General features: G+C 38.1%; 40 protein-coding genes, 7 non-coding genes and 3 pseudogenes across 76 annotated transcripts; 22 read left to right on the top strand and 28 right to left on the bottom strand.

The window, feature by feature from the left end:
- Positions 1–1,105: 1,105 nt before the first annotated feature.
- Positions 1,106–7,292, bottom strand: LOC120009786 (ATP-dependent DNA helicase DDM1). The gene is made up of 16 exons (XM_038860525.1): positions 7,172–7,292; positions 6,903–6,985; positions 6,184–6,453; positions 5,931–6,014; positions 5,470–5,816; positions 5,199–5,388; positions 4,897–5,072; positions 4,016–4,073; positions 3,687–3,876; positions 3,034–3,129; positions 2,848–2,942; positions 2,649–2,768; positions 2,026–2,145; positions 1,833–1,931; positions 1,658–1,765; positions 1,106–1,525 (listed from the first exon to the last, which is right to left on the bottom strand). Exons 2-16 carry the CDS (start codon positions 6,963–6,965, stop codon positions 1,304–1,306), a joined length of 2,238 nt encoding a protein of 745 aa, XP_038716453.1. The 5' UTR covers positions 6,966–6,985; positions 7,172–7,292; the 3' UTR covers positions 1,106–1,303.
- Positions 7,293–8,456: 1,164 nt separating this feature from the next.
- LOC119996604 (U1 small nuclear ribonucleoprotein 70 kDa-like) lies at positions 8,457–14,515 on the bottom strand. The gene is made up of 11 exons (XM_038843295.1): positions 14,271–14,515; positions 13,913–14,009; positions 13,159–13,273; positions 12,989–13,068; positions 11,920–11,983; positions 11,773–11,837; positions 11,627–11,689; positions 10,265–10,346; positions 10,024–10,186; positions 9,648–9,707; positions 8,457–9,360 (listed from the first exon to the last, which is right to left on the bottom strand). The coding sequence occupies exons 1-11, from the start codon at positions 14,513–14,515 to the stop codon at positions 8,700–8,702; spliced, it is 1,695 nt and encodes a 564-aa protein (XP_038699223.1). The 3' UTR covers positions 8,457–8,699.
- A 1,996-nt stretch (positions 14,516–16,511) lies between these two features.
- Positions 16,512–20,653, top strand: LOC119998884 (acidic leucine-rich nuclear phosphoprotein 32-related protein-like). Of its 2 annotated transcripts, XR_005468311.1 has the most exons (3): positions 16,512–17,912; positions 19,423–19,910; positions 20,284–20,653. XR_005468311.1 is itself a non-coding variant. In XM_038846359.1 (2 exons), exons 1-2 carry the CDS (start codon positions 16,821–16,823, stop codon positions 19,684–19,686), a joined length of 1,356 nt encoding a protein of 451 aa, XP_038702287.1. In that variant the 5' UTR covers positions 16,512–16,820; the 3' UTR covers positions 19,687–20,187. The 2 variants fall into 2 exon arrangements, 1 of the variants encoding a protein (XP_038702287.1); XM_038846359.1 differs by lacking the exon at positions 20,284–20,653 and having other exon boundaries at positions 19,423–20,187.
- A 3,335-nt stretch (positions 20,654–23,988) lies between these two features.
- Positions 23,989–25,711, top strand: LOC120001603 (BES1/BZR1 homolog protein 2-like). Its single transcript, XM_038849985.1, has 2 exons — positions 23,989–24,403; positions 24,493–25,711. The coding sequence occupies exons 1-2, from the start codon at positions 24,179–24,181 to the stop codon at positions 25,177–25,179; spliced, it is 912 nt and encodes a 303-aa protein (XP_038705913.1). The 5' UTR covers positions 23,989–24,178; the 3' UTR covers positions 25,180–25,711.
- Positions 25,712–30,117: 4,406 nt separating this feature from the next.
- LOC120003507 (UDP-glycosyltransferase 72E1-like) lies at positions 30,118–31,799 on the top strand. The gene has a single exon (XM_038852520.1). The coding sequence runs from the start codon at positions 30,144–30,146 to the stop codon at positions 31,584–31,586; it is 1,443 nt and encodes a 480-aa protein (XP_038708448.1). The 5' UTR covers positions 30,118–30,143; the 3' UTR covers positions 31,587–31,799.
- A 3,656-nt stretch (positions 31,800–35,455) lies between these two features.
- Positions 35,456–37,394, top strand: LOC120003124 (UDP-glycosyltransferase 72E1-like). Its single transcript, XM_038852042.1, has one exon. The coding sequence runs from the start codon at positions 35,480–35,482 to the stop codon at positions 36,926–36,928; it is 1,449 nt and encodes a 482-aa protein (XP_038707970.1). The 5' UTR covers positions 35,456–35,479; the 3' UTR covers positions 36,929–37,394.
- Positions 37,395–37,858: 464 nt separating this feature from the next.
- On the bottom strand, positions 37,859–45,889 carry LOC119999047 (aminopeptidase P1-like). Its single transcript, XM_038846552.1, has 16 exons — positions 45,590–45,889; positions 45,271–45,334; positions 44,645–44,784; positions 43,608–43,892; positions 43,374–43,496; positions 42,750–43,064; positions 42,065–42,151; positions 41,828–41,895; positions 41,437–41,503; positions 40,340–40,474; positions 40,145–40,225; positions 39,725–39,779; positions 39,456–39,560; positions 39,294–39,365; positions 38,605–38,729; positions 37,859–38,199 (listed from the first exon to the last, which is right to left on the bottom strand). Exons 1-16 carry the CDS (start codon positions 45,680–45,682, stop codon positions 38,038–38,040), a joined length of 1,977 nt encoding a protein of 658 aa, XP_038702480.1. The 5' UTR covers positions 45,683–45,889; the 3' UTR covers positions 37,859–38,037.
- Positions 45,890–46,940: 1,051 nt separating this feature from the next.
- On the bottom strand, positions 46,941–49,635 carry LOC119987716 (probable NAD(P)H dehydrogenase (quinone) FQR1-like 2). The gene is made up of 2 exons (XM_038836203.1): positions 48,921–49,635; positions 46,941–47,413 (listed from the first exon to the last, which is right to left on the bottom strand). Exons 1-2 carry the CDS (start codon positions 49,460–49,462, stop codon positions 47,182–47,184), a joined length of 774 nt encoding a protein of 257 aa, XP_038692131.1. The 5' UTR covers positions 49,463–49,635; the 3' UTR covers positions 46,941–47,181.
- An 11,317-nt stretch (positions 49,636–60,952) lies between these two features.
- Positions 60,953–62,796, top strand: LOC120001693 (homeobox-leucine zipper protein ATHB-40-like). The gene is made up of 2 exons (XM_038850118.1): positions 60,953–61,429; positions 62,369–62,796. The coding sequence occupies exons 1-2, from the start codon at positions 61,004–61,006 to the stop codon at positions 62,600–62,602; spliced, it is 660 nt and encodes a 219-aa protein (XP_038706046.1). The 5' UTR covers positions 60,953–61,003; the 3' UTR covers positions 62,603–62,796.
- Positions 62,797–63,939: 1,143 nt separating this feature from the next.
- Positions 63,940–68,865, top strand: LOC120000444 (G-box-binding factor 1). Of its 3 annotated transcripts, none has more exons than XM_038848549.1 (13): positions 63,940–64,116; positions 64,567–64,608; positions 65,473–65,555; positions 65,661–65,708; positions 65,790–65,879; positions 66,000–66,089; positions 66,218–66,375; positions 66,514–66,571; positions 66,829–66,877; positions 66,961–67,169; positions 67,611–67,688; positions 68,254–68,379; positions 68,506–68,865. In XM_038848549.1, the coding sequence occupies exons 3-13, from the start codon at positions 65,496–65,498 to the stop codon at positions 68,608–68,610; spliced, it is 1,071 nt and encodes a 356-aa protein (XP_038704477.1). In that variant the 5' UTR covers positions 63,940–64,116; positions 64,567–64,608; positions 65,473–65,495; the 3' UTR covers positions 68,611–68,865. The 3 variants fall into 3 exon arrangements, with proteins under 3 accessions (XP_038704477.1, XP_038704463.1, XP_038704469.1); XM_038848535.1 differs by having other exon boundaries at positions 65,421–65,555; XM_038848541.1 differs by lacking the exon at positions 64,567–64,608 and having other exon boundaries at positions 65,421–65,555.
- Positions 68,866–69,048: 183 nt separating this feature from the next.
- LOC120000435 (scarecrow-like protein 15) lies at positions 69,049–71,018 on the bottom strand. Its single transcript, XM_038848523.1, has one exon. It carries the CDS (start codon positions 70,922–70,924, stop codon positions 69,404–69,406), a length of 1,521 nt encoding a protein of 506 aa, XP_038704451.1. The 5' UTR covers positions 70,925–71,018; the 3' UTR covers positions 69,049–69,403.
- Positions 71,019–77,866: 6,848 nt separating this feature from the next.
- LOC120000422 (zinc finger protein GAI-ASSOCIATED FACTOR 1-like) lies at positions 77,867–81,218 on the bottom strand. 2 transcript variants are annotated; one of them, XM_038848513.1, is made up of 4 exons: positions 80,503–81,218; positions 80,013–80,409; positions 79,666–79,922; positions 77,867–79,223 (listed from the first exon to the last, which is right to left on the bottom strand). In XM_038848513.1, the coding sequence occupies exons 1-4, from the start codon at positions 80,729–80,731 to the stop codon at positions 78,445–78,447; spliced, it is 1,662 nt and encodes a 553-aa protein (XP_038704441.1). In that variant the 5' UTR covers positions 80,732–81,218; the 3' UTR covers positions 77,867–78,444. The 2 variants fall into 2 exon arrangements, with proteins under 2 accessions (XP_038704441.1, XP_038704432.1); XM_038848504.1 differs by having other exon boundaries at positions 77,867–79,226; positions 80,503–81,215.
- A 1,351-nt stretch (positions 81,219–82,569) lies between these two features.
- LOC120001414 (splicing factor U2af large subunit B-like) lies at positions 82,570–88,321 on the top strand. 5 transcript variants are annotated; one of them, XR_005468861.1, is made up of 13 exons: positions 82,570–82,778; positions 83,490–83,725; positions 83,873–83,980; positions 84,682–84,752; positions 85,446–85,516; positions 85,596–85,643; positions 85,784–85,843; positions 85,951–86,011; positions 86,100–86,212; positions 86,334–86,780; positions 86,887–87,028; positions 87,154–87,371; positions 87,874–87,972. XR_005468861.1 is itself a non-coding variant. In XM_038849745.1 (13 exons), the coding sequence occupies exons 1-13, from the start codon at positions 82,647–82,649 to the stop codon at positions 88,009–88,011; spliced, it is 1,692 nt and encodes a 563-aa protein (XP_038705673.1). In that variant the 5' UTR covers positions 82,570–82,646; the 3' UTR covers positions 88,012–88,321. The 5 variants fall into 5 exon arrangements, 4 of the variants coding, with proteins under 4 accessions (XP_038705673.1, XP_038705665.1, XP_038705695.1 ...); XM_038849745.1 differs by having other exon boundaries at positions 85,599–85,643; positions 87,304–87,371; positions 87,874–88,321; XM_038849737.1 differs by having other exon boundaries at positions 82,571–82,778; positions 87,304–87,371; positions 87,874–88,321.
- Positions 88,322–90,876: 2,555 nt separating this feature from the next.
- Positions 90,877–92,134, bottom strand: LOC120003270 (transcription repressor OFP7-like). Its single transcript, XM_038852185.1, has one exon. It carries the CDS (start codon positions 92,029–92,031, stop codon positions 91,039–91,041), a length of 993 nt encoding a protein of 330 aa, XP_038708113.1. The 5' UTR covers positions 92,032–92,134; the 3' UTR covers positions 90,877–91,038.
- Positions 92,135–97,328: 5,194 nt separating this feature from the next.
- On the top strand, positions 97,329–99,512 carry LOC120003263 (probable polyol transporter 6). The gene is made up of 2 exons (XM_038852173.1): positions 97,329–97,568; positions 97,870–99,512. The coding sequence occupies exons 1-2, from the start codon at positions 97,469–97,471 to the stop codon at positions 99,270–99,272; spliced, it is 1,503 nt and encodes a 500-aa protein (XP_038708101.1). The 5' UTR covers positions 97,329–97,468; the 3' UTR covers positions 99,273–99,512.
- A 1,456-nt stretch (positions 99,513–100,968) lies between these two features.
- On the top strand, positions 100,969–104,734 carry LOC120003280. Its single transcript, XM_038852196.1, has 3 exons — positions 100,969–101,342; positions 101,452–101,667; positions 104,393–104,734. The coding sequence occupies exons 1-3, from the start codon at positions 101,106–101,108 to the stop codon at positions 104,471–104,473; spliced, it is 534 nt and encodes a 177-aa protein (XP_038708124.1). The 5' UTR covers positions 100,969–101,105; the 3' UTR covers positions 104,474–104,734.
- A 413-nt stretch (positions 104,735–105,147) lies between these two features.
- Positions 105,148–113,744, top strand: LOC120003248 (plant-specific TFIIB-related protein 1). Of its 3 annotated transcripts, none has more exons than XM_038852162.1 (5): positions 105,148–105,906; positions 106,436–106,594; positions 107,160–107,802; positions 108,457–108,596; positions 113,490–113,744. In XM_038852162.1, the coding sequence occupies exons 1-4, from the start codon at positions 105,319–105,321 to the stop codon at positions 108,489–108,491; spliced, it is 1,425 nt and encodes a 474-aa protein (XP_038708090.1). In that variant the 5' UTR covers positions 105,148–105,318; the 3' UTR covers positions 108,492–108,596; positions 113,490–113,744. The 3 variants fall into 3 exon arrangements, with proteins under 3 accessions (XP_038708090.1, XP_038708083.1, XP_038708073.1); XM_038852155.1 differs by having other exon boundaries at positions 108,457–108,601; positions 113,495–113,744; XM_038852145.1 differs by lacking the exons at positions 108,457–108,596; positions 113,490–113,744 and having other exon boundaries at positions 105,150–105,906; positions 107,160–108,393.
- Positions 109,412–109,514, top strand: LOC120004400. Its single transcript, XR_005469526.1, has one exon. It is a non-coding gene; the product is annotated as a small nucleolar RNA Z247 (small nucleolar RNA).
- Positions 113,745–114,459: 715 nt separating the features above from the next.
- Positions 114,460–116,174, top strand: LOC120002653 (geranylgeranyl pyrophosphate synthase, chloroplastic-like). Its single transcript, XM_038851416.1, has one exon. The coding sequence runs from the start codon at positions 114,921–114,923 to the stop codon at positions 116,004–116,006; it is 1,086 nt and encodes a 361-aa protein (XP_038707344.1). The 5' UTR covers positions 114,460–114,920; the 3' UTR covers positions 116,007–116,174.
- Positions 116,175–117,709: 1,535 nt separating this feature from the next.
- On the top strand, positions 117,710–119,973 carry LOC119999513 (UPF0496 protein At2g18630-like). The gene is made up of 2 exons (XM_038847129.1): positions 117,710–118,112; positions 118,318–119,973. The coding sequence occupies exon 2, from the start codon at positions 118,463–118,465 to the stop codon at positions 119,648–119,650; it is 1,188 nt and encodes a 395-aa protein (XP_038703057.1). The 5' UTR covers positions 117,710–118,112; positions 118,318–118,462; the 3' UTR covers positions 119,651–119,973.
- Positions 119,974–120,168: 195 nt separating this feature from the next.
- Positions 120,169–123,623, top strand: LOC119999505 (annotated as a pseudogene).
- A 2,847-nt stretch (positions 123,624–126,470) lies between these two features.
- On the top strand, positions 126,471–127,898 carry LOC119999947 (calcium uniporter protein 2, mitochondrial-like). The gene is made up of 2 exons (XM_038847783.1): positions 126,471–127,155; positions 127,312–127,898. The coding sequence occupies exons 1-2, from the start codon at positions 126,568–126,570 to the stop codon at positions 127,759–127,761; spliced, it is 1,038 nt and encodes a 345-aa protein (XP_038703711.1). The 5' UTR covers positions 126,471–126,567; the 3' UTR covers positions 127,762–127,898.
- Positions 127,899–133,295: 5,397 nt separating this feature from the next.
- Positions 133,296–134,446, top strand: LOC120001593 (annotated as a pseudogene).
- Positions 134,447–135,516: 1,070 nt separating this feature from the next.
- On the bottom strand, positions 135,517–139,056 carry LOC120005374 (probable vacuolar amino acid transporter YPQ2). Of its 4 annotated transcripts, none has more exons than XM_038855013.1 (12): positions 138,724–139,056; positions 138,573–138,615; positions 138,327–138,353; positions 137,734–137,835; positions 137,548–137,651; positions 137,121–137,289; positions 136,766–136,870; positions 136,576–136,680; positions 136,455–136,475; positions 136,129–136,187; positions 135,899–136,035; positions 135,517–135,786 (listed from the first exon to the last, which is right to left on the bottom strand). In XM_038855013.1, exons 1-12 carry the CDS (start codon positions 138,948–138,950, stop codon positions 135,716–135,718), a joined length of 1,170 nt encoding a protein of 389 aa, XP_038710941.1. In that variant the 5' UTR covers positions 138,951–139,056; the 3' UTR covers positions 135,517–135,715. The 4 variants fall into 4 exon arrangements, with proteins under 4 accessions (XP_038710941.1, XP_038711011.1, XP_038711085.1 ...); XM_038855083.1 differs by having other exon boundaries at positions 136,576–136,677; positions 138,724–139,055; XM_038855157.1 differs by having other exon boundaries at positions 135,945–136,035; positions 138,724–139,054.
- A 4,182-nt stretch (positions 139,057–143,238) lies between these two features.
- LOC119991174 (pentatricopeptide repeat-containing protein At5g66631) lies at positions 143,239–145,855 on the bottom strand. The gene has a single exon (XM_038837456.1). The coding sequence runs from the start codon at positions 145,443–145,445 to the stop codon at positions 143,466–143,468; it is 1,980 nt and encodes a 659-aa protein (XP_038693384.1). The 5' UTR covers positions 145,446–145,855; the 3' UTR covers positions 143,239–143,465.
- Positions 145,856–146,220: 365 nt separating this feature from the next.
- Positions 146,221–151,998, bottom strand: LOC120001482 (protein DA1-related 1). Of its 3 annotated transcripts, none has more exons than XM_038849854.1 (12): positions 151,423–151,998; positions 150,641–150,821; positions 150,333–150,423; positions 149,289–149,541; positions 148,577–148,697; positions 148,367–148,450; positions 147,759–147,878; positions 147,464–147,676; positions 147,305–147,367; positions 147,117–147,235; positions 146,954–147,012; positions 146,221–146,865 (listed from the first exon to the last, which is right to left on the bottom strand). In XM_038849854.1, exons 2-12 carry the CDS (start codon positions 150,755–150,757, stop codon positions 146,531–146,533), a joined length of 1,575 nt encoding a protein of 524 aa, XP_038705782.1. In that variant the 5' UTR covers positions 150,758–150,821; positions 151,423–151,998; the 3' UTR covers positions 146,221–146,530. The 3 variants fall into 3 exon arrangements, with proteins under 3 accessions (XP_038705782.1, XP_038705778.1, XP_038705772.1); XM_038849850.1 differs by having other exon boundaries at positions 150,641–150,810; XM_038849844.1 differs by having other exon boundaries at positions 150,641–150,797; positions 151,423–151,997.
- Positions 151,999–162,662: 10,664 nt separating this feature from the next.
- Positions 162,663–168,491, top strand: LOC120003500 (BEL1-like homeodomain protein 4). Its single transcript, XM_038852509.1, has 5 exons — positions 162,663–162,890; positions 163,062–164,291; positions 165,548–165,936; positions 166,691–166,751; positions 167,746–168,491. The coding sequence occupies exons 2-5, from the start codon at positions 163,125–163,127 to the stop codon at positions 168,286–168,288; spliced, it is 2,160 nt and encodes a 719-aa protein (XP_038708437.1). The 5' UTR covers positions 162,663–162,890; positions 163,062–163,124; the 3' UTR covers positions 168,289–168,491.
- Positions 168,492–170,930: 2,439 nt separating this feature from the next.
- Positions 170,931–174,771, bottom strand: LOC120002074 (BTB/POZ domain-containing protein At3g50780-like). Its single transcript, XM_038850654.1, has 2 exons — positions 173,404–174,771; positions 170,931–172,222 (listed from the first exon to the last, which is right to left on the bottom strand). Exons 1-2 carry the CDS (start codon positions 174,037–174,039, stop codon positions 171,257–171,259), a joined length of 1,602 nt encoding a protein of 533 aa, XP_038706582.1. The 5' UTR covers positions 174,040–174,771; the 3' UTR covers positions 170,931–171,256.
- Positions 174,772–176,087: 1,316 nt separating this feature from the next.
- Positions 176,088–176,953, top strand: LOC119997424. The gene is made up of 3 exons (XM_038844444.1): positions 176,088–176,206; positions 176,287–176,589; positions 176,683–176,953. The coding sequence occupies exons 1-3, from the start codon at positions 176,116–176,118 to the stop codon at positions 176,757–176,759; spliced, it is 471 nt and encodes a 156-aa protein (XP_038700372.1). The 5' UTR covers positions 176,088–176,115; the 3' UTR covers positions 176,760–176,953.
- LOC119997413 (histone-lysine N-methyltransferase SUVR5) lies at positions 176,895–190,082 on the bottom strand. Of its 2 annotated transcripts, XM_038844422.1 has the most exons (13): positions 189,927–190,082; positions 189,637–189,809; positions 185,482–185,967; positions 184,686–184,988; positions 184,477–184,587; positions 184,070–184,180; positions 180,206–183,007; positions 179,727–179,888; positions 178,934–179,050; positions 178,764–178,867; positions 178,521–178,658; positions 177,783–177,870; positions 176,895–177,481 (listed from the first exon to the last, which is right to left on the bottom strand). In XM_038844422.1, exons 3-13 carry the CDS (start codon positions 185,923–185,925, stop codon positions 177,374–177,376), a joined length of 4,488 nt encoding a protein of 1,495 aa, XP_038700350.1. In that variant the 5' UTR covers positions 185,926–185,967; positions 189,637–189,809; positions 189,927–190,082; the 3' UTR covers positions 176,895–177,373. The 2 variants fall into 2 exon arrangements, with proteins under 2 accessions (XP_038700350.1, XP_038700360.1); XM_038844432.1 differs by lacking the exons at positions 185,482–185,967; positions 189,637–189,809; positions 189,927–190,082 and adding an exon at positions 185,195–185,433.
- A 4,179-nt stretch (positions 190,083–194,261) lies between these two features.
- Positions 194,262–199,575, top strand: LOC120003287. The gene is made up of 12 exons (XM_038852205.1): positions 194,262–194,724; positions 194,835–194,908; positions 195,578–195,641; positions 196,044–196,127; positions 196,255–196,371; positions 196,615–197,043; positions 197,273–197,673; positions 197,801–197,900; positions 198,009–198,068; positions 198,148–198,234; positions 198,473–198,601; positions 198,895–199,575. The coding sequence occupies exons 2-12, from the start codon at positions 194,835–194,837 to the stop codon at positions 199,195–199,197; spliced, it is 1,848 nt and encodes a 615-aa protein (XP_038708133.1). The 5' UTR covers positions 194,262–194,724; the 3' UTR covers positions 199,198–199,575.
- On the bottom strand, positions 199,182–200,072 carry LOC119996584 (annotated as a pseudogene).
- Positions 200,073–200,372: 300 nt separating this feature from the next.
- On the bottom strand, positions 200,373–202,263 carry LOC120003291 (oxygen-evolving enhancer protein 1, chloroplastic-like). The gene is made up of 2 exons (XM_038852219.1): positions 201,922–202,263; positions 200,373–201,301 (listed from the first exon to the last, which is right to left on the bottom strand). The coding sequence occupies exons 1-2, from the start codon at positions 202,162–202,164 to the stop codon at positions 200,540–200,542; spliced, it is 1,005 nt and encodes a 334-aa protein (XP_038708147.1). The 5' UTR covers positions 202,165–202,263; the 3' UTR covers positions 200,373–200,539.
- A 1,313-nt stretch (positions 202,264–203,576) lies between these two features.
- On the bottom strand, positions 203,577–203,648 carry LOC120004374. The gene has a single exon (XR_005469517.1). It is a non-coding gene; the product is annotated as a small nucleolar RNA Z105 (small nucleolar RNA).
- A 124-nt stretch (positions 203,649–203,772) lies between these two features.
- Positions 203,773–203,857, bottom strand: LOC120004463. The gene has a single exon (XR_005469549.1). It is a non-coding gene; the product is annotated as a small nucleolar RNA SNOR75 (small nucleolar RNA).
- A 177-nt stretch (positions 203,858–204,034) lies between these two features.
- LOC120004385 lies at positions 204,035–204,115 on the bottom strand. The gene has a single exon (XR_005469520.1). It is a non-coding gene; the product is annotated as a small nucleolar RNA Z159/U59 (small nucleolar RNA).
- Positions 204,116–204,638: 523 nt separating this feature from the next.
- On the bottom strand, positions 204,639–204,710 carry LOC120004380. The gene has a single exon (XR_005469518.1). It is a non-coding gene; the product is annotated as a small nucleolar RNA Z105 (small nucleolar RNA).
- Positions 204,711–204,835: 125 nt separating this feature from the next.
- Positions 204,836–204,920, bottom strand: LOC120004457. Its single transcript, XR_005469543.1, has one exon. It is a non-coding gene; the product is annotated as a small nucleolar RNA SNOR75 (small nucleolar RNA).
- Positions 204,921–205,037: 117 nt separating this feature from the next.
- Positions 205,038–205,121, bottom strand: LOC120004456. The gene has a single exon (XR_005469542.1). It is a non-coding gene; the product is annotated as a small nucleolar RNA SNOR75 (small nucleolar RNA).
- A 4,248-nt stretch (positions 205,122–209,369) lies between these two features.
- LOC119998146 (protein HGV2) lies at positions 209,370–212,567 on the bottom strand. The gene is made up of 6 exons (XM_038845383.1): positions 212,156–212,567; positions 211,665–211,921; positions 211,293–211,499; positions 210,794–210,884; positions 210,125–210,398; positions 209,370–210,047 (listed from the first exon to the last, which is right to left on the bottom strand). The coding sequence occupies exons 1-6, from the start codon at positions 212,455–212,457 to the stop codon at positions 209,709–209,711; spliced, it is 1,470 nt and encodes a 489-aa protein (XP_038701311.1). The 5' UTR covers positions 212,458–212,567; the 3' UTR covers positions 209,370–209,708.
- A 1,640-nt stretch (positions 212,568–214,207) lies between these two features.
- LOC119998136 (wall-associated receptor kinase-like 14) lies at positions 214,208–217,417 on the bottom strand. The gene is made up of 4 exons (XM_038845369.1): positions 217,159–217,417; positions 216,299–217,056; positions 215,829–215,897; positions 214,208–215,726 (listed from the first exon to the last, which is right to left on the bottom strand). The coding sequence occupies exons 2-4, from the start codon at positions 217,035–217,037 to the stop codon at positions 214,465–214,467; spliced, it is 2,070 nt and encodes a 689-aa protein (XP_038701297.1). The 5' UTR covers positions 217,038–217,056; positions 217,159–217,417; the 3' UTR covers positions 214,208–214,464.
- Positions 217,418–230,252: 12,835 nt separating this feature from the next.
- LOC119998154 (wall-associated receptor kinase-like 14) lies at positions 230,253–231,792 on the bottom strand. The gene is made up of 4 exons (XM_038845391.1): positions 231,700–231,792; positions 230,861–231,609; positions 230,580–230,654; positions 230,253–230,475 (listed from the first exon to the last, which is right to left on the bottom strand). The coding sequence occupies exons 2-4, from the start codon at positions 231,588–231,590 to the stop codon at positions 230,360–230,362; spliced, it is 921 nt and encodes a 306-aa protein (XP_038701319.1). The 5' UTR covers positions 231,591–231,609; positions 231,700–231,792; the 3' UTR covers positions 230,253–230,359.
- A 4,679-nt stretch (positions 231,793–236,471) lies between these two features.
- On the bottom strand, positions 236,472–240,473 carry LOC119998772 (B3 domain-containing transcription factor VRN1-like). Of its 4 annotated transcripts, none has more exons than XM_038846215.1 (8): positions 239,781–240,473; positions 239,568–239,685; positions 238,317–238,788; positions 238,033–238,217; positions 237,642–237,915; positions 237,444–237,565; positions 237,126–237,351; positions 236,472–236,974 (listed from the first exon to the last, which is right to left on the bottom strand). In XM_038846215.1, the coding sequence occupies exons 2-8, from the start codon at positions 239,673–239,675 to the stop codon at positions 236,955–236,957; spliced, it is 1,407 nt and encodes a 468-aa protein (XP_038702143.1). In that variant the 5' UTR covers positions 239,676–239,685; positions 239,781–240,473; the 3' UTR covers positions 236,472–236,954. The 4 variants fall into 4 exon arrangements, with proteins under 4 accessions (XP_038702143.1, XP_038702135.1, XP_038702116.1 ...); XM_038846188.1 differs by having other exon boundaries at positions 236,473–236,974; positions 238,033–238,226; XM_038846197.1 differs by having other exon boundaries at positions 236,473–236,974; positions 238,033–238,226; positions 239,568–239,733; positions 239,875–240,473.
- A 129-nt stretch (positions 240,474–240,602) lies between these two features.
- Positions 240,603–246,165, bottom strand: LOC119998720 (B3 domain-containing protein LOC_Os12g40080-like). 8 transcript variants are annotated; one of them, XM_038846124.1, is made up of 11 exons: positions 245,930–246,165; positions 245,187–245,307; positions 244,274–244,570; positions 243,097–243,607; positions 242,815–243,008; positions 242,423–242,696; positions 242,226–242,341; positions 241,656–242,079; positions 241,380–241,561; positions 241,032–241,311; positions 240,603–240,935 (listed from the first exon to the last, which is right to left on the bottom strand). In XM_038846124.1, the coding sequence occupies exons 2-11, from the start codon at positions 245,295–245,297 to the stop codon at positions 240,841–240,843; spliced, it is 2,484 nt and encodes an 827-aa protein (XP_038702052.1). In that variant the 5' UTR covers positions 245,298–245,307; positions 245,930–246,165; the 3' UTR covers positions 240,603–240,840. The 8 variants fall into 8 exon arrangements, with proteins under 8 accessions (XP_038702052.1, XP_038702061.1, XP_038702028.1 ...); XM_038846133.1 differs by having other exon boundaries at positions 245,187–245,301; XM_038846100.1 differs by lacking the exon at positions 245,930–246,165 and adding an exon at positions 245,404–245,594.
- Positions 246,166–246,232: 67 nt separating this feature from the next.
- On the top strand, positions 246,233–251,169 carry LOC119998759 (dipeptidyl aminopeptidase BI). Of its 2 annotated transcripts, none has more exons than XM_038846166.1 (11): positions 246,233–246,764; positions 247,077–247,255; positions 247,442–247,664; positions 247,746–247,887; positions 247,967–248,167; positions 248,423–248,554; positions 248,656–248,784; positions 249,105–249,514; positions 249,744–249,960; positions 250,341–250,531; positions 250,650–251,169. In XM_038846166.1, the coding sequence occupies exons 1-11, from the start codon at positions 246,400–246,402 to the stop codon at positions 250,825–250,827; spliced, it is 2,367 nt and encodes a 788-aa protein (XP_038702094.1). In that variant the 5' UTR covers positions 246,233–246,399; the 3' UTR covers positions 250,828–251,169. The 2 variants fall into 2 exon arrangements, with proteins under 2 accessions (XP_038702094.1, XP_038702104.1); XM_038846176.1 differs by having other exon boundaries at positions 246,481–246,764; positions 247,061–247,255.
- Positions 251,170–251,806: 637 nt separating this feature from the next.
- On the bottom strand, positions 251,807–255,894 carry LOC119997017. The gene has a single exon (XM_038843789.1). The coding sequence runs from the start codon at positions 255,085–255,087 to the stop codon at positions 252,250–252,252; it is 2,838 nt and encodes a 945-aa protein (XP_038699717.1). The 5' UTR covers positions 255,088–255,894; the 3' UTR covers positions 251,807–252,249.
- A 2,808-nt stretch (positions 255,895–258,702) lies between these two features.
- On the bottom strand, positions 258,703–262,173 carry LOC119987497. Its single transcript, XM_038832456.1, has 5 exons — positions 261,833–262,173; positions 261,358–261,579; positions 261,080–261,163; positions 260,025–260,154; positions 258,703–259,909 (listed from the first exon to the last, which is right to left on the bottom strand). Exons 1-5 carry the CDS (start codon positions 262,105–262,107, stop codon positions 258,905–258,907), a joined length of 1,716 nt encoding a protein of 571 aa, XP_038688384.1. The 5' UTR covers positions 262,108–262,173; the 3' UTR covers positions 258,703–258,904.
- An 835-nt stretch (positions 262,174–263,008) lies between these two features.
- LOC120002593 (GDSL esterase/lipase At2g23540) lies at positions 263,009–264,729 on the top strand. The gene is made up of 5 exons (XM_038851357.1): positions 263,009–263,310; positions 263,426–263,556; positions 263,694–263,942; positions 264,034–264,289; positions 264,376–264,729. Exons 1-5 carry the CDS (start codon positions 263,064–263,066, stop codon positions 264,597–264,599), a joined length of 1,107 nt encoding a protein of 368 aa, XP_038707285.1. The 5' UTR covers positions 263,009–263,063; the 3' UTR covers positions 264,600–264,729.
- A 1,188-nt stretch (positions 264,730–265,917) lies between these two features.
- Positions 265,918–270,690, top strand: LOC119999109 (nuclear pore complex protein NUP58). 3 transcript variants are annotated; one of them, XR_005468342.1, is made up of 7 exons: positions 265,918–266,328; positions 266,912–267,026; positions 267,972–268,439; positions 268,850–269,390; positions 269,859–269,899; positions 270,201–270,434; positions 270,538–270,690. XR_005468342.1 is itself a non-coding variant. In XM_038846639.1 (6 exons), the coding sequence occupies exons 1-6, from the start codon at positions 266,090–266,092 to the stop codon at positions 270,237–270,239; spliced, it is 1,440 nt and encodes a 479-aa protein (XP_038702567.1). In that variant the 5' UTR covers positions 265,918–266,089; the 3' UTR covers positions 270,240–270,676. The 3 variants fall into 3 exon arrangements, 2 of the variants coding, with proteins under 2 accessions (XP_038702567.1, XP_038702561.1); XM_038846639.1 differs by having other exon boundaries at positions 270,204–270,676; XM_038846633.1 differs by having other exon boundaries at positions 270,201–270,676.
- Positions 270,691–271,403: 713 nt separating this feature from the next.
- LOC119999122 (salicylic acid-binding protein 2-like) lies at positions 271,404–273,227 on the bottom strand. Its single transcript, XM_038846643.1, has 3 exons — positions 272,809–273,227; positions 271,835–271,972; positions 271,404–271,762 (listed from the first exon to the last, which is right to left on the bottom strand). Exons 1-3 carry the CDS (start codon positions 273,178–273,180, stop codon positions 271,481–271,483), a joined length of 792 nt encoding a protein of 263 aa, XP_038702571.1. The 5' UTR covers positions 273,181–273,227; the 3' UTR covers positions 271,404–271,480.
- Positions 273,228–276,172: the final 2,945 nt, after the last annotated feature.

Genomic DNA, 276,172 nt, shown 5'->3' with positions numbered 1-276,172 from the left:
GACAAAAGAAAAAGAAGATCAAAGCCAAAGAAAGGGGTTTTTCCGCTATATGCCACACGAGGCCAGCAAGCCATAGTCCCCACACTGACACACATAATTAGATGATCCAGAGTCATTAATCAGTTAAAAGTGCATGATCCGTGGGGCTGGGGCCGACACTAATCACTTTGATATCTAAAGCGACATCTTAACAAAAAGTAAGACGTTACTCCTGTGTTGATTTTTTGGACTAGGCCACTGGATTAATGGGTTAAGTATTAAAAAAAAAAACTGTAGTGCCCCGAGTCGACTTGGTGCTCAAAACCCTACCTTAAGCTGTTTTAGGCAAAGATCTAGTGAAACTTTGGGATGAAGGCAACATTTGCAACCCTTTAATCTGAGGGGTGATATAATAATTAAAGTTTTGAATGATTGCGTTAATATACCATTATTCTTAAACTTATTGGAAGTGCATGGATCATTTAGCCGAGAATATTGGCTTTCTATGCATCAGAGTATACTAATTTTATCTTATGACAACCAAAACCTAATGGCTTTTAACTTTCTCGCATTAAGCGGGAAAAGGCTAATCTGGTGTTTTGGATAGATCCTCCATCACCATCAGGAAACCTAAACTGAGATTAAAAGAAAAGATTCTACGATACTTGTCTAGTTTGTGAGATGAAATCAAAGGAATAAGACCTAAAAAGTGATGCTTGGAATAGAAGCTTTGATGGAATACATTCTTGACAATGCTAAACTCACAAGTCCCTGGAAAAGAGAGAGCAAAACAAGAATAGGCTAACAACTCCAAATTTATTAACAAGGTTAGGATAAAGAGAGCATCCTACAGAGGCAACATGGTGCTTTACATGTCTGCTAAAGGTACTTCTGGTACCCACTAATTTCACCTTTACAGTTTACACTTTGCAAACATGTCATGACCATTAGAAGTTCTGCCAAAGTATCCTTGCGTCCCGCTCATTATGATCAAAATCTAAAGCACCCGGTGGTCATTGTCCGTAAACCCTAAATCCATGTTACAAGTTGATAAGTGGATATCAACCAAGTTTTTTTACATAATTCAAGTTTCAGTCATCAAAATTTTCCCTTTTGTACTTCTATGTCAAACATGAAACAAAATAGCTAGATATAAAAACCAGACTGTTTTTACACTTAAAACCATCCGTAATCATGTTGAGCACAAATACAGAATGTAGCTCGGTGCGATAAAATGATACAATAGCTCTCTCTTTTTATCGCCAAAAATACGTCCAAAAATGCCAATGCTACTAGCCATCATACAAAAGGACTACACACAGCTTCAACTATTGAGGGTAGATAACATGCCTCCAGTTGCTGTTGGTAAGATCACCTCCCAACCAGGTCCTTTAAGGGGGATCGCAGTAGCACTGGGCTCTTCACAACCTACAACAAGGTCACTGCGATCCAGCACCCTCTCCAAATTTTCATCACTTATATCTGTCTGTATCAATTTGTCTTCGGCAGTTTCTTCATCCCGAAGCAATGCCAGTAAATCCTCTTCCTACAATTTAAATAAAAGCTTGTCAAATTAAACCTGTATCTATGGCATCCACCAGTCAAGTTTAAGAATGAAATAAATGTCATGCCAACAGGGAATGGTCAATAGAATAATCACACAAAAAAGACAACAAACCTCTAAGGCTTCTGTACCAGACTTTGTACGCTCTTGATGAAACTGCCCTTTTCCAATCACCACATGCTCAAGTTTCAGTTTGCTAAAAGCTCTTTTCAGAATTCGACCCTGTTAAATGTAAAGTTAGCACAGTTCATTTCAACATCAGTAAAAAAAATGCCTATCAGAGCAATACCTCTATAGATTGAGCTGTTGCAAGCCTGTAAACATGGACAGGCTTAGTTTGACCTATTCTATGACATCTATCCATGGCCTGCAAATCCATTTGAGGGTTCTGGGAAGCAAATGCAGTTAAATATTAGAACTACTACAACATTACATTGACCCAAAATCCTTTGTCAAAAGAAATCATGAGATGAAGAAAATACCCAGTCACTGTCATACAGTATACAGGTATCAGCTGCAGTGAGGTTTATACCCAATCCACCAGCCCTTGTGCTGAGAAGGAATACTCTACAATTGCTCTCCACATCATTGAACTCCTCTATCTGTTCAAAAATATGAAAAGTAAAAAGCTGAACAAAACGAATAATCAATACTCATGCAAAACTCAAACCAAAACAATAGCAAACCATTGTTTATTCTTCATTTAATGCTTACATTCCGTTGTCCAATGAAACAAAGTAATAGATTTGCGATCACTTTAACGCAAGCATCACCAAAAATATAATGTGAGGAAAGAACGAAAGTGAACACAAGGATACTAACAACTGTGAGCCTACAACCTTGAAGTCACTGTTGAAATTGCATTCAACAAACGTATCAAAACCTTAAGGACACGATTTGATAAGACAAAAAAATCGCGATGATATAGATGACTAAATCCAAACTGCATCCCAAGCATAAAAACTATTAGTTATGAAGTCTACAGATAGAAAATAGATTCCTCTACTTATACAGACCCATACTAATGCAGAAAATTATTATTCTAGAGAACTTCAAAAGAATAGGATGAGCTCCAAATTCTCATCAAGGGAGATATTTCACAAACCTGTCTTTTCCTTTCATTCAATTTTACACTTCCATCAATTCTACAAACTTCGAATCCCTTTTCACTGAAATAATATTCCATTATATCCAAAATCTTTGTCCACTGAGAAAAGATCAGAACCTGTTGTGGAATGAAAAACTCATGAATAGCAGCTGATAAATATAATTCATATACACCATAACAATTCAATAGATCCTACTTTGTGCCGGCGTGCAAATAGCTTAGTCAACAATCTTTCCAGCAAGCGGAATTTCCCACACTGTTCAACTATCTGTTCCACAGGTGGGTAGAAATCTGTCAAGAAAAGCAGAGTAGAAACATAGTAAGGGAACCTGCAGAGCAAATATTGACTTTCAAATGGAAATATAGATAGCAAGGAAGCTACATGAGCCATCAAAAGCAGACTCCAACAGGTCAGGGTGGTTGCAGTTCTTTCGAAGTTGAATCATCAAATTGTTAAGCTTTCCTTTCATACCACGCCCTGCAATTTCAAAATTTGTCAAATAGCTGATAACTGCAGAATGTAATCAAAATACAAGTCAAAACAGCAATGAACTAGTCTTTCCAAATCCTACAGTCTACAGCTACATTTAAAGAAACAGGACCATTTGACATTGGTTAATTACTGACCATAAGGCTTTTCCCCCCTCAGTTATCTTGAATGCAAACAAAAAGAACTAATAAAAGCACGATAATGTCCTCATCAGATCAAAAGAAAAACACGATAATCTGACTAAAATGATCTAACGGAGCCTAGGAAATGATGTCTGTGTCAATACACAGGCAGGAGTATCCTTCTACCAATCCAATGAACTCTTTACTCATTAAATGTGTTTTCCCCCTAACACCTGCATTCATCACTGCTTAAATTGGTCTTCCACATTCACATGCCCTCGGCTTCATGCCCAAAATCATTAAAAAAAGCCACAAAAGAGAAACAAATAAATTTCAAAGAAATATCCTGCACAGTACGAGTCTCCTGTTCTTTCACAATGAAGTTTTAAATAGAAACAACAAAGAATAGAGGTGTTTTAATACCTGTGTCTACCGTCTCTAGTAGATGGTTCTCCAATGTCCTGTTAACTAAATGTTCTTGGAATGTCTTCTGATGCTCAGTCATGGTAGCATATAAAAGAATCTCCTTCTTGCGAGGGAGCAGCTGCTCAACATCAGCCTTCATTCTTCGAAGAAGGAAGGGACGCAATATAGCATGAAGTTTAGCTACCACCTAAATGGAATACAATAACCCTGATCCCGTGAACATTGCAATTATCTTTTCATTTAAATATATTTAGTTGGGCATTTTATACGAACAAAATATAAAAAGTCACTAAATTGAGAAAAGTACAATTAGCAGTGACACATACTTGAGCTTTTCTCTTCTCTTCCAACTCCTCACTATTGCACTTTCCTGACAGATCAAACCTACACAAAAAGAAAACCCAAAACATGTATTAGTGAGTGATAGTTCAAACAAGGTGCTAGGCAACATATGATAACCTATGATAATGTCATTATCATTCTATCTGTGAATAATTCACAATGATTGTAACATACTATCCTGAATTTAACTTCATTCTTGCAGACTTACATAAACTATAAACAGCCCAATGGAAGGAAACAAATAAAGAGATGCTAATGCACTCGCAAATTGTAGAGAGGGAAATGCAAATAAAGCAGATAAAAAATTATACCTGCCACAGTAGCGTATTCGTAATTCTAAATAAAAATATAAATATCAAACATCTTTCAAGCCAAAACCATTTGGTGCAAGTGCATAGAAACTCATTTTCCAATACTATATCATCAAATCATTCACTATTCCTATTACCCATTGTTTGTATCAGAATTGGAACAAACATGTAACTGCAAGAAACAAATGCCTTTTCCAAAGCGCATCGGCCATTCTCACAATAAGATACAAATATCATATTCAAATAAGATATTAAAAAAATCAATTAGTCAAAAGGAAATGAAAAAAGTACACTCCAAATTCAAAATTTTCGATGATGTGAATCGACGCACTAATAGAAAATTTCAATTAGCAAAATGTAGCTTTCCTGATGACCATTAATAAAACATGCCAAAGTTACACTAATCGTTATGTGTTTGTTTAGGGTAAAATGATAAAACACGTAGGCATAACATGAAAATTATAGGCTCCGGACGTACGGAATGAGCATGATAAATACATAGTAGAACAGAAATTCAAATTTGAAAAGTAGTGACCAGGGCAGAGCATACGAACCATGATTCAAATTCTTCATGGGATGAGAAAATATCAGGCAAAATAAAATTCAGTAATGACCAAAGCTCAGCCAAATTGTTCTGCAGCGGTGTCCCGGTCAATAAAAGCTTATTTTCAACGTGCAAATATTTCAATTCCTTCACCAATTTGCATTTAGAATTCTTCAACCTATGTCCCTTCAAAAATTAAAAAAAAAAAGGGTCAGAATTGCCAAAATGAACGATAAATTCTAAGGAAAAAAGGATTGTGTTTATTGCAAAGGCAAAGCTAAACATTTACAAATTACAAGTTAGAACACTCACCTCATCAACAACAAGATATTTCCAATTATAATGCCTAAAACTTTTTCTTGCGTCACTCAAAGCAATCTCATAAGAAGTAATAACCACCGGAAACTTTGGACCAATAGTTCCAGGCATGTATTTCCTTCTTATCTCATCCCTCTCACTCTTGCTTCCGTGGTAGATAATTGTATTCATGGAGGGAACAAACCTGCCCATATACACAATGCTTATCAGAAAGGAATCATTGGCTTATGATTGATTCCACACATCGATCAAATATCAGATTTACCTTGATATCTCATTAACCCAATTTGAGAGAGTAGAGAGAGGAGCAATTACTAAATAAGGTCCATCCAAGCCATTGCCTTTTAAATGCGCAAGAAAACCAATTGTTTGAATTGTTTTTCCAAGCCCCATTTGATCTGCAAGAATACCATTCAACCCATTCTGCCATAATGAGATCAACCACTTTACACCTTTCATCTGATAGGTCTTCAGCTTTCCACCAGTCAATAGCGGTACAAGGTCCCTCTGCTCATTCTCAAGTCTTTCCTCCACAGTTAAGTTCACATCTTCAGCCTTTTCACCGTCCTTTGACCTTGTAAGCATGGCTGCAACTGCTCTCTTAGCCTTTCTCTGAAGAACGGGCACAATATCTCAATTAATCTACGAAAATATATTTATGCAGAGATCACAAAAGGCCCAGAAAGCAGGATTTATTTCAATATAAAATATGACGAAAATAATTACAGTGTTGTACTGTGTAGCCGCTTTTCTCTTTGAACCAAGACCTCTCTTTTTCCCAACAGCTTCACTCTCTTGCTCGACTTGAGTCTATACAAATAAATAAATTAATCAAATCAGCAGTAACAATATTCAGTTTTGTTCACTTGATCCACTCCAAAATTTTCCCAACAGTCATGCCAAAACAAGATCAGCTGTTATAAGAAACAAGTTCAATTTGCAAACAAAAAATATTTATATGGGTGGGAAAGAGAAATACAAGAGTGATATCATCCATTTTCTCTAACAGAAACTCTGAATAGAGTTGGGTTTGCGTTAGAAGTTCATCCAATTTGGTAAACTGTATGTCATTCAACTGGGGTGCTTGCTCTGGCTCCTTCTCTTGCTCAGCACCCTCTTTCACTCGGGCTTGCAGTAGCTTTTCTTCCTCCTCAACCATGGCTTCAGATAAGAGGGAAGAATCTCCATTTTTAGCATCTATAAGAACTTCCTTTTTCAAATCAAAGCCTTCTTTCTCTTTGCACGTATCCTTCACGTAAAACAAAGGGAAAATATGATTAAGACCACTAGTATAATATTGCATAATAGAAGGAAAATTTTCTAAGCACTATCAAGTTGTGCCCATTTCGAATCCCACATCACTATGGTACAAACACACTTTCCTGCGCTTTATTCTCCTATTAGAAAAGGTAAAAACTCAGGGGATGCAAAAGTACAAAAAGAACAAACATCTAATGACAATAAAAATGAATCGGGATAATATAATGAAGCACTGACGTCATGAACAAACACGACAAATTTTTACAAATAACAACCCAAGACCAAATCCATTGAAAATGCTTAAAATGCCTAGGAAAAACAGAGTCCTTGGCTAGTATTTTTCTTTCCTTTAGCACGACCAAACACTACCTCCCTAGAAACAAACAAGAACAACAAAACGACGCCCGAGGATTTATTGATTATAAACTGAAACCAAACCTCATCTTCGAGGACAGAAGTCGGCGACTCCACAACGGCATCCTTCTCGTCCTCCGCCACCATCTCGTAGCTCTAAAAATATGCTATAAACATCCCACCACAACAATAAGATGAGATTTTTTAATGTAATCACAAGATCAAACAGTAAACAGTTAAAAAAAATAAACTAGGGTTTCGATTTCCGCACATCATCCATACACGGCAAACAGAAATGCGAACAATCAGAACGATCAAATAAAAAATGCACGAACGACCAGCCCTAAACGCACCGTTTAAAAGAGAGTAAGAGAGGAAGGCAGAGGTTGATGTTGAACAGTGCAGACCACCAGCGAGAGGTGAAGAAGATGGAACGTTTGCCAAATATTAGGATTTAGGAGCACTTCTTTGAATTAAATTGAATCCTTAAAATAACAATATTTTTTATTTTTCTAATTAGCCGCCTGTGATGTCCTGAGCGGGAAAACAATTTTTACGTTCACCCTCCATTGTTCAATTAATTACCGTCAGACCTAATTTTGAATCTTTCCAAGTCATTTGGTATTTGGTAGGAGATCCAATTTTTCTTTTAAGACTATGTTAAATTATATTATAAAATATGTTATTGAGTGTTTTGACATTCATAATGTTATAATATAATACATATTTAAAAAAATATAAATTAATTTTAAACTTCTAAACTCTAATATATCATTCTTTTAAAAAAAACATAATTACATATGTTTTTAGGGAAATTGTAGTTAAAAATTATAGTAAGAACTGGAGTTTCTCCTAGTTAATTTGGTAAACGATAATGTGCTTGCAGCCTGGTATGTTTTTAGTTAAAAATAATAACTAAAAATATATTTAAGATTTTGACTGTTTTATCATGTATTTAGTTTGTGGATCTTTAAAAAATGACATGTACTTAATTCTTTGATCAGAAAATAAATGACATGTTATACATATTGCATCCAATCACTTGAAACCATTCAAAATTTTCGTTTTTTTATGATTTTGTTATTTTTATTCAATGTAAAATAGAACATTGTTAATACTTGTCATTTATTTTTTTAGAAAACTTTCAATATTAAAAAGTTTAAAAAAAAAATAAGGCCGCTATTCTTCGTACCCCAATCCGCGTGACCAATCCCACACTAATGGCCTCGAAATACGCACAATTTTTGCAGATCGAAGCGACCATGTCCTTTCTGTCCCACCTTTTGAAGTTGCCCCTATTGTTTTACTGTTTTAGTGCAACTTCAATTAAACAACTAAACTTTTCTTTGATAAGAGGACAAAAAACAAAGTCATTTATGGTTCTTTCTTTTTTTTAATTGGGATGTGCTTAAGATGTCCTAAACTCCACTTGTTTAACTTTTGCAGTGTCAAATGCAACTTATCACTACCCCTTCAGAAATAATACGCGATAGAGAAAGAGAGAGACAAAAACCAACACACGGTAGCTTCTCAAAAACCAACCAGATACATCCAGTCAAGAATTTAAACTTTGATTATTTAGAGTCCTAAACATCTTATATAAAATACTGCAATCCATTCAGATATCAAGAACAAAAATAACCGATTGCAAGTGAATGCTCTTAAATAGATGTCTTGAAAAACTTTAAACAAACAGGATAAGTTTGAACAACAAACAGAACCACGAATAAAGGTAAATTCAAAGCTAATACATCTCGGGCAGAGACCACATACCACTGCAGGGGATTTTACATACCTAAGCGTAAAAAGAGTTCAAATCCACTGACCATAAGAAGTGTCTTCATTAACCTAGCCAAAGTAATTGCAAGCTCAAAAGCAACCTCAGTGATCATATTCTCTGGAAAGTGATCTCTCTGAGCGCTGATATTCACGATCCAGTTCCCGGGTCCTATCCCTTTCACGTGACTCAGGTGCTGCTTGATCATACTGGTAATCATCCTCCTCCATTTGATCATAACGATCATCATCACCATGGATTTCCATGCGGTCATAATGTCCCCGATCTCGATGGTCATAGCGATCATAGTGCTGGTCCTGTTCCAGGTCTGACCTCCTGTGCCCATAGTCAGTTTGTTCATACCACCGGTGATCATCCTCTGGCTCAGCAAGATCATACACTTTTTCACCATGTCGATCACGCTCATGTTTTGACTCAACAAGATCATGCTCGGGCTCTCTATCACGAGAACGATTGCGGTCAGTTTCACCAGCTTCATAATCCCTCTCCCTATCTCGAGTACGAACACGGTCACGCTCTCGTCCACGGTCTCTATCCCAATCACGAGCACGATCCCGCTCTCGACCACGGTCACGTACCCGATCATGTTCACGATCACGACCCCGTTCTCTCTCCCTATCTCTGTCTTTGTGATGCCTATCCTCTCTATAATCACGATCTCTTGGCCTGTCATTGGAGTGCTCACGGGACTTCTCACGTTCCTTGTCTCGCTCCCTTCCCCTCTCACGTGATTTTTCCCTATCTCTGAGATATATTAATGCCAATCACAAGCACAAATAAAATGCCATTAGAGTGGTCAATTATAGATAGTTACATTACTTCCATGATATAATTTCATCACTGGACTTTAACCCTTCAAGGTGGTCCTGTCAGTGTTTCTTAAATGAAATTAAAAACAATCACGCCACCATTCCAATTAAACAAAAGAACAATTGCACAAACTTTCCTTTTTCAGATAAAGCATATCTAAATCTAAATACGAGCATTACCAACTAACTTAAACCATAGACAAAAATTCTAGTGAATCTCACCGATCATCTCGTATCCTTGGCTCCTCAGATCGAGATGGACCCCCAGATTGAAGTTGCTCCCTGACAAAAGATGAATAAAAACTATTTCCAGCTCAACCCAAATAAGATCAATAATTTTGAGACCATTTACAGTTTAACCAGCAAAGCAGAAGAAAGAGTATTTCTATACGACATTAAATTAAATGAAAGAGTAGTACCCTCGAATTTAGAACTAGTTAGGAGTGAATTCAAACTTCCCTTTCTATCAGGAATTTTCAAACAGAAAAAATTAAAAAAAAAAAAAAAAGGTTTGCTTAAATTTAAAATTTTAAACTATCTTAGTAGTAAATTATAAAGACAAAATATGAAGCATGCCCACATGTAAGTGTGTAACTACCTCCCAGAATTCTTCTGAGTAGCTTCTTCACCTCCAACTCTGGTGGTTCCAAGTCCCCCACCTAGTCTTCGAGGGCGCCAATTAGGGACAGTTCTGCCACGTTCGACATCAACAAGCACCCTCCTGCCATCAATTTTCCTCCCATCAGCTTGCTTGTATGCAGCTGCAAAAATTTTAAAAAATTGTTAGTATCACTTCTAAAAAGAAGTGGATGCCAATAATCCATTGTCATTCAACCTACCTTTCATATCTCGAGTATGCACGTACTCGATGAAAGCATAGCCTCTGGGCTTATTGGTCTCTCTATCTGTGACCAAACGAACCTGCAAACCACAAAGCAGAAAATATGAATGAATAAATTATAAATACAGATAAGACAGCTCATCTACAAAGAAACTTCATGCAATATGCTGATCATTCTTCACAACAGACAAGTCTACATAAATAAAATTAAATAAATCCTAAATGGCATGGCAGAAAGGCAGTATGCCTCATTAGCCGTGCTCACCTTTTAATCACAGGGCTCCCACCGCGAGATGCATCACCACCATTGCTAGAGTTGGCGAAAAACGGATGTATCATGGAAAGTTTACCACTTGTAAACAAACTAATATCCCCTTACCAGGGATTAAAATTAAAAAAAAAAAAAAAAATACCAGAACATCTTCGACACTGCTGATATGTTTTGATTGCCTTTGAAGTAAAAAATACAAATTTTCAGTAGCAGGAAAGGCATGTATGGAAAATTCAAATAAAAGAGGAAGAGATACTAATACTCCCGACAATTTTTACCCAGTGCAGGGAAAATAACAGACGTCAATCTCCTTTTGTTGCTCGTAAATAGAGAGGCCAAAAAAGTAACATCACTGCTCTGCTCAACTTAAATTTCAGCTTTTGCTGTGCAGGATGAGGCATCTTCTTTGGAATTGATTGAATGAGAATTAAAACCCAAAATTACCTTTGGTGGTGGATAGAGTATCAGCCTCCTTACCAGGTAGTTCTTAACCAGATAAATCTTAATTTGAAACAATACCCAGAAACTGAAGCAATATCCTGGGCCCATTTTGATTTTTATCCCAATTATTTTAAGAGGTAAAGTTATGGAAGATCATGAAATCAACCTGAGAACCCTTACCAGCAAACAAGCAGTTTTACCTGGGCTAATATTTCCATCCCTCATAGACACCACCAATGATATTACAGAGAAGGAGATGCTACAATGTGGCCTTTCATGGTTCACATAAATGCATAAAAAAATCCACTAGGCATCACTAATTACCCTTGCCTATAAAAACAGTAAATGGAAAAAATTGAATTGAAGATTAAATTTCCAGAAAAGAAATATTTCCACTGTTTTTGTTGCAATTTCAAATAAATGAGGCTTAGCGGATTATTTAAAATGAATATACAAAATTTTTCGTTCCTGAAAAACTGTGCAATGATTTGGAATTTAGAAATAAAACTATGGAACTTATGAATCATTTTTAAAGCATGAAAACCATGAGAGACTAAACCAAAGTTCCTTACAAAGAGAAAGAGATGAGGGCAAACAGCCACATAAACCTCTTACCACACACCGCTTGGGATGCTCAAAAATACCTACCCACTTTATTGGTCCATAAGATTCAAACTCCTTTTTAATTCTACTTTCAGTTGTCTCATAGTTCTGCAAGAGCAATAACAATAAGTCAGCACTAAAATATCAGTTGAAACATCAAAAATGATGACAAAAGAAAAAATTTCACTTACAAGTCTAGCAACAAACAATGTCTTGTAAGGATCTCCTGAAATGTTAGGATCATTGTTTGCATTGTCTACACAGGAAATCAAGACAAAGTTAGTCATCACCTAAACTCTGCAGATACACTAATAATTACAGGATGCATGGAAAGTTACATGTCTTAAACTCCTCAGCACCCTTCTCAAGACGTATCTTGTGAATTCTAGCCTTTTTTTCTGCCTGGATACAAATGATGAGATAAAATCACAGAGCACAACATGAAGCTATTTCTTGATAAAACAATGCAGCTCAAATTATGAATACTCTGAAATTCAAACAAGTCCAGCCATGTGGCATCTCAAATTCTCGACATTTATATTAAGTACCAAAATACTACTAACCCTAAGACTAACTAGCCCCTTTTGCCCACGTAGCATGACAGATATCAACCTTTAAAAGGTGCAGAAATCTTGATTGAAAAATCAAGATAATGATGTTTAAACCTTACGTTAATGGATTGCAAAAGAAGAATCCACTACATTGAATTTTATAGAAACTATGAGGTAGAAGGAAAAGCAAGGATATGTTATCATCATAAGATATGCAATCTTTCAGAGGAAATCTTTCTGAAGATTAGAAAGATTTTTATAACAGAAAAACAAATTCAGTGGACATAAAAGGTAAAACCATGAGCGTGTTCAGGAATAACAGGTTCGCACGTTGAGGTATCTCTGAATGTCCTTTAGATGGTACTGTCTCCTTCAGAGTTCAAACAATGATCTAATAACAAAATAAAGCAGACACTAGAAGAAGCCCAGGCATAAGACAAATGCTTCAACAGCGCTCAAAGTCAACCAAAAATCCGAGCACTGGCACATTTTCAGCAAAAGTCCCAACCATCGTCAATTGACATAGACCATTATTGCTAAGGCTAGCACATCTCGGCATCTCATAAAGGCCTCATATATGTCACTGTTGCAGAGCATAACTAACCGGAAGTTTTTTTGTACCACCTAAACAAAACAAAGGAGACTGGGATCATACTAAAATGAATTAGTGGAAAAGAAAAAAACATATGATGTGGATTCGTCAGCCACCGTCAACTTTCCATAGTAGAACATGAAACACAAATCACAGACTATAAATCACCGCACCATTAGCATATTCAAGCTAGAAAAAAGAAAAAAAAACAAAACTGAGTACAAAGCACTTAAAAGAAGCAGAGTCCTTGTGGATATATCCTGCAGGGGTTTCAACTTCAGGTACTGGTGGAGCATATTCAGGATCCCCTGGCTCAGCGAATTTACTTATGAATTGAGCCATTCCTGACCGAAAACAAATAACCAAAAATTAGAGATATGAGTCTAAAAAATGTCAAACTAGAATAAACTTTATCCGAAAAATTAGAAAAAAACCTGTGTATGGTGGGCATTTTCTTTTCTCCGGAGGTGGTTTGTATTCCAATGGGGGTCGAGGCTCGAAGAGCTTCAAGAGATTGTTCGTTAAACCAGTTGGATGACTTTGTCCAATCTGCACAAGAACCGAAAGATTAAAATATTTTCTCTAAATAAGCAATAATTACATGAGGACGCGAAAGTGTGCATAGTTGCCTCTGTCATTTTGTAGGCTCAATCAGGAACCACATTGACCAAAGAGAGAGCTATCACAGCCTGAGTCACTTCTTCAATAAAATAAAACCATATCAAGTATTGTATTTTGTATGAATATCCAAAATAGATTTCTAAACCCTTAGAAGCAAGAAAAAGCATTCCAGATGAATTGTTGGCAATCTTTGCATCAAATAGATTCAACACGTCGTACCAGCCAATAACCTTAAACTCTAGACATCACAATGGACGCTAAGAGCACAAAATCATTCACAACCAACCACACCTAATCATCCATTCAAAGCCAGGGTAGAAAAAGCACCAATAACAAAGATAAAAACAGTAAACCTTTTGACCGCAATATAACCGCATTAAGCCTAGAACAAACTCGACAATCAAACTGGACTCGAACCATTATCTGTCATACAAACGGAAACAATCTCCAGCTCACACAAGAAAATTCATATCACCAGATCACAGATCAAACAACAGAATAATCTAACCTAGGTTTATCAACACAGAAAACAACAAAATCCCCAAAAAGTCGAGACACAGAACTCACCAGCTTGAGCTGGAGAACACTGGCGCGGTTCTGGGCCTTGGTCCGCGCCTGCACGGCGGGGTTTTGGTTGCGCATGAACGCATCGTTTAGATGGAAGGGTTTTTACATAATGACCTTAAAACTAAAATTAAAGTTTTGAATTATCTGAATTTAGTCGAGATAATTCATACACAAAATTGTCGATTGAGAAGTTATAAGTTGGTAAAGTACAAGCAATTGTATCGTAACTCAATGGATAATAGACTAAATTATACATATGTGTGTCCAAAATTCTGATTTGAATCAAAAAATATATTTCTCAATCATATTTGATCTCTTTCCACATTACTCCTCTGTTTTGCTTGTTTACATCACTAACTTTATTCTCTTTCCACATAACTCCTCTTTCTCGTTTGTTTTTGACTTGTCTAGATCTTTGACTTTATCATTATATAGGTTCATTGGCCCGAACCTTCCACCGTCAATAGCTATTTTGACTATCATTCTCTCTTCTTTGTAGGTTGTTGGTGGCCCTCTCGACACGTCATATAATGTAAATAAACGGATATATGTGCATATACACACTTTAAGAACATTATTTGATCCAATAAGATCCCGATGCATCTTTCATTTAATCAACTCGTTTTTTTAGTCACGTATATTATAGATTATTTACATTCAAAATACTTGTCATGAATTCGAGAGATACCAAAAAAATAAATGCATATGAACACATATACATGCTAAAAGTATAACATTCTAATCCCAAGTACCCTTTTCAAATACCAAACCACTTTTCCAAAATTGAGGGCAAAATTTCAAAGAAATAACTCATTAGAAGTAAAAAGTGTTCTGATGGAATCGAACATAAAAATAATCACAGATAATTTGATAATGATCGAGTGACATTGTTTACTCGGCCCCAATCAAAAAACACTTAAATATGATGCAAAATTAATCTTGTTATGTGGTGTGGGATTCACGCTATCATATATCAATCGGTCCCTTTTCCTTCTATATGGGCCAAAATCCGTATCAAACCCATATGGAGCACTTCAGTCACACCCCAATTTTTATTAATTGTACCCCGATTTCCTTTGCCTTTGTGTGACTGTGTCATTTTTTAGGGCAACACTTATAACACCCCAACCGTTATCACCATTCAAATAACAAAACAGAGCATTGCGACTGTCTAGATGATTGCGACGGTAGAGAGGGTGAAGCGTAGAACGACTCTGATGGTATGAAACCTCTTCACTTTGAAGCTCCCTTTTAGTCGATTGGTAAGTTTTTAGATGGGTTTGTCTATTGAACATTCATAAAAGAGACGACTTGAGTGTTCTATATCTAGGTATGGTTGGTTTACAGCTATTCATGAACAAAATAGTTTTTAGTGGTCGATTGTTACTAAATTGGGCCTACAAAACTTGTTTTCGTTCATACGGTTGTGCCGATCTTTGCCCGACCTTGTTGTGTCAATCTTTGTCTCCACTGGTTGTACTATTGGTCCTCACTTGTTAGACTTGAGCCATCCAATCTCTTTCTATTAGTGTCAATTGTGCCTCCCCTCTAGCATTAGAGCTACCACTAGTGCCTCCCCTTTAGCTCTTTTCCTTGTTTTTGTACTCGTAAATAGAAGAGACAATTCTGTACATGATGGGGTGGTGTTGGTGAGGTGCAGGTAGCAACTGGAATTATTGATTCTCATGGCTTGTGATGCGGGGCATGTTGCTCTGTTTTGGTGATTATTGATGTGGATATTGTGCTCTGTTTTTGGTATTTATATGCTACTAAATCATCTATGTTTTTTAGTTGGGCTGCATTTATAAAATGAATGTTATTTTATATACTTTTGATGTCATTATAAAAATTTTGGATTGTACTTAAGAAGGGGATCTTTAGTAAAAATTTGAGTGTGACTAAAACTCCCCAACCCATATACATATGACAAGCCCACGACCTAGGTATCTACAAGCTCGTGACCTAATATTGCCATAAAGCATTGCATGTCTACAATCAGGACAACGGCCAATGTCACGGGCCGTAGGCAATATAATTTAACAGGGCGCAGGATTCAAGCGAATATGACACTACAGGCCTAGTGCCCAGAGACAACTGGTGGCCCAGTGCCTATTCAGAGCCCAACAAGGAAGTTGGTAAAAAATTATAATTACAGTTACGATTCCCAACCGTAGGAACGATGCGGGGAAAATTGAATTAACTTCAGAAAGGCACAGGAAAATGGAATAATTTATCCGTTGCGAGTGAAGCGCAATCTGTCGTCGGCTACGTTTCCCAGCGACTTCCATGAGTCGACGCAATAGAAGTTTGCTGATTCGGTGAATTGGATATCGGATTTCGAACCGCTCTGGCTGGGAGTTTGACGAGTGTGAAAACTGAAAAGGTTTGTGTCGAGAAGCTTCGGCGGACGATATTTCTGTGGCATTTACGTTATTATTTTGAACTACAATGGTATATTCATATTGGAACAAACACACCAACCATTCATCTAGACCGTACGTTTTGTCCATGTCATCGATCAGAACCTGCTAAATCCAACGGCCCAAATTACTTTAATTCGCAAACCCTCGTAATCGCTAGACGCCCGCGAACCAGCTTTCCCAATCCGCTCCCAAGACTTATCGCAGAGAGAGAGAGAGTGGGATTTAAATTATATAAGCCTTGTTCCTGAAACAATCATAGAGACAGTGAGCGCGTTCATACTTTTGGAAAATCAGGGTTTTAAGCCATTAAGAGCCTGCTTTCGATCGCCAAATCTAGGGTTAGGGTTTAGTTTCCTGATTTCAACATCTGGTGTGAAATTGGTTTAGCGCTGTGTTTGGTTGAGCCGCAAATTAAGAACCTCTGCCTGCATGACTTGAATCCGTTTATCCGTTAAACGGACACGTATCGATAGGTTTCGTATTTGATGGACGAGATCTGGGAGAGGGCCGTGGAGACAGCGCTTGACGGCCAAACTGACCATGCCGCAGCACGAATCCTGACTTTGGACGGTGCAGTGAAGTGTGCACAAGGCAGGTTGCCGCCACCAAGCTTTTTCGAGAGATTCCAGAACCTTCAACACTTCTCCATCGCCAGCATCGGGGTCTCGTCGCTCGAGCAGTTCCCTCGGCTGCGGAACCTCCAGAAACTGATTCTTTCTGACAATCGCATCGCCGGTGGACTTGAATTTCTAGTTGAGGCCGGTCTAGAGTCTCTTCGAGATTTGGACCTCTCCAATAATCGCATCCAGTGTATTGAAGATCTCGCTCCCCTCTCGCAGTTAAGGATCGTTTCACTCGATCTTTATGAATGCCCTGTTACAAGAGTGAAGGATTACCGATCTAGGGTTTTCGGGTTGATTAAAACCTTGAAATATTTGGACAAATTGGATATGGAAGAGAATGAAAGGCCGGAATCGGATGATGAAGATGAGGAGGAAGAGGACGATGAAGATGATCCTGGCAGTGGTGAGATTGACGGAGAAGATGGGCCGTATAGGATGACTAACGGCTACAGTGACGGTGTTGATGGGATTGTTGACGTTGATGATGATGAAGAGAGCGATGCGGATGAAGAGGAGACAGAGACAGCAAGACGGAGTAATGGAGCCAGCCATCAGGCAAATGGATTCCATGTTGCAGCGGTGGACAGAGGTGATGGGGATGAGGAGGCGGATGATGATGGGGATTATTCTGGGGAGGAGATCGATGAGGAGGGGGATGGGGATGACGAGGATGTAGTTGAGGTTCATGAAATTGATGACAGCGACGATGAAGATGGGGTTGAAGATGAGGAAGAGGATGATGAGGAGGATGAAGAGGAAGATGTGGATAATGAGGAAGGTGATTTGGGGGAACCAGGGAGTACAGGGTTGTTGACTAGCACGGAAGGGGAGATTGATGGACATGAGCAAGGGGAAGATGATGTGTATGAGGATGATAACGGGGAGACTGGAGATGATGAGCAGGGGGTTGACGATGATGGGGTTTTTGAAGAAGAAGAAGATGGTGAAGATGAGGTGAGACATTCACTTTAAGATAGCTGACGCTGACGCTGATATTGATATATTGTTCTTCTGGTTCTTTATGGTTTATTGTTTGTTGTCATAAATGTAGTTTGTGTTATATTGTTAATCTCACCCTATATTGCACATTCTTAAGGTATTGGTTAAATCCATAGTTTGCATACCGTTGGGTGATACATGGTTTGTCCTTGGAAGGGCAGGTTATAGGCCATGATTTTTTTTCATCGTCAGTGACGGATTTGCATATTTGTCAACATCATTTTTACCATCAGTTTTTGCGTCATATGCTCTGATGTCTTGTCTTTGCTCAATTAGAGATCTGAGGCTGCTATTGATGAGTACTGGTTTTTCCATTGGCTGGCCAAGGGCAGTATATTACAAATTATTTGATGAAGGGTTGCGGACATGCAGTAATGTTAGTATATAGTAATTTGAAGGCAATATTGCAGTTTACAGTCTGCAGGGTACATGTAGCATTTATGGGTTTTATGTCTTCAAAAGCAACATATCCGGAGAATAGTACAACACTAAAACTTAATGGTTTTTGGTTATCTTTCATCAACGTTTACTCTGTGGTTGGTGAGGATAAAATGATTTTAAAACTCCTTGAGTTTTGATTTTTATCCTTTGAATTTCTTTTGACTAAAGTTTTGATATAAAAAAAGAAAAGGATACAAATTGATTATATGTTCTTGTTAAAGTTTCAGAAATATTGTTGGATTATGGTGCATATTCTGTTAATTTATCCACACCTTTTCTGTAAAATGGTTATTTTGATGATATTAATATTAACTGACTTGGCTATTGTAATTTGCTTCTGATCGGCTTTCATTTCCCATATTTTTCTTAGATGCTCTATTTTTGAGCTTGTTCAGTGTTTGTTTTTTGGCTTTTAATATTGGATGCTTTCATTTGTTCTTGAGTCCATCTTTTTCCTTTTGCTTGAACTTTTGTATCTTACCATACATGATAAAAAGGAAATGCAAATTGGTTGACTCATGATATTTTGCATGCATATGAATCAATACCAAATTGGTAGGCATGCAGGTTACTGGTTGGTATTGTGTTCCAGTGCTTTTATGTTTTTTTTATTAAATTTGATTGTAGTGTATCTTAAAAGTTTAAGGTTGCCTCTAATATTTTAGGACTGGATTATGTAGAAGTTATTGTTGTTTGGTTGTGGTCTCACGTGTTTTTTTCATTCTGGTATTGTATATTTGGGACTTTCCGGTCCACAAAAATTCTTGTTATAATTTTTGTCTGAATGCTGTCATGATATTTTCTTGCAAGGTAGAAGTAATTGCTTTTTTTGGGTGTTTTTTGTTAAGCAGGTGTTAGGCATTTGGCCGTTGATTTATTCTGTATTTAAAGTTTGGTTAATTTTCCTTTTTCTTTGGGGCTTAATTATGTGTTCCAAGTAGATATCGTTCTGCCATTTTATTCCTCCTGCAAACCATGTGGCACACGTTCTAGTAGACTAATCAGAGAGTTTCTCATATTGCAGGATGAAGACAATAGTGCAGGTTACCTGGTTCAACCAGTGGGGCAGGTTCAACCAGTGGGGCAATCTGAAGTTCATGATGCTGATGGTAGTGATATGGAACCAGGTAATGAAGAAGATGTTGAGGAAGAAGATGTTGAGGAGGAAGATGTTGAAGATGACGATGAAGTGATGGTCCCCCCGCCCCCATCTTCCTCACAACTAAAGAGAAAGAGAGATGATGAGAGTGATGAAGATGATACTGTTGACGACGATGAAGATGAATGATGAATGAGTGATGGTCCTGGCCTCATCTTCCTCACAGCTAAAGAGAGAGAGATGATGATAGAGATGGTGGAAATCCGAATTCTTCCGAGAAACATTGGTGAATCTTTGTCAGTAATCTTAGCGGGAGAATTATTCAGGCCTGGAAAAAAGGGAACTTGTTTTTAGGTAGGTTGGGGTTGGTGGTCTGCTAGTGATTTTGGATGATCTTTATGGACAAGGTGTAGGTAAAGAAACTATATCTTCTTTTTTAGTTCAAAATGTCGTTAGTCTTCCTTTTTTTCCATAGCCGTTAGTCTTCCTTATATTCAAATGGCAGTTATGAAGGGGTTTACCGCCTTCTCCTGCTTTCAGGGCCAGGAGTCTGTTTTCTAAAGTGGATTGAATTGGAGGGAAAAAGAAACTCAAACCTTGTTTATCATTGATTTGTCCAAGTTGTTTTTGTAAAACTCTTGTAGATAGTTTTACTTTTTATCCCCTATTCAATTGTGTGCTTTTTTCTTTTGCCCTCGTATCAAGTCAGCGTTTGACCTATTTAGTGCTTTATGATCCTACTTGTAACGGAATCATTGGTTGCCACTTTTGTTTATGGCTTTGCAGTGTTGGGAGATCAGAGCACGTGGTCGCAGAATTGAGGAGGATGAGGGAATCATCTAGTACGCTTTCGTCTGGTCTCATGCAACGTGAGATGGCGCCTCTTTGCCCTTTCAGATTGAATCCGACGGTCGATTTCTCATAGGCATCTTGCCCCCTGGATTAATGGATGCGAAGATACATTTACGCATTTAACACACCCCTGGGCCTGGCCTTTTTGCTGGTTGATTTAGTGAGCAAGCCCTTCAACTCGCTTGAGAACTTGGCTAGCTTAGGCTCTATGTTGTATTCTAATTCTACTACGACTTGGTTTGTAGAGTTGTTTGGGCTGAAGCCCACAAGAGTGCCGATTTGTGAAAGTGAATCACAGTTGCTACGTGCTTGACAGCCCGGCCCAGAAGGGCCCATCAAAATGAGGTCTACTGGGCCATTATTAACTATACACACGGACGAGGTAGGTATATGGATTGGCTCGTGTTATTAAACCGCCTACAATTGAACATTTTTCATTTTAATATACAGATGTATGAGTAATAGGCCAATCATAGAACATTTTTCATTTTAATATACAGATGTAAGAGTAATAGGCCAATCATAGAACCAACTATATTGTCCATTTTGGATTCATAACTTTGTTTCTTCTTCGTAGCTGTCTCACTCACTAAATGATACTTGAGTCAAAGAGAAAGGGCTTAATTGTTTGTTAAGGGGTGGGTTTGGATTTATAAACCATTTATGATTGGGTCTTTCAACCGATGAGGGACTAATTCTTAACATGTTAAAGCTAAAAAAGGTACAAACACAGGGCCAAACGGCCCAAACCCACCTACTTTCTGCTTTGAAGATTAGTGCACGTGATTGCGGTGGGAACTGCAGATGTCTAAAACGACTGCGTTTCATTTAGATTTAATGTACCCTGATGGGCCTAATTTATTCTATAGACTTGGGCGGGCTTCAAAGGACCTGCTTGTTGCGGGCCAGTTTAGTTCATCTCGATCAAAGAGGGTCCAGTAAGACAAATCACCTTCAGGCTGCATCCTACAAGGCTACAACGAGTCAACGACACAATAATTAAATGGGCTTTGCTAAGTCTTAAACAAGTTTGGGTAACTTTAGTCACGACCCGATTTTTTCTAAAGATACCATGTCAATTCAGTTTTACAAGGGATGATCAACATAGATTTGGGTGTCTTTAAAAAAAATCGGGGTGTGACTAAAGTTACCCAACAAGTTTGTAGCCTAAGTCCTTTTGCATATGCAGGCCCAATATGGTTGGTCTTTCATTAGTGACACAAATATCCGAAGGGAAATTTTATCTACACATCACATAAATGGCCCCATGACCACGGATGATGAGGATAATATAGACCCACCAATCCCTTAACCAAAGGCTCCAACCACCGTAGTAGCACCTGTAGCCCCTCCTGTTACGGTGATAGCCATTGTTATAGGTGCAGGAACCACCACCACTGGTGCCACATCAGCGAATCCTAGCCCACACGAGCCTTACTTGAATATGGGTTTAGAGAGAAAATGTGTGTGTAAACTTAACAATAAAAATTCTAATATTTTACAAATCAAGGGTATAGTCATATTTTTACTACAATTTTGTGTGTAGACTTATAATTTTTTGGTGTAAACTTATCATGTTCAAAAAAATTGTGTAAAGCTAGTGTTTATATGGTGTGCAGATAAAATTTCCCACGTCTTGAAATTTGATTATATTTTGGTGCATCATTGAAATTTTCTGTACTAAGATCATATTCCAATATTGTATAATTGGATGAGAGGGGTTGATTAGACTTCAGACTAATTTGGCATTTTGGCCGTGCACTCCAAGTCGTTAGGAGATTAATTAGACTTGATGAAGAAACTATTAAATAATTAATAGAATAGCAAGTTGGACAGTACGTAACTCATAGAAGGTTAGATGAAATGCACTAAAACAGTCTCCTCAAATATCCCACGTGAGGTGTAGATCCAATGTCCTTGTCGCATTAGCCCCTATTATGGACATTGACCACGAAACAATCTAGTGCTACATTTCAACTCTACACAATACAAACCCATAAATTTTGTATACATAAATTATAAAGAAAAAAAATTGTATTATATGATGTTTTCTAATATTTGTGTGATCCTTTTCAAATGCTTAGATAGTCTCTCCTTTTCCAATAAGTGTTAATGGAATTGTACATATTTCCAATAATTGGTCAATTTAATCAATGCAATTAAATAACAATTCTAATAATTATTATGTTTTGGAGTACATTGTTATTTGATGATTGTTCGGTGTGATATGGGATCGTTTGAGAGTGTCCGACAATGATCATTGTTTATATTTTTCATTTTTTTTAGTTCTCTTGTAATATATTTTTATAGTGGCTCCGGTATTTTTAGAACCTCAAAATTTTTTACTTTTTGGGTAAATAAATACAATTCAATCCATGATTTTTTTCAAAAATAAATAAGTGTTATGTTTTGCACTCCACGTGCTTGGTTTTCTTGCTCCAACGAAAGACTTCAAGGACAGTGGACCCCGCTTAAGCTACAGGAGAGCACGGCTTGCGTTCACACGTGCAGGAAGTCTTCCCTAATTCCCTGTTTCTTTCAATTATTTTGGTTGAAGTTGAAGACCATGAACTTGAGTCAATTTGGGCCATGGCCCATGTAAGAAGAGGTGGAAGGAATCAACGGCCAAGCCCAATCGTGCACTTCCTCTTTTCGTTTTCCCTGATGGGGACCACAATCACGTGCAATGACATCTCAACTTTCCAGGCATGTAGATGTAGGTAGCCGGTGTCGTGTTTTGTTATTTTATTTTGTGATCCCGTTTCGCACGTGTGGAGCCGACTGGACCCTGTAAAAGTGCCGAGAAATGTCTCTGTGGGGCCCAATGTTTTGGGCTCGTTGTTTGTCCAGACTCCAGACCTGTATACGTAACTGAACCTCGCGTCAGGGGCCCAGGGCTTACTCATATATATATATATATTTTCTAATCAAGTAATCATCACCAGAACTGTTCCAGTGTGGGCAGCCTCACAATAACCTCCACAACTCCCTCACAAGTAACAAACTTGATTATCGCGAGTGATAATATCAAAAATATCCCTCAAAATGAGATGCGGACACATGTGATCATTCTGATTGAAGAGGAAGTGATCAAATTGGGAAGCATCTCGGCCAATCAAGGTAGGACCTTGCTAAACTCCATGGTACGGTTTAACAAGCGTAACATCGGAAACACCAGGTGATAAAACACTTTAGGATACCGAGAAGCACTATTGTTGAGCAGAAATGAAATCTATGAAAGAATAAAGAGGGGATTCAACCTCAGATATATTGCCTCCATCAAGGAAAATCAATTATTCAAACCTCCACCCTGATAAATCACTTTCACATTCTCACTTTTCATTATTAACTAAATAAAGAAGTCCAAACATTGAACTATTTCAAAAAGTTTTATCATCTACCGAGTTGATTAGAGTGTTACAATGTCCCCTTAGATATATATCGGGAACCCAATAACTTACGATTTATTTTTTACAGATACAAAACAGTTGCATGATCCCAAATCTAATCAACTGATAGGTCGACAAAACCGAGTAGTCGGGTAAAAGCCGGTTCGATTTTGTGTGAGACTTAATTCAACACTAAAACCAGATTAAGTGATCACTTGATATGGGTATAATTAGTCATTTCAACTTTTTCAGCCCACTAGACACGTCCATCTGCGTGACAACGAAAACCTCCTGTTTCACAAGATCTGCGCTCCCACTCTGCATCACGCGCAAAAAATGACCAGAAGCAGCACAAAAATGGAGTCTATGTAACGCCTCTCTCCATAGAACTGGACAAAGACTACGCTGATCGGAGAGGGGTTACTGTTGGTGGCTGCAAGATGACCAGCGGTGGATCTTCGGGTAGGATGCCGACATGGAAGGAGAGAGAGAACAACAAGAGGAGAGAGAGGAGGAGAAGAGCCATAGCTGCCAAGATCTACTCAGGTCTTAGAGCTCAAGGAAACTACAAGCTACCTAAGCACTGCGACAACAACGAGGTCTTGAAGGCTCTCTGCTCCGAGGCTGGCTGGATCGTTGAAGAGGATGGCACCACTTATCGCAAGGTTTGCTTTCTCGCTCTCTTTGCTTGATTTCTTATATCGGTTTCTCTGTTTTCTGGAGTTTAATTTTCCGGTGATGCTTTGTCAATCAGGGATACAAGCCTCCTATATCTTTGGTAGAGATGGCAGGAACTCCGATGAACATCAGCGCTTGCTCTTCTGTTCAACCAAGTCCACAATCCTCATCGTACCCTAGCCCTGTACCTTCCTACCATGCCAGTCCGACATCATCTTCATTCCCCAGCCCGACCCGATTCGATGCGAACCCATCTATGTATCTTCTGCCATTCCTCCGTAATATTGCTTCCATACCGAAAAATCTCCCTCCTCTTCGAATTTCCAATAGTGCCCCTGTAACCCCTCCGCTTTCTTCTCCTACTTCGGGTTCGAAGCGAAAAATTGACTGGGAATCGCTTTCAAATGGTTCTCTAAACCCTCTTTTCAACGCCTCTGCTCCTTCAAGCCCTACACGCCGCGCCCATCTCAAGCCGGCCACGATACCAGAGTGCGATGAATCTGATGCCTCAACCGTTGACTCCGGTCGATGGATGAGTTTTCAGACGGTAGCGCCTCAGGCTGCTCCGCCTTCACCGACATTTAATCTTGTTAAACCTTTGGTTCTGGAGAGTAATATCCGTGATCTTGCTGCAGAGAAAGGTAGATGCTCGGAGTTTGAGTTTGAAAATGGGAGAGTGAAGCCATGGGAAGGTGAGAGGATTCATGAAATTGGTGTTGATGATCTGGAGCTTACACTCGGGAGTGGAAAGACTGGGAGTTGAGGTTCTGGTGCTGAAACTGCTTGGGAATTTAGGAGATCAAAAGGCATGCAATTATTCGTTTGTGTGTGCTCAACAGTGCCAATTGCATCAGATTTCATGATGGGTTTCCTGCTATTTCTGCTATTGGAGACCCTGATTTACTTTTATATTTGATGCAGTCAATCTTTGTTTTTCATATGTACATTGTTGTGTCCATAACACACTGGATGATATTGCTCATGAGCAAGACAAAGTTTCATGGAAGGACTACATTTCCAATGACTTTCATTAGGAGATCAGCCTGAAGCAGGTGATTGGAGGTTACTTTCTTCCATCCCTTATGTTGAGAGTAATTTCTTGAATTCATCATTAATCGTAGGAATCTCTTCAATTAGCATATGACTATTTGGTCTTGTTATGTATGGTCTTTGGATCTCAAATTCTAGGGCTCTGTTATTTTATTGTAGAACATGTTTGTATCACTTCCTCCTTAAAATTTTGGGCAACAGAGACTAAAATTATTTCAATGTGGTTCTTATATTTTGACATATCATTTTGTGCATAGAAGATTGTAACATAACCCATTCTTAACCTGGATAGAGAGTATTCTGATGGGATCATGAATCCTGTAGGTCATTCTAATTATGTGATTCAATTAGCCATTCCAGCGTGTGATTAAAGGTTTGATAATGAAACTGTTTAGAATTTGTTATTTTTTGGGTTGCTTAAGTGAACTCCCATTAGTAACTTACATGATCGTGTTAGCTGTGATCCATCATATCTCTGGTACTTTCTGGGAGGTTAGCCCCTTTGCACTACCTACTAAATTCTAATTTCTGTTGACTGCTGCATACTGGCTAGGTTTCTTATGGTTTTTGCAGAAATGGTTACCATATTAGGTGTGAAGGTCGTTGTATTAGGTTAGCTTCTTTGGCTCATCTTGGTAAAACCCATAAACGAATTTTCTTCATCCAAGAGAAAACACAGAAAAAAGTGCAGAAACTGGTAGTTGCAATTATCTTCAAGCTTCTTTATGTCTCTGACTGCTGGGTTACTTATATCTTACCTATTTATGTTAAGATCTCTGTTTTTGTTGGCTTTTGTGGGTCAAAAGAGCATCTTGGAAAGAAACCTCTGAGAAGGGCCCTTCCTTCCCATGTGATGTGTTTAATGGGAGCATGTGAATTATGTCATGTTTGATGTTATAGTGTACAACCAACTCACTAACTTTATTTCTCAATTATTCATAGCTCTGCTATATAACTAAGGTTCATGTCCCTAGTCCCTTCATCTCTCCTCATATTTATGAACTTCACATTTTTTAATTTGTCATGAACTTCCTATCTGTTGGTCTTTGTATTAATTGCAATTTGTCTTTGATGCAATGAGAGAGCGTAAAATATACTGAGATTAGAGTCCCTTCTCATTGGATTTTGGTCAAGACTGCTTGGTCCAAGATTTGGTGGTTGTACATTCATGTGTAACTGGAACCAATGCCATGAAAACTGGATGTAGGATTGGACTTAAACCAGGGTCCTCCAACTCCATCACACCCGGGGCATAATTTAATCGATAAGGGCTTATATAGTGCGTTGGATCAGTTGGCTGTTTATGCTCTTGTACGACAATTTTTTGTTAGTTTTCTTGTGGGATGAGCAAAGCCCTAGTCAAGGCCCAAAGGCCCAAAATGATTAGGGAACATTAGTACATTACTCATGATCATCTTGAACAGGCATTTCTTCTACATTTCTTGTTACGGGTTTCTATTTGTAATCATCCGAGTCTTTATCTCAAAAGTTTGGGATTGGTGGTGGGTTTGTTCATCTTGAACATATCGGGCTGTTCAAATAATTTGACTAATAACCTTTTTGGTAGAGTTTATTTCGAAGCTCATAAGCTAGTTTATGAGTTTCAAAATAAGCCCTGTCAAACAACCCACATAAGTAAGTTAGCTTATAAACTCTAATAAGTTCCAAAAAAATAAGCTTCAAATTTAAGCTTATTTTAGAGCTTATGTTTGTTTGTTTTTTCTTTTTTTTTGTTCTTTTTTTTTATTAAGATAACATTATATATATAATATTATTATTTTATCTTTTAAATTAAATTTAAATAGACTTTTTTGAGAGTTTATAAGCTAGTTTATGATATAAATTTTGTCAAACACCTGACAGTTTATAAGTTAGTTTATTTTTCACAGCTTATAAATTAGCCTATTGGGTTCATTTGGTAGAACGAAAAAATCGATTTTCAATGCTAGCGGATGAACTGTGGAAAAAAAGTTGAGTTTAAAGCTATGTAATATGTTGTGAGGTGTTTGGTGAACTAAAAACTGACACTAGCAGAAAAATTGTTGACTAAAAAATATTTATGTTTTTTATATTAAATTTAATATAATAATAATAATAATTTTGTATTAAAGTTAATTTTAAGCATAATGTATAAATATTTAACCCCAGATTTTTAGGATAAAGGCTCGGATGATTATGATAAAGAATCTATAAATATTTAAAACATTATAAATATTTTTAAAATTATTTTTTATGAATATGAGATCAAGAAATGTTAAGTAAAAATATTTTATTAAATATTATAAAATCAGTATTTATTGTGGGGTCCATATGACTATATTAGTTTTGTTAAAAAAAAAAAAAGTCAGACCTGGTCATTTTATTGTGGGCCCCAGGACAATTTTAAAAAAAAAACATGAAAGGCGTTTTCGCCTGTATAAGCTCCATATGGGAGTGGATAAAGTGCTACCGGTTCATAACCAGCCGTTCCGCTGGTCCCGTTGTGCCGACAATTGATGCATGTTGGTTGTTTTGCAACAACAATTGATGGCTTTACATAACTTTTGGGCGTTAGAAAATGATCCTATTCTTCAACTCAAAAGAAATTTGAAAGAGAAGTTTATTTCATATAGTGAAGTAGAAGTGTAAAACCTATTTCTAAATAATGACTTTGGAAGTTTTTTGGAATCCGGATGGCTTTTATCTCTTTTTTCTTACAGAAGTAATAAGGATCTCAGTTATTCCAGTGATTAACATGTCACTTTCTGATTCAATTATCAACTTTTATGGGTTATTACACTTACATTAATCAAGAATAAGATGAATTATTGGGATGACTGTAATCTTACTTATTTTGATCCCTAACATTTTTGTTTTTCTTATAATGAAATAACATAAATCTGATAGACAATCAATATTTCTCATACTCGTGAATTTCCTTTCCTCATTTGGCGGCTTCAATGCTAATTAAACAACCTAATTAACTGACAAATTTTTTTTGAAATGTTTGCTTCCTATGCGTTTTTAATTTTCTTTTTTGGGAAAACAAGAAGACTATTCAAAAACATATTTGCATAAAAAGAAGAAAAAGACGTATTCAGGAAATAGAAAAAAAAAAAAGAAAAGAAAAGAAAACACAAGAAACAAACAAAATATACCCTAATATCTTCAGTGAGATTTAATTAAAATATCTGCATAAAAGTCACCATACTTCATGCTTAATGATGTATATAAATAATCAATCAAGATGTAGATATTTTCCTCTCTTTCAAAGAATCGTCGGCTGCAACTTGAGATAAATTATTTACTTGTCCATGGTCAGCAAATATTGGTCCAAATTATATTGACATATACCTGATCGGATGATCCATGCCAAGACAACATAAGCCGCCACTTAATTAATATAATATACCCACATGACCTCCAAAGATTATGCTTCAATGACATCTTACCACATCCCTTAAATTGACGTACATTCATTGTAACTAAACAAAAAAAACCATTAGAACAATAACATATCAAGTTACACGAGTTAGATTTTAGTGGATTTGGGAGCTCTACAATTTGTTTAAAATTTTAGAGTCTACAATTTGAATTCAATGGCTCGGAAGATGTACATATCATACCATATTTTTGTTTTTTCAATTTTTGAAATTTGTCTGATATTTTCTCTACCATTAAATGCGAATTATAGACTCTAGGGAATTGTGAAATATTAAATTTTAGTAGAGTTATATTAAAATAATAAAAAAATAGCATTGCATCATATGATATTATAATGTGATCTTTCCTTCATTTAATTTGATTTTCACTTTCTAATACTATTGAGATCACAACTACGAAAAAGATAGTAGATTGACTTAACGAAAAGTACTTCTGCATCTGTATTGTTAGAATTATATTGATATAATAAAGTGATTTCCCTTCATATATACGTATCGCATTACATCACATATATAATGTGATTTTGCTTCATATATCTAGATTCTCTTGGACGAAAAGTATCCTACATATGTTTGCAATGCGAATTTAGGGTTTTTACAATTCTCTAAATTCTAGAATTCGTAAAGTTACGTTGGAAGTGAACTCTTAGATAGTGGAGAATTTGTTAAATAAGCGAGCTGTCGTGAAAAATGTCCAATCTCATTTAATTTATCCTATTAAACGACTTCTAAGCCTGAATTGGCATGTTAAAGTTAGTTATGTTTATCGTGAGGCTAACTTCAGTGTCGATAGGTTAGCCAATTTTGGCTTTGATTTGTCTCAGGGTGTGCATTTTCTTCTCTTACCCTCCCGTTATATGCATTCCTTCTATCTCGGATGATGTTGAGGGTATTTATCTTTGCATACCCCAAATTTGAAATATGCGAGGAGATTTCCAAATCATATAAAATTATTTTTTATTCTCTCTCGTATGCTTTTATCTTCTTATCTTACTTTTCTATTTTATCTCTCAATTTTTTTTATCATTTTAATATGTTGAAAAGTATTGAAGTATTAGATTTGATGTTAAAATAGGAGTGGTGTTCGGCTAAAATAAGTTTTTAATGAAAATAAGAGAAATTTTGGACCCGTTTTGAGTATAGGGGGTTGGACTTGCTCTTAGTCCATTATATATACCCAATCAAAGCAAGCACTACACACATAATTAAGCTCCCTATATTTTGTACTTCTTCTCTTCTAATTAAGTCTCTAACCATGCAAGACACAAAACCACACGCAGCAATCCTTGCTAGTCCTGGCGTGGGACACCTAGTCCCTGTTATAGAGCTCGGCAAGCGCTTAGTAACCCATCATGGCTTCCACGTCACCATCTTTGTTATCACAGCTGATTCTTCATCATCTGCAGAAACCCAACTTCTCTCCTCTCAAAACCCTAATGTCCTCGACATTATCTCACTCCCACGAGTTGATATTTCTGGCCTACTTGATCGTGCGGCATCAATAGTAACTAAAATTATAGTCATGATGCGTGAATCCTTACCAGGACTTCGGTCGACGATTCTTTCGATGGAGTATCGCCCGACGGTACTCATCGTTGACTTGTTCGGAACCGAAGCGTTGGATATCGCCGATGAATTCGAGATGTCGAAGTACGTGTTCATTGCTTCTAATGCGTGGTTTCTTGCGATCACAATATATGTCCCGACTCTTGATGAAAGAGAGGAAGATGATCACGTCGACGGTCAGAAACCTCTGAAGATTCCGGGTTGTGAACCGGTCCGGTTCAATGATACTCTTGATGCGTATTTGGACCGGAGTGATCAACTTTATGGTGAGTATATTCGAATTGGGCGCGAAATTTGTACGGCTGATGGGGTTTTGTTGAACACGTGGGAGGATCTGGAGCCTAAAACAGTTAAGGCGTTGAGAGATCCGAACTTATTGGGTCGGGTCACTCGGGTTCCAGTTTATCCAATTGGTCCATTGGCAAGAGAGATCGGACCGGCGGTTTCGAACAACCCAGTTTTGAATTGGCTAGACGTGCAACCCACCGAGTCAGTAATATACGTTTCGTTTGGGAGTGGTGGGACCCTCTCAGCCGAGCAAACAATCGAGTTGGCTCATGGGTTGGAGCTGAGCAGGCAGAGGTTTATTTGGGTGGTCCGCCCGCCCTTGGATAACGATGCATCCGGGTCATTTTTTAATGCGGGTAATGTCGCAGATGGCATGTCCAGCTTCTTGCCTGATGGGTTCATGGGCCGGACCAAAAACTTGGGCCTGATAGTACCCATGTGGGCCCCACAGGTGGAGATCTTGGCCCATCCATCTGTCGGTGGATTTCTATCCCATTGTGGTTGGAATTCAACCTTAGAGAGTATTATCCATGGGGTGCCAATGATCGCATGGCCATTGTACGCGGAGCAGAAAATGAATGCTACTATGCTGGCGGAAGAGCTCGGCTTAGCTGTCCGATCAGCGGAGCTAGCAAACGGAGTGGTGGGGAGGGAGGAGATAAAGAAGATGGTTAGAAGGATAATGAAGGATAAAGAAGGATATATGATAAGGAAGAGAATGAAGGAAACAAAAGACAAAGCTCTTGAGGCTTTGAGCAAAGGTGGTTCGTCTGATGAATCGCTGTCTCGAGTGGTTGAGGACTGTGTGATTGGCTTGCAGGCTGCAGGAAACAGAGCAAAATGATCATTGTGTGGAGTAGTTTTTCACCTGTTTGCTACTCTACCCAAGATTAGCTTAATACTATTTGTTAATGTTCTTGTAATTTTGTGATAATATAGTTTGTGTGTTAGTGTACTTTAATGTTGCTTTTGTTCCTATGTGAAGCATGATAAGAAAGATATGGAGCGTTAGTGCATGGCTCTTTAGTTTAAGAATAAACAAGTTTCGCCAGCTTTTTACCAGTTGAGTTAATTTTGTGACATTGCATCTTTGGTATCTGAAATTGTTTTGAAAACAGAGTGATCGAATACGAGATGGAATCAAGTAAAACATTAGATTTATAGAAGAAGTGGTGGATCTCGAACTCACTGGGAGGGCAATTAAACAGTGGGGCATTGATTTTTTTGAGTTAATTATATGAAACGAATAAAATCATCAGTAATAGTTTCAAGCAATAAAACTTGGAAGTTAGACTGAAATTAATGGGTTGAGACTTGAATAGTTGGATTGGAATGGGTTGATTAAGGATTGAGCTTCTTATACGTAGTCGTTGGGATTGGATAATGGGTAGTTCGATGGATGGATTGGGGCCCGAGATGTTTTGGTTGGGGGTTCTTGTAACTAAAACTATATACCCTACCAAAAAAAATTAGTCCATTGGAGCCCAGCCCCCTGTCATTACACATTGGATCCGCCTCTGTGTACATGAGATCAAAATGAAAGAGATGAAGCAACTGTACAACGGCCATAAAACCTAGACCAAAACGACGTTGTTTGATTGAAGAGAGCGGCTTATATTGTAAATCCATACCCCCATACACACTAACAATATTGTTCGCTTTAGGTTGTCCGGTTTCGTGGATACATTGGGCCCGTACTGATTTGTTTCTCCTTAGGCCGAAACAAGTGGCCCCCTTTCATTACACATTGGATCCGCCTCTGTGTACATGAGAACACAATGAAAGAGATGAAGCAACTGTACAATGGCCATAAAACGACGCTGTTTGATTGAAGAGAGCGGCTTATGTTGTAAATTCACACCCTCATATACACCAACAATATTATCCGCTTTGGGTTGTCCGGTTCCTGTGGATACATTGGGCACCCACGGCTTTGTTTCTCCTTAGACCAAAACAAGTGGGCCTAGCCCAACTCACATAAGTCTAGGAAAAGGCATTGTTGGTGGTTAAGGGTGTGCTTGGTCCTTATAAATAAGGAATTGTTCCCACATCTTACCGATGTGGGACTTTACACTCCCTGCACTTGTGAGCTGAGCTGGTGGAGTAGAGGTCATGTTCAATTGGACCGAATTACTCATGTTGTAAATCCACACCCCAATATACACCAATAATATTGTCCGCTTTGGGTTGTCCGGTTCCGATAGATACATCGGGACAACACGGCTTTGTTTCTCCTTAGGCCCAAACAAATGGACTAGACCCAATTCACATGAGTCTAAGAAAAGGTCTTGTTGGTTGTTAAGAGTGGGTTTAGTCCTTATAAATAAGGAATTGTTCCCACATCTTTCCGATGTGGGACTTTACACCTTTTGGTATTCGATGGTGCCCCGTGTGAGAATGAAGCTCAATATTACATGGCCACAAAACGATGTCGTGTCCTTTATCTCTCTTAACGGTATCTCGTGTGAAACGGACACAGGAACTTTGAGCAAAGGTTGGTTCTTTGATCTTTCACAAGTTTAACGTTGGCTACACGGTTGAAAATGGTTATGGAATATGAAGCTTAGGGTCATGACTCGTGCTTTGCCATTCGCTCAGGGTGCGAGTCAATTGCGTGGAACATCTGCAGATAAGACCAAATGGTCAAAATCATGATCACATGACCGGTCCGAGGACGTCGACTTTATACGTCAATATACTTCACTATTTCTAAGCAAAGACCGACTGTAATAACTAATAAGGAAAAGTGATAATTTTCTAACTATCAACATTTTTTCCTGCTCACAAACAATTTCCCCTAAAAAAAAGAAGGTTTTTTCCTCCTAACTATTAACGTTAAACTTTATTTTAATGTGAAACTGGGCCCAACCCTTAGCACTTGGTCCTGGAATAGGGAGCTTCAATTATCTAGCTACTACTACAATTGTAACTACAATTCTGCCCCAAAACTATGTCAAGTCATAAATAAAACTGTTTTTAGTATTTTTGGTATAACAATATTGGAATATAGTATATTTTGAAAAAAAATTCAAATCCTAAATTTTAAACCCTAACATAGGATGACATTCGTACAAGCTGTGCCGAACAATGGTCCATCTCACAAATTGCAATAATGAAAACACCCCATGAGACTTAAATTCACGATCTCCCGCTTGTGCTAAGAGTTATCGTAGTCAAATTCACCATCTCGATCATTTATTAATGTAACCATAAACCCTAAACCTTAAACCCTAAATTCTAAACCCTAAACATTAATTCTAAATTCCTCAATTCTAATGTTTTATTTAAAAAAATACATGATTTGACATGGTTTTGAAGGAGAAGTGTAACTCTAATTGGAGCAAAAAAAATTGGAGCGCTTTCCATCTCCTTAGTCCCCAGCCCTAAGCACACGTATTTGACTAAGAAATGCATTAAAGTTTGGCATAATTAATGGTAAAAGGAAAAATATAAAATAGCCAAACCAATCGAAGTCTCGATTACAAGTCCAGTCAAATTCCAAAAGCAACTTGGGTCTTGGGGAAACTGGCCTTTCCGCCTCCTGATGATTTCTACACGCTACTGTACACTGCCCCGCTCTAGAGCGGTTGTCCATACTAATCCTCCAGTAGACATAAATGTTATTTTATTGTCAAGTTGTTAAACGGCCTTACTTAAGAAGTCCCAGCCAAGGCTGGCCCATCTGAAGTCATTGCCTGATTTGCGTCCATATCACAATTAATAACGTACCTGCTCTTCTAGATCATTTCCTGCATGACGTCATGGCAACAAGCCTACTCGATCAATTCCATAATGTCTGAATATAACTTTTCGTCTCTCAATTAGACTAATTTGTTTTACCCAATTTTGTTCCTCAACCATCTTAAAGTGCCACATTCATCTCTCTTTTAGTTTCGATGACGGAAAAAGTTGGCATGACATCTTACTTGTCGTAATTTGATAACCCTTTTACACATTGAAATACATTTGGACATGAACTCAAAGGAAAACGGAAATTTAATCCATAAAATCTAAAAATCTCCGATTCTCTTTGGCGCCCGTAGTAATTGGAACCCTAATAGGAGTTATTCAACAATCCAACGACGTTCTCTACTTATAATATGCCATACATATACTATATTGGATAATTCTAGCCTCTTGACTAAATTAGGGATGAAAATGATGCCTTATAATAGTTGAGGGGCGAAGTTGGACAAAAAAAAGTTATAAGACTAAAATGAAACTAAGAATATAGTTATGAGATGAAAAATTTATTTTCATTGGACAATTATTAAACAGTTAAAATTTCCTTTTTAGTTAAAATATATCATTAAACCAAATGAGAAAAATCATTTTCTTCCATAATTAAGGACGAAATACATGAAGGACAATTCTCTAATCTAACGCAAAAGACACTAAATCCTTTGGAACACCTAGCTCGAGTATATGCTATTCGGTTATACGTCCAAAAAATATACTGAAATCGCACCATTATCATATAATAGCCGCCGCCGATCTAATGACATCAATTATATGCCCAAGTGGCAATATACACTTGACTTTTAAGTCTAGTGGGCACCTTAATTGCTGTTTCATTAAATGTCTATTATTTTGAATATCTATCTATACGTCATAAAAGTGCCCAAAAAATGCACCCTAGTTTTTGTATATAAATATAACGGCAAACTCTTGCACAAACCACTGAAAGCCTTACATCTCCCAACAAGTCGGAAGAACCAAATTAACTACAAAGCAACCATGGAAATCTCAAAACCTCATGCAGTCTTACTGTCTAGCCCCGGCATGGGACATCTCATCCCTGTTATCGAGCTTGGCAAAAATCTTGTCATGCACCATAATTTTGATGTCACAGTCTTTGTTGTCCAAACCCATGCTTCAATCTCCCAATCCCAACTTCTTGAACTATCACCTGATCCAAACCTGATTAATATTGTCTTATTACCACCGGTTGATATTTCCGACATAGTTCAACCCACTACCTTAATCTTAACCCAACTGGCTATGATGATGCGGAAGGCATTACCAAGCCTGAGATCTGAGATATCATCCATGAAGATTCGTCCAACGGTTCTCATTGTTGATTTATTTGGAACTGAAGCTTTCGCCATGGCCAATGAGTTTCGGATGCTGAAGTACGTTTTCATTACTTCCACTGCATGGTTTCTTGCTCTCACCATATATCTTCCAACCATTGATAGGGGAGAGGAAGATGAGCATGTTAATAACCAAGAGCCGTTGAACATTCCGGGTTGCTTTCCAGTTCGGTTCAAGGACACTTTTGAACCGCTTGTGAACCGGGATGATCAGATTTACGTAGAATATGTACGTATGGGGAAGGAGATAAGTATGGCTGATGGTATCTTGGTGAACACGTGGCGGAATCTGGAGCCTAAAACACTTCGTGCTCTGGAAGATCCAAAGATGTTGGGAAGGTTGACTCATGCACCGGTCTATCCGGTTGGACCACTTGTGAGACCGGTCAACCCTGGTTCTACAAGTGAGGTTTTGACTTGGTTAGATGTCCAGCCAAACGAGTCGGTCGTTTACGTCTCGTTTGGGAGTGGTGGGACCCTATCAGCCAAGCAAACCACAGAGCTAGCCGCTGGACTGGAGCTGAGCCAACTTAGATTTCTCTGGGTGGTCCGACCTCCCTTTGAATATGATGCAGCCGCAGCTCTTTTTAGGATGGGTGAAAGGTGTGATGAGACGCCAAGTTATCTGCCCGATGGGTTCTTGACCCGGACCCGGGAGAGGGGACTGGTGGTTCCTACGTGGGCTCCACAAGCTGAGATCCTGGACCATCCATCAATTGGTGGGTTCGTTTCACATTGTGGTTGGAATTCTAGCCTAGAGAGCATAGTCAACGGGGTGCCAATGGTAACTTGGCCGCTGTATGCAGAGCAGAGAATGAATGCAGCGATGCTGACGGAGGAGGTCGGAGTGGCCATCCGGGTGGAGGTGTTATCAGGTAAGGAAGTGGTGGGGAGAGAAGAGATAGCGGCGGCGGTTACGAAGATAATGGTGGAGAAAGAAGGGGAGGAAATAAGGGTCAGAGCCAAGACGTTGAAATCAACTGCCAAGAATGCTTTAAGCAAGGGTGGCTCCTCCTACAAGGCAATGGATGTTTTAGCTGATGAATGCAATAATTATCAGCGATGCATTCAAGGCAGGGCCCTGGGTGCTTAGGGTAGAAGAACTAAACTTATATATGGAACTTCTGGGAGTGTTTTATCATGTATAATTGTCATTCTCACCTATATATCCTTCCATTTCTCCAACATGGGCAATATGTAGCGATTAAACGGCTAACTAAAGGCACACAGGATGAGATGACCGGGGACTTTTTGTCGGAGCTTGGGATTATGGCACATGTGAACCATCCTAATACAGCTAAGTTAATTGGCTATGGCATTGAAGGAGGAATGCATTTAGTCCTTGAATTGTCTGCTCATGGAAGCTTAGCTTCATTGTTGTACGGTTAGTTAATAGTACCTTTTGGAAATTTGTCAGCTTTGAATGTCTACAGTTAATGTATGCAGCTGTATGTGTATGTCAATGTGTTGAGTGTTTGTCTGAGTAAAGATGTTTGGATTTGCTGAATTTCACAGGGTCGAAGGAGCTCAAATTATGTATGTTTGTGTGGACCTTATAATTCAAAATAATATTCGCAGAAGCTATTAGTCCTCTGTATACCTTTCACGAAAAAAGAAGAATTGCATCTATTTATTATTAACATAATCAATTGAAGGCAACTATAATAATTAAGGCAAAGCATAAGATATGCCAAACTGTTACGATTCCAGATCGCTCAGATGGAAGGTGGGATGGTACTGAACTATTTAAAAGTGTCTTGAGTACCCCTCACCAATAGGCTGGCTAGTCTTTCGTAGGGTGGGCATGGGCCTCAAGGCATAGCGAAAAGAATTACCTAGACAAAGATGGCAAAATCCTGAGGTCTAGATTGAAGGTCGGCTTGAAAGCGTGATGAGCTGTTACAATCGCACATCACTTAGGTGGGATGATACTGGTTATTTATAAGTGCCTTGAGTACCCCTCACCAATAGGCTAGTCTCGTCTTTTGGTGTCGAATGAGTTTGGGCTTTAACATAAACCCTCTAAGATTTACGCGCTTAACATTTGCATTCATTCATTATTTTATCATAATAAATTGATGACAACCCAAATTAAGGCATACAAAGAAATTTTAAGCAACATAAATAGGCAGTAGAGGGGTTACTAAATTGCATGCGAGCAAAACTCAGATATCTTCGTTTTCCACTTCAGAAATAGGCAACTCATGCGCTTAAAGGTTCAATAGCTTTCTGTAGCCACGACCTCTCAGATTCATCCAAGTATGGTGCAAGAATCTCCCCACACCTTGCATGGTATGCGTTCACCCAATCTCTCTCTTCAGGTGTTAATAGGCTCATGTCAATCAACTTCTTCTGATATGGTGCCTACACATGAAATGACTCGTCAAAAATTAAGACTAGCCATTTGGCTGTTGCAATGTTGCGGTCGCTGACATAAGAACCTATTATATATGGCTTATAAAGGTGCGAGCATATGTATATGGGTATGAACCAAAAGTTGATTCTTCTGAACCCAAGAAAAAGAAAAACGATTCTTATGAAAACCTATAGAGAATTCAGTGGATATAAATGGATGGCACAAATCAGAGGAAAAGAAATATATTTTTTGTGCAGCGTGCTTCCTTCTCTATACCGAGGCAAATAATCGAAAGAATTGGTAAAACAAGACAGCAAATCTAGAAAATTTTGAGATGACCTAGGGTAATTAGAGAATTTCCCTTTTTTACTGACAATGGGTAAGAAAAACAAAAAATATAAGTTGCGGCTTACCCATGTTATGTGCTCAAATTGCAAGTAACCTTTGTCACCGAAATTGAAATTTGTATTGGCCTCATTGACTACGAGCACATTCTCCAGTCTTATACCGAAGTTGCCATCCTCATAGTAACCAGGTTCTGAGAACACAAAATTAATGTACAATTGGGACAAATCTCAACAGTTTGAAATCAAACCATTTCTAGTTTCCGGAACACTATACTGACAAGGCAGACATCATTCAAAATTTGCACTCTCTACATGCAGTACATAAGGTATTATTTTATGGCTAAAAATTTACATTGACGAGATAAACTTAGACAATAGCAATAGAAGTTTACTTTCTGCCAAAAAAGTGTGACAAGTTCTCTTACGAGAATTATAGGACCACATACAGAGTAGAAAATGCAGGATTCAGAACTCATAACAAGCATTCCAGAAGAGCACATTTTAGAAATCTAACCATCACGGTAACTGTCAAAACGGATGTCCTAACCCAAGGCAAGACTTCTCAAACACAGATACATATCAACCCAGATTAACAGAGAAGATACACTCAAGCAGAGAAGACACAATAAGTAAACAAACAGCCTACACATCAACAATGTGTTTATCCCCAGCACATAAAAAGATAGCTTTATTGAGTCCAAATGGAACATTATAAATGGAAATGTAGCAAAAGTTCAAGTCAATATGACACTTACCATCAGTTACAGTCATGGAGGCTTGTAGTGGCACATTCCGAGCCTGCGGCCTGAAAGTAATCATATGGGGTCCTGCTCAAGGAGTGCAGCAATAAAATTCCTGGAGTCAGCACACCATTAACCTTCTTAAATTAAGGTAGCTAAAGCCAAGAAGTTCAATACCTTCATGAACATATAGATAACTCCCAATTCCATGACCTGTACCATGTCGATAATCCAGGCCATCCTTCCACAAAGGAACTCGAGCAACAATGTCGAGGGCATGACCTGTATGAGCCAGCATCATCAAAAGGGCAAGTTAATGTAACCGGATGTTGACAGTTCCAAAATTTTCCAATTTGATGATCGAAAAGTTCACCCAACCTAAGCAGTGCACTTATACATTAAGAACTAGAACAACTATAGGCAGAAGCAGTTGTAAAATGTAATACCATTGGTTCCGTTAGGAAATCTAGTGTTGCCAAGAGCAATATGACCTTTGAGGACCTGCATGACAATCACCAATCAAGGTTGTCTGTAAGAGCTATTGTGAACTATGGAAAATTAGATTACAGTTTTCAAAAAAGAGTAGAAGTCAATTTGAGAAAAACTTGTCACTGGAAACCATTCATTTTTTGCAAAAATCTGAGGCGAACAAAATCTTGACTACTAAGAACCCATGGGTTTTAAGTTTAAACCATTCATTTTTTGCAACAAACAACATTAATCCAGAAGAATCAATAGAAGTTTTGATTTCTAAGAAAGTTAAATCATAATTAGCAGCCCGCTCTTAAAAGAATGATCAAACTATGCCAGATGTAAGTTCCAGAGAAACAGAGAGGCCGCAAAAGAAAGCAACTGAAGAGACTTACCGCAGTATAGCATGCTTTCTCATGTGATGAAGGTTTTCCAAAATGAACTGTCCGAGTTATATCAGTTGTTCCATCCAGATACTTTATGATGAAATTAACGTGATCAGTACAGAAATAAAACTTCAGTAAATACCCAGAAACCAGAGTAGGGGGCATAGTCCAATAGCAATATCACCATTTAATATTTTGACAAACCTGTGCCCCTGAATCAAATAGATAAATGCTATCTGGATCAAGCTCAGCACATGTTTCCGCTTGTGGTGAATAATGGATGATTGCCGCATTAGGTCCAACCGATGAAATACTAGGAAAACTCAATCCTCTATAATTCTAAAATTACAGAACATTAAGAAGATATTATTTAACGTCAAAAAACTCAAACACGTGCATGTGTAAATGCACCAGGACTGACAGCTATTATGCCGCACAATGTGGATCGCATCTCATACAAATTAACAAGTAAAAACGTAGCCTTTTGTTTCCCCATTTGTTTGCAAACATGAGACAACTCTTATCCTCAAGACCTTGAGACATAGTTCTGTGCAAACCAGGTAGTCTCAAGTGTTTAGCAATGAGATAGTGATATTAAATGCAATAAAATACAAAAAAAACCATCAGAGTTACTAGACCTCAAGAACAACAATTAAACATGTCAAGAATTTGAGATATCAACAGGGCCTTAAAGAGGCATTGCTACCTCTAGTCAATCATCAGAGCAGGGTTGTTTTTCCAGATAAATAACATAAGTCATCAAGAACAACAATCAAACATGTCAAGAATTTGACATATCAACAGGGTCTTAAAGAGGCATTGCTACCTCAAGTCAATCATCAGAGCATGGTTATTTTTACAAATAAATAACATATATAAGTCGTCTGGATTTGGTTATCATAACGTCTAACAGAGAAAAATTACCCTTTTTTTTTTGGATGAGATTCATCACTATCATTCGAGCCTTTATCCCAAAAGTTTTAGGATCGGCTACCTGAGATTATTTTATTATGTTATTAATTTTGAGAGGGGGTAATCAAAAACTTTGCATCTTGTGCAAGTAAGAAAAGGCTGTCACCTTTGGGCCAACTTCTTCCAAGTCAGTTCAAATCAACGAGAATAATACTTTGTGATTTTAGACTAAATTGTGAGTGCACAACCTATATCAAGCGTTTTATTTCATCAGTATCTTGTAGGCTATAAAATGCCCACTAAACCAAGCACAATGACCAATCCTTAATTATGTCAAAGAACAAAGAATAAAAAAGGAAAAAAAAGATGCACATCCAGAGTCCTTTTACCTCCTTTGAAGCTCGGAAGCTCTCCAGCTTATCACTTACAGTCACCTCTGTCAGTTTCATGGTTTTCCTGCATCTCATTCCAATAATACAAAATTATGGATCAGTAACATGCGAAGTCTTGTCAAATAAGCAAGTTATTAGCAGCTTTCGTATACAAGCACATAAATTAAGAGACGCTGCTTTTAATGGTTACTGGGTATTTGTGTCCAACTTATGTTAGTGTGCTGATTACCAAAAATAGTATCCCATGTATGCAACTGTTGTTCATTACTAAACACGATCTTGGCTCAAATGCATGACTTGATGTTTGTCAGTACACAGTATTAACTAACAATTTAATACACAACGAGGGGGAAAATGAAATTTTGTTGACTAGGAAACACAATCTCACAATCGTTTATTCGTATTTATATTCTCCCCCTCCAAGAAGTAACCAGATGCCCCATAAATCTCCTGCATCTGCACATCCAGAAGAAGCTTCAGCATCATGTTTGAAGTCTTAGAAATTGAAAGCATAAAGAATTTGAGGTAAGGCAGAAAAGAGGCAAACCTTTAACAAAGAGAGAATACATGTATTTATTGCTCTTAAACATGCAGAAGTCAGAAACCCTAAGTCTTAGTAACATACCTGGTTATCCAACCAGACAAGATATTGCACGACGGCTGCCCCATCCCTGATATGTGCCCTTTTTAAGCCATCTAACTCGACTGGGTTCTAAAACCACAAAACAATTAGTCAGTCGATAACATGAACTAAAAAACAGTATTCCAATGACTTCGAACAATTAAGTTGATTGAGCTACTTAATTATTCTATATGTGGGTAAGGACTATTGTGCCAGCACTAACCCCACGTGACAAAAATTACCCAATCCCATGTTCCCCCTCCCCTGGTCCTCTCCCTTTTTTGCCCCCTCCAACTTAATGAACTTCAAGTCAGATGACAAACAAACATATAACTTTGCCTCCTCCTCTGAGAGGCGAAAGAAATTACTAAGCCCTTCACATGGTCTGTTGCAAAATGACGTGTCCAGATGAAATTATCATCCTCAAGAAGTTTAACGAACAACGAGATTTGATTCATGATCTTTAGAATTTCAAGTTCGCTGAACTTTTGCCCAGGCAGACCCATGGAGATCGGCTAAATCTTCTAGAGGAAATCAATCTAATTGCAATGACATTGCAATTTTAAAGTCGGCACACGTTGAGTTTTCGACTTACGATAGAGTAGAGTCATCAACTTTAAAGACCGCATTGTTTTAGCTTATTATGGCACTAAAGCAGTTTACGGGACAGGAAGCAGGTATATGCTACCTTTAAAGCCTTTGCAAGGGCCAATGGTGACTGCTGCAGTACCACGTTATCAAAATTCAGTTTTGAAAAGAGTCCATAGCAGCAAGAAGCAGGATCAACCCATATGAGGTCATTATCGCTTCCTTCCTTTTCACTTTTACCATTTTCTGTTGCATGTTCTCTAGAATTTAATTTCATGTCCTTTGCCAGCTCATTTACAGTTCCTTTGACGGCAAAAGAAGAATCAAGCTCATTAGAAGAAAGCAAGCCTGCATCTGTGCTCACTGCACCGTAGTCCCGAACTTCAACACCATTCTCCTCCAAGAGGGATTTTACCTGCGCACAAAACAAACACACTGGATAGATCTAACAGCCATAAGGTTCTTGCCCACAAATGCTAGTACAAAGGTCAAAGCAGGTTTTGAATATATATCAAATATAAACCCTGGCACTAACTCTGTACCAGCTGAAGTCCCTGATTCAAGAAAAAGCATGCGATAAAAAACCAGCAGAAGGAGATTTGAAAACATACACTGGAAATATCGTATAGGAAATTTATACAATACGTGCCTAGGTCTCTGAATGCAAACACAGAATAGAAATTTGTCTAACATACAATGTACTGAAGAATACATTTATACTGACCTCAATATACACCTTCCTTTTATCCACATACAAGAAAGCTGAATTTGTAGTTACTATGGCAAATGCATGAACAATAGGAGAGTAGGCAACATCATTCCCACGAATATTATATAACCAAGCAACCTGCATAACAGTGATTATACTGAAATATAGCTAAACAGAATTAAGATATCCATAGGATTTCAAGGTTAAGAAGAGAGAGATTCTCTACGAAGCTGGAAGAGAAAAGTTCACCTCATCAAGTGCGGTAATGATTATGCCACGAGCTTTCTCAGATGATAGTTTTTCTCTCAAATTCTTCAATTTCTCTGCGACTGAAACGCCGGCAAACTCCAATGGATGAACAGTAGTTGGAGTTATCTCTGCTGGTGGCCGATTTCTCCATACCGCATCTACCAAATTTGTGGACGTTTGGACCAGCTTCTGTTGTTTTTTCAAAAAAATACGCTCCCACCTCTGTGCTGTGTGGACCGACACACACCAAGGATCGATACCGATAGCCGCATCTTTTGGAAAATTCTAAAGGAAAAAATCATGACATCCACTTGATGCCACAAAGAAGTTGCATATGTTCGTGTCTACACACAAACACATGTTCTAAAATAACAACATCATATATATAGGTGTGTTTGTATTTAAAATTTATATAGATCAATCATGTGAAAAGAAAGTACCATTCTAGCATTTGCTGAAGTTGAAATAAAAGTGCTACCGTAGACATGGAGCAACAAATATACACATGTACCATGAAAAGCTAAGATTTTGTGAAAAACATGTCGCAACTAATAGTTATTACATTTGATCTTGTCCGGACTTGGAACAAGAATACAAGGCTGGAAAGAGGCTAAAACATGTAATGAAAGGAGAATTTTGTGAAAAACATGTCGCAACTAAAGTTCAGTATATGGAACATACACAAGAGGTCAGGGGGAAATTAAGAAAAAGGAAATGGAAAAGAAAATAAGTATTAAAAAAGATGAACATGGAAACAATATAACTAACAAGTCAACTCCATAAACCCTTGAAAGGGAACAAGAGTTAAATTGAATTAGAAACTGCAAAGGAATCAAAAAGGTTGAAGCAAAGGAAAAAGTCATGATGGAAGGACTGATTCAATTAAGGGTACAGGCTTTAAAAGTATGAATTCCCATGGTGCTAAAACTTTAGTGAAAATTTTTGATATTTCTTCTAGGTGTCCAACACCACACATTGTCAGGGCACTTGGATTTCATGAGAATTTGAGGACATTATTAAGAGGAACAGTAACTCACATCAGTCATCCAGGTATCTACAGCAGGATCCTCACCCATACGCATAAGCTTCCATTCATCACTAAGCTGTTGTGTCGCCTGCAGGAAATATCGTCCATCGGTCCACAGTCGTGCTTCTTTCATTGTGATAAGTGCTAAACCTGATGGGAGCTCCAGCAACAAATACTCATCAAACACATTGCAGACACCAAGCAAAATAAATGTCACATAGAAGGAATCTGGGACTTTATAATGTCCAGCTTGGGCTACGCAATGTAGGAATCAGTATTATCCCCAATATAAATTACTATTGCATGCTTGCTATCACTTCACTTTCTATAAAATGTATAAGATCACTCACGTTTAATCTATGTTATATTCATTCGCAACAGAATTCTAACAAACAGTGTATAATGCTGTGTATCAGATACGGAATCTCTTCCCTCACCATACAATTACCCTCTAAATTACTACCTTGGCTGGAAAAAAGAAGAAGAAGCTATTAATAATAATTGCATGCTTCCAAAATCCAAAAGCATATATGGCCAGCATATTCATACTGAATCAAATTCTTGACGTGTTTCAGGCAGAAAATACTAGTAAGTAGTAAGGAACTTCACAGACGCCAAAAATGATACAGAACTGACCTGCACTTCCCGTGAATCCAGAAACAAATTCACGTCTCTTATCCCGAGCAGATACATATTCACTCTGCAATCAAAAGAGCTGTTGCTATTAACATTAAGCAAAAACTTCACAAAAATAAACCAAACTAACAGAAAATTTTCTAGAAGATCAAAATCCTTCCCAAAAAATATGATCGCAACATACATCTGAATCACAGAGCTTATTAGTATAGCACGCACTCGAGTGTACAATCCTAGCGTTGTAAAGGAGACATATCGAAGGTCGTGCAAACATTTGTGTGAATATCAATGAATTCCAATAGAGAACAGGAACAAGAACCTGATGATAATCCTCAGAAGGAACAACCAAGGCATCGAGAGGTGGAGAGTGGGAGGCCATCAGAGACCTTAGTGAAGCCAGCGTGTCCGCCATGTTCTCTTCAATCAATTTCGATGAATATGATGATAAGAGATTACAGAGCTAACGAAAGATCCCCTGCTAGCTTATATACTTGGGAGTGGTAAACAAGAATGAATCAATTTCGATGAATATTTCTTTGGTGCTTTATTGTAATGTTTGGCTTGCCTACCGGAAAGCTCAAAGCTTTCCTTCGGAAGCCAAAATGTCAATTTCCCAAACCCCCGCCCCAAAAGGCAATGCTACACACCAAAACAATGGGCCCCATAGTTACTATCCACAGGTGTAACCCACGACAGCCCATCTCACCATTTTATGGCCGAAATTGAGAAAAATCCAATCGTTGGTATCCCAATTATTTTAGTTACTGAATTTTGATTCGGTAATTCAAAAGTTGGATAGTTTTTTGAACATGATCCAAGTGAATTTGTGGGTTCTCATGTCCCTCATGATACTGCACATAAAATCATGTGCATACAATTCACTAGTTGGGATATCAATTGTTGGGATCTCTATTATAATTGTATTATGACTAACAAGGAGCAATCTTACTAATTTCAAGGTTTTTTTTGTCTCAACAATCCCAAATATTAATATGGACACAAATATGATCAATATCCCAGCTGTGGAGATCTCTATTATAATTGTATTATGACTAGCAAGCAACAATCTTACAAATTTCAAGGTTTTTTGTCTCAAGCTATCCCAAATACTGATATGGACGCACATATGGATCATGTGGGGCATGTAGAGTCAACTATTTCATATGAATTATGTGCGTCAATCTCAACATTTTGGATAACTAAGACAAAAAAAAAAACATTTACGATCCTTTGTAATTTTTTATAGGCCCAAACTAGCATGTCCAAGAGTTGACCTCGTAGTGGAAGGATCATGGACAATTGGGTTGATAGACCAGTCATGAGAAGGGTCGACCATTGAGTAAAGCAACTAAAACAAGGGTTTTGGGCATCAAGCCGGCTCAAGACACCAAATTGTTTTTAAAAAAAATTTATTACCGAACCCATCAACCCAACCCATAATCTACATAACAATACAAACCCAACCAAAAGTAAAACCCCTAACTTCTCTTTTCCCTCTCCTCTTCCTCATTGGAGATCACAAATAAGTAACGTCTCACTTCGTTTTTTTTTTTACAATTGGGCACTACTTTACCATGCATGCCGGCCCTGGTTCTGAGTTACTATGTTCCTATTCAGGCAGGGTCTTTGCAGGATTTGATGTAATTGGTATGATACCTCGAGTCCCAAACTAACAAGTGCAAAGAAAACACACTCATTATAATCTTATTTCACGATGTAGAAAGATTTCAATCACGTACATCTTTTTCAATCATAATCGACAGAAGAAAAAATGAATGAACAGCATTGACAGACAGAAACATTCTTCATATTTGACAATTGACAGCAACAGATGAAATGCCCAAGACCGATCAACATAGGGAACAAATAGAAAGGTATGAACGGTGTAGTTTGAAGATGAGGAACATATCATCAAGGCTGATGGGCTAGCCTCTTCACAACTGCAGCCATATATTGGCCCTGATGTTCCGCCAATGCCAGCTCTGTTTCACTTGCCTCCCTTGAGCCATCACCAGCAAAAACACCGGCACCATATGGAGATCCCCCTCTTATGGAGTCCATCTTAAACATACCAGCACCAAAGGTATAGCCGATCGGAACAAACAGCATTCCATGGTGAGCCAACTGGGTTATTGCTGTCCAACTGCAATGAAAGAAAGAAAGAACGAACGATTCTTTAAACATTTAATCTAGCATACGAATGCCTAATCATCCTTATCCAGCGCCTCATCACAAATGCTCTAGTTCCCGATTCTCACAGCAAAGATGCACATAACTAGACAATATGACATTGTATTTTCAAAATAAACTGACACTTTTGGTTGAATAGCTCATTTGAAGCTCGAAGAGTCTTGCTCTCTTTTGGAGTAGCTTCTTCTCTCAACTTAGCACATCAGCTGTAGAAATGCAAAAGTGGAAACAGAAGTGTATTTATTCAGTACAATTCATACTGTCCGGCAATATGACCTCATATGAAGAAGGGTCAACAGTAATTGCTCCAAATCATTCTTCCATGCACAGTAGAAAAAAATTTCATAACAATAATGGTAATAAAAAAAATCAAGCCCCAGACAGTTGCACTACAAATGCTGTCCATGCTACATATATTACTAAGAAAAGGCCCATATGGGCTGCAAATGACACAGGAGTCTTAGCCTTAAACCAAGAAATTTAGTTCAATCAAAAAGTAGGAGGTCGCAGCAAACTAGCATTCTGCTGCCGGCATATAGCAAAGGGACGGAACAACAGATTCAAGCCCTATTCAAGCTCATATTCATAGTGATGAAGACTAAGATGCTCATGTAGTTGTAGACATGAAGATAGGACAAGAATGTTCTATCTCATGGCATATGCCAGTCACAGGTCATTGTCATAGATTAGAAAGAAATCTGAATGGAAATAGCCATTAAAATAATTAGTCTAGTACAGTGAGCGTAATCAACAAAAATGAAAGCTTGAGAGAGTTTAGGATCAAATGTTCAAAGTTGAAGAGGTGTCCAGCCGTAGCTAAATTGCATTCAGCCAACAATCATCTAGCAGTTTTGTTCATGCCTTTTACATAAGTTTATTGTTGCCATATGTTGGCATCTTAAAAGTATCACGTAGTATTGAATCTAGTCACTCGAAACTGAGCATCATCAACCATAAGTAATAGACCATACACTAGCTTACATCTCTATCGTCTATCGAAGAGCCACTTTAGACATATCAAATTTCCATGGTTACAAGAAATCTAATCCTCCAAGTTGCCGTTGCTCACATTTTCCACAGCACAACTGAGTAACTGACAGACGGATTTTTCCTATCAATTCACATATATAATTGCACCATATACAGAAAAATCTAGTCTTTTCTGTAAGTATTATAGTGATCCACCTTCCCCACTCACCTATACTAGGTAATTATTGACGATTCCACGTGCAACGGCACATATGCAGCTAAGTAACCCCCTCTACCCATTCTTCTATTATCCATTCAATTGTTAATTGACGTCATCTTAGAATCAAATGCCCCAACTCCCAAGGAAGTGAAATGGCTGACGACAAATTGAAGTAATTAAAATTCCAGCTTCAATATACTAAATGCTCATGTTATGTACATCAGTAAAATTTATCAAATTAGAGAAGCAGAGAATCGCATAGTAAGCTTACGCAGTGGTCTCTTGGCCACCTCCTTGCGTGCCAGTACTGACAAAGAACCCAGCCGGTTTCCCCGCCAGCTTCTGCTCCTTCCACAGTTGCCCAGTGGAGTCGAAAAACGCCTTCATCTGTCCTGCCATGCATCCATACCTTGTCGGGAACCCAAACAGGACACCGTCAGCCTTGACCAGCTCCGCCGCTGTAATCTCCGGAATCGCGACATCCTTGGGCGGAGCCTTCATTTGCTCCAGGACCTCCTTTGACGACGTCTCCGGAACACGGAACAGCAGTGCTTCCAGCCCGTCCACGCCATCCACACCTTTCTTCATCCTCCTGGCCAGGCTTTCCACGTGACCGTACATCGAATAGAAAACGATGAATATCTTCAATTGCGCAATTGCTGTTGGCGTAACTGCTGAATCCGAGGCGGCATTCGCCGCATCGGAACGGTCATCGCGATGGATCGGGGCGTTGCTGGTGCTGTGTTGGGGGTCCATGGAAGCCCCCGATGGTTGTTTCTTCTTGCTCGGGACGCAGCCACCGCCTTTCCCCATCGAAATTGTTCTCAATCCTTGACTAGAATTGAGCTCTCACGCTCCGAACGAGAACTGCAGATGAAAATGGAGAGAATTTTCTTCGTCTGTTGGCGTCTACGGGGGTTTGGATCGAACGCGCAGACTCGAAGGTGGGTAGGTCCAAGTAGGACGGACTGGCATTTTGAAATGGATTTAGATTTTAGACGAGAACCGGGTTGAGCAGTTAAACAGGTATGGCACGTGTTCGATGCTGACTATTAGAAGTAAAACGACGCCGATTAAGCAGCTCGTAAGAAGGATTTTAATTTCTTCCCTTTTATTTGAAATAAAAAAAAGTTATTTTTTATTTCAAATTATATTTTTCGCCAAAAAAATAATAATAAATATTAGTCCCAACAACATAAATTAACTGATTTTTCACGAGAAGTTAATTTTCCTCCAAACAAATAAACTAAACATCAAAAAGCCTCGTCTCAATCAAATATGAAACTAGGCCGAGCTGGGCCCTTAGATAGGCCTAAACTATAAGGCTTTTCTTATAGTTCTAGTGTTCTACAGCACTAATGGGCTGATGAGACGTCCGTGGTCCGACCCAATATTCAGAATCAATCAATCCACTCTGAAACTAGGCCGAGCCGGAACTATAAGCTTTTAGCCCAATGGTACAACAACATCAACCTAACCACAAAAAATGTATGCCTTCGGGTGTTAAGGTTATGGTACGAGAATATTTTAGGTAGAATTCTACAAATGTAGAGAATATTCGGTCCAAAGGATCTCAATTTCTTTGTTTCTCATTGTCGAGAGTTTTTTTCCAATATAACACTATCAGAATTAATATTTCCCAATATAACATTAAGTAAATTTTTTACGATCACGCCATCATCCATTTTGCATTAGTCACTCCATTGAGAATGCAGTGACTAATGGAATTTTTGTTTCAAGCGTGTGATGGTGTGAAACATGATTTTGATATTAATCATGCCAACAATGTTGGCGTGATTAGTAAATTTTGTTTATTCACGCCAATTGGAGTGGCGTGAATTAACAAAATTAAAAAAAAAAAAAAAAACGAGGGAGAAAAATTTAAAACCAACCTGCCACAAATTTAACTCAACAATCCATATCCAGAGCAAAATACATAAATATACTAATCCTTTGATGTAACGTAAACAAACCATCATGCGTCAACTAGGATGGATGCATAGTAAAGTCAGTTGTACGGGGAATGTGACCACGTCGATGTGATGGACCTACGGGATATCTATCCCATGCTGGGGCGTAGCTTTAACATCAGGGCCTATAACCTCTTCAAATCGATGTCCCTCACCAATCTCGTCTAGAATGTCGCGGTAATTTCCCAACCAATTATTTGCAATGACAGAAGTGGAGTCATTAACTGCATCATGCAAACTTTTTTTGCTCCCTCTAAAGCCAAAGCAACCCGCGTGAAGGTTTATTACATTACAATATAATTTAAGTTACATAAAAAAATATGAAAATGTTTGCGTGTTTACCGCTCGTCGTAGCCGACTCCCCCGTGACGCATACCCCAAATCTATTTGTGGCCTATCTGTTGATAAAACACTAATAATCCATCGGGTGATAGAATAATATCATTGCATATACTCGTCAACGCTCGAGGAAATCGCTCCTACGTGAGTAGTGGATGGATCAATCTCATCATGGGTCAACGAAAAAACTCATTTATTCAACAATTATTCCTATAGTAATAGAATAGTTCTATTTCTTTTTTGCACTCACTTCGAGAAAGAGAGCTGAAAAAGCAATCACGAATATTAATTGTTCAAATTCTTTTATTGTTTGTTCTCTTTCTTTCATAGAAGACTAATTTTTTAAAAAAAATTTAATGGCGTGATTATTTAAAATTCAATAATCACGTTAATCTAATTGACGTGATTGATATTTTAATATTATTTATGTCATCAATGGTGGAATGAATAGATCACGTCATCTGTGATGGCTTGATCATAAACAATTTATAAAGAATACGTCATTCTAAATGGCGTGCAGTGTTATATTGAAAAATATTTTCATCATAATGTTATATTAAGAAATATCAATTCTCACAATGTTATATTGGAAAAAAAACTCCATTGTCCAAGAACAACCTCGAGAGTGTCTGAATATGGGGGCTGTTGTAGTTTTTTTACGCAGCCCCTACTGTAAGTCCATTATCGTCTCGAGTAAATTTTTTTAAAATTTCAAAAAAATTATATTTGTATTTTGATCATTTATATGAATCCAACGATATATTATTTGTCAGAAATAAAAATCAAATTCAACATAAAAAAGATATAATAATGTTAAATCGTAGGATATAAACTTAAAACTTTTTATATCTTTTTCTTGATGAATTTGATTTTTGTTTCAAACAAAAAAATATATGATTAGATTCGGTAAAAAAAATACTACACATATATAATTTTTTATTAGTTTCAAAAATAATATAAGTGATCAAAATTGTTACAGCGGTGCTGCTGTAACTTGATGTACAGCATTACAGCAGCACAGCAGCCCCCAATAACTCCTGAATATGTACAGCTGTCCACAGGAACAGTTCAAACTGACACAAAAGCTCCCTTCGCATGCTGCTTAATTTGTAGTGGTGAAATATGGCAGCCTACCAGAGGTCACTGAAATTAGCAAGATAAGTCTCTCTTGATTGTACAGACAGACTACCTTTCACTTTTTATATGAAGTGGACAGGCAGAAGGTCGTTAGTACAAGCAATGTCACCACCATTCAACAATAACTTCGGATAGCCTACTTGATTCTCTCTAGATTTAATTATGAAGTATGTTGTTTAAGCTCGAAAGTTTGAACCAATCAATTAGAATGATTTTTTCATAAAATCTTAGTTTCGTGGGCTTGTCTCACTTTCAGAGTCGTCTTCGCATGGGTTTCAGTTGCTAAGTTGTACGCATATGATGCATCATGTGAGATTTGTGGAACCCATAAATTCTTAGTAATTGAGATAGCTAGGGTACTAATTGCTAAGATCTTTATCATTTTCTCTTCAGCTTAGTCTTATATATCGTCAATATGATGCAGATTGTTCTGACAGTTCGAATGTTACATTCACTCAATAGTCTAGAGGACATGATGGGATAGATTGTTTCGCGGTAAAAGGAAAAAAAAAAAACTCACTATCATTGATTATCTATTCAAAATATCATGATCTCATTTTGGAGTTCGATTCCTTTGTTTGTGATGCCATGGCACAATGAGAGAGTGGCACATGAAAGAAAGGTGTAATATCATCTGCCACCGTCTCTGAATCTTTGGTACACCTGAGAAGCCACACTCTAAATGCACACATGGCCACCGTAGCAGCCGAACACGTGTTCTACAAAATCAGACTTAAGATGGATCAAATAGAATTAAGTTGCTAGAACTAGTTTACGAAAGAAAAATTAGAGCTAAGCATGTGCCTAATTAAAAGCTAGAGTGATTAACTCAAACAAGCTTGGGTTTATTTTATTATATGGTCCAATTAACGACACACACACACACATATATACCTACTTGGCCACTTGTCCACCACACATGTTTTGTACGTTTAAATCATATAATAATAGTATTAACCCTTTAATCAAGCACCGATTCTTTAATCTTTATATAATTTCAAACCCTAAAAAGATACATAACTTAATTAGCTGTTAGCTAGCTAGAGAGATTTCATGCTTTTAAGTATGGCGAATAATCTCTCACTTTAATTGTCACTGTTTTGTTTTGTTATGCTATGTTATGTGTATGTGACTTTTCACTTTATTGAAAGACTTCAAGTGACGAGCTATGGGTTCCTTTTTTCTTATTTTTTCCACGAGGAATTCATTGAAAACCTTTGGAGTTTGGGCAGCGCCCTAGCTACATGGTAAATGCCGAGTATGTGAGTTCTCTTATCCTACACACACTAGTTAATTGCAGGGTTTTTGACCCGGGAGAAGAGGGGTGATTTTTTAAAAAAAAAAAAAAATTGTTGTATGGAAAATCCATAGAGAACCATTGGGCAACGCACTACAAGGTAAACTCCGGATACGTATGTTTCTAATGTCTTACATACACTAGATAATTATAACTTTTTTTACTTATGGGGTGGATCTAAAAAATATTATAAAACAAGAGAATTGAATCTAAAATCTCTTGTTTTTTATAAGAGTAAATCCTGTCAACTTGTTACCTAACCAAGTCATTTAAAATTAGTTCTAACCTTCTAGGTTGATTGGTTTTCAATAGAAAGTGACAAGCCTAGGTGTTTTGCTTCAAATAGAAAAGTAGAAAGGCTTCCTTTCAAAAAAAAAAAAAAGGTCCTCTCTCACTCCGATTTCAAGGACTTTCTTTTAAAGTTTTTGACCATATCTTTTTCACCAATTAGTAAGTTGTGGGTTAAGTTCGCCCCACTTAACTCTATTGGCTACTACATCTTAGGCAATTAATCAATACAGATAATTAAGTATTTTAAGTAGGTATACTAAGTCATATCCACCTGTTTATTGGCCCCAATTAAGGCTGATTTCAAGGGTTGTTGAAATCTAAGAAGTTTTAAAAAGCAGTATGAGCTAGAGTTTCTACTTTCTATTGTGTTGATTAATTAATTAAGGGTATTCATAACAGATACCCTAATGAGTAATGACACTTGTTAACCAAGCCTGACCAAGAATCTTATGCTATAATAAAATGTCGCACGCACTTAGAGACCAAACAGGGAAGGATTTAGTAGGCAGGGAGGGAAACAGGGGTGGATTGTGAGAGTGGTTTATGCAACACAAACAAAAATTGACTAAATACATGGATTGGTAATAAATATCTAGAGATTAACAAATAAAAATCTAGCGCTGCCCATAGATATGATATCCCTGTCTGTGAAACTTTATGGTCTCTTAGGGGTGCAGGGTCTATAAACATATAGGGCATAGCCTATAGTGTACATATAGATAGGATAGTTGAAAATGGGGATGGGAGGTGCATGCACAGACAGTCAGACCTGTTAGATCATACCTTTTTGTGTGAAGGTTATATGGGTGGGAAGTAACCATGCCATCACTTTGGAGTTTGGACTAATTATGACAGAATAAGTCCCCGGACTCGTGCATCACATTCTTGCAAGTTTTCCTACACGACATCAGGTACCTCGCATTTTATCAGGGTAAAATGTTGACTAGATATTTTAAACATAAAACTTATATTGTTGGTTTTGAGTTTATCAATTCTCGTAGATACATCGAATTTACACGACTTTATTTCTCTTTAAACGGTCTCATTTAATGATATTTGAGTCAAAAAAAAAATGTCTAGTTTATCGTAAAAGAATAGGCTCATCAATGTAAACCACTCGATTGAGACTTACCCAACTGATGTGGGATTTATGCTCGTAACGTGTGGATTTCATAAAATGTCAAGAACCAACTCGGACAATCCCTCAGCCGCAAGGTTGATGACTTGTACCTTGTTGGCTCTGCATCATGCATGACTAATAAAGAGTTTTAGAAAACAAACTATTACATCAAACACTACTTCTTCTACTTCTTTGTTTTCCTTATTTTCCTTGATTTATAAACTTGACAAAAAGATAGTGGAGTCTGCATAATCGATATTCGTCATCCCAGCTAAGTGCTAACTCGATCATCATAAAAATTGGACATAAAGTAAGGTTACCATCATTGAGCTCATGTTTGTACTTTCTTGTACATAAACATTTGATGAAAAAAAAATACAAACATCTCACTAAAACTAAGAAAAGTGATCGATCGATCCACCGTATTAGTGGAGATATTAGGTGTTCATCGGTACTTAACATGATGAAAGAAAAGATTCATGCCACCCCAACACCTGCAAGTCGGGACCAGTACTGTATATTCTCTTTTTCTTCACATATGGTGAAGTTAGCAGATGGTTCCAGAGATCCAATTAGAGACCTCGTAATTGGAACTTAATTGGGTGGATTTCCTTAATATATGGAACAATTTTAGTTGGCTAAATCAAAAGAGAAAAAAAAAAGAAAGAGATTCTGATAACCAAATATATTAGTAGTTGTTTAGCATCTAATGAACAGTTGGAAGATGGGGGAACATGTCGGCATAAACATGACAGCCAAAATACCTTAATTAAGCCCACTGATCTGATTTTTTTAATTAGTCAAAGCAAAGCTTTCATTAACCCCATAATCATAAACAACTCAAAAGGCAAAGAGAATCCACCCCAGACCATGCGCATCCATCTTTAAGTTAACTTGCCAGCTTAACATTCTCTCTCTTTCACTCTCTTTAAGTTTCTCTGTCTAAAGTTTCATCCTTATCCCTTGTTACCATCTTTGGGGTTTACTTTAATACTAGTTATGGACCCTAGAGTAAACCCAAATTAAGTACTCATCATCACATGCTTATCCTTTCTAGCTTATTCCTTAAAATAAGACTCAAAGCTTTGATTACTAGATTACCCATTCTTCTAGAAAAACAACCTCATTAAGCAAATAGAGAAAGCTGTCACCCTCCCCCCACAAAACAGAAGAAACAAAAAAAGTTCAATTATGTTCACAAATCTCAAACACCAATTAATATTACCGCTTATTGTGATTTTTTTTAACCAAGAATGATACGAGACAAATTTATTCTTTGAACAACTGACATATGTCAAAATTCGAATCATTAGATCAGCACATACAGAAGTTTTTCACTTAATAACAATATAAATTGAGTCAAAACTCAGCTATGCTCATAAAAATATTGTTTCAAGTGGAAATCGAAACCGCTCCTATTGACACCACAAATAAACAACACATAAGGTTTATCTTTATCCACTCCAAAATATACCTATTTAGACAAAAGACACTACGAGTATGCATGCTACTAGGTATTTGCTTAGCCAATTTAAGGAAACTTGTAATAAAGAACACTTGACAGTGCATGCACTTGGAGAAGGTAGCAGCAAAGATTTTTACGCATGAATGTATATTCAATGTACGTATACAAATTCTTGAAGATAAGTAATTTTTAAAAGAAGAAGAAATTTCCAATTTTCCATTACTTACCAAAAAAAGAAAAACAACTTATCCATGGGAGCTTCATTAGCTTTGTTTACTATAACCAGGGTTAGTGACAGAACCCAGAGTGGTTATCGTGTAGGGAAAAAATTGACTTTAAATGGGTAAAACCGTAAAAGAGTGTTGTTTTAGTCTTTGGCGGCTACCTTACTGGGGAAACGTGAACGCATAAGTCCTGATTGGACGGCAGACGCTGAAAGCTTACACGTGTATGGATAGAATATTGTGGTCCCCCTTGAAGTGATTGGCGGGGTTGTGACACGTAAAAAGTATGTTGTTGAATGCATGTGCGTTTTCCTTGGAATGGAAGTTGTCCTTGTCAAGTCTTTGTGCCTAAAGCTTAATGTGGCTCGCTTTTAGCTCGGCTTGAGCTTGAGCTTGAGCTTGAGCCATAAGCACGGTCCTCAGCGGGAAAACTTTATTGAATAATGATGGAGATGATCAAATTCGAGATCTCTATAAGATATTACACGCGAGTGTCATCTGGGTTATTCGTGATTCTCAATGGAAAAACTTGCATTGGTTTCGATCGTATAATTATATTTATAAAGGAAGACCTAATATTGTATTAGTAGGTTAATTTTTTATTTTACAAGTGGCACGTGGGCAATGTTGTTGTTATTTGCACAATGGAAGGTGGTGAGAAGAAAAACTAGCTGTGAGTAGCGTTTTATGCCTAACTTGATTAAAATAAATCATATAACTACTCAAGCTTCCTAACCCTCAAGTTTTCACGTAATTAACTCAGATTGCCTCGTTTTAGTTTTGATTTCATACTTAATGGTAGTGGCATACTTGAGTGCTTCGGGGCCCGGACAAACTTCTAAAAATGAGTCATCTGAGAAAAAATTTAATGACGCATATTACTTAAAAATATGAATCTTGTAACATTTTAAAATGCAAAATTACTAATTATGTTGGTGTAATCAATTTTTTTCGGACAATTACTTTCAATAGACAATATAACTAACTCATTTAGTATTTTTTGTGACTTTTATAATATTAATAATCTAGTTTTTTTTTTAAAATATGGGCCCTTAGGGTTATGGGAACTCTGAGCGACCACTAGTCTCGATCGCCCTGGGGACGCCCATGCTTAATGGAAGTTGTTGCTTATGATTGAACTCATCATTTTTTCTAAGGTAAAAAAATACCATACGTAACACATGCATTAACATTTGTCAAAGTCTAAGTTGTTTGGCTACTTTGTTTTTCTTAATTCACTTAATTAAGTTGATTAACTTTTTCTTCTTTCTAATAAGGGTGCTCGAGAATTTGCTTTCTTTTTTCTCCTTTGGAAATACCCACTTCACCTCGATCTCATCAATCTCACAGTCATAGGAATAATTTGAGCCGTTGAAAAAGGCACTTCCTATTGGGGTTTTATCTTGTCTGTCCTGGCTAGTGATGTCATTGATACCCTCTCTCCCGTAGTTGCGCCAAGTGGTAGTGATGTCATATATAGGCCCTTGTTGCATGGATAGTAATATAACTTAATCTTGGCAATTCGACCTTATGATATTTTTTTAAGGGTAAATGATATTACATAAATTTGTCCTTCGTATATCTAATATGAGTCTAAATTCGGATTATCTGTGTGCATATAAATTTTTCACATGATGAAATGATAAATTGAGTCAAAACACAATATATGATCACAAGAATATTATTGTCAGTGAAAATCAAATTCAGTAACTTTTGAATTTAAATGATTTGACTCTAGAAAAATTCACTTATTGTTGGAAAATTTGCCCCGATCCTTCTTAACATATATATCACAAGACAGTGGAGAAATTGAAATCGAGAATAACAACACAAGAATACATGTGAAAAAACTCCAAGACCTGAAAAAAAAAAAACCACAGATGTTGCAAAAGACAATCAAATAAACTTTCACTATATATATGAGAAATTTGTAAAATTATATTCTCAGTGACATCTCTACCAAATAAACCCAATAATACCCAAGATATTATCATAAGCCCCACTCCAACTCATACTCTCTAAGAGTGTGTTTTGATTGAGAGATTTGAAGAGAAGGGAAGGGAATGGAAATGGAGCTTTCTTCCAATTCCCTTATTTGGATAGTTAAGAAAAAAAATTAAGGGGAGGGATTTGGAAGGAATTAGAGGGAAGATTTCATTAAATTTTTATTAAAATTATTTCTCCCCAAAAATGGAGTCATTTGAAGGGAATGGATGATTTGTTAAGTTATTTATATGTTAAAAATTTATTTTACCCTTGTACATAACACTCTAACATAAAAAAATAAGGATAAATTAGTAAATTAAACTAATTTTATTTCTTTTTTCTATCTATCTAAACAAGAGAGGGAAAAAATTATTATTCATTCCATTCTCTTCCCTTCTCTTATCTCCCCTTCCCTTATCTTCAAATCCCTCAATCCAAACACACTCTAAGAGTGTGTTTGGATTGAGGGATTTTCGGGGAAGTGAAGGGAAGGGAAAGGGAAGGGAAGGAAGAGAAGAGAATGGAAGGGAAAATACATTTCCCTCTCTCATATTTGGATAGATAAAAAAAGAAAGGAAAGAAAAGTAGTTTAATTTACTAGTTTATCCTTATTATTTATGTTTAAGTGTTATGTCCAATGGTAAAATATGTTTTAAACTTATAAGTAACTTAATTAGTAATCTCTTCCCTCCAAATGACTCCATTTTGGGAGGAAAGAATTTTGACAAAAATTTAATGAAATCTTCCTCCCAAATCCCCTCAAATCCTTCCTCTCAATTTTTTATAAACTATCCAAACAAGGGAATTGAAAGGAAATTCTCTTTCCCTTCTCTTCCATCCCCTCCAAATCCCTCAATCCAAACACACTATAAGACTCTACATCTTGGATTCTCTTACAGTCCCACACTCAGAACCCAATTACACTAAGATTCCCACAAAGTGTTCCAAACCTTGCTCTCTGTCTAATTAGGTCTGACTGCCTCTCTAACCCCTAGAGAAATAAAACAATAAAAACTAATTTATAATCCTAAAAACACTTCTATTTATACTGAAAAGCTACAAGGCTCATCAACTATCTGGACACACACTTAACCCATCCAAACATATTGTCTTCTATCTCAAAAACTACATATTCTGAACCATCTATTCGGACACCACCTCCCAAACCTACACTTATGGTGTTCCTCATAAACTTGAGTAAATATCAAAATTATCAAACACTTAAGAGGATCTTATTCCTTGAAGATGGAACATGTGGGAGTGTGACCCTCACATTGGGGTTATTTTCTCCTCCGTAAAACCGTTAATCAATCACTGTAGCGTAAGAAGTAGGAACACAATGGCAAACGAGTAGGACTCTCATTGGTTAGCCACAAAAGTTAATTAATATATAGCTCCAATCAGTGTATAAATATATATATATATATATATATATATAGTTAACAACAAAACGAAACGTCATTGTTGACGACAATCACTGGTAGCCTCAAATTGCTCCAACAACTTTAATATTTTAATCCCACACACATCCTAATCAGTGGTGTAAGGAAGCAACTAGCTCACTTCCACGTTGTTTCACTTCTTACCAACCATAGTTTATCTATTCATTTTTACATTTACAACCCATATATATATATATCCATCTCGAGCCACGTATTAGGTCTTTGTTTATAGCCATGGCCATAGCTAGCTAAAGCCGGCTTTGAGTAGACATTGAAAGAGGAGAAATTTATTCCACCTAATTGGACAACAAATCAAATGTGACTTACATGTCCAAATCCAGAGGCCACATTCTACCTTTCTTTCTATATTATTTCTTGACTTTCGAGGTGGTCATGTTTCGGATCCCCAAAACCAATATTTTGCCTACTTCCTATAGCTTGGGTTTTAATAAAACAAGTGTCACACAACAATCTTATAGAATAATTCTGTGTTTATTTTCATCCTTTCCTATACTTTAGGATAATTCACATGTACGAGTGTGACCCTCAAATTTTGTCAACGCCAACAACCCCTGAGTCAAGATGATTGGGACATATACTCAATTTGATTATACCCAAGTTCGATTCCTCCGCTTGGCTCCCTTGAGCAAACCTAATTTGCCACTACTCCCATAATCTCCTCACCCATAAGACATCTGGTTTCTTTTGTGAACATGATACCATTTTTGTACAATTTAAGAGGAGATGGTGATAAATACGATAGCTGTTCTTCAAAAAAATAAATTTTGTACACTCATAAAAGCCAACGAAGTCATCATGGTCTTCTTTAGCCGGACAATTAGAGACATTGACACCCATTTTTGTCTACATTTCAAAGTATGATTGAACAGGCAATGGCATCATTGATATTACTGGAAAATCAAGTGTTCTTTTGGAAAAGTAGTTGTTTTCTTTTTGAAAGTGTTGTGAGTTGTGACATCCTTCACTTCTACTCAACCCTTATAAATAAATGTCCACATTTCCCAACATCCAAAATTTCAACAAGGAATAAGTTGATTGAAAGAAACAAGAGAGAAGGCCAGCATGACAAGCACGATGAACCATCAAAAGCTTGATCATGATCATATGGTACTCATCTCCCAACTATTTCCGGGTGTTTACACACCAATGATTCCACAACAAGGTCAGTTTACCGGTGAAGGGAAGCCAAGGCGGCGGAGGAAGAAGAAGAACAGAGGAGGAGAGAATGGGAGTACTGAGGCAAAGAAGAGGAAGCTTAGTGCGGAGCAAGTTGATCAACTTGAACAGAACTTTGGGAATGAACACAAGTTGGAGTCTGAGAGAAAGGACAAGCTTGCTTTGGAGCTCGGGCTCGACCCTCGCCAGGTCGCGGTCTGGTTCCAGAACCGACGCGCCCGGTGGAAGAACAAGAAGCTTGAGGAGGAGTACGGCAAGTTGAAGGCTGCACATGATGGTGTGGTGGTCGAGAAATGTCGCCTTGAATCTGAGGTACACTCTTATTCCATTTCTTTTAGTAGTAACAATAGGAACCTCCAGCAGCTGGTATTACAGTTTCCCATATGTTGAGTTGTAGACACAAGATTTCATATGAATTATATGGAGTGCACGAAATCATTTGAATCGATATGTGTCCGACTCAGCAGCCGCTTGGATATCTGGGAAATAAAATGCTGGAATATTTATCATTATTTTATACTTTTGATTTATCAAAATGACTCTGTCGTGCTTTAAATTTAGTATTTTTGAGGAAAATTAGCATATTTTAACAAGCTTTTTCATATGTTGTATGTATTTATCTGTTTCCATAGAAAACAAAATGAGGAGTTAATAATTACAGGCCGGGTGTCATGCCAGCTAGCTTGTGAAAAAGGGTTGCTTAATTAACATGTACGAATTTAGTACCTGCTGCATTCTCAGTCCGTAATTTATGACAAAATAGGTTTAGATTAAATGAAATTGATTATGACATTACTCTTATCTCTTATGAACTTTTATTATAGAGAGAATGTGACCCACCATTCTTTGAAGGTGCATGAGCTCTTGGCTCGAAGAAAGCCATGCCCACTTGTTGGGTTGAACTACTTAGTAATGATAGGCCGACATCTTGTGCATCCAACTGGAATAACTGGGATGTAAATGCAAAAGATGTTTATCATTTTCGTTACCTGTTTGAGGCCATAAAAAACCCCACGAAAAAAGAAAAAGGAGAAAATTTTGACAATAAACAGGATCCTGCCACCTCAACAAACGACATAAATTGTCAGTTGTCACTACGTAGCTGGGGTTCCCGTACAACGTTGTTTGAGTTTAAGGTCTAGTGTTCTGGGCCTAACGGAGACCCATTTGGTCGAAGGACACGACCTTCTCACGTGATGGACAATTTTCATCAATTGTTTAATCTAAATTGAATTATTTTAAACATTGCAGGTATTGAAACTGAAAGAACAACTCTCTGAAGCAGAGAGGACGATCCAGCGCCTCTCAGAACGCGCCGAAGGGGTTTCCAGCAGTCATAGTCCAAGTTCATCACTGACAATGGAAGCCATGGATCCATTATTTCTTGGACAGTTTGGATTAGTTGAAGCAGGCGATGATGTCTTCTATTTACCAGAAAACAATTACATTCCAGGAATGGAATGGATGATATGTAACTATTTTTAATGCGCGTTTTTTAAGGATTGTGGATATGGACAAATCTAATTTATGTAAATTAAATCTAGTGTTCTTCTATGTGTTTGAGTTTGACTGACAAGGTCAAATGTCATTAGTTAGTTAAATAACTTCCTCTTTGACTGTAAAGTATGTTTACATATGTTGTCACCCTATGCACGTAATGATATCCAAATACACATCTAGCTTCTTCTTCTTTTTTCTTTTTTTGAATAGGAGTTTGGGAAGGGATAAGATTTGAACCCACGATCTAATGGGTGGACGATCCTTTACATACAATGTGATTATCGTTCAATCAACGGCTCACTTGTCACATCTAGCTTGGTAGATATGTAACTATGTGTGTGTGTGTGTGAGGGGCAATGTACACGTACGTGCATGCTAGATTTGGTGAGATGATCAACAGACATGGTAAGGTGATATCACAAGGAGGAAAGAAATTTCTTCACCAAAGAAAAAGAAAAGACAAGGAAATAAATTATTTTGAAGAGAATGTTATAATTAATTAATATATAAGTGATTTCAATTAACACTCAACGGTGTTATTCAGGTACATCTCAGTGTTGTCTTGTGTTAGTCCGGTGTTTGTTCTTCGGTTTTGTAATTCCTCTACTAGTGTTTTTAAATTCCTAGACTGTTAACATATTGTTAGAATGTTAGGAGTAATGTTTGCTATTATAAAATGAAATATTGGGGTTTAAACCTTTTATAAGAAGAAAAAAAAAACACTCCACAGTCGAGACTCAGGAGCATGAGTGCATGCCATGCCTCATTACAGTATCAAATTTCAAAACTGAACTAATGGGCCGCAGCCCAAGAGAAAGATGGGTTACTATTTGGACCCAGCCCAACTTCACGGGAGAACTCTAGTACTGATTATAATAGTGGTCTGGTTCTGAGATCCATGGGCCTAATACTTCGAATATACATGGGCTTAATAATTGGGCCAGACAGTTGAGTCACACAAGAAGAAAAGCTCAAGAAAAATGAGAGAGAAAAGTGGGCCACTCGTGTTAATCAGCCGACGTGGTGCACAGGCATTGAGTACTGTAGTCCAGGTGTCGACAATACCGGAGAAGCGCAAGATTACGGTCCACGTTCAGGACTTCCCACCGTTGGATTTATAATTTCTTTATAAAGTAAAGACTCGTTTATTTAAGATTATCCGAAACTCACATAGTTGTCATTGATGAGTCACATAGTTTTCACGCATTGTCAGACACTTAATCCAATAAAGAAGTGACAGCTGGAATCCTCTCTCGCACGTGTCACCAGCTAAACCCTAACCAGTGACCAATCCCTCGAACACACACCAACAAAGGAAACAAACTGCTTCTCTCTCTGTTGTTTCTCTCTCGCTCTAGGGATATTTTTTTCGCAAATTCTCAGCCGTTGATTTCCGTCTGAAAAAGATTTAAAAGGAGAACGTGTCTAGGGAGAGTTCCTGTTCTGGTGTCTTCCACTTGGACTTCCACCTCACTCTCTTTCACTCGCCATGAAAGCAGGTTCTGTCTTTTTCTTCTTCTCCTTGTGTTTTTCAGTTTTTGTATGTCTAGTTTTGGCTCCTTTTTGTTCTTTATTTTGGGATCTGTTGTTCTTATTGAGGTTTTTTATTGGATTGATGGATAATTTGTTGTTGATTAAGATTGGACTTGCGTTTGTTTGGCTTGAATTGGTTGATTCAACTGGGTTTTTTTTTAAGGGAGTAGAAACAATTTATGCTACGAGTTTGTATAATTTGAAGCTATGTGGATTGGATGGAAAGATTGTTGGGGGTTTCAGCTTGAAAATTGACCCATGAGCCATGAGTGATTCTCTCTCTTTTTCTCCTATTCCTTTCGCGATTTAAATATGTCATATACTCAATATAGAGATAAGAAGGGCTAAAACTAGCTTTTTACCATAAATTTTGCACTATACACGTTTGAATCCTGAAAAAGTATCTGGGTTTTCAGGTTCATGAAAGAAATTATGGATTCAAGTTGCGATTGCCGTAGGTGAGTATCCTGCAAATCAGTAATTGGTTGTCTTACAGAATTACTTGTGTCACTGATAAACCTATACTTAGTAGTCACGAACATATATTAGGAGTACAGCAATTTATTACCCTTTTTGAGAGGAGATACTGTGTCACACATGTAAGGAAACCTGCAACAGTAGTTATAACTGTGTCTTCTGTTTTCCTGTTTTGAGATATTGAGTTTGTTTTATTGGGTTACTGAGGAATGCTCATACAAGAAACAGAACTGAACCGTTGTATAATTGTTTGGGAATCTTAGATTATTGAGTATAGATGGTATAGTGTCTCAAGGAAATCATGGTGTGATTCTGGGGCAGATCACTATATCAGGCAATAACTTGAAGGAGACAAATTGTTTGTGGCTTTTACATGCTTGGGTGCTTCAGTTTTTTGGAGGGTTTTTGAGGAAGACCTAAACAGCGTATACTCTAGCGTAAATTGATAGCACGTACTCTAGCATATACTGGGCTCTTGACGCCGACGGAGCCTGATTTTTTAGAGTTTATAGGTCGATTGGTTTTGCTGGCATAGAGGCAGCAATATTGAAAAATTTTATCAGAGGAATGTGAGGTATGTTATATCAAAGTGCGTGAATGGGTATGGCATCTGATGAAATTTTCTAACAGATGTTAGAAGTGAAGTTTTTTGAAGATTTTATCAGGTGAATGAAGATTGAGTATGTTTCATATATGAAACTAATTCAATCACTTTGGCTTATTCATAACTGTAACAGCAACTAGTGTGATGAAAGTGAAAATTTGTAGTTCTGATAAGTGTTTTCCTTTTCAGTTGCTTCATAGATATCATTTAGGATACACTCGGATCTGAATTTTGAAATTAGGGCGTTTTACTGGGCTGGCCTGAATGGGAACCGGGGAAGAGGGCGCACCTGCTAAACCTTCTAAACCAGCATCTTCAACTCAGGTTATCTCTCTCTCTCTCTGACTTTCTCAACATAGATGCACACCCTGTACAGCTTGTACACAACAGTGAACACAACTTCCTGATCCTTTTGGTTTATATTGACAGGAAATACCAATAACGCCTGCATATCCTGATTGGCCAAGCTCTATGCAGGTTTTTGCTCACAACCTACCTTCATAAATATGACACCTCAATAGATAGTCTTAAATGCTTACATATCAGCTTCTTGTGTAGGCTTATTATGGTGCCGGAGCTACTCCACCTCCATTTTTTGCCTCAACTGTTGCTTCTCCAACTCCCCACCCCTATATATGGGGAGGCCAGGTGCGTATCTTCCTGTCATTTGAACATTTGTGCAGGTTTACATACTCAGAGACAGAATGGCTATTTCCCCCTTCCATTAAGGAGCGTGTTCTGACTTCCCTTTCTGTTGAAAATCTTCAGCATTCTCTACTCACACCATATGGGACACCAGTTCCGTACCGAGCTTTATATCCGCCAGGGGGTGTCTATGCCCACCCAAATATGGCCATGGTAATTTTCATTCTTCCATCCTGTGTTGATTCCGTTTGGTATCATTATATACTTATATCTCTTTCTTACCACATATTCTAACATAAAGTGTTCTTGGGCATCTCGTTTGATATCTTCAATTCTTCTAGACTCCAAACTCAGTGCAAGCAAATACAGAACCGGAAGGAAAGGGCGCCGATGGAAAAGAGCGAAATTCAGCCAAAACATCTAAGGGTACTGGAGGAGGCAGGGCTGGCGAGAGTGGAAAGGCGACTTCAGGTTCGGGAAATGATGGTGCCTCTCAAAGGTATTCCTGTTTTTAAGTTTGGTGTTGCAATCTTGTATGATATACTTTCATATAATTTGTAATGGATGTTGATTTGCAATGTTTGTACTTTGTATCGTTCATGATGCACAGTCGACTGATAATATAATTACTTTTCAGCAATGCTGAAAGTGGTAGTGAAGGCTCATCAGATACTGACGACGAAAATAACCATCAGGTATATATTTCTGCTGAGTCTGTTATGCCCATTACCTAATTAATTTTGCTTAATCACTCCATCTGGGCTGGCTAATGATCCGGCTGAAGTATTGCAAACCATATTAGAGACTATTGTGGGTCTGGTTACGCATGCCAACCTAGATGAGATATTCTGAACGGTTTTGGAATATCAAATTCCAAATCTCTATGTAATGTTAGAATGTTTGGTATCATGATGAGCATTTCTTCTAATTATCATCTGCCCTAATAATTCAGGAATATGGTGCAAATAAGAAAGGAAGTTTTGACCAGATGCTTGCTGATGGTATGTTTCTAATCTCCAATTTAAATTGGTAATGACCTGTTTAGTTTTCAATAGTTGTCCATTTACATTGATTTTTTCTGCAGCCAATGCACAGAATAGCACTCGGAATATTCAGGTTTCAGTGCCTGGGAAGCCTGTAGGCTCTATGCCTGCAACTAATCTAAATATTGGGATGGACTATTGGAACCCGTCTTCTACTGCTACTGGAGCTGCAAAAGTGAGGCCAAATCCATCTGGTGCCTCAGCTGCAGTCGCTCCTATTTCAAGTGTAGCGCCTGACCATTGGATCCATGTATGAGCCTCTCAGTTACTTGTTTTGTTATGCTTCTCTCTATTCTAAATCACCATTTATGTATGAGATGATAACCAAAGGTGTTTTGTGATGAAGGTATGCTTACCTCTAAATTACCATCTCCCTCCCTCTGCTGTTCCAGAAAAAAAAAAAGGGAAAAAAGGGAAAGCTACACCCTCCCTCTCATTCACAGCTTTGACCATCAGCACCTTACATTTTTTATTCTGCAAGTTATGTTGTAATTTATTGGTGTGCCTTCATTGTATGATATGCTATTCTAGGAGGTCATCTACTTTTGATGCACTTGTGACTCTTACCCCTTTTTTAGTTAACAAGTCTCTGACTTACTCTGATTTATTGGGGCATCTTTATATATGGCAGTTAGACTATCCTTTTACTTAATATTTCTACCTTTCACTCATTGTAGCTCTGTTCTAACAGGATGAACGGGAACTGAAAAGACAGAAGAGAAAACAATCTAATAGGGAGTCAGCCAGAAGATCAAGATTACGCAAGCAGGTATAAATCTCGACTCCTATTTCTATCTAAATTTGGCTGATGATGTTCTATTGCATGGTATAATTCTTACTTATTTTTGGTCTAATCAAGCATTCTAGGTGTGTTTACAAGTATATACACCCACAAATAGATGCTTTTCAAGGTAGAGGTCTGACTTATGAGGAGCCTAATTGATGTCATTATTCTTATATTGCTCTCTTTCCTTCCCTGCACTCACCGGCAAGCACCACTAGCTAAGTCCATAAACTTAACTATACACCAGGGGTTCAAATCAAATTACCATTCCCCTTCACCCAATTAGGGCCTTACCCCCATTTTCTCCTCCCAAAAGAAGGAAAAACAAAACCCCTTCCCTGCCCACAAAATAAAATGTGCATGCATTCACTAGAGAAAGGGAGGATTTTTAGTAGAGTAAACTGGCTATGGTCGGAAACTGTGCGCCTCTCTCTCTCTCTCTCTCTCTCTCTCAATTACTTCAAATGTTTAGGAGGCAGAACAGTTTTACTAGTCATACTTGGTTGATTTTGTGGTAAATGCTTATTTGTTGGTTTATCATTCTAATCAGGCTGAATGTGAAGAGCTACAAGCCAGGGTGGAGACATTGAACAATGACAATCGCAACCTTAAAGATGAACTAAAGAGGCTTTCTGAGGAATGTGGAAAGCTTACTTCCGAAAACAATAGCATTAAGGTTAACTATTGCTCCGCTCTAGACTTTTTTTTGTTCCAAAGTGATTTTGCATGCTTATCCTTAAGTTTTTTGGTTTCTGAGACTTACAGCCCTTTTCTTGACAAGCATGATTTTGTTGTTGCACAGGAAGAATTGATTCGGCTGTGCGGACCAGAAGCAATAGAAAACCTTGAACAAAGCAATAATACTTCGCTCGCCCAGTCCCGTGGTGGCGAGGGAAACAGTAAATAGTGAAATCTTTGAGAGAGCACCCAGCCAACCATAACTTTGTTTTTTTCAACTCTGGACATGGCTGGCTTTAGTAGAGCATAGAATATTAATCTTCCTTACTGATATATACCCTTAACCCTTGTGTTGTAACTGTAACATTTAGTTCCAAAATTTCAACTCTGTTCAGGCCATAAATCGATCGGGAAAGCACCATTGTATGAAATATCTATTTGAGAACGAAAGAGTGATTGAAGCAAATTTTCTTTTCACCAGGAAGTCTTTTCAACTTTCAAGCTGTGTCTTTGGTTGGCTGTAAAGGGTTTGAATCTCTTGAAGAGAGATATTCGTGTCTCAGTCTATAACCGGTTATGTCCTAGCTAGCCTGTTTCAAGATGATTCAAAGCAGGGCTTTGAACTTATTGGGAAATTTCCATTTGACATATTTGCACAATTTTATAACCTTTGCCAAAACAAAAACAAGCCAATTGGAATAACATTTTACGCCATGAGTAACAAGATGTGGAGCTTTGTGCAGAGACTCGCAGTCCTTTCTCGCCTCTCCAGATACAGCACACGTACATTTTTTATGAGACTTGAACCCTATACATTGCTTTAGATTTTGACTCAAAATTGTAAATTGCATTGAAGTAACAACATAGTGCTAAAAATCCGAGTAATTTTTGTTCCACCCGCTGCAAATACCGAGATAAACTCGTATGATCCATGTAAAATCGTGAAATCCACATGTATTACATGATCTATATAAAATCATGTGTAAAAAATACTGACATGCGTAAGTCGCCTGCAACTGCAACTATCTACACTTCCAAGCCGTGGTGGCAACCAGGGAATGTTGGTGCCAATAAAGCACCAAATCAGCTTGCCTTTTTGCCACTCGGAACCCATCCACTTGTACCGTGCTCAGCAAAAACTCTGCTTGAAAGTCCGCGAACTGACTCAGTTGCACCGGCTTCATTCCCGCTCCACCAAACAACTCCCTCCACGGCGGTGCCACTCGCCTCCCTGCCGCTTGCACCGCCGCAAAAATCTTCGGTCGCAGTAAAAACATCTCTATCCTCCTCTCCCAATCACTCCCAGCAACAGCCGCGTCAAGTGATTCAAACATCACCGAGTAAAACTCGAGACTGTTAATAAAATTCTGCCGAAACGACGCCGCTCCAGATTCAGTACATTCTTCATTGTCCACGAAAACCACAACGCTTGGCGACAAGCGGCGGAGATCACTGAAAAAGCTAGCGAAATTCGTCGTCGTGCCGAGACGGCGGAAGATTGTGGGAGACAACAGAACCGCGATTCTCTCTCCATCCACAAACTTTACCGCCTTGAAAGCTAACATTTCAAAAGTTCGGATAAGAACGAACTCGATTTGGAATCTTATTTTGAGTTCTTGAGCGAACTGAGTGAGGTTTTCTTTGATCAATCTGGTTTCGATCGCATATTCTTCGGCCACAACGGCAGTGATTCTAAGAACAGGAGCGTTGATTTTGCAAGAGATCGCTTTCTCCGCAAGTTCTCCCATTAACGAAGCGTACTGGCCACCGAGTCCGATATCGAAATCAATGATGTGAATGAACGGTGGCGATCCTTCCATGGATTCGAGGAGTGCTTGATTTGCAGTAAAGAGAGTGAACATTGGAATCGGAGACATAGACGAGAAGGCTTTGTAGGCTCTGATAGTTTGCACAATCTCCGGCCAGGAAGAGAGTCGGTTAGGAATAATCGACCCGTCGAGGAGAGACTGAAGTGCTTCTTTGAAGAAAAACGCAGCTCTCTCAATCGGTTTTCCATCTGGTGATCGGAGCCGTTGATTGAGGCGGTCCAGTATCACCTGAGCGAGCTGTAACTCGTTCGAGTCAAAACAGTCAGCTGCTTTGATGAGTTCTTGAACAAAATCAAGACCCATACTGCTCCAATTACTCGTAAAATCAACCGATGGAATTGCATTTGAAAACCCATCAGAGATATTGAAATCAGGGTTCACGAATTGATTAAACCCGACCAACTCGGACAGCTGATGGGTAATCTGATGAGAATCGGTGGCGGTTCTACTGAACTGAGGATTAAGATTCGTCAAAGCAGGCACTACAGATTCGTCATGGAACTCCAAATATCCCATAACAGAGTCCCAATCAAAATTTTGTAGCGCGTGATCATCCAAATCCAAAGGAGGCTGATCATTAGGCTGTGACAGCTTGTCTATTACACCGGAAACCACCGGCTTCTCCGTTTCTGGACTAGGACTCTGATGCGGGTCAAGAACCGAGGTGGGTTCGTACACAAAGTCTTGTGCAATGGTGTTGGTGGTAGCTAGCATAGATTGTGCAATTCTTGCTTTGAGAGATTAGGAATGGAAGAGGGAGGGCGTTTTTTGTGGTTATGACTACTGGCTTTTTATATAGCTTTGTTTTAGTGTGCATGGGAGAGGGTGGTGGGGTTAATGGGAATAATATTTGGGATGTGAATGTGTGAGAGACGTGTATGGCCATGACATAATCAACACTAGAAAGACCATTATTTTTTCTCTCTCTCTTTCAATCTTGTTAGTCAAGCTTCGTTGCTTTCTAATTGCTTTCCAGGATTCGCAGCTTCGTTGGTAGAATTGTCAATTGTGAGAGTTAAAGTTCCATTTGTTTTGGTCATGGTGATTGAACCTCAAAGTTGAGGTGTCAATATCTTTTAATTAGGATGTTTTAACTCTTAGTCAATGTATTTATACTTATTTTAGTTGGTTTTACCCTTATGGACATTTCTTATTAATTTTACAGAAAAACAGGATAGAATTAGTTAAGTTCGAGATTTTTGGAGCTGAAGAAATACAGTCAGATGAATATATATCCATACACCTTCATTGGCTGTCCGGACAATTAACTTGAGTGGCAAAAAAGTCAAAAATCCTAAAATTGCAGTGCAAAACTAGAAGAACTCACAAAGTGTCTCGACACCACAACCAGCTAGCTGTCCAGACAATGGGCACATCAAAGCTTTAAACCAAGACCAAATTTGGTATTGCCACTCTGTGCTAGGGAAGGAATCTATGTGACGACGGACAACTCTCTACTAAGGAAAGAATCTGTGCGACAGGCAGAACTCTGTGCAGTAACATACCATGCGAAGCGGAAGAAACCTTTTTTTTTTTTTTTGATAAGCAAGAAACCTAAAATTAAAATCGAATTTTTGGTTTTTTCTCAAACATGTTATTAATCTCAAACGTTGGATTAATCTAACGCTTATTGTTTGAAGCCTATATTATGAAAAATTTACGGGTCAGCGCATGTGATAAGTTATATATATATATATATCGTTTAGGGAAAGTACCAGTATTCTAAAGCAGTACTTTAAGACTAAAAGAGCTACTTTAGATTATTGGAGATAACAAAGGGGATCCAGATAATCTGTATCTTTCCTTTAAAGTTGAAAGTTTGAAACTTCAAAGTAGCCTACCAAACTTTTTAATCGGTTAGAAGAGTTTAGCCATGTATACAAGAAAATATATTATATATCGAAGAATGGTTTTTTTTCCTGGTAAAATCGCATCAGATCTCTACATACAGTGCATGCACACAAAGAATATGTATGTATCTACATATATAACAATAAATATATCTAAGCAACTCTTCTGTGTATATTTTATGTTAAAAATCCCAGAACATAAACTTACTAGTTACTTCTACTCAAGAACGAATTTGGCATTCTATTCACACTTGAAAAGCAAATTTGCAAGACAGGTTCATGGAATTCTAGACGAGAGAGGCGAAGTCTCAAGACTGAAGAGTGAAGGGCGAAGACCCTCAAGTGGATCCCACATAAGGACCTGATTGCTTGGGAGATGGGATGACTCTTTGTAGGACCCATCCACTGAGACTTTTTTTGTCGGGCATGCATGAATTAATGGAAGCGAAAGTTGGGAGTCAGTGTTGTTGCCGTCAAATAGTCAGCGCGTAAAAACCACGCCAGGTAGGATTGCCTTGGGCGGCCAAAGTGAAAGAAAGAGAATATGTTCTCATTGTGATTGTGCTATTTATGATTGAATTTTAAATGACTTTCTTTCTTTTTTTTTATCAAGTCAATTTACTGATGAAAGGTTCTTTAGTTATTTAAAAATTATTTTGGAGAAGAAACTCAAGACATTTTTCAGTGTTTACTATTAACAAGTTTAGGAATTAGCATCGAGAGTTTAGGCTATATGAAACATGAGTCGTTGGCTGAAATGGTAAACTTGATCTTGATAACTTTTAACACAAGCGGGAGGTCATGAGTTCAAGTTTTATAGGTGTTTTCATTATCGCAATTTGAGAGATAGACCCTTGATCTGCCTAATGTATGTGAATGTCACTCTGCGTTATCTTCATGCATTAGGCATTGGCTTAGGTCTCAAATGTTCCATGGGGGTTGCAGGTCTTCTATGTGGCTTGGGGTTTGCCAGTCAATTGTTCGGAGGACAATTGGGTGGGTTTCACGTCGCCAAAAAAAATTTAGGTTACATGATGTACTTGCGGGTATGATGATCCGAGTTTAGGCGTATATAAGATGTTCAAAGCAAAGGGCATGCTTGTACGGGATTGTTCTCGGTTACTAAAAAAAGTTTAGGTTATATGTTTTTTTTTCTCCAAAATCTATTATATTATAACATTATGAATACCAAAATACTGAATAACATATTAAAAATCAAGATTTAACATAATTTTATGGAAAAATTGTAGTCATTTATAGCCGAAAGAAGTGTAATCCCAACCATTTTTATAAGCAACAATGTAGTACAATAAATATATTTGTTTGATGCGCGAATAATTATGTTGTAATCAAGCTTGCGTGTGTTATTATTATTTTTTTTGGTTTATAGTTCTTTTTATATATCACTTTAAAAAGGGATCCAATGTTGGAATCCTAATGATTTGGCAATCTTTGTATTAACTTAAAGAACAATGATTAACTTTTTTCTTCAACACCTTTACTCTTAAAGTTTTTTTTAAAAAAGAAAGGGGCTGAATAAACTAAATGCTTTCACATTGTTGTTTTAATAACATAATCCCCGCAATGTGACGGATCATTCTGCCTCTGGGATCTTCTGAGGACATGATTGGTGATTTAATTAAAGAATATAATGCACCTCATCATGTTTTTTTAATGAATGTATATACTAAAACTAGCATAAAAAAGTTATTTGGAGTACCAAAGTGATTAAGGTCATATATGTCATCAATCACTTGACGATAGTCTAACTGATTATCTCTTCGAATTTAGGATCCAAAGAATCTCATCCGAAGTTGGGATTTTGATTCTAAATTGGTACAATTATTTCTAAGTGGTTTGTGTTGGGACCGAGCCCAACTAATATATCGTGCGGGTTTATGCATGCCTATCCGGCTCAAATTCTGGCTTAGTTGGTTGTCCAAATGGTGTGCATGCTCAGTTGTTCTTATTGATTATAGAATATATGATATTCCAATATCTTGTTATTTTCTAATGTTTGCAAGAACTCGTGACCAAAAATTTCCAAGTTTTATGAGTATTTTATGTGCATGCATGAGTTAGTCAAATACTTAGGTACTAAGGTTCTATATAATAAGTATACACGGGACACACGCGGGTTAGAGGATAAACAGAAGCTTGTAGCACACAAAAAGATGGAATTGAGATTCCAAATTTCTACAATAATTCATGCAAAGATGGCTTCCATTCACCCGCTCAAAAGAAAAAAGAAAAAGAAAAAATAGTGGCGGATCTTCTATCTTGTATACTAGTACAATTACAAAGCAATCTCATAAAGCCTTTTTAGGCAAATATGGGGTGGGTGGGGATCTTTGGTATTTATAGATATATTAATTTTGGTATCATAATATATGTATGTATGTATATAATGTGGATTCATATATTATATAGTTTTCGATGTATGACTAAAAATTATTCTTGTTCTTTGCTGATACCTCCATGTTTTTTTTACTTGGTTTATGCTCCAAAAGTGATAGAGATCTCAGTCATCCCATTGACTGACATGTCACTCTTTGGTTCAATCATCAAGTTTTGTGGCTTCCTACACTTACATAAATAAAGGGACAAGATGAATTACTGAGATGATTGAGATCTCATTTACTGGGCTCCCAAACATTTTTGTTTATGCACTTTTTGACCAAACTGTATGAATTTAAAAAGTGCTGAGTTTGACTCAACTTTTTTTGTGGGAGTAATATTCTTGTGGCAACGCGCTGGGTTTTGACCCCACTTACTATATATGTCGTCAAGTGGAAAACTTGTTTGTTCATGGATCTGATAGTATGAATTTATGCATATATCGGATGTGTATAGATCAAATTTGAATGTGTGTGACGTGTGAGATTGTATGCGCACCACTAATGACTTGCGAGTTAAATTCAGATGTTATGGCTTCTTTTTTTTTTTTTTTTGCCACTTGAATTGACGACATGACCAAAATGATGGTGATCGATCATAATATCATATTTGTCCACTTGACGAAGAATTTGATATATCAATGCCGGCACCATAGTTGGAAATTCTGAATGACAGATGACACAGAATTTCATTTTTCGTTGTGACGTGATAATTGATGATACAATTCGTCTTTTGTGAGTTTCAATTAGAAGACAACGACGGATTAATGAGGGGTGGTTCGGTTGACAATCATTTGGATTAAACATATGTATGTCTAAGGTTCAATTATAACAGCAAACATATTTTTCAGTGGTATTCAAAAAAAAAATTAGAAGAGGAACGGTAGAATTAGGCAAAATATATATATATATATATATATGATAAGCTAGGCAATATATATTGGTTTTTAACACACAAAATACATTAACAAACTTAAGTACTTCCAAGGATATAGATACTTAGATAGAGGACTAGAGAACTATTATGGCCCGGCCCACTTGAGAACAGACTGTTTGGGCCTGAAAGCCCAATCCATCTTACAAGGTTGTTTCAGGAATCACAGGGGCTAATGGAAGCAAGTTGTTGGGCTGGGCCTAATTGAAGTCTTTAGATAAGAGCTAGTACGAACCGCTCACTCGCTCAGTCGACGACTTGACGTGGTGGATAAATTGCGGAGAGGAATTGGGAGCCACATGCGGCCCTGATTCGTTAGGCCTCACTATGCTTTGGGCCCAAAAGGTCTTTGGGCTAGTTCCTTCCTGCTATATTGGGTTACATCCAATGCAGACAGTTGCCCAATTCAAAAGAACAAGTCCCCGGTCTACATATAACATTTTTGCGTAATCAGCACAAAAATCTAACTAAGAAAGGAACGTTACCCTCATTTACACACTAATCAATAACTTCACGTATGTTTATCTTCCATTAGTTGTATGTAGAACAGAAATTAGTCGTGATACTACTATCAAAATAACATCCACTAAGATCTTGACACGTGGCATTTAAAATCGAACTCCCACCATGTTAAAGATCTCACATTGGAAAAATGTGAGGATTTTTCCTCGTTTATAAGGACAATCACATCTTAGACAATCAACTAGACATTTTCCTTAACTTGATGAGTTGAGTTTAAACCCATTTGCCGAGCTTAGGAGAAACAAAGCCTTACGGGTATGGAACTGATAAACCCAAAACGGACAATACAATGTAGTTTGTTGCTTGGTTACTTGGGGTGTGAATTTCTAACACAAGAAGTCAAGAAAGTTTTATCATTTATCGACATTTGGGGTGAGATGAGGGAGAATAGATCTACTCCTACTAAAATTGAAACTCATCTATGATCTGACTCATATAAAAGAGGACCCTCGTGCTAAAGATAAACGATCCCTAACAATAGTAAGCAAAAAAATTATCATCGTTTTTGGAGGAAGTAATTATGGAAGTGAAAGATGACATCTCTGAACCACCTGGTGGACCTCCTCCTTATCGTTTCAAGTCCTGGATGTCCTCAACTGGAGCCAAAACTTTCAAACTAGCTACAATCCAAAACACTGCATAAATTGCAAAGCCAAGTACCAAGTTTTGAATACCGGGTACATGCAATTAAATTGATGCTCCAATGGGAACCCACACACCACCTTGTTTGAAGTCATTAACATAACCAAAGCCTCAACTACAACATGAAACTGAATATCTTACAAGTTACAGCCACATTAGACTCTGTCCTATATGATTATGATAAAATTTGAGACGCGTGAGTTTAGACATAGGAGTTGAACCTAGAACCTCCTATCTTGTGATTATGATAAAACTAGAGACGCGTGAGTCTAGACATGGGAGTTGAACCTAGAACCTCCTATCTTTGACAGGAGTTATTTCTAAAACTTACGACTCAGTCAACGCTCTTCAAGACGGGTCCTATTTAAGTGACAATAATACAATAGCTATTGTAGAGGCAAGAGCATTAATGCCTTCATATATGTTTCAGGTTATTATGCAGTATGCACCACATAAAAATCACATTGATAACCCAAGCTACAATTAACATTGCTTATTGTACGTGTAAAAACAAAGACTGTCAAACCCAAAAGGTTTTGTGATTCGTTTGGGATTTCGGGTCCGTTTGGTAGAGCAGTTTGAAGGATTTTCAATATTAACCAAAAAATTGTGAGAAAAAAATTGAACTTAAAACTGTGTAATATGCTTCATTAACTCAAAATGGCTTTATGGTTTGAAACTGAGAGCTACTTGCATTATAGCTATCAACACAACTCTTGTCTGATAGAGAAACCATATATGACATCATCGATGCGCCCATCTTATCTGCAAACAATTTATTATATATCAAGTTGCAAAAAACAAACAGACAAACTTGGACAAACAAAGAAGACGACAAGTTTGGAGGGTTTGAAATTTCAGCCCAAACATATTGTGGATATATTGTCTGTTGTGAGCAACGGGTTTGCACAGATTTATTATTCATAAGTCGTCGTCATTAATTTTTAGACCCAAAAAATACGTCTACAATGTGAGAAGTGTTTGGATTTATATATAAACCACTTGACAACGTTATGTGAGACTGGGTTGAGATTTTTAGTCTTGAGAGGAGGCTAGAGTATTGGTGCACATTGCTTGCATACAACAGAAAACTAGAAAACGACAAAGAACTAAACAAGAGCAGAAATTGGACTTTCATAAACTATTCCCCTGAGAATTTGTCAAAGTTGTGTCTTATTTTATGTCTAGATTCCGATTCGCTAGCCTCTCTAATCAATCAAAATTATATGAAGTGATTCTTCTTCCTTCCTTAACACACCTAATCGCATAAGTATCAGCTTCAAGCTACAGTAGTAACAGAGATTCATTTATATGGTACTGTAAAAGTGAATAAAACTGCTTACATGAATGTATTCTTAGCATTAAAACTGCACTGCAACAATACCATAGTGGAATGTAGTTGATAGGAGGCAGGGAAGGAGAAACAAGATAAATTAGAAGATCTAACTTAATCCATCGACATCGAGACAGCAGGAAAATATACATCTGATCTTCACCTTGCCAATTACAGCTTTCTACAGGCCTAAACATACAAAACAAGTGATGATGACAATTTATCCCACTGTGATAACACAAAATGCAGCTCTGTGGGCCTCAAAACACTTACAGGTTCTTCATTCCATCCCCAGAGATTTTAGAGGAGCAAGAGAAGTAAAGGGTCTCCGGATTTGAGCCTATGTAAGATCGATGACACCCGGATAAATTCTCGACCAAAACCAATCCGACAAAACATCAAAAAAGCTTGGTTGCCGATGAAGATTTCATACTTGGCTACACTGAGACAACATTTCTAGCAACATTTTATCTTAAACTGCTTTTCTTCTGCTACACCATTATCTAGAACCAGATGACCTGTATTATATTGTACAAATGGAGAAGGTATTCTTCATATCACGAGCTTCTTCCAATATCCTTACCAGCAAATTCTCCACCTCCATAAGATGCCGCTGCAGCTGCAACGTCAAGGCCACCATTGATAGATGTAATTAAAGCAGAAAAACCTCCGTTGGGGTTGCCACCTGCAGCCCTTCCCAGTCCAAGCAAATCAAGAGTTGTTTGTTTGGGGCCAAACACAGGAGTTCCCATCATCAATTCCTTTAAACCTGAGCTCCCATCACAAGGAATCCCGTGTCCAAGTCCTGCAGCAATTGTGACGTTCTCAGCATCTACTTGTCGTTGGCCCCATTGCAAAATATCTTGCTGTGCAGCCGATGAAGAAGCAGAGACTATCCCAAGTCCACGAAGCAATGAAGCATTACTTGCTGTCGCACCCATTTGAGCAGCTTTTTGTAGAAGGGCAGTGGCAGACATGGCTGGCCGTGGTGGCGATGCATATTGCCTTCTTTCCTGTCCACTGGTCCCAAAAATGGACGACCCGGGATTGGTGGAAAGGCATAAAGATATGGGTTCTGCAGACGAAGATGGTGTGTGATCAGGACGTCCAAATGATCTCATTAGATCAGTAAAGGCAGGAACTTGAGGAGGATGTAATAGGCTCCCATGCCTCCCAGAAGCTGTTGAGGAAGCAAACAAGCTTGCAAATGCAATCCTGCTGGCGCTCCCATTGTTGCCTGAGCTGGTGCTGCTGCTACAGCTTCCATTCAAGCCAGTTGTTGTTGCTGTTGCTGGTGCCGGTGCTTCGTCAACAATTTGAGTTGGATTTTCAGGCACTTCTTTATTACAAAATCAAAAGAAAAGGAGAAAAAAAATGAGCACTTGACATATGGGAATGAAAAGTTGAGCTTTTCTTTATGAATAACTTTAGAAGAAAAGGAAATCAATAATAGTTTCAAGCTCTCTTTTAGCTTTTGAATCACTTGGGTATCTTTATCAAGATTTCCCCATACTGAATCTTAAAGTCTTTAGGAAAAAAAATACAGCAGAATTAGTCTCATTTTCAGCTCTACAGATATGGATGGCTCTCTAGTTACTGTCTAAAACACAACCAAGTAACAACAAAGATCAGTAACTGACAAAAACTGCTAAACTCCAAAATCCGGAGCGGGAGACAGAAAAACAAAACAATTTTAGTTCTTTCTTTATTTAAACAAAATCAAATCCGACAAAAACCAAACTAAAATTTGAATAATTTCCAGTTCTGGTTCATTTTACCCGGACTTTGAATTTGCAAAACAGAGGATGATGCATCAGTTGACTGAGAAACAGGAGATGGGACTGTAGCAGGAGTTGCAGTGGCTGGAACTGAAGGTAGAGGAGGCGATTGGGTGACCTTGGCCTCCGGTTCCGGATTTGGATTTACTGGAGCTGTCTGATTTTGAAGATTACGACTCTGAGAATGAGTTTGGGCTCTAGTACTCTCCTCTACCAATGCATCACAAAACGCTCTGTGCGTGATAAAGCTATCCCTTCTGTACAGGATCAAAAGAGAGAAAATTTCACAAACCCAAATGCAGCTGAGATTACAGAACCCAAACGGAGCAACAATAACATAAACCAACCTCGAAAACAGCGTGCCACAATCGCATTTATACTCTCTGGTGCCGCAAATTTTTGAGTGAGCTTTCCAATCGGACTGCACCGCGTATTTCTTAGAGCACTTGTCGCATTTCCACTTCTTCTCCCCGTGTTTTCTGCAGAAATGCTTCTTTATACCAGTAAGATCGCCCAGAGCTCTGGACGGATCGTGATGGACACAGGTCACCTCGGGGCATACATAGACTCTCTTCTTCACTTCTTTGCTCGATCGCTGTCTCAGTTTCCATGGTAAATTGTGTCCACGCCGATGAAGCTGAAGATTCTGGTCTCTTTGGAAGCCTTTGTTGCAAATTTCACAGACGAATCTGTTCGTGGTCAAGAGGGTTTTCGGAGACAAAGCAATCACCTCTGCATCTGGATCTGCCATAAATTCTCAAACAAAAACCATTATAGTTAACATTTTTAAACTAATCAACACAAACCCACTTCCATGTCTTGTTCTTTATTTCTTACCTGGCATGCCGGGGAGGTTTCGCTTCGTTTTAGTGGCAGTGGATTTCGGTGGTGGAGGTTGATTACCAGAGGAGGAAGCACTGGCCTCCCCAGAAGCTGTAGAGGAATTATCCAAATCAACCAGCATGCTGATTGGCTTCAAGCGTTCCTTGGGAAAATTTAGGCCAGATATCTCAGGATTCCAAAAAGAATTTGTTGATAAAAAGTTTCTCCTTTCCCCCGTTCTCATCAGCAACCAGTCAATATCCCTCTTTTTTCTTTTACCCACCTGCCAGCTCTCATGACTGTATTTGACAACAACTCACATTAATCGAAAAAACTCAATCATTAAACCCAGTGCCCTCAAAACCCAAAAAAGAACCCATAAAAAGAAGAAACAAAGTCACCGGAAAACCAAGCGCCGAAGACTGAAATCTGATCTAACAGTCCAAATTAAATCAATATACTCCCAATCCCTACAATGAAATACTTCGAGAGAGATAGGGATAAGGACTGTGCAATAAGCAGAGATGCAGAAGACTTTATGTGTGCGATAAAAAAACAGAAGAGGTTTTGCCAAGTCTTTGGTCTTCTCTTCGGTACTCTCTTTACTTTTCAGAGGACATTAATAATAGAAAAATACAGGAAACGAGTTAAATAAGCGATTTAAGTGAGTTTGGTTAGTGATGGGGACTCGGTTAGTCAGGGCTTCTTGTCCAAGTTTCCATTGACAGAGCCAGAGGTTTATGTATAAAAACCGTGCACAGTGCACTTGTCGATGTCAAAGACAGCCAGAGTTAACTTGGTATTCTGTTCTATTACAGAAAAGGACAAAGAAAAACTGGCGTGGTATTCGGTGGTTTGTCGGGTAGCGATTGCGTTTGGATTTTGTTTTCTACAAAAGTCAAAACTACTTTTGGTAAAGATTTAAACTTTTGACACTCGTGACCAATGTAGATTTGCCACGTGTTATAGCTCGATGAACTTAACCTCTTTCGATTGACACAATGCTTAAAACGAGCCATTATGTTAAGAACATGAGAGACAACTATGAACTAGGACCCAACGCTAGGGATTACAATTTGTACCCGACCCGATCCATACGAATTTTCTTCGATCCAAGGTTTGTGCGGGGCGGGATGAGGTAAAAAATCTCAACCCAGATATAGGATAGTGTGGGGACAGGTTTGCCTCCTCACCCCGCCCCGCTTTACATATAATTTGACATTATATATATTCACCACTAACCTATTATCCAAGTTTCATCTAAGTGGTTTACTAACACTAGCTTCCAACCCCACGGACTGGCATGGCTATGTACATGTAGTAGTCACTTTACAGAGGCATATAATTGAGTAATTGACAAGTCATTGTGAGGTTCCTATCAAAACACACAAGACTTGGTACAATAAAAGTCTTCATCTGCTTCCCATACACGCCTTTGTTTATGACAACTGGAGATATTTAAAGCCTACTACATGAACAATATTGTAGAAATTAAAATTACGTAAACATAACAATGAAGCTTGATCAAATCCATGTATGTTGCTTTTATTTTATATTTTTGTTTAGTCTGTTCGGGTTTATCTCCGGACAGATTATTCGGATACATCTTAATGTTACCCCAGTGTTAGTTCGATATTTGTTCTTCGACTTTATAATTCATTTGTTAGGGTTTGTAAATTTATAAGCTGCTAACATAACGTCAAGTGTAAGGTTTATTATTATGGTATGAAGTCTAGGTTTGAACTATTTTGAAATCTATATATATCATTGTGTGTATATGATTGTTTGCATTGACTTGGATAGCCTCTCTTTTTTATATAATTCAAAGTCAGCATTATTTTAGGCAGTGTTATGGGGCCCAATACTACAGTTATGAGGAGACATCAAGGGCCTAAAACATAGGCAAGGGCCGAGGAAGATGAAAATGGAACCCAAAACCATGTTCTAAGGGAGTGTGAATGCTGCGGGGCTTGCGGCCCGTAGAGGCCCATTTATCCAGAGAATCGGCCCAAACATTTTGCAGCCTGCTAACTTTAACGCACCACCGTTGCTAACTTTAAACCCCTATTTAATTCTCTGCTCTTTGCTCTCTCCGTCGCAGACGAAGCTCAGCTGCTTGAGAGAAAAAAGATTGGGAGAGTGAAAATAGACATTTGGAGATGACTGACTACGAAGGGAACGGGGATGGTGAGGAATTTAATAACAACTACCCTGCTGGCTTCTCCCCACAGCCTCGGGCTAGCAGTCATAGCCATGGCGGTGCAGATGACCACAGCGATTCCAAATCTCAGGTTATATGGATTTTGCAAAACACGAATATTCGTGTTTATTATTTGCTTGTGATCTCTGTTGAGTTTAGGCTGCTTTTTAGTTTTTACTGGTTGGGAAGTTATTTTTTGAAGTGACTCTTAGGTTTCCGATTAGGAAGAATGGACCACTTTTCCGGGCTTTTTTCTAGTTTGGATCTGGTATTGGTGATCTAGATGTGTTGAACCTGCCTCGTCTGTGTTATTTTCGACTTCTCACGGGAATGGATATATTTTGTTAAGTTTCCGTTTTAAATGTGGATTTTAGGGTTTTTGGTTTAGATTAAATTGGGACGTGGTCGTATTATAATTTAATTGTTGATATGGATTCGATTGTTTTGTCCCCCCTTAACTCAGGGGCTTGCTATTAAGACTACAGTTTGTGAAACTGTAAGCTATTAAGAGGATTATGGTGTTTATTGGGAAAAGGTTGGTCACTGCTCATTGCTAGTTCAATATTTGGTTTAAATCCTGCTAGTTGAGGTTGTAACCTGTTGCCGTTCACATACTTTTAATTCTTAAACTTTTGTAGGCTTAATACCACTCTTACATATTGGTTAATCTATGGAGTCATTAATGTGGATTGTGGACTATAGGACTTTTATTCTTTACTGCCTGTGATTGTGTGAAAATGTTGTTGTGTGTCTTTAATTGACTGCAATACTGCAGTCACTAACAAAATGAATTTTACTGCAGCATGGGTCTCGTGATTATGAAAGAGAATCTTCCAAAAGTAGGGAGAAAGGTAGAGAAAAACGTGAGAAGGACCGGGAGAGAGATAGGGATCATGAAAGAAGTAAGGACAGGGAGAGGGACCGAGACAAGGATCGTGACAGTCATTATAAGGATCGCCATAGGGATCGTAGTGACAGGAGGGAGCGAGGAAGAGATAGAAATGATGATGATTATTTTCGAAGCCGAGATTATGACAGGTGATAAAAATAAAATTATTTGTTTTCAGTTATATTTGATTTAAATTACATCTCTTACATTGCTATGAATCACCATGCTTGATATCTCCACACACCGTACTTATTTGTTTCCACACACCGTACTTATTTGGTTGTTTGCTTGCTCAGAAAGAGAGATTATGATAGGGAGGAAAGGCATAGGCACCAGTCTCGTTCGAGGGGTAGGTCTGAGCACCGATCAAAGTCAAGGTCCCGGTCTCGCTCGCCCTCAAAAAGGTTGGTGATGCGGTGTTACATTTTTTTTAAGGTTTTAGATGTTATTCTCCCTTACCCTATTCACTCAATTTTGCATTGTTGGTCGAATGAATTACCTTAATATTTTCTTTTGCTTTCAGCCATTAATACCATATTACCATGGTTTGAATTTTAAGCAGGTATATTGATAGATAATTTTTTTCTTGGATGCGTTGACATTCCTTTTCATTCTAGCAAATGGTGATGGAGGGGACTATTCGTTTTTCTTTGCCATAGGATAGAAATGTCAAAGATTTCTGAACTTCAAATATCAATCAGCGGACCTGATTGTGCAGTCTTGTTTTTGAAAATTTTCACTGTACTCGTTGTGAACTGTGTTGACCTTTTCAGGCTAGGTAAAGTCTTGCATGGATATGTGTATTGTCGTTTAAGTTTCTGGTATCTTATGTTATGAATTTTAATTCAAATGTTATTGAACTGAAATATTATTTTGTTTGTAAAGAACTTCCATAAGATGTTTATGATTCTTTAGGAATCAGTTTGTTTTCACCTCTAAAGTGTGAAGGGACTCCATATGTCACATGATGTTATTTTACGTGTTGCAAGGAACCCAGCAATATGTACAACTGACCGAATTTATTCCAAGTTTAAAATATATGTTCATTGTTTTTCTATATATTGTGAATGCATCTTCTTTGTATACTAACCATACTCACTTGCAGCAAAAGGATTAGTGGTTTTGACATGGCACCTCCTGCCTCAGCAATGTTAGCTGGTGCTGCCCCTGCAGCAGGTACATGTACCCTTTATGTAATCATGTTGTTATGTATATTTTAACTGCTGTTTTTTGTTTTTGTTTGATCTAGTGTGGAAAGTTCGTATCGATTAACATGGTCTGATTTTGATAAGCTGTATTTTGTCCATTTTTATTATTGTACAACCTTTTTAAAGATGCGGTCTCCGGATGGGCTGTACAGCCTGTTCTGTTATTTTTAACTGTTTACTTAGTGAAATAATTCTGGAACTGAGAGAGTTTTTTTGGTTGTCTTGTGTTTGGTGTTTGTTTCTGTCTATCTTTTGTTGTAAGAAGGCAATGTTGGGCTACTTGCCCCACTGTGCTGACAATGGGCCTGAGCCGACTCTGTAGCTTTTATGTACAAGGAGCAACCATGCACCGGTTTGAAGGGTATTGTTCATCTTCAATTGGCAACTATTGCCTGTTTTTGGTAGTCTTGCAAATATTTTCCTCCAGAACCTGCAGATTAAGTATTACTTTATCTCCTCCCATATAATATATTGCTAGATGTTGGGCTGTACCTTTTGCTTAAAAAAAGAAAGATGTTAGGCTATACTTTTTAGTATTTTGGGTTCTTTCTTCTTTGGTTAAGGTGTAGGCAAGCCTTTTTTCTTTTTCGAAAGGTATTGATGCTGGATAAGAAGTTGATTGTTGAATGCCATTCTAATTTTTGATTTATTTCGTTCGCAGGTCAGATGCCTGGTGCTAACCCAGCTATACCTGGGATGTTCTCAAACATGTTTCCTCTAGCAACTGGGCAGGTAATTTTCTTCTCATTTGTGCTACAGTAATATTAATTCTCTGATATCGCTTAATTTTGTCTCTTGTTCCTTTGTGCAGCAGTTTGGTGCTCTTCCCATAATGCCAGTACAGGCAATGACCCAGCAGGTAGGCATGAATCTGAATTGCGCTACAACGAAGTAACTACCATTTATATCAATGCATATGGATTGCGGTCTCTTATATTTATTTATGATACTAAATCATCATTATGTTTGGCATCGTTGTAATTTTTTATTCTGGTTCAGGCTACTAGGCATGCTCGGAGAGTATATGTTGGAGGGCTATCTCCTTCAGCAAATGAACAGGTTATGGGCGCGTCATCTCATCTGTCTTTTATTATTACTTCTCTGTTTATTGAATAACTTGGTATTCATTCAAATACTGACTTTTTATGCCTGTGCTCCTACTGTAGTCTGTGGCAACTTTTTTCAGCCAGGTTATGGCCGCAATTGGAGGAAACACTGCTGGCCCAGGTACATTAATGTTTCAGTTTAATAAATAGTAAATAATAATCTTGTTGGCTTTGTGATTGTTTTAACCTTTCTCGTTTGTTATGCCTAGGGGATGCTGTTGTCAATGTCTATATAAACCATGAAAAGAAGTTTGCTTTTGTGGAGATGAGATCAGTTGAGGAGGCCAGCAATGCGATGGCCTTAGATGGGATTATATTTGAGGTATTGTGGATTTTCTTTGGTTCATCTCAATTAAGTTAGGGATGTCTTTTTCACCTTATTGTTTTCTCCAAATTTATTTTATATTTTTCCTGACCTTTACATTAATTTTTTACATTTTCAGGGAGCACCTGTTAAGGTGAGGAGGCCTAGTGATTACAACCCGTCTCTTGCTGCAACCCTTGGACCTAGCCAGCCCAATCCCAATCTTAACTTGGCTGCTGTTGGTCTCACTCCGGGTTCAGCTGGTGGACTTGAAGGTCCTGATCGCATATTTGTGGGTGGGGTCCCGTATTATTTCACAGAAGCACAGATTAGAGAGTTGTTGGAATCTTTTGGTCCCCTTCGAGGTTTTGATCTAGTAAAAGATAGAGAAACCGGGAATTCTAAAGGCTATGCATTTTGTGTCTATCAAGATCTTTCTGTGACAGATATAGCTTGTGCCGCTCTGAATGGAATTAAAATGGGTGATAAGACACTCACAGTCAGGCGTGCAAATCAGGGAGCTACCGAACCTAAACCTGAGCAAGAAAATGTACTATTACATGTACAGCAGCAGATTGCATTGCAGGTAGACTTGATTTTTTGTTATTTCCAGTATATCATTGGTATCTCTTAAATTGGTTTTGGTTTAACTGTGTCTCATTGAACATTTATCTATGTCTATTGTTTCCCAGAGGCTTATATTACAGCAGCCCGCTGCAATAATACCCTCCAAGGTTGTGTGTCTAACCCAAGTAGTTTCTGAGGATGAGCTCAAAGATGATGAGGAGTATGAAGACATTCTGGAGGACATGAGGCAAGAAGGTGGAAAATTTGGTAAGCACCATGAACATTGGAAACTTTAAGTTATCATGTTTAGCCTTTTTATAGTTGAAGAAGTCTTGGCATATTTATTAATTTTTCTTTCCTGTTTTCTTTGTGTATATCTGTCTGTTTTACAGCCATATGTAGTCCCACATTCTGCTGTACAGAATCAGGCCTAACACACACAGACAGAAGACTTCTTAGCCCTCTATCTATAATCACCTGAGATTATTTTACCAACTGTTCTGAAAATTTGTGAATTCCAAACTTTCACACATTATATGCAGGTACATTGGTGAATGTTGTCATCCCACGCCCTAACCCAAATGGCGAACCATCACCTGGTGTTGGGAAGGTCAGTTTGCTATTTTTTCTTCTGCTTGAATTGGATATTTTAGGCGGCGGATTTTACTTCTTGAATAACTGGTACTTAATTATTCGTATGACTTTCCTTCATGATGTGCGTGACTTAAATTCTGAAAATGAATCACTTTTGACTTTTGGTTTACTGAGGCATCTGAATGATATTTGGCTCCTATTTTCTCAAGCAGAGGGTAGCATTACATGTTTATATGGATTGCAATTTAAATTACAAATTTACAAGGAGACAGAAATATGTTGAGGTATATCTTAATGATTGTAAATTAAGATGGGGGAATCCACGTGGGATTTTTAGCATATTAAAACCCCACTTTTTCAAAGTGGGTCTTGCCTAACATTACAAATTTATGGTGGTATAAAAGGTAAACAACATACGTACAAGGCTTCTGCTGTGGGTGGGGTGGGGGACAAGCAGTAAGCAGTATATATACAAACCTCACCTCCACAAATTTATGCTGACTACCCTCCTTTTCTAGGTGTTCTTGGAGTATGCAGATGTTGAAGGTTCTACAAAGGCGAGGACAGGAATGAGCGGTAGGAAATTTGGTGGGAATACTGTTGCAGCGGTCTTCTTCCCGGAGGATAAGTTTGCTCAGGGGGAGTATGAAAATTAATTTGTTTGTCCAAGCAAAGTATTGCTTGGGTAGGTCGTAAGCTAAAGTTGTTCAATGAACGCACTGGATTGGGGATCTTCTCCTGTGTTAACTTTTTTAGCTTTTTCTTGGGTCAGCAATTTACTACGCATACTTTTGTGCTATTGTACTTGCTTGCAGGACTAATTAGTCGAATATATTGGGTTCTTATGGGCCTTAGACCTAAGTGTGAAATTTGATCCATAAAAGAGTTTTCACTTAATTTTTTTTCACAAAAATGAGTGATATTATTACTAAAATATTTAATATTTACATTTAATAATTTGTAATATTTACTGAAATTTGATACTCAATAGCTGCTCTTCTAATCCCATATTTATTTATTACCTTTTCTAATAGAAGTTTTTTTTTTCCAGTGGAAAATATATATTTCCCCTAGAACTTATTCCTGCAGCTTTATGCTGCCCATGGCCTCGGCTAAAACCCTGAAGTGCCTAAACCCTAATCCGTTCTTGTAAAAAATTGTTTCTACATATGATGATACGAACGTCTCACATTGCTATTTATGGGAGTTGTGATCTATCAATAAGTTGAGCAAATGTCTTCCTTAAATCAATTGATTTTGAAGGTAGTAGCCCAGTGAGTTTGTTAGTTATGATCAATCCATGTGTGGGTAGTGGTTGATTAAGGAAGGTATGGGTTTGTTTGGTGTGTTTATGGATGGTAGTAGCCCATTGAGCTTGTTAGTTATGATCAACCCATGTGTGGGTAGTGGTTGATTAAAGAAAGTATGGGCATGTTGGGTGTGTTTATGACGCACCTCTGGCCTGGTTATTAACATGCAACTTAATTTTGGCAAGATTTTGGATACTCTGTATAAGAAGGGAAAGAGTGAGGAGGCGGAGAGAAGTCATGGAGTAAGAGGGTGAATAAGGGTTGTGAGGTGGATGTGGCGATTGAGGATCATGAATGCCCAAAGAGGAGATCCGGAGAAGGTGAAAGAATTGTAGTTTGGGGCTAAGGTAAGTTCGAATATCATCTACAAAGTTAAGCCCATCAGGGGTTTCAACTTTCAAGTTCAACCAAGGGCAAAAGCCCACTATAGAAATTAGAAACTTGACCCCAAAGCCCAAGGCAAGAGTTGGCAGTGCGATACAGATCCAGATATGTGGGGATTCGAAAGATCCAAACCCATACTCTGAAAGAGGGTGTCGTTTACAACTCTCCAAATCCAGGTACGGTTTCTTAAAATTGACAAAGAATCTCTGATACCGTGTATGATTGTAGTATCACTTAATCATACCACTTGGAGTGTGTTTGGTGCGTTACTTTTGGCTTGAAATGATCCACGAAACAGTGCCAATCCATGCTACTGTTGGGGCCTTTAGCTCTGTAAACAGTATCAATAGACTCTCACTTTTTACTGCTGCTGATCAGGCAGGCCATACACAGAAAAGAAAACTTAAAACTTAAAAGAGAGTGATAGATTTGCACGGTGAACGAGCAGGGCATTCCCATGAATAGGAACGAGACTCTTGACGTACTCTTGAGCACAACCACCAGCAGCAGCAACAAAACCACTTGAAGACAGCTTGGTTGGTTATTCCTTGGACTTTAAGACGTTTGATATCTAAGATCAGGAGTTCGAACCAACTAAACATGATATTTTTTATGAAATCCTTGTTCCGTGTGTTTGTCCTATTTTTGGGCTCCTATCCACATGAGTTTCAGCTCAGTTTTACCTACCATCAACGTAGTGAATGTGTGTGTAAAAAGCAAAATGACACAAATCAGTGAAATCACACATGAATTACCAATTAACTGCATCCAAATTTCAACATAAAATATACACTATTTTCCCATAACTAGCTAATGATCAAATGGTTTACCTCTAAGAAGTTGAGATATGGAGATCTGATTATGAACTTGGACATATATATATTAGCAAAACATCAAACAGCAAGCGATTTCAATCTTTTTTCATTGCATTGGAGAAGATCCAATAAGCCATATATTGATAGTTTTCCATGCAAGCAAGCGGAACATGTGGACCATAACTCCATGTGCAAGGGAATAATCATGCACCCTGATGATGAAGGGTCTCCCAACCTCATTTCCTGGCTTTTGATCGATTGATTGTTAGTCAATCCAATCAAGTTCTGCTCAATCATATATATATATATCATGGTCCCCCTAGCTCCTCCATAGACATAATAATGAGAGTTGATAATCAACATCGGATAACAGTTTTACTTCAAACAACATCAACAAGGGAGGCAACTCCGTGATAATCCTAGTAAATTAAGTGAGATTTCTGTCAAGGCTAATTTGTCATGATTGGATTGGTATAATTTAACCGACATATAAGAATAACCCAATAGACATGTCTTAGGTGTAAGAATCAATGGACGGCCTAGGAGAACAAGTTCGTGCAGGCGTATGATGTAGAGCGGACAATATGTTGATATAGAGCGGACAATATGTTGATATGTAAGGGGTGAGATTTCTTACATAAAGTTGAAGCAAAGACTTGGGACCAATTGGACGTATCATCTGCTTGTCCACGCATTTTATGGATCTAAGAACCAATTGCGATAGCTCATTAGAACAAACCAGTGCGAACCATTAACATGTCTTAGGTGTAAGAATCGATGGACAGCCTAGGAGAACAAGTTCGTGCAGGCGTATGACGTAGAGCGGACAATATGTTGATGTGTAAGGGGTGAGATTTCTTACTTAAAGTCGAAGCAAAGACTTGGGACCAATTGGACGTATCCTCTGCTTGTCCACGCATTTTATGGATCTAAGAACCAATTGCCATAGCTCATTAGAACAAACCAGTGCGAACCATTAACACGAAGACAGATCAATCCGAATAGATTAACACTTAATCATGACAGCCTTAATCGATCAAATAAGATTAATCATGTTTATCTCCGTAGGTTGATACTCTATTCATGTTTTCAGAGTCTTCAGAAAACTATGAAGTATTGAAGCAAGTCAGCACTTCAAACCCTACACCATTTATTTACATTAACAAATAACTGATTATAATTTCAAAGAACCTATTTTGATAGTTGTTGAAACTCTACCGCTCGTCGATCTTCTACAAAACAAAACCTGCCAAATCTCGTAAAACGCTTCGATGATAACCCCATGGTGATCCCTTGAATTCAAAGACAAGAAACAATGAAGCAACTGCTCCAAATCTCTCTCTTCAAACATCTGCTTCTCCAATATCATCTCCATCATCGATCTCTTGAAATCTTCATGTGGGTCTTGTGATTTCTTCACTACTGCAAAGCTTTCCCTCACTTTTCCTTCAACCACGCACGGTATCAGCCCTTGGAAGAACGACAGTCTTGCCGGCGAGAACGACGACACTCCAAAGCTCTTTCTCGTCTTTGAACGGCGCCGTTTCAAGTTCTTAACTTTCGCGTGAAACTTGGGAGGTGGGGAGGAATCCATGGAGAAGCTTGCAAAAGAAGAAACCAAGGTTTCCGTCAATGCGTCATCGGTGAAGCTCTCGCAGCTGAATAACCCGCTATCGGCGGAGGAAGTGCTGACTCGGATTCTTGGTTTCGTTTTCTCCTTCCGGGTTCGTCGTTTTGGGTTTAGTGGTGGAAGAGACAAAGCGGCGTCGGATGTGTGTCCGGACGCGGAGGAGTTGTAGATTTTGCGTCGAGGGGAGGAGTCCTCGTCATCTTCTTCGCTATAGAGTTTGTTGACCACGTGCCATTTCTCTTGTTTCTCCCAATGGAAGAAATGATCAGGAGGAGGAGATTCTGTGCTGTTTTCGTGGTGCGCGGTGGGTCTGGATCGGAATCCGCAGCCAATTGAAGTGAAGGCAGAGGACGTATGGCGCTTGATGGAGGAGGGTGTTGGTGGTGGGAGATGGAGGGTGATGGGGTTGGGTTTGACGGGAGAAAGACTAAGAAACGAAGGGACAGGAACGATGGGGAGAGTGGTAAGGTCTTTGGATCGGCAAGATTTGAAGTATGGGATCAGTTTGGAGATTCTTAGTTTGAAGCGTTTGGCCATACTTGCTTGTTCTTCGTGTGTGGCCTCTGGTATGTGGGTTGCAGACTTGCAGCGCAGTGAAGGGTTTATAGAGTGAGACTGTGAAGGTGGGATTTTGGTAAATATGTGAAAGAACCATCAATGTGTTGTCAACCACGCTCTCCACTAAAGGGGCCTGAAATTGAAACAAAAATGTCAGGATTCCGGTAAATTCAAGTAATTTATCATATTTTTTGATTGATGTAAGTGTAGTGACCTATAAAACTCGATATTGAACTAAAATCATTGGGATACCAACATTTTGAGTGAAAAGGACAATAATTTGTCTTTAAATGGGAGAAAGTTGTAATCCAGCATTATTAGGCAGACACTTATTGTGTCATGTTTATTTACTATTTAGTAATATACACTTGGTCTTTTTGACGTATCAAATGGTCTGAATACTTGTTAGGAGGTGACTTCTCAAATTTGTTTTGGTGATTTTCACAAGAAAAAATGTTAGTTGAGGGGGTTTTGAGGCGAATTCTTAGGGGATACTTGGACAAACAAGTTAATCGAGACGCTTTTAAAAAAGTTAGTGTGTTCGATTATCAGAATTCTCTCTGTTTAGCCATCAATAGTTACGAGTTTTAGAAAGTTTATCTAGCTTGGATGCCCCCTTTTTTATTTTATTTTATATGAGTATGAGTAGTTTAATTTATGAAGGAGAATATCTCTTCATTCTTGATTCTTAGGAGGATTTTTCGAAAGGTTAATCAAAAAGGGATTCACCTTCCTAATTTGAGTCGCACTCCTCTAGGATCCCTGAGGTGGCACTAGGGTGCACTGTCTGGCGATTCCTCGGGTACTGTTTGCTCGGTTTGACACTTTTTTTTTTTGCCTTAAGTCATATATTCGATGGGAACCTGTTCGGTATCTCGGCAATGCATCAGCTGGGCATCATAGTGCCAAGTGTCATACCTTGATGCCATGTGTCGTTAATCAAAATGAGGGTATTTTTGGTATCATAACCTTTGAATTATTTAAACAGCTTTTCTCGTGTGTGTTTAAGTCAACAAATGGTAGTAGCAATTTCAAAAATATATTTTGTTTTGTAAGAAGCCACTTTACACTCGTATCGGTGGGTGAAGTCAATAAAGTCACCATATATTCATACACACAAACATATATATATATACACACACACACAGTACGTATCTTCAACTTAATTACATGATTTGGTTCACACTGCCCTAGTTAACAAGCATGCCTGAAACTGCAGATTCCCAGTTCCATCCTGCTTTCATTTCCCCATTTTTTGCTTTCAAATCTGAACACGACAATATGACATTACTCTGTTGCCGCATGCATGTATGGACTTCAATTGTCATCGTACACAATGAAAACATGTAACATTATGAACAAATATATTGTTTCACGTGAAAAAGTGTAATTTGTGTTCAGTCATTGCACCTGAAAAATTACTTTATCTAGGAAGTGGTGGGCATATTTTGAATCCATTTGAGAGTATGTTTTCTTTTTACATTCTGTGGTGATGTGGGATGAGCTTTAGAAACTGTAATGAGATGATGTGAGTTGGGTTGACAACAAGTGTTTGACGCATTATAAAATTAATGTCACGAGATAATTTAATTTCGATATTTGTAACCTATCGAAGTAAGGAATCATGACATATATATTTTGAGAGAGTTAAAAAAGCATTACCTTATTACCTTGTTGAAAGGTTCTATACATCTGCCCTTTCTCAACGCATTTCTTTAGATAAATACTCTGTTTTTTCTTCTTTTCGGATGGTAAATATTTCTTAGAACATGGAGTGTGAATCAAACCCATGTTTGAATTGAAATTGAGATACAGATGTAAGTTCTTCCTTTCTGAATTAGATAGATTCATATATGAAAGAGGTTGACAATAAATTTTTTCAAAATTGAAATATTTTTTAATGATATTAATTAATTCTTGATGAATTTTCTTTTAAAAAAATATAAATTGAAAAATAAAATTGATGATGGCAAAATTGGAAAAAAATGTGTATCCTAAAATATAGTCAAATGCATTGCATCGAGAGTAGAAGTAGCTCTCTGCACCTTCAAACTCACCGCGATGTGTGATGATACTGAAATACAGTGCTTGGTCAAACATTTTTTGTTCGAAACACGTTTCGGTGTATTTAAATCGAAAACAATACGTTTCCCAGGTGCAAACACATTGCGAAATCCACCCGTTGTAGCATTCCTAAAGCGTGCAAGAAAAGGAGCCAAGCTTTGATGGGTTTATATATGTCACTTGGAATGACAAGGCAATCCAAAAAAGATCTTTAGGGATCCAAGGAAACAAAATCATGTATGGATGGGTTTGTCTCTCCGCCTCTTTTACTTTGTCTCTTTGATCGAAACATGCTCATTGGGGGAAGCCACCTAAAGAGGGGAGAAATACTCTAACGTGGGCCCCAGTTAGTCAGTCAGATTTCTTCTCACGAAATCCATGTCGGTCCAACTCTCAAATGGGCTGAAGCCCACTAGTGCAGTACTTACTACTTGAGGCCTTCTGGCCCAAATTTATGGACTTAACTGTACTTGTGGCCTATAAACGGGCCTGCCATGTCCAGCCCAAGTATAAAATGGGCCAATCTAAGTGGGCTAATGTCAGACGGGCCTATAATTTTTATATTTGGCAAATCTTAACGATAATCGCGTTGATTAGGATAAGTAAAGCTGTCTAATTAATATTATTATAAAACCCTTGAAATACTGAGATAATTCATAATTATGACAGGTAGCATGTAATGAAAACGAAATCAAATCAATTTGAAATTGGGTTTAGGTGATACGTGTACGACGGGTAGGATTAGTATGTCGGTATAAGGAGATGAGTATCTGGCTGGTGGGGAACCAAATCCAACCTAATGAACGTAATAAATGGCACAATTACGGTGGGCAATTGAAACATTTATTAGAAGCTAAAGTCCCACTTCGAAAGATTGTGGGTAAACAATCTAGCTTATAAGCATAAGTGCATCTATTTCTCACTAATAAGAGGCAATCTTTTCTAATAAAAGGACAAAGTCGTGTGGGCTGATGGATCATCGAAAACTGAATAACACAAAGTGGACAATATCAAAACTATATTAAATTATGATTTAATATGTGTTATTGTGGATTTTGAGTGCTTATAATGTTACAATACAGTAGATTTTAAGTCATTTGTCAGCTTTTATTACAAAAAAGTAAATTCATTTAAGTGGCGTATTTCACTTGTGTGTAATGACAAAATTCAAGGATATAAAAAAATATTCAATGGTGTTTATTTTTTTTACGGAAGCATTACATGTCCATAATTTTGGTGTCCATAATTGTTCATAGTCTAGGTGGCATGAGGAGACCATTTTGTATTAAAATGCATATTTCTCCTCATGCCACATAGATTATGAACATCAAAATTATGGACACATATCATTTTGATTTTTTTTATGATTTTATATCCACGGATTAGCCAAATGGGTTGCGTCGATCCAGTGAACCAGACGCATTTCTAGTTCAGTTCTAGAAATGCAAGATTTATGGTCGTATGTGTATGGTAACCCTCGTTATTTTACAAAAAAAAAATGACAAAACTGTTATTATTTAAACTACTTACATCTACAAAAAAAATAGATATTAAAGTACAATAACTAAATGTGATGAATACTTTGTTGCCGGCTAGTTTTAAAAGTATAGAAGATGATAGAAGATGATAGAATGGCCCCAAAGATTTGGTCGTCGCAAATAGCCAAAAGGCATCCCGTTTTGACTATGCATCAACTATTTACTTCTTCTTTTTGGCCTCATTTGGTGGAAAGCGTACACCAACCACTATTACACTTCGCCAACCCACTCCACAGACGGGTCTACATTCTCCAGTTTTGATTCCCACTACTCACTGTGGATTTCTGTTTGAGAAATAATTGCGACCTTAATTATTTGAGTGATAATCTAGTAATGAATTTCTCTGGGATCATAGCGTATGGATTCGAAAATTCTGAGTTCGATTTTTACTAAAAGCAATATCTTCGTGGTCACATGTTGTGTGCGCGGACATGACAGTCCGAGTTTAAACTCATATCAAATATTCAAGGGACAAACTTGTATTATGTCGCTCTCAATTATCCAAAAAATAAAAAATGACGTTGACTACTATTTACACGTTTTTTTGGCCATGTGAAACATCCAAATCAAAAACCAACATGAACTCTCCTTCTATCTTAGTGTTCTTCTGTTCTTCCCACTTTAAGTTATACCTGCACCAGTCATTGATCCTCCCCAGTTAGTCGAGTTTGTTAGATAGAATGAAAAGAAAGAGAGCACTCATATACATAAGTGAATCTAAGAGATTAATTGAGACAGACAATTTTTAGTGGACGGAAGTTGACTTCACGTATCTTTTTAACAATATTGTTAGTGATGAATGTATAATATTCTTTGGTTGGAATGGTGGATTTGATTATGGTAATCCCCAACATCTTGTGTGCGAACAAAAAAGAAAAAAAAATCATATTGGCTAAACATGGGAAGATGGTTGAGTATATAAAGTATGAACAGTCTCCATTAGAATAAGACCTTTTGGGAAGAACCCAAAAACAAATTTGGGAAGAACCCAAAAACAAATCCGTACAACTTTAGGCCCAAAGCGTAGAATATTATTTCAATATAAAGATATGTGTAGTCCATAATCCTAACACAATAGACATTATTATTTTTTTCCTTAAAGGTTTCGGCCCGGTTTATTATTATTTTCCTTGAGGGTTTCAACCCAATTTTATTTATTTATTCATTTTTGTCTGTCGTCAACGTGGACTGAGTTAGTGGGGATTTAAAGGTAGCTAGGGCAAGGATGGATAAAAATAATCTAGTGCACTTGATAGTAATAAAAAGCTGTCATATGAGGCGGACGATATGGTTGAATATACAGGTTGGATTTCTTTGATAGAATTTACAGGTGGGATTGCTTTGCATTCTTATCCAACTCTAGCTCTTCCTCACATATTTAGTTCCCAATTGATATGCGATCCAAAAATGTTAGGTATCCCAATAAAAAGCATCCCAGTTATCCTAATAGTGGATCTTATCCCTTTATTGATGTAAGTGTAGGGACTCACAAAACCTTATGATTGAATCAGAGAGTGACACATCCACTATTGAGATAACTGAAATGTTTTTTAGTGAAATCTCTATCGCTTTTGTATGCCATCTTCCTCCTTATGTCAACATCATTAAAGCTCCCTATCAGTGCCCATTTCTTCTCTTGTTTTTCTATAAACAATCCAAGCACCAAGCGCTGGTACCCCACACGATTTCTAGTTTCGTGATTGTATTTGTTACTTTCAGTCCTCGATTCCTATATAACTGGGAGAGAGATCGATCGTAGTATTGGGATATTGAGAGAAACAGAGACATACATATACATCATCGTTGTTAGAACAATGGAGAAAGGAGTAATGGACGCATATGAATCAAAGTTCAACGTCTATGCTTGTGCTTGTGCTATTGTTGCGTCCATGGTTTCCATCATCTTTGGATACGGTAAGTTCTGCAACAATCTTCTTCTTTCTTCGAATTTTCATCCCAAAAGTTTAGGGTCGGTTACACGAATTTATTGGGAAAATCTCATTGACTCATGCATAGGTTTGGCAAAATTTACGCTGGTTGCCGACATAACGCGACCATGATTTTGATTTTCTTTGAGTTCTGCTGGGTTCGTGTCATAGATTTTGTTTTGGTCTATGGCAGCCCCTGAAATGTTATCAAACTTGGATTTAATTCAATCTTATAAAGCATTTGTATGCGTAAATTCTGATCTTTGATTTTGGGGAACTGTCTTCAGATACTGGTGTAATGAGTGGAGCAATGATATTCATAGAAGAAGATCTGAAAATCAATGACACACAAGTGCAAATTCTTGCTGGAATCCTGAACATATGTGCACTAGTAGGTTCTCTTCTAGCAGGAAGAACTTCTGATTACATCGGTCGTCGCTACACAATTGTCTTGGCCTCCACCATCTTCTTGATTGGCTCTGTACTAATGGGGTATGGCCCTAATTATGGAATCCTGTTTACCGGACGGTGTATTGCAGGAATTGGTGTGGGCTTTGCACTCATGGTTGCACCAGTTTACTCTGCAGAAATCTCGTCCCCTTCATCACGAGGCTTCTTAACCTCTCTACCGGAACTTGGTATCGCCATTGGTATCTTGCTTGGTTATCTTTCAAACTATTCCTTCTCCAAGGTAACATTGAAACTTGGATGGAGATTAATGCTTGGAATTGCAGCAATTCCTTCACTTTTCCTAGCTTTAGGCATTCTCAAAATGCCAGAGTCTCCAAGGTGGTTAGTAATGCAAGGTAGATTAGGAGAAGCCAAGAAGACCTTATTTGATGTGTCTAATACTAAAGAAGAGGCTGAAGCTCGTTTCCGGGAGGTGAAAATTGCTGCTGGAATCGATGAAAACTGCGATGAGGACGTTGTCAAGATGGCCGGAAAGACTCAAGGAGAAGGGGTATGGAAGGAACTTATATTAAGGCCAACACCAGCTGTTCGAAGAATGCTAATCGCAGCTGTTGGAATCCATTTCTTCGAGCACGCGACGGGGATTGAAGCAGTTGTGTTATATGGTCCTAGGATCTTCAAGAAAGCTGGTGTCACCGACAAGCAAAAACTGTTGCTTGTCACAGTTGGGATTGGACTCACAAAGTTCACATTCATCTTCATCTCAACATTCTTGGTTGACAGAGTTGGAAGAAGGAAGCTTTTGTTAATAAGCACAACCGGAGCAATCGTAGCGCTGGCAACACTAGGATTTAGCTTGACAATGGTGGCAAATTCAGTGGAAAAGTTGTCTTGGGCACTGGCTTTAAGCATTGTATCAACATATCTATATGTGGCTTTCTTCAACTTCGGAATCGCGCCGGTGGCTTGGATTTACAGTGCTGAGATATTCCCTTTGAGGTTGAGAGCAGTAGGGCATAGTATTGGTGTTGCTGTGAATAGGCTGATGAATGCTATCATATCTATGTCCTTCATATCAATATATAAAGCTATCACCATAGGTGGTGCATTCTTTATGTTTGCTGGTATATCAGTGGTTGCTTGGTTGTTTTTCTTCTTCTTTTGTCCGGAGACGAAGGGAAGATCCCTGGAAGAGATGGAGGAGATTTTCAGCAAGCGAAGATCAAAGCCTAGAAATGAAGGTGTAGAAATCCAGTCAAGAAGTAATGGAGGAGTTTGAACTTTATAAAGGCTATCTTGTACTGAATATCCCAATGAATTTGCTGAATTAGGGTTAACTTAGTAGATTTTCTCTAGCAACTTAAAAGGATCTCTGTAGTTTCATATCATGAATGTTCAAGGCGGAATTGTATATGTCTTAGATTGAATAAGAGAAATAAATTGTGGAAAATGGATGTAACGAGCTTTTTTTTATGTTTACTTTTAATGTGGCCAAATCTTATGTACTCGAGAGTTCCTAGGTTCAATTCTCACTATAAGCAATAATCTTATAGCCACGCGCAAGGGTTACAAATATCTAATCAAATATCTTAACTGTTTTGTATATGATTTTTATCTATAGAAAATAGTAACTTTGATAGAAGGCGGTTCCGAATAGAAATTCAATAAAGGAGGAAATATTCAATAAAGGAGAATAGAAATTCAATAAAGGAGGAGATATTCATACATGTTTGATAAATACAAGTCGTCTTACACACTCAAATCATATTATATATGAATTAGACTAAAATTAGGTAAAAAGGTATCCTTTATATTATATATTATATGCGAATCTGTCTCCCAATGCCTTCTACGGCTTGACCCGCAGCAATCACTTTGACCCACCCTTGGTCCAATAGAAGCAAGATCGACAACCAACTTAGTATCAATCACAGAAGTAGCAGAAATCAGTGGATTCATGATAAATTTCTTGTACCAAAAGAGAGTTAATGATACTTAATGAAGCAATCAACCCAAAAAAACTATGACTTAATTATTCCATCGCTAAGATTCATCCAGTCGAAGCAACTAAGAGTTCCAAATTGAAGTGAGTTGAAGTAGAAATATAATAATACTAATCATCAGAACTATCTCGATATCTATTTTTTAGTTCAATGTCTATTTGTATGTTGTTATTTTCGATAAAAAAATATCTAAGATGTGCTCAAAATTGGACTTACATATGTTGCATAATTCCATTTCTTCCCATGACAAAATCTTCCGCCGAATTTCAGTTCGTTAATGTCACAAAAATGAACAAGACAAAAGAAAACTGATGTGGGAGTTTCTATTCTTCAACAAGTTCCAAAAAACTTTATATATTTTCATTGATAACGGCATGTCAAATACAATTGAAGCAATTTGTTTTTTTCTGTGATTTTCCTTCACAACATGTAGTAGATGACTAACTGAGTGATGCCTGCATTTTTCTTCAGTATTGGGTTGGGCCTAATCACATGGGTTTAAAATTCATGAGTTTTTTTATAAAAAATTTGCTGATCAAACTATATGAACTCGAAAGATTGTGACTCATATTCGAAAGGTTCAAATTCTCGACTTTTGTCCAATTTTTTTTATAAGGTGAAAAACTTATGTGTACACAAATCTAACAACACGAGTGTAGCCTCTCGAATGTTGAAATAACAAGGTTTGTATTGTGTTTTTTACTTTTTACCCAAAAAAAACATGGTGTCGGTGACTGCAATCAGGACATGGACGCAACGCAACGCATCTCGTCGTTTCGTGTCGGTGGCAGTTTATTGGGTACCACACGGCTTTCACACAAATGTTGACTCTTTAGGGAAATCAACGGCCAGAATCTTCCCGCCACTATCGACACACACGATTTAGTTAGTGGTCAACCCCACACGAAATTAATTAAAATGTAATGTGGTGGCCCACATAACATGTTTATCGAAATCAACCCTTCCCCGAAACAGCAAATCCAACAAAAGAAAGCCCTTTCTCATCTCAAGATCGACTCTCTCGCTCTACCAAAATTAGAGAGAGAGTCAAATCTCTTACTCTCGACTGAGTACCGATTGCAGTACGCGAAACTCCATATTCGATCGAAATGAAGGATGATGATTCTCTTCCAACAACAGTTTCTGCGACGAATGTGAAGAAGGAAAACTCAGATTCGAGTGTATTAGGTAAAGGACGGTACAAGTTCTGGGCCTTAGCTGCAATTTTGCTACTCGCGTTTTGGTCAATGTTCACCGGGACTGTAACCCTACGTTGGTCCGCCGGGAATCTTAATCGTCTATCAGACGACATAGACATCCAAATCCACGACGATCTTGACGTTCTCGTCAGTCTTTAGTCTCCTCTCCTTTTTATTTCTTGCTAGTTATTTACGTGTGGTGTGGATATAGACGGATCTTGGTTGTTGATTGGGTGTTAGATTTTGCAAATTGCAGGAAATGGAGGAGAGGGAGAAGGTGGTGAAGCATATGTGGGATGTGTATACGAACAGTCGACGGATCAGATTACCGAGTTTCTGGCAAGAGGCTTTTGAGGCGGCTTATGAGGAGTTGAGCAGTGATGTCCCCGAGGTTAGAGAAGCCGCAATCACTGAGATCGCCAAGATGTCTGTGCGTTCCATTGGTCTCGATCCCCCTCCTGTCCAATCAACGGTGAGGATTTATAGTTTTCGCTTAACTTGATTAGTTAACTTCAAGCGCTGAAGCTGATTTGGAAGTTCAAACTTAGAAATCTTATATGCTCTATTAATTTTTGTTGATGGACTTCTCCATGTTAAATATAAATTACTACTATTTAGGTTCAATATGCAGAAGTTTGTGAATTACTAGTTCTGGTTTTAGTATTGATGTTATGGTTTTGTTCTGCCGGCCTCTCGGAGTATCAGTTGGGTAGGTTTTGTATCGCGCCTGTTGTTGCTCTGAAAATATTTCTTGGACATAGAATTGGTTGCAAATTGTTATTTTTGTAGGAATGTTTGCAGATTGTAATAGTTAAGCCTGCAAAAGGTCTTCATTGTTGTATTTGCTGATTTTTTAGTGCAAGCAACATAACTAAGTTTTGGTGTCCAGCAAGTTTTTGAGTCTTAGAATAAGAGTGGTTTAACTGTTTTAGCGGTTGTGCCAATGCTCTGTACTTGAGAGGACATCGGATATCTAAGTGAGAGCAGACATTTTACATTATCATATATGCCATGATTAATATCCTCCATCAATTGCATATACAAGCAGAAGCTCCGGCTCATACTTTTGAATTATGATAATTGGTTTCCATATTCGATGTTCACCTGAGAATAAATCATCAGGAGTGCTGCTCAGTGGTCGTCTGCATTGATAAAGCTCCTGCTATATCTTTGCAAGTGTCACTCACGTAGATAAGCTTTAAACTCGCGCGGCAATCCACTTGCTGATTAGCTGCTCTTGCCTCACAGGAAATGTTAATTCATAATTATGAAGTGGGAGAACAGAGTGTTCACAATTATTTTTCAAGTTAGTTTCAGATTTGCTCTTTGTAGCGTCTTTTGTTGATTGATAATCTATTTCTTAGGTTTTCCGGGGGTTTCTGCTCTAGAGTGAACAGGAATTGATACTTCTTTCTCAAACGCCTACCCTATTAGGGGCAGAAGTTATTGTTAATGGAAAAGACTAGGCCAATTCTTTTTGCCTTCTCTGTGATGTTTTAATCGATCCTTTATCTATAGGAGCTAATCAGGACTTCTTACTTCTTTATCATATAGCATATGAAAGTGATGGTCTTTTTTATAGGCCTCCTGCTTTATGGAATAAGGAATAGTGGAATATTGGAGATTCTTCTATTTGACATGCTGTCGTGACACAGTTTTCTTTAGAATATGTTATTTTTCAAAGATTTGCAATGGAGATAGAGTGGTTTGGCTTGTCATCTCTCGTGGAGTTATTTTTTTGGTTAGGTCTTGTTTGCTCACCTTCTTATAAATTATACTAAGATACAAGTCATACAATCATTATGGATTCCTTTTAAGTAGTAGATCATGAGGCAACAGTCATCTGGAAACTCTCTCTGATTTGTCAGAACTCTTGATTACACTATGGCCCTTTGACTACTCCTGTGAATTCGAAAAGTGGGTAATTTCCTTTTGTAATTCTTAACTTCGCACTCTAACATTCATATTTTTTAGGTCCTTTAGGAATCAAACATCTTTAAGTTATCTTTGGGGTAACTGCTTATCGAATGAGCATAGCTCTCCTTTGACGCTGGACTTGGCATGATTTGGTTAGTGTAATGAACTGATCATGCTGAAGCCTTGTATGACTACGGGTATGAGAGGTTTGCTTATCGAATGAACATAGCTTCCCTTTGAAGCTGGACTTGGCACGATTTGGTTAGTGTAATGAACTGATCTTGCTGAAGCTTTGTATGATCACGGGTATGAGAGGTTTGAGCAAAGTTTATATCTTTTATGGTTGACTGACCCAAGCTTAAACTTATTATTGATTGGATTGCCAAAGTCACATTTTGATTACATATGTGTTTCCAAAATCTGTTTGATTTCATTATTCAATTGAACTGCTTTGTTAACCAATAGCTAGGTTGCATTGTGAAATTTGATTTGTGCTTGAAATCCTTATGCTTGAGCTGCTTGGTTTCCAATGTGATTAAAGATATTTGTGTTATTGAAATCTGTTTGAAACTTGTAGTAGAAGCTCAGTGACGCAGATGGCAAGGTTGAATCATTCATTTTGTTGTTATACTTTTTCCTTCAATCGGTCAGTTTTAGATGAAAATGGCATTGGAAGGGACTTGAGCTCATTCAATGTACATTTTGAAGTTACTTTTAGTTGGCCAAAGGTTTTGGAACTAAGATTTTATTGAGTTGTAGACCTTATCGCCTGCTTGTTTGTTCAAAAGTTATTTGACACTAGTGAAGCACTGTTATCACTAGAATGTCGGCCATGACTAGAATAATTTCTTGCAAGTCATGAAGTTTCTCTATTGTCTCTTTATCTGACCCTGTCTCGTTTCTGTCTTTCTGCTCAATGCTCATGAATGCTGGATCGACAATGAATAAATTGAATACTGACTTTGATATATCTAATGGAGTTTTTGTTTAGAGTGAATACTATTCTACCAGTTACAATTTTGGTTTGGGGGTGGGGGGCAACTATGATACACAAGTAAAATTTGTACGCTGTACATTGTTTGTTGGTTGGAGCAAAGGTTTGGCCGCCCCTTATGCTAGCCCTGAGCATGAACTCCGTCTAGCTAGAGAGCTTTAAAATTTACCAGATACTGGAACCATTTTAATATACTGCGTTTACTGCTTTATATGCATGCTTGATGTATTGGTGTTGTGGAGATTAACTGCAGTTTTCTGTTCACTTGTCTTATCTGTAATGTCAGAGTGCACGAGAAGTAAGCAAGAGCCTGAAGCAAGCAGGCAAGGGTGGAGGGGTAGTGAGCTCTACACGGAGTCATCGATAGTGAGAAGAATGCTCGGGATCAGCGGCAAAATCACCAATTATTCTATCTTTGCAGTACTCATTGGCTATCTGAAATTTGTGAGAGGTAGTGATGGGTGAAACCACACTTAGTTATCCATGTTTTTTACAACAGGAACAAATTGTGTATTTAGTTAGGTTCTCATTCTTCCAAAAATTTTGCTGTCTATGAATGGGTAAACTGGAAAACAAATTTCTGAGCAGATTGATTTTTGAATGATAATTTCTTGTCAGATCCCTGTTATATGACTGTTGAATATGAAATCGTTTGAATGTTCAAGAGCTCATCTGCTATCCCCGTCTATCAAGTGGTGCGTTCACGCGACCATTTTCTTCAAAGTCTCCAGTAGTTTTGATTATTGCAGAGCTTTGTTCATGGATTATGATCAAATTACATCAATTATCGATCCATTGGACTTGTTGGTCGATGGCATTTTTAGAAGGATGATATTAGACACTTTTTTTTGGAATAAGGGGGGGTGATGAGAGAGGTTTGAACTCGAGACCTAAATTGAGTGTAATCTGGCTATCGGTGGTTCTCTAATCTCTAATATTAGACACTTCTTAGTGTATATTTTTCATATTAATAATGAAAATTAGTATATATATATGCTATATATTTTCATAATGTAAAAGAAATTAAAAAAAATTCTCTTATATTAAACATTTTTCATCGCTCTGTACATTTTCTCTGACCCTCGCGCCCTAACGACTAGCTTGTATGGCTGCCTCCCTCATAAGTCATTAACTTCTCAGTTTAGCAAGGACTGCGAATTCCGGCCTTCCTCTGATTAACGCCAAGGCGACCCCTCAATTCTGTTCTTAACGATGAAGTGCCCATACTGTTCAGGGACGCAGGGGCGTTGCGCCACCACGAGCAGCGGCCGCTCAGTCACAGAGTGTGCATCGTGCGGTCGCGTCGTGGAGGAGCGCCAATCGCAGCCGCACCACGTCTTTCATCTCCGTGCTCAGGACAACCCTCTGTGCCTCGTCACTTCCGATCTCCCAACCATCCGTCAATCACAAGCCCAAGACGATGAGGACCCGTTTGAGCCCACGGGCTTTATCACAGCCTTCTCCACCTGGTCACTCGAGCCCAGTCCGCTCTCGCTCCGCTCCTGCCTCTCTTTTTCCGGTCACCTTGCCGAACTCGAGCGCACCCTGGAATTAGCATCCTCTTCATCGTCTTCCAATTCCTCTTCATCGTCGGTTGTTGTTGACAATTTGAGAGCTTATATGCAGATTATCGATGTAGCTTCGATTTTGAGGCTTGATTATGATATATCGGACCACGCTTTTCAGTTGTTCAGAGATTGTTGCTCGGCTACTTGCTTGAGGAACCGGAGCGTCGAAGCTCTGGCGACAGCTGCTCTTGTTCAGGCCATAAGAGAGGCTCAAGAGCCCAGAACCCTTCAGGTACTGGTTGCATTTGTAACCTTGATTTTCAAACCCATTACTTCTAATTTGTAGTTCTACTTGTTGAGATGCAGAGTACCATTGCATGAACTTGCTACAAATATATATGTAAAGTTGAGGTTTACATGTGATTTATGTTAATAGGGTATATTGTCATGTTACTCTCCTGTGGTTGTTTACGGTTCCTGCTTTCTGGTTGATTGATATCTGCTGAGAAAAAGCGCAATTTGATGACTTTGAGTAACCAGTGACTCACAAGTGACTGATTGCTCTTTAGGATACTCTAGTGACCACCTCTCAGTTGTTACACCATTGACAAAAGCAACTTTAATTTATCTTCTTTTTTTTGCTTCTTCATACTGGATGTTGGATGCATCTTTTCGAGTGATGCTTGATCATACACGAAATATGGCTTTTCTTTTGGTTTGGTATGGGCATTCTCCGCAAGGACTTATTGGTTTTTCCTTTCATGACTGTCACTCACCTTATTTTGAGCAGTCCCCACTTTACGTTGGCCTTTATTTTACAGGAAATCTCTATTGCAGCCAATGTACCTCAGAAGGAGATAGGAAAGTACATAAAGATTTTAGGAGAAGCTCTACAATTAAGTCAACCCCTTAACAGCAACTCTATATCAGTCCATATGCCACGATTTTGCACACTTCTTCAACTCAACAAAACTGCTCAGGTACCTTCTTTCATATAAGTTAATTAGGAATTAGATCTTGTAGCTCTAACCTTTGGAGTATCCGGTTTGAGAGATCTGAGGTGTCTGGAAACTTCGAATTCAAAGAAGAAGAGAAAAAAATTACAATGTTTTCAGCCTAATGTACTGTGAGAGAGCAAATTAGGTCTTGCTAGCCCATTCTCTTGGCACTGAACACAATGTCTGATTGTCTTCCAAATAGAACTTATCCACAACGGAGAAAGGCTTATTTTGTGAGACCTCATTGGAAGATTATGTGAAAACATTTTTTTCCCATGGCGAATGACGTCCTCTTATGTTTGTTTTTGGCATTGCTCATTTGTTCAGGTTCTGCTTATTTTCTTCAGATAACGAGTGTAAAAGTAAAGAAATATAAGCGGAAGCTAATATAAATAATCAATGTCAAACTCTACTTAACTGCTTGGCTGCAATATTTACAGGTTTAGTCATTATTATCGGAGGATTCTACTTGTAGGATCTTTGTATGCCCCGTTTATGTTCCTGTTTCATTGTATCTGCCGATTATTGACTTTTGTTTGTCCTGTAGGAACTGGCTACCCACATTGGAGAAGTTGTAATCAACAAATGCTTCTGCACTCGCAGGAATCCGATCAGCATCTCTGCAGCTGCTATATATCTGGCTTGCCAATTAGAAGATAAACGCAAGACACAGGCAGAGATTTGTAAGGTAACTGGTCTTACCGAGGTCACTCTCCGAAAAGTATACAAGGAACTCCTGGAGAATTGGGACGATCTGCTCCCATCTAATTATACTCCAGCTGTTCCTCCAGAGAAAGCATTTCCCACAACTTCTATTGCCTCAGGCAGGCCTTCAGCGCCTAGAGTTGATCCAATTGAAGTACCATCTTTTCCGGACCATGATAAGCTGGCAGATATGAAGTCAAATAAACCAAGTGAGGTCTTGGAAATTTTTCGCCAGTCCAGAGGCAAAGAGGATGCTGAAAGTAATGGAACTTCTCATGTTGCGGGCCAAGTTCCAACACTGAATCGGTTGGAGACTTTCAGGCAACCTTGGCTTCAGTTTGGGACTTCAGGGGAGAAAAACCAAAATGTCATGAGAGGAGACATCACCGAGATGCAGCCAAATTGTCAGCAATTTGGTCAGAAGATCGAGAAAGACAAAACAGAGGCAGCTAAACTAAGCCAGTTTTCTGGTATCCCCACTTCAGGTGTAAGTTCTATCAATTGGTCATTCCGTCCTTCACCTTCATCAGGGCCTTCTTCTAGTGTTCAATTTGTGCCACCACCTCCTAAACTAGCCCCTGGTCATTCTGAGCTTAAAGGAGTCGGAGGTCAAAATGTCAGTAAAGGTTATAACTAGCCTAGTGAAGTCTTGTGGAACCGGTGAAACTAAAAGAATACGCAACTTTTCTCCAATTGTTTTACTGTTCTGTGTTGAAACTTGACAGAGAAGTTTAAAGCCTTGATGAGGAGTGTATCCAACACTAGGTGACAGAAAGGTTTCATAAGTCTATGGTCGATAGAGAAACCGAGCTCAAATTTACGATGAAAATGAAGTTACACTCTCTAATCTCTTGTACTTTGGGGAACTAGAGAGATTAAACTTGAATATCCTACTGTCTCATAGACTTTTGCTTGGAATTATTAAAAACTGCAGGAAGTTAGATCTCCTCAATTCGGCTTTATTTATATCTTCATGTTTATATAAATTTAAGACTCCTGATTATAACTGTCGCAAGACTATTCCTTTTCTGCAGGATAAACTTACTTATAGAAGAATATGAATTGATTTTGGTGCCTGTAGCTTTGCATGTTGTTACTTTTTTATTTGTTTTGCAATGATGGATGTGGCTTGTTCGAAGAGATCCAAATTTTGGACATGTTGAATATGTTGTGATTGGAGAAGCAAGATTGACAACGTGATTAGGTGTTTTTTCAAACCTGAATTTTCAACGAAAACACAGGCCTCGAATTGGACAACTTCCTGGACTTCCTCGACCGATCTTGTGTCAAGACCTCATGTTAAACTGCAGCATTTTATTCTTTACTCTCTGTGTATGTTACTTGCCATGTGGCACTATCTAATTGGTGCTCTATTAGGGCTACAAACCTTGTACTCATATATATACTGTTATACAACCCTTGCAGCCGTAAGTGGGAATACAATACAAAATACTTCTTTATCTTTTCTTTCTTGGTATCGGAGCTGCTATGGCCAACGCCGGAGATGAATCCACCCCCAAACTCTCCAACTTGCCAACAACCCCCAAGAAGGGCTCCACTTCCGGTGACTTGAGGTTGGACGAGAGCACAGTAACCGTTCTCAGTCACATTGGGATGAAAACCCAACCCACTACAGGTAACACTCTTGGCTCTTTTTGCTCTGTGAGGCTCAGCCATGAGAACTACCTATTATGGAAAAGCATGGTCCTTCCCGTGATACGAGGAAACAGACTAGAGGGGTTTCTCACAGGAATCAAACCCTGTCCCCCTGAGTATATTACAACTGCACTAGCAGACTCCACTGACGTTGAAACTCACGTCAATCCAGTCCATGAAAGCTGGGTAGCACAGGATCAAAACCTTCTTGGATGGCTTTATAACTCCATCGATATAGATGTTGCTTCAGAGGTGTTGGGGTATGAAACCTCTCAAGGGCTATGGAATGCACTGAAAACTCTCTTCGGTGTTCAAACCCGTTCAAATGTGGTATTTTTCAAGAAGGAATTCCGACGAATGCAAAAAGGTGGTCTCAAAATGGATGAATACCTGAAAGCCATGAAGAAATTGGCAGAAAATCTCACATTAGCAGGACACCCAGTTGATGACGATGACTTGGCTTCTCAAGTCCTTGCCGGTCTGGACTCCTTGGAATATAATCCTGTTGTGTGTCAATTGAATGAAAAAGAACATGTCAACTGGATGGAACTGCAGTCTACTCTACTGAGTTATGAGCGTCGCTTGGAGCAACTCACTGGTGGACTGGCAAATATGAGCATTGGACAAGCCAGTGCAAACTTCGTCTCCAATAGGAACAACCATCACCACAAAGGGCGAAATTCAAACAGTCAAAATTCACACAGGACCTCTGGAAACAACAACTTTCGGGGTCGGGGTGGTCGTTCCGGTGGAAGAAGTGGGAGGTCTGGAGGTCATGGCAGACCCATTTGCCAAGTCTGTGGCAAGATGGGACATACTGCTGCTGTCTGCTATTACAGGTTTGATAACAACTACATGGGCAGCCTCCCGGACCAGAACAAGAGCTCCAGCAGCTCCAGCTTCAATCAACACTCTGCCTACATGGTCTCATCTGAGATGCCCTATGATCCTGCCTGGTATGCTGACAGTGGAGCAAGCAGTCACGTGACAGGTGACTTTGACAACCTCACTCAAAAGAGTGACTTCCATGGTAAAGACTCTCTTGTGATTGGTAATGGACACAAACTTCAAATCACACACACTGGGTATGCACAACTGCCTACTAGAAATAACACAAACTTGTCACTCAAAAACATCCTACTTGTTCCTGACATCAAAAAGAATTTACTCAGCATTTCACAACTAACCTCTCATAATAACGTTTGTGTTGAGTTTAATTCTCTTGGTTGTTTTGTTAAGGACAAGCTGACAGGAGTGGTGTTGCTCCACGGGAAGCTTAAGAATGGCCTCTATCAACTCGATCGACCCGCTGCTATCAACTCCATTCCAGCTCAAGCCATTCCCTCTCCACTTCATGCTTCCTCTCAAGCTTTCATTTGCAATGTTCAATCTTTAAATTCCAAGAAAACCGAGTCTGTGAACTCAAGTAGCTATGTTTCCCAAAAAGAGATTTGGCATAGGAGATTAGGCCATCCCTCTAGTAAAACTTTGTCTCATGTTTTGACAATTTGCAATGAGAAAACAAAGTCTAAGTCTGATCCTATATTTTGTGATGCATGTCAATATGGGAAATCTCATTTGCTCCCTTATCAATTATCCAACTCCCATGCCTTAAACATTTTGGATCTTGTCCACACTGATCTTTGGGGACCTGCCCCCATTCAATCCACCTCAGGATACAAATACTACATACTTTTTCTTGATGACCATAGCAGGTTTACATGGATCTTCCCTTTGAAATTCAAATCTGAGGCATTTGGTGCCTTTCTCCAATTCAAAGCCTTAGTTGAAAATCAGTTTGAACGAAAAATTAAATGCTTACAATCTGACATGGGAGGTGAATATAGGAGCTTTAGTGCTTTTGTCAAACAACATGGGGTAGAGTTTAGGCACTCTTGTCCTCACACTTCAGCCCAAAATGGGCGTGCTGAAAGAAAACACAGGCATATTATTGAAACTGGGTTAACTCTTCTAGCTCAAGCACACCTGCCTGTCACATTCTGGTGGGAAGCCTTTTTCACTGCCACCTATCTCATCAATCGACTCCCTACTCCAGTTCTCAATAATCACACTCCTTTAGAACAACTCATTGGTAAGGTTCCAGATTACAAATTTCTTAAAATATTTGGATGTGCATGCTTCCCATGTCTCCGACCTTACCAAGCTCACAAATTTCAATTCCACTCCACCAAGTGTGTTTTTCTTGGGTATAGTGACTCTCACAAAGGCTTCAAATGCCTAAGCTCCACAGGAAAAATCTACATTTCAAGACATGTTGTGTTCAATGAACTTGATTTTCCCTTTCAATATGGCTTCCTCAATACTAAACAACCCCAGTCCAACACCATTATCAATACAACAACTTGGTTTAATCCCCTTGAACCATCATCTTCTTCTTATATTACAACACCTCAATCTGCTCCTCTGAAATCCGGTCTGGAGGTCATTCCACAAGCTGCCAATGGAGTAACAAGTGCTTCTGTCAGCTCCAAAACAAATCACCAAGGTGTAGGTAAGTTCAACACAGATTCTTCTCTCAGCCCTTCTTCCACAGAACCATATCCATCCAACGATAGTCCTACACCTTTTGTCCATCCACCCTCTCCTATTCCTCCTGACTCCCTACCACATGACTCTCCAATCTCAACCCCGACCAGAGAACCAAAACCTGCCTACCATATCCAAACTAGAGCCAAATCTGGTATCCACAAGCCAAAAAAATACCCTGCTGAATACCAGCTATACACTGCCACCACCTTTTCCATACCAACCGAACCTAGAACCACACAAGAGGCTCTTCAGTCTAAAGCATGGAAGGCTGCCATGATTGCCGAACTTGATGCTCTTCAGAGAAACACAACCTGGGACTTGGTCCCTTACTCTCCTACATACAATTTGGTGGGGAACAAGTGGGTTTTCAAAGTGAAGCTTAATGCAGATGGTAGTTTCCAGCGGTGTAAAGCAAGGCTTGTGGCAAAGGGATTCCACCAAACTCCCGGTGTAGACTACACTGAAACATTTAGTCCTGTAGTTAAACCTTCTACTATCAGACTTGTCCTGACTATCGCTGTGTCCAAGAACTGGATTGTGAGGCAAATTGACATTAACAATGCTTTTTTGAATGGGAATCTTCAAGAGACAGTGTACATGCAGCAGCCTGAGGGTTTCTTGGATGTCACAAGACCTAATCATGTTTGTAAACTGCATAAAGCCCTCTATGGCTTGAAACAAGCTCCACGAGCTTGGTTTGAGAAACTTCGAAAGACCTTACTTGATTGGAACTTCCAGAATTCCAGATGTGACTCTTCTTTGTTTGTGTTCAAGCACGACACTCAAGTTCTTATGGTCTTGATATATGTCGATGATATCATTGTTACAGGTAACAATTCTCATTCCTTGCAACAATTTGTCACACGACTGAACAACGAGTTTGCTCTAAAAGACATGGGGTCCCTTCACCATTTTTTGGGAATAGAAGTTCAGCGGCATGACACTGGCATGTACCTGACACAGACTCGATACATTGATGACCTCTTGAAGAAAACTGGTTTGGAGAACACCAAACCATGTCCTACACCAGCTGCTGTTGGGAAGCACTACTTATCCACAGTGGGTGATCCTATGACTAACCCTACAGTCTACAGAAGCACGTTAGGAGCTCTACAATATCTGACAAATACACGACCTGACATCTCCTACATTGTCAACAAGCTCAGCCAGTTTCTCCAACATCCCACTAATTCTCATTGGCAAGGAGTAAAAAGAGTTCTTAGGTACCTGAAGGGCACTCGCAACATGGGAATTCATATAAAACCTTGTGATAGACTAGCCTTGATTGGCTTCTCTGATGCTGACTGGGCTTGCAGCCCAGAAGATAGAAAATCTGTGGCTGGATATTGTGTCTACTTGGGAGATACTCTGGTTTCTTGGTCGTCAAAGAAACAATCTGTTGTTGCTCGATCGAGTACGGAATCCGAATATAGAGCTCTTGCTAATGTAGCTTGTGAGCTCGAGTGGATACAGTCTCTACTCAATGAACTCTCTTTTCCTCTACCGACAACTCCAGTCACATGGTGCGACAACATTAGTGCTGGCGCTCTTGCTGCCAACCCTGTATATCATGCTAGAACCAAGCACATTGACATTGATGTGCACTTCATTAGAGACAGGGTTCTCTCCAAGAGCCTGGAAGTTAGATACATTCCCTCTCATGATCAAGCTGCTGATTGCCTCACCAAGCCTCTGTCTCACTCTCGCTTTATTTTTCTCAGAGACAAACTTGGAGTTGTTCAGAGTCCTTCACCACTCACAAGTTTGAGGGAGCCTGTCAAGACCTCATGTTAAACTGCAGCATTTTATTCTTTACTCTCTGTGTATGTTACTTGCCATGTGGCACTATCTAATTGGTGCTCTATTAGGGCTACAAACCTTGTACTCATATATATACTGTTATACAACCCTTGCAGCCGTAAGTGGGAATACAATACAAAATACTCTGTCTTTATCTTTTCTTTCTTCTTGCGTCGTGAAACTTCGCCTGAGATTGAAGCACGCACCTTTTGTCTTATCATGAGTCATGTTCATGGATTGGGTGATGTCAGTGTCGTCCAGTGCGTTTTTCTTGAACGCCAGAGTTTGGCCACAACAACCATGTGTTTGGCGTTAATTGTTTGGAGAAAGAAATGTCATGTCAATTTTATGTGTTTTATGATTATATAAAAAAAGATTGATGTTTGATTGAACTATATGAATGGTTCTACTTTTGCTTGTCTAGTCTTTTGTTCGAAAACAATGTCGAACTGATAATCGGTTATTGGTCACAATTGATTTTATATTCTTTGACACCATGATCGACAGAGTGGGTGCTCGTTAGGAAGAAGAAAGAGATTGTGAGAGGATGGGGTGTGAAGAGCATAGACCTTAAAAAATGATAAAGTCAAAGCAAAGTCAACAAAGTTTTGGTATATTTAATTAACTTTGGAGTGTGACAAAAGCTTTCTTATTGTTAATTATAAAGTTTGAACTCAATTATAATTATGCGCTAAGTTCTCACATGTAAGAAATGTGGGATAGTACCATACTATCATGCTTCTAAAACCGATGTCCATGACGACTCTCACACTAAACCTCGGGACTGTCTTATTTGTCGAGGTAGCTCTTTCCGTTACGCCACTTAGTCCAAGCCTATAACAGGACGTAGATAAATAAACATCAATCTCACACAAAGGTTCTCTACGTAATGACAAGGTAAGTCAGACAAAAATATAACTCGCGACTATAAGAGATTTTGTTCCCATTGAGAATCGAACTTACACAATGTTTGGGCCTATTTTTACTTGTCTAGTCTTTTGTTCGAAAACAATAATGTGTATAAAGCTAATTCAACCGGTTGCCATGATACTCACGTATGTAAGAGGAATTCATACTCCTTAATTTTCTCTATTATTATACTTTGAATCCCTGCCTAAATTGACCAGCCGAGAATCTGTTCAGGCGAAATAAACGTGTCCCAAGTCAAGCCCCATGTCAGTATAATTTGTTAAACAAAATCCCTTTCGTTAGGTAGATGACGATGACACGCAGTAAGGTCCAAGAGAATCCACACAAGTGTATATAAGTGCCCCCGCAATTGCTCCACCATCCAAATCCTCAATTCTATCTCTTTGAGGGAAACGAAATCCAGAATTCTATCCGTCACCGGTTCTCTGTCTTGCTTCTTCTCCCTCAGCACTAGTTCTTAATCTTTAACTTTGGCTCTTCTTGGCATTTCCAAAGAAACATTTTTCCGAGCTTTAATTATCTCTGTACTTTCTATATATGGATCCAGAGAAAGTCCATTTCAGACTTTCAGTTCATGGTCCATCTCATCTCTGCTAACCTGATTCATTGACTGTGATATCTTCTTTGACGTGATAAAGACGAGAAAGACTCTGCGAGTAAGCGAAGAATGAGTTCTGTGAATCTGGGTTCATGGGTTAACACCTGCACAATCTTCGGCCAAGCGAATCGACCCAGATCCAGATCTTCAAGGGTCTCCATTCCTCTCAGATACCCAAAACAAAGGCGAGTGCTTTCAGTTTCTGCAATCCTTACTAAGGAAGAACAGTCCCTCCGGCAAGACCAGAACGAGCCCAAACCTCCGTTTAATTTCAAGTCTTACATGGTTCAGAAGGCTAATTCTGTTAATCAAGCCCTAGACGACGCCGTTTCACTCCGGGACCCGCAGAAAATCCACGAGGCGATGCGCTATTCCCTCCTCGCCGGAGGCAAGCGCGTCCGTCCCGTCCTCTGCTTGGCCGCGTGCGAGCTCGTCGGCGGCATCGAATCCATGGCCATGCCCGCCGCCTGCGCCGTCGAGATGATTCACACCATGTCCCTCATCCACGACGACCTCCCCTGTATGGACAACGATGACCTTCGCCGGGGCAAGCCCACAAATCACAAGGTCTTCGGTGAAGACGTCGCCGTTTTAGCAGGTGACGCCCTGCTCGCATTCTCCTTCGAACACATAGCTGTAACCACTCCAAATGTTTCCCCTGCCCGGATCATTCGCGCCATCGGCGAATTGGCCAAAGCAATCGGCACCGAAGGGCTTGTGGCAGGACAAGTTGTTGACATAAACTCAGAGGGATTGGGATCAGAACAGATCGACTTACAGCGGCTTGAATTCATTCACCTCCATAAAACGGCAGCATTATTGGAGGCAGCTGTCGTTCTGGGTGCTATATTGGGTGGAGGGAATGATGCGGAGGTTGAGAAATTGAGGAAGTTCGCCAGGTGTATTGGTTTGTTGTTTCAGGTTGTGGATGACATTCTTGATGTGACCATGTCTTCAAAGGAGTTGGGTAAGACGGCAGGGAAGGACTTGGTAGCTGACAAGGTGACATATCCAAAGCTTATGGGGATAGAGAAGTCGAGGGAGTTTGCAGAGAAGTTGAAGAAGGAGGCCAAGGAGCAATTGGTTGGTTTTGATCCGCAAAAGGCAGCGCCTTTGATAGCGTTGGCGGAGTACATTGCGAACAGGCAGAGTTGATGAATAATTTGGCATGCATTTGTTGTTCTAGATTTTGTTGTTTGCTCATTTGTTTAGGAGAATTGATCTTCAGTAAGCATTTGAAATTATATGCTGTATGTGATGGAGAAAAAAAAATGAACTTTTGATCTTGCCAGTAATGAACAAGATTGAATTGTTTCACTATCAGTCTCTCTTTATTCTTCTGCATAATGGTTGGTTGATCTCTGGTAAGCTTTAGGGTAAGCTAACATGTAAGTGCTATCCATTTTTGGGTCAAGGGCTCGTAGAAGTCACTGCAGTTTCCTTGCATTTTTAATCACACATTGGTAATAACCGGACACCTGGGATGGTGAATGCAGTGACACTGTAGTTGCATATACAGTTGTACTTTGCTTTATAAATGATGTGGATTTTGTTGCTCCAAAGTGTTTTTTCTTCTTGCTTATATATCATGTATGTTGAGAATAGGGTTGTTTTTGCTGTCTGCCAAGTTCTAGTCAGTTTCATATTTAAATTCACGAACCACCTTACTCTCTGCTTTCTTTTGGTAAATCTGTCAAGCTTTCAGTACTTGCGCAATTTTCTTCAACCGTGGCTCAGTTTCTGATTGACTTGAGCCTATTTGTGGGCGCGAGGAGGCTGGTCTAAGGTATCCATACGGATGCTGAAGATCATAAATCAGCTCAATGGAGGAGAAAGTCTTGAAGAGTGACCGATCCATGTTAAGGAAGGAGTACAATGCAGAACATTCACTTGGGCATTCTGGGTTCCTCTGCCTCTCACCAAATTTGTGGCTCACTGTAGTCCTGAAGTGTTTTTTAGCACACAACCCTGCATTTTTGAGGACTGTTGCTTTCATTCCTTGCCTGCTTGACTGAGATTGCAGCTACAGATTTTGGGATTCGGATATTAGGAGGTTATGACGATTCAACTACCATAATTCCATTTTTATTAAACGGTTATAGGGTTTTTAGAGAAAAGAGACCACCCTCTCAATCCAAGTTTGAGAATTGATGGTGGAAGATCCACAAGTTTGAGCTTAGTATCAAACTCGCTGATTCCATCCTTCATTCCTGATTATTAGAGATCAAATCAGAGAGATCTCAAGGTATATAGTCTATTTGCAATTAATTGATATATAATTTATGCTATGGTGATTAGTATTTGATAAGAAATTTTTGAAACTTGTCTAGTTATCGTTTATGTCTATGAGGTCCTTACGCGCTTCCGCGAGTTGCATGTTTCCAACAATTGGTCGTAGCAAAGCAAAGCAGTTATGAGGATTCAAAATCATTGTCTGATGATAATGAACTTGAATATTAAAAATGTTATCCATGATGGTCAGACTTTGTTGAAATTCTGTTATTGACTTGGTTTCTTGAATTCCTCTCACATAGGCATGCCACTTACCATGTATTTAGAAAGAGTAGTAGCGATCCAAGTATCCAAAATTATCATCAACTTTGTTAGAAATTCCATTTCAAACACATATCAGGTTAATACGGCTTTTTTTATAAACAACTCGATTAGATTTTAGACTATATCAAACCGACGTGAGATTTAAGTCTTGACAAACTTTGATTCATGATTCCTTGTCATAGAAACAAAAATAGGGATGGAGCTCTAAAAACTAAATGCCCGTCGTGAAATTGAAGTCTTGACAAACTTTAATCCATGATCCCTTATCATGAAAAACAAAAGTGGGATTGAGCATTAAAAAAGTTTGGCGAAATTGATCAGCACCAACTCCAAAAGGTCTCATATCTGCCTTGGCAAATACCCTTCAGGGACCCAGCGGGGATGAAATCCAGTTGAATGGATCCCAACCTAAATATCATTAAATTTCCTTGTCTTCACTAGACGCGTAATGGAATCTTGTGCCTAGATACAGCCGCTGCGGCTTCGCAACTTCTCCGCATTTTCTTTCGTTTTCTCTCTCTATCCCCAGAAACCGCCCTAAAATCTCCTTCATGCAACTGTTGTAACTGGATAGATCAGAAAGCTTGCTTCTGGGTTCTTGACTTCATTTGCTGAGTTTAGCTTGATTTGGGCGTTTTTGGGTTCTTGTGGACGATTGATGTGAGAGGATATCAGCTTGTCTGTGCCTTTTCAGCTGAAATTCAGGTATTATATCTTCATCAGATTCAGAATACTTAGTAAAGAATCTAACTTTGTATTTTGTAGTTATCATCTAGTGAATGTCTGCTTTAGGGATCTAAAGATCTTTGCCATAATTTAGTCGTTTTGGTGTTTTCTTCTTCCTGAAGTTGTTTTTTACTGAGTTTTCTAGAATTTGAAATATTCCTTTGGGCATTGCCTTCTGATTCAGCTCGGCTGCTAGGGTTTGCTTAGCATTTGAGAGAGGGAAAGAGAGAGAAAAAGGGAAAAAAAAACCCATCTTTTTATTCCAACTACACAGATTCAGGGAAATTTGTTTGGGTTTTCAAATTCTACTCAATTACATTTGATCTGAGATGATGGGAGGGCAGTGTAGCAAGCCTAGTAAAACCAAAGGTGGTGATACTTCACAATCGAGTTCCCAAATCAACAAGGATGAGTACACAGTTGATCTGAATTCTTATGAGGAAGCTGTTAAACATGATCCAAAGTTACAATCATTTGATACTCGTATCCATGAACGAACCAATCGGGTTATAACCTATCTTGCATCTGGTGTTGAGATGAGATCCTTGTCATTTGATTCACTCAAAGAGGTCATCAATGCTCTTCTTGAAATGAATCAAGAAGTGGTCAAGATAGCACTAGAAAACAGAACAGATATATGGAATTGTGAAGACCTATTTGCTTTGGTGGAGGAGTACTTTGATAACACTGGTAAGATATTGGACTTCTGTAACGCCCTTGAGAATTGCCTGAAGCGTGCTCGAAACAGCCAATTGATCATTCAAATTGCTGTTAGGCTGTTTGAGGAAGAAGTGAATATACAAGATGGTGTTGAGGGGATGAGGTATACACGGACATTACAAGGACTGCAGAGATTTAAGGCTGCCGAGGATCCATTTACAGAGGAGTTCTTTGCATTGTTTCAAGCAGTGTATAAGCAGCAAGTATCTATGTTGGAAGAATTGCAAGTTCGGAAACGGAAGCTTGATAAGAGAATGCATAAAATTAAAGGATGGAGGAGGTTGTCAAATGTTTTATTCGTTGCTGCTTTTGTCTCTGTTATGATTTTCTCTGTGGTGGCAGCTGCTATTGCTGCACCTCCTGTTGTAACTGCTTTGGCAGGTGCATTAGCAATTCCGATTGGCTCCGTAGGAAAATGGTGCGACATGCTATGGAGGCAGTACCAGAATACCTTGAAGGGACAGAAAGGGGTATTAAACTCAATGCAGGTTGGCACTCTTGTTACAATAAAGGACATGGAAAGTATACGAGCACTTATCAACAAACTGGAAATTGATATTGAGTCAATGTTGCAAAACGCGGAGTTTGCCCTTGCAGAAGAAGATGCAGTGAAGTTTGTGATGGAAGAGATCAAGAAGAAACTGGAAGTGTTCATGGAAACGATTGAGGATTTAGGTGCCCATGCTGATAAATGTAGCCGTGATATCAGGCAGGCAAGGACAGTGATTCTGCAGAGGATAATCAACCAAAACAACAATTCAAGTACCCCCTCAATATTGTCTACACTAGATGGATAATGCTGACGCTGTTGGTTGATTGAATCGGATTGAGGAAAGATAGAGAGAGATTTATAGGCTGGATTTACTCCTGTTTTATCTTGTGTGTAGTTTATGTATTGGTTCATAGCAGTATTCAACAAGCCTTGAGCATTGTTGCTTTTATGCAAGAAATAGGAAGTGTAACAATTGCAGTGCTGGTTTTTTTCCAGAAATTAGCAAATTGTTGGCACATGAAGAAAATCACAGGATTTTCTTGTGAGAAGTATGACTATATATTGTAATGACTAATTCTTGACTTCTACATATTTCTTCTTTCTTAAAGTTAATCCTTTCATGTTAAATATTGCTCAGTAGTCAACTTGTGATTTTTCAGTTCAAGGATGATTGTGATAACTCTTAGCACACAAGTGGGAGGTCGTGTGTTCATGTCTCATTAGTGAGCCCTTGCTTAGGTTAGTGTGTGCAAATGTCACTCTGCGTAATCTTCCATGTGGCCCGAGTTTCCCAATCAGTTATCCGGTGAATAACTGGGTGGGTTTCACGTTACAAAAAAGAAGAAGAAAAATTGTAGTTAGAGCACCATCTCAAATGTGGTGCTGGAATTTATATGCTGATCATCTAGCCAAATGGGCCTTCCCATTCATTTATTTGGAGAATTGCATACTATTACTGACATAAGTTTCTGGGCTGATAAGATGGCCAAATGGGCCTCTTCCAATTAATATGCAAGCCTCCAAAGTTTTACTTGGGCTGGGCCCGATTTCTTAGGGGATCGGCCCTTTAAGTTTTTGTGTTTTTTCTTTTTAATTGGTACTGAAGTTGCTTCTCTCTCTCTTGCTTCCGTTTCTCTCTCTGCCAATCCCTATCCCGCCAGCAGCGCTACCGTTTCTTCGCAATGCTAATTAAACGACCCTGCATACATGAGAAGTTTCAATGGTTCCCATACATTTCTCCTAAAATCTGTGCTTTCTTCCTCTCTATTCTCAGGTAATCGGCCTTTTCGCCGTTTCAAATGGGTTCATTCCCTTCACGAATCTAAACCCAGAAAACCTACCCAATAATGGGGCAAAAGTTCGAAGAAACAAGCCATATCGTTACTCACCAGAGATTGGGACACAAAATTTTACATGAGAAACGTAATTGCAGACATATACAGAATCTTGAAGTACTCAACTTGGGATTCTGCTCAGCAACAACTCGAAAACCTCGCCATAAAATGAGACTGCTACGGTCAATCAGATCCTCGAAACCCACCCACCAATGGAGAGGGCGTGGTTGTTCTTCAACTGGACCGTACGATTGAAAGCGTTCAAGCATGATCAATACTTATACCACGATGCTGGATATTTTCGGAGAAGCTGGGAGGATATCGTCAATGAATTATGTTTTTAAGCTCATGCAAGAGAACGGGATAAAGGTCGATGCGGCTACTTATATTTCGCTTATGCATTGGATTTCGAGTTCTGGGGATGTTGACGGGGCAGTGAAAATGTGGCAGGAAATGAAGTATAATGGGTGTAATCCAACTGTGGTTTCTTATACAGCGTATTTGAAGATTTTGTTAGATAACAAGAGAGTGAAGGAGGCTCGTGATTTGTATAGAGAGATGATTCTGATTGGGATTTCTCCCACTTGCCACACATATACGGTTTTGATGGAGTACCTTGTAAGTGCTGGTGAGTGGATGTTTACTTGATAGTTTATGCCCATTAGGTGTTTGTAGTATTGTCGCAGACGCAGTTTGAACTTTGAAGGTTATGATTTGGTTGCCTTCAGTGAAATTATCATTTTTTGTTATCATATATTCTTATGCCGGTAATTAAGTGGCTGTAGATTTATTGGGTCGTTCATGCGTTATTGAAGAAGTCAGTTTGCAACCCGTAACAAAATCCGCCCGATCGGTCTCCGATGACGGAAACTGCCGTATAAATACTAAATTTGAAAGGGTTTTTGCGCTAGTTTGCACAAACACTTTGAGAGCCGACTTTTGTGAGAGAAAATACTCACAAAGAGAGCGCTCTAAAAGCTTAATCTTGTTGTATTGGTGGATTCTCCACTTGGATTTCTCTTCTCCAACATCGTGCAAACAATCTCTACTGTCCGTGGATTAGGCTTTCCGCCGAACCACATAAATTTCGTGTCTCTTTACTTCTTGCTTCATTTACTTTCTTATTTGGTGATTGAGCGCTTGATTGATCAACCTATTTGGTGTTATTGTGTGGGTAATTGTTTGATTTTAGCACAACAGTGGCCGGGCTGCCGGGTTTCAAATCCTAAGGCTGGTTCAAGCTTCTGCAGGTTTACATGTACTGAAAACTTAGCTGACTTATCTATGTACCATAATCTTTTCCTATGAGCATTTTACCTGCCCCCAGAAATTTGACACTAATAAAATGTTATTATTATTGTCATGGTGAAGTTTTATTTTGTTGGACTGTTTCATTCCAAGTACAATAAGTAATTTTTCTACTGATGTTCTCCAGGCAAATGTGAAGAGGCCATGGAGATCTTCAGCAAAATGCAAGAAGCTGCAGTGCAGCCTGATAAGGCTGCGTGCAATATATTGATTCAGAGATGTTGGAAGGTAGGTGAGACAAAGACAATGATGCGCATCTTGAGTATATGAAAGAAAATTGTCTTGTTCTTCGTTATCCTGTCTTTCTGGAAGCCCTTGAAACTTTAAGAGTTGCTCGTGAGACTGATGCTCTCCTTATAGAAGCTAATCCTCATATTTCTCCGGAATGTGTTGTGCATGAGAAGGCAGTTCCATGTGTACCAACAGCTGATACTGATCCTTTAGACTGGGATCTTGCATTAATTTTATTGAAGAAGGAAATATTATTACCATCGATCGTTTACTTTCAGGGGCAGCTGATAAGCATGTACAATTAGATTCCGTGATTATTTCAATGATCATCGGGGTAAACTGTGATCTTTGCAGACTTGATGGTGTTTTATTGGCATTTGAATAGAGTGTAAGAATGTGATTAAACCTTGAGAGAGATGCATATCTTGCCTTGATAGGCATTTCAATAAGATCCAATACATTCTTAAAGGTGCTTGAGATTGTCAAGGAAATGATAAGGGCTGGACACTCTCTTGGAGTATATCACGGTGCCCTCGTAATTTGCAGACTTGGGCGTGCTCGAAGGCCCACTCTTGCTGCAAAGATCTTTAACTCATTGCCTGATCAACAGACATGCACTGCGACTGACACTGCCCTGATCAGTGTCCATTTCTTTGCTGGTAGTCCTGATAAGGCGTTAAAACTTTACAAAATCAAGAGAAGGAGATGCATTCATACTGCTGTAGGCACATACAATGTTCTGTTAACTGGTCTGGGAAAAAGTGGCAAAGCTTGCGAAACAGATACTTATAGGAAGGAGAATAAGAGGCTGCAGGTTGATGGTGCTTCCCGCAATAGTGTCCCTATGGATGAGAAGATTTGCGACCTTCTTTTTGCAGGCTTCATGGCGTAAGGACTCGCAAAATTCTATCGTGTTCGTTTCCAAATAGACAGCCAGTGTTAGAAGAGGTGCTTATTGCTGTTTAATTGAGTGCCACAGGCAACTATTGTGTATCCACTTAGCTGAGGGATTGCTGATTATCCACGAGGGAGCGGCAAGTAGTTTGAGTTTGTCCAAGGGTTGTAATTAGGATACTCTTCCTTCAAATGGGTCTCACTTGAATGTACTTGAATCTCATGTATTTGTTCAGAGAGAATGTCAAGGAACAGTAATGGTTTACATTGTGGGATGTAAATGACGCAGACACTACTACCTCGGAGCAATAGTATTGAAGCAGAGTTTTTGCATGCTTGAGAGCAAGGGCGTAGTCAAGATTTAGAATGAGGGGCATTGCGGGGGCTCAAGGTAGCGCCCCCAAATTTATTTTTTTTTATATTTATGTATTGTTTGTTAATGATAAGATTAGTAAATGTAACTAATTTTATAGAACTATAATCATATCAAATATAAATTATTATATTGTTTGCGGCAATTTTTTTATTTTCTGAGAGCATTGTATGGTAACTTCATTATTGACATCATCGAACATTTTTTCTCAATATATACAATCAAATTATCATTTAATAATTGAATTCCCTACAAACTATCTGACATTTGAGTATATCTGAAACGGTGCAGCTGATGATGATACAACTCAATCCCACTAATCTGATAATCCGATGGCATGCTCATCTTGAACAAGTCAGATTATTGCAGGATCTGTTGTGTCAAACTCGGCTGTCTTAACATATTATAAAAGCAAAATAAGGAAAGCTTATCTATTTAGCGTAATGGTTCATGATTTATAATAGTAATTTTCTATAAACAGGTATCAGCGCATGCAGGCTACTTGTGGACGATCAAGGCGAGACAATAATGCTAAAAGAATATATGCTTATACCTCTGAATGGATACAAGAACTCTGAAGAGTGGAATTAGGGTATATAATGGTCTTAATGTTGCAAGTTGTTCTCATACCAATTTGACAATTAGTAATAATATATGGAAAATTATGCCAAGCATTTTCTTCAACTATGCGCCAATTTAACACATGAGCTACTAATTGAGGTGGTAATGATGGTGTGTGTCAACCTAATGACCGTGATTCGAATTCCCCCTCCTTTGTTTAAAAAAAATAATACTAAATACGTAGTATTTGATTAGGTAAATAAAGAATTTTAATATTATGGAGATTGATGCATTTATTATTGAATAAAGATATCCTAAATTGTCAAAAGGTAATAATAAATAAAGAATTGGTTGAGAAACACTAATGTGATTGCTCTAAATACGTATATGATTTTCTTTTGGGAAATTTTTTTAACTTTTATCTTACAAACATTGCGATACACCTAACTAATGGTGGACACATAGGTACATTTCAACTGTCTATATAGACCAATCAATGAACAATGAGTGGTCTTCTCACTTAGGTTAAGTAAGTACATTAGGACAGGAGTGAACGATCATTTATTGAACAAGAGATGTTGTCAGCTTGAATTAGGTATTTTGAGATTTGGAGGTTTTTCAGTTCGTTTAAAATTGTATAGTTTATAATTAGAATCCAATGATTTGAAAAGTACGTCACATCACATCACATTTTTATTTTTTCATCTTTAAAATTTGTCTAACTTTTTCTCTACCATTAGATGTAAATTATAAACTTTAGGGAATTACGGAGCCCTTAAATCATGAATTAAAATGAGTGATTGAGTGGTTCGGTGTTCATAATATTAGAATATAATATATTTTTTTAAAAAAATTTAATATTTAAAATACCAAATTTTAACCTTAAACACTAAAAATTAATCCTTAAACCTTGAATTCTAAACCACTACTAATTATTCCCTGGTGGACACACCATTTATGTTGAAAAAATTACCCAACGTGGAAAATGTGCGCGCTCTCTTTATTCTACATAAAGGAAAATAACATTATAAATTAATTGAATTATTGTACTTTTGGACATTGATAGGTTTAGTCCAATTCATGTGTCAACACACAATAGCTTGATATGAAAAATTAATCATCCATTTTTAAGTGCAAAAGTCAGCATATACATATATCCTATGTTAATATGATATATATATATATATATATAGAGAGAGAGAGAGAGAGAGAGAGAAGAAACCATGTGGATCTATAAGCATAATTTTCTATATGGTGACTTTCCAATATTGGTTACAAGTAATCATCCTTATTAATTACTATCTTTTCTTTGGCAGGCAAATTTGATTGTTTCATTTGACTGAAATTTTGGACCATTCAATATAGTGTTAAAATTATACCTCATACTATAGGCACCAAATATTTCATCCTTTGACTACCCAAACACAACTTTATTAAATAAAAAAAAATTAACTCTCTAAGTAGGGGTGGATCTAGAAATTTGATTGAGGGGGGACTTGGTTAGTGGTGTAGTTTGGAATTAATAAGCGAAGAGCTAAAAGTTTACGGGGGTTGCCCCGAAATTTTTTTTGGGCTATTTCCTGAAAAGTGATTAGGAATATACAAATATTTATATAGTTATTAAATTAAATAAATATCTATATAGTTTTTAAATTACAAATCACAAATAAAAAATATATTCAAGATAACAAAAACAATCATTTAAGTTGTGCTAAACGATTTTTCATTGAGTAGGAATCATCTAACATTATGTATGAGTATGTTGTATGTATATGTATCAATCAATAATTATAATTTTTATATACATTATATACATATATTTATAAAAAGATGTGTAATTTCTATTTACTATAAATACTATACATATATAATTTTTTTCCAAAAATTCAGGGTGAGCTTGAGCCTACCCTGAGTATACACTAGATCTGCCCCTGTCTCTAAGAACGTTTGAAGCCCAACTGCATAGAAAACCTTTTTTAACGAAAAATTCATCAAAGACACGGGTACTTTGAACTTCATTCTACAAGATAAAAAATTCGGGTGGATCTTGTCGTCCCACACGCACTAAACAATTATAGAACGAGTCGACTTGTGAAGGTTTCATATGCTAAATTATTTATAATTTTTTTATTGTGACCAAACCAAAAAGAGATAAATATGAAATAAAAATATGTGGCGACATGTATGCGTAAACGCAAAGACTATCATTTACACTGCCACGTCATGCACCACCTACCCGAATATAATCCAATATAGTCAACCTTACTTAACACCTTTGACCTGCTAGAGAACGATTGGTCCATTACGGGCACGTGGCAAAATCGAATTCGACTTCGTATGATCAAAAATAAATATTCAGATGATCGGACGGCTGTGACGGTATTGGTGTACGACCCCTATATTAAGCCCCAGCCCCCCATCCATCATCACTACAGAACGAAGCCGTTTTCCAAATCACAGGAGCTCAACAAATTTTCTCTCTCTAGAGCTTTCTTTTTCTCTTTTAGATTCAGTACAACAATGGCGTTCAAGAAAACCTTAGCCCAGCGCCTCTTCAATGTTTCCAGAATCTCCACACAGGCTCTCAGCAACTGTCGAGTTTCGTCACCGCGGGTTCTGGCCAGAACCGGAATCCCTCAAAACGAGAGTCAAACAACTCTCCCGCACGATCCGGGAGATAATGGCATGTTCAAGCGTTTTCTCCACAGGAGAGCAATTTTCCAAAATGAATTGGCGCAGGAACTCCAGTCAGTCTGGGTCGGAGATAAACTTATTGACAAACTGCGGGAGATCGACATTTCGAAGAACCGGATCCAACTGGACAGACTGATTCCTCCGCCGGCCATGTCTCCAGAGAAGACGTCGACCGATGTGCCCGGCGGATTGAAGGTGGAGGATACGAAAAAGTTGCTGAGGGTAGCGCAGTTGGAGTTGGTGAAAATGAGGCTGAGAGAAACAGAGAAAAGCTGGATATCATATTCAGATTTTGTTCGGATCTGCACGGATGCTTGTGCTGATCCGGAGCAAGGAAATCGGATTGCCAAGACGATTGACGAGTCCGGAGCCGTCGTCGTATTAGGAAACGCAGTTTTGCTGAGGCCGGAACAGGTAATTATCGATTTTCTTTTGTTTGGTTTTAAGCTTTTACCCAACTGATTTTGCACTCTGTTTTCAAACTACCTGCAAGTATCTTTTCATCCAAAAAAAAGTTAATTTGCTTTCCGATCGTTTTGAACAATTGTTCTTATGAAAAAATTTTCACAGGTTGCGAAAGCAATTGCAGGGCTAATACCATTTCCCATAGCCAACCCGAAGGATCCGAGAAGAAAGGAACTTGAAGAAATGGAGAAGCAGAAAGCCAAAATTGACAAAAAAGCAGAGTCCTTGGTCCGCCGAGAACTCTGGTGCGGACTCGGATACCTAGTAGTCCAAACGGCCGCATTCATGAGGCTGACTTTCTGGGAGCTTTCATGGGATGTGATGGAGCCCATCTGCTTCTATTTGACATCCACGTACGTCATGGGTGCCTATTTCTTCTTCCTTAGAACGTCCAAAGAGCCTACTTTTGAAAGCCTGCACGAGAGCAGGTTTAGTGCAAAGCAGAAGAGGCTGATGAAGATTCAGAATTTTGATATTGGGAGGTACAAGGAGCTCAGAAGAGCTTGTGATCCATACTCTTCCTTGTCGTCGGCATCAGATCATGCAGACAAGTAGCAGTTTGGTGCTTTGATATTTTGAACTTAGAACAAGGTGCGGAGAGAGAAGATTATCCCCTAAAATATTTCATACATAATTGTGTATATTAATCCGTTTGTCGGTTTACCGCTAATTACCCAGTTGTTTAGATGGTATCAAATATCATAAGAGTAATAGAAATAATAGGGATCCCGTCATCTCGGTGAATAGCTAGGGATCCCAATCATCCCGGTGACTAACTAAAAAACTAAAAGACCAATTTAATTGGAAAAACAAAAAACATCACGGTGACTAACTAAAAAACTAAAAGACAAACTTAATTGGAAAAACAAAACTAGAAAGTGATGTCAGCGGATGCAATGGAGAACATCAACTCAACGTTTAATTAAGAAAAAATCACTAGAATCCACCAGATTTGATAGAAAATTTCAATGATTTTCAATATATTTCTTCACAATAAAAATTAATGACCATCAATGCTGACTAATATCCTAAAAGAGTGAAAAAAGTAAAAAAAAAAAAAACGAAAATACCCTTAAAACATTAAAAGAAAAATAATTTGAGGCGTTAAATTGTTGAGTTTTCTAAAAATAGGACGGGGCTAGTTGAGTAACTAATCATGATCACTACGTCAAAACGAGTCACCCAGTTAAATTTTGAGCGAAATGAGTCACTCGATCAAATTTCACGCGATTCTTACAACGTAACATTTCATTCCTACTAGTTGTATTTTTCTTCTAAATTCCATGTGATTATAGTCCTACATAAGAAACTGACAGATCAATAGAGAAAATTGGGGGAAGAGTGACGTGTACACGGACTTGAGAAAGAATGGATTGTGTAAGCAATTGAATGGTTGGTGAGAGGTGCGAACTAGGGAAGGCTTTTCTTGGAGGGATTGGAGATCTCGCTTGCAGAAAATGGAATTAATTATAACTGCACAACAGCTAGCTAGCATTGGGCCTTTTCCCTATCCGACACAACAACATATCCCATATGCCTTCGTTGTGTTTTGATCTTCTGCGGTTAGCTGAAGTGAGATGAGTTCTAAAATTATGGTGAGAATGAGTTGAAGTGAGTTGTTGTCACTAAAAATAATGTGGCGTGATGAGAATAAAATTAGATATTTCTCATTGATATTAATTATTTTTGATGATTTTTTAAAAAATATAAATAAAATAATATAATTGATTGAAAGCAAAATAAAAACTCTCTTATTTTGAAACCGAAAATACCATCAATCACATTGTATTAGAAGTGGAGGCTATTGCAATTTCAAACTCACCAAGGTATGATAATTCGTAACACACCACTCGGACAAACATTTTTTTTTTAAAGTCAATTCATTTGACAGATAAAAACACGTTGTGAAACGTACCGATAGCATGCATGCACACACACCGACCCTGCCCAATAAGCCGGACAAGAATCTTGGTTTATTATAATTTAATTTATGGTGATGGGGGTTTATAGACAAAGACACAAACCATGATTATTATTGCATTGCATTGGTTGTTTGTTGAGGGTGGAGTGATTGTAAAAAGTTGGTTGGGACTTGGTGGCATCGCAACATTTCAACTAGTTTTATGGGATATTTGTCTTCTTCCCAAAAGTTTACTGGAGAAAGATTGGCAATGAATTAATTTAGTGATACTGCAAGAAATATTAAGCAAAGTCAAGGGGCTTTAGGACCAACAATTAACATAGACACAGCTCTAGTATTGATGTTAAGTTGAATACTCACTCTCTTATCATCAAAAAGTTATGGGTTCGAGTGGGGGGAGACAAGATATTTTTCGAAATAAATTCGAAGGTTGATATGCTTTCTGACCGACCTACCCCATAGAAGATTAGATTAACCGGCGAGAATGGACATTTTCTTAGTAGGAAGAAAATATCCACCACAACAACCAAAGCAACTCACTCTCCTCTCCCAAATGGGCAGCCATAGCATTATGGAGCACACACAGACCTTACTTCCATAAAAGAAAAGCTTACGCCCAACCTGATGGGCCCAGTAAGTAAAGATCACAAATGAAAGCCCAATCCACCAAGGAGTATGTCTGTTTTGGGCCTTCCTTCTTGGGCCCAAACAAATCAATTCACCATCGAAACAAGTAGTGCTTGCACTCTCTCACATTGGCACCACCTTGTTTCTGTTCATTCGACCGGGCAACCAGTCTTGATAAATGATATTGACCACACACACGACATTATTTAAGCTAAAGTCTTTCACAACCAAAGGGACTCTCTTCTGGATCTTCTTCTTCCTTACCGAACCATCTATTCTTGAATATTGACCGAAAAGAGCTAGCTTTCAAGCAATTTGAGTCGTAGACTTTCATACTTTGAACACTTACAAACTTGCTTTACATTATTATTTTTGTCATTACGATTATCACTGACTTGATCATAGAAGACCCTTTAGCTAGCATTCCATCGGTGTCCAAGGTCTTTGATTAATTGATTATCAATCTTTATTCGTTTTTGCAGATTACAAATAGCATCTTTTCAAATATTCTTTGATTATAAATTTGAACACCAATCTTTAAAAAAAAAAAAAAAATACACCCTTTCTCAGACTTATATAGTTCATATATTACAGACAAAAGCTGTTCATATTTATTACATTATTTGAAAAATGGTATTTATCGTCATGCACCATCGGAATTTCCCGCAAACAGACAACGTTGAAACAACGAACTTCTGGCTACGGGGTTGACATTTTGGCAAACTCTTGACCCACCCACGTTTTGTGTCGGTGAGGAACCCATCGCCTAAATCACTCTCTATGTGAAAACAATGGGAAAGCCAACACACAACACAAAAAATAAAGTCCCCATTATTAATTTATGTACATCTATTACTTTATTCATTTGTCTCATCATTAAAAAGCGTTTAAGGAAGGTTACCTTAAGTAACTGAGAATCACTCATATGTGTAATATCTCATAAAAATCTCGAGTTCGAGTCTTCTCTATTCCTTTCCCCTATAATAAATAAAAACATGCGTTTAAGGGATGGATTTCAAGGGGGGGAATTTTTGTTAATATAGGGGATGGGGATGGGGGAATGACGCAACCCGGGCTCCCCAGGACCTCAGAGGTAGCGCACTACATGGGTCTGGGCTGTCAACCTCAGAGGCTAGCGCACTAGCATGGGCCTAGAGCACCGAGTTGGGCCAGATCTGCAGAACATACACCCCAACCCATTACGGGATGTTGATGCACGAGTGCAGCTTAATGGTTGGAGTGGTTTCCCACTTCAAAGGGTGTCATGGGTTCGAATCTGAACTCGTGCATCAACATCCCGTAATGGGTTGGGGTGTATGGTCTGCAGATCTGGCCCAACTCGGTGCTCTAGGCCCATGCTAGTGCGCTAGCCTCTGAGGTTGACAGCCCAGACCCATGTAGTGCGCTACCTCTGAGGTCCTGGGGAGCCCGGGTTGCGTCATAAAAGTGCAAGTTGGGCCAGATCTGCAGACCATACACCCCAACCCATTACGGGATGTTGATGCACGAGTTCAGATTCGAACCCATGACACCCTTTGAAGTGGGAAACCACTCCAACCATTAAGCTGCAGCTTAATGGTTGGAGTGGTTTCCCACTTCAAAGGGTGTCATGGGTTCGAATCTGAACTCGTGCATCAACATCCCGTAATGGGTTGGGGTGTATGGTCTGCAGATCTGGCCCAACTCGGTGCTCTAGGCCCATGCTAGTGCGCTAGCCTCTGAGGTTGACAGCCCAGACCCATGTAGTGCGCTACCTCTGAGGTCCTGGGGAGCCCGGGTTGCGTCAGGGAAGCTCGAACTCGAAACCTCAATGAGATACAATACACATAAGTGTCATCTGAGCTACTCGTGATCTCAAGAAGAGTTTGAAACCGTGAAGTCAAATACATGTTAATAAAAGGGTGATGTTGGAGTTTGTTGGGTGGTCTCCTCCTCCTGATGGGTGGGTCAAACTTAATACAGATGGTTGTTGTAAAGGAATGACTGGCTTAGCTGCAGGAGGGGGCCTTGTGCGAGATGTTAGAGGGAGATGGTTGATTGGGTTCTCTATTAATATCGGGATTTGTAGTGCAGTTGAGGCTGAGCTTTGGGCAGTATTCGAGGGTCTTTCTTTGGCATGGCAAAATGGGTTTCGAAAAGTTTTTCTTGAGACAGATTCGCTTGTTGTGGCCTCCTGGCTGCAGGATGGTTGTGTTCCAAATATTCCTATTTCTAATTTGATTTACAAATGTTGTGATCTTTTGAAGAAAGATTGGGAGGTCAATATTTGTCATGTGCTTCGGGAGGGAAACAGATGTGCAGATCTGTTAGCAAATTTGGCTCTTAAGCATGATCGTGGAGTTTTGGTCTTTCATCAACCTCCTGTGGATATTATAGAGATGTTAAGAGAAGATGTTATTGGAGTATCTTGGCCTATACGTGTAGTCAGGAATGCTGAATAGTTAGTTTGTTTGTCCTTGTGGGTATCCCCTCCTTGGTATCAAAAAAAAAAAAATACATGTTAATAATTGGAAAGTAATGCCTTTTTGTGAGAGATTTAGCGTGTGGAGGAGCACATGGTGGGGTTTGGTATAATATTGTGGGCTTTAATGAATTATTTACTATTAATGGAGAAGGTTACCTCTAAAGTTAAAGACACTTATTAATGCCATGCTACATGCATTTGTGCTACACATGCCTCATTCAATATATAATTTAAAAAGTATCCGGTCATAGGACGGGCGTGGGACACTCATAACGACCTTGTTATTAAATGTTCCACGAAAATTCCTCAACAATAATGTAATATCGATCATTTGGCTGTCTCTCTAGCGAACTCTTTTCATATAAAAAAAAAGAAGTAATATTTATGAGATCAAAATCGTATAGACTTAGAAGGTTTGATCTTGATTACCATTAGGGATGTACACAATTATCTAGATAACCAAACTGATCGATAACATAATTTTCTAGTCTGTTATTTTCAAAAAAAATAACATATTTCTTTAATAGAATCGATTGATAAATGAAATAATTGTCGATAATCGGTCATCGATTCGTTTAAATTCATGTAAAAAAAAAAAACATGACTATTTACACCCCTAATTTCTATTGGTAGCAATACCCCTGTGGCCGAGTAGATTTGACCCATCTTACACTATCGTCAAGTGGGAAACTTTTATGTGTGCGGATTTGATGATCAGTGTTTCAATCCATATTGGATGTCTAAAGAACAAACTTGTATGATCTCGTTCACGGTTATCAACAAAAGAACAATATCTCCCGTTTTGATCAAAATCTATTTGCAATATCAATAATGCATGCTTGCCTTGTTGTTCTTTTTTCTTAACAAATACGAGATAAAGGAACTCAATGTTGGCTGATATTCATAATCTTTGAATTTAGTAAGGCAGTAATTAGTGTTTTTTTAATGATTAGGGGGGCGGTAATTAGGTTGGTAACAACCAATCTTTGTTTTCACCAACACGTGGATTCAAAGACAAGTAATTAAGTTTTGTCCTCCTCTTGCTTACTTAATTTAAAAGCCAGAACCCACTTCGATTCTTCACTTTTCAAAACCTAAACTATGCTTACACTTCCTCCACCACCACTGTCGCCTCTCCGTCGTCTTGATTTCCAGTTCATTCTCTTCCTCTTCATCCTTCCTCGTCTAACCAATGCTTACAAATACAAAGAAGCCCCACAATTCTACAACTCCCCGACATGCCCTCCACTTCACAGCACCCACAACATCTGCTCAACTGATGCCGTCCACGTTGCAATGACACTCGACGCCGCATACCTCCGCGGCTCCATGGCAGCGTTTTATCCGTCCTCCAGCACTCCTCCTGCCCCGAAAACATCGTCTTCCACTTCGTCTCCTCCTCCACCGCCCTTTACGCCACCATCACCACCTCCTTCCCATACCTCAACTCCCACCTCTACCACTTCGACGACACCGCAGTCTCTGGTCTAATCTCCACCTCCATCCGCTCCGCCCTCGACTGCCCCTTGAACTACGCCCGAAACTACCTCGCCAATCTCCTCCCACTATACGTCCGCCGTATCGTTTACTTGGATTCCGATTTAGTCCTCGTCGACGACATTGCGAAACTCGCAGCTACCCATTTACCAGACGGTGTCGTATTGGCAGCACCGGAATACTGCAACGCGAATTTCACTTCTTACTTTACTCCTACGTTCTGGGCCAACCCGACGTTGTCATTAACATTCGCGGGTCGAAGCGCGTGTTACTTTAATACGGGCGTGATGGTGATTGATTTGGAGAGATGGAGAGAGGGGGAGTATACAAGGAAGATTGTGGAGTGGATGGAGCTCCAGAAGCGAATTCGGATCTACGAATTGGGTTCTTTGCCGCCGTTTTTGCTTGTATTTGCGGGTAATATTGGTCCGGTGGACCACAGGTGGAACCAGCATGGGCTTGGTGGAGACAACTTTAGGGGACTATGCAGGGAATTGCATCGGGGTCCGGTTAGTCTGTTGCATTGGAGCGGAAAGGGCAAGCCGTGGGTTCGACTTGACTCGAACCGGCCATGCCCGTTAGATGCTTTGTGGGCCCCTTATGATCTGTTGCGGACTATTGAGTCTCTTGATACATATAATTACATATAAACTATATTCTTTCTTTTTCAAGTATGTATATAAACTATTGTTAATTATTTATAATAATAATAATAATACTGGATTCTCAAGATTACTCAACTTATTAAAGTTTCACACATGCATGCTTAATTAAGGGATGTAACATGGGAATGGGTAATGATAATGAGCTCATTTATTTTCATAATTAAAAATGACCAAACCTTGCATTCCATGGCAGATCTAGATTCAAACTTACGTGGCACACAACTAAACATTGGAAGTTCGGGGGTAACGCCTCTGGAAATTTATTTTTTTGAGTTATTTATATGGCACGAAAATAATTACCGGTAATAATTTCAAGAGATAAAACATTACATCTTTATTTATCAAAATTGTTATGTACGATTGTGTAAATCCATCTTGATAATATTCATTCCAAAAAGTCTCTCTATCATTGTCGTTGCTATAGCCTAAACCAATGTTAACTTGAAAAGATGATAAAACAAACAAGAGAGATACTTCTTTTATTTGTAATAGCAATTGCGGCACATTTTATTTTCTATATATAAACATAACTAATTTTATTTTACTTTGGGCTGATTTCCAAGTCCAAGTCGCGGTCCAAGTGGCTCCGCCACTGCTTGCATCAGGTTAATTAAATTAGTATTTACAAGTGTAAAGACTAGTTAAAATGTGACATTGTTTAGGTAAACCCAACCAATATGGTTTATAAGAAAAGTCGCATTCCTTCTCCATCATCAAGGCCTTTTCCTTAGACCTAAATACCATTAAGTGAGACTGTTCAAGAAAGAGCAAAGTTGTACGGGTCTAATGTATTCATGAGAATCGATAAACCCAAAGCAAATAATATGTTTGATGTGAATAGGGTTGAGATTTTCAATATGATACCAAAGTCGAACAAACAATATTGTGACTGAATTGAGATTTCTAACAAAAAAAAAAATAGTCTACTTAGACTATCTTTAGTCCCTTGTTGTCCATTAATGAGACATGTACCTAACTAGAAGTGTAAGGTGTATCGGCCCGACCAAAACAGCCCATGATGCTAGAGCTTGACGGGCCGTTAGGGTCCAGCCCGTATGGGCCTGGGCGCTCGGCCCAGCCTGTATATATGTTATTGGGCTGGGCCTTTGCCTACTAAAATTTCAAACAAAACAAAAAAAAATAAAGACAGATCACTAAAATTGAAAGGGATGGGAACAATTCAAACCAGTGTCGAGCACAAGCAAATGCAGGGCTCACAGTTTGCAAAGGCAACAGTGAACACTGAACAGGCTCAGTAGTCACTATTTAGTAAGTACGTAGTAAATAAAAGCTTGATCATCCAAAAATCAAAACGCAATAGGCCATCATCAAGCTTTACTTGGGTCCGAGAAGTCTGCTGCTCCATTCCTTCGGAAGTATCTGTAGTAAATGTACTGCAATAAAATCTATAAACAATTCCTGTTAAGGTTTTTGCACAACACATATATAAAACAACATGAGTGTTACGGATTTCAATATTTTTTGCCTCAACTATCCCAAATAATGAGGTGGACGTACACGATTTCATGTGATCTATTGCAATGCATATAAAGACGAAGGATACAAATAAGTCGAGGGCGACGCACACTACTGCATCCAGCAACCAAGGCAAGTTGAGCTTTATTTTCTCCCATTCCGTGGTTCTAACAACAATACTGCATTCATTCATACACACAGAAGCATGCTTTAGGTGAACTGGGAGGGATGGAAATATGAAATAATTGAGAGGAAATCAAGCAAAGAGAAACCTTAAGACATAGGTGACGTTGGCCAGCAGAGCAAAGATGAACATCAGTGGATTCAAGCCCTATATATATCGTCCATCGTAATTAGTCGATTGATCTCGAATATGGTAACGAAAAAACAAAAAATGATAAAGATCCCACAAATTTGTATCCCGGTTATCCCAACCGTTGAATTGGACGCACAAATGACTTAATTCGTGGGGTTTAGCATGTCCCACATGATGCATATGAAATTCTGTGCATACCACTCAGCAGTTGGGATAACAGTTGCTGGGATCCCTATCATAATTGATGAAAAAAGGTTGTGTATGAGCATATAGATTCATTACCTCCACGCTTCCCCTTTTAATCTGGTAAATGAAAGAAATATATGTAACTTCAGTTAGCTAGATACCATGATAAAAAACCAAAAGAAAGAAGAGAATCGCAAGGGTTGTAATGGTTACTTACGTTCAAACATATTTGAGGGACTCGGCCTCCCATATAGATAGCAGCCATCAACCATCCCAACCATTGTCCAAAACCACTGTGCTCCATCCCACCTGCACCTTCCTGCTATATGGCTGTAAGTAAACATTGAAAACAACATATATATATATATAGAATGAATATGGATTGTAAATAAATAATTAGGTCATACATGCACCAGTAGTCTTCTTCCAGTAAATCCCATGTAGACTTCTGACAAACCCTTGCTTTGGAATGGCAGGTTGAGCGATGTAGCAAAGAATGTCCCGTATTCAACCTGAAAAATCATATATTGAAGTCAGGTTGAGTCATATATTTATTGAAATTCTCAGCCCAAATACGTTGAAGATAATCAAATATATATTGTGTCACGGACTCGCACGGATTTGTTCTTCATGAGTCATCGTTATTGGTACTTAGGCCCAGAAAATACGTCTACAATGTGGGAGGAGCTGAACTTTGTTTATAAATTACTTGACTGGGTTATGCCATACTGATATGAGATTTTTAGTCTTGGAAACACTCACGGATCTTGGAATTGGCCTAGCCTGGCTAATGGTCCTATTTGTTGCAGTAGTTGTCTCGTCTTCAGACGATGAATCGCTGTAAACTTCCATTGCCGGAGGACCACTTTTAGCTACCCTTAAGTATGTTCTATATGGTGGAGTACCACTTCCAGCCAGAGATCTAGCTGACCTGGAATGACATAAATGTTGTTAGACAAAATATATGTGGTCTTAACATAGTAGCAGTATAGACAAATCATTATGATAATACTCGTGACAATCCGTTAGGTTTAAAGCTCAACTTACTCTATCATCAAATGAAAATTTTATGTATCCGCAGGTTTGATAATCCGAATTTAAAATCATATCAAACGTACCAAAGATAAACTTATATAATATCATTCTCGATTAAAAAAAAATATTAAGATAACGATATAAAACAACTTACGTATAATAGAATTCCCTGCGAGGAGTTGCTTTTGGTGGACCCCTGGGGATTGGTATTCCTGAATCATCTGTCTTGGGCCTCAAAGGTCTTTTCTCATCCCCATCCTATATATATATAAAGAACAAGATTTCAGTGATAATGTATTTAATATGTGTAAAGCATATGGTAAAAACAAGTTTATATTACCTGCTGGTCTACAGTGTCCAGTCGTCTGCGTTTGCGCCACTTGTATATGTGATCATAGTACATGCCTTGCAGCACCAGCACTATAGTGCTTATCGTATACAGCTGGAAATATTTGCAAAACAAAGCCAAACAAAAAGCAGTAACTAAATCGTCAAAAATCTAACCTAAACACATTAAGGATATTGTCCGTTATGAACTAAGGGTCGGGCCTACACAAATTTATTTTTCATAGGTTATCGTCAATGATTCTTAAGCCTAGAAAATACGTCAAATGTGTGAGAGATGCAACGACTTTACTTATATACCACTCGATTGAATTATGTCAGTCTGATATAGGATATTAGTATTGACATAAATGAAACATGATTATGATTTAGGAGATTAATTGCTATCCTATCATCTTGGACTCTTGGTTATTTATTTAGTGTCCAAAATGGATAATATAATTGATTATATGTGTGTGGATTTACAACATCTATTGAGAAGATGAATAAATATATTAAATTAATCACTAGTGGTGAAATGATATCCAAATTTATAAATATATAGTATTCACCTAGGAAAACTAAACAAGTGGAGTAATTAGTAATTACCAGAGCAGTGTAGTACTGAGTGGGCAACTGCATCAATCAACAACAACAAAAGTAGAATCAAATATCACAATCAATAATTTTATAATCAAAACATCAAAAAGACACAAGATAAGCTTAAGAATGTTCATGAATATTATAAATAAAAATAAAAAACATGAAAAGGATACAATAGTCAATAGTGGGTGGCGCTATAGCTAGTTTTAGCCAGAATCATGCACCTGTGACTGGATTTATAAAAAAACTCACCGTTGCAGGTTCCAGAAGACAACCCACGAGATTGAATACATCACTGCACCACCACCCAATTACCAAGAAATCAAATGAATCCAGAAGTCAAAGTAAGACAAAAAGAAATTGTGAATTTGATTTGTTAGAGAAGAGATGATCAGGGACTAACCCGGCAACCCAAGTGAGGAGGAAAGCGAGTGAAACGCCGTGGCTTGACTTGGTGCGGCAGTTGGTTATAATCTGAGGGATTTCCGCAACTCCCCAGCAAACCAGACTCATTATTCCAAAACCGAACGAGTAGCCATCTTTGGTGTTGCAAAGGCAGTCCTTGAAGTATTTCTCTACCCAACCCACACAGGGTTTCTTCTCTCTCACACAGTAGTATGCCTCTGGCATCTCTCTCTCTCTCTCTCCACTCTTTCTTTCTGCGGTAGCTTTATTGGAGATATGTGTTTTTTATTAAATGAGTCTGTGTGTTATTGTTGGCGAGCTTTGCGATAAGCCTGCGCATTTATATATACACAAACAGAAAATTAAAGCATGTAACGAAACGATCAACCAAACGACAAATTCGGTCGTCGTTTTATAGGTTAAAACTGTGGAAAGAGAAATTCTAGTGCGGAAAATGGGGTACGCATATTCGGATTTTTGATGCCCTCCAATTAAGATTTTTGTGTACACTTGACGATAAATTATTGCAACATATAGGTCCGATGTTTAATTCTTAAAAACCACCTCTTCATACATTATTATGTGGGGTAAGGGTATAAATGATCATAATGATTTTTCACATAGATTTAACCGATCGAGTAGTCAGTTATTTCTGTTATCAATCGATTCTTTTTTTGAAAATAATTGATTGATTAGTTCGGTCTTCTGATTTAGTTTTTAATAGTCCTAATATAGGGTAAAGTCTGTATATATTTTGTCCGTTCTAGCTTTTTTGGTAACCAATCGAGGAACCACCTAGCTCAACATGTCTTTTTGACAGCTCGGTGGGCATAAACCTCAGGCCACCAGAACATCCCGTACCACGATGACGATCGATAAGACTGGGTCAAAGCCCATGCGAGTAGGGATCCGGAAGTGGGACAAGCCCATGAAACCAAGATTTCACAAGAAAATATCCCAATTGACAACTGTTTGATTTGAACTCCCGATCTCAGACACCGTAAACCCTAAATTCGAAGAAAAAAAAGGCAATTAAGATATTGCCAAGTGGTGGTGTTTTCAAAACTCATTGAGTGTGATATTAAGTCTTGCCTACAAGATAATATGCTATTTACTGCCTAATTTAAAGAGAGGGTATATATATACATCTAATGGGGCCAATCAATAAAATAATGGAAACAAAGATGTCAATATCAAAATATAAAAAAAAACTATAATCACAGCATCTTTCTTCATTTTCGCCGCATGAGATAATTAAGAGCACCAAATCTCTTGCCACTTCCACCAGTGACCAGCCTGCCTATCAATACATCTTTTTTTTGGTTTTGTTTTTACCGTGTCTATTCACTGCAATTTCCAAAAGATGGCTAGCTAGTTGTAATGCAAAACAATAATATATTCGCATGTCCAATGTCCAGTGATGCCTTCAGCATTGGTTGGTTTTGTGTTTAAAATCAAAATAAAATATGGTACGTCCATTTATATATATATATATGCCTTCAGCATTGGTTGGTTTTGTGTTTAAAATCAAAATAAAATATGGTACGTCCATTTATATATATGGATATGCACAAGGGCAGGACAGTTACATAAACCCTAATATTTTACAGCGGATTGATATAAGCAAACCAAATGGTATATAAAATATAAATAAACGTTTTCTATCTCACATAAGGACACGTTTTATGGACTTAAGAACGTAATAGCAACAACCCATGAAGAATAAATTCGTGTGGAGCTCGTGAGCAAAAGCGATTGGATTTCCAACACATAATACATATATATATAAAAGCAAAACTTGTTATAATTAACTATTGTCGGTCACTCCTCTAATACCCACCAACAACCTAAATTATTAAAAATCTAATCTTTCTATCCTTTGAAAATTGCAACATCTATAAGCATAACATATATATAAAGTAAAACTTGTTATAATTAACCCGTCAACCACCTTAATTATCAAAAACCTAATCTCTCTATCCTTTGAAAATTGCAACCCCTATTATAAGCATAACATATATATGTATGTATATATATATATATATATATATATATATATAAAAGATGTTATTCTTATGAAATATAATGTGGATCAATACCAAACATTTCTTACGCACGTTTACAATACTCTACAATATATAATTAACCACAAACAAACATATATATATAGATCTCATCTTACATGAACCAGAAAGAGTGACCAAATTCATGCCTCGATCTCACACATACAATCATCAAGTCGCGAACAAATCCTATTATACTGACCACATTCATTCCACATAGAAAATCTCACACAACCATACAGTCATGAACATAGCCCCCAAATCGTCTAGATTCATGCAATCAATAAAATGATTGTGCGTCCCCCTCTTAGATATTCCTTACATCTAAAGAAATGTTTTCTCTACGAAATCCAACCCAAACAATTTGTTGAGTATTGTCAGTTTTAAGTCTCAAGGTCCATACAATTTTGTTTTTAAAGAGACCCTCTATAACATTTAAGAGTTGTTGGACATTAACTTACGAAAAATGATAAAAAAAAAAAACTCAATTGTTGAGTGGAACACACAAAATTTAAGTGAATTCGTAGACTTCAAATGTCTCATATAATGTGCATGAAACAACTCAACAGTAATTGGGATAATTGAGATTCGTATAATTATTGACGATGAACTTATAAAGCATTTTTTCTTAACAATTAATACACACAAATACAGTCTTCAAAAACAGTGACGTGTCAACTGACTAGAATAGTTGTCGTCATCAGATCAGAGTCGCAGAGTTTGATCCTAGCTAGTGGAGGAGGATACATCATGACAGACAACCTAATCCTCAATCTTTAAGAAAAACAGAACACATATGCAGACAAACGGCGACGGTGCGCTGCAACATGTCCACTATAGTCATCCCTATCTCTTTATGTTTCCACATCGCTTTTTTTGGGTTGGTATGCACCGCATAAATTATTATTATTATTATTATAATTATTATTTTTACTGATAACGACGTATATAAGTTTATCCTTTTGAATATCTGATTTGAATTTGAATTTTGACAGTTAAATCTGTGCGTATGGAAGTTTTAGTTTTCATCATAATAAGAGAATAAGTTGGGTCAACGTCCAGTGCATAGTCATAAAAATATTGTTCTCAATGAGAATCAAACTCAAGACTGAACCTTTTGAATCCATACAATTTGATTCTAGAGAGATTCATCATTAGGCTAAAACCATTGTGGTTTAATCTAGAAGTTACGGGCCGACTTTGAATCGAAAACAAATTAAAACCAGTGTTGCACAACGACAAAAGCTTTTCAGGATTCTTACGTTACATGTGCCGTGGAGAGACCATTGACGCATCAATCTCCATTTTGTTTTGCATGTTTGGAGTCTTTTGATCACTTGAATATGGAGTCAGGAGACTGTCTTTCCTTTCTCACCTAAGAACACACACACACGTGTGTGCGTGTGATCTTATGTTCTTCCCATTGCGTAAGTCTAATATTTAATTATTAAATTGGGCAAAAAACATTATTTACTTTGAAATTAAATTGCGATAAAATATTCGTTTAGAAAGTCGATGGGTTTTGTCAGGCCCATGGGCCAAATCAACCTCAACCAATTTTTGGGGGCTGAAACGAACATGGCATGTTGGACCATCGGGTTGTAATCAACATGGGTTGATGTAAGGCTTTTGGGCCCACTCGCTCTTTGAATCCAAACTCCAGTCCAGACTCCCTATTGTTGGTAAGAAAGCCCAATCGAAATGTATTCATACATCAGGATATTTTTGGACAACTGAGGATTAATCATCCAGCCTAATATGTCTTTTCGAATAGTTGAGTGAACATAAATCTTAAACCACCAGAACAGCCCTCACCACCATGATGATAGGTAAGACTGAGTCAAGGCCCATGCGGATGAAAATAGGGCTCCTAACCCCTCTCCGAAAGTGACCAAAATCCCACGAAATCATGAAAACCCCAGAGAAATATTCCCAGAGCTGGTTCGAACTCTCGAACTTAGTGGCATGCATTCACCCTAGCCCTAAAGATACAACCAATTGAGCTATTGCTTAGTAGTTAGATAATTTGATGATGGTTCCTGCACTGGAGCATCAGATCTCAGACAGATGATTACTAGAAAAAGTATATGCAATGTGCTAGTCCAGATTCTTACAGCTGAACTTGAGCTGCCTCTCATATGTCCACAGGTTGTCTGGATGAAAGCATCCAAATTAGTTGGCTAATCCTTCCGCAAGATAAATCAGATAGGATTACTTGTCCAAAAGAGATGTTTGATGAACTGCAACCACAACCAACTCACAGGATTGCAGCAGTATTCACAACCTCTCTCTGAACCGCTACGAGATGGAGAAGAAAACAGGATCCATCCCATCAGGATTTAACGTTATTGCACATAGATACAAGAGAGGGAAAAAAAAGGAATTTAAAATCATTGTTTTTATTGGTATAATGATCATTTAGTTGTAACCTTAACAACTCTCCATGAAAATATAGAACAAGATATACCTTAGTATAAGATAGAACCAGTAATAGACCCTCTGAAACTGCTCGTATCCTCAAGCAAGTGCGGTAATATCACCTAGTGATTCAACATTGGCTACAGGATTATTAGGAGATGCTTCAGAAAACATGAGTTATTGATGCAATGAACTCTCACCATTATCAGTTTTGAAGATCATAACTTAATTTTCCATCTGAAGTATCATGCAGCTCACTTTATGTAAAACTGCTGGAATAAATATCGTAAACTCTAGCAAGATCTGCAGAGCACACTGTCCAAATGTGACCCCGCACTGCGAGTGGTACAACATTCGTTAGATCCTCACAGATTTCTTCCACGGCAGCAGCCTCTTTCCGCTTGCCTTCATTCCAAAGACACTTAACAAGCAACTCTTTTGTAGCAAAATCAGGCCTCAAATTTGAGTTCCTCATGTCCTCGAAAACCCTCCAGGCAAGTGCAGCTCTTTCACACTTGCAGTAAGCTTGGATCAATATTTTATAAGTGTAAGCATCTGGCTCTAAACCACTCTGCCTAACCATTGCAAATAGCCGCTGCACGGTTTTTATATCTCCCTGTGTTGCAAAGTGATACATCAGTCCAGAAAGAGTCTGGATATCTGGGCAAGTTCCACTTAAAATCATCTCATCAAGTATGTCCAGGACATCAGTACCCCTTCGACACTTGGTCAATGTTCGTAATAGGGAAGAATACAAAAGCATAAGATTAAATTTTGATAATGGACCACAGAGCGTTCTTTCATTATGGAAGACCTTCAGAGCAGCATCAGCATTCTTTGAAATGCCATAAAAGTCGATAATCAACCTAATTGTGCTGAAGGGCAATCTCATTCCTTCCCTCCTAACTTTGTCCAACAAATTTTCAACCAACTCAACAATCCCATGGCGTGCTAAAAGGCTAATCATTCTTTGCACTGTGTAAATATCATGATCGAATCCCGGTTGACAAGCAACCCAGCAAAAGAAATTCCAAGCTGTTTCTGGTGACTTGAAATTTCTAAGAATCTTGCAAACCAACCGAGTTGTCCACACAAATTTAGCATCCTCCAGTGCAGACACCTCTTCAGGGCTCCAATGTTTCAATGCATTAGCCAAAGCTCTTGGGTCCAACCACGGTTTCAACTTTACTCCATCAACATGTTTCTCACTACAGCCATGATCATCCTCCTCATCGTCATCATCCTCACTGCTCTCTCCACAATCTCCAATGCTCTTTATCCTCTTGTCAGGCATCATTTCTCTGCAAAATTCCTCCACCTCCCCTAACAACCCTGCCTCTGGCATTTGTTGCAAAGCCACAAGCATGGCACGACCTGGAAACATCCCATCAACCCACATTTCATTAAGCAAAAGTTTAACTTCATCAAACCTTCCAGCACCAACAAATCCTTCAACCAAAACCAAATACATCTTTGAAGTCCTCTTGATCCTCATCAAAGGCAGCACCTTAAAAACCTCCAGTGCAGCATCCAGTTTTCCTCTGCTCACAAGATGCTCAACCATGACAAAATACGTTCTGGAATTAGGGATCGCCCCTTCATCAATCATTTCACAGAAAACGTGGACAGCCTCCGCGTCCCTTCCCCTTTGCACATAGAGCCGCATAACAAGATTGTAGGACTCCGTGCACACACCCTTCTCATTGCGCCTATATTCACTCCAGACGTTTAGAACCTCATCAATGTCTCCGGCAGTGGCGTACCACGTCATTAGGTTCATGGAACTGATGCGAACATTCCCGAACCTTCCAGCTTCAATCTCCCCAATCAAGGAATTGAGTTCAGCGCACCGGCGGTGCTTGGCGAGTACCGTGGCGAGCGCGCGGAGGCTATCTTGTCTGTGAGCGAAATGGGGAACTGTTTCTTTGAGGTATTCAACGAGGGAGAGTGCGGATTCCGCAGAGGGAGCGGAACGAAGAGCTTGAGTGACCACAAAGGAGTCAAGAAGGCGGGTATTGCTTAGAAGAGAAGGGAGCGAGTTGGGGGAGCTAGAGCGGAGAGCTAGACGGATAGAGTCGATGAGCTTGGCTCTGTGGAGGTAGTGGGTGACTCTGTTGGAAAATGGGGGACGGACAAAGGTGCGAGCTTGCTGGGTTAGGATGGTGAAGTGGATTTGGGTTGCTTTACTGCCTTGAATTGGGTGTTTGAAGATGGCAACTGCGTACTTAATACAATGCATTTCAGATTCTTCTGTGCTTACATAGTCATAGAATCGAACACCTGGTGTGCGTAAGAAAACGATGACAAATGTATATTCTTGCCTTGTTGCAGAGATTTTCTTTAGCTGATGAAGGTTCGAAAGGACTAGGAAAAGGGTACGGTTGAACCTCGAACGGCGCCTTTCGTCAAATCCAAGCCAATATCAAGCAAATAGTTCGCGATTCAAAAATGGGTTTTGGAGGGGTTTTATGCTCGATGAAGCCATGAAGGTGGCAAGGTCAGGGAAATCCGTCTGTTTGGTAGATAGGATAGCAATTTTCATGTAAGGCTTAGTCTGTCCTTGAAATAGTTGGTTTAAAAGAGTGAGCTACTACGCCAAATATTGTGATATTGTCTACCATTTTAACCTTCAATTTTAAAATTGTAAAATTGGATATTTTTAATTGATATCAATTTATTTTTGATGCTAAAAATAGAGTTAACCACAATGCTTCGGGTGGAATAATGCACGGTACGGTGATACTGTAACACACCACCGATCGAAGCATTATTTTTGTCCAAACACGTTATTAGATTGACAGTTGTTGATGCTTACGGGACCGGGTTCTCTCCCAAAATCTTTTTAGAAGTAAAGTCCCAAGTTCTAACCGCTACACCCATAGGATCACTTGAATCAGCTAGCGTTCAAGCAAAAAGCAATGCATAACAAGTGCAAACACATTGTCAAACGAACACCTGAATTGGGTATCAAATAGATTTTCCTGGATGTTGTAACATTTTACTTTGAGCAGAAATTTAATGAACAGTTGTGTATATTCATTTGCATTTGGTCTCTTATCAAGTACAAGGATATGAGATTAGGCAAGTGTCCAGATAAAATTGATGCAATTGATGCAGTTGCATTTGGGGAAAAAACATTCCCATTGCTTATTTTGGCCAGCCGGCCCGGACCTCCCATTAACTTCCGCCCCCTAATGTCCAAGGCTGGCTCCGCCCCCGCAGTCGGGTATGTAATTTCTATAGGTATTCCTACGTAACTTATGAGGACTTACACATTGGTTCTTGAGAATGGAAAAACTGATTTATTTGACTATATGTATGAAACTATAGAGGAAAGGTTCCTGTCATCTTTATATGGTCCAGAGTTGACCTTAGGCCATACTTGAGAACTGCCTGGTTCCCCATCCTGAATCCATCTCCATAAGCCGAAGACGAATCCGACTCGATCTGGTGTTTCACAAACTCACCAAGTTTCTTCTCAAAGTCTGAATATGCACCCTTCTTCGACGAGGATGATGAGGAAGTCGCTGATGAAGAGGATGCTGACGATGATGAAGCAACGTCACTTCCAGAACTGGAATAGATTTCAGAATCCAACCACATATGTCCCAAGACCTGGCATATACCTTCTTCAACTTCTGGGCTCATATTCGGATAACCTGTCAAATATTCACTCAATAATCATGAACTCATTACAAAAGGATTAAATGTCAATGGTGGCATGTTCAGTATGGAATGAAATAATACCTTTTAGCCGAAGCCATGCATGCATCATTTCATGAGCCAGGATTGATCCAGTCAATAACCTGTGATAAAAGAAGTTACAAGTTACCTAACTCGAAAATGGCAAACAATTTTCTGATTGATGACTCTAGATAGGTAAGCAAGCCTAAGAAAGAAGACAGGATACCTGGGAAGGCCATAAAGAATAAGAATCGCTGTCACCTCACATCGACGGGTTAGCCTATGAGGCTCAGTTATCATATCTATGAACCGAAAGCCTGCACCAATCCTAGGCCGCCGTAAAACCTGCAAGTGCATGAGAACATGAACATATATTTTCAATCAGGACTATGTGGTTATGTGAAGAACTCTTACAGTTGTAACAGTCTGTTCCTCGGATAAACAGAGTCCTCTGGTCTCAGGCAGGTGATGATGACCCTACCAACAGTAAACCAATAATGAAACCCAAAAATGAACAAAGAAAAGGACTGTACATTTCTCTGTAGAATGAAAGCTTCAAAGCATTAGCCTTACATTCTTTTCTCCCTCCATGGCCTCATTCAAAGCTGGTCTCTCAACCAACAATAAAGGTATTTGCTGCTCCACTTTCATATTCAAACCCTCATAAAATTCTTGTATTTCCATATAAAGAGGTTGGCATTCATGAGTATCCAATATTGCAGAGTCTAGACACTCCAGACACACCTTTCGTCCATCATCAAGTGACAGATATCTCATGTTTCTTGGCTGCATTGGTTGAAAGAATTTGCATAGATTATTATGGTACCACAGATGAGAAAAAGAGATTACTGATGCTACTTCAACTGACCTCCATTCTTTCGCAACTACAACATCGAGGAGTGCCATCACGTTCATGTGAGGGGCAATATTTCTGTAACCAGAAAGGATGTGCCCTATACTCGATAAGACCAGCTGAGTTCGTTGGGATCTGAAAAAGAAAGAAAAATGGAAGATGTTCAATTTCAACTACACTAATTATGATGCATTAAGTGAAACTATGCCCTCTTGCTTTCAAGGATAAACCACAGTCTTACAAAGGTCAAAACAAACACAGATCTGCTGGCCTCAAAAGTAGTTGAGGAGTGGAACTCGTAGAAATCCAAACTTGCGAAAAACAAAATAGAAATCAGAAGTAATTTTCTCAAGGCTATTTCACTTACATTTGGTTAAAAACAGTTCATTCTATTAGCTGGTGTCATTGATCATCTACCCTAAGAAGCTTTAACTATATGCCTATCAACCACAGTATTTTACATAAACAAAGGGAATTACAAGCATATAAAACATGTTCTAGCACAATGAACTAGATTTGATGCAGTGCAAATGTGCAATTATAAGCTTATGTAAGATTTTCCAAAGCACATAGCAAATCAGCTTTAGCAACCAAAAAAACTTGATGAAAGAAATAACACTCACGAAGTTGTCACAAACATCACATTTTGGATGGTTTTGCTCCTTATAGCAGGACTTATGATAGGGGCGATTTCCGGACACAGAGAACTGTTACACCAAAAAAAAAGGTAAAAAAGAAGAAGAAAGATATTAGCCAAAGTATATCATAGAGTTGACATCTATTTTACCATCAAAACTAAAGAAATCCAAGACAGGTTCAGGCAGTTTTTGAACCTCATAATCACTAATTGGCATATTACAGGCATAGCAGCGAAAACATTCAGGATGCCAAACAGCATCCATGCAACTCAAGTATCGTCCATGACCAATCTCTGCATTGCAACCAGCACAGATCCTAGCAATATGTTTCAAGAAGCATGTTAGGATTCCAACAGTACTGGTGACATCAAAAGGTGAAATAAGATAAAATGCAAGAGGTATTCCACGTCAAAAAGGCATGTCACTTGATAAATGCTTAATGCAATTTCTTGATTACAGTAAAGCATATACAGCAAGTATGTTTCCGCCAGCCAATTTTAGTTCATTTCTACCAGATAGAATAAAAAGATCATCATTCTTCAGTATGTTGGTTTCCAGAGTGACATATTTGTACATAAATAGACACATGGTCCTTATATCAAGAAAATGATGCTGTATAACCATAGGGATCATAACTACTGACTGATAACTAATATGCTAATGAGGTTAAGAGGGGAAAAAAGTGAGCATGTATACGGAGAGGGGAACAGTGAATATGCCTCAAATAGTTTACATCAACTGTGATCGTGTAAGTCCCCACACAGATAAAGCAGTATGTTCTTGTTTTAAAGAGTTCAGCAAAGATACAGACAAAACAATAATTTTGCTGGAATCTAAACATTGTAGCAGTTGTTGCATAACTGTCGGAGGCATATAACTAAATTAGTTAGTGTATGCCGAGATGTACCTATAACCAGATGGAAAAAGGAATGGATAAGGAGGCAATAAATTTTTGTTATCATTTCGAGGAGGAGAATCCACAATCAAACTTTCTTGAATGGCCTTGGCAAGTTGTTCGTCTTCCTCTAGTTGAGCTATATCATGCTCTTTGTGTTCCTCTAAATGAGCTCCAGCATGCTGTTTGTCTTCCTTGTCTTCCTTGTCTTCCTCCACTTGAGCTCTAGCATGATGTTCATCTTCCTCTGATTCAGAGTCATCATCTAAAAACGGAACGAAAGAAATGTAAAAAGGTGAGGTAGCATTCCAGCCTTGAAGTCTGGCATTTGAAATTTTAAAATATATCACCCTATTGAACTTTATACTCGAGAAAATTAGGAGCCAAAGTTCATAAAAAAAGCTTCATCCGTCAATGATGACAATCAATAAGTCAATCAGATGTAATATTCATCAGAATTGCTTGCTCTAAAAGCAATTTGAAAAGTGCCAAGTTTTAATGCCATCTATATTGGAAATGAAAATATTGTCATGATTCATGGACAATTATGCTTGGATTACCGGTTTGACAAGAAAATAAAAAAAGAAAAAGAAAAAAAGAGTTGTGCATGCAAACAGCTTGAATGTTTGAGCAATTCGATTTCTTTTCTCTATCCCCAAAAACTTAAAACATATGTGCAATAAAGGACACAAAACAAACTACTCATGACTGATTCATTTTTAGAAGAGAAAAAAAACTCCCAAACATATGCAGGTCCCAAATATAGTCTTGAACAATTCTATTCTGTATCACCTATAAAGAGCAGCAATTTTTGTAACCCGACAGAAACACTACCATTTCCTTTCTTATTGACAATCAAAGCTCACTAATTAAAACTGTAGAAACCTGACGACTAAAGATTTGATAGTCAAGCATCAGTAAAATCATACAATAAATACTTAACGCATACAGTTATGCAATAGGTACTCCTAACCTGATTCATCAGATGTATCTTGTTTCAGGATAAATATTCTAGATTGAGTTTTACAATCTGTGCTTACAATGATGAAACTTTACCTATCACTTTCTTCCCTTTTTGGTCTTCTTCTGCAAGAGAGAGTGCAATAGCACGATCAATTTCTTCTCTGTCAAAGTCCGACGATTCATCCTGAAATCAAATGTAACATGGGACAACTTAGTAGAAAAAAAACTGTGACATATATATATATGCAAAAACACAGACTTGAAGGCATCTAATCTGTCAATAAACCAGCTTATGAATGTAATTTTTCATTTATAATCTATCCAAGTCAGAGAATAGGGCATCCTCTGGTTATGTGCTCGAGGCTCAAGAACCAAAAATAAATAGCATGAACCATGATTACCGCTGATAAACGATGTTCTTCCCAATATCTATCATCGTCATAGTTTCCATGATAATGCCCTTCTGAAAAACTGTGACTATGGCTAGCACCTTTAAAAATCTTGGTGAACCAGCCCATAATTCAGATTGTCGATTACTTGTGGTCTTCAAATCTTGGCCTGCACCAGTTCACTAAATTGGTCCTATTAAGAAATCCAAGTGCTAACGGCAAATCAAGTAATGCTTGAAAAAGAGTCGACAAGTTAGATAAATATATAAATAAACTGTTCATATGTCAGGCAAGCATGTAAATTTGATAGGGAGGAAACCGTGATTTTTTGAAATGGATAGCTTTTTGAAGTTCATGGGAGAATCTAAAATAATAGTCAACACCATAAGAATTATAGCAACAACATTCATTATTGATTCAAATGATTAATTGCAGTACACCAATTGAACTGAAAAGCCAGGCAACTGGGGAAGAATAGCGAATATTTAGATTCTGACTAAATTTTTCAAGTATTGGCATAGAAAAAAAAAAAGATTGGCCAAGACAATATTAGGGTCCCTCAATTTTCCCAAAATAAACAAGCCATGAAAGAAACAATCTAGAATCACCCAACACACATGCATATTCATCCAAAATGTTCTAAATACACAAAATTGGGATTAGTTAAAAACATTCAATCGAATGATACCTAACCCCAGATTCCAATCAAAACATCCTCTATCAGTCCCACTAATATAACAATCATTGAATCATATATAACAGTAAGAAATACTTTGGGCCAAATAGAAATTCACCTTGAACAAGTGAAGAATCCGCAGAAACTTCAGACTCTGATGAAACCCAGATCAGATACAGCACCCAATTCCCACGAATACATAATCACCGACCAAGAATTAAAAAACACAAGCCCCTATTCTGCTTCGTCAACCCTGCACTCACCGACCCTCTGTTTTCCCAATTAAAAAGATACCAAACACCCAAAAGTCAGAGAAGCTTATGAGGGCAAGAATACTTAAATTCTACGCAAATCCAGGTTAATAAGAGATTGTGATTAAAAAAAAAAACACCGTTTTAGGAGTTCGATCATGGTCATGTGTATTAAAAACAGTATATACCCAGGAACCCACACTCCCTAAAACGCCATCAAAAGGATTTGCTTGGAGAGAGAATCATGGCGTAGGTGGGCGTGGAGTGAAGTTTGTTGTATCTAGACTTTCTCCTACGGAAAGTGGGACCTTTTACTATATAGTTTATTTTCCACCACACTCTGCTAAATTGTCGAAAAACCCCATTAAACTTTTTTCCTGGTTGAAAAAAGAGGGCCAAGGAAGAAGAATTTTTGTTTCTTCACTCTCTTAGGCTTGAACTGTTGGACACCAGTGTGGTGTGTCAATCTTCTGTCAGTGAATCAGCAATTAGTAGGCCAAAGAAGAAGCACTTTTACCAGTTTTTCATGTCCAATAGTCCTCTCACAGTTGGAAGAATAAACCCGCCGTTCTCTACCTGATTTACCTGCCTCGCCTTTTTTTACCCTCTGTTTTCCGATTAATAGGTTAATATATGATAAAAAAAGGTCAATACATTATGTGATGTAATCATCTAGGGTTTGTTGAATATCCGAGATACTATTTCGTAACTTTAGGATATTGTAATAATTTTTTTTTGCCAATGAGAACGATACCATACAAATCAATTATGTTATGATAGAGCTTTCAGTTATCCGAGCCGGTGAGTTGTCCACATAGGATTTTTATGTGCATTATATGAGATATGTAGAGCCCATGAATTTGCTTAAATCTTGTGCGTTCAACTCAGCCATTGTGATAAATGGGATCCTAACTCCTAGGATCTTTATCATTTTCGCATAAAATTTTATCCTTTGAACCACGGCTGGCCCTAGCCACTTTGGTGCCTAAGACGACACGGTAAAGTGATGCCCTATTGGTAAAGTCTCATGGGTGTTTCTATTTATCGCAATTTATGAGATGGACCATTGCTTAACCCAGCCTGTGCAAATGTCACCCTGTGTTATCTTTTCGCATTAGGTATCGACTCAGATCTCAAGTGATCCATGGGGAGTGCACGATCTTCCATGTGGATTTACCAACTAATTGTCCAATGAACAGCTGAGTGATTTCCACGTTATCAAAAAAAAATCTACAGTGATCTATTAAATTTTTTAAAAAAATTGGTGTCCTGGGCTGTTCTGGTGCCCAAAACCCTTGTTTTGATGACTTTGCCCAAAAGTCAGATATGCTTTTGAACATTCGATATGAGATTAACTTGGGTCGTTAGGCTCACACACATAAATTTAAAAAGGTGAAGCTTTTTAACATATTATACGAATGCAATTTTACAAAAGAAGAAACAGAAAAATAGCCACTCTTATTGATTTGTGGGCTTAGCCTGACATCATACCAAATGGAATTATTAATGAAAGAAAAGACTATTACCAAATACACCATTTTTTTTGTCATTTTGTAGATTTAGGTTATGAGACCTTTGAATGCAAACATTATTTGGTTGCTTAGGTGGAGTTACCTGGAAGGGAATCAATGAGGTAATCATCATTAGCTTATTTTATTATAATGCAATTAGGTAGGTGCTTATGTGTCAAGATCAATACCCAAATTCTAAACTACTGCCTACCACATCCTTCGGCAGCCTAATGCTTTTTTTTATTATTATTTAAAAAAATTATTGAGTAATATTATTCTCATTGAAATTGAATATTTGACACATATATGTCTAATTCAGTCGATTAACAATCGAATCACCTCTCGTTGATCACCTAACCTCATGCTTCTCTACTCTAACTAATCATGGTTTTTTTTCCTTGTTCATATCTTAAGACTTGTAAAAAATCTCACATATATCCTACTAACGATTTGATTTGTAAGTGTCAACCTAATCTAAAATACTTTAGTTATTTTTGAAAAACAAATTTACGCGGATCTTCAACCTAGAACATGGACGATACCTCAAATGGATTGAGTTCAAACCTCTCTCATCTCTTTCTTTTATTTTTCATTTCTCTCAAATTCTTCTTCAAATTATAACACAATCACCTCAGTCTCTATAATACTAGTAGAAGAAAATATTGTTTTTTTAAAAAATTATCACGAAATCATTAGCAACTGCGACATTTACCAAGGACGGTTGAAATTTCCAACTCAAACACAACAACAATACTGTTCTCTTTAAGTTTATCGGTTCACTAATAATGCATCAACCTGCAATACTTGTTTTTTTTTTGAGTCATTGTTAATGGTACTTAGACTCAGAAAACATATTTTTTTAATGTAGAATAGTATGAGGCTTTGCTTATAAGTTACTCTGTTGAATTATGTCAGATCGATGTGAGATTATAATCTTTATAATTATTACTATTATCATTTTGGCACACCAGATTAAGATTTATGTGTATGTAATTGTTTGTTTGGTTGCCTTTCAGATAAAGTAGTGGGGCCTACCCCCCGTGTCTCCACTCTTAAAGCTGAAGCTATTGCGTGTATCTTTCTTTGATTGTCAAATTATGACAACAGACTAACAATAATACTTAGTGTAGTGACAAAGATGATCGTTACATTACCACTTTATTTTATTATCAATGGCCTTCTAACTTTCTTCTCATACGAGGCCCACACACTTGTACCTACCACAATATATATATATATATAATGCTCACAGAATTTGGGTCATTCCAAGTAAGCATGGACACATGTAAGCAGTTTTTAATGATGTAAAATATAGATTAAACGATGTTTTAGGTTAACCTACCACTTTGTATTTGTGTTTGTTTGTTTTTGAAACAAGAGGGAGGATTCGAACCTTGATCGCCAGGGTGATATTCACCATTCTTATCAGTTACAACTCCAACTAATGACTCGGGTGTATTTTTGTTTGTTTGGCAATGCTGGATGCCCAATACTACAAAAGGAGATTGGAATGAAGTATTTTAGGCCCAATATTGAAATATGTAGGCCCATATTTAGCCCAGTCGACAATTTGTCAGATGAAAATCCTAGCCCAATAAATGTAATACTTGTTTTGTGACCCTGTAATACTTGTTTTGTGACCCTGTTAGGCCACTTAGAAGTAGCCTTCAGCATTACGAGGCCTATGAGGGTTCGGCCCATTTTATTACACATGCAGTCCATTCAGTTTGGGTTTAGCCACGTTGGCCCAATTCTTAGCCTCTTAGGTATAAAAGCTCAAACCAGCTCTTACGCGATCCTCAAGTCTTTACTATTTAGACATTAGGGGCCCAAGATAGTCTGCAATAGTGCAATCTAATAATCTATAGTACAGTAGTTAAGGGCCTCAAGGCCCAAGTAACTATATAGAGACAAAAAAAAAACATGGGCCATTTCACTGTCCATGGATATTGGGCCTTAACCTTAAAAAAGACTTCGACCCAATTGTTACTTCAGAGCCTGAGGTTACTAGAGGTGGGCTGGTGACCCATATAAGGTTTTACTTGTCACTTCCTTCCCATTTAGACAAAAAATGTAGAGGCAACAAAAAAAATGAAGCCGCCAAGCAAATAGCACTACAGGCCCGTGCATTCCAAACCAACAAAAAGAGTCCCTTAAAATCTCGAGCCTAAAAATCTCACATTGGTATGATATAACCAAACCGAGCTATTTATAAATAAAGCTCAGCCCTCTCATATTGAGAACACCTATTAATAAAATTTTGAGGGTAAAACCGATATAATCACTCCGACTCTTTGTAGATGCTTTTTTTGAGACTAAATACCATTGGTCACCTATGAAAAACAAATCTATATGAGCTCGTGGCGGATGTTGCACGGGTAATATGGCTTCACAGCCTGTCACCTATATATCTCATACAAACGGGTCTCATAATTTTCTATCAATCTAGTGATCCCCGGGCCCATTTGGACCACATCTCCCACGTGGCCATGACCATCCCTTGCCGGCCCTGCCACGTGGACCCTCTAATCATCCAGAGGACCACCTGTTTGATCATCAATCAGCTGGCAGTCTTCCCCATTTTGTTATCAACAAGTGCTTGCTTTGTCTTTCAATTATTTCTTGTCCCTTTCTTAGTGGGCCCATACCCTAAAGTTTTGTCCAATTCCAAAGCCCAAGACCTCTCATCTCCCAGACTCCCACCACCTGTGGTGTTAAATATTGCCACCCCTATTTTTCTTTCTTACATGCATGGGTGAAAATAAAATTTTAAAAAGAAAAAAAAGTAAATATAAAAAAAGTTAAAAATTTGATGTCCTAAAGTGTGGAGCCATACCATGAGAATGTTGGTCCCTTAGTTAATGTTTAAAGGGAAAGTGACCCACATTGAGAAGGACATGCATGCATGCTTAGGTATGCTTTTCCCTCTCAAGACCCAAGAAAACCAACAACAACAAAACAAACCCAATCAAGATTCTCCAGGCCAATTCATGCATGCTAGCTCTCATTTATGATTTTAATCTTAATTTTCTAATTTACTATTGTCCTCTCACATATATATTATTGTCTACACTCTCTAGATTCATACTTTTGGAACTTTCTTGATGTTTTTTTTACTAGTGATTATGATTTTTTAACCGACAACGACACATATAAATTTATCAGACTCGGTTGCACATAAATTTCTCAACCTAATGACTTGATAAATTGGGCGAAATCCCACAGCATAGCTTATTTAGGAGTAATAATTAGTCACTGCTAAAGTTGCATCTTTGATCAAACTTTTCTTCTCTAGACTCTAGTGATTATGATTTTTTTAACTAATAACGACACATACAAATTTGTCAGACTGTTGCACATAAATTTCTCAACCTAATAACTTGATAAATTGAACGAAATCCCATAGCATAGCTTATTTAGGAGTAATAATTAGCGACTGCTAAAGTTGCATCTTTGATCAAACTTTTCTTCTCTAGACTCTAGTGATTATGATTTTTTTAACTAATAACGACACATACAAATTTGTCAGACTGTTGCACATAAATTTCTCAACCTAATGACTTGATAAATTGAGCGAAATCCCATAGCATAGCTTATTTAAGAGTAATAATTAGCGACTGCTAAAGTTGCATCTTTGATCAAACTTTTCTTCTCTAGACTCTAGTGATTAAGAAAGCTGAAAAAAGGCCTCTACTAAAGGTGTCCCTATCCTCAGTAACTTAATGCAATTTTTTAAAATCCACAATCTAATATTTTAATATAATATATATAGATATATAATCCCAGTTGATATAAAGAAAACCTAGCTTAAATTTTTTTAAATTTTGGGCCCCTTACAATGTTGATTACTTTGCTTCTCCAAAATATTGTACTTTGTTTCTTTCTGTAAAATAAACATAGTCTTGTGTGACATGATTGGTAGCTTTGAAATGGACAGCATCTAATATTTGATAATATAAGTAATGATCTTCTTATAATTAAATTAATGTCTCTTGGTCATGAGTAGATTTTCAACTTTTTAGACCAATAGAAGAAGAAACTGTAACATTTAAAAAAAATCCCTAAGGTTTGGTGGAGCAAGAGGGTCACGAGGATTAATTTTTAAGCAAAAAAATATATCAGCTGCTTTGGTTGCTTAACATGATATATATATATATATACCTCTTAATTATTTGAAATTTGGTTGGTTGCAATTTAACATCATTAGGTGAGGGTCACCTTTTAATAATAATTAATTATTGTGGCCGGTTTCTTGTACAAATTAACAAGCAATTAGGATATGATTGTAGTTTGATTAATTGTTCATTAATTTGGATAAGAAATAACTTCATAAATTGTATGATGATGTTAGCTGGTCTAAGATACATCACACGGTGGAGTGTATATTGGTGCCCACAGATTAAATACAACATGAGAATTGAGAAAACTTTTCATGGTTGATATATATATCACTTTCAATTTAATTCATGATTCAGAGACCCAAACTGGTAACCATTGTTGACATGATTCAGAGACCAAAGGAATTTCTCATTGACCTTCACAAAAATGATAGGTATAAGCATATGCTGCTAAATTCATGATTTTCCTGGAAAAAAAAAAGTAAAGAAAAAAAAGAAAGAAAGAGTACTGAATATGACTAGCTACAAAGCAGTTCTATAATCACAGACAGGAACTTGCAAGAGTTTAGAGATAATATTTAAAATTTAGAAGCTGTATTTGTTCATCAAAATTACAATTCTCTAATCTTTCATTTTCTTAATCAAAACAACCAATTAACAAGTACATAACTACAAAGTCCAATCACTCATTAGTCATTGCTAAGCTGGTACGGCAACCGAATAATCAAATCAATATTTTCCCCGAAATTTAACAAATCATAGTTGACCAAATTAGATGACGTTGAAATTTACAGCTCAAACACACTAACAATATTGTCATCTTTGGGTTTATCATTTCACGATAGATACATCAGGCTCACAAAGTTTTGTTCTTCACGGGCAATCGCCAAGGGTAATTAGGCCCAGAAAATGTGTTGTTAATGTGAGAGAGTCTCGAGTTTTACTTATACGTCATTCAATTGGGTTATGATAGACCAATGTGGGATTATATTCTCTTGACAGATGAAACAATAATTATAAGGGCCAACTTCTTTATGCAATTGAATGCTATATATATATGTCCTATAAACAGGTTTCTTTGCCTATTTTTGGTTCTTTGATATATAAAGCTGAGTTGCACCAAAGGTGAGTTTTCGTGGGTGACCCCTACAACAAGAAGAAGCCAATAGATGAGAGAGTGGGTGTACAAAATTGAAAAAAGGAAGAAAGAGAGGAAGCCGAGGAGAATCCTGGTAAGGAAGCGAATATAACATTGATTGATTTGAAAGAAGCAAAGTTAAAGGCTAAAGGGACAATGTCCATCCAATTTTCAGCAGCTACTCTACTCTCTCTTACTATATGTCATCGTTTACTCTGTGTGTGTGTATATATATATAGACAGAAAGATGGCAATAATATATGTGTAGTGAGTGCCCACATACTTTGACACTTGTGAGTTTGTTTGTCCTAATCCTAAGGCTTTTGCTTTCCATCGTTTCCTTTTTCCATGTCTTGTTAGGGCAAACAATACACATTCACAAATCACAATATTGGCGTTGACGCTTCCTCGTGCAACAATTCCGCCCACCAATGTGGACGTGCGTTCTAGTCCTTCAAGTGAAAACATAAAAAACAAAGAGAGAGAGAATCCCAAGCAGATTAATTGATAACTTTTAGAGCTATATATATACACAAAATTTACAATCGATCGATTGTCCATGTGATTGTTTAGTTGTTCTCCTTTGATTGATCAATTTGAAGATAAGAAAGAGATGTTCAAATTGTTTACATTTTATCCCATTGGAATAATCCAACCGAGTGACATATAAGTAATGATTTAATCCTTTTTACACAACCAACGCATTTATAGGTTTAAGAGCCAATGACGATGATCAAAGAGTAACAAAATCGTGCGGGCTTTTGGCCTAGAGCAGACAATATTAGTTTGTAATATTTGAGTTGGATTTTCTAATACACACATATATGTATTAGGGTTGTCCACCGTCAGTTTTTGACATAAATTTAACCAATTGTATGATCGGTTATTAGCGATTTTATCGGTTTTTTAGTTTTTTTGTCAATCATCACTAACATACATTTGATAATAACAGACCAAAACGGTCGGTTTGACAAGTTTTTTTAAAACCCTAATATGTATACAACTATTCCCACACAAAGTATATATGGAGCCAACGATAATTGAACGAAAGCTTAAACCAATCACAAAATTCAAATAAGATAAAATAATTCATATAGATTGATCGATGTTAGTGATGACATGCATGATGCCACCCTAATTGGTGGCTCCCATATATATTTCTGGAATGTGAACCTTGGGTTGGTATGAACAGTAAAAGAAGAGGACATGGTTGCACCAACACACGCATGGCAGAAAAGAGAGTAATAATTAATTTATATATGATGAGTTGGCAATTAATAATAAATATGAAAAGAAGATAGCACACGTGCGAAAGGTAGGACTTTGGCACGTGAGAGGCAGATGAGATTCACGTGACCATCGCCAAAAAGACGAGGAGGAGAAGGTTGGGCTGTCAACTGTCAATCCGGTTTGTAGTTGAAAAGGTTTTTCTAAATTTATATTCCTTCATTTTTAATTCTTCTTGCTTAGGAAAAAAAATTGATTAAATTAAATTAAAATTAAAATCTTTTTTTTAGTACCGGGTGAAGAGGATGGGGAAGTTTGAACTCAAAATCTCTATGAGATGCCACACACATAAATGTCATCTCAACCACTCGTAATTCTTAATTTAATTAATTTTTTTTATATTGCTTGTTTTGACCTCAACTTTGGACACGTCATGAAACAAAAATGTTAGGGATTGATGCCAATAATCAATTCTGATCATGGATTGATGTAAGTGTAGGGTTCCATAAAACCTGATGCACATCAATCAAGGGACATGATAGATTATTGAGATGACTAAAACCTCATTTACTCGAATCCCTATGACTTCTAGTCATGAAATCTTGGTGAAGATTACAAGTTTATTCACATTTTAATCCCTTATATTATATATATATATATATAATTTAATTTCTATTGTGTTTGAATTCTTTCTTTGTACATTGACTTAAATTTTTAATAATTTTAATAATTGAACAGAATTTATATACTTCACCAAACCATAAAAGTTGTTCGTGTTCATTTAAGTCATAAAAGTCATCTTGCCTCTCTGTAAAAAGAAAGTGTATCCTAAGCAAACAAATATCGGAGTAGAGTATTTCACGTCATATATATATATATATTTTAAAAATTCAAACGTATAAAAATACGCGATTTATATGATATGACTAATTTGATTAAAATTCTGGCACCTATTCCGCGGACTCCCGACTAGTTATCGTAAAACATTTAGCAGGCAGGCCGTGCAATTAAAGAAGAGACCATGCATTATTTTGTCACGTTAAAATCATACAACTAGAACCCAATTTGTGGTTTCTGATATTGTCGGGGTAGATGGCAACATCAAGGGAAGAAAACAAAAGGCAAAGGAGTGCTAGCAATTCGCCATCAACACCACTGCCGAATTTAATAACTTATCGAATCTCATCTACTAAAAATGACACTGCTCCATGCCCAATATTATTAACTAAGCAATATTTGGAGCTATAAAATATTCCCCCCTTTTTTTTTTCAAGAGAATTAATTTTTTTGGTAGGTAAACAAGAGTGGGTTCGAATTTGGGTGCCACCCAATTCGAATATATGTTTTAATGTCCATCTTGATTGAGGGTTTTTTTTGGTAACATACAACGACGTCATACAAGTTTGTCCATTGGACATTTGATATGCGCCTAAACTCGGGTTGTCAGGTCCGTGCACACATAAATTTCCCACTTGATGACAAGATAAATTGGGTCAAAACTTAGCGCGTGGTCACAAGAGTATTGCTTACAGAGAGAATCGAACTCAGGATTTTTGAAGCCATATGATTTGACCCTAGATAAATTTATCAACTAAACTATCACCCCAAGTGGTTCTCAGCTGAGGGTTGTTGGCAAAAGAATCCACTTCATACAATTTATGATGTACGACTACATTTAAGAATCAAATTTAAAAGGAGGCACACAATACATCTTAGATTGATCAAAAGATGACAAGACTACAGTGATTAATTAATTTTGGCCTAAAGCTTTCAAAAGGTAGATTGTGTTAATCCAATCTTAAATTATATAACCAATGATTATTACAAGTGATGTCTTCTCATGCATTACAATATAGAATCATGCATGTATATATATATATAACACAAAGGTTACTTTTTTTTATTGACAAAATCTCCATCTAAATACCTAATCGAGGTTTCTAATTTCCAAACCTTAACAAATCCAAATGTCGTAATGGTCCCTTACTCTTACATTCTTTTCTTCATAAAAAGAAAAGAAGAGAAGAAGGTGACAATAGACAAAACGAAGGAAAAAAAGAAAGCAGACAGAAAACAAAACATAAAGTAGAAATCAAGGTGGGGAAATGAAAAGGGTAATCAAACATGGCCATGACCCATCTCTTGATCGACATTGCCAAACCATTTAGCGAAGGGGATTAGAAAATCCAAGGATGGTGGTGGTAGTTTGGGTCATTGAGATGACTTTGTACTCACCTTATCTTTATTTTATTCCTTAGTTTGTGTTGGTGTCCAAAGGATATTAGAAAATTACAATAATATCCAGCATCTCCAAATGGCAAGATTGTAATTTCACATTAATAAAAGCTATAGTTCTAAAATTTGTTTAGAATTTTCTTCTTCTAGTGCGTTGTTGAATACAATGATTAAGGACCAAAATACCCTCCTAGTCCCATCTAGATTAGGTCATTTGTTCGATCTCACAATACTTATCCTTGTAAACAGATTTGGGGACTCCATAATTCCCTAGAGTATACAATTCGTATCTAATGATGGAGAAAAAGTCAAACAAATTTTAAAAATGGAAAAACAAAAATGTGGTATGATGTCGTATGTTTTTTAAACCATTGGATTCAAATTATAAACTATACATTTTTAAACGAACTGTGGAGTACCCGGATCCTATGTAAACCATGGATAATACGAGGTGTTGATTTGGAGAGTTTGAACTTGAATACCAAAATTGGAATGGTTAATCCACACAAACTCTGATGTAACTTGTACCTTCAATCTCATACCAAAAAACAAGAAGTACTGTGTCGAAGAGAAACAGAGGAAATTGAGATTTCATTCATACGATACAAGTTAGGGCAACAACCCACACAACTTCAACTAAGAAGGGAAAAACATTAAAACGACAACACTTTAACATAAATAGGAAAATACGATAACAACCCTAAACACATTATATCCAACAAGCTCGATCACCCCCTACCCCTAGATGGTTGATTATTTCCAACTATTTAGTATTTTTTTTCACATTGAATAATAAATGAAACAAATAAAAAAATAAATTATTTTTTAGAAATGAAATAAAAAAAGAATTAAAGAGGAGGTGATGAAGAAAGAAAGAAGAATAGCGACCTCTTCTCTTTCTTTTGTTTTCTCCCCTCTCTTTGGGGCTGTTGCTGTTGTTGGTTTCATGAGAGAGATATTAGCCTCATCAGAGCCTTCATAACACTCACTATTGCTTCTGCTGCAAAGAAAAGGAGAGAAAGAGACGACAGAGAGAAGAGAAAACGATGTCTGAGGGCTTTACACCCAGTCGTTCCTACTCTCCTGCTCCTGCAACTCTACAAGAGGTACTCTTATATAAATAATTTATATATATATATATATGTTTATATAGATTCACTTTGATGAACAAAGCTGCAAGTGATAAAAAGACCCATTTGACAGCCAGTACTACTCTTTCTTGCCTTTTGTTCTAATTTTTTCAAGTTCTCCACTTGTTGTGTAATGGATCCATACAGAATGCAAGATAAGTGGGTAGAAGAGGTGGTTCTGAAGCAAATTATGAACATGAAGAGAGAGATATGGGAATAGCAACACCACCACCAATTCTTCATCAACTCATTGAAAAGAGTACAAATTCTTTTACCACTTCTATGTCCCGAGATTACCACCAAACTATCTTCAGTTTCTCAAATGGGTTCGAGAGATCCACGGCCACCGCGACTCAACAAGACCACCAGAACACCCACATAGCGCACCAGATCCGAAGAGATAATAAATTGAGAGGCCAAGGATTATTCGAGCCGTCTCCACAAACATTAGTAGGGATGGAAGAGGAAGAATCCGGTGGACTCCCGGTGTACGAAACAGCCGGTATGTTGTCTGAAATGTTCAATTTCCCTCCAGCTGGCACCACCGCGGATGCAGTCCAATTATTAGAGTCCAATTACCGAACCGCGAGGCCGCCTCCACCACCGGCTAATGAGTGGTACGGTAACAGAAATAACAGTCATCGCGACAATTTAGATCACCACCACCATCATCATATATCGGGGATTAATCCGGATTCAGCAGCGGCTATGCATCTGTTCCTCATGAATCCACAACCACGATCACCTTCTCCTCCTCCGCCACCACCACAACCTTCCACTTCCTCTACACTTCACATGTTGTTACCAAACCCATCTCCGTATGTCATGTCCACGCCCTCACAATTCACTTGGGTTCCTGAAAACAACAATTCAACTGAAAATATTGGTAGAATTGTGGAAGGCCAAGGCCAAGGCCTTTCTTTATCTTTATCATCTTCATTGCAACACTTTGAGGCTGCGAAAGCCGAGGAATTGAGAATGGGAGATGGTGGTGGGTTGTTGTATTACGATGACCAAGCTGGTGGAGGGGCATCTTCTTCTGGTCAACAGCAGCCAATGAACCACCAGGTTCATGTCGGGTTCGGGTCTTATTTAGGGGTGGTGAATGTGTTGAGGAATTCAAAGTATGCTAAAGCCACGCAGGAATTGTTGGAAGAATTTTGTAGTGTTGGGAGAGGTCAGTTTAAGAAGAACAAGTTCAGTAATAAGCAGAACAGCACAAACCCTAATTCCAATAATCCTGGTGGAAATAGTAGTAGCGGAGGTGGTGGTGGCGGCGGTGGTTCGTCTTTAACAAAGGATCTCCCTCTCTTATCTTCCACTGACCGGATTGAACATCAGAGAAAGAAAGTCAAACTACTATCCCTGCTTGATGAGGCATGTAATCTCTTCCCCTCTCTCTCCCCAAATCTTTTATTTTGTTTTGAAAATGATAAAAACCTCAACAATTAGTATCTTAGTTATCTCAGTTGTTGAGTTATACTTACAATATCCAAATAAGTTCGTGAACTCTACATATTTCACATGATGCACATAAAATTCTGTGCATACAACTAAGTTATCCCAACTATGGGGATCATATCATTACTATTAATTTTCACACAAAACTTTGAAGGAAAAAAAAAGAAAAAAAAAAGCCGGCGGGTGGAATGGGGATCCGCGGAGGATCTAGTAGGTACAGTAATCTTCTTGATTACGTTTTCTCTTTTTTAATTTTCTGTTAAAATAAATTTACTTAGTTTTCAGCACTGATTGGTATAGAGAGGGGCTACAGCTATGAACCAGTCAGAAACGACGTTTCTCCTGATTGGGAAGTAGACTAATAAACAACACCACATGAATCATGATATTACGTAGAGAAGTTATTATGAGTTTGCTGCTGCTGCTGCATCTGGATGTCATACCCATCATAGTAAATTTGCAGGGAAATCCATTGATGATGTTCTTCCTTCTTAACATCATTATTTTATTTTCTATTTGGACCTTTTTTTTAGTAGAGTAGTAGGTTTGCAAGCTAGTGTTCACATATTCAATTTTTTGAAACAGCCTTTACATAATCTGTTTCCGGCCCATCTATTATGGGAGCCTTGTGCACAATAATTGTTTACTTTTTTCGATTATAGACAGTATTTGACCCAATGATAGAGCTGCAAAAATGCAACCTAGATGTCACAATTCAATTTTTTGAAACAATCTCCATATGTTACATGAGATAAAATCTGTATACATATTATTGTCTGTCCCTAATCCTGCCGTTGTGTTAGCCTTATTCACAAGAGTTCTTTATTATTTTACATATATACATACACACAAACGTCTACTCTGTCAATTGTTGGCTGTGCTGTGTTGGGGAAATAGAAAAAGGGAAAGAAAAATACACAACACACACAATTGATATTCCTTGTTCATTTTGAAAATCATTTCATTTTGTGTCGTGATTATATATATATATATATATATATATAGACTATTAATTTGTACTATTCCTAATTCTTCCCAAACCAAAATTTGCATGTAATTAGTGGGAGAATTATTTGATATTAATCTCGCAAAATCACAATTTCAACCCAATAATAGGCTAACCTGTATGATTTTAGTCTTGTTAAACCATGTTATTGACAATGCATGCGCAGGTGGATCGAAGATACCAACACTATTGTGAACAAATGCAAATGGTGGTGAACTCATTCGATCTAGTGATGGGTTTTGGGGCAGCAGTACCATACACAGCACTTGCACAAAAGGCAATGTCAAGACACTTTAGATGTCTAAAGGATGCAATAGCAGCACAATTGAAGCACAGCTGTGAGTTGTTAGGTGACAAAGATGGTGCAGCAGGCTCGTCTGGGATCACAGTCGGTGAGACTCCAAGGCTTAAACTGCTTGAACGAAGCCTCAGACAACAAAGAGCTTTCCATCAAATGGGGATGATGGAGCAAGAAGCTTGGAGACCTCAACGTGGATTGCCTGAGCGATCAGTTAGCATTTTGCGTGCCTGGCTTTTCGAGCATTTCCTCCACCCGTAAGTGACTAACTTCAGTTTTTTCAACACAAAAATATGATAAATATCCCAACAATTGATATCCGAGTTATCTCAGCTACTAAGTTAGATAAATAAGATCGAAGTGAATTCGTGGACTCCATACGTCCCACATAATGCACATAAACTTCTATGCTTATAACTCAACAATTGAGATAACTGGGATACCCACTGTGAAAAATTTTAAGCCGTTGAATATTGCATTGAATCTAAAATAACCAGAAAGTTTGAATATTCAAAGCCTGCTTGATTAATTTATTTAACTTTTTAGTTTTTACTAGGTTTAGATAAAATGATTTATTTATTGAAAAAACACAAGATCCAAGTGTGTTGTTTTTTCCTTTGGCCTTTTATAAACAGTGTTTTGAAGGGACAGTGATACAGTGTCCTTGTACATTGTCTCAATTATATAAAAAGCTGTGAAAAGTTGTTTCATTTGCAAACTGCTTTTGCTTCTCATGATCAGACGACAGACATTATGGTATATATATATATATATATTATATTACTACTTAGTCTCTCTGCAGCAGAACCTGTAAATTAGTTATTATTATTTTAAAAAGTACGTACTTTTGTTTGAAGCATAATTCACTCTAAATCTTTCTTTCTCATGCACTTAGATTCTGACGCCCATACAGAGAAATAATAAAGCTGTAGGTGGTGTAGTCTTTTATATATACAGGGGTTAAGGGGATGGAAGGGAGAGTGTGATGCCATTTTCTGGTCTCTTTCTCAGGTATCCAAGCGATGCAGATAAGCATCTGTTGGCTCGACAGACTGGTCTTTCCAGAAATCAGGTTTTGCTCCCTCTCTCTCTCTCCCACTCTCTATTACACGAACATTTCCTCTTTAACACATGTACATGCGAGGCTGCAAGTTTTAACATCATGGTATTATTTACGTATTGGGTTTCGACCTAAGACTTAACCATGTGATTCGCGAATATTACGTGTGACTCATGGATTTACTACTAGGGTAGAGTCCGATGGATTATACTTTCGGTGGATTCCCTTGTCACCCAAAAAAAATGTTTGGACAAAACAAAGGGACATCAGTATGTTCAGTTTGTATTTGCATGGTTTTGAGTTTTCTTTCCATGCTAGAGATTCATGGCCTCTATATGTGTTTTAATGCTGTTTCTATTAAGACACAGATGATATACTATAACCAATATAAAGAGTCAGTGTTCTGGTCCTTTAGGATAGAGATGTAGTGGGAGTCAGGAAACTTTATTAGATAGTGTGTATTTAAGAGTGTACGTATACACGAGTCCTGTGACATAAAGAGCCATTAATATGTTACATAAAATCTGTCTACTTGCCGTATATTAAAACTTTGTCATTTTCTCTTTATTTTTTCAAAATTTTATAATCGCTTAGGGTTAGGGACACACTCATGATTTGATCATCCATGCTGATCTATACACCTACTATATAGTCATTAATTAGGTCTTTCATTACTTATTGTTCTTATATGGGTTCAAATTTGTCCTTTTTGTCACAAGTTTAGGGCACGAGCTCATATATTAATGTTTGTACATATTAATTAGCATAGTAATTTTACGAATCTCAATATTTTTTTTCTCAATTATCCTAAATACTATTGAGATGAGTGCATCCGATTTTATATGAATCATGTGGGGTACGTGTGTGACCCGTAATTTCACATGTATCAAGTATTTCAATCTCAACTTTTGAAATAATTAGGATAAAAAATATTGGGATTTTTAACATTTTTGTGATTATAATTTCACGAACTAATTAAAGTTAATGTTTTGACACGAAATTTCAGGTATCAAATTGGTTCATAAATGCTCGGGTCAGGTTGTGGAAACCAATGGTGGAAGACATGTACCAACAAGAAGCCAAAGAAGAGGAGGAGGATGGAGGAGGAGGAGGAGAAGGAAGAGAGAAGAGTGGTGGTGGTGGTGGCCTAAATGCACAAACTCCAACGCCTCCTACAACGACATCATCATCATCAGCACCAACAATATCAACCACCATGCCAGCAAATGAAAACGACACTTCACTCATCGCAATCAATACACAGTCTTTCTCGGAAAACCAAGCAAATAACCCACCACCACCACTACCATCACCACCACCGTCACAAACCCATCACCAACAGCTGCCTTTTCCGGACTCATTTGACCAATATCATGGCCCCACCACTAGTACATCTGGCAATGCCGTCTCCACGGCGTTCATTAGGTTCGGGGCCACTCCTGGTGACGTGTCACTCACTTTAGGGCTACGTCATGCCGGCAACATGCCTCCGGACAAGAATACTACTTCTTCTTCTCCTTTCTCTGTTAGAGACTTTGGTGGCTGTTGATGGAAAAACAAGGAGAAAAATTTACTAGCTTTTTTTTTTTTTAAATTTGATTAATATATTCTCTAAAAATTAATTGTATTTCATTATATTAAGAAACACAATATATGATATGATAGATTGTACGTAGCCTTAAGTTAGCTAGCTAGATATTGTATTGGGGTACGTGACTATTGTAATTGTATAGAAGATTGTTTTTGAATATTTTTGAATATTTGTTGGCCCAGACAAAATAACACCATTACAAGTGCTCTTACAGTTTATATTCTCTACTAGAAATAACGTGGAATAATACTTCGAGGGAGATATTTATTTATTTTTGTATTTAATGACAAAGCCTTGGTGATGGCTTATTATTTGATTGAAATATGAAAGCTTATGATTTAGATTTTGTCTCTGAATTATCATGTGATGGTGAGCTTGCTAATATGAATAAATAATTAATCAATTTTACTCCCATTATACGTGCAATAATCATGTAATACACGAACACATATATAATCAAATAATATGGAGTACGGATTATTAAAATTAGACTATTTGTAAACCATATGTACTCGGGAGGTTCGATTCTCTTTGAAAGTAATACCTTGTGGCGATGCATGCCATGAGTTTTGGCCCAACTTACCATGTTGTCATCAGGTGAGAAATTTATGTACGCGTGGGCCTGACTGACCGAGTTTAGGCCTATATCGGATGTCCGAAGAACAAAATTGTACGTTGTCGTTATCGATTAAAAAAAATGTATGTATAACCAACCCCTATGAAAGTTACTTAAAATCCACAACAATAATTTTGCAAAGCAACAATTACATTTTACCTTAAACGTTGCTTTTTCTTCAGGGAAACACCATAACAACCCGAAAACAATGTGTCATACAATTTTGCATTCACTTACTAGCTAGCTAGGTTGCTCTCATGTCTCTTTTGACCTAATTTTCTAGTCCAATAAAGAAGTCATTGCAAAGATAAGTCCAAGACGTTTGGGCAACATCAAATAGTTATGATATGATGTAGCATCTAGCATGTATATTTAGATACAACAAAAAAAAAAATACAAACCCTAAAGAAACTCAATGCTTCCCTTTCATATATGTAAAAATCAAGCAAAAATCACTCTCACTTTCAATGTCACATTCTTTGAAGGTGATGGTGCCTGCCTAATTACATGTAAAATTCAAGTCCACAAATATATGTAAAAATTGTTAGATCTAAATGTTGAAAGTGAAGGGTATAATTTCTTTGTCTTGTTTGGGTACATAATTTTAATCACGAATTCGAATTTAATGGGAAGAACAAAGAGACGACAACATTATACGTACGACATCCTTAAATTTAATATGTAGGGAAAAGACAACATGGGCCCACAAGGAGTGCCAGTGGATGAAAGGAGTGGACAATTACTAGGGTGGGCCTCCAAATATGGTCTCAATTTTAACCCCAATTCATGTAATAAGTGATGTGAAAAATGATCAACATTATTTACATACAATTTTTTACTAAGTACACTCCACTAACTCTTTAAAAACACATTATAATAGAGTGTATTTAATAAAAAATAGAGTGTAAATAATATTCATCGCAAAAATTAATACATTCTCTCTCTTCCCTCACCCTTCTCGTCGTTCTCGACCTCTCTCTACATCGCGTCCTCTCTCTCTATTTGTCACGCCATCGAAACACTGATGGCAGCGGTGACCAAAGCGCCCACGATTCTCGATCGCCTTTCTACTTCTCTCTCACATCTATGTCACTTTGGTTATGAACAACACCTCTGTCGATTTTCGAGTATTGATCGAATCTTAATGGATGCTGCTTCTATGCGACTGCAACAAAAGAGGACCCCCTACAAGCATGGTCATTAATCACCATTTCGTATGAGAAGAATCTGCTGATTTTTATTGTCCTGTTTTTCAACTCAACTGTCACACGGATTGGGGGTTAAAATAAGAGACATTTTTTGGTGGACAAAACGTCATTCATATAAAACCCATCCTCAAATTACAATTTACAAAGTAAATGCTATTTTTTTTATTGTTTATTTATACATAGAAATGCTGGAGTCGAAGAAAAATAAAACAACGATGAATAAATAAATAAATAAATAATGATAAGCTTAGCCACCAACTTTGATAGCTGGCTGCCAAGAAGAAGGTGTGTATTAACTAAACGCACATTCATCATTAAAATCAAAGTAATGGACCACTGTTGTTGTCGTCCCCACTACAAGGCCCATCATCTGCTGACACTCCTTCACTACACTGAAAAGACAAATAAGGGATCACCAACTATGGGCCAATGGCAGAGCTTTGCAAAACAGTCATGGGCCAATTTTGAACAATAGATGGGCCTCACTATGACATTTGAAGTCCACTCCATAAAACCTACTTGTAAATGCTGCACTTCCAATCATTGATTCTGCATTTCAAACATACATGTTACCGACGAAATTGTCTACCAAACAGAGCATATACATGTTACCGACGAAATTGTCTACCAAACGGATTTGGTATACTGTACATAGTTTCTGGAAGACCAAAGAAGCATCCATGGCTGACGTGAGGGAGAATAGAAAGAAAGCATTATACGGTCCATTCAGTAAAGCGGAAAGATTGATTTTCAATACTAACGAAAAAACTGTAGAATAAAAGCAGAAAATCTTTTGACCGAGCTCAGAAATTTATAAATACTACCAGAAGTAACAATGAAGGCTGTCACCTTACAAAGTAGACTGTACTGTCAAACAAATAGAATGCCTGATCATCAAACATATTTGTCCCAACACTGTTAACATGTAGATTTAAGAACTCACACAAATCAACTACGAATTTGTTTTCCCAGTAATTTCCAAACCAAGCATCAATCCACATTCCCATATTGCACTCCCATCAAGCTCTTTCAAATGCAGGAAAGCTGTATTATATAATACCTCTGCACATAGTCCCTTCAACCTTTCTTTCTCAATTCATATCTAGTTCTTTGATGTCGTTGAGCTATCCGACTGGGATTGATTGCCTTGTTTTTCGACGTGTGGCCTGATGAAGGTCCTTCGCCACCAAACCTCAAATGCTCTCTGCAGATTTGGGCAATTATCACCGGCTTTCAGAAAGCTGCCCAACCAAGCCAACAGAATACTCTGCTGATCCTCAAGAGGAAGTGTGAGAATCGTCCTTCCAATTCCCTCTTCTACAACCTTCCTATCAAATGACCGGCATCCATGTTGCAACCAGCTGTAGTCATTGATCAATGGCTGTAACCAGGTCTGTAACAGCAAGTGACGGGTGTCCTTTGATGGGAGCATCTCTCCTCTTCCAATCCCGACGAACAGCCTTGCAGTAATGCAGCTAACATGGTAACGAGAGACTATTGGTAGCTTTTCATGTAAGTTTGCCAATTCTTGCTGGCTAGCCCACATTTGAGCAAACTCGTCTGCCGCTTGCCTGTCAGCTAAAATGTCAAGCAACCATGAGACATTGTCAGCCTCTAGAGCTATCCTTTTCCCCACCGTTTCCTTATTGTCAACGGGTATGTCACTGGACCCAGGATCAGCGACTTGCTTGAATAGACACAGCAATGAATTCAAGCAACTTCGACATGAACTATAAATGGTTCCGTAACAAATGTCAGTTGAACCTGCACCGTTCGGTAAACTGTTATTCTCCCTGAGGAGCTTAAGTACTATGGATTTCATTTCACGCCGCCCTCTCTCCTCATTGCTTTTAAGAACAAGTTCCATTATGTGAGAAAGCGTGTCTTTAGGGGCATTAGTAACATCTGAAGAGACTCTCTTCAGAATGGGGGTGACCCCAATACCCTCATTCTGAAGTCGTAAAACTGATGAGACTACCTTCTCTTCTTCCTCCCCCACCCATGGAACAGCTTCCAAATATTCCAAGCATGATTGAATGCATTTGTTGAAACCAAGAAGTTCAGCAACCTGCAAAACAATTTTGTTCCAGGCTCATCATACCATTCATGAACAGATGCATTGACAAAGGTATTATGTGCCTGACATAGAAAATAGAAAGCCAAAGACATCCCAGAAAGGCATGATAATAAATTTTGACAACTCTTGTCAAAACATTTTCTACAACCCCAACTCATCATCACTTTGCTGAATGCTGTCCTCTTCTTGGTGCCTTCAGAATCCATTGTGAAAATTAGACATTATTTTGCAAAATATTCCTGCCAGCCTAAACTTGGTCAGATACTGAAAATAATTTGAGACTGAAGCCATAAAACTAAGAATGTAAGCAGATGAAGTCATTCATTAGACTAATACAAGTAGACCATAGCTTGGGATATCATCGTAGGGGAGAGTCCTCTGCGACTGTGCACATGGATGCATAATGGTTTTGATTACATGTTTTGGCACTGACTTGAACCCATAACAGAAAGGCTGGGCATTGGTTACGAGTTACGACCTTTGAAGGACATGTTCTCTTTCTCCAAACACATTGCCAAGCAGAATCCGTCTGTCTTTAAAAAGAAGCAAATAAACAACTCTTCGCATTAACTGTGGGTCAAGGATGTCTCCCTGGTTTGAAGCCATCCATATTAACACCAAAATCTCTTTTCTGTAGAAAAGCCACCAATACTTCAGAAAGCAACAGCTCCTTGGCTAGACAATCCATCCATTCTTAACCACTAGAATAACTTTTGCTGACACTACACCTGGACTGTATGTGAACATCTGTTTCTACACTTCTATGGTCTACCAAATCACCTAGAAACATCAACTATTATTCCCTACACACAACAAAAATGCCACCCAAAGGTAATGCAATAGTAAGGAAGATCTTACTTCAACATGCTAAGAGAAAGCTCAGATATGGAAAAAATCTCATGAGAAGTCTATATAAACTCTCTTTCATAATATTAATACATGATTATACAGTTTCTAAAATACAAACAAAACCTACGCTCATCTCCAGTTACAACAGCAAAAATAAGTTCCTCTACGGGAAAATAAAACAGCAGTCAAAAGATTACGACTTGTTTGAAAAAAGCTACTGATACAACAAAAACATATGGAACACTACTTGCAGATAATTTATTGGTAAAATATAGAAGAGGAAAAGAGATCCATTGCTTTTCTTCTTTTTTTTTGAAAATTACCTTGAGAATACGAAGCACGCGAGAAACACTTTGCTTGATCATCCGCTGCTTCATTTCTTTGCAATACATCAGTCCCACAGTCTCAACATATATCTCAACATCCTCACAGTCGGCAATTTCAAGACAAGGTAAACTAGACTCCTGTTCTGAGAATTTATCACCAAAATAGATGCTATTATCCACCAAAACACTTCTGTGTACACTCAACTTCACACAAAATCCCTGCTTTCCCAGTAAAACAACCTTCATGTCGCTGGTTCCAGGTTCACCAAACTCAATTGCTACCTTCCTTGGCATACCTTCTACCTTAGGCCTTGACACTCTCTCGGTAACAACTGGCGTGCTGACACCAGATGCATCAGGACCAACATTTTGATGATCATCAGAAGCAATTGCAGCTCTTAATGGGGTGGCTGAGGGTTTCCTCTCTGTCGGTGGGTTCGGATTCTTCTGGAAACTGTTCTTGTCTGGTGGCGAGGTAGTTTTTGGTTTGTTTAGAGGGTTTTGCGCTTTGAGGGTCTTTTGAAATACGACAGGTGATGGACAACACCAAAAACCTTCTGGAGTGACAGCAATTGGCACATTTCTAATATTAGCTTGGCCTTGTTCTATCCTTTTAAGCCTAATTTCAGACATGCCTAACAATAATTTACAGCATCACTTAATCAAGAAATGGCATTTCCAATCTTGGAAGCAACTTGTTTCCTTCAAAAAATTTGACAAGATGTATTTTTGAAGTGATTCCCAGAAACCCAAATTCAAAAGGTACTTCCTTACAGCAAGAAATGCACTTCAAACCCTCTCAGACAAAATACATAATTAGCAATCATCAAATTCCTCTTTCTCCTCCACTCTTAATCATAAATCAAGTCTCGCTAAAAACCCACAAAAGAACAACCAGAAACATGTAAAAGTCGGGTTTTGTTCAACACACAACAAAAGAATCTTGAACCCCAAAACAAAAAACTCACCAGGAATTAGGTGTTCTGAATGCTTCAACGAAATCCCATCTGTTATCTTTTACTTTGAAGCAACACGAAGTGCCTAAAATGATTGAAAGGGGACGCCGGTGTCAAGCATCAAGGGAACCGGTGAACAAAGAGTTGTAGATAGGAATAATGAAAGTGCTCTCCTTTACCCTTCGAATTGGCAAAAAAGAAGAAAATAAAAAAAAGTGAAAGTAAAAGGGTGATGGCTCATGGGCTCTGTTCCCTGCTTTAACAAATTACATATATGAGTGCGTCAATACATGCTTTTGATGATTGAATCTCATGTGGGTCTCTCTGGTTTTGCATCTGTCTCCCCTCACTCTCTCTGTAAATATTCCTCTTTTTCTCCAAACACTTTCTCAGTGACCAAACACGCTTGTCTCTCAGATTCTCACTCATCATTCTCTTTTCTTTTTCAATTTTTTTCAAAAGAATTATTGGATTCCTCATTCCATACATTTTGTTGCCTTGTGTGGATTTTCTTGGGTAGAGTGAAGACTATCATTTTCAAGGGGTTGTGACTTGTCTCTTTCTCAATGACTAAAACACCCGCATAGTAGAGCCATTGGATGGGCATTCTGAAGATTAATGTCGTTGAATTGGATGGTTAAGCAAGCATAACAATCTTTGATAAAGGTTATGGCTTCTGAAAATGACGGATGATCCAAATTTCCAACGACATACAGGCACTGTTTGTTTTTATTAAGAATTAGTGTGTCATTGCTTCCCAATAGTTGTTTTGTGATTGAAAGATAACAACATACGTTGCCACATTTTATGTTTGTTGTTATTAGCTAAGAAACACCAACATCAACATAGTTTGTTTAGTTAAAGAAGGAACATCAACTCATATTGTCATCAAATGAGAAATTTCCGTCTTTATGGGTTTGGAAATATGGGTTTAAAGCCATATCAAATGTCGATAAACTTATATTATGTCGTTCTCGATTAAAAAACCATAATATATTTTTATGTATATTGTTTCAAACTTATCTAACATCACATTATCACCTTGAACATGTCAAAACTCTTTTGAAAAAGGAAATTTGGGTAGACCTAATATAAATATGGGATAGACTTGAAAGTCCTTTTTGACTTGGCTCTTTATTTATACTCTCTTCCTTAAAATAAGAGAGAAAATGTTGGACAACTTACAAAAATGATTACACCATATGAAGAAAAGCACGTTCTTTTCCATCATCAATGGCACGAAAAGAGAACAAAGGCAGAGTAAGGCTTAGCTGGAAACTTGGCCTACTAAGGCATGATCTATGATCTAGTCTTGTGTGATTTTATGATGGTAATTAATAGCTGGGATTCCTGGCTTCTTGTGCTCTTCTTATATTAATAAAGTGATTCAAATCTAATTCAAATCTATATACCAATGACCATGTTTGGTCAATCATCAATGACCTTGCAATTACGTTGTCTTGAAAGCAGCCCATCATTGTTGGAAGGCTCAAGAGGAGTGTTGATGAACCATCACATTCACCGGAATTGTCCTATCATATTTTCCTATAATAAATTAGTTCTTCATTTATTTTGCGTTTTCAGGAGAATTATTATATTTCCCAATAATAAAATTCGTAAATGGAGAGTAGGAATATCCGTAGAGATACACTAGAGCGGACAATATCTTCAAATGCAAAGACGCATCCACCCTAGAGAGTTGACTCTGTTTTGCCTATTATTGCAAGTACCATGTGGATGTGAACAGAAGAAAATGTCAACACCCACAAAACTCTTTGCTTTCTGTTCTCTGCTAATGGCTTCACTCTTTGCTTACTCTGCATCTGTCCAGTTCAATGACCCAGGTACTATAATCTTCATCTTTTGATTCTTTCATTCACTAATCCAATAACTACTGGAAACTAACTTCCCTTTCTTGTATTAGATTGGTACTTTTGGCTTCCTCTCTATGCTTGTGCTTTTTTTGTTAATCTGGTCAACTGGGTTTTCTTATTCAATTCAACTATCAGACAAATTGCCAAATTGGCTCTGTGGCTTGGGCTATTCTTGTTTGTGAAGGTGGTCATAGAAGGTTTTGTAAGTGGAGCAGCTGGTTTCTGGTCATTAGATTTGAGTGAAAGAGTTGTTAGAGAGAAAATTGGAAGTGGGTTGGTTGTCACTTCAATGATTTTGCATTTAGAGGCATCTTCATCAGAGGCTAAGTTGCGGCCAAGATACATTGAACATGGTGAGACACCAGACCCATTTCAATCTATACACTAGTCAGTAGGATCATACTACCAATATATACTGAGATAAACTACCATATTGTGATTTGCAGGAATGACAATATTGGTTGGGATCAGTTACGGACTCCCTTTCGCCTTCTTTGTTGTTCATAAGGGAGAGATGAAGTGATTCGGATAGGTGAAGTTGACTATGCTAACTACTTGCAAATGTGGGAGATCGCAAATGCCTGAGTTTTGTCAGTTTTCATTCTTGTTAGCAGAAGTAATTGTAACTGTTACTCAAAAAGCTTCAAAATAATCAATGTAACAACAATATCTATTGGTTTCCATCTTTTGACTGGAAAAGTTCCAAATTTTAGAGTTAACACAGGACAAACTGAACACAAATGGGACCATCAAATAAAATTATTTGAGCACTCATTCTCAATGACAAGACTACGAGAAAGAAACAATCTTTTTTGAAAAATAAACACTACCTAGTTCTCACTAACCTCAGAGGGCTAAAGAAAAGGGAAAACCGAAAAAGAGTTCCGACCTCTTTCCTTCGAAGATAATGTACAGATAAATAAGATGATCTGGATGTTCAGAGGGGCCATTGGTGAATTAGCGAAGGTTGTTGGCATGATGCTGGGTGTTTATCTCAGTGCACTTCCTCTTTTGTGATCAGCTGTTACTTGAAGAAAATAGTACCGAATTCGTGCTTCCAATTTGTTTATAGATAGCACGGGCTACTAGTTTCTGCAGGCTGCATAGAACACAAGGGCAGAGAATTGATCAAAAATTTTAGCGAAGGCGGCCACGGCACTTGGAAGCGCCGCAATAACAAGGATGGCCCTCTCCAGGATGCAGCTCATACCGGTAATCATAAGTTAGCTCTTCCCCAAATGCTATCTGCTCATAAAATGATAAAATAACAAATGTAGAGCCCTGTAAGGATGCCAGCGAAAAACCACAAAGATGAATTCAACCAAGTACCGGTTTATTATTATGTAGTTGAAAAGATCCTATTTGTAAAGAAAACAGAAAAATATTCTCATTAGATTTGATGGTTTGAAATTGCTACTCTCTCACCATGAACGGACTGTTTACTTTTTTCTATAATTGTGAACAAAACTTTCAGTCTTTTGGCACCTTCGAATCATATAAAGTACAATGCAAGTTGAACTAGCGAAAAGCAACACGGAAGACTTACATCTCGACTCGCATACAGACCAAGGTGAGCACGCTGACATTCCATGCTGTCCACAAGAACTTGATAATTCACCAGGTTTGGTGAGCAGCTGCGACCATAGACAGATGTAAAATGTAAAGCATGATTCAACATGCCCTTAAAAACAAGGTAAGAAAAAAAAAATCAGCAAAGCTTAACTGCACCCTCCCAAAAGATGTTCCATTATAGTTGTTTATGGTAAGATGTTAAATGAAATCACAGAACAATTTTCTTTGCATCATTAAGACATTCAAGATAAATATACAAGACAAAGCTGTAATTGTTAAATCTTCCAATCTTGAGTAGCAGGCGAGGCACATAAATCAGTCTCTTTCTTTCAGAACACACTTCCAACACACAAGCCACTAATGGGAGCAGTAAAGGTGATAGAGCTCACATGCTTTTGGTTGCATGTGCCTATCATGATCTGGTGAAGTCCCATGCGATATGAATTAAGTTTCTTTAACGACCTATGTGACTGTCAATTTCTAGACTCTAAATAAGTTTTAAAAATTGATATTACTTTTGCTAGTGATTCCAATATGAAACTACAGATGACAATAAGATCAACCCTGCAAAGCCCACAACCTAATTATTTCTTCTGTTTATATGCATATCTAGACATAGCGGCCATCAAAGAACAGGAGTGTAAATAAAATTTCAAACACGAATGTTCAAGAGTATAATTCAAGGAAAAACATCTAGAAACCCCTCCCTCACCTGTGATTGACGAACCGCGAAACATTCCCATACTTAGTGGCATCAATAATATAATGGTCTTGTCCTTCAATCAATCTGCTCATATCATTGCTATGAGCATCCATGATATACATATAGCTGCACCCTTCTTTGCCATACCTGAAAAAAGGAGATTCAAACATAGCGCACTGAAAGTATGTGCATTCAGGAAAATATTAAAACTGTTGGGGGAGGGGGGGAACAGCTTCTGTCAAAGTTTAAAACCTATTACGCCTCTGCTTTGCCTCCCGCTCATCGACAACCTCCCCAATGTACTCACATACAAATGTGCCACGCAGGATGGGTTCACCTGCTCTGACAGCCCAACCCTGTATGCCAACAACAACAAAGTCAATATAGGCACATGAGGGTCAATGATAGATTGAAAGAACTACCTTATTTTCTGTTTTGAAGACTTCCAACTTCACTCTTACTCCATTCTGGAGTATCCTGTTTGGGCAGGTTCTGTTGCACCGGCACATTTGATTGCACTCATAAACAAGGTAACCCTCCTGCGTGAAATTACAAGACGATGGTAAGTTGCATGTTTGAGAGAGAGGGAGGAGGGAGCAAGCTATCTGGTGCAGCATGCATGACATCATACATATGCAGAAATTCCCTATCCACTTCCCACAGAGTTAGCACACAGATGTTCAAATTGTTATGCAACATTAACGTATCAAGTAATCTCATCTGTAAAGAGTTAAGCCTTTAATCTTCTAAAAAAAAAAAGTTAAGCCTTTAAAGGTGGTAAAACTTTATTAAGAGTATCAATAGAGTATATAACATCAACGAAAGAAGATGGTTTATCCTGTTTTCATTGGCAGATTCTATATAATTGAATTTTTTGTTCTGCAGGCAACAGTAGAACAACAGACAACACACTATAGACATTGATACGAATCCCACATCGGGTGGGGTTTATAAGGGGGCCGCCACCTTCAAATGTAGGCCTCCTTTCTTTGGAAAACCCTTGGTACCATTTGAAGGTGGCGGCCCCCTTATAAACCGCACTTCACCCTCACTCCCACCCGATGTGGGATTCGTATCAGACATCTTGTAGGATGAAGAAATAAGGACTTCAAGTAGTTAAGTGCACGCATTTATCTATGCAAAAACAACCATGAGAGCTCATTAACGAGAAAAACATTCAACTTAAGGATATGATAATAGAAATTGCTGACTTACCTCCAAAATAATCCGACCCTTATCATCATATGGAAATCTACCATGCATGGGTTTCCCGTATACGTCCTTTGCATCCTCGTAGTCATTATCAAATAGATATACATGACCACATGCTTCAGGACAACATATTAAACGTGGGCAGGCACATCCCAATTGCAAACTCTGCATAAATATGAGAGCAAAAAAAAAAAAGAAAAATGAGAAAACAAAACCAAAAAAAATGTAAATGTCATAATATGTTGGAGGTGAATTATACATACTTGCAAGAAAATGTGAACGTGGTTACATGAGGGAGAGAATAAAGAAAAAGGAAAGGAGTGATGAGGTGGGGACAAAAATGCAAGGCACCTTGCTAAATTCACGGCAGAGAGCATACAGATAAATAATGCTGTGTACATAAAAGATGTTATGTTCAGAATAGTAAGTTCATCATCCAAAATCAAAAAGCGCAACACTGAAGACCAGAATGACAAAGGTACCTCGCTATCAAGACCAAGGGAGTGTTCAAGTAATGGCTTCGTAACATAGTTAAAGCTCTCCCAAGGCAAGGAGACTCTGGTTTGGCCATCAGAACCGTTGGCAAATATGCGATCCAAAGAACCCTCATCTACAACACAAGCTATTGGGATCGATTCCTTTCCAAAACTTATATCATCACACAATATAGTGACCTTCTGCAAGGGCCCATCTCTAATATCCTCCAAATCAATCACATAATGGCACTCATCTACTTCCCACTCATTATTCACATCATCGGACTCATCTGCTGACTGGTGACCCGTAAAAGCATTTGGAAGAGGCAACGACTCTTCACGGTCCTTGATTGTCCCACAGCCTCTAGGACAAATAAAATCCTCTTGATGCCACTCCACTCGAATATTATGCTCACTACAAAGCTTAGCTGCCTTGAGATATAAACGATCTGGCAATACACCATATTTCCCCTCCAAAGTGGCTTTTAGGTTCACTTTGCAACAAGCAGAGCGTACAATAGCCAGGATGTCAAGGTTATTGGGCCGAGGTTTAGTTTTCTGAATCTCAGAAATTAATTTATTTGCAATCGAAGAGCATTGTGATTCTGCCAGACTACCAAGACTAGCTGCCTCAATGACATTAGAATCATTACTTAGTCCTATGGTGCTAAGAGACTTGGATGCCTGGATGCGCTTCTTCAAATTAACACCGTTCCTGTTCCTGATCCTATAAGATGCTGTCCCCAATCCTTTCTTAAACCTGGGACGGCTAAGTCTCCCAGATTTTAATCTATAAGCATAAAAACGAACACCCTTCTTTGGAGGGCGAGAGCTGAATAGATTTGGTCCCATATGAGCAGCTTGATGGTGGCGGCCAAGATCAGGTAGCAAATCAAACTTCAAGCCGCAAAACTTACAAACAAACTTTCTGAGATTGCCTAAATTCGCAGTAATATTCTTTGCCATGGAAGCCGCATTGCTCAGCTCCACTTTCTGAGGAGAATCCTCACCTAAAGCAAGATCATGTTGTTGAGCATCTTTTGACTGCCTTAAGTCTACTGGATGAACTGAGAGGACATGCAACCATAACTCCTCAGGATTTCCAAAATGACTGCCACAAGGAATGCATTGGAGAAGCATGCACTGTTCAACAAATTGCACATGGTGCCTTTCCTGCACATGGGTTTCTAAAACTTTCCTGTTAGTAAAAGAGTCCAGGCAGATAGCACAAGCATAACCTCTGAACAGCCACTGTGCTTCCTTTTTATGATTATCCATCCAATGGGAGCCAAGCTGTTGGTCATCAAGAAACTCTTGTGAGCAAATTTTGCATTTGATGGAACTTTCACTCTCGTAGCTGCCATCAACTGCCAGTTGTAATGGCATTGATCCTTCCACTGAGGGAGAAAGAGGCATATCTTCATCAACACTGAAGCTCCATATCCTCCGGAGTCTCTCTTTCTCACTGCAAACCAACTTCAAGAATAACTCCCCAATGCCAAAATCTTTAGAAGCTTCAGAAAGGGCCCACTGAAGTTGAATTTCCATAGGAACTGGGTTTCTAAGGGACAAAATACTTTTAAAGAGCTTGTAGAAAAGCTCACATGCTTGATGTAGCTGCAATTTTCGCTCCCGTGAACCACAATCTCTCAAAAGATCTATAAACACTTCTTTTGATATTATCCTACTTTTACCGTTCCTTGCACGTTTAAGCCAGCTTGGAAGGTGTCTATCACAATACAATGCATACCGCTTTGGACTTTCACGACAAGGGTCAGTATCATGGGGGCTCAAGCCAATGCAGTGCCGTATCTCAGCACGATTATTACCATTACTGGAGCAATCAAGCTTCCCAGTTGAGTTGTTTCCTCCATGGAAGGTATCAACCCCCATGACTGACAGTGGTTCCACTAGAAGGGGAGTCTCGACTTCTCCCGTCAGTACTATATCTTTGCAGTATGTAGTCTCCATACTGTGAACAGTCTCCTCATGCTTTCTCTTATGTGCACGCTCTGGTGAAGTTGTGACATTGTTTGATTCATTGCGGGGTCTGTGTTTCTTACAGAATGAAAATCCAGGTAGTGACCGGTGCTTACACTTAGTACCGAGAACAGTGGTACCTTCACACATTTGTGTATGAACAACAGGAGTCCCTTCTGCTTTTGCTGAGCTGCCTATGAAACGTGAGGCCAAATGTACACAGCAGTAAACATCACCCTCATTAGCCCACCTCACACATTGGCGTCCCTTAGACTCAATAAAAGCAGTACATTGCCGATTCTTACTCCCAGAGTTGCTCAATTTCTTATCAAGAACTTCATTTACTGGAGTCAACTCCACATCATTCTTAATGACGAGCTCATGATTTCTTGGTTCAACAACAATTTCATCCCATCTGTCAGCAACAGTACAAGGCGACTCTATAGGTGCAGCTCCTTCCTTAACATCTTCTTCACAAACCTCTGATGATAGTGTAGCAGTATTAACAGTGCCTCTGTCGTTAAAAAAAGTGGAGTCAATCTCCAGAGGCATAGGTTGAGGAGGCCAAACCGATTCCACCAGGGATGCATGTGTTTCGGCGCGGCGAACTTCAAGCTTGGGCCTTTTCCGATTAACTTGGGGATTTATGGCGGAAAGATCATCACTGTTCCGCTGCTCTGTTTCACCACCACTGGATATGGGATGAGATGTTGAAAACCATTTCATAACTTCATGCTTCCAGGTTTTCCACTCAGGCCACAATGTTGGTTGAACTGGAGCATCCCAGAGGGATTTGACTTCATTCCACAAAATAGAATCATATAATTCCTGAGTGACAGACAAAATGCTATCAGCTGAAGGCTTGAGGATAACTACTTGAGGACATAACAGGGATCCAGTTGCAATCGAAAATGGAATAAATGAATATTTATTGCACCGTTGACCATGCTCCTCCCTACAATAACAATAAGTGCTGGGAGAGGACAGAAAAAATAGAATTGAAATGAGAAATCATAAATGTTCTTATTTCAACCCTCAAAGCAGAAGGCATACTCCTCTACTCCACATTAAATGGCGAAAATTGCTTCCAGAATGGGTCGAATCAAGCTAAAGTTCAACCAAAGCCACAGCATAAGACTGCCAGAAAGACATGGGAATCAGGATTGAAAGAGTTGACAATATACAGAATTAGCCTAGCATTTTAATATGTTCAACCCAAGACCTCCTCTTGACCATGTTGAGCTCAGGTCAGATGAATAAGAAGACAGATACTTCAACATTTATTGTTTAACTATCTCTATCATTACGAGCATTTGCAATATCATGAACATTACAGACATACATTAGGTATACAAAATTATTCAAGGGCAAACCCTTGGCCTTGTCACAAAGTTGCTTCACCACAACCTACAACTCAGAAGTCGTGGGTTTTCAATTTCAGAAAACATTCTCTCCACTTATGTCTGCAGTTGCTATAGCCTAGAGTAGGGTTAAAGGGGAACAGTGAGAGGGATTGGGGCAGAGGGCAAAGTTTTCTTCAAAGTATTTCAGAAAGATTGTCAACGCTAACTGCCAAAACTCATATTCCTTAGATTTTTAGCTGATCAGGAGAAAAGATACAAGACGGATATCCTTTTGAATGGTTTTTTTCCCCTGTGAAAAAAAAGACAAATATCTTACAGAGAACATATCATATCAGGAGAATAAAATCTCCATGTAATTTTATGATGCATGCAAAAGGAGGGAGAAAAAAACTAAAATTCCCACAGGAGGGAAAACATAAGTTAATATGTCCCTTCCTAGATGCATGGCCATCCAATGCACTAGAACTACACAATTCCCAAACAATGGTTGCTTAACATGTACAAGAAGCCATGATTTAGCTCTTACCTCCTTCAGTAATTCAATAGATTCAGCACTAAGTGCACCCTGACACCGTTGTACCCAAGACTGAAGAGAACGTTGTAACCAGTCAGAATTTATGTAGCTCTTCGATATCATCTGGATAAGAAAGAGAAGAGATTACATATTGCTAATCGAAATGAAATAGAGAGTAGTGTAAAGTTTTATTCTTCTTTTCTTTTTGAGTTACTGGAAATTGTTCCTACGCAATGAGTCAGGATCAAACGTTTTCAAAGTAATCTCAAAATGAGTTCACTTATAACTCACTTGGATGATAGGGACCGAGGAAACATAACACACAGCAGCTTAAAAATTCATTCTTACTTACATAAGGGATGAAATTTATGAAAAGAATTTTCAGTACTTGTAAATTGTCAACAGAAGTAAGGGTTTACATTTTGAAGCTTCAGAAGCATTCTCCCAAGATCAGGGTAACCACTACAACGGGACGTCTCCATGGCAAACTCCTTCCACACAACCACATCACGAGCTGTTTCTACGAAGGCCTGTATGAGTTTGAGAGAACAAGGTGAAGACTGTGAAGCAGAAGGAGAACTGGATTTTCCATTAGTAGTATAAATTAACAATATCAAGGGAGCCATACCTCAGTATGAAATTGTTCAACAATATTCAGCATGCCAACAGCTAGCTTTTTCATTACAAACCGCCGTGCAACAGTCAAATCTTTGACCATTTTTAGTCCAACTTTGTATGTTCTATAAGCAATAGGATGCGGAAACTCATTGATTGATCGGACAAGTTGCATATCTGCCCAAGAATAATTCCTAGTGTTGGGAAAAAATATGACAAAATATTTCTTCCTATCATGAGTGGGCTTTGCTTTCAAAGTAGGTAATGGCCAGTCAGCTCTTGAACATCTGATTCCTGCTTGCCACTTTCCCCTCCACTGTACTTGTAGAAACACAAAATGTCAAAAGGACTTCATACATCAAAAGAGAGCTTTAATAAAAAAATGTCAAGAGGGAATATTAGTAAGTGTGTGTATCTGTATTGCTTATGGACCTAATATATATTGCTTAGCCATGAACAGAAACTCCATCAGGTAAGAAGGGTAAAGAGACTACATGGAGATTATTTTTTAAACGAACGAACCTCTGTTCTTTTCGCAGGTAAACATGGGACACATGAAGCAGCCCCTTACCTCAAACATCGGTAAAATCTCATGTTTTTTTATTGCTACAAAGACCTGAAACAGGGTCTTCCAGCGGGAAGTCCTTACACCTGGCCAACTCATCCACACCAATGAAAACGACAGAGAGATTCCAGAAGGGACAAAATCCATACTTAAACGATGATTCAAAAAGTTCAAGAACATTGTGATAACTGGCTCTAAAGAGAAATAGCATTCAATGAATTGAAAAGAACAAAAAGTAAATTACCTTGACCCACACTGCCACAGATTCATCATGTTCTAGCCAATTGGGCTCTGAAAGAGACGACTCACCATCCCCGTAGTTAGTTGGAAGTTCACTTTCAATAGTATCCACAATTATATGAGAGTTCTCAGCAGCTAGGCAAGGTTCTGAGCTATAGTTCTGCTCGTTTAAGTCATCATCTTCGAATTCATGTGAATCATAAGGTAATCTTTGGCTCTCAATCTGACAAGCAGAATATGAAGTTCCACTTTGATGCCCTTCAAGGATAGGCAGTGCATCCAAGACCTCTTGACGCTTACCCAGTCCTTCTATCTGTGGCCTGTCTACATTTAGTGGCAATTCATCTATTCTACCAAACGACTGCTGAGCACAATCAGCTTCTCCAACATACTGAACATCAGAACGAGAAGGCACTTCCATAGCTTTAAAATCAAATTGTAATGTCATACAAAGTGCCAATGATCATTGATTATTCACCAACTCATCTACCTGTCCAAACCAAGTTCAAAGAAGGGAATGGTCAGAACAACTTGCTAGAATACCAGTAACATATCTGTGAGGTCTGAAGGATTACGTAGAATAAGATGGGTAACATTCACTACATGATTAACAAAACATAACGAGATCAAGATACAGAATCAATAAGAACTGTCCATATATAGATTAAATTATACTGCAGCGTGAGCACAATTTTCTAAAACAAGCATATGAATTACCTTTTTCGAATTACCAAAAACATGATGATCAAGTGGTCACCCAACGGGTGAACTTTAAATTCTTCCACGAAAGGGAACCCAAAAACCATTAAATGTCTAAATGATATATTTCATTTAATTGATGAAGAAGATGATGATAATCTCAACAAGATGCATGCTGTCTTTTAGGGTTGCTGCAGTAATGGGATGTCAAGGTCAACGAAATAATAGGATTACGGATTACCATAATTTTCAGGGCAAAATTAAGTCAAATAGAAACATATCAACTTGAGTAAATCATTAGTTTTGTAGAGTAAATAAACACTAAGGAAGAGGTTTACATTTTTTGCCTTCTTTACAATTTTAGACAGTGAAGGAAAAAATAGTATACAACAACAAACTTGGTTTCTAGACTTATATACCAGTTACATAGTAAATTCACAGGGAACAAGACTAACAAACTAAATTGATCAATTAGAACATATAAAAATAGAGAGACATTCTACTTCGAGAATGATTTTAAGTTTCAGTTTTTCTTAACATGAAATACAATTGTCATTCCAGCAAACAACTACAGAACACACAACCACTTAAGGAAGAGTTCAAGCGGCAGATTTTTGTCATAGACTTGTTGTTGAATCTAGACAAATTGTTTCAAAAGCAAAACGGAGGTTCAGTACAAGGCAAATATAAGAAATTTTCAAGCTTCCAATGGCTTTTGCTAACATCATAAATTAAGTCCCTTGGGTGCTAAATATAAAGACAGAAACATTTGGAACCCTCTGGTTGCAAACTTTGATAGAAAACTCTATGGGTGGAGGAGAAATTGCCTCTCAAAAGCGGGGAGGCTAACTCTCATTAAAAGCACACTGTCTAATCTTCCTGTGTACATGATGTCTACTCTCCCCATCCCTTCCTCTATTGCAGGGAGAATAGAATCAATCATGTGCAGATTTTTGTGGGGGGATTCTGTTGAAAATAGGAAGATTCACTTGGTGAATTGGAAGTGTGTCAAACTTCCTAAAGAGGTTGGAGGCCTTGGAATTAAGTGCTTGGTCACTTTTAACAAGGCGCTATTGGGCAAATGGCTATGGATATTTCCCATCAATAGAGATCACTTGTGGAGGAAAGTTAGTGTCAGCAAGTATGGCACGGACATCAATGGCTGGACTACAAAGCAAAACAATGCTCCATATGGCTGCAGTATGTGGAGGATAATAAGGAAAGGTTGGGATGATTGGTTTGCTCTCCCTAACCTTTATGCTTTAGCTTGCATGAAAGAGGCTACCATAAGCCAACTAGTTCAATCGTATGGTGGAGGACTCTCTTGGAATATCAACTTTATCCATGAGGCGCAAGATTGGGAGGTCGATATGTTCACAATTTTCTGGAGCAGTGTTTATAGTGCTAAAATCACCCTTACTATTGATGACAGATTATGTTGGAAGGTATCAAAAAACAATCTTTTCTCCGTAAGTTCCTTTTACAAGGAACTTCTAAGAGATAAGATGCACCTGGGATTTCATTTTCCTTGGATGTGGCTCTGGAAGTCTAAAGCTCCCCCTAAATGTGTTTTCTTTTGCTGGGAGGTCATCTGGGGTAGAATTCTAACTTTGGACAATCTGCAAAGGAGAGGTTTTATTCTCGTGAACAGATGTTGCCTTTGTAAAGTGGATATGGAATCAATTAATCATCTCCTATTGCATTGTCCATGGTCTATCAAAATTTGGACCAATGCTCTGAGGATGTTGGGCATTTCTTGGGTGCCTAGTGCTACTATTGACAAGGAATTGATGGCTTGGATGGCTACAGGCAGGGACAAAAAGAATAGAAAGTTCATTCAATTGATACCAATGTCTATAATGTGGATGCTTTGGCTGGAGAGAAATAGCAGAATTTTCAATAACCAGGAATCCTCCATAGACTCATTCATAGGCAGCTGGTTTGAGTGTCTTAGATTTTGGGGCTCTTCTTTCTCTGGGAGTAGTTTTGATAATCTGAATACGTCCCCCTTGTAATCTGTTTGGGTTGCACCCCCTTGGTGCGTGAATAAATTTTTTCCATTCAAAAAAAAAAACACCCACAAAGTCACAAACTCCTTGCACTAGTATTGCTATAGATGCAAAAGGGACCAAGAATATCAGCAACTGTAATTCAGTTAATGATAGGAGGAATCCACATTATGGACAACTAACATGAGACTTATAATTATTTTGCTGGTAATACGGCATGCCATTAATTTTTGAGTTAACATAACCACATATTTCCACCATATTTCATAATTCCCTTCTTACTCAGGCAGAAATGTTTTGAACAGAAATGTGAGTGGACTTCAACAGTTATCCCAACACAATAATAACAGCAAACCCTAATAGTCCATGGTGGTCAATAATTCTGAGCACTAACTAGTCTGCAAACAGGCTCGAAATTCCCATACTTTCCCCTTTTTTAACTGTTTCCCTAAATAATTCTTTGTGTAAAAATACATAAAAATTAGTCACCGCATGACCAAGCAAAATTTTCCATAACAATCGGACAATACATCCCAAGTTAATAAGTTACCATACTGACGAGTTACATTATGAAAACAATAACAGCTTATTACACACAACAGAAAATTTTGTGACATTAACAGCTTCAAATACACTGTCCATTTCAAAACATAAAAGAACTGACTATCGTTCGTCCCTTTAATATTTTAGAAATGCGAAATGTATGGAATTATGTAGGGACTAGTCCCCCCTTAATTTCTCCTCCTTTTTTTTAATAAAATCTTGCCCACAAAAAAAAAAAAAAGAAAAAAAAACACTGACTTTCTTATAGAAGCATAAAGTAGCTTTTTTGTTAAGAAATATCACCATTTACAACAAAACTGTAGCATGCTGCCTCTGCAACAATAGCAGGACAAAACTGCGCAGCTAAAGGACATATCTTTTAAAACTAACTAGACCAATTAACCAAATTTAAGAACCTGCATCTTTAAACCCATCTAAATGCCTCGAACTTTTGCAGTCATAAACTAGATCCCAGCAATTAAAATCGATCTATCAGTAATTGGTATAACAATTAGAAAGAACCCTAGACAGATCCACAAAGACCCAAATCTTATACAATTATCATCAACATGGCCTAACAGGGGTGGGTCCAGATCAAGAACCCCACAATTGCATGACCAGGTCAATCAAACAACCAAAAATCCCTTAAAAAGCCTAGCAATCGAAATGGGTATCTCAATTTCCCTTCTAATTTTTTTTTGTTTACCAATTTTTTTGGTTTTAGGGTAGCAGGCTAGCCATGGCAGCAGCAGCTGCAGTTAGGTCACGAAAGAGAAATAGACTGCAAAAATTGTTACATACAATGGTCATGTTTTGCACCCTAGAAGCCAATATATACATATACACATATATAACCCCAGAAGCGAAATAGAGCATTAATAGACATGGTAGTGGCTGTAGTAATGTACCTTTAAAGATGGAGATTTTGCACGCAAGATCACCTTTTTTCCATGGTGGTTGCTGCCTTGTTGGTTACAGATATTGGGGGTGCGGGGTTTTGTTCAATTTCTTCTCTCAAATCTCTAGCGCGATTGATATCTTATTGTCTCTCGTGACCAGGTTTTATGGGTTCCTCCGTGGCCTAATGAAAAAGATCCAAAATTGTATGTAATATATATATAATATATATATATATATATATATATATATATACACACACATATATATCCAATTGTGAGTTGTGACAGAGAAGACTGACCTGGGTATTTGCGGTTTTGCCGTTTTGGTATGTTAATAGGCATACACCCCCTAACAGTAGCAGTCAGAGATTGGTTCTAAAGGAGTGTCTCTCTAACGAGGCCTGGGGACTAAAAAAGGGAAATAATAATTTATCGATTAGACATGGAGATAAGTGAATTGGTGGATTAGGGTACGTCTCTGTAATTCAAAGTTTTGGGCTTTGCAGTGGGTTTCTCAGTTCTGACTTTGTGTTGGTCGGGTCCATCCAATAGAGAGAGAACGACGTCGTACTGAACTTTCTTCTGAATTTGATTGCAAAATCTGTTTCGTTGGGGACGATGACGAATTCCAAATTAATTTTTAATAAATTAAACCCATTTTCCTAAAGATTTTGTGGATATTATAAAAGAACTTAGCTCCATTTATCTCCAATGGATATTGAATTTCAGATTCTTATCATCTGTCACAAGTTTTTTTAAGTGTGCTTTTGCGATAGCATTATTGGGATAGATGATCTCATGTGACAAAGTCATGTGGATTCGATTTATCGATGAGAACTGGACACCTTAAAACCGATAATATTGTTGATATATATTGGTTAGAAATTGTAATAGTTAATTCTGAGTTTTCATTTACACAACTGTACTAGTTTTGGCAACACACGCATCTTGCAATTTTCACCCAGAATGCAGAACATGCCGACCCAACCAAAAAACAAGAAGATAAATCAGACTAAAAACAAGAAGATAAAAATGCAAAAAAAACAAACGAACTTCATACGTGGGCTTGGGCGACCGTCCATGGGTCCAAGTAATTTGGTCCTAATTGATAATGGGCTGGGCCGAAGAACACTTTTGAACTATGGGCTGACTGTGACTAAAAGTGATGGGCTTTTAGACCTTTTATTTTGTGTCATGCTTTTACTTTTTGCCCAGAGTAATAATTGTTTCTTCTTTTACACCCTTTTCTTTATTCTGTACGCTACTTTGACAAAGATATATTAACTAGAAAGAAGAAAAAAATGTTTTTGCCTTTAAACACCACGTAAATTTCTAAAGAATAGTTGAAAGTTGTTGTAACACCATTCTCTCCACTAGTAACACTTTATTCACTTTATGCTACATGACTTTATGTTCTTAAAACCAACACCAACCCATTCTAGTTTAAATTCAAAAAGAAAAGGAAAAAAAAAGGTTATATTATGTAATTCACTTATTCATCTGGACAATATGTGATTTAGAACACTAAACTCTCTCACCACTACGTAGCTCTCGTTCGGTATCATCAAACTACTTGACACTTGCAAAGACTTTCATTGGATCACAAAGACTAAATCAATTTCATCACTTAATCCTCAAATTGATGAAGTAATTAACTATAACACCATTTTAGGTTTTCTAGAAAACCAACATAATAAAAACAATCCACACGAATAACTTGGACACCAAACCCATCTTCCAATCCGATCAGACTGAAATGGACTGGACCATCCTAGCTAGCATAGTACTATAGTAGAGAGATGGATCATAATAAAATAATACATGGGTTTTGTGGGGATAGACAGAGAGAGAGAGAGATGCCTTTTTGCATTTTATGATTGGCATTGACTTGCTTGTCCAAATGTCTTTGGAAAGTTGGCCTTTTCTGTCCCAATTCTGGGATTCCACCACCTTTTATTTCCAACCTAAAAATAACACAAAACCCCACTCTTGGTGTTTTTTGTTACGCCTTTTCTTTATCGAAGTTGTTGTTAATGCCAAATCGAGGCATGCATGCATTGTAGTTTTCAATCAAAGTATGTGATATGGTACATATCATACAACTATATCTATATTTATGTACATATTGCTTGTTTGAACTCTCTATCTCATTAATGGAAAAGCAAATTACTAAGTAGACTGATGAAGGAAAATGGGGTTTCTCCTTTTCTTCTGTGTTTTCTAAGGTTGACAAAGTTCAATTTGCATAGCATGTTTGGATGTGTTAAAGATGCGTATTCCATGTCATCAATTAGTTGTAAGTTATCGATATGATTTATAAGTAAAGATTCTCAAAACTGAGAGGGCACTTTTAAGGACAAAATCATGCGGTCTTTAGAACCAGAGCAGATAATACCTCTTCGAGTTGTTTGGGTTTGATTTATGCAATAGTATCATGAGTATCTGATTTATAACAATATCAAAAATCCACACCTCCATACAATAAACTATATTGTCCGATTTGGGTTTACTGGTTCCCGTTGATACATCGAGTCTCGCACAGCTTTTTTCTCCCTGAACCGTCTCACTTAACGGTACTTAAGTACAAGGGGAAAGATCTAATTGATTGTAATATGCGGGTTTTACCCATATAAACCAATTGGTTGGCTAAGTCCCAACTGATGTGGACAAAACCCAACTCAATAGGTTAGGAAAAAGCGCTATGCCCATATATAGTTATATACTATTGTCCCAACCGATGTGGGATTATTTATGTTCATAAACAAACAGGATGGACTGCTATGATTAATTAGTCAATAATGGAGATAATTATTCCCTGCATAATAATTAATGTGCACTAGTTCTAACAAGTAGTAACTAATTAACATTATTATTTCAAAGTACAGATATGATATATTGATTGTTTTTACATCTAGTACTGGTAAAATCAACAAGAAACAAGCACACGAGGTATCTTATCAGTTTTGGAATCTGACAAAGGTTCCTTAGAAACTAGAAACTGACAATGCATATATATTACATCTAAAATCCATCTCCAATCTTTGTCTTCTTTTGCCATTTCAGTTTGAATGTTGTTCTTGATTCATTGAGGTTTGCAATTCTAGCAAACACTAATGGAATATATAAGTTTTCAACTCCTCTATACCAGCCAACTCTATAAATTCAACTTTCCAAGAAAAATCCCAGTAATATGGAACTCTTTGTATGTTAATAGACACATAGGAATGTGGGTTTTTTTTTTTTTCCTTCTAATATCCACAAAGTAAAGAATAAAATTAATGCAGCTTGATTATCTCATGAACCCATAAGCATGTCTGTCAGTTTCATTTTTGAAAATTTGAAAACTTGCTCAAACAATTGAAAATACTACTACACACTGTCATCGATTCTGTGATAATTTTGGCATCTATTTGAGTTGTGCAAAATCAATTTGTAATAATTAATAGTAAGATAAAATATAAACAGGGGTGTCTGATCGGTTTTGTTCAATTTTTTGACATAAATTTAATTGATCTATCAATCAATTATTGTCGATTTGCTCGGTTATAAGCCATTTTTTGACATCCATATGAGTTGTGCATCTCTTTGAGACTGATTCTGAGTGAGTGCGCAATGAAAAAATAAACTTTTTTTTTCCTAAGTCTAACGACAAGAAAGACAAGCCCAAATATGACATATTTTAAAGGTGGATTCTGTGACAAACGTTAGTCTGTTGGATACTGAAGGACAATTTGGGTATCTGGATATAGCCAAGCCAAGCCATTTTAGAGACAAAGAGAAACCCCACAAAACTTCATTGCCTTTCAAGCATCCAATGTTCCCTTTTAAGGGCTTTAGCCCTCACCTTTCATGCCTTTTGAGGTGACCCCCTGCTTTACTTCCTAGCCTTGAAATTCCCTTGGCAGCTCCCATTTGGACACAACCCATCTTGATTTATGGTCACTATGCGTTATAATTGGACACACTCACTTGGATCCCCTTTTTCGTTCTTGGAGGTGTATAATCAGCTAAGAATGCCAATGTTTTCTTTTACCATTCCAAATGCTGTGAGCCGGAAGCGCATGATACATGTGAAAATCGTGGACAAGATCCCTCTGAAATAGTGTGTGTCCATCTCAACATTTAAGATGGTTGGGATAGAAAAACATTAGAATTTGTACAACGGGTGATTGGGTAATACAATATTTCAATCAATGTTGGCAGAGAGAGACAGTTCCAATAATTTCACAAATAGCTCCTAGCTATTAGAAAGATACCATGTCCATGTATGATAGTGCTTAACATAAGTCCTTGATTAAGAACAAAATTTACTTTTCAGATTTTGGGAGCAGAGAAGGAGAAAAGATAAAAGCAAAATTGAAGGGTAGAGTATAATAGAAGGGATACCAACATTAACAAGAGTACATATACTGATGTACACATGAGAAGACACCAAGAACAGTAGCAAGGGAAAAGGGTGGAGTGGAGCCGTGGAGGGAAGGCCACCAACTCCCACTAGTTTCCCAACAAGAGAGGAGAATGTGGGAATTGGAGTCGTTAACAAAGACAGATGGAAATGCAATATAATGTATTATTTTTATATGACATTTCAGACTCTAATAGTCATCGCCACTATTTATCTTCCTTTCATTTGTCCCTTTTGGATCTCTCTCTAATGGTTGAAACTTTGTCCACTGGAACATTTTGACATTTGGAGAGGACTCCCAAGAGAGACTACTTTGTTCAGTTAAAGCACACGAGCTTGTTTACATCTTTTAATGCAAAAAGCCCCTCCATTTGTGAAAGTTAACAGATTTATAGCCTTAAGGGGGGGAGGCTCGCTCGTCGTCAAAGCCCCATAAAACTATAAAAGTCTGATCTTTTCTTAGCCGTACTTTTGGGTTTTCTGCAACCATTTCAGCTCTGTAATGTTCAGACTCTGCTAGTTGCAGCAGCAATTTGAGCACTTTCTGGGTACTTCCTGGAAGCTCTGTTTTGGTTAAATGAACGAAGACAAGTGAAATTCTTGGAGCCTAATCACGGTCTCTGAGTACCCATTTGGTTCACCTTCCGAAGAATCCTCCCGGCCTTCACTTGTTTTCTTCTTGGGTTTTGTAGGTAATATATCTTATTGCATTATGTTTTTTTTTTCTTAAAAAAAGAAAAGAAATTGTGTTCCTTTTATTGAAATTACTGATGGTTGGGGGGCTTGAGATGCGCGTTCGCAGATGGTGCTTGAAGGAAGTGGAGACAGTAATATGTGGGGACTGAGAGTGACTTCCAGACACAAACGCTCAAAGAGGTAGCCATTCAACATTTATTCGTTTCTAATCATTAGTCTCGTATGATTATTCTTGTTTTTGGGTATCGTTACTTGGTGGGTTTCTTCGACCAGAATGACCTGTTTTAATAGAAAAAAATGGAAACATTTCCATTCACAGTGATGGAGGAGTGTGTTTTACAAGCAACAACGCTGTCAACAAATCCTTTTGGCCCGATTTTATTTGGCTTTATTTTCCCTCTTTTAATGTGTTGTGTTACTCCCACATAAAGAGAGAAGCGTGAAGGTTTGTGGTCTTTATGAAATCGAGCGGTTAAATGCAAGAGTAACAATGGGATTCATCATTAAACTCTGAAATTGGGGCTTCCCGGCTGTGGCTCAGAACTCTCTGCTGAAGCTTGCAGTTTTTCTCTTTTGATTTCGTTACTTTTGATTTATGAAGTTTGTGGTCAAGCAATTGGCAACCAGTTTGAGATGGGTTTTGGGAATTTCTTAGCTAAATGGACATGGGATAGAAGGTGAATGAAGGCACTCTGGCTGTCTTCTTCTTTTTAGCACAATAAGAGAGAATATTTTGTAGCTTGACTTGTTTAAGTTGAACTAAGTAGCCAGAATTGTGGTTTCTGACTTCGAATCCTTGCTTCAACAATCTTAAATAATTGGTTTAAGTGTGTACTTTTTGTTGCACAGCTTTCCTGATAAGAGAAGAGTTGAGGGAGATGGCCTAGATGATACATCGCGCTGTATAAAGCTGGTAAGATGACTTCTTTCTTGCTTTTCTGATTATAAAAATATGAATCTAAAATCATCGTTTCTTAGGTAAGTTATGGAACTTAGAGGTTAATTAGCTGATTATCTTATTATTTGTTTGACCAGCTTTTACTCTCACTTTTTTTTGTTCTATTTGGCATCTCATACAAAGATTTTCATACAACACCAGCCAGAATATGCTCAATGACCTCTTCCTCTTTCCCCCTTTTCCAGATCTTTTTTTTTTTTTTTTGTATGATCGATATGAGGAATTTAGCATGTGATGTATAGTGGAGCATATCTCTTATCTTGTCAATGATTATTTGGGGATTGGTCACTTACTGCTGAGCGGTCATTTACATACAATTCTAAAATGTTAAAACCTCTGATTATGATCTGGTGCTAGGACATGGGACAGTTGAAGGACAGCATAAAATCCAAAAAAAAGCTATCGGACAAGGCCAAGGTCCAAACTTCTTTGAAGGAGGAGGTGTGAAAATAAACTTGTTCCTTTCTGTGCTGTATTCGGAAAATTAAAATGCTGAAATCTTGCTTGGCATGGCTCCGAAGTCAATCCTCTGATATACTTCTACCAATTTTTTATGTCATTTATGCAGATTTTACAGCTTGAGAAAAGATTGCAGGACCAATTCAAGGTCCGAAATGCTTTAGAGAAAGCATTAGGTTACAAGACTGCCTCCAATGATATTACAAATGAAGCACCAATGCCCAAGGTAGCTGCTCCTTACCATCACTGTTTTCAGTTCCTTGTTTCTTTGGCTTTGTGGAAGGGAGTGTACACTCACTAGTCGAGTAGTCGTAAGCTTTATTGCTGCTAATATATCATAGTCACATTTTGGAACACTTGTGTAACATTTCCTGTTAACCATGAACTGATATGATGCTGGTGGTTTAGAGTGAAGTGTGTTGTTTTGCTTCTTCTCCTGAGAGGTTACATTCTGCTTTATAATTTACAGCCTGCCGCAGAATTAATCAAGGAAATTGCTGTGTTAGAGTTGGAAGTTGTATACTTGGAACAATATCTTCTCTCCTTGTACAGAAAAGCATTTGACCAACAAATATCCTCTGTATCTCCTTCTAGCAATGATGAAAGACTGAAATCACCTGTAAGAACCCCGAGAGGAAAATTATTGGGCATATCCAGACTTATTAACAATGTAAAAAGGGAAAATCCAGCTATTCAATCTGGTTTTCACTCACTTGAGAATCCTTTGAAGGATGCCAATGGTACTGGAAGGGAAGAGAAGCTATTAGATTCCAGTGTTAATCGTTGTCACTCCTCTCTATCACAACATAGAGCATTTTCAGGTAGAACTTCTCCTCCAGAAGATTCCTTAGGTAAAGCTGTACGGGCGTGCCACTCCCAGCCATTGTCCATGATGGAGGTAAATTAAGTTTTATGGTGTAAAATTTATCAATTGATATATTTGTTTGTCTGCCTATCAAATATGAGGTTGGTTTGTTTTTCCAGAAGCAAATGGCATTTCACTTCTGAGTATTTGTTATTTTGGCTTCTTTTATTTTGACAATCATCTTTCAGTTGCTATAGCAGAATGAAAGTAACTGTCTAGTATTTTCTTCATATTATGTGTGACTTTGGTGGGTTTTCTGCAGTATGCTCAGAATGCATCAAACATAATCAGCTTGGCGGAGCATCTTGGTACTCGCATTTCTGATCATGTTCCAGATACACCCAACAAGCTTTCTGAGGACATGATAAGATGCATGTCAGCCATATATTGCAAGCTTGCCGACCCACCTTTGATGAATAATGGCCTTTCCTCTCCCAATTCCTCCATTTCATCAATGAGTGTATTTTCCCCGCAAGATCAGTGTGAGACATGGAGTCCACGATTTGGGAACAATTCATCTTTTGATGTACGGTTGGATAATCCTTTTCATGTTGAAGGACTTAAAGAGTTTAGCGGACCATACAGCAGAATGGTTGAAGTACCATGTATATATCGAGATAGTCAGAAACTGGGTGATGTCGAAAACTTGCTGCAGAGTTTCAGGTTAGTCTCCATGACATGTACCTTCCACAGGAAAAACTAGTTGCTGATGTATGTGAGGGCACATATGTCGTCCTAGTCATTTGTTGTATTGGAATCTGCTTGTTCTTACTCAGTTATTCTGCCGCAGGTCACTTGTCTGTAGACTAGAAGAAGCTGATCCTAGGAAGTTGAAGCATGAGGAAAAGCTGGCCTTCTGGATCAACATACACAATGCATTGGTGATGCATGTAATGGTTTCACAAATTATTTACTAACTCATTATGTTAACCCTTTGAGATAGTCCTATTTCTGATGCAACTCAATCATGTTTGCTTTTCCCTTTCCCTTTCCAATAGGCAATCTTGGCTTATGGGGTTCCACAGAACAGCGTGAAGAGACTCTATCTGCTATTAAAGGTAAGAAAAAGCTTGTTGGTCTCCCCAGGAGAAAAGTATTCAGTGCATTGTAGGTTTCTTACACCCTTCAATTGCCCAGGCTGCATACAACATCGGGGGTCACACAGTGAGCGCAAACACAATACAGAGTACTATCCTGGGATGCCGAATGTCTCGTCCTAGCCAGGTTAATTAGCCTATGATTGCCTTTAACAATATTTGATTAACAATCATTGAGATTATCGCAACTGATTTGTTTATGGTTCCGATGTCTCAGTGCTTTATCTGCTTTTAGAAAATCAAGCAAGCAATTCTAATATATAACAAGCGTCTTCTTGCATGCATAAGTAGAACTTTCTGATATATAGCAAGCTTCATCTGAACCATAGTTCTAGTTTGGCTAATAAGCCGGCTTCTTCTTGTAGTGGATCCGCTTATTACTCTCTTCGAAGACAAAATTCAAGACAGGAGATGAACGACAAGCATATGCAATTGAGCACCCAGAACCTTTGTTACACTTTGCTCTCTCTTCAGGAAACCATTCTGATCCTGCGGTACTTAATTATCTCAAAATTTTTGACTCGTTTCACATTTAGTTTGTGTGTTATCCCTCTTATAAATTTTGGTTTTGGAGATGCTAAATGGATTCGTTAATTCGCTTCAAAATACCCTTTTAACTAGGCATTATAAAATTGTATGGATGAAACCAAATAAATATTTTTTTTTAAACTTGAACTGATACATTATGATTATATATGTATCTTTTCGATTGATCTGAACTGTGGAATGAAACTATGAAAGCCCTGATTTTAGTTGGACCCTCATGAATCTTCAAATTTATTTTCAGGTTCGAATGTACACTCCCAAGAGAGTATTTCAAGAACTTGAAATTGCAAAAGACGATTATATCCGGGCATCATTTGGCATACAAAAAGGCCAGAAAATCGTTCTACCAAAGGTTGTGGAGTCATTTGCAAAGGATTCAGATTTGTGTCAGGCGGGCATTATGGAAATGATACAACAATCTTTGCCGGAATCTCTGAGGAAGAGTGTTAAGAAATGTCAGCTTGGAAAATCCCACAAAAGCATAGAATGGATTCCTCATAATTTTACGTTCCGATATTTGATATCTAAAGAGCTGGTGAGGTAAATGCTTTTGCTTACCCGTCAATGCTTTCATTCATAGCACTGATTGGCGTGGTTCTTGAGGATTTCTTTTTGAAAATTCTATGCATTTCCTTGTACAAAGTGGAAAGTGAAGCTGGAAATCGTAGGCGATACAATGAGTGAGTAACAAGGGGGCTTCTGTGTTTATATAGTATCATCTTCATTCTTCCATGTTATGAGATGGTGATGAGGATCAAGGTTTCATCAGATGGGTTTAACTCCAATGTTCTTGATTTTCTGAAAGATTCAAAATTGTGCATTTATCAATGTATATAGCTGCTATAAAATATGAGGCTTTTATTCATTGTTGATAGTTACTACACTCTGTTTCTCTTGTTTAAAACCAGAGCTTTGAACACCATTATTCCTCAACTGCTATTACTGCTCTCAATTCAAACAACCTTTAAGCCAAAAGGCTAGTATGGTCTCACTACTTCATAATTTCCACGAGGATTGTAGAAACAAATGCTTGAACTGTACTTCTCACAAACAGCCTGTGCACAACCCAACTCCATAGACTCCCTCCACACCACTTGTTTATAGACTTCGCAATTGTGATTTGGTGCACATGAATTGTTTACGTGGTTGTAGAACTCCTTCTCTTCCACCCAATCACCTACTACGGCTGTCGGAAAAGGAGCCTCCGCACACCTGTAGTTGGTTTTCGCCGAACCTTTCACCGTTCAACTCTGCAACTTGACAATTCAATCTTTTTCTTTGGTACTTGACGAACCTGTGCGGCATTGGCCAGCATTGCGCTCCACTTGAGAGGCCCAACCCCCCCACTGTTGCTCTTGCTTGATTGTGTGCTTGTCGGTAGTCTCTGGCCACGCTTGACAGCCACCGGTGCAGCTTCATGGACTAGACTATGCAACATTGCTATAGCCACAAATGTCGACAAGGCAGAGGCCATTTTCATACTCATTTCTTACTTATGCTGATATGGTCAGGATCCAAGTCTTATTTATAGACATGTTTGTTTGATGAAGTTTGGTGGGTGATTGATACTGATTCTACCTAAAATCAGAGCAACATAACCTGCGTGACTATGATCTGGAAATTGGTGCGGCCATGTGATGTGTTAATGGCTGTGCTTGGTTTGCAGTGAAGGATGAACAATGTTAGGAATGTTAGCTTGCAGCCTAACGATGAACCAAATGGAACTTCGAGGACTCGAAAACATTATTGTAAGAAGCCATAATAATATACAAAAAAGATAACAACCTTGGTGCTTCTCTAATGAGTTGCAGGAAATTAAGTTTCGGCAAGAAATAACAAAATTTGAACAAAGAAAAGGAAAAATACATTCATTTAGGTAAAACCCTCTACTGCTTGTCAAGCTGGGCATACCAGACACCCTGGATCTTGACATCCTTTGGAACCTTGGCCCCTAAATCAGTGTCTGATGGCTGCAGGCTCTCAAACACTCCAATAACCTCTCCAGTCTCAGGCTTGCTCTTAGTCACACTAAGGGTGATTTTCCCTGTTGAGGAAGAAGTATTCTTGATGTTTTCCTTGGTTAGCTCCTCCTCATCTCCTCTGCCTCCAGCAGGCAATGCAACTGCATTGTCATAACCGGTTGAACCACCACGTCCCTTTGGGTCCAAGAAAGATGAACCACGGTAGGATGGCACGAGAAACTCTCCTCCAAAGCTATCTGGCTTGCCAGATGCCACCAACTGCTTGACGGTGAAAAGGAACGGCACACGTTCACCACCTGGTAGCTGCACAGTCACAGCAGCATAGTCAATGCCATCTTTCTCCTCAAACTTGACGGTTCCATCAGAAGAAACCTCGAAAGGTCCCTCAATTTCATCAAGGGTGTAGGTTAAACGGGTCATGAGCTTGGTCTTTTGGAAGTCTGGAGGAGCATTCTTGTTCACTCCCTCGGCCTTTACAGTGAATGATGTGGGTTCTAGGCAGAACTTCTTGGCCTCATATTTGCCTGCCTTGAAAGCGAATGAGTCGCGTCCGCCTTCGATTGTTGGGCACTGGTTGGCAGTTCCAGTTCCCTTTACTTCCATATATGTCTTGCTTTGGATTTCATCATAAGTTAGCCTCTTTGGTACTCCTTCAGCATTTGCTCCCTGTAATGAAGACAGAATCACCCTTACATTTTAAAAGTAAAATTCAATGTGCACCAACAACAAAAAATAGTCCCAACCAACTCTACTTGGATCATTTAAGCCAATTCCAGAAGAATTCAAATAACACATGATATGTGAATCAAGTAGGGTATTTTCAGTGTTTACAATTGTTTTTTTCCCTCCCTTACCCAACCTCTAAGATCTAGAGGGGTATTTTTTTGGTAACGTGGACCACATGGAAGACCCCGCAACCCCCGATTGATTAGTTGAGTGTAAGAAGATAACGTAGGGTGACATTTGCACACGTTAGGCTGAGCAAGAGCTCATCTTGCAAATTACAATAATGGAAATACCCCTGAAACTTGAAATCAAGACCTCCCGCTTGCGCTAAAGACCCGTTGTTCTAGAGAGGTATTTGCTAATTGCTATATCTACTAGCATGACAATATTGCAATTGTAATGATTGTAAGGTATCTTGATGACAGATGGTCAACAGAATTTGCAAAACATAATACAATTGTAAGCAGTAAGTTGATCTTTCTAACCCTCTGATCATTGACACAATTCCTAAACTTCAATCAATCAGAGCATACTTTCATTGCAAGTAGAGAACAACATACCGGGGCGGCAACAAGAGCAGAGGCGGCTATAGCAAATCCAGCAATCTTGGTACCATCAACACACTTTTGAGCCAAGTCCTTGAAGTCAGTTTGGAGAGAGCAAGTAAACCTACCACCAGAAGATTCCACACCAAAAGCCTTAGACAAGCTCTGAGATGACCTGTGTAGGAAGCTGCTTCTTGATGGCATCCCCAACTTGGTGGGTTGCATGAGTGTTGCAGCTGCTTGTAGGGAGGCTGCCATTGTTGCACCTGCCACTATCTCTCTAGTTGTGACAAAGCTGAGAGATCAAGTTTAAGAAAGAAACACCAAGTGTTTTGGGTAGGAGGTGGGGGGCAAGTGTTATTTTGGTGGTTTTGGTGTTAAGTAGGATAAGATATAGGATAAGGTTTTCTCCCATTGGTTGATTGAAGCCAAGGTGATACCAATGGTTTTGTAACTGGCCACGTGGTGAGGTCCATATTGCAAGATTGATTCCCACACAATGAGATACAATGAGAGTGGATTGCCGTGGGTGAGTTCCATATTGCAAGATTGATTCCCATACAATGAGATACAATGAGAGTGGATTGACGTGGGCCATTTCAAGTATGGAGCTGTCCTTGAACAACACCATAAAAACTCGTTCTTTGGATATAGATCTTAACTGACACCATAAAAACTTGTTCTTGAGATATAGATCTTAACCCAAACCTTCTATCTTAACTCAACTCAAACCGACTTATGTCAAAACCCCACGCTTATGATATGTTGTATCAAAACCCAACGCATAACCACAAATATCCTACGTCTCACACAATTAGGCTCTCATGACTAGGTGGCCCTGAACTTAAACGTGGAACAGAGTTTAGAGATTAAAGGTTTTAAGACTTTGATGATGATCAAGAACTGCATTTAAACTTTGATTATGATCGGTCAAAGTAGGAATAACAACTTTACATCTCAATGAACCAATATGAAAAGTATATGCACCTCCTCGGCCTATATAGTTTATTCCTTACAACAATTCAATCAATTCACCATTACATAGCAAATTTCAAGATATAAATTGTCAGTGTCAGGCTCCTTTGGTTCAAAAACTTCAAGTAAAATCATACATTCCCCGTCGTATATGGTGTACATATATCTGCAGCTGACTCTTCAAACTTCTTGTTGCTTGACCTGATATCTTTAAATTTACATACAAAAACACAGGCAATCCTATTTTCAACATCACATCCACTAACAAAGAGGAAGGAAGTCGCGGATAGCAGCTAAAACAGTGCTAGAGAAAAATGAAAATCCTTCTGAATTTCTCTTATTCAAAAACAATTGCAACACTTTCTCATACCACAGCGTGATGCATTGCTCCTTCAAACGCATTTGCTCCTTCAAACGTTCAATTTACAGATTCAGAGAACCAAACACATGATAAAAAACGAAACTCTGCTTTCACATCTTCAGTCATGCTAATGCATGTTTTCAACAGCAAGGATTCCATGCCTGTCATGGCCCAATCATGACCATTTACTCATCAAGACCAACTGGGCACTCAGCAAATAACAAATAAAAAACTAAGCTCCATTATTTGAACATGTCAAAAGATGAAATCAAAACTGCAGGTGATATATGATTTTGAAACCAAACATTATCCAAAAGATTTCAAAAACAGGCATTCAGAATGAGTAGGAGGTATTCAATTCATCATCTGAGACATTTGAGATTTGAATAATTCATCATCATTACGCCAGTCTTAAACAGCTGAAGTTGAATCAAATGCTATAAAATATCAACAAAATCAACACAAATACCATCTTCAAAAAGATAAAAATAAAACAGAAGGCATTCAGGTCACACAGGGGTTATGGAGTTATCTCTCAGACAAATGCCTCGATTTTTCTTCACATTGAAAGAATGGATTCTCAGACTCGTCATCTTTGTTTGCTCATCGCAGAGAAACACCCCACACTATTACCATCCATACACACAATGCTCAAAAATCACACTATTAATGCAAAAACAACAGGACGAAATCATAATATATGACATGTCATAAGTTCTCTCTCTCATTTCTAAACAATGGAAACCAGTATAACTAACATAGACGGAACAGAGAGACACATAAGATCTTTGAAACTCTTCAGCTCAGGTCTCCAATTTTTTTCAGCACTATAAAAGCTCAGGAGAACGAAAGTTTAATTGCATCATAAGAGATAAAAAAGATCTTCAATGTCCATTATAGTAAATCTAGACAAACGAGAAGTGCACAAAAAAATATATGAAAAATAAAAGTAACTATGAAATTTTCTCGGGTGTTTGCAATTGAGTCACCCGAGGTACAACATTTCAAATTAAGTCACTTAAACAGTGCTTCACAAAATGAAAACCTATCAGAATTGCAACACTTTCCCATCACCACTGCATGATCACACACCCCAATTTGCACCTTCAAATGTTACATTTACAGATTCCATCCAGTGAACCAAACACATGATAAAAGAAGAAACTTTGCATTCAAATCTTCAGTCTTGCTAATGCATGTTTTTGAAAAACAAGTATTCCATGCCTGTTATGGCCCAATCATGACCATTTACTCATCAAGACCAACTGGGCACTCAGCAAATAACAAATAAAAAACTAAGCTCCATTATTTCAACATGCCACAAGCTGAAATCAAAACTGCAGGTAATATATGATTTGAAATCAAACATTATCTAAAAGATTTCGAAAACATGCATTCAGAATGAGTAGGAGGTATTCAATTCATCATCTGAGACATTTGAGGTTTGAATATTTCATCATCATTATGCCAGTCTTAAACAGCTGAATTTGAATCAAATGCTATAAAATATGTAACAAAATCAACACAAATACCATCTTCGAAAAAATCAAAATAAAACAGAAGGCAGACAGGTAACACAGTGGTTATGGAGTTATCTCTCAGACAAATGCCTCGATTTTTCTTCACATTGAAAGAATGGATTTTCAGACTCGTCATCTTTGTTTGCTCGTCACAGAGAAGCGCCCCACACTAATACCATCCATATACACAATACGCACAAATCACAAATCAGAGGATAAAAATTTTTTCTTAAAAAACCCAGAGAAAATATACATAGGGTAGTAAGGAAACAGAGTTCTCTCAGACAAATGCCTCGATTGTCGTCACGATTGAAAGAATGGATAATCGGACTCGTCATCGTTTATGTTCATCACAGAGAAACTTCCCCAAAATTCCAATTTATACAATCAATACATCTAATTACAAATCAAAATAAGAGAAAACATAACAAAAACACAGCGAATCAATAGAACAATCACCGGCAAAAAAATTCGAAGTTGGAAATCAAACGTAATCTCAGTAGCAGCTGAAGGCTTTGAACCATCTTATGTGACTGCGGTTCAGAAGCCATGAGAGTGAGTGAACTCGAATACTGGCGCTGCCTTTTATAGGAGAACAAACAATTAGGGTTGAGTTAGGGTTTTGGATCTCAACAAAATTACGAATATGCCATCTCGATGGGCCGGACCAAACCAAAATCTTTTTCTATTCAAGGGCCCGATTTCATTATACTCATGTGCCCTTTTAGACCGTCAGATGTAGTTCATAACTTCATATCATCCTACGGCTGTGATCCTCTATGTACAATTAAAGAAGATATTATTTATAACATAATCAAAAATGTTAGAGATCTCAATAAAAAGCATCACAGTAGTGGATCTTTTCTCTTAATTGATGTAATTGTAGATACCACAAAACCTGATAATTGAATCAGAGTGTGACACATCCACTATTGGGATGATTGAGATGTTTTTTACTGGGATCTCTATCACTTCTGATAACCCACAATACAAGTTTACCATTACATCCGATATGGATCATGATTCGGATCGTCAAACCCGTGCCCGCAGAAGTCAAGTTTAACCTTACATCCGATATGGGTTAAAATTCGGGTCACTAGTAGGAATCGAACTCAAAACCTCCCAAGTCCATACGATTTGACAAAGAGATTCACCAACTAAATTATCAGTTGCATAATATGGACACTCTCGGAGGATGAACAAATAAAACGACAACCATTGACCAATAAAAGTTTTGTCTTTCACAAATGTAAGAATTGAAAACTTCCGAGGGATTTGCAGAGCAGAAACAGTTTACTGCAACATTTAGCCTACCATAGTAACAATTTAGATGAAGTGGAGCACCAGAGCCCATACAGGATAGACTAACAGAAGGATAATGCCAAGAGTGTTGGATATTCCATGGCTTTGTGTGAAGGAATTTCTGAATCCACCAGATGCTCGGATATGCTCTTGCAACAGGTAACAACCAATGAAGAGACATATACAGACACCAACCCAGCCATCCTTCAAGGTGTGTGCGAAGAAATTGGGGGCTACAACCAGAAGAAGGATCAAAGACCCTGACATCTCCAGCCAATCTGCATACAGACAGAGTCTTGTCAGTAAAAATTAATGACCAGCTTTAAATCAGTGAGATCTGATGCAGTCATAGCAAAAACTGTCACAGCAACTCCACATTTCAAACAACTTCTTTCACAAATGTCATGTGCACATATGCATGTTGCGTGGCATAAACGACGGGACTTTTCAGAGTTAAGCATGTTACACCAACAAATGCAACATGAGTAGGTCGAGCAAAAATAACGCAACATTTAACAGAATAAGAGAGGCATTAACTGAAGCACGTAATTTATAGAAGTCAAGAGGTCACTTCACAATTTGCAGACAAAATGAAAGCGAAATCAAACAAAATGTAGCTAATTAATTAGTGTCTTTGTGTAATGAAAGAATGGCGACTTTAAAGAAAAGAAATAACGATAAAATTATAAAGCTGGCTCATTAAGGATTGACCCCAAGCTAAAAGGGGAGGCTTGAGCATGCTACAATAATCTGGTAGAATTTTCAATTACATTGAATTGGCACAAAAACTAGATACAAGGTACAAAGAGTAGTAAAGAATACAAGTGTTATAGATGTCTTAGTATCACATTCGAGAAAATGGGAGGGGAGATGACACTGAGGTATTCCATTGCATACCTACATGACCACATCGTAAGAGATATACTATCTGAGTCTCTTACATATTAGCTCAATTGGTTAGAACTTAGAAGTTGCGCTACCAAAAAAATCTAACCGAGAAACCATAGTGAGTTCGGATCAAATAGGAGAAGCATAGCTTATTGATGTTCTCTGATATCATTCTTAAAAAGTTTGACACGGAGCGTCTGAAATTGCAGGTGTTTGTGTTGACACTCTGAATAGGATTGTATTAATGCATTTATCACATGCAATGTAAAAACCTTTACCTCCCTGCTCCCAGCCTTGTTTGTACAAAAACTAACAAATCAACATGGCTAGGATCCAAGGTCAAACAAGCATTAATCTCATATGATTACGAGATGCAATGAGTGCAGCGACTCAAATGGTTACCTGGGAAATGACGGGGGAAAAAGAGTCTCAGTACAACTGCAATGAAAGCAATCCATTTTCCGACCTCTCCTCTGAATTTTACAAAATTATACGAAAAATAAACAGAATTTTGTTAAACATAATAAAACAGGTTAAAAGTAAAATTTGAAAATTATGCTTTTACTGAAAAGGGTTACCTTAAGAAACCGAACAGCAACTGAAGAGCGAAGGGCCGGACAGCATTAACCTTTAAGCTTCTGCTTGGTTCTATCTACTGCATGAGGATTGGCACCAATGGCGTTTTCAGTGATGAGGACCCCGCGTCGTCAGGGAATTAATGTCAGTGAGAAACTTCGGATCCCAACGGTTTTTGCGTTGTTTTTGAACCGTTGGGCTGCACCAAGTAACCGCGCCGTGGCCTGGCAGTGACGCACTTGGCTCCCTTTGTTGCTGACGTGTCAGCCAGAAGTTTGGCATGTGGTGCGATAAAGACCGCTTCCCATGTTTTCCTAATTTGGTGGGCCAAGTCCAAACAAAGGATTTTTTTTACAACTACAAATTACAGGCCCAATATTATTCAGCCCAATCAGAAATTCACCCTGTCCAGGATTATGTGTTAAGTCTTTCTACTTTTTATTATTGTAGTCGAGAAGAGGTGGTTCGATTGATAATCGACTGAGTTAGACATATGTATGTCCAATATTCGATTCCAATGGAATACATATTTCTCAACGATATTTTTAAAAAAATCATCATTATTATGAAAAAAACATAATTATATTTAAAGTTTAAGCCACCAATTACGTAGTTCAATGGTAAAGTTACACAGATACAATTGAAAGGTCGCAAACAAACCAAATTGGTCAACACAAATTGACCAATGGTGATTTTATTTTTCAGATCAAACAGTAGCCAAGCAAGCTAAGTTGGTCAATACAACATTGACCAGTTTTATTTTATTCTTCATATTAATTAAACAGTAGCCAAGCTTGTAGACGTGCCACTGGCCGTCCAAAGCATCTTCAAGCTTTCTCATCGCCTGCAGCATAAATCAACATCAAGAAGGCAATCAAGATGCTAAACAAACAAACTTATCATCAAATCAAATCATTTCTTATATGTTATGGGCCGCGGGTCCACACGGATTCATTCTTCACGTGGCTCGCAATTGATACCTAAACTTATGAAAACGCTTCTTCAATATAAGAAGAGTTGAATTTTACTTATAAACCACTCATCTAAGTTATGTCAGACCAATGTGAAAGTTGGTCTGAAATTTGTTGTCTTGACAACTACTTCAACAACCATCTATTGCAATATGATTAGGTACTTTATATATGTCAAGTTAGTCGATAATACCTGTGGCATCTGAAGCTGAAGAACCTCCAGATGCTGGTTCAGTAGCTGGCTCTTTAGTTGGGATGACAACGCCAGGCCATGAGCGGCACGTACAGTGCTTTCCCTCATCGATGCTGGCATAGAGGGTGGTTAGGTGCTTCCCACACCCACCCCATCCATACTTCCCACATTGCTTGCAATCCACCCTATAACACATGTTTTCTTGCTCAGAAGAGAGATTTCTTGTGGTGTGGGGTGCGCTCTCTCATCCATCTCCAGCTTTATGCCAATTTCCACCATTGATTTCATCACTTCTTTGTCCCACACGTTATACATACTAAATGCAACCTTGTCTTGGAAGCCATCGCCCACTCTGGCTTGTGTTGTTGGACTTACAACAAAATATACCGTATTCTCATCGAATTATTCTTGTTTGCGCGACCAAGAAACCTAAACAAGTTCCAAGTCTCTAATTCACTGTAGACAATCTTATCTGCCATGCTAATTACACATAAGTTCCCACGACCAGATCTCTTGGTAGCTTGTTCGCTAGCACTTGGCATTCTAGCGGCAAGCATGCCTAAAATTTTCCGAAGCATACTCTTATCCGGTTGGTACAACATGCTTAGCTTAGAAGATATATAGCCCACATTCAAAAGCACACAATCCCAAAAAATTAGTGGAAAATACATACATTCTGCATGCAAAAAACTCAACCATGCGCCATTCATAAGTCTCACTTCATCTCTACTTTAGATAGCAAAGATTCTAGAAAAAGTTCACTTCCTAGTCCCTAGCAATTTTTTCTACAGAAAGATGATTACGAAGTATATCCCCTGAGCTAGTGGGGAAATTTATACAGGAATTAGTACCGAGCTCAGGGGACACAAGGCATAGCATATAATATAGCATTATGTCAAATTGCGCATGGCAAGATTCAGCATTTCCCTGAAAAGGGAAAGTTCAAAAAAGAAAAAGAAAAAGAAAAGGGAATTGCAGTATAGCAATGGATTTCGAAGCATGGACCACAAAAAACATCATTTGGAACTTGCGTCACCTTTGTCCGATGAAGGTTCCAGTGAGGGTTTCTTCGTTGGGCTCGATTCTGCAGAAACTGTATTCATCTGCACGCGTTTGACTCCTCTTCCTACAACGCCCAAATGTGTGACCCCAGCTGCACCATTGGTGTGGGCAGTGGAGACAGTTGGAGAGTCGAAATTTCCACTGCCGTGAGAAGTACTAATCGGTGATTGTGAAGAGCTCATTATAGACAAAGATGTACTTTTTCCACCACCTTTTCCCTTACCTGATGTCATCCCCAGGATTTCAGCAAGAATAGACTTTGGATCCTGGGCAAATGTTTGCAGATCTTCAAGCTGCAGATCCAAGGAAAACTCCGTCAGTAAAAGAAATGTATGTAACTTAATTGCTAGCAAATTCAATATGCACTTGCCTTCTTTTCTAAATCTCCCAAAAGGCCAGTGAGTGTTTCAATCTCTGCTTGTTTATCTACCCCATTTCTCTTAGCCACTGCCACATTGGTGGACTGCTCAACACTCTCATCTAATGCCGAAGCAACTGATGATGTTGCAGATTCAGCAGAACTCTTTGTTTCATTTGTGAGTCGCTCTAGCCGTGACTTGCAAACAGATATAGCCTTCTGGCAATACAAAGTTGCTTCCTTAGGCTTACAGCCAATCTCCAGGCACAAACATATTCGGAAATTTCTGAATTGTCAGTATAAGGATGTAACACATGAAAAACTGAACCACCACAACATAAAATTAGTAACTCAAGTCAAATTTAGTGCCAGTGTGCCAAAATGCTAATATCTCATTGTCATAAAATTGAACATCAATCTTTACCCATTTCGATATCTCCAAAAGAATCTCAATGTCTTATTTCCAATTTTCATTCTTCTGATAGTAGCTATAGCCTCTTGGTTTAATTCTCACCAAACTTTAGCACGCCCTTTGCTTCTATTGGGCATAAACTTAAGTGGATTGCAATCAACGATTACAAACTGATCAGTTATTATGAAAAAAGAACAAATAAACAGAGTGCGGAGTACACATAAGTCATTATTTATATATATGGAGAATTTCAACTTTGAAAAGGATACAGTTCAGCAATATAGCGACTGTCTGGTTCAACGAGCCGCTCTAAAATGGATAATGCTTTCTCATAGTCACTCAGAGAAGTTTCGATGTCCTCTACATGGAACACAAGGAAAAGATAACCAACAATAAGGTATAGACATGCATTATCGACACCAACCACAAAACATGGCAATTGGTACATAATTCCTGCCTCCACTCGGAGAAGGAGATTGTGGCTTCCCAAAACAAGAAAGGAAAACAACTCTCATGCACAAGACTCATACATTGGAGGCAGGGTCATGGAAGGCCAACATTTATGCAGACTTAACCCCATATAGACAGTTTGTTTCTACGAATTGAACCATAATCTCTAGGTTGCAAGGAAAGCAACTTTACAACTAGGTCAAGGGTTTTGCCCTTCCCGAACAAGAAAGGTATATACATACACAAACACGCACATGCACACATACATACAGAGAGAGAAGCAAGAGATGTGTATGCTTAACAAATACACAAACAAACCTCTTTCCAATGCAACTTCTGCAAGAGCTGATAGAATATCCACTTTATCCATGGTGTCACCAGGGTGTTTTTCAGCAATTGCCCTTGCAACATCAAGCATTTTCCATGCCAAATCTAGGTCAGACTCGTCCTCATCTGCTTCAGCCAGATCCTCAGCATCACTATCCTCATCCTCATCATCTTCATCTTGGTCTTTTCCACCAGTAGCTGTGACAGAATAAATAAAGGAAATTATGAAACATAATCAATTGCGGATAATTTGCAACAGTGATGATGACAGAGATCATAATTAACATGTAATAAGTGATAATCAAAAAAGGAGATTCCAACACAAAAAACTCAAGACACAAACATTGTGATCAAGGTACTAACTGTCATCTGAAACTCCTTCCTGTGGATTCAAACCCGCATCTTGAGTAACATTACTAGCAACAGAAGCAACAGAAGATTCTCCATTCGGAACATCCTTAACAGAACCTTCTTTATCAGATTCCTTAGGAGGATCACCCTCCTTCTTGGGTACCGTAGCCAGTGGATCAGCTTCCTCTTGTGCTTTGTATAGCAGTGCACGTCCATATTGATAGTATGAGTGAACGCATTCCAGAGAAAGCTCACCATGATATGCAACCCTAATATTTTAAGAAAATATTGGTAAATATCCCTTAAGGCTCAGAAAGATTGAGATGAGATTAGCTCATGAAAATGTAATCAAAACATTGCACAGAGTTCTTTCTCAAAAAGAAACCTATTTCGAAAACCCTAACCCCCACCAAAAAAATTAGAGATAATCAAATTAAGTAATTAACTAACACGATTTTATATATTTTTTTTCAGAAGTAAAAACTAAAGAAAAACCCTCGAACCTTATCTCTAGCGCCCGGCTTAAACAGTCTGCAGCCTCGCCGTAGTCGTTTTCTCGGAGTGCTTTGGTTCCTTTCTCGGTCAACTCAGCGGCAGACTCAAGCGACTTCTCGTGGTCTCCCTCAGAGGTGGGAGCGGAAATTTCAACATTGTTGTTGTTGTTGTTGTTGTTGTTGCAAGTGGAGTCGGTGGTACCTCCAACAGCCACGGATTCGATGGTTGCCTCGATGGAGGTCTCCGTGTGAGGGAGTTGCTCTAGGGCTACCGTGACTGAGGATTCCGAGGCAGGGGCTTCTTCAACCATGGTTGTGTGTGTTAATTTTTCTCTCTGGTTGTGGTCTGAGATATAGAAATTCAAAGAAAACTTCGGCAAAGAAGGGCGAGGTTTCGGGCGCTTAAAAACCCTTTCTGGCGGAAATTTGAGCAATATCAGTGGATGCCGAGAGGGAAAATTGTGCCCCAAAAAAAGCCCAAATGTCACGGCCGGACTTAACAAAGCCCAAATGTTACGGCCCAAGTGGAGCAATATCAGTGTTTTAATGGTTTTTTTTTTTTTTATTTCACCTATTCAAATACTAAGATGGACGCACATGATTTCATATGATTCATGTGGAGTACATGGAGCTCACGATTTTTACTTGGATTATGTGCATCAATCTCATCATTTGGGATAATTTGCTGATCTTTTTGTGCACAAAAATGACGAAAATGATAAAGATCACAGCATTTGGTGTTCTAGTTATCCCAGTAATTGAGTAGTTGAATGCACAGGATCAAGTGAATTTGTGGACTCCACATGACATGTCCCACGTGATGTGCAAACGCAATAGTTGTGATAACTGGGATAACAACTATTGAGATCCATATCATAACTGATTTGAAGATAACTTAGAGCAGAGTATGGTGATTGTGAAGTTAACAGTAATCTAGAAAGAAACTACACACTAAGCCACCACAAACTTTACTACCATTCACAGAAAATTCATACTAAAACAAAAATTGAAAAGGATTGATGGAAAAGGAATGGATGTATTGATCTTGAATCTAGGTGTATTTTTCTGAGAAAATCTGGGATGTAGTCTTGCATTGTCCGCCTGATGAACCCTCCTTTTCCATGAAGCAAAGCACTGCAGAGGGAAAACAAAGTTCTTTGTTTCATGGAGAGAGGAGGGCGCACTAGATGTGCAATGCTCGCCAAGAAGCTCTGTTTTTCTCTCTGTTCCAGTTGAAAAAGGATGAGGGGCCTCTCTATTTTTGAAGAAGAAGCAATCAGGGTTGGAGTTAACATGGCTGCTTATTGATCAGATACCACTAGCAGGACCACTGGAATTATCTTCTCTAGTGTCATGTTTGTTTTGCTCTTTAAAGCATTAAGAATAAATTCTTCTACCAATATCACTTCCTTAATTGGTGGTTGTGATGGAATAGTTTTGTAAGAGAGGCAGTCCATTTATTTTTGCCCTGTTTACACGTTAAATATTTCTGCAAGTAAGTGATTGATCTACAATCATAATAGTGACTTCAGAGCAAAACTTGGGCAAGAATTGCCCATCCTGTCTCCTTGTCGATTTTTTTTCTTTGGTGACCAAAGAACCACCCAACACAGCATGCCCTTTAGAAAACTGAGTGAGCACAAAACTCGAGCCGCCAGAATAGCTTCCATCACACTAACGATAGATAAGATTGTACCGAAATCCATGCAGGAGAAATGAGACTCCTAACTGCTCGCCGAAAGTGGGCACTCTAGAAAAAATACTCTCAATTGATTCAAACTCTTAACCTTAGCGTCATTCACCTTAAGCCCAGATAGATACTGTTTCCTTGTCCACGATGACCATGGTTATGCTGTTTAATAGTCAAAGTCTGTGCTCAAAGCTTAAGGCTTCCGGTCATTTTCTTACAGGACCACATCTTTCAATTACTTCCAAATTATTGCATCTCATGAAAATATCAATCACAAGCTATGGCCAAGCACAAACACATTGCCAAATCATTTCATGGAAGTTCAAAGTTCCATAATTGCTGCACAGTGCAAACACAGCTTTGATCATCTAGACATTTCCAGGAAGTTATAGCAACCATCAGCTAAAATTCTCACTTTATATATATATATTAGATCTGTATCTTTAACTGCTACATCTTTTGCATGTAACACTATCAATATCAAGACTGGATACGTTTAAGAATACAGAATGCATGTAAGAGATTCTATAAGCAATGAGACATGACAGAAACTTTAATAGACTTATAGACCTCGACCATATTCACAAAACTGTACGAGGCCGATTACCCGAGAGCAGCAGCTTTGAGGTCATTGAATTATATTATTCAACAAACTGTTTGTTGAAGCTGAACTCTGTTCACTTAGCCAAGGATTGTGCACCGAAACGGGAGACCTTTCCTTCACTTCCTCTAGCGGATGCAGACATTCAGTTGCTCTAGGTAGAAGAACCAGTCTCATATTGCCTACCGCCGACTCCTTCACAGACATACCTCCCATTGATGCCTCGCTTCCATGGTCAGAGAATGAGCAAGAGGATGCTGCCGGTGATGCAGGAACCCATGCGCTAAGTCTTATCTGTTCAAGCTCTTCTGCCACTTCCATCATAGTTGGCCTCATGTCCCTATGATATGAAAGACATCTAAATGCCAGTTCGGCCACGTTATGAATAGACAAGAGAGTCCAAGCATCCCTATGTGGTTCAACGTATGGATCTATGATTTCATCCACACAACCGCTCCCAATCCTATCAACAGCAAGTGCAGCCAAATTCACCTCACTGTGAGGACGAGAGAAATCGACCACTTTCAATGCAGTTATGATCTCGACAAGAACTACCCCGAAACTGTAGACATCGCTTTTATCTGATAGATGGAAGTATTGATGATATTCAGGATCAAGATAGCCTGGAGTCCCTTGTGGGGCCGTTGAGATGAGGGATGATTCAGTCATACCAAGTCTGGAAAGACCGAAATCTGCTACCTTTGAGTTGTAGTTGTAATCCAAGAGTATATTGCTGGATTTGATATCTCGGTGGTAAATTGGTGGGTTTACAGCAGAGTGGAGATAGGCAATAGCATTAGCAGTTTCAGCTGCAATGGTAAGCCGTATCGTCCATGGAAGCCCTTTGCCTCGTTCTCTTTGTAGATGGTGAGAAAGTGTCCCATTAGGCATGAATTCATAGATAAGAATTGGCTCGCCTTCCTCTACACAGCAACCTAAGAGGCGGACTAGATTTGGATGGCTCACAGAGGAAAGGAGCTTAATTTCATTCATGACTTGATCAATGCTACCGGTATCTCTATGTCTGAACATCTTGACAGCAACCCACTCGTCGTGGAGTTTTCCTGCATAAACTGTACCATAGGCACCAGTTCCCAGCATTTGTTTCTCCGAGAAGAAATTGGTGGCTCTTTCAATTTCCTTATATGGATAACATGGAACATTAGAATTGCCAGCAGCTTCACATATAAGGCGTTTTGCTCTTAGTTGATCTTTCAAGGTGAATCGATGGCGGATAAAAAAACATGCAATACCCAGAAGAATCATTGACACAGCTCCAGCAACAATTCCTGAGAACAAAACAATGTAAATTATGCTGAACAAAAATATGGAAATGTCATATGACATCTGTTTTCATCTTCGAGAGACCTTCATGACAATAAAAGACCTACCTCCAACAAGAACACCAACTTTAGTAATTCGTCCACATTGGCCTACCATATACTTTGAAGAATTGCAATCTGTAAATGGTTGCCAAAATCAAAGGTAACAGAGATTAGCAAAACCCTTCATTTTGAAACGTCAAAGATCCGTTGGCTCATATGAAAAATAATGCTTTTCAAAACAAACTTCACTGTCAAAATTTCGTCACATTCTCCAATAATTGTACTTGTTTTATAACTATTATAATTTTTCTCTCAAATTTGACAATAGATATACCTTGATGATCTCTGTCCATTCGACACATTCTCCATTAACATCTCTTGCAAACATATAATTCGGTGGGGATAAAAATCTACTTAGATTATCAGCTAGAAAATTTTTCAATTTCATGTAATGAAAAATTGCAGGAGGTCAAATGATGTAATAGGTAATTAATTAGTTCAACTATTAAGAGTCATAAGGTTAAGGGTTAACTCACTTTTCCGACAACCATCGCCGTCGGCGAACCCATCACCTTCAAAACCTGGTTTACACCGGCATCTGTACCCGTTACCATTGGAGAGCGTAATATTCGTGCAATGTGCATTTCGGTGACAATGTTTAGCAGCAGAACACGGCCCATTAAGCCACCATCCCAACTCAATCCTCTGAAACTGGAGCGAGTACTCCGAGTCAAAGGAAATCGAAGAGAACAAGAACGAAGAGAACAAGACCGCGCACGGAGTCCTGTTCACGGTCTCGTAACTCAATACATCAATTCCCTTATTAACCTCCGGAGAGACGCAGCTAGTGACGTTGTTTTTATTAGAATTGCATCTCTGTAAGTCGAATTGGGGACTGATCATACTCGTCGGAATAACACACGTATTAAACGAACCAATACAATTTTGGAAAAGCAGACTGTTCTGCCTTGCCAGAGCGTAATTACTACCAAAAAGCGGCTTAATTGAGTTGATGGGTCGGCGGCAATTCTGCGGGAGATGGACTAGGATGCCGTTGGGGGTAATGTTCAGGACATCAAAATTTTCGATTTTGACTGCGCCGGAGCTACAGTTCAATCGGATCAGGCAACCAGAAGAGAACCCAAATGGGTATGGTACGGACTTAGCAGATTTTCCTGTTCCACAGGAATTACTGCAGCTGTGAGCTCCGATTAAAGTAACCCAGAAAATTGAAATAACGAACACGAAAATTGTTGGTTGGAGACGAAGACTCATTTCGTGAAGGCAACACCTTCTGCACAGAAAAAAATAAAGCCTAAGAATAAGAAGATTCAATTAACAGAACCTTAACATAGAACAGGTTAGAGAGAGAGAGAGAGAGACAGAATTCTCATACCCCTTAACTTGTCTTCAATGGTTCAGCAAATCTCCAATTCAATCCTCGAAAAAGAGACAAACCCAGAGAAAAGTTAAACCTGGAGAGCTCTTTTTGAGTAATGAAATGAAGTAGTCATTGAGAGACTCTGTATTTTTAATGAGCAGGGAACGTAAATTACATGGCAGGGGAAGGAGAGAGTGGAATTTACAGGAATGCTCATTTGAAGATGAAGAATATCTTTACAGTCAGCAGGCAATTATTGTGGAAGATTTTACTAATAAAACACAAGTTTCCATTTGTGGATACTGGAATACTGGATAGTATCTTACGACCATTTTGTTATTTATTTTATGTGGATAATATTTACTAAAAGCAAGTCCCAGCATTAATTCTAGAACATTTATTATTTAAAAATATAAAGATCTCCCGATTAGCTAAGTTGAATGCATAAGATTAAAGTGAATTCGTGAACTCCACATATCCCACATGATACACATGAATCTTTTACATATAACTCAGCAGTTGGAATAATTGTGATACCAACAGTTGATATCCCTATAAATCTGGCATTAGCTACAATTTATCCGCTTTGGAACGATGCTCGGGCAACTTGATTAGGTACTCGTCTAGACTAGTTTGAACCCAATAAAATCAATTATTGCTGTTTAAAAATTTTTCCTTAACTAAATTTCCACACATCCAAGCAACGTAAATTTGGGGCATAGACACAAGGGTGATGTTGATAATAATTTCCATATGCTATAACAGCCAAAAGTATTGACTATCATAGCCCAACCTTCCAGGCAGGGTTGTAGACTTTTTCTTCTGACTTGAACAAGAATCACATAACTTTTGATAATAATGTGTGGAAAATTTCCCATCACAAAATGTATTTAATGCGCAATTTTATCCCATTAATTCAAAAATTAAATAATATTTTTCATGATATTAACATTGCTTAGTTTGAGACTGATCAAAATTGGATGGAGATGAACATTTTTCATAAACATTTTTGTGACTTAATAATTAAGATGCTTAGAGGAAGTGCGATAATCTAAATATTTGAAAATTTAATTGAGATAAAAAGTATGTGATTATTAAAAAAAAACCCCAATCCCCATCATAGGATGTCAAATGAATATCAATGAAGAGCATCACCCAAAACCCAATGTATATCAATGAAGAATGGTTCAAAAGAATGAGAAGGGTAAAAAGGTAATTTTTCAGACAAAAGAATCCAAAAAACGCAGTCATACAAATGCTTCAATGCCAAGATGTCTGCTTAACTACACAATTTTATATCAAACTAGGTCCCAATCATCCAAAGAAAGATTGATTACAATTATCCCACTCAATTGCATGTATCAACTTCACAAAAGAAACCAAGAAACCTACTCTACACTTGCACGTTTGAACAAGAATAATAAATTAACGTTCAAATTGGTAGTGAATCTCAAAAGCGTCTACCCATCCCCTCCTAAAGTCCATCTAGCATGTATGAACAACAAAGCACAACACAATAGGATAGAGGGTAGGAAATCATACCATACTCTTCAAAAGTGGTCGGAATCATGAGAAACGAAGCATATCCTGAAAAAGTTAATACCAACCACACTATCCAAGCATGACACAACAAGACTTTTTATTTTTATTTTTATTTTTATTTTTATTTTTTTTCAAAATTTTCAAATTTTTGATATTCACAAAAGCACACCAAAATAAAGCAAGTTTCACAATGAATTCACAATTCACTCACCCCCCAACTTAAATGAGACATTGTCCCCAATGTCAAGAATGAAAAACAAGGCAAGAACAAATTGTGAGATGCATTGTGAACATACAAAAACACACCAAAATTGAAATCAAATCAAAACTAATCACAACCATACTATGGTACAAGGGTGGAGTCTAACCATGACACATGGGAGAATTGGGATCCTTGAGATCCCAAGAACATCCTCATAATCACTACTCCCATGTTGAGGAACATGACGGACCACGCATGATTCGGTCCCTTTTTCCCGAAACTCACATGGAAAAAATTGTAATTGGGATTTGGGACGCCATACTTTTTTAATTTCTGTAAAAAATTTCTGTGCAAAGTAGCATTTAGAGGACTTTTTAAATCCACTTGGTAAAGGTATTTTTTTTGGTTTTTGAGGATGCACTTGGTATGATTCAACTTTGAGTGGGGAAGGCTCTAAAGCTCCTAAAAGAGAGGATAAAAATCCCACACCGTAAATAGTTAAGGATTTCAAAACTCCTTTCATAGCATCTCCCTCAATCAAAAGTTTACTACCTTTCTCAACCAATGCTAGTACAACCTCAATTGAATCATGTGCAAGTGTCAACTTTAATTTGTCCTCAACATGAGAGTGAATATAAAGCTTAGGGATGTACTCAATTGCCCTCCCAAGGTGTAACTCATTCCCTTTTGGTCTCACTTTGTTCTCCTCTTTCTCTTCATTTCTCTTCTCTTCGCTCTTTTCCTCAACCTTTTCAACTTGATAATTGTCCTTGTCTCGACATGATTTATCTCCAACTACAACATTTTTCACCTCACCACCCACGTCTTCCACTAATTTCTCATCCTCACTTACCTTAGGAGTCATGGTATTGTCAATTACTATCCCACTCCCTGAGGTAATGATGGGTTGTTCTTGTTCTTGCACATCCAACCCCTCACTTGAAGTTTCGAATTGAAATTCTAATGTTTGAGTGATCTTTGTCAATTGGCTTCTTAAATCTTCCAAGGCTCTATTGGTTTGCTCACGAAATTCAAATCTCCTTTGATTAACCTCCAATTGAGCTTCCATGAATATTTGAAGCGTATCCTCAAGTGATCTCTCTTGGGGTGGGGTGCATGGTTGGTAAGATGGTGGAGCTATACATTGGTGTGAAGATTGTGCTTGCCTAAAGGGTTGGTACTCATGTGCATGAATGTAGTCAAAAGGAGGAGGTGCATATAAATTTTGTCCGAAGGGAGCATATTGTGGCACTTGTGGCATTTGATAATACATAGGTGGGTGGACATTTTGTGGGGCAAATTGCGCCGCATTGTCTTGTTGAAGTGGTTGAGGTGCATTTTGCAAAGCATGCTCAACTTGAACATTTTGCAAATTTTGGGCATTGCCAATTTGGACATCTTGCCCTTGCACCGGATTCATCAACTCATCAATATTCACATGTTGCAAAAGACGACGCAATGCATCAAGATTCATATCACCCCCACGTACACTCCCCGCATCACTCACATTTATATCACCACTTATCCCATCTCTATTAGACCCATGCCCACTAACATTATCTCTAGGTTGAGACATGATGGCAAGTAACAATAGCAAGTAACACACAAAAGTAGCAATCAACCACGTCAAGTAACACAAGATTTTTTTTTTATTTATTATTTTTTTTTTCAATTAATGAACAACCAAGAACAATATTAAGCAAGAACAAGAGCAAGGATAGGAATAGAGCAACAATCAACCTTAGGAACAATAACACACCAAGATGTAGCAAGTAGTGATAAAAATAAAAATGCAAAAAGCTCTCTTAAACAACGTATCACTACCAAGCAGCAAACAAGGTGGCATCCATCGCCCACAGGAATCTAAGTTAGCCCCATCCGCCAAGTTCTCCTCACAAATTTTTTTTTTTTTTTTTTTTTTTTTCAGCAACTATACTAATTCAACTACACTAGAAAGCAAGTAAAAGGGAGGAACGAAGTTACCCTTGAAGCGTGACCGTGCTCCTTCCTTATTTGATGACGTTTAATAGCATAAAACTAGCATCTACAAGCCACCCAGCTCCGTCTTTGACACTCACTTCCCCGGCAACGGCGCCAAAAACTTGACCGACAGCAAAGTGTGTGTGTGTACTTACCCCAAGTGTAGGGTATCGTCAAGTAATAAACCGGTGAGTCCGGTATCGATCCACGAGGAAGCAATGCAAATTTGAAGTGAATGATATGCAAATGACTAGCTAACACTAACAAACACAATGAATATCAAATTAAAGCAAGTAAAAGAAATGGGCCGAATGACTCGGTAGCATGAGCGATTTTGTAATCAAAGTAAGCACAAATTGGATTTAAAACAATTAATTAAAAACCTAGTCTCTAATCCGTCCCGGTGGTTACTCGGTTCTCATACTCAAGGTATCATTGCAAACACACACAACCATACACAATGCATTGTGTGATACTATCAATCATGCATATGCAAAGAGAATTGGGATATAAGACTTCAATTCATACATGTAGGCCATCGGGTCTCTTAATCTACGATGAACGCAAAGGGATAAGCACCTAATATTATGGATTAATGTTCCCCCTTGGGGCTCGGCTTGGCTAACACCCTAGTTTCACACTCAAAGATCAATTAACCATAACTCTCCCATGCACATTCCTAAATTAACCCAAAACCCCATCATCAATACACATAATTAATAGCTATGCAATGGAAAACTCAATTAATTAAGGAAATCATGCAATGAGTTTAACAATTCTCAATCTAACACATTAGATGCAATCCCTAGACTAGACAATCCAAGAATACAATCAAATATGTCATTCTCATATATCCAATCACACAACTATCACGAAATTAAAAGAGAAGGATCGAAACTACGACCCTTTGAGCATACCTTGAGTAATCGAAACCTTGCATCCACCTTTCGGGATTAGAAACTAGAGAAGAGAACTACCCACTCATGATTGTTGCAATAAACATCCAATCTATTGTCATCTAAATCAGAGTTTATACAAAATCAAGAGAAAGCACCAAAAACAATAAAGAAAACTTAGAGAGAGAAACTAGATATACACTACTCCTATGGTGGCTTCATGTTGGAGAAGTGAATGAATAATTCCTTAAATCTCAACCTTGCAATATGTAGCCGTTGCACTTGCATTATTTTCCAAGTCTAGCTTTGCAAGATTTGAGTTGTCATGTGCACTTGCAGCCATCTTTGACCATTTGATTAAACTTGCACCAAATCTTGACCTTGGTATCTCCAACAATTTTGTCATCTTTGACCATTTGATCAAACTTGCACCAAATCTTGGCATTGGTATCTCCAACAATTTCCTTTTAAATGTGTAGCAACTTGCAGCCATCTTTGACTCCAAAAATCAAGTAAGATCTTCTTTTAAGTCAAAAATTGCAAGCAAGAATGTTGTCTTATGCACAACCATTGGATTCACCTTTAAATGATCATCTTAACCCTTCAAGTCTTGTTGTAATCTAATCCATTCATAAAACAATTCAATCTCGGCCATAGATTAGTGTACCGTTGGAGCTTGTAGTCTTCAAGAATATCTTCATAATCTAAGTCCCGACACCTCACAGCAAAAAGTGGCCAAAAAGTGCTCCAACTTGCCCAATTCAGTCATTTAAGCCCGATTTCCTGCAGAACCAACGGGAAACATGTATAAGGGTAAAATTACTTTATTTAAACACAAATAAATTACTATAAGCACTAGAACCTCCTAATTAGATAGTATTAGGACCTCAAAATAGAGGTCCGGTCACACCCCCCAACTTAGACGTTGCTAGTCCCTAGCAATGCAAACACTTCTAAAACTAAAATTTGCTAAATAAAATCCTAACTCACTGACGTAGGCATCACGGTTGCATTTAGCGCATGCAACAAGCCTTTAAACCCCTAGGTCACCCTAGTGGACGAGTTGTAGTCTCGTGAGGGCTTATCAGAGCGATACCCACAAACACTTACCAAGGGATCCACTATTACTTTGAAAGCACCATAAATTATTCTTAAGTTCTCACATGCAAGAAATAGAGCTAATCCCCCAATTCCCCCGCTAGTCGAAAACATGCAAACTCTTTGGAAAATCAATCTCAATCCCCTTAAAAATGACCAAGAACATTTTATACTATGAAAAATATATGTGCAATCAAACTAGCAATCAAACTAGACAACTCAACACATTCACACAAGCAAAACCTTGTTATGGACCCTTTTGGTGTTCATAAATTCCCAATCCCAAATGTACACAAAAACATGAAATCATTGTGCTAAGTGAATGACTTACACAATTGAATTAAATGTATGTGTTTATGAAAGATAATTTTGGATGGGCATAGCTTTGAGAAAGAAATCACCTACAAGAGCAACTAATGCATTCACCAACTCACTTGCTTACCTTGGATCAAATTCATCAAAAGGTTAACTGGGTTGTAATGTGGTCATGGGACAAGGTAGGAAGAATTTGAATCTAGGTAACAAGTTGCAAGGTTAAGTTCAAACATGTGAGCTAAATTCTCATTTTGTCACCCCTTCCATTGTACCACAAATTCAAACACTTCTCATCCTTTACACACAAAGGATTAACTTTATTGCATACACCCTTTTTTTTTTTTTTTTTTTTTGAATATAACATCATTTATACAACAACCCTCATAATTTTTTTTTCTCATAATAAGGAGGGGTAATATCACTACCGATTTATTTTTCAAGCTCCTACTCAACCTTGCAACCAAAGATGGGAAATAGAAAATAGCTCACACAAGGCATGTAAGTGAAATCAAGAGGCTTAAAGAAATTTGGGGCTTATAATCACTCACAAATGAATAGGCTAAACTCAAATCTCTCAACCTAGTGAATCCTTCAATCCTAAGTTCATAAGCAAGTGGCAAATACAAAAATCACACTTCTCAGTAATCAAATATAGTATTTGCAAAGCTATTGAAGAACACGCTCATAGGATGTCAAATGAATATCAATGAAGAGCATCACCCAAAACCCAATGTATATCAATGAAGAATGGTTCAAAAGAATGAGAAGGGTAAAAAGGTAATTTTTCAGACAAAAGAATCCAAAAAACGCAGTCATACAAATGCTTCAATGCCAAGATGTCTGCTTAACTACACAATTTTATATCAAACTAGGTCCCAATCATCCAAAGAAAGATTGATTACAATTATCCCACTCAATTGCATGTATCAACTTCACAAAAGAAACCAAGAAACCTACTCTACACTTGCACGTTTGAACAAGAATAATAAATTAACGTTCAAATTGGTAGTGAATCTCAAAAGCGTCTACCCATCCCCTCCTAAAGTCCATCTAGCATGTATGAACAACAAAGCACAACACAATAGGATAGAGGGTAGGAAATCATACCATACTCTTCAAAAGTGGTCGGAATCATGAGAAACGAAGCATATCCTGAAAAAGTTAATACCAACCACACTATCCAAGCATGACACAACAAGACTTTTTATTTTTATTTTTATTTTTATTTTTATTTTTTTTCAAAATTTTCAAATTTTTGATATTCACAAAAGCACACCAAAATAAAGCAAGTTTCACAATGAATTCACAATTCACTCACCCCCCAACTTAAATGAGACATTGTCCCCAATGTCAAGAATGAAAAACAAGGCAAGAACAAATTGTGAGATGCATTGTGAACATACAAAAACACACCAAAATTGAAATCAAATCAAAACTAATCACAACCATACTATGGTACAAGGGTGGAGTCTAACCATGACACATGGGAGAATTGGGATCCTTGAGATCCCAAGAACATCCTCATAATCACTACTCCCATGTTGAGGAACATGACGGACCACGCATGATTCGGTCCCTTTTTCCCGAAACTCACATGGAAAAAATTGTAATTGGGATTTGGGACGCCATACTTTTTTAATTTCTGTAAAAAATTTCTGTGCAAAGTAGCATTTAGAGGACTTTTTAAATCCACTTGGTAAAGGTATTTTTTTTGGTTTTTGAGGATGCACTTGGTATGATTCAACTTTGAGTGGGGAAGGCTCTAAAGCTCCTAAAAGAGAGGATAAAAATCCCACACCGTAAATAGTTAAGGATTTCAAAACTCCTTTCATAGCATCTCCCTCAATCAAAAGTTTACTACCTTTCTCAACCAATGCTAGTACAACCTCAATTGAATCATGTGCAAGTGTCAACTTTAATTTGTCCTCAACATGAGAGTGAATATAAAGCTTAGGGATGTACTCAATTGCCCTCCCAAGGTGTAACTCATTCCCTTTTGGTCTCACTTTGTTCTCCTCTTTCTCTTCATTTCTCTTCTCTTCGCTCTTTTCCTCAACCTTTTCAACTTGATAATTGTCCTTGTCTCGACATGATTTATCTCCAACTACAACATTTTTCACCTCACCACCCACGTCTTCCACTAATTTCTCATCCTCACTTACCTTAGGAGTCATGGTATTGTCAATTACTATCCCACTCCCTGAGGTAATGATGGGTTGTTCTTGTTCTTGCACATCCAACCCCTCACTTGAAGTTTCGAATTGAAATTCTAATGTTTGAGTGATCTTTGTCAATTGGCTTCTTAAATCTTCCAAGGCTCTATTGGTTTGCTCACGAAATTCAAATCTCCTTTGATTAACCTCCAATTGAGCTTCCATGAATATTTGAAGCGTATCCTCAAGTGATCTCTCTTGGGGTGGGGTGCATGGTTGGTAAGATGGTGGAGCTATACATTGGTGTGAAGATTGTGCTTGCCTAAAGGGTTGGTACTCATGTGCATGAATGTAGTCAAAAGGAGGAGGTGCATATAAATTTTGTCCGAAGGGAGCATATTGTGGCACTTGTGGCATTTGATAATACATAGGTGGGTGGACATTTTGTGGGGCAAATTGCGCCGCATTGTCTTGTTGAAGTGGTTGAGGTGCATTTTGCAAAGCATGCTCAACTTGAACATTTTGCAAATTTTGGGCATTGCCAATTTGGACATCTTGCCCTTGCACCGGATTCATCAACTCATCAATATTCACATGTTGCAAAAGACGACGCAATGCATCAAGATTCATATCACCCCCACGTACACTCCCCGCATCACTCACATTTATATCACCACTTATCCCATCTCTATTAGACCCATGCCCACTAACATTATCTCTAGGTTGAGACATGATGGCAAGTAACAATAGCAAGTAACACACAAAAGTAGCAATCAACCACGTCAAGTAACACAAGATTTTTTTTTTATTTATTATTTTTTTTTTCAATTAATGAACAACCAAGAACAATATTAAGCAAGAACAAGAGCAAGGATAGGAATAGAGCAACAATCAACCTTAGGAACAATAACACACCAAGATGTAGCAAGTAGTGATAAAAATAAAAATGCAAAAAGCTCTCTTAAACAACGTATCACTACCAAGCAGCAAACAAGGTGGCATCCATCGCCCACAGGAATCTAAGTTAGCCCCATCCGCCAAGTTCTCCTCACAAATTTTTTTTTTTTTTTTTTTTTTTTTTCAGCAACTATACTAATTCAACTACACTAGAAAGCAAGTAAAAGGGAGGAACGAAGTTACCCTTGAAGCGTGACCGTGCTCCTTCCTTATTTGATGACGTTTAATAGCATAAAACTAGCATCTACAAGCCACCCAGCTCCGTCTTTGACACTCACTTCCCCGGCAACGGCGCCAAAAACTTGACCGACAGCAAAGTGTGTGTGTGTACTTACCCCAAGTGTAGGGTATCGTCAAGTAATAAACCGGTGAGTCCGGTATCGATCCACGAGGAAGCAATGCAAATTTGAAGTGAATGATATGCAAATGACTAGCTAACACTAACAAACACAATGAATATCAAATTAAAGCAAGTAAAAGAAATGGGCCGAATGACTCGGTAGCATGAGCGATTTTGTAATCAAAGTAAGCACAAATTGGATTTAAAACAATTAATTAAAAACCTAGTCTCTAATCCGTCCCGGTGGTTACTCGGTTCTCATACTCAAGGTATCATTGCAAACACACACAACCATACACAATGCATTGTGTGATACTATCAATCATGCATATGCAAAGAGAATTGGGATATAAGACTTCAATTCATACATGTAGGCCATCGGGTCTCTTAATCTACGATGAACGCAAAGGGATAAGCACCTAATATTATGGATTAATGTTCCCCCTTGGGGCTCGGCTTGGCTAACACCCTAGTTTCACACTCAAAGATCAATTAACCATAACTCTCCCATGCACATTCCTAAATTAACCCAAAACCCCATCATCAATACACATAATTAATAGCTATGCAATGGAAAACTCAATTAATTAAGGAAATCATGCAATGAGTTTAACAATTCTCAATCTAACACATTAGATGCAATCCCTAGACTAGACAATCCAAGAATACAATCAAATATGTCATTCTCATATATCCAATCACACAACTATCACGAAATTAAAAGAGAAGGATCGAAACTACGACCCTTTGAGCATACCTTGAGTAATCGAAACCTTGCATCCACCTTTCGGGATTAGAAACTAGAGAAGAGAACTACCCACTCATGATTGTTGCAATAAACATCCAATCTATTGTCATCTAAATCAGAGTTTATACAAAATCAAGAGAAAGCACCAAAAACAATAAAGAAAACTTAGAGAGAGAAACTAGATATACACTACTCCTATGGTGGCTTCATGTTGGAGAAGTGAATGAATAATTCCTTAAATCTCAACCTTGCAATATGTAGCCGTTGCACTTGCATTATTTTCCAAGTCTAGCTTTGCAAGATTTGAGTTGTCATGTGCACTTGCAGCCATCTTTGACCATTTGATTAAACTTGCACCAAATCTTGACCTTGGTATCTCCAACAATTTTGTCATCTTTGACCATTTGATCAAACTTGCACCAAATCTTGGCATTGGTATCTCCAACAATTTCCTTTTAAATGTGTAGCAACTTGCAGCCATCTTTGACTCCAAAAATCAAGTAAGATCTTCTTTTAAGTCAAAAATTGCAAGCAAGAATGTTGTCTTATGCACAACCATTGGATTCACCTTTAAATGATCATCTTAACCCTTCAAGTCTTGTTGTAATCTAATCCATTCATAAAACAATTCAATCTCGGCCATAGATTAGTGTACCGTTGGAGCTTGTAGTCTTCAAGAATATCTTCATAATCTAAGTCCCGACACCTCACAGCAAAAAGTGGCCAAAAAGTGCTCCAACTTGCCCAATTCAGTCATTTAAGCCCGATTTCCTGCAGAACCAACGGGAAACATGTATAAGGGTAAAATTACTTTATTTAAACACAAATAAATTACTATAAGCACTAGAACCTCCTAATTAGATAGTATTAGGACCTCAAAATAGAGGTCCGGTCAGAGGGGAAGAGAGAGAGTATGAAGTGTTGGTTCAAGTGTCCATTGTGGATGTAACATTGAAATGTAACACTTGTTAAATAGATAGTGAAACAAGAATTGAGGTGTTTGGAGTGTGGGCACAAGTGTGCCCATTGTCAGTGGCGGCCCTGGGGTGGGGCGACAGGGGCGGTCGTCCCGGGCCTCCAAATCCCCAGGGCCCCAAATTTTTGAAAAAAATATTAATTTTATATTAATCCAAACACAAAAAATCAATTAAAAACTAACAATTCTCCACATATTTTAACTAAAAAATCAATAGAAGAAAATTTTTTGATTTTAAAATAAATAAAAAAGAAAACACAGCCCTTTTTCTAGAGCTCACCCAGGGCCCCTGTAAACTCATGTACGCTACTTCCCATTGTGGATGCTTTAATAGGAGCAATTTGGAGTACACCAAATGATAATTTCTTGATATATTTAGCATTTGATGCCCCCAAAATGGGAATGTTTTGACTCTTGAAAAAAGGTCGGAGATTTTGGACACTCCATATTTGGAGTGTTTATTAAATGGTAAATAGTGAACAAAACAAGATCCACACAATGGACGCCACACATTGTTGACACCTCCGTATATGAATCTAGAGAGAGGAGTGAGGAAAATGAAAACTTTTGAAGTGCTTGACATATTTACCACGGTGGGACAAAATGTTTAAAAAACTTGAAAATTGAGAGTTTGTACAAGTATAAACGAATTTGGAGTAGCCACTATTGGAGATGCTGGACACTTTTTCAAGTGCATTTTATGGAGATTTTGGAGTGCTAGAGCTCCACAATGAGTGAAAATAGTCTCTTGAAAACACATGGAGATTTTAGAAAACCACTTTATGGAGATTTTGGAGTGTTAGAGCTCCACAATGGATGAAAATAACTTCTAAAAAACATATGGAGATTTTAGAGACACTCCAAATTTGGAATGCCCTTTAAGTTGTGAATAGTATATTTGCTCGACCCACATAAACCATTAAAATTTCGTCACGTGTACCCAAGAGAGAGAAAGAGAGACAAGAGCGAGGGAAAGCAATTGGTAATTGGTGTTATTGAGTGATGGAAAATGTGCTACTATTATAGCGCATACACTTGATAATTAGTTTTTAACACTTGATAATTAGATTTTAACATTACTATCAAGACATCAAATGTTACATTCTTTGTTACCGTTGGATATGCTAATGAACTAACCTTCTAAGTATTAGATCAATAGATCGATATGATGTTTAATTTGTGCATGTAATCTGTCTATGATCTATTACAATATCACTAAATTAGGTAGAATCTATTACACATCTTAGGCTACACTCTTGACAAAAACTCTAAATATACAGTTTTTACACACTTTTTACAAATTTACAGTTTATCAAAAAGTATATCCACACATCAGACACTCTAAACCACACTCTAAATCATTTAAATATTCATTTCTACAATCACATTTAATAATTTAAAGTTAATATATTTTACAACATATTATAACATAAAATATTATTATATTAAATAATAATCAATTGATATTAATATTAATACTTATCGAGCAACTTTGGAATCATCACCAAAAGAATGAATACATATGTACTATGATTGTGATGTTCTTGTCTATGTTTTTTTTAATATGACCAATATTGGTTCATCTGCTCACTATGATCAATATTGTTTAATGAATGACTAAGTATTTCCAGTTGATAAAGTTGTTTTAAAGGTGGCTGACTCAGGTATTCTAATATGACCAATATTCTAACATTACCCACTCAAAAATACACGAGTCCAATTTATAGAGGAGTTGCAGATAAACAACCATAAAACAACTAAAGACCAATAGTGAGTTTTTTCCGTTTCGTTGTATGTGTAGGATGAGAGAGAGAACTGATTTTTTTTATTAAATAAAGGCATGAGGTTGCTACAGTTACACGGACTGCCCAACGTGTGACTGTAGCAAACAACCAAGTTACAGTTTCCAATCCAGTCACAGATGTGTGACTCAGTTTCCACTACAAGACAAAATACAAACTCTAAAATTACAGTTCCGTTTCAATTTGCAGCAACTGATGTGGATAGCCTTATACAAAAACAATATAGCGTTTTGCACTTGGTCGATCTTTCAAGGTGGATCGACGGCGGATTACACAACATGCAATAGCCAGAAGACCCATTAACACAGCTCCAGCTACAATCCCTGACAATAAAACAATGTAAAATATGCAGAAGAAAAAGATGCATGGAAATGAGTCAAATATTACATCTGTTTTCATCTTCGAGACGTGAAAGAGAAAGACCTACCTCCAACAAGAACACCAACTCTCGTTTTTCCTCTACATCGGCCGGCCATATACTTTGAAAGATTGCAATCTGCAACTGTTTGACAAAATCAAAGGTAACAGAGATCAGCAAAGACCATCATTAGATTAAACCTGTCGTTTCCTATCCTAAACCTAAATCACATGTTTTGACAGCTAGAAAATTTTAAATTTCATGTTTTGGAAACATGCAGGAGGTCTAATGATGATTGGTCATTCAAACACCAAAATAGTTAAGAGTCGTCATGTTAAGAGTTTACTCACTTTTCCGGCAACCATCGCCGGCGACGAACCCATCACCTTCAAAACCTGGTTTACACCGGCATCGGTACCCGTTAGCATTGGGGAGTTGAATGTTCGTGCAATCGGCATTTCGGTCACAATCATTAGCAGCAAAACACGACCCACTAAGCCACCATCCCAACTCAATCCTCTGAAACTGGGGCGAGTACCCCAAGTCAAAGGAAATCGAAGAGAACAAGACCGTGCATTGAATCCTGTTCACGTTCTCGTAACTCAATACATCAATTCCCTTATTATCCTCCGGAGAGACACAGCTAATGACGTTGCTTTTATTAGAATCGCAGCTCTGTAAGTCGAATCGGCGACTGATCATACTCGTCGGAATAACACACCCATTAAGCGAACCAATACAATTTTGCAAAAGCAGACTGTTCTGCCATGCCAAAGCGTAATTGCGACCAAAAAGCGGCTTGATTGAGTTGATGGGTCGGTCGCATTTCGGAGGGAGATCGACTAGGATACCGCTAGGGGTAATGTTCTGGACAACAAATTCTTCGATTTTGACTGCGCCGGTGTCGGAGCTACAGTTCAATCGGATCGGGCAACCAGAAGAGAACCCAAATGGGTATGGCACAGACTGAGCAGATTTTCCGGTTCCACAGGAGTTACTGCAGTTATGAGCTCCGATTAAAGTGACCAAGAAAGTAGAAATAACGAGCACGAAAATTGTTGGTTGGAGACGAAGACTCATTCTGTAAAGGCATCACCTTCTGCATAAAAACAAAACCGAAGAAGGTGAAGATTCAATTAACAGAACCTTTACATAGAACAGGTTAAAGAGAGAGACAGAATTCTCATACCCTTTAACTTGTCTTCAATGGCTTCAATGGTTCAACTAATCTCCAATTCAATCCTCGAAAAAGAACGAAACCCAGTGAAGCTTAAACCTGGAGAGCTCCTTATGAGTAATGAAATCAAGTAGTCATTGAGAGACTTCCGTATTTTTAAGGGTAAACCATATTTTTTGCTCTCGAAGTTCCACGTTTTTTTCGTTTTTGTCTTTAAAGTTTAAAATTTATCCTAAATATCCTTAATGTTTCAAAAAGCAAGTCATTTATATCTCAAAATCACTGTGCTGATGAATGATAGCCGAAAATTGCTTATCTGGCAACTGGAGTGGATACGTGGTTTGTACACATCATTTTCAGATTTATAATATGTGCCACATCAGAAAATTTGATTAAAGGCTTTAAAAAAAAATTTAAAAAAAACCTTATTAATTAAGAAATAAAAAATCAATATTTTTCTTATTTTCTTCCAGAACTTTCGCCTTTACCTACGCACCGATTCTTTTGACAATAATGAATTCATAAGCCACACAATACTGAAGATGAAGGCAAGGCTTCAGGGTTTGCCTTTGAGTTCGTCTATTTCTCTCAATTCTTTATCTTTCTATCTTTTCTAACCTACTAAACATGATTTTTTTAAAAGAATTACAGCCCCTGTATTTGGTTTGTAACCTCAGAAATTCTGTTCCAGATCTTGAATTTTGACTCTTAGATCTTGAACCTTGTAAAAGAAAGTCTATTTTTCAAATCTTGAATCTTGACTCTCAAATGTTGAACTTCATAAAGAAAGTCCATTTTTAGATCTTGAACCACAACCCCTTTCACTTTAGTCTTGAGCTTAATCTATGATGGAACTCCGTTCTTGTGGCTCAAATCTGGGTTGTGATGTTGAGATTATGTTGGAAATTAGTTTAGATGATGAGATGAGGTTGAGGGAAGAGACTTTAAGGTCAGAGATGGCAAAACGTAGGGAAGTGGGGCGGTAGATTACATAGAGTCGATGATTTGGTGGTGAAGAAAAAAATCGGAAGAACGAGAGGAAGGACAGAAAAGGTATTAAATTATTTTTTTCTTAAATCTAAAAAGTATAATCCATTAATTTAATATAAATTGGTTTTTTTCTGAGAAAAATAAATTGGTTTTATTGATTTGGCTTTTTTTTTTATCAAAATTATGTATGCCACTTGTACTGCAGTTGCCACATGTTCAAAATCCGGCGAGTTTATAGTCGGAAGTGATGTACGGAATAAATTTGTAAACTTTTTGAAACATCAAGAATATAAGGGATGAATTTTAAACTTTAATGACATAAACGAGAAAAGCGTATAATTTCGAGGACAGAGAATATGGTTTAGCCGTATTTTTAATTTGCAGGGAACGTAAATTAGATGGCAGGGAAAGGATGTTTTACTTTATGCATCCATTTACATTTGTTTTAGTCCAATTCAGAATTGATACTGCATAATTATTGTGCAATTGCAATTTCCCACAAAGTGGGGAAAAGAGGACAACAAAAGTCAAAATCAAGACAGAAAGAAGAGGAATCTCATAGGGTTTCTTCTGTCTCTCTTTTATTCTTACAATTATGGCTTTTATTCATTGTATTGATATTTATTTGAACTTCATAAGTGGTTAGATACTCTTGTTAGGATTCTAATATAACTCGACTTTGATGATTTAATGAACTTGGTTTTCTTATTTCTTATTTCTTGATTTCTATTCTTTGTAGAGTATTTATGTGTATGCTTAATGTTTTTGGGAGCTTGATCACTACCCAAATGATATGTTACCTAGGTTGAGACCAAGAGAAGATGCTTAGAGTTTGCTTCTCACCATAGATACCATATATTGCATTAACCATAGGAATATAGGAGTATGACTTATGCAATCGCTACACGGTTAATCCATAAATCTTAATAGGTATTTATTTCTTCAATCCGAATGTTAGGAATAACACGGGTTAAGGATTGAGGTACTTTTGCTGTAACTAGCATCGAAGAGGTTAGGGATACCTATTATCAACAAGAGATAGTAATTAGTGGGTTATATGGAGTCAAGGGAGTTGAATCAGATAAAAGACGGTGAAATTAGATACCCTAGTGCTTTTAACACTTGAATTACATCTTTGTCCTAGCATTTAATCTTCTTGCTTTACATTTGTAGTAAATCAAAACACCAAATCGATTCTACAAATAGCATGGAACTTAATCATAATCGGTATTTAATTACTTGTCAATACATTTTCATGGAAACGATACTACTGTTGATGTTCCATGCTGTAGAGATCATAACTACATGCAACGTTTCAGGCCCCACATGTGTGATCTTAATAGGTATCGTCCTGCTCAGATTCTCATTGCTGTCTGGCGGCAGCCTTATGCTAGTACTTTTGCGGAGGAAATCGAATCTAATCTCTTCGACTGGAATGAGACATTTGACGATGGCTCTGATTGGGCTACACGTCGCATTTAGAAACAACGCTGGCCTCCTTAAAATTCCTCCTGTCCCTCTCATCTCATCACTTTATTACTTGTGCGAATTGTATACTTGCAATACCCTTCACAACAAAGGAGATCGTGGGATTTACAGGAATAATATTGCTAAAAAGCAAGTCGCAACATCAATTCTAGAGACTGATATTATTCGAAAATGATAAACATTTCAACTGTAGGCATTTAAGTTATTTCAATTGTTGAGTTGGAAGCACAAGATCTAAGTGAATTCGTGGACTGCATATGTCTTACATGAAATCATATGCATACAACTTAACAGTTAGAATAACTTGATACAAACTACTGAGATCCCTATCATTTCGACACTAAAAACAATGTCTTTTTTGAAACGACGCTTGCACGATTTGGTTTTTCTAGACTCGATACCCATCCATACTAGTTTAAGCCCAAAATACTGTTAAATAATTTGAGTTCAATTATATGCTTAACTAAATTTCGACATCTAAGCGACGTGGAATCATACTCCAGTGTTAAAGGAATTGGGCCATGGACACATCATCCAATAGTGATATTGATAATAATTCCCATTTGCCATGACAGATAAAACTGTTGACCATCAAAGCCCAACCTTTGAGGCAGAGTTGTAGACTTTTCTTCTAACTTGAACAAGAATCACATAACCTTTGATAATAATGTGTGGAAAATTGTCCATCACAAAATGTATTTCATGCGCAATTTTATCCCATTAATTCAAAAATTAAATAATATTTTTCATAATATTAACATTGCTTAGTTTGAGACTGATCAAATTGGATGGAGATGAACATAATCTAAATATTTTAAAATTTTATTGAGATAAAAAATACGAGATTATTAAAAAAATAAAAATAAATCCCCATTCCCCCTCTTTTATGAAAAAAAAAAACGACAATTCCCATCATATTATTCAATGTATATAATTTAATACTAAATTATAGTTCCGTTCAATATAGGGTGTTCACAATAGGATATTTTAATTTTTCTCCCGAAGCCTAATCCTTTTTAATTTTAAAGGAAAACGATATTTCTCAATTTATGATAGGCTAAATTGTGTCAAAGCTCAACGATCAACGCATGGTTATAAGGGTATTGCCCCAAATAGAAAACCGAACTAAAATTATCTTCCGAGTCCATACAATTTTATCCTAAATAACTTCTAGAATCTCACACATATGATTTAGAGAAGCCTAATCCATGAAAATACTAAACCTGGCAGGTACAGTTAAATACATATATAAAATAAATCATTTAATTAAATTTGATTTTTGTGAAAACAACAGCGGGTTGCTTTCAAATTTCAATTTGGTTTGCCTGACCGTTGGCTCAATCGAAGCTATTACGCGGTACTCCGAATGGCCGACAGGGACATGGGTTTTGTCTTTGGGTTCAATTTCTCCGAGTTAAGAAGAAAAGCCTCGCAGACTTGCAGTGCAGGACGGGAGAGACATTTTTTTCTTGACCTAAAATTAAATATGCCGTGATAATTACACCCCACGGTCCCCTACCTCTGGCTTGTCAACTTCGCAACCATCCTCTCTTCATACTTTTTAATGAGATCCGTGGTAGGGCACCAAGTTGGTTTGGAAATCTACCCAACCGTCTCTATATAACCATTAGATTAAACTTTAGGGGTGGCAGAAAAAAAAGGTTTTAGGTTAGACATCATGTCTTTACAAAATAGTTACATGTTCATATTCTAATACGGATTGAATTTTGGACATATTTAATTTACAAAACCCAAATTGATTTAAATGCAGACAAATAAATCGAATAATGACTTAATCCGAACAAAATTTATGTATTTAGATTCATATCCGATTTTAAACAAGACAAATTTTTTTATTTTGACCCGAATTTTAGACATGTAACATATTTCCAAACTTCTTAATTCGGATCTGACAAATTCGACCATGCAGACCGAACATAATTTTACCACCCCTATTAAACCTGTCTTGTCTATCCTATCATAAATTTCCATGTTTGATATAAATATCTAAAGTACTACCTTCCAAGAGGTAACTATTGGTTGAATAGATGTGTTGATTACATATCTTATACAAAAACAAAATCTAATATAGATCTTCTATATTTTCATTCATATTTAGAACAAAATTGGGCTTATATCGGCCCATAATCCTACCAATTGTTAGGGGAATGAGTTGGACCTAGGTTAAGAAATACCCGGCCCAAAATAAGAACTAGCTTAATAGCCCATCTCCTAACATTGAAAACACACATCCACAAAGGAATACCATGACTGAGATACCAAATCCTGAGATCGTTATAGAAAATCCAACAACTGTGACTCTGGCATCCTTAAACCCTAAACATCAGATTTTGAAACCGCCACTAAGCAAAATTTGCTGTCCTTCTCTAATTGATCCACCATCAACCTAGCTTTCACCCTAAACATGGCCAGTCTGGGCAGTGACTCCAGAAAAAGTAAACTTTGAACACAAACTTAGAAATGTACAGCAATAGACATCAGCTTCCCATGAGACCAAAATTAGCTTTACTTCTCTAATCCAGAACAGAGTAGCATTCAAAGGACAGCCAAACAAGCACTGAACATAATAATATCTTCTAGTTCACAATGTCTCAATTGATCCACAATTAACCTAGCTAGGCAAGTCTGGGCCAGTGACTGCAGGAAAAAGTAAAACTTTCAACACCAACTTATACATGTGATGATACCTCAAGCCTTTCACCTGCTGAAACAAAATTTATGTCACGCTGTATAGCCCTCCATCGTTGTCGTTTCTCCCATTCAGTCGATCAGCTCTTGTGTCTATTGCCTGATTGGAAAAAAGGGGCAAAGAAAACAAAGAACAGAAAGGAGAATCATAATGCGACCATACAGACATATGGATCATGATGCATGCTACATAACAGAAACCTCTCAACTGGCCAGAAAAAAAAAAAAGATTTATATTGGATCTTGATTACCTCGGAAAATAGAAACTTTCAGTTTGGTTTCAAAGATCTTAATCAACTCGAAGAAGCAGACGTCACCAACTTCTAGATCGTTATCATGCACAAATTCCTGCCACCCCTTATAGAGATACGAACGGCGATGATACTCTACAGGCCAAGTTCTTCCGTCAGGAGTACAAAGGGTGACATCACTTCGCTCTTCTGGGAGATATTTCTTACCAAAGCCTGCTGGCATTCTCTGTACAGAAAACTTTGAAGGTACTGATTGAAGGAATCCTCTGGTAGAACATTATTAATAATACATACAAACTATAGCAATTGAAAACTTACCATTCCACATCCTCTACGAACATAACTTGGATGCATGAACACCCTGCAACAAGGATTTTCAGATTTGAAAGTAATACCTCCCCGAAGAGGTTTTGAATCTTCATTAGAAGTCTTCTTCTCACCTAGTCGCAAGTGAATATTTGGATCAGCGGAATCATATATGAACATTACAATTTAAATTGGCAGATGCATTCTCACCTTGCAACATGTAAATATTTAGATCTTCATCAGCATGGTAGATGTGAACTTTCAGTTGCATTTTGTCGATCTCAATCAACTCAAATACACATACATCACCGACTCTTAAACCATTATCACGAGCAAATTTCTCCCAGCCATAATAGATTTTTGGATTTGATTGGAATTCATGTTTCGAGTATTTAGCAGGCCAAATTCTCCCATCAGAGACACATAAGTCGACATCACTTCGCTTTTTCTTCATATAAATCTCGCCAAATTCTGCTGGTATAACCTGTATAGAATATTTCAAACTGAGCCATGATTTGAAGGAATCCTCTTAACATGTTTTTAGTTTTGCAAATTCAATCCCAATAGTCAAGATGTTAAGAATATGAAACTCTGTCCTTACCAAATCAAATCTGAAAGAAACATATGACGGCTGCATGACAATCTTGAAATGAGGATTTGCAGACCTGAAACCACTAGTTCTCCGCAAAGCTTCAATTTTTTCTTGGTTCGTTAGTCGTTGTTCAACATTAGTTTTTGGGCGTCTCCATCCAGATGCAGACACGCCTAATTCCCTTTTGCAGGAAACTTTTACTCCTTGTACATTAGCACTCATCGCAATCAGAAGAACATATCAAAAACTCAGAATAATGATACGAGCAGAAACCATGACAAAAATAACTGTACCTTCGACTTCATGAGGAACTTCACGAGTAAAATGGTTTCGCCTAGAATGTGGAACTGACATTGAAGTGCTGTTTCCATGAACAGTTGAACCATTTCTTGCCTTCTTGTGTGGAAAAGGACAAGGTAACGGCGATCTCTCTCTTGCTTTACGTCTTACTTTAGGCTTTTGTTTTTCTCCAGCGTGTTTAAGCTCCTCACTACAGTTAGTATCATCGCATGGATATTTGATCTCTGTAGCACTCTTATCAAATATGATTACGTGAAAATGGCTACATCCATCATACTCAAATACTAGCATGTGGCCATAGTCAAGGGAATAATACCCAGCAAATTCTTGCCAACCATTTTGAAACCAAAATTTGCCATCACGCTTTGCCAATTCCACAGGCCAAACTGCACCAGTGGGGACCTTAAGAATCACTAAGCTTGGCAGGCTTCTTCCGGATTTTTTCACAAAATCTCTTGGTAATCCCTTGTTCAACAGAAAACCAAAATTGAAGAAATGGAGATTCATTGAATCAAAGAATTACGAATATGCATGAGCAATCAGCAACTATTAAATTCACAAAAAACATTGAAAATCCTGTTTTTCCATTGCTTCAAGAAACGTCTTTTATTCGTACTTTCTGAAAGCAGAGATTACTTCATTGAAAACGTAAACTAAAGTCACAAAGCAACAGCCCTGATCAGCAACAGACACTAGTAATATTACAAGAACAGGTAAAAAGGCAACACTTAGGGCAACTCCAACAGAGTATGCAAAGGAGGATGTAAAACTTATAACTGCTATTTTACAATCCAAAATCCACAAAAACTCATTAAAAGAGAGTATGTAAAGCCTCTTAAATACATTAAAATCCGTTACACAAACCTATATCAGTAAAACTTGTTGCAATTCCTGCAGATTAGCAGCAACAACATAGAGACTGGAGAGAACCAGCCCAAAAATTTTCACCTAATCACATCATTGCTCTAAAAACCACTTCAAACGCTTCTTCTTTTTCTGGGTAAGTTTCAAAACTAATTAAAATGTCTCAATTAGAAGTACCTCCTTATTTATTTGTGTATCTAAAAGACTCAAAAAGGATACAGTCACAGTTAATAGGAATAACTATACTAGAACAACTCACTAAGGCATTATTAATTCATGCATGACCATGTAAAACTGCTTAAACAAGACAAGGACGCTTAAGATCTTGCCTGAGTACCTAGAAAAGTCGAGAAGAGTAAGAAAAGAAAGAAAATGCTTACAAGCTTTCCTTCTCGTATAGTATCATCAAGAATTGGCTTGAAGAAATGTGCTCTCTTTGATGCTGCAACAGAAGATCCATCATGGCCTCTTCTGCTGGTAGAATTCATGGCTTTGCAACTAAAAAAGAAAAGCTTGAGACGTGAGCAAACAACACACTGTCTAAGCCTGCAACAAGAATTTTCAATTAGTTCAAATTTTTGGGAAATACTCACTGGTATGTGATGTGACAATTACTTGGAAGAAGAGAGAAGAGTTATGACATGCAATAGTTAACTTCAGAGCTCGAGGCAGCATATATATCTTTACCAAAAAAAGTCTCAAACTGAGAGTACTGTTGACTATCATCCATCAATCATCTCAAAAGGGCCAGTACTGAAAAAAAAAAACGAGCCCTAAGTGGTGACAAGCTTTCCTTCTCGAATAGTGTCCTCAAGAATGATCTTGAAGAAATGGGGAGTCTTCGATGGAGACAACGAGATGGTATTGCTTCTTCTTCTGCCACTGGAACTCATGGTTTTAGCAGCTCAGTTCAAGAGGAGCTTCAATCGAATGCTCTGTCACAACTCGAGTACAAGAAGCAACCCTTTTGGATGTGATTTGAACAGAGGAAATAACCTTTGCGTATCCATCGATATCTAAAAACACTAAGTGAGTTTTGAAACTGGCGTTGTGTCAGTGCTAACCTCGTAATGATAGCCATTGCATTTGGCATGTGCAAACGAAGACAAAATTGCAATATTTGTAAGTATTCGGGATCGGAACGAAAACAGTAACCTTGAAGAATTGGATTTCAATGCAACGATGATTATAATCACGAGCACGAAGGGATTGATTAGGGATTTGCTGCAACCCTACAAAGACCCAATAACCAAGGCAGACCCATATGGCAAAAGTAGTTCGAACACTGAGCCCAGTATCACATGATGAGACAGGAGGCCCAAATCAACCATTAATGACCAAGAACCAGTTCGAAATTGACTTGGCCCGTTGGGTTCCTGTCTCCTAAATCCTAGTTCTCCGGTCTCGAGGGAATATGACACAGAAAATCAGTTTCTTACCGTTATTATTACTACAGAATTTAACCAAAAAGAGCATATGAACTCCGCCATGAACATAGCAATGTCAGAACATTTACATTGTTGTTGTCAAAAGCTACCGAATTTAACTAACTTTACTCGCCCCAGGAAAAAAAAACAACCTAACTTTACTTGTAATAGTCAAGTCCCTTGCCACAATATCTGCGATTTCTGAGATCATCTGTTGAACAAAACCTTATAATGGCTCCTCCTTCATTGTTGGGCGCTGTGAACTGCCTCCATTGCTGTTATTCTTTCCAGTTGATGTTCTTTGCTGTCTTCTCCCACTGCCTGACTTAAGATGAAAGACAACAGAGAGAACAAATTATGCAGTGATGGATTAATGGAGTATTATCTTCTTCTACTTAAAACATGGATCTTTCTCACCTTGGGACATTTCACTCGTTGGACCTTCATCGACTCGGAAAATAGACACTTTGATTACTTTGATCTCAATCAACTCAAACACACAAACATCACCAAGTTTTAGTCTATTGTCATGCACGAATTTCCGCCAGCCACTTTGGAATTTCACAGCTGGTCTTTTTCCATAGCGATGGCAATTAACGGACCAAGTTCTCCCATCAGGAACGCAGAGGATGATTGGAATTGGATTTTGCCCAACCAAGTTTGCAAGATACTTTTTGCCAAATCTGGTTGGTATTTCCTGTACCAAAAGTTTCAATATAATGCGTAGATTAAATATGATTAAAAAATAGTTAAGAAAAAACTTACCAATGTGGATCTTGAAATATAAGTTAGCTGCATGACTATCATGCAAAAAGGATTCTTAGATTGGAAAGCACAAGCTCTTAGGAAAGCTTCAGATTCTTCTTGGGACCTCCATGATTGTGTTCTCTCGACAAACTGAGATTTCGGGCATCTCAGACCAGCTGAAGACTCACCTCCCTCTTTTTCTAGTTTAGCAGGTAAGTTCTAATTAGTAGTGGTAACAACTATCCAATCATTCCTGATAACAATTAGGCAGAAGACAATAAAAAGATACTGTACCTCCAAATTTTTGTGCAGAACTATGTGATGTTGTCTCCGTCTCTGACTCGCTACATTGAGAACAAATTTCTATAGAATGTGAATCAGATTCCGAAGAACTATCTGTTTGACTAGTTGAATTGCTTCTCTTCTTCTTATGACGACGAGTATCTGGTGCGGGTGATCTTTCTATTTTCCCATAGCTACTTCCAGCGGCACTCTTGATGATAAAAACGTTCAATTTGATTTCAAAGCTCTGAATCAACTCAAAGAGGCATACGTCACCAACTTCTAAATTATTATCATGCACAAATTTCAGCCATCCCTTAGGAAGAAGTAACCGGTTATTATACTCTACGGACCAAGATCTTCCGTCAGGGGTACAAAGGGTGACATCACTTCGACTTTCTGGAAGATAATCCTTAGCAAAGTCTGCTGGCATTCTCTGTACAGAAAATTTTGAAGGCATTAATTGAAGGAATCCTCTGGTGGAATATTACTATTAATACATACAAAAAATATACGTATGATGCATGCTTAAGTCAATACAATATTTTGTTTCCACAAAAACTATTGCTATCGAAAGCTTACCAATCCACCTCTACGAATATAACTTGGATGCATGAACACCCTGCAACACAGATTTTGAGATTTGAAAGTACCAGCTCCCTGAGAAGCTTTAATGTCTTTATTGGAAGTCTTCTCACCTAGTGGCAAGTGAATATTCGGATCAGTGGAATCATATTTCAGGGGAGCATTACAATTTAAATTGGCAGATGCATGCTCACCTTGTAACCTGTGAATATTTGGATCCTCATCAACTTGGTAGATGTGAACTTTCAGTTTTATTTTGTCGATCTCAATCAACTCAAATACACATACATCACCAACTCTTAAACAATGATCACAAACAAATTTCTTCCAGCCATCATAGATTTTTGGATTTGATTGGAATTCATGATTTGAGTATTTAGCAGGCCAAATTCTCCAGTCAGAGACACATAAGTAGACATCACTTCGCTTTTTCTTCATATACATCTTGCCAAATTCTGCTGGTATAGCCTGTATAGAATATTTCATACTGAGCCATGATTTGAAGGAATCCTCTTTAACATATTTTTATTTATGCAAATCCAATCCCAACATTTAAGATGTTAACAAAATGAAATTATGTCCTCACCAATTCAAATCTGGTAGAAACATATGACAGCTCCATGACCATCTTGAAATGAGGATTTGCAGACCAGAAACCATTAGCTTTCTGCAGAGCTTCAAAAATTTCCCGGTACATTAATGGTTGTTGAACCTTAGTTTTTGGACGTCTCAGCCCAGATGTAGACGCACCTAATTCCTTTTGGCAGGAAACTTTTACTCCTTGTACGTTAGCAATCATCGCAATCAGAAGAACATATCAAAAACTAAGAATGATACGAGCAGCAAACATGAAAAAAAATAACTATACCTTCAACTTCATGAGGAACTTCACGAGTCAATTGTTTTGGTCTAGAATGTGGAACTGACATTGAAGTGCTGTTTCTATGAACAGTTGAATCATTTCTTGCCTTCTTGTTTGGAAAAGGAAAAGGTAACGGCGACCTCTCTCTTGCTTTACATCCTACTTCAGGATATTGTTCTTCTCCAGCGTGTTTAAGCTCCTCACTACAGACAGTATCGTCTCCAGCATGTTTAAGGTCCTCACTACAGACAGTATTGTCGCATGGATATTTGATCTCTGTAGCACTCTTATCAAATATGATTACGTGAAAATGTCTAGATCCATCATACTCAAGTACTAGCAAGTGGCCAAATTCTAGGGAATAATACCCAGCAAAGTTTTGCCAACCTTTTCGAAACCAAAATTTGCCATCACCCTCTGCCAATTCCACAGGCCAAACTGCACCAGTGGGGACCTTAAGAATCACTAAGCTAGGTAGGCTTCTTCCGAATCTTTTCACAAACTCTCTTGGTATTTCCTTGTTTAACAGAAAAGCAATATTGAAGTTCATTGAAACCAAAGAATTAGGAATATAAATGAGCAATCAGCAACCATTAATCCATTATATTCACAAAAAACATTGGAAATACTGTTTTTCCATTGCTTTAAATGTAAATTAAAGTCACAAAGCAACAGTCCTGATCAACAAACACACACAAGTAGAATTACAAGAAAAGGTAAAAGATTTGTACAGTTAGAATTTAAAAGGAACCACTTAGAGGTGAAGAAAAAGGTTACACAAAGCTCTATCAGAAAAATTAGTTGCAATTCATGCAGATTAGAAGCAACAACATAGAGACTGGAGAGAACCAGCCCAAAATTTTTCACCTAATTACGTCATTACTCTAAATTCCACTTCAAAAGCTTCGTTTTTTTTTCTTGGATAAGTTTCAAAACTAATTAAAATGTCTCAATTAAGTACCTCGTTAATCATTATTTAATTTTGTATCTAAAAGATAGATTTTCTCTTGAAGAGCCAAAATGGGAACAGTCAGAGTTAATAGGAAGCAGTATACTACAACAACTCACTAAGGCATGATTTAGGCATGACCATGAGAAACTGCTTAAACAAGACAAAGGCGCCTAAAATCTTACTCTCGGTACCAAGAAAAGTCGAGAAGAGTAAGAAAAAGAGAATGCTTACAAGCTTTCCTTCTCGCAAAGTATCATCAAGAATTGGCCTGAAGAAATGTGTGCTCTCTGTAGCACTGTTATCAAATATGATTACGTGAAAATGTCTAGATCCATCATACTCAAAGAATAGCAAGTGTCCAAATTCTAGGGAATAATACACAGCAAAGTCTTGCCAACCTTTTTGAAACCAAAATTCGCCATGACGCTTTGACAATTCCACAGGCCAAACTGCACCAGTGGGGACCTTAAGAACCACTAAGCTTGGTAGGCTTCTTCCGAATCTTTTCACAAACTCTCTTGGTATTTCCTTGTTTAACAGAAAAAAAAAATTGAAGAAATGGAAATTCATTGAAACCGAAGAATTAGGAATATGAATGAGCAATCAGCAACTATTAAATTCACAAAAAAAAAAAAATTGAAAATCCTGTTTTTCCATTGCTTTAAGAAGCATCTCTTATTCTTACTTTCTGAAAGCAGAAGCCCTGATCAGCAACAGACACTGGTATTATTACAAGAAAAGGTAAAAGATTTGTACAGTTAGAAGGCACCACTTAGAGGTGAAGAAACAAGTTACACAAAGCTCTATCAGAAAAACCAGTTGCAATTCATGCAGATTAGAAGCAACAACATAGAGACTGAAGAGAACCAGCCCAAAATTTTTCACCTAATCTAAAAACCACTTTAAAATCTTCTCCTAAAAAAAGATAGATTTGTTCATCAAGAAGATAGATTTTTTCTTGAAGATCCAAAAAGGTTACAGTCACAGTTAATAGGAAGCAATATACTACAACAGTCAACAGCTCACTAAGGCATGATTAATTTAGGCATGACCATGAGAAACTGCTTAAACAAGACAAAGGCGACTAAGATCTTGTCCCAGTACCAAGAAAAGTAGAGAAGATTAAGAAAAAGAGAATGCATACAAGCTTTCCTTCTCGCAGAGTATCTTTAAGAATTGGCTTGAAGAAACGTTTTCTCTCTGATGCTGCAACAGAAGATCCATCATGGTGGTCTCTTCGGCTTGTAGAATTCATGGCTCTGCAACTAAAAAAGAAAAGCTTGAGACGAGAGCAAACAACAACACTGTCTAAGCATGCAGTAAAAATTTGCAATGAGTTCAAATTTTTGGGAAAGACTTACTGGTATGTGTTGTGACGATGACTTGGTAGAAGAGAGAAAAGTTGTGACATGCAATAGTTAACTACAGAACTAACTAACTAAGGCAGTATATATCTTTACCAAAAAAGTCTGAAACTGAGAGTACTGTTACTCTGTTGGGAATTGGGATTGAACCGAGTGGAGTTTCAGGACTCACTAATCAAGAGAATTGTTTCCTCTCTTCAATACTTATTTTGCAACTGCCAAGACTATTCACATTCTCCAAGTTTGCAAATTGTAATAATTGTGTTGCTTAGAATTCCAAACTGACTCATCACCCATCAATCATCTCAAACGTGAAAAACTCTTCACTTACAACTCAAAATAATTACAAGCCTAGCGCATTGGGTGCCTTCTGTACAGTAAAAAAAAGTAGGCAAGCCAATGATATTGTTGGATCCTAATTCCTAAGTACATGTACATAAGCTATCATATAGGTCGTCTCAAGAAGCACAAAATGCTATAACCATCAAAAGTCAGAGAGAAAAAGAGAGAAGTAGTGCTTTACAAGCTTTCTTGCTTGAATGGTGTCTTCAAGAATGATCTTGAAGAAATGGGTTCTCCTCAATCTGAAGAATGAGAAATCGTCACCTCTTCGGCTGCTGGAACTCATGGCTTAGCAGCTCCAAACTAACCCTTGAATATGCTATTTCTTTATACTTGGCAGCAACTCCTCCTCTCTATCTAATCAGAGTTCTTTCACAGATAAGACGAGCAAAAACCCTGAAAAGAGTCGAGGAATACCCTTGGAAATGAAAATTCACAAATCTTCCTTCACTCATAAGCTTCTCCCTAAAAAGTCGCGATGGCTGATGGGACAGCAAATTCATCAATCGGGCCAAAGTGGGCTTTATTCGGCCCACATTCATTCTTCCCGAGAAGGGAGAACCGTTAAACCTCGAACCGTCTGAAAAGATTGAGACTTTGCACCGCCACCTATTAACCCACTATTTTCCCTAAACCCCTAAAACCCCGACCATGCAATGCCTCACGACCGCCCTCCGCCACCACCGTCACTATCAGACGATTAGGCTCCTGCTATTACGCCACTACAGGCCCCACAAAATCCCGAATCCGCCGTCGCCACCCAAACCCCCAAAGCCCCCTCAGAGGCCTCAGACCTTCACGTTCCACGACCACACTTGGGAGGATCCCTATAGCTGGATGTCGCAGTTAAACGATAAGGTTTCTATGCGACATATGGATGTGTACATGGAGCAAGAGGAAAAGTATACGGAGGCAGTCATGTCTGACACAGAGCGTTTACAGAGCAAGCTGCAATCAGAGATGGCGTATCGCTTACAAGTGGACCTTTCCACCCCTCCCCTTCGCTATGGCCCATGGTAATGTTTCTCTCTTTTCTTCATGCGTTTTGAGTCTTGTTCGGGACTCAGCTTGGTTAGTTTGGTATTTGTTTTACATTGGGGTTCTGGACCTTCTTGCTCATTTGCGCTGATTTTTTGTTCTGTAAGTTTTTGCCATTTGGTATGTGTAAAGAAAAACTAGGGAATATGGATTCAGAATATTTGGTTTCTTTGAGGGAGACAAAAGCTAATGATGAAAGGTCTATTATTTCTGCTTCACCTGCCATATTTGATGAAAACCTGAATTGTCTTTTTTTTTAAAATAAAATTTCAAGGTCAATCTTCCCGCAGGTTGTATTATCGGAGGGTTGAAGAAGGAAAGCAGTATCCAGTCCTCTGTCGGAGACTTGCAAGCCTAAATGAAGGCTTCATATCTCATAAATCTCCCTCTGCAGGGTTTGATTTTACCTCTGGGAAGAGAATTGAGCAGAAGCTGCTTGATTACAATCAAGAAGCTGAGAGATTTGGAGGTATTTTTTTTCAACTGCAGTCCATGTTTAGTGCTAAAATATGGGGAAGTAAATTGAGCCAAATATATGAGGAAGTTGCTTTTATTATTTTATTTTTGAATCAGTGGATTTTACAGTGTGTATGGTTTCTTCATCCAAGACCTAATTGGAGCATAATATTTGCTTCTTCTCTTGATCTTTTAATAGGTTATTCTTATGAGGAATTATCTGAAGTGTCACCGGATCATCGGTTCCTTGCATACACTATGTATGATAAGGACAATGACTTTTTTAAGTTATCGGTTAGAAATTTAAATACTGGCTCATTATGTAGTAAGCCTCAAGCAGATCGTGTTTCGGATTTGGCATGGGCCAAGGAGGGGCAGGCATTGCTTTATGTTGTTACTGATGGTAAGAAGAGGCCTTGCCGGTGGGTATTTTCAAGACTTTAAGCATCTTACAATTCATTCTTTGTCTACCTGCTTTTAAGGGAAATTTTTCTTCTCATCAGGATTTACTGTAGCATGATAGGATCAACTGATGAAGATGTTTTACTTCTAGAAGAACCAGATGATAAGGTTAACGTTCACATAAGGAATACTAAGGATTTCCGCTTTGTGACTGTAAATATATTCTCGACCAAATCTTCAAAGGTATCAAATAATTGTCGTCTTTGGATCCAGTGTCAATAGATGTAGTTTGACCTACGTAATAATCATGACCACATTATAGGTCTATTTGATAAATGCAGCTGATCCATTATCTGATATGATGCTGGTATGGGAGTGTGAAGCTCTTACTCACTGCATAGTTGAGCATCATCAGGGGTACCTTTATTTATTTACTGATGCTGCCAAAGATGGTCAGCTGGTTGATCATCACTATCTTCTTCGAACTCCTGTTGGCACTTCATCTGGGCAAAGGATCTGGGAGGTTGGTGGATCAACTGTGTCTTTTTGTATATATGACAATCTCATTTAAATCTTATGCTCATGCTGATGCTGATTCAATGTATCTTCCTTGACATTACTTGGATCCTTTGTTACTAGATTTGCATTTGTTGCTTGCTTTATTTGGTATTTTTCATATCTGTAACATTATATTACTTTGTGTTCTAGTTACTTGCATGCTTGATAACCATTTTCCCTAGTGTGTTCTTTGAGTATGTCACTTTGTTATTTACTGCAGAGAGTATTCATGGATGAAAAGGATTTGATTGTCGAGGATGTTGATTTTTGTAATACACACTTGGCACTGATTTTAAAGGAAGGTCAGAAATATAGACTATGCTCAGTTCCGCTACCTTTGCCCAATGGGAAGGTATGAAAACTGAAATAATATCCCCAAAACTGTTGACCTCATGCATTGCTGCTTCATTTTTCTGTATGATGGTCCTATCTCACTCTTTTGTTTCAATTCAGGAAGCATTTAATCTGAAAGAGTTGCACCCATGTTTCCTTCCTCTTCCAAAGCATGTCAGTCAAATTTCTCCGGGACCAAATTACGACTTCTTCTCATCAACCATGCGTTTTACGATATCATCACCTGTGGTATGTGTCATGAGTTTATGACCTTATCTTGCAAAGATGGCTGGAGGATGCTTAAATAGAAATATATTTTGAAATTTGATATTATGCTTTGTCTGTGATGCTGGTCCACTAAGCATATGATGCATGCTTCGGCTCTTAGAAGATGAATTTTTTTCTGTCCATTATCTTGCACGGTGGCATTTAACGACCATGTAAAATCAGACAGAGTTACCAGAATTGTTCCTATTAAGGCGTTCTTTAACTCCTGTAGTTGCTACCTTGGCGATTTCTTCATTATGTATGTATCTTCTTTTAAATCGACCCTTCCAAATTTCTCACAGATGCCTGATGCTGTGGTCGATTATGACTTGTCAAATGGCAAGTGGAATATCATTCAGCAGCAAAATCTGCTTCTGGAAAGAACTAGAATTTTGTATGGAACAGCCTCTTCATCAAACATCACTGAACATTCCTCAACTACCAAAGTTTCTTATGCTACAGATGTAGAGGATGATAACCTGTGGAATGACCTCTCTGAGTTCTATGCCTGTGAAATTTTTGATGTCTCTTCTTACGATGGGGCTCTGGTTCCGTTAACTATTGTATATTCTCGCAACAACAAAAAGGAGAATCAAAATCCTGGGTTGCTTCATGGGCACGGGGCATATGGTGAGTTACTTGACAAACGGTGGCGCAGTGAATTGAAAAGCCTTCTTGATCGTGGTTGGGTTGTGGCATATGCTGATGTGAGGTTTGTTCCTCATTTCCTACTAATTGAAGTTGTCTGACCCCTTTGTTCTGATTGTAAGCTTGGACTTTCAAACTTGTGTGCCCTGTTTTGTTTGTTGCTAATTAAATCCTAGGTTCTTATCCTCTTGTGAAATATTTATCTTTTGCTTAAATTGTTTTATGCTATGAGATTTCACTAGATATATTGGTGGATTAATCAATTGGAATTAATTGGAAAAACATATTTTCAGAGGTGGAGGTGGTTATGGGAAGAGGTGGCATCATGCTGGCAGAAGTATAAAGAAGCATAATTCCATCCAAGATTACATCGCTTGTGCTAAGTTTCTTACTGAAAAAGGTATTGTGCATGAGAACAAGCTTACTGGTTGGGGTTATAGTGCTGGAGGGTTGTTGGTTGCTTCGGCCATCAATTATTGTCCAGATCTATTTCGCGCTGCAATATTGAAGGTATGCAATACCATTACTCATGTAATGTTAGTGTTCTGATCTCTTCAATAATTTCTCAAAAATTGGAGAAATGATGGAACTGTTGCATTTGCTAATGTACTACCGTGAGATATTATGTTGGATGGACGCATCAAAAGGCTAGTTCCCATAGTTCCTACCTGTTTCAAGATTCACGGGGGAAATAAGCTGTTGGAAAAACAAGCGCAAAAAATTATGTTGGAAAACAAAAAAAAAAAACAATTGGCATGGGAACGGTCCTACATCAGGGCAAATTTTCAAGATTTCGCATTATTGATTTTCATCTATATAAACTTAATTTTGGGATGCAAATGATTTTATTATCTTCGTTTGTAATTATTCCTCTTCTGCATCAATTTCAGGTCCCATTTCTGGATGCAACGAACACTCTTCTCTATCCCATCTTACCCCTTATAGCTGCTGACTATGAGGAATTTGGGTACCCTGGGGACATCAATGATTTTCATGCCATACGGGAATATTCTCCCTATGACAATATCCAGAAGGATGTACTTTATCCGGCTGTATTGATAACCTCATCTTTTAATACAAGGTAGTTTTTAATGTCTTTTCCCGGCATTGCTTTTTTATGTACGGCCATTAATTTGTGGGATAGTAGCTAGACTAGTGACGAGCTTCCTTTCTTTGCTAACATATTTAATATTGTGCAGATTTGGGGTTTGGGAAGCTGCAAAGTGGGCTGCTCGAGTCCGTGAGCGTGCTATATATGATCCCACGAGGCCCATACTGCTCAACTTAATAACCGATATAGTGGAGGAAAACAGATACATGCAATGCAAGGAGGCGGCATTAGAGACTGCATTCCTGTTAAAGATAATGGAGTCATAAACTTGTTTTATGATCCCAACACCCCACCATCTCTGAATCTGTTCAACTCAAGTCCTGGCCAGTTTGCAAGTGAGTGGTATGCTTCTGTTCAGAAATCAACTTCTGATGGGTGAAAATCACTCAATTTCCTATTGGAATGGATGACCAGCTAAAGGAGAAGCTTAAATCTGCTAAAGCGGCCTGTGAAGTTCAGACAGGAATGGTTGTGCAAGCACAAGGCCATTATTTCAGACATGTTTTCCTTTAGCCAACTGAGATTGTAAGTTTGGTATCTGTACATGTCAATGTATCTCATGTCATGTAAATTTTTTTTGAAAATAAGATGGTTTTAAATTGTGCAAATTGTTTTGTAGTGCAAGCAAGGTTTTCTTGTCTTTTTTCTTTTGTTGGGAAGTAGGTCTCTTGTCATGATGATCTATCTGGATTTTTAAAAACAAGTTTGCACTTTGCATTGCATACCAACTTTACCAAAAAAGTTCCACTCAGGTTTTCTACAAATGCAGAATCTAGTCCAACAAAGAGAGACGATCATGCACACCTGCACTATTCTTTTGATTGGGAAACAAAACTTTATGGGAAGTGGCCCATTTACTTGCATTGTCCTTTCTGTTTCTCTTTTCAAATTGATCACCTTCTGCATCATGCTTTCTTGTTTAGTGTCACATTAGTTAGGTTTAAATGTCAACAATACAAAATTCATTATCTTAATGTCAAGAAAAATGACCAAAACAACAATGCAACTGGACCAAGTAACCTTATCAGTCGTTTTCTTTCACCTGCAACTGGACCAAGGAAGTGTTCAAAGACCAAAATTCAACTCATACCAACTTCAGATTCATTCAAGCACATTGTTGTTTTCCAGGGAACCAAAACACCCATCAGAATTTGGAGCAACTGTTGAACTTGCAGTCTTAAACTGGTAAATTTTCTGAGTCCATTCCTAGGCCGAGTCAGTGTTAGATAAACACAAGAATAGAAGTGATAAGTAGAGAAATTGTAATTTGAAGGCATGGCACCAAAGGATCGCAAACTGCAGCAGCCACAATGAGTACTTTTTACAGTAGCAAGATTCAATTTTGAATAGGGGAAAGGCAGAAAGTTAAGGTGGTTAGAATTGTTCACATGTATTCAGCCTTAAAGGTAACCTTAACTCCCCAAAACGGCACAAATACTAAATCCCACTCTACAAGAACCCAAAAAGGAGGAAATTAAGACAAGAACGAACATGAATTATCAAATTCATTGCTCACATCGGAGGGTCGTGATGAAGGGCAGAAGAATCTAACCACTTCAAAGGTAGTAGTAGCTTCTGATCCTCTCTTAGCCTCCGATCCTCGACTCCAACTCTAATGCCCAAGATGTTCATTGCCCAAGAGAATCCACATATGATACTGGAACAAAATCACATAGAAATCTCATTACTCACGTCTCTGAGCCTTCTGCAACAGTTGGGAGCCCACCCTCTTTGATAAAGGTTGGGTTCAGAAACTTTCCAACAAAGGCCCACAACTTGTAAACATCCTCAAAGTTTGTCAGAAAGCCAAGAGAAGCGGTGACAACTTCGGCACGAACAAACACATTTTTTCCGTCATGACGACCATTTTCCATTGGCCGGCAAAGAGTAGTATCTTCAAGATTCAGAGCTCCATGTCGTCTTGGACTGTCTACAATTTTTATGTGACCGAGGAAACCCAAGCCAAGAGATATACCTTCACTTTCAGCTAATTTCTGAACAACTTCTGGATTGATTAGCCCCTTATTTCGGTCCCTTAGATTGAAAGCCACTGCAGCACCCCTTTCATATTTTATTTTCGGGCCATAAATGTGAACAAGATGCATCCGACCATCCCCATCTGAACCAGGGAACCTTAATTGCAGCAAAGAAGTCACAAGCCAGTTGATCAAAAATCGCAGACGAGTGGTAGTTCTATTGAGACCCAACATATTAACATGATCGAGATGCCGGCATGCTATCTCAGGTTCTCTCCTATCCCAGTCTTGGCCATCACCATATTCCCCATCACTGCTGTACTCTTCATCGAGGCTGGTTACTGATATTTCTCCTGGCTCTGAAGTATGGCCCAGGTGCTCTTTTCGATTATCTTCCGTGCTGAAGGATACCCTTCTTCCCATGCTAGGATGTTCATTCTCTTCCAACCCAAAAAGCCTGCCACCAGAATATCGATTCCCTTCTCTTCTCCCAAGCAATCTAAACTCGCCTTCTGTTTCTCTTCTTATAGCACTCTCTTTAATCTCAGGTAAAATTTCAGAGCTTGAGTAATTAATTGCAGAGTGATTCTGAGTGGCAGAAGTTGACATGTTGCGCTGAGAGCCATTTGTGTCACCATTTAAAACAGACCCACTAGGATGTGGTTCAATGGTTCCAGGTTCTTCCTCGATCTCTGAAAAATGCGAACGATCTGAACTCTTCTTATTACTCAGTGAGGTGTGCTTTGTTTCTGTGAACTGCTCCTCTTCAGGAATCTCCTTAACACGGTCCAGTTCATGAGAAACAGATAGAACAGCAGCATCAAATGATAGCACGGGGTGGTCGTTGTGAGGACCTATGTTTACGTCTTTCTCATCATATATTGGGCTACTGTATATCTTTGAGGATGGCTTTGGAGAGAGCAGCTTGTGGTTTTTCTTCCCAGAAAACCAAAAGGACGGCAAGGGAGAGGCTGTTTTCTGTCTGGTCAACTGACCTGCATTATCAGAACCCAAGGGACTTTGACCCAAATCGATCCATAATGAATTGTCAGATGACTCATCTTCACTGAACACTGGGCTCTTCATTACCTCCCCAACCGAGAGGCTCTCAGTTTCTTCAAAAATGGTGCTAGTCCCATCTCTGTCAGAGCTATTCTCATGCTCCATTTCAGTTTCAAATACGTCTCTCACCTGAGCCGATGTATATGCCCCAGAAAATGCAGGCAGCTGTGACCCTGGGCGAGTTTCGGCAGTTTTATCAGTGCTTCCAACAACTTCATCATCGTTAATTCCTACCAATTTGTCCAGACCATCGACAGAGTCACTCAGATACATAGGATATTCAGGGGTAATTTTCACAATTCCAGACCCTGTGCTGCCAGACTGGTTCTGGAGGCTTCCCATAACTGATTTCTTGATAAGAAGGCATCCAAAACCAGTTGGATCGTGACCAAACACCCTGTAAAATGAAGTGATTATAAAATCTGGACGGAACAAGGATAAACCGAGTGAATCCATATCTTTGGGACCCAATGATCCAGCATCTAGCAAGACATGCCAATTGTTTTGTTGAGCAAGTGCCATCCATTGGTAAGAATACTTTGCCCCAGTAACTCTGGACTGCACTGGAAACACAAACAAACCAACAGCAGAGTCCTTCTTTCTCTTCTTCTTGTTGGAAATTTGTTTCCTCAAATCAGTGGAACAAAGCTTGAGAGTTGGCCATTTAAACCAAGCACTGTAAGCTTTAGCACCCTTTTCTTTGGCCCTCTGAGACATCCAAGTTACAGACTGACTCTCATAATCAAACATGGTCAATAACTTTTTATTTGTGTGAAATGGGTATGATTCAGCCAACAATTTAAATGCAGATCCTCTACTCACAGTAAACACAAGGCCATACTCATTCTCCGGGATGTTCAAATAATCCATAATTCTAGTCTTTATATCGTGTTCCACAGTGCCTTTCTCAGCACCCCCATAAAGAGCATGATTACTCAGATTGGCCGTGATCTCAGATAAGCTAAATGTACAAGAATCCCAATAATGCAATGTTTGCAGATAAGAAAACAGCCCAAATCCGCAATAATCAAGACATACCTTGGGAGACAAATGTGAATATTCATCTGACCTAAGCTGATCAACTTTCTCTGATGATTGGTACTTGGGATACATAGTCAGGAATTTGGAGAAGGATTCCTGAAGGTCAGGGATGTCATCTTCATCCTCAAACGTTCGTTCTGTAGCAAGAGCTGTGGCACGGAGGAACTCACGCTGGGCATTGAGTCTTGCAAGGGATCTTGATTTCCCTAGGCTCTCATCTTGATTGGCTTGAGCCTCAGACTCCATATCTTTGGATTTGACAAGAGAACCATCTTCAGAGGCTTCTTCAAGAGCCTCTCTCAGTTTGTGTTCTTGTAGTTTTCGAAGAACAGACGGGTTTTTATTGAGCTCAGGAGCAGAATCAGAGGCATCTCTCCTTTTGCTGCCCTTCTTGTCCAAGATTAGTGCGGCACAGTGAGTTAAGGGCTTCCACAGTGAAAGATGCATGAAAGCTTTTGACTGTGTCGAAACCCCAGAAAGGAAACTAGCTCAGGAAACCAGAAAAGAGAGGGATTTAGCCCATCTAACAAGAACCCACAAAGAGGGATCCTTTTCAAGCCCTAGGCCTCAAAGCAACAAGAGAGGATATGGGTTCTTGAACTAGATCAAGAACGACAAACCTAGATTTTCTCGCGAACCCATAACAAGAAACAGAGTCAAAGCAATCTTGAGACAGATATCAAATCTCAGCTGCAACAAATTCCAGGTGAACAGCCCCACAGAAACAAAACCCAGCAAAATGGTTCGAGAAAAAGTCAAAACCCCATTTCCGGGAAAAATTCAACTCCAGAAACAAACTTTAAAGGAACCCAAGATAGAGTGGAAGAATCAAAAGAATACTCAAACCCTAAAACTCAAAACCCAGATCCCAATTTTCGGAGACAAGCTAAAGAAGCCCAAAAAAGGGCGAGTCCTCCACAACACAGAAGAGCTTCCAAAAATTATGCCTTTTCTTTCGTTTCTTTCTCACATGAAGATGAAAGAGGAAACACCGCAAGCATCAAGTCCTCTCTTTAAGTTTCACTCTCTTTCTTCCCTGCAACAACAATGGAAGCTAAGCAAAAAACCCACCTCTCAACATCAAATGCTCATTTAGTATACCCAGAACAAAACATACCAGCATTGATAACCCCACTGCTCTCTCTCTCTCTCTCTCTCTCTCTCTCTCTCTTCCCCTCTGATATTGACTCCCACAAACTTCCAGAGTAACCTTCCCTTAGCAGACAGTGAGAAAGGACATTGACTTTCACAAGTCACAATCCAAATGCGAGTAATGTTACTGTGTGCATTTTTTAATCACTATTTTTCATTATAAGCTTCGCAAATACAATATTAACATTTATATTTTATTCAATCAAAAATATTAGTATTTCCATTGTTGGCCCACTAAGCTTTTCTACTTGGCTGAAAGTCAAAACAATCAGCTGGCTTTGTAAAAGCTCTTTTTGTCCAACTGTAAAATTGTGCCATGTCCAAACCCTCCTCCCACCATTGAAAATTCTTTGATTGCTGGTCTCAATCTCAAATAATATTGTTTTGTCATTATTTCTAGTTTCTATATGAAATTTCAATTTCACTCACCTACCTATGACTCATGAGCATACTATAATCAAATTGTGCTTTCTTTTTAAGCTTTGTGCCTTTGAATTTCTGCTTTTTTTCTTGCCAAAATAGCAGAGTTTCTTAAATTTGGGATGGGAGGGGTTGGAATGATTCCAACCAATTTCACCCATCACAGCCGTCGATGATACTTGTTTCATAATGTCATTAAGTACAATTAATGATGATGTAATGGCTGTGATGGGTGGAATTGGCTGGAATGATTCCAGCCACACCCATCCCCTTAAATTTAGACTTCTTGTAAAAAAAAATGACATATATACTCTTTTTAAATTATGGAGATGGGGAGGTTCGAACTTGAGACTTTTATAAGATACCATACATATCAGTGTCATTGAGCTACTAGTATTCTAGAAAAATGACATATATAATAGTCAACCATTTAGAAGAGAAATTAACTAGACAATATTAATAAAATAGGGTAATACCCAGTTCACAATCAATGTTTGGTGTCACTGGTTCTTTCTTCAAGCAATGGTATCTTGGATGTTAAGAGCATGACAATAAATATTCAACAAATTAAACCTGCAAAATGCTTCTAGATTCCAGTTTATTTTGATAATGTTTTTGTCTTAATCACTACAACAAAAATTTGTATACGGGGTGGAGAGGAGTCCCTCGGAGACTCGAATTTAAGTATCATCAAATCGAATATATGTCTTAACCATCTCGATTTATAGATTATTGTCTTATTTTGAATAAACATCTTCTGATGCATTTATTTCATTGCATTCCCACAATGACTATGTGTATGGTCATATTATGACTGCCATTAAAGAGGTTAGGTGCTGTGGGGATTTCTTTTTTTTTGGGGTTTATAGGTCAAGATTTCCCCTTTCCATAGCTAGAAGCAGAAATTATAAACAGTTGTGTAACCAAAGAAAACACAAATACATACATACACCTTTGGATTCTCTAATAAGGTCCACTAAACACCTCAGATAGCCCCAAAAAGTAAAAGGACCATTTGGACTGATTGCAGTTTACTTTTCTTCCCCATTGGAAGAGACAATTTTGACTAAACCCTAATAGGTCAAAGTAAAAAACAAGTAAAAAACAAGAGTAGTTGGAGCATAAACCATAGCATAGTTTGAGATAAATGGTCATTTTAACAGACATTTGTGGTAAATCTCTCCAACCAACGGGTTTCATTATTGGATAAAAATTGTAAACATTAGAGAATTCTAGAGTTCCCTCATTCGTGACAGACAAATTTATGATTATGACTTAAAATGAACAGAAGTTAAGACTTGATAACTGGTTATATATATACTGAGGTATAAATTATTTATATCTATAAGAATATGCTAAGAAAATCTAACAAAATCAAGCTCAAGACATCATCCTTGAGTGAGACAGGATTGGAGATATGATTATATAAATATATTGACCTGGTATGTCATGCTGTGTCATTTTGATAAAACAAAGAAGTGTTCGTTATCTTTCATGTATTTTCTGAGCAGCAAGACAGATCACATATATGATCGACGTGGAGAGCACGTGCATTACTAAGAGTTAGTATAACTTGTCATGATAGTTTAATGCCACCCAAAGATGTGATTATGATTCATGAGTGGTCAACCAAGTTTATGGAAACACCAAATTAGTCTTTTTAAGTTAATCGAGAAAGACATTCTACAAGTTTGTTATTTGGACATTCGATACGGGCCTAAACTCAGGTATCAAGCCCGCATGCACGAAAATTTATCACTTGATGAGTTGGGTCTAAGCCCAACGTGTTACTACAAATGTATTACTCTCAATGAGAATCGAACTGATTTTCCGAGTCCATATGGACTTGCCGCAGAGAAATTCACAATTGAGCTAAAAAGATCATAATTAATCATGATGAATGAGGAGGGTTGGATCTTTTTTTCTTGATAAAGCATGATCATTGAACTTTAGTTTGTTTTCCTGACTGACCACATTTTGCCTATATGATGTCACTCTCCATATTACACAGACCTAATTCAAATTGTTAATGCTGCTATTTCTTATTTCTTATTTCTAATAGTCTTTGGAGGACAGGTCTTAGCTGGCCTCATCATATACCAATTAAGGCTGGTCCTCACTACTAAATAATTGGCTTGTGGGCTCAACTTATTTTTGTTGGGTTCGAGCCAACATCTTTGGTATTTTGATTGCAACCAGTATTGCTTGGGTCAGTCAGGTCCCATGGATGTCCAAGTATTATCTGGTTTTGAAATAAAAGAAAATGCACACCATGATTGCTTTAATTCTAGTCCTCAATGAAACCTTGAACCTTATTTTATTTTCTCATTAGAGTTGGTGTCAGGTCAATTTCAGATGTTGATTTAGATGAAAGTCAGCTTTGGTTCCCTGCTCTTGTAATGGTATCTTGTTAGTTTCTTTCACATGGTTCATGACAGATCATAAAATGAGTTCTGACCATGATTAAATGGACAGAACAGGAAAACCAAGTAAGGTTTAACACTAGTACATTGCTCATGCTGCAGCCAAAGCACTACTAACATACTTCAAAGATCCCAAAGGGACAAAAAACCAAATAACAGTTTGACAGGAAAATGTTGCATAACCACTCAGAAGTCTGCAAAACATAAGGCTATACTTCTTGCAACATTAACTCTAAATTCAATCCTTGTGCAAAAAGAAACCTCCATCTTCATGTTGTCTTGATTCTAGGCCTCAATCTTCGTATAAAATCGTCTGGGCTAGTTTTCACAGGATTTGCGTCAAGGTCAATGTCTGCCTTTCCTGATGAGATATTATTAGTAGCCAGTCTCATAACCGAAGCTTTGTCATTCATGGTTGGTGGTACCTCTTCATCAAGGCCTTTGCTCAATCTATGCCTTTGCTTTAATCTTTCAGCAATACCATCTGTACCCAGTTTGCTGACTCGAGCAGGCTTCTTCTTAAGCTTTGGGTCCAAGACAACTTTGCTATGCTCCACAAAACAAGTTTTGTTTTCCTTCTTCAGTTCCTGATCAGAAAGTGTACCATTTGACCCTTTATCAACATCTAATTGCTTATATCTTCCTCTGGACTCCTCATCACAGCCTCCATTATTTACGCTATGCTGCCCTAACTTTCCAGCAATGCTGTTTGGGTTTGGTTCAGTGGTATAAGAAGGCTTCTCAAGTTTCGGACAAATCTCAATTGCAATATTACTGCCATCATGTTGGTTATCCACAATAAGCATTTCCTTCTCTTGCACCAATGCCATAACAGACGATGTATTATCTACACCTTGCTCGACATTCAAAATGTTCTCCTTCATTCCACTTGATGCAATATCATGGTCCATACTTGTCTGCCTTTGTTGTCCAGCAATACATTCTGGTTCAAAAGACAATGCACGCTTCCTTTTAAGTATCTGGTGACTGTCAGCCAAACTTTGATCATCAGTTGCTAGATATGGGCCGCTTTGCATGCTCTCCTCATTTTTGGATTCTCCCTCTCTTTTTTCATCAGCTTTAGTCTTTAACGATCCAAGTTGATCATTATTGACCGCTGGAGATTCTGTGGACAGAGTTTCCATATCTGAAAAAGGCAGTGACCTCTTTGCAGAAACTTGATTGAGACTACCTGAATCCTTTTCTACATTATTTTGAGAGCGCTGGGTTTGAATGAGATAATGTGCAACTGACTTGAAGCCCAGATTTGATATCTAAAAGGGTGGGAAATTTTTTTAAAAGGCTTCATCATAATTTCTCAAAAATAAGCGTAATCAGTTTTCGTTTTTTTCTCATTTTTTTAGATAAAATTCAGATTTAGTTTGGTACCTTCCTATAAAGAGAACCAGTTGCTGGCCATCCTTTTGCCTGTCTACACAAGCTGCAGTTGCAAATTCCACGACAGGCCGGGCAAATCCAATTTGGGTTCTCGATAGCTTCAACTACATGCTCCCCATATCTGCACATAAATCAAATAAAAAAACAAGCACATGAATTAGATTTTACGTATTACAATGTCTATTGAATCCAAAAGCCAGGCTAAAAGGCTTCAGGCTCCAGGGCACGGCAGCCTGCTTTATCAACTTTCGATGTCATAATGAATTCTAGTTAGCAAGAAGTATACAACGAAGAATGTTCCGCAACTAGCCATGCTGATTCTCCAAGACTTATATGTCATGGTAATCTCCTACGGGTATGACACCATGTTCCTTGTGGATATGTAATATCTCCATCTTAAATGGCAGAAAGAATAAGTTGATCTGCAATGCAAGTTGATCCTACAAATTGGCTAGCAATTGTCACAGAAAAATTCAAGATCAAAAGTCGGAGTTCTTCCAATGAAGCATTACATAGTTGTGGTTTTATAATCAAATTAATAAAGAAGTTTAAAGTTGCTAACGAATAAAGCATTATGAAAAAAACTTAACGGGAAACACTGTTTAAGAAATGCGATAAGTTAACTTTATTAAGCATGTTAATTAACCTAGATATCCATAAGAAACTAACTTTTTCCTTAAACAGATATGCACCTCTGAGTTGAGCTCAGTTGACAAATTAGGGACTAGTATTCTTCATGTAAGTCAAGTTCCTGAGAGAAAGTAATAACACATGTAACAAATATGAAATATGTACTTTTCTTTTTAAGTTTGGAAAAGCATGATGTGCAGAAGAAGGTCCATCCCATGGCAGAGTAGACTAAAGGGGGCTACGCACTCAGCAAGGAATCAAATGTTATGTGCTTATGCTGTGATGAGATTTTAAACAACGGATACTATTTTGAAGTGACCGTGATTTTATTAGAATTAAAAGGTCACAAATCATCAAAACTGAGAACCACAAGGAGAACAGATACCAATGACGAACACAAGTTTAGAAAATAATACCTCATGTATAAACAATCCCCACAAAACTGTCCCTGGACCAAGTTGCATTGGCTGCAGTGAGTGCGGAGTCCAAGAGTCTTCTGTCTGTAAAGCAACAGTAAGCGAGTCTTAACTATATTGATAAAATAAGCCCTAGAACCTTCAGTGTAGGAAGAAATGTTAGAGATGGGCACTAATCTTATCCTTCCCTGACCTCACCCCGGCTCCCCCAGTGTGAGAGCATTGTGGGCAGTGGGGCTGAAACATGTTTGGATACCTCTTCAAACACACAAACTCACCTGCATTGATGGCAAGTCTTTCCTTTGACTGGATCATAAATTCGTCTTCCGTCCTTTCCAAAACCATCCACAAAAAGTGTCCAGCTCATCTCAGTGTTTCCCAACAACTTCTCATGATCTTCTGTGTAAACCTCTGGTTTTGAACCCATCTCTAGCTTGGGGTCCTGATCATCGTTCAAAGCCACATACTCCGAGTAACTAACCGGCGTTGCATTCTGCAATCTGAAGATTGAATTCACAAAAAAAGGGAGTTCACATTCATCAAAATCACAATAAAGTCTTGATTTTTCTTTCGTGAAATAGCTGAAATGAAATAAAACCTAACCCCCCACAACGTACATCTCTTCCCACACATCTCATCTCCAACAGAATTTCAAAGAAACAATAATAATTTGTTTATTTATATTCCCAGTACATTCACGAGCCGGAGAGGGTTTTTTCTAGAACTTAAAAATGAGAGAGAGTACAGAATCACCTGGAGGAGCGCCTCTGGGGACCATATGGAATCACTGGAGCGGCTTTGTGAGCCAAAGCTGGGTTCCTCTGGCGCTTATTAGGACGATCAATTGACCGAAGCGTGAGAGAGATATCTTTTAGACCCAGATTTTTCATCTTTTGCATGTTCTCTTTGATTCTCTCCTCTCTTGATTGCTCATAGAGAGAAATCTTTTGAGTCTGGTCATTGTTGATACGGAGGTCGGGGCTTGTTAGGGTGTCTGCGTTTAGGGTTGTCTTCTTCAGAGTCGGCATTTTCACTCTCTACGGACTGACTAATGGACTGACTAATGGAGATATCGTCTAGGGTTCTCTGAGACTCTCTACGGACTGACTAATGGAGTTTCAACGGTCACTTTTTGAGTAGTGAGGGTTTTAGCAGAGGCTGAAGCACAGCTAAATGTCATTATTGCCCTCAACTGTCACTTCAAATTTCTCGGATTGCTCAAGTAGGTATGGGCTTTCAAACATTCAGGGCATCCACAATCGGCCCAACATAATAAAATTGATCTGCCCAATATAATAAAAGCCCATCTCCTAAACCATACACAATTTTTAAATTTTTTTTTTAGAAATATAAACCACACACAACTTGAAACAGCTTCTTTGGGTGTTTTTTTTTGGGTAATCGAGGAACCCACCCAGCTTAGTATATCTTTCAAATAGTTGAGTGAACATAAATTTTGGACTGATGGTTAAGATTAGGTCGAAACCCATACAAATAGGGACAAGCCCACGCAACTAAGATTTCACAAAAAAATTTAATATTATAGCGGGTTGATTCTAATTCCCGAACTTTGATGCCGCACACCCGACTATTGCGAAGTGGTTGAGCTTCTATGTTGTTTCAACTCCTAAACCAAACAATACACAAATAAGTACTCCCCATAAGATTCTTTATTTTGGTACAAAATATTTTAAGTGCCAAAACGTCACAATGATCAATTAAAGTCACTCACTCACATTGACCTTCCATTGAGCTGCAATTGCTTGAAGAAGTTATGAACTAATGTTGATGAACTACCCATATGAATTCTCGAATCACCTTGACCTAGTCCTCTCCTCCACCATAAAGGGTCAAACCAAATTTCACCTTCACAACAACAATCCCACAAGCTTCTTCCCAAATGGGTTTAAGAGTTACAGGAAATTAAGAACTCCTTATATATATATACTCCTCACAAACATTGCTTTAGTGATTGATTGGCACTATGAAGTCCTATATTGTGGCCTTGGTTCTTACCATCTTTATTTATAGCTTTGGTGCCAATGCTGCTGATGATAGTAATTTGGGAGCTTCATTCATATTTGGGGATTCACTAGTTGATGCTGGAAACAACAATTATCTATCAACATTGTCTAGGGCCAACATAAAACCAAATGGAATAGATTTCAAGGCATCTGGCGGAAACCCTACTGGCCGATTCACTAATGGGAGAACCATTGGTGATATTGTAGGTAATTATTAAGCTCTCCTTCAAGAAAATATATGTAGTTCTTCTCTGTAATCCCATGTTATATATCTATATATATATATACACTAATCACTACAAATTGTATATGTGTTTCTCAGGTGAAGAACTGGGAATACCAAACTATGCTGTCCCATTTTTGGCTCCAAATGCTACTGGAAAAACTATACTTTATGGTGTGAATTATGCTTCAGGAGGAGGAGGGATTATGAATGCAACTGGAAGAATATTTGTAAGTCCTCAGGGTCTCAAATGACACTTTTTTTTGGTAACCGAAAACGACACCATACAAGTGTGCGCTTTGGATATCCGATATGGACGTAAACTCGGGCCGTTCTTAATGTAATCTGAACTTTTTTTTGTGTGCAGGTTAATAGGCTAGGCATGGATGTTCAAGTTGACTACTTCAACATTACCAGAAGACAATTTGATCAACTCTTGGGGGCATCACAGGCCAGGGACTACATTATGAAGAAATCCATATTTTCAATCACTATTGGAGCAAATGATTTTCTGAACAACTATCTCCTTCCAGTACTCTCCGTTGGAGCAAGAATTTCCGAAAGTCCGGATGCTTTCGTCGATGATATGCTATCCCACTTAAGAAACCAACTCACTGTATGTATGATTATATCCAATAAGCCACTCTAGTTAGCCAAGAAAACTATAATCTCTTGCTGAAATTAATGCTGTGTATATGATGATACAGAGGATGTATCAGTTGGATGCTCGGAAATTCGTCATTGGAAACGTTGGACCGATAGGCTGCATACCTTACCAGAAGACAATAAACCAATTAGACGAAAATGAATGTGTGAGTTTGGCTAATCAGCTGGCAACACAGTACAATGGGAAGTTGAAGGATTTACTAGCACAACTCAATGACAACCTTCCTGGAGCAACCTTTATTTTGGCCAATGTGTATGATCTAGTCATGGAACTCATTAGAAACTATAACAAATATGGTTAGTCATGTTAACGCTGCTTCTGTAATCCATGAGACTTAGATTGCAATGAATGGTAAGTAAACTAATGGGTGTTTTTTGTGCAGGATTTATAACTGCAAGCAGAGCTTGCTGTGGAAATGGAGGTCAATTCGCGGGGATAATCCCTTGTGGACCGACGTCTAGTATGTGCCAGGATCGAGCAAAGCATGTGTTTTGGGATCCTTATCATCCAAGTGAGGCTGCAAATATTATAATTGCTAAGCAACTGCTTGATGGGGGGAAACAATACATATCTCCCATGAATCTCAGACAACTTAGAGACCTTTGATTGTACCCGTTTCGAGCTGTTCCGGTGAATCTCATTGTCTTGTTTGATTGTTTGTTGCAGCAAGAATTGTTAATGCAGTGATGCTTGTGCCATATTAAGAATAAATATCATAATCACAAGTTCCTTTATCTGTCCCCTGCTTCTCTTCCTCTGTTTTGTCTGTCTTAACCTTTTTTACTACTCCTGTAATAATTTCTTAGTTTTGCAGGTTAATCAAATTGGGTTTTGTCCTTAATTATTTGGTAAATGTATTAGATTCAATGTAGTTGGGGGGTTGTTGATCTAGCTTACGGTGGAGGATAAAATCTGCACCAATTTTGACCAAAGCAGCCTTGTTAGCTACTCTGCTGGGTAAGTTGGTTGTAATAAGTCCAGTCACCTACCATCATCAACTAAAAGAAAGAGTGGTCACCTTGTATTAGGTCAAACTTCCAACACATTGAAACTATGTGCACTGCAAGGCCCATAAATACCATGAAGATGGACAAGTTTCATGTGAAATAGGCCAATTTGAGCCCAATATAGAGTTCATTTTATGGGCCTATTTCAGAAACAGAACTCTGCTAACACCGAAAGGCCCATAAATGCCATGGACTCATGGAGTAGTAGAAGACTAGAAGTACACAAGTTTCATTTCATGCCCTTAGTTTTTACACTCAGTCTAAAGGTGAGATTTATTTATACTCTATTGTTTTCAAATCACACCCCAATATATTTGTACTCCGTATCTGTAGTGAAAGTTAGAGTTGTGTCATTATTTGTCTCAACTTCATGATGATATCTTTTGCATATGATCAAACTGATTAGTTAACCTACAATGATACAATTGAGAAACCCCTAAACCTTAAACTAATTCAAACTTTAGACTTTTAGTAAAGCAAGAATATGATCGCCCATAAATTGATGTAAACCCACAAATCTAAAAACAAATAAACCCTTAAAACTCACAATTGTGATAGGGTGGGGATGTCATGCTCAGGAACGATGTAGGGCAGGGAGGGCATGATAAGCTACGGCGTGACAAGTCTCCCTTCCTACTCGCAAGTTACTCGTCGAAGGTTTGAAGTGGAGTATGATAATCTTAAACAGGGTCAAAACTACATTGATCAAAGTTGGGGTATAGTTAGAAAATAATGGAGTGCAAATAAAGCTCACATAGACTAAAATATTATAGGCTAATTTTTTTGGGCCCTGTGAAAGCCCAAAAACGTTTAATAGTGGATCCTTTTGGGCCCTTCAGTTTCAAATTCCACGCACACTTGGACGCCATATTTAAATTAAAAAGTAAATTAACTAAAAATAATAATTAACCAGAAAAAAGAAATTCCCAAGGCGGGTGTTTCCTGCTTCTCCTAAATTTCCATTCCCTCTCCTAGGGTTTCAAATAGGCGTGCCTGTGTTTATACTTCAATTCAATCTCCGTCCCTAATGGATAGCCGAAAACAAAGTTCGGCTTCTCTGCAACAGAAATTCTGAAAACAGTAACAAGAATGGCGTTTTCTATGTTTTCAACTCCCCAGCAACAGCAGCCCCAGCAACAGCTCTTCCAGACCCAGCCTTTCCAACAAAGTAGCCCTCTTTTCCCACAACAACAACAGCAGCAGCAACAGCAACCTGAACAACAGCAGCAGCAGTTGTACCTATTTACCAATGATAAAGCGCCAGCGAATTACAGTACCAAATGGGCAGATCTCCATCCGGATTCCCAGAAGTTTCTCCTCCATATTGAGTGCGTATTTGGTTTGGTTCCTCTCTCGATTTCGAATCTTGGTTTTTCTTTGAAGGTTTGTTTGGTTGCTGAGAATTTTTGCGAAAGAAAATAAATGACTTTTAGCAAAGAATGTACTTTTTAATTTTCTTTTGCTCTGTTTTGTTGTTTGAAATATGTGATGGCGTTTAGCGAAATTGATCTTTTATGCTGACTTGAATTGGAACTATTTGATTGCTTGGACGTTTTGACATACTCGATTTTTTTTTCAGATTCAAAGATGTTATTTGATTTGTTTTTCTATGACATTATTAGCCAGAAAGACTGATATTTAGGGATTCTTTGCTTACTCATTACTTGAGCGAAGCATTACAAAAAGACAATCCATTTTTCAACTGTGATGTGGATTATGCATTTATTACCTTTTCTTTTGAAGTTTGGAGCTTTAATTGGAGCTTATTGTTTGCAATATGATTTGTTCCTGCTGAATTGATGGGTATGAAGTTGAATTCCAGTTGTCCTTTATCTTTTATTTGCTTTGGTGGATGGGTTTCTATGGTTCTACGATGTGCCTTATGCGGTGATCAGATCTTTTATTATGCAGGGAACGAATATTGGAGTATCGGGATGAGAGCCAGAGGTTAGATCAGTGTAGTCGTCTTTATGATTCCTCAGTTTCCAATGAAGGTTTTGAGCTTGATGCTAGCCATGTTGTACAGGTTTATACATTTGTTTGATCAAATTTATTTGTGATATAATATCTGCAGTTTCTTAGTTTTGTGTTGCCATTTCAATGAGTATAAATATTTTGGTACATTCCTTTTGTGTTTGGGCTAATGCCTCTTTATGTGCATAAAGTGCTCCTCCAGCTTTTGCAACCATTATTTAATTATCATGCGTCGTGTGGGTCACATAATACCAGCTGAATTTCTTTCTCTTTTGTTCCTTTCTTTTTGAAACTAAGGTCATGTCTATTGTCTTTAATCCTTGTTGCTGCATTTTAGTTGAAATAAAATTTAATAGACCCTTTGGATATAGGTGAAAGTTATGCAAATCTGCTGTGAGGATAATGGACCAACAATTAGCAATTTTCATTAGTCAACAAAAGAAAATTATGAGGATGAAATACATTTTTAAATTTTTAATTGGCAAATGTTTTTAATTAGTGCCAAAGAATAAAAGTTGTTCAAATAGATTCTTAATTTTCTGTATAATTTTGAACTATACTTTGTTTGGTGTTTTAAAATAAGTTTATTCCTTCCGTCAAACTGTCATCTAATGGGTGCTTGGAAATTGCTGATACACGTCATTAAGTTGATGGGTGGCTGAAATTGGGAGAAAACAAAGATATATGGGTATTTGCTAACATCCAGGTATGGCTCTGCCAGAAGGGTTTGAGATGCCAAAATCGCATGATCAAATGTTCTTTCTTTGGCTAGAAGACACTAAAGTGTTGGATGCAGTTTTATTGTTTTGCATTAGTTTTTAATCAAGTCCCCAAAGGAAAGATCTTACTTTTGGATCCTTTGTTTTGTGTTTGAATTTTAATTGAGTTATTTATTTCCTTAGTGGTTGGAATTTTAAAATTAATTGACAATGTCGCCTCTTTTCTATTTTAGAATTTGTTCCAAGTGCTAGGCTTGTTGACTAATTTTTCATGGCAGGAACTTGGTAGTATTAGTACTGCCATGGAACAGCAGAAAGCTCTGCTGCACGAACTGATGACCAATGTTAAAGTTATGTTGAGAAATACAGAGGTAGCCATTCGTTCTTTTACTATGTTACGTCCAAGGTTTGCTCATCCGAATGTGGGAGGTGCTTCAAGTGCCACCGCACCATCACAAGCTCCGGGAACCGTGACGCCAGGTTCTACTGTTCAACAATCAGTTACGTCTATAGTGCCCCTTTTTGATTTCTATAGTGGGCTTCCAAAGAAACCATCTCCATTCCTGCAGCAGACAGTTGCCAGATTTGAGAAATACTTGGGTGAGTGTCGGCAGTGGATTGAAGAGTTAGAGCAATTGTTATTCTTAGACTCTGACAGAAATTCTTCTAATCCGGGAGCCTTACTACAGTCCCTTCCAAAAGTCATGTCAAATGTACACGATTTTTTTGTTCATGTGGCTGCCAAGGTAAAGAAAGTCAAATGTAATGTGCAACCTTTGTTCTGTTATATGGTTGTTTTGAATATCACATTATGCCACGCCTCCTTTCCGTCTACAATGTATTTGCGTGCTGTTTTGGTACAATTTTCATGCCTTATGTAAGAATTTTCTCGATACACTTTTTTTTGCAAAATATGATTGTAACTGCAACAAATTTTTGATGGAACCCAACAGTTGAAATTAAGTCATTGTTAACATTTCAGCATTTACTGAGGAGCACCACTAGTTCAAACTACGTAGGATGTCTTCTTCTTCTTCTTCCTTTTTTTTTTTTTTTTCCTTTCTTTCTCTGTAGTATCTATTAATATTTGCTTTGTGTTTTTGCAGTTAATTCTTACATGGTATTTATGATAGATGCATTATTGTTTATATCCTAGGTGGAGAGTATTCATCAGTACATTGAATCAATGAGAACTGCTTATCTTGCTGACCAGCGCCGCCGGGGGGCCGGAAATGATCCTTTTCTTGAGGCTAATCGTAGGGAAACAGCGAAACAAGAAGCTGCTGCCAAGAGGGTGCATCCAACTTTGCACTTACCGCCAAACCCACAGCCTTCGACAAAAGTTGCTGGTTTGTTTGCCAGCTCCAGTACCCCTGGTCAATCAACTGCTCTACAGACAGTTGCAGGACCATCAGCTGGTTCTTCGGGGGGTGGATTCTCTCTTTTAAACACACCATCTTCTGCTCCATCTGTCTCCATGCCGTCATCTTCATTGTTTGCAACGCCTTCTACCTCTGCTCCCGTATCTTCTTTGTTTGGATCATCTGGTGCCTCACCCCAGACACCACTGTTTGGTCCCTCGTCAGCATCACTGTTTGGTTCTGCTTCAACTCCCTCTTTGTTCAATACCGCTGCTTCAACTTTTGGTCCAGCCACTTCTGCGGGAGGTGGACTATTTTCAACTCCATTTGCTTCAGGTATATTGGTTTCTCCTGCACTTTAGATAGGCTATTGCTTTTGACTGTGATGAACATAGCTTGTGATTTTGAAACACCTAAGGCTGACCCTTACTTGGGTTATTTGTCCAATATGGTTCCTGTGTTATGTTATTTCATGAACTAGCCAATGATATAGTACTGTAAGTTAATGATGATTTGTTCATTGCCCATGATTGCGGCGAGATGAACGTTGGGCTCTAATTTTGACCTTTCAAAGGCATAGCTGGTGTTGATTTTTCAGTTGAGTGATATTTAAGTCTTGCTTAGAAGCTTGTGATTTGGTAATTATAGCAGCTGGTGCGCATTCTATATCAAGAATCAAAAGTGTTATCCCAATATGAAAAATGTTAAATCTACGAGCCAATGGTTTCCAGCTCATCGTCATGTTTCCACATAAGTTTCTGAGAGTTATATTACTTGTGTTTCAACCCTCTTTGGTTGTCCCAGGTGCTGCAACTGGATCGGGGGCTAGCTTTGGTCCTTCATCTGTAAGTAGTTTTTGTTCCTCTCAGCTTACGATATTTTCTCTGGACATTTTTGATTGACTTTGTATCTCCAATGCTCAAAACTTGCCACTGAAGATAATTCAATGCTATTGTTACTTGAAATCGAAGTGGCTAGAAGTTCAACAGCCGTTGTTGATTCATGGTCACACATTGCACACGCTATGATATATACTGCAGATGCTACTTCTGTTTCTGGGTCCATGTTGTCACCTTTTTTAACTCATACATTTTCATGACACTATGCATTGACTGAGTTCTCTCTTTCTTCTCTGGTTTATTGAAGAAGTCATCGCGTCCAAAGTCTCGAACTGCTCGGCGCTAGTTACATTGGTATTGAAAGATCTGGAAATTGGGGTGCAAAATGGGTTCCTCTGGCTTCTACCTAGTACTGGAACTGGATTTGGGTACCTTGTTTCAGGAGCTAATAAAAATCTTCTCCTGGGTTGTCTTGTTGTGCCAGAAGTTTTAGATGTGAAGAAGAAAATTTATTCATGTGCCTTGTTGTGCCGTATTACAAGTATGCTCTCTTCCTTTGTGTTCTAAGTGCTGTAACAAAAATGCTCCGTGATACTTGTTAACTGTTACTTACCATAGATTTCATTTTATTTTTCATCTGCCAGTTCGTCGAACTTCTTAGATACATCACTTTCGGTTGGCCAGAGAGCACATTGTTTGCCATTGAATTTCGCCTGCCATGAGCAGAGGCATTCTAATCATGTAGTCTTCAGCTTTCAGCTACTAAATTTGGATATTTTCTTATGTTTCTAAGGAAATCTTAGATGCCTGCATTTAGAGGACTGAACATCCAATGACAAGAATATGGAGCCGCTGCTGACCCATTTTTTTCCCTCCCCCATATGACCACTTCTGCAAGGCTTTCCAAAGAATCACTATTATTTTGTTATACACCAAGGTGAGAGTATCGCCTTGGTGTGCAATTGGGGACTTGTTTTGCTCTATTAATGCATTCTGGACACCTAAGAAAACAAGAGATTTGAAGAGCACCAAGTTTTATTCTTTGTCTTTTTAGGCACGTTATCACATGACCAAATAAGCGCGATTCATGCATACCAGGTCTTTCACATTTTCCTTTTTAGAACATGTAGTTTGAAGCCCAATAATTTGTATCTCAAATGCTAGTCATCCTATCGCGTAGTTTTTACCCATTTGAGAAGCAGTGGCCTACCCGAGCCTGCGAGAGCCCTGCATCACACAACACAAGCAAACAAACTAGCAATAAGAAGCGTCGTTGGGTCGTTGGTTGACATGGTGAGCTTGACTGTGATAACTCTTAACACAAGCGGGAGGTCATGAATTCAAATCTCATTAGAGTTTTCATCACAATTTGTGAGATGGGCTCGTGTGTGCATGTGCGAATGTCGTCCATGGGAATTGGGGGCTGGGGCGTCTGCCGAGCTCGCCCAACCCAGGACCGGCCGTGTGGAGAACACTGAACAATATAGTGACAGACAACAGCATTTCGTCGTGTCTTATTAGTCAAAGTAGAGATGCATGTAGGCCATATGATAGGTCCATCACAAAAAAGTAATTACACTAATCAAACTACGAGTGTTTCTGTGCTATTTCCACGAGACAATCACACAGTTCTTGTGTCTTGGAATTCATAGGCATGTGATCTGCATCCATAATCTCCAGTACTTCTTGGACTGGACTGTTTTGGATCATCCAGCGCTGGAACTCAACTGGTATAGCTTTATCTTCACCACACAGGACAAAGACCCTTGTCACCGCCCCATAACCTTCATTGGTGAACTTCTTTGCCTTCGCCAAATCTGCTAAAAATAGGGACCCTGGCCTTGCCAAAACCTTTGACAACTCAAGATCCTTCACGAGTAACCATTAGTATGGGGAAAAAGTGGCTATTATTGATTGAAGAGGATAGATAAATCAATTTACCTCGACAGGGGAGAGCTGATAGAGCTTAGATGCAAAGAACTTTGGCCCAAAAAACATTGTCATGAGAGGGGGATCAGAGTCTCCATAGGGAGCAAATTGAGTGTCCAGCCATGCTTTTGCTGGAGTCCTCTCATTGTACTAGGGATCAAAATGAAAGCACTATTATGACTTGTAAACGTTTTCATTGCATTTGAACACTGATGAGAAAGATAAGAGCATCCACAATGGGATGATTTTGAAGTACTTGAGATGATACTTTCTTGATAAGTTAAGTGCTAGATGTTCACAATGAGTATAATGGAGTGTATTTCAAGTACTTGAAATGTTACTTTTTTTATAAGTATAGCGCTATATGCACACAATGGATGAAAAATGACACTTGAAAAATTAGTTATGAAAAAATGATACTTGAGAGTTGAAGTATGTATATAGTTGATGAATACTGAAGAGAGAGATGATAAAAAGGAAGAGAGAGGTGATGAAAAGGAAGAGAGAGATGATAAAAAGGAAGACAGAGAAGAGGAAAAGGAGAAGAGAGATATGAAAAGGAAGAGAGAGAAAATAGAGAAAGTGAGTATAGAGTGTTGGAATATATGAAAAATTGTGTCACACAGGATAAAGGAGAAGAGAGAGAATGGTTTTGGAGTGCTTGATATTACAAACACCATTGTGGATGCTCTAACCTCACACAAAGTTTGCAGAAACAGTAACGATACGGATCCCAGTTGCTACGGAGTCGTACGCACATGATTTTTTTGTACATCATATGGGAAATGTGGAGCCCACGAATTCACTTGGAATTTGTGCGTCCAACTCAGCTGCTGGGATGTTTATCATTTCCGTTTGCAGAAATTAGTCTAGTGGGATTGGATATTAGCAATCAGAAATTGAAAACCCTATGCATTGCATGTTCAATGAAGTGTATAAAGTATAAACTGGTAGTTTTTTCTACTTGACCATTGATGATTGCATACCTGATCCAAAATATAAGAAGCTGGGTGTGTTGTGTCTGGCATGAAGGCTGTCAAAAACACAGCAACTGAGATCTTCTCTGGGAATTTGTCCATGGCTAGAGCCAAACTCAAACCTCCTAGGCTGTGTCCAACGAGTATAACCTTTTCATCATGGGGAAGTGATGCCATAATCTCCAACAAAGGCTCACTGTATTCATCAATTGAGTGAACATCTTCTATTGCCTTCCTGTCTATGCCCGAGGCCGCGAGATCGAGCGTTGTGACACGGTGGCCGGCGGCCTCGAGTCGTGGTTTCAGCTTGTACCAAGACCAAGCCCCATGGCATGCCCCATGCACTAAAACAAAATGCTCTTGTTTCATGACTTCTACCATTTGTTTTCCTATCTGGTCTCTCCTTCGCCTGTGTACTTAACATATATACACACAGAGACACAGTTCTACTTTGCTTTGTCTGGGGCTGCTGCGTTGACGAAAAGGGTTCGGCCGTGGCCCGGAAATCAAAAGTTTGATTTTTCCTTTCTTTCCAATAATTCAACTTTTGACTGCACATGCATGTGATTGTGAGTGTGTAGATAGAGACCCGTTACAAAATGGATATGAACTAGTGCGTAGAGATTTTTTTTTCTAATATATTATTTGTGGGATTCGGATTTGGTAATGATGACGTGCGAATTTGACTTGTCTCACGAACACCTCAAGTGGATAGATTGTCGCTGATGAAGATTTCTAAGCTGGAATATGAACAAACAAAAGTTACGAAGCCCTAACCCAAGGTGTTTCCGATGCTTAAGTTAGAAAAGTGACTAGGCTGGACACGGTTGCTGTTGATGAAGATTTCTAAGCTGGAAGATGAACAAACATAAGCTACGAAACCTAATCAAGATGTTTTTATTGGGAAAGTTGTTGATGAAGATTTCTAAGTTGGAAGATGAACAAATGTAAGTTACAAAACTTAACCCAAGGTGTTTGCTTTAGGAAAAACACTCCGATGTTCAAGTCAGAAAAGCAAGAAAAAAAAATCAATAACCTCAATAATCAATGCTCTTAGCTAGAAAATATAGAAAGATGTGAATGAAAATATGGAAAACTGTGAATGAATTAATTACCTTTGGAGTAGCCCTAACTTGTAGTGGAGTTGGACTCTTACAATAATGTCCCTTTGTTTCGGTGACCACAGATGATGGTGTACTGTGTACACCGTGATGTTGCTCATCTCGGGACCGAGATGACATGAGTCTGTCCATCATTGCCACTTGTTTAATGTTTCCTTTCTGATTTGCGATTTGAATGCGTCACCACCAGGTAATATATGATTTGTCGTTTTAAGGACGTAGGGCATTCTAGCATCAAGGAAACAGTCAAACGGCTACCTTGAGCGAATGTGGTGCTTTCTTTTAGTGATATTATTGCATTTCTGAATTATGTGACAAGTTTAATGATCAAGTGACATAAAGTCAAGATTTATGTGGATGATTATTATATCTTTTGGCTAATATAATTTTTGGTTATGGAAAGAGTTGATCAAGTTCAATTTAGTAATTGAATTTTCGAACGTACCAACTTGACAATGAAAAATTTAAAATTGTTCCAATATTGTATAATCGGATAAATTTTTGACATTTCAGAAAGTTAACTTGTTGATGCAGTGTAAAAATCAATATATTTATATTTTTAGCTGATGTTGCCTGAGTACTAAATCTATTCGATTGTGTTGAAGCAATTTTCGATTTTAGGTTATAAAAATTGGAACATTTGAAAATTCAATGATTAAGTTAAACCTGATAAACTATTTTCATGATCAAAATTTACATTACCCTAATCTTCTGATTAATGTCAAACTTCTTCTCAAAAAAAGATTAGGGTCAAACTTTTGACATGTGTCAAAGACATCATGTCACCCGCATAATACTCAATAGCAAAAACTACGTCTTGTTTTTTTATTTTTTATTTTATGGAGTATTTGTTTTATTGATCTTGAATTGCGTGACCGGGACCATTAATAATTGTTTGGCTTGGCTGACGATATTTTTTTTTGGGGGAAAATTATGGGTGCAGTCTACTAAGGCAATTGCTCAATACACAAGCTTTTTTTACTAAATACACACAAATATATGTATGTGTGATGTGAATTGACAACTGAAATTGGTTTGTCCGCCCACTTCTATCCGACAGATTGACACATGAAAAGACAAAAGCTGCATCAATTTATTTTTTGTTTTTTCTTCTTTTAAAAGTAAGTGATATATCTAATAGTTTTTAATGGATTTTAATTTTCTTTTAAAAAAACATTTTAATGGACTCTAATATGTGATACTTTATTTGATGACTAATTAAATAATATTTCAAAAAAAAATTAACTCATTTAAATTATGGGTTTCGTTTTTTGGTTATGTAATAATGTAATTTCAATTAAAATATTTTTAAAACTTTATTAATATTAGGGTTATCCAAAAACAGTGTCAACTCGTAAGATCATTACATGTAAAAGAAAAATAAATAAAAACTTTATAGGCAAGTGGTATTTATAGAGGCATTGTCAAGGCTTTATTTTTGGAATGGTTGTTATAGTTGTTTTTTTTTCTTGTCCTATTTTAGACTTTTTTTTTTCAAATTCTTTTTATTTATAAAAATGATATGTACCCTTAATTTTGATGTCCATAATCTAGGTGGCATGAGAAGTGTGGGGGACCATTTAATATAAAATGACCCCCCACAATTTTTATTTGGGTTTATTGTTTTTAATGAGTCTTGTGACATAATTGATGGAATTGTGGTTATTATAAAATATTTTTTAGAATTTGTGAAAAATAGGAAATGGTGAGTATATAAAATTTCAGAAGCACTACATGTCCATAATTTTGACGTCCATATATTAAATGATTCCCCACACTTCTCCTCATATCACTTAGATTATGAACACATATCATTTTGGATAAAATTTTGACCATTGGATTAGCAGACACAGATGTGGTCCATTATGGGTCACACAAAAAAATTAAAATTATTAAAAAATATAATTTTATAATGCTTTATAGGATGAATCCAATAATTTTTTTTTTGCTTAAAATGAAAATCAAGAATGTGTTTTAGAATTATGATTTATTTTTGATGCATTTGATTTTTGTATATCGTTGGATTCGTCATGTTGAGCATTATCAAATTATGAATTTTTTTTAAAGAAGCTTTTTAACCGAAAAAATAATCATCATAATCAAACCTATGTCATGTATCAATAAATTGGTCAAACTGTTCAAGGAGACCAGTGTGTACATTATTTTCATACGTGATATTGGTTGTTCTATGATTAATAATTAGCTCAAATTGAGGAGTAATTTTGTCATTGTAGCGCTTTCTATCTGCATTT

Source organism: Tripterygium wilfordii, chromosome 1 (assembly GCF_013401445.1).
Source record: "Tripterygium wilfordii isolate XIE 37 chromosome 1, ASM1340144v1, whole genome shotgun sequence".
NCBI lineage: Eukaryota > Viridiplantae > Streptophyta > Magnoliopsida > Celastrales > Celastraceae > Tripterygium > Tripterygium wilfordii.
Note: the sequence above shows the minus strand (reverse complement) of the source record. Positions and strands in the feature narration are given on the sequence as shown.

Bases quoted from the DNA above. Each gene is read 5' to 3' on its own strand.
- LOC119991174 (XM_038837456.1), bottom strand. From the start codon at position 145,445: ATGCATTGTATTAAGTACGCAGTTGCCATCTTCAAACACCCAATTCAA.
- LOC119998759 (XM_038846166.1), top strand. From the start codon at position 246,400: ATGCAATGCCTCACGACCGCCCTCCGCCACCACCGTCACTATCAGACG. The intron at 249,515-249,743 runs GTTTGTTCCTCA...ACATATTTTCAG, and splicing joins GTGGCATATGCTGATGTGAG to AGGTGGAGGTGGTTATGGGA. The intron at 250,532-250,649 runs GTAGTTTTTAAT...AATATTGTGCAG, and splicing joins ACCTCATCTTTTAATACAAG to ATTTGGGGTTTGGGAAGCTG.
- LOC119987497 (XM_038832456.1), bottom strand. From the start codon at position 262,107: ATGCCGACTCTGAAGAAGACAACCCTAAACGCAGACACCCTAACAAGC. The intron at 260,155-261,079 runs GTATTATTTTCT...ATTTATGTGCAG, and splicing joins GGGGATTGTTTATACATGAG to ATATGGGGAGCATGTAGTTG. The intron at 259,910-260,024 runs GTACCAAACTAA...CCACCCTTTTAG, and splicing joins CTGGTTCTCTTTATAGGAAG to ATATCAAATCTGGGCTTCAA.
- LOC120003291 (XM_038852219.1), bottom strand. From the start codon at position 202,164: ATGGCAGCCTCCCTACAAGCAGCTGCAACACTCATGCAACCCACCAAG. The intron at 201,302-201,921 runs GTATGTTGTTCT...TCTTCATTACAG, and splicing joins CTGCTCTTGTTGCCGCCCCG to GGAGCAAATGCTGAAGGAGT.
- LOC120005374 (XM_038855013.1), bottom strand. From the start codon at position 138,950: ATGCCAGAGGCATACTACTGTGTGAGAGAGAAGAAACCCTGTGTGGGT. The intron at 137,290-137,547 runs GTAAGTTGTTTT...ATGTCATTCCAG, and splicing joins CGCAGGGAATTCTATTATAC to GTCAGCTAGATCTCTGGCTG. The intron at 136,476-136,575 runs GTAAGTAACCAT...TTCATTTACCAG, and splicing joins TCCCTCAAATATGTTTGAAC to ATTAAAAGGGGAAGCGTGGA.
- LOC119998720 (XM_038846100.1), bottom strand. From the start codon at position 245,453: ATGTCACAACTTTTCTCTCTTCTACCAAGTCATCGTCACAACACATAC. The intron at 242,080-242,225 runs GTAAGCTTTCGA...TTTTCTGTACAG, and splicing joins ATATTCGTAGAGGTGGATTG to AGAATGCCAGCAGACTTTGC. The intron at 241,562-241,655 runs GTACAGTATCTT...CTGCTAAACTAG, and splicing joins TTCTGCACAAAAATTTGGAG to AAAAAGAGGGAGGTGAGTCT.
- LOC119997413 (XM_038844422.1), bottom strand. From the start codon at position 185,925: ATGACATTACAATTTGATTTTAAAGCTATGGAAGTGCCTTCTCGTTCT. The intron at 183,008-184,069 runs GTAAGAGCTAAA...TCTGTCACTCAG, and splicing joins CTATTGAATTACTGAAGGAG to GAATTATATGATTCTATTTT. The intron at 179,889-180,205 runs GTACCTTTGTCA...ATATTTATGCAG, and splicing joins CCCTTGGTCTTGATAGCGAG to AGTTTGCAATTGGGATGTGC.
- LOC120002653 (XM_038851416.1), top strand. From the start codon at position 114,921: ATGAGTTCTGTGAATCTGGGTTCATGGGTTAACACCTGCACAATCTTC.
- LOC119997424 (XM_038844444.1), top strand. From the start codon at position 176,116: ATGTCAACACCCACAAAACTCTTTGCTTTCTGTTCTCTGCTAATGGCT. The intron at 176,207-176,286 runs GTACTATAATCT...TTCTTGTATTAG, and splicing joins TGTCCAGTTCAATGACCCAG to ATTGGTACTTTTGGCTTCCT. The intron at 176,590-176,682 runs GTGAGACACCAG...TGTGATTTGCAG, and splicing joins GCCAAGATACATTGAACATG to GAATGACAATATTGGTTGGG.
- LOC119998146 (XM_038845383.1), bottom strand. From the start codon at position 212,457: ATGGTTGAAGAAGCCCCTGCCTCGGAATCCTCAGTCACGGTAGCCCTA. The intron at 210,885-211,292 runs GTTTGTTTGTGT...TGTTCCATGTAG, and splicing joins AGAAGTTGCATTGGAAAGAG to AGGACATCGAAACTTCTCTG. The intron at 210,399-210,793 runs GTATCCTTTTCA...CTGACAATTCAG, and splicing joins AGTCGCTATATTGCTGAACT to AAATTTCCGAATATGTTTGT.
- LOC119999947 (XM_038847783.1), top strand. From the start codon at position 126,568: ATGGCGTTCAAGAAAACCTTAGCCCAGCGCCTCTTCAATGTTTCCAGA. The intron at 127,156-127,311 runs GTAATTATCGAT...AAATTTTCACAG, and splicing joins TTTTGCTGAGGCCGGAACAG to GTTGCGAAAGCAATTGCAGG.
- LOC119999513 (XM_038847129.1), top strand. From the start codon at position 118,463: ATGATGGGAGGGCAGTGTAGCAAGCCTAGTAAAACCAAAGGTGGTGAT.
- LOC120001693 (XM_038850118.1), top strand. From the start codon at position 61,004: ATGACAAGCACGATGAACCATCAAAAGCTTGATCATGATCATATGGTA. The intron at 61,430-62,368 runs GTACACTCTTAT...TAAACATTGCAG, and splicing joins AATGTCGCCTTGAATCTGAG to GTATTGAAACTGAAAGAACA.
- LOC120003124 (XM_038852042.1), top strand. From the start codon at position 35,480: ATGGAAATCTCAAAACCTCATGCAGTCTTACTGTCTAGCCCCGGCATG.
- LOC120003248 (XM_038852145.1), top strand. From the start codon at position 105,319: ATGAAGTGCCCATACTGTTCAGGGACGCAGGGGCGTTGCGCCACCACG. The intron at 105,907-106,435 runs GTACTGGTTGCA...TTTATTTTACAG, and splicing joins AAGAGCCCAGAACCCTTCAG to GAAATCTCTATTGCAGCCAA. The intron at 106,595-107,159 runs GTACCTTCTTTC...TTTGTCCTGTAG, and splicing joins AACTCAACAAAACTGCTCAG to GAACTGGCTACCCACATTGG.
- LOC120002074 (XM_038850654.1), bottom strand. From the start codon at position 174,039: ATGTCTGAAATTAGGCTTAAAAGGATAGAACAAGGCCAAGCTAATATT. The intron at 172,223-173,403 runs GTAATTTTCAAA...ATTGTTTTGCAG, and splicing joins GCGTGCTTCGTATTCTCAAG to GTTGCTGAACTTCTTGGTTT.
- LOC120001603 (XM_038849985.1), top strand. From the start codon at position 24,179: ATGACCAGCGGTGGATCTTCGGGTAGGATGCCGACATGGAAGGAGAGA. The intron at 24,404-24,492 runs GTTTGCTTTCTC...TTTGTCAATCAG, and splicing joins ATGGCACCACTTATCGCAAG to GGATACAAGCCTCCTATATC.
- LOC119999109 (XM_038846633.1), top strand. From the start codon at position 266,090: ATGGCGTTTTCTATGTTTTCAACTCCCCAGCAACAGCAGCCCCAGCAA. The intron at 266,329-266,911 runs GTGCGTATTTGG...TTTATTATGCAG, and splicing joins AAGTTTCTCCTCCATATTGA to GGAACGAATATTGGAGTATC. The intron at 268,440-268,849 runs GTAAAGAAAGTC...TTTATATCCTAG, and splicing joins TTGTTCATGTGGCTGCCAAG to GTGGAGAGTATTCATCAGTA.
- LOC120003263 (XM_038852173.1), top strand. From the start codon at position 97,469: ATGGAGAAAGGAGTAATGGACGCATATGAATCAAAGTTCAACGTCTAT. The intron at 97,569-97,869 runs GTAAGTTCTGCA...AACTGTCTTCAG, and splicing joins TTCCATCATCTTTGGATACG to ATACTGGTGTAATGAGTGGA.
- LOC120001414 (XM_038849737.1), top strand. From the start codon at position 82,647: ATGACTGACTACGAAGGGAACGGGGATGGTGAGGAATTTAATAACAAC. The intron at 83,726-83,872 runs GTGATAAAAATA...TTGCTTGCTCAG, and splicing joins CGAAGCCGAGATTATGACAG to AAAGAGAGATTATGATAGGG. The intron at 85,844-85,950 runs GTTATGGGCGCG...CTCCTACTGTAG, and splicing joins CTCCTTCAGCAAATGAACAG to TCTGTGGCAACTTTTTTCAG.
- LOC120000444 (XM_038848541.1), top strand. From the start codon at position 65,496: ATGGGAACCGGGGAAGAGGGCGCACCTGCTAAACCTTCTAAACCAGCA. The intron at 65,880-65,999 runs GTGCGTATCTTC...GAAAATCTTCAG, and splicing joins CCTATATATGGGGAGGCCAG to CATTCTCTACTCACACCATA. The intron at 66,376-66,513 runs GTATTCCTGTTT...ATTACTTTTCAG, and splicing joins AATGATGGTGCCTCTCAAAG to CAATGCTGAAAGTGGTAGTG.
- LOC120003280 (XM_038852196.1), top strand. From the start codon at position 101,106: ATGAAGGATGATGATTCTCTTCCAACAACAGTTTCTGCGACGAATGTG. The intron at 101,343-101,451 runs GTCAGTCTTTAG...TGCAAATTGCAG, and splicing joins ACGACGATCTTGACGTTCTC to GAAATGGAGGAGAGGGAGAA. The intron at 101,668-104,392 runs GTGAGGATTTAT...CTGTAATGTCAG, and splicing joins CCCCTCCTGTCCAATCAACG to AGTGCACGAGAAGTAAGCAA.
- LOC120001482 (XM_038849854.1), bottom strand. From the start codon at position 150,757: ATGGGCTGGTTCACCAAGATTTTTAAAGGTGCTAGCCATAGTCACAGT. The intron at 149,542-150,332 runs GTAAAGTTTCAT...TTCCGTTTTTAG, and splicing joins AAAAGGGAAGAAAGTGATAG to ATGATGACTCTGAATCAGAG. The intron at 147,677-147,758 runs GTCAGTTGAAGT...CAACCAATGCAG, and splicing joins GTAGTTGCGAAAGAATGGAG to CCAAGAAACATGAGATATCT.
- LOC120002593 (XM_038851357.1), top strand. From the start codon at position 263,064: ATGAAGTCCTATATTGTGGCCTTGGTTCTTACCATCTTTATTTATAGC. The intron at 263,557-263,693 runs GTAAGTCCTCAG...TTTTGTGTGCAG, and splicing joins ATGCAACTGGAAGAATATTT to GTTAATAGGCTAGGCATGGA. The intron at 263,943-264,033 runs GTATGTATGATT...ATGATGATACAG, and splicing joins ACTTAAGAAACCAACTCACT to AGGATGTATCAGTTGGATGC.
- LOC119999122 (XM_038846643.1), bottom strand. From the start codon at position 273,180: ATGGTAGAAGTCATGAAACAAGAGCATTTTGTTTTAGTGCATGGGGCA. The intron at 271,973-272,808 runs GTATGCAATCAT...TTTGATCCCTAG, and splicing joins CTTCTTATATTTTGGATCAG to TACAATGAGAGGACTCCAGC. The intron at 271,763-271,834 runs GTAAATTGATTT...TTACTCGTGAAG, and splicing joins ATCAGCTCTCCCCTGTCGAG to GATCTTGAGTTGTCAAAGGT.
- LOC119998884 (XM_038846359.1), top strand. From the start codon at position 16,821: ATGGACGAGATCTGGGAGAGGGCCGTGGAGACAGCGCTTGACGGCCAA. The intron at 17,913-19,422 runs GTGAGACATTCA...CTCATATTGCAG, and splicing joins AAGAAGATGGTGAAGATGAG to GATGAAGACAATAGTGCAGG.
- LOC119987716 (XM_038836203.1), bottom strand. From the start codon at position 49,462: ATGGGGAAAGGCGGTGGCTGCGTCCCGAGCAAGAAGAAACAACCATCG. The intron at 47,414-48,920 runs GTAAGCTTACTA...CTTTCATTGCAG, and splicing joins GGTGGCCAAGAGACCACTGC to TTGGACAGCAATAACCCAGT.
- LOC119997017 (XM_038843789.1), bottom strand. From the start codon at position 255,087: ATGCATCTTTCACTGTGGAAGCCCTTAACTCACTGTGCCGCACTAATC.
- LOC119998136 (XM_038845369.1), bottom strand. From the start codon at position 217,037: ATGAGTCTTCGTCTCCAACCAACAATTTTCGTGTTCGTTATTTCAATT. The intron at 215,898-216,298 runs GTGAGTTAACCC...AACCATTTACAG, and splicing joins CGGCGATGGTTGTCGGAAAA to ATTGCAATTCTTCAAAGTAT. The intron at 215,727-215,828 runs GTAGGTCTTTTA...TTTTGTTCTCAG, and splicing joins AGTTGGTGTTCTTGTTGGAG to GAATTGTTGCTGGAGCTGTG.
- LOC120003507 (XM_038852520.1), top strand. From the start codon at position 30,144: ATGCAAGACACAAAACCACACGCAGCAATCCTTGCTAGTCCTGGCGTG.
- LOC120003270 (XM_038852185.1), bottom strand. From the start codon at position 92,031: ATGGCCAAACGCTTCAAACTAAGAATCTCCAAACTGATCCCATACTTC.
- LOC120000435 (XM_038848523.1), bottom strand. From the start codon at position 70,924: ATGCTAGCTACCACCAACACCATTGCACAAGACTTTGTGTACGAACCC.
- LOC120003500 (XM_038852509.1), top strand. From the start codon at position 163,125: ATGGGAATAGCAACACCACCACCAATTCTTCATCAACTCATTGAAAAG. The intron at 164,292-165,547 runs GCATGTAATCTC...ATGCATGCGCAG, and splicing joins TACTATCCCTGCTTGATGAG to GTGGATCGAAGATACCAACA. The intron at 166,752-167,745 runs GTTTTGCTCCCT...ACGAAATTTCAG, and splicing joins CTGGTCTTTCCAGAAATCAG to GTATCAAATTGGTTCATAAA.
- LOC120009786 (XM_038860525.1), bottom strand. From the start codon at position 6,965: ATGGTGGCGGAGGACGAGAAGGATGCCGTTGTGGAGTCGCCGACTTCT. The intron at 3,877-4,015 runs GTATGTGTCACT...TATTCCATTTAG, and splicing joins AAGAGAAGAGAAAAGCTCAA to GTGGTAGCTAAACTTCATGC. The intron at 1,526-1,657 runs GTTTGTTGTCTT...TTTAAATTGTAG, and splicing joins CTGGTACAGAAGCCTTAGAG to GAAGAGGATTTACTGGCATT.
- LOC119996604 (XM_038843295.1), bottom strand. From the start codon at position 14,515: ATGCATCGGGATCTTATTGGATCAAATAATGTTCTTAAAGTGTGTATA. The intron at 11,838-11,919 runs GTAACTTTCCAT...TTTCCTGTGTAG, and splicing joins TGCTGAGGAGTTTAAGACAT to ACAATGCAAACAATGATCCT. The intron at 10,347-11,626 runs GTAGGTATTTTT...TGTGGTTTGCAG, and splicing joins CTTATGGACCAATAAAGTGG to GTTCGTTTGGTCACAGATAG.
- LOC120000422 (XM_038848504.1), bottom strand. From the start codon at position 80,731: ATGAGAACGGGGGAAAGGAGAAACTTTTTATCAACAAATTCTTTTTGG. The intron at 80,410-80,502 runs GTAAGAAATAAA...AATTTATGGCAG, and splicing joins AAACCTCCCCGGCATGCCAG to ATCCAGATGCAGAGGTGATT. The intron at 79,227-79,665 runs GTAAAATGAACC...TTTGTAATAAAG, and splicing joins TTTGCAAATTCAAAGTCCGG to AAGTGCCTGAAAATCCAACT.
- LOC119998772 (XM_038846207.1), bottom strand. From the start codon at position 240,080: ATGAGTTCCAGTGGCAGAAGAAGAAGCAATACCATCTCGTTGTCTCCA. The intron at 238,789-239,972 runs GTCACCACTTAG...CTGTTGAACAAG, and splicing joins CTATTCGAGAAGGAAAGCTT to GGATTACCAAGAGATTTTGT. The intron at 236,975-237,125 runs GTAATCAAGATC...TTTTCCAATCAG, and splicing joins GAAAGTTTCTATTTTCCGAG to GCAATAGACACAAGAGCTGA.
- LOC119998154 (XM_038845391.1), bottom strand. From the start codon at position 231,590: ATGAGTCTTCGTCTCCAACCAACAATTTTCGTGCTCGTTATTTCTACT. The intron at 230,655-230,860 runs GTGAGTAAACTC...TTTGTCAAACAG, and splicing joins CGGCGATGGTTGCCGGAAAA to TTGCAGATTGCAATCTTTCA. The intron at 230,476-230,579 runs GTAGGTCTTTCT...TTTTATTGTCAG, and splicing joins AGTTGGTGTTCTTGTTGGAG to GGATTGTAGCTGGAGCTGTG.
- LOC120003287 (XM_038852205.1), top strand. From the start codon at position 194,835: ATGGTGCTTGAAGGAAGTGGAGACAGTAATATGTGGGGACTGAGAGTG. The intron at 195,642-196,043 runs GTAAGATGACTT...ATCTGGTGCTAG, and splicing joins CATCGCGCTGTATAAAGCTG to GACATGGGACAGTTGAAGGA. The intron at 198,069-198,147 runs GTAAGAAAAAGC...TCAATTGCCCAG, and splicing joins GACTCTATCTGCTATTAAAG to GCTGCATACAACATCGGGGG.
- LOC119999047 (XM_038846552.1), bottom strand. From the start codon at position 45,682: ATGGCGGACACGCTGGCTTCACTAAGGTCTCTGATGGCCTCCCACTCT. The intron at 40,475-41,436 runs GTAAAAGGACTC...CTGTAATTTTAG, and splicing joins GCTTCCGAGCTTCAAAGGAG to AATTATAGAGGATTGAGTTT. The intron at 40,226-40,339 runs GTTTGTCAAAAT...TTCATCATAAAG, and splicing joins TATTTGATTCAGGGGCACAG to TATCTGGATGGAACAACTGA.